This window comes from Cervus canadensis, chromosome 21 (assembly GCF_019320065.1).
Source record: "Cervus canadensis isolate Bull #8, Minnesota chromosome 21, ASM1932006v1, whole genome shotgun sequence".
Taxonomy (NCBI): Eukaryota; Metazoa; Chordata; class Mammalia; order Artiodactyla; family Cervidae; genus Cervus; species Cervus canadensis.
The window spans coordinates 8,444,599-8,649,660 of NC_057406.1; the positions used below are offsets into that span (position 1 = coordinate 8,444,599).

The 205,062-nt window shown below is 43.2% G+C and overlaps 2 protein-coding genes across 3 annotated transcripts; one reads left to right on the forward strand and one right to left on the reverse strand.

The window, feature by feature from the left end:
* Positions 1-11,245: 11,245 nt before the first annotated feature.
* Positions 11,246-79,074, reverse strand: GRAP2 (GRB2 related adaptor protein 2). 2 transcript variants are annotated; one of them, XM_043441169.1, is made up of 8 exons: positions 78,855-79,074; positions 32,264-32,355; positions 25,241-25,332; positions 22,013-22,132; positions 18,221-18,389; positions 15,979-16,167; positions 14,266-14,388; positions 11,246-13,626 (listed from the first exon to the last, which is right to left on the reverse strand). In XM_043441169.1, the coding sequence occupies exons 2-8, from the start codon at positions 32,339-32,341 to the stop codon at positions 13,447-13,449; spliced, it is 951 nt and encodes a 316-aa protein (XP_043297104.1). In that variant the 5' UTR covers positions 32,342-32,355; positions 78,855-79,074; the 3' UTR covers positions 11,246-13,446. The 2 variants fall into 2 exon arrangements, with proteins under 2 accessions (XP_043297104.1, XP_043297105.1); XM_043441170.1 differs by lacking the exon at positions 78,855-79,074 and adding an exon at positions 53,124-53,337.
* A 6,704-nt stretch (positions 79,075-85,778) lies between these two features.
* On the forward strand, positions 85,779-175,310 carry ENTHD1 (ENTH domain containing 1). Its single transcript, XM_043440998.1, has 7 exons — positions 85,779-85,850; positions 90,508-91,011; positions 108,409-108,651; positions 122,125-122,243; positions 136,522-136,645; positions 160,022-160,417; positions 174,138-175,310. The coding sequence occupies exons 2-7, from the start codon at positions 90,663-90,665 to the stop codon at positions 174,740-174,742; spliced, it is 1,836 nt and encodes a 611-aa protein (XP_043296933.1). The 5' UTR covers positions 85,779-85,850; positions 90,508-90,662; the 3' UTR covers positions 174,743-175,310.
* Positions 175,311-205,062: the final 29,752 nt, after the last annotated feature.

The following is a 205,062-nucleotide window of genomic DNA, read 5'->3' on the forward strand; positions in this document are numbered from 1 at the left end:
CAGGTGGGAATTGCAGGAGCATAGTTGTCAAAGAAGGAAATGAAGGGCAAGGTTCAGGGCAGAGTAGCCCAGATGTCCTGTCTCCACATCCCCACCCCCACCATCTCCAGAAGGCTGCGTGAACACCAAGCCTGGCATGGGCAGGGGGAAAGTTTTCCAGTAGAGAAAGTGCCAGATCAGGGTAGCAGAGAGTCTGGAAGCAGGAAGATGGCCCAGAGAAAGGGATGGTGGTTGCAGGACACCCCAGCCTGTCCTGGCCTTCTCCCTTCAAGAATCATTCCTGGGACTCCCTGGTGGTCCAGTGGTTAAGAATCTGCCTTCCAGTGAAGGGACCTCAGGTTTGATCCCGGTTGGAGAACTAAGATCCTGTATGCCTCAGAGAAACGAAGCCTGCGGTGCTGCAATGAAAGATCCCACGGGCTGCAACTAAGACCCAACACTGCCAAGTAAATAAAAGTATATGTGAAAAAAGAAAAGCCACTCCTTCATTTGGCCAGCACTCTCAGTACTTTGTCCCTGGTGGGCCACCATCACGGGGCAGCAAGCACCTGGAAGAGGGCAGGTGAGGCCCAGGGAGGGGTGCTCCCCCACAGTTAATTTACTACATCAGCAGGTTATCAGCTTGCTAGGTGCCAAGAGATTTACCCCGACAGGACTGAACACAGGACAGGCAAGTCTAAAGGCAGGAGGCCATCGCAGCAGCGCGTCTGGGAGTGGGGTGAGGTGAGGAAGCCTGTCTCTGCCAAGCTGGGGTGGGGGCGAGGGGCTGCCCACCGCTTGCAGGGCCCTCACCAAGCAGTTCCCTTTAACTTGTTTCCTTCTCATGACAACTCCGAGTTGCTCTGTCCAGTTCTCTAGAATAGCTCAGAGGGGTCAAGTAAGCTGCCCAGGCTCAGGACTCGTCAGGGGCAGTGTCTGGACTGGTCTGTCTGACTCAAAGCTTGTGCCTTCTCGACTTTTCCACATTGGTACAGAAGTCCTTAGAAGGAAGGCGGGACTGGGCTGCATGACTCAAGGATGGGGCTGTCTCTGCAGGGCTGAGATGGTCCAGAGGGCCCCGGAGAAGAGCCAGCAGTCAAAAAGCCACTCGCCCTGACCAACCCGGTGGTTCTCATTCTTTGTGTACAAGGTATAAAGTCCTCTTTCTGCCCCCAAATAGGGGACTCTGTAGCGTGGGGTGATCTGACTCCAGCATCCTGGGGCAATTCAGACACGATCCTTTCTGCTGTGTGTGTGGATGGAGGAGGGAAGGATCGAGGGTGGCGAAGACTTAGAACTGGACCAGGAAGGAGGGTCCGAGGAGGAAGGGAAAGACCGATCAGCTGCTGGGGGTGGAATCGGGGCACAGAAGCCACCTGTGACCATGGGCTTTGGGCGGCGGCGGCGGTGGCGGCAGCATGCAGCTGGCAGCACCAGGGCCTCCAGCACAAGGTCACAGGAATGCCAAAGGGTGAAGCAGCCTACCATATTTGGAGCTTCAGGTGGGCAGACCTGCAGGATGGTGGCAGCGTTGGGAAACTTCAGCCCCAGGAGTCTGGATTCTGGGAGGGGGTTTGGCATGAACAAGATGGAGTCAGTGGGTAGGGGCCTGTGAGAAGCTGGGTTCTGCAGAGGTCCTGACATCTGGGCCTGGGCGGGGAGCCTGTGGCAAGGACCAAGGAAGAGGGAGGGGCCAGGTCTCAGAACGAAGGCAGGACCCAGCAGCAGACCCCAGAGGCTTGCACAGAGCCCACACTGTAGGAGTCACGGTTGACCCCCCAGGACCCGGGGAGGGCTGGGCAGGTGACATGGCTTCAGCACGAACATAAGGGGACTTATTTAAGAAGTCTGATTTCAGAAAAGCACCCGGGGAGCCCCATGGACTTATGAATATTGATTCCAAAAGCTAAGTTTCTGCCAACAGAAGGAAGAACCTCTGTAACTTCTATGTGTCCTAATGGAGACACAGGCTTACTAGTTTCTGTTTTGTTTTAAAGGCAAATAACTCAATCCACTCCTTTTCTGCACTCATCTTGAGTCATCCTTACCTAAGAGTCATCTGATGATCAGTGTTTATTTAGTTTATGCTGCCTGCATGCGTCAGCTGTTTAGAGCCAGAAGAGATCCAGCCCCTCCTTCATTTTACTAAGGAAACTGTGGCTCAGAGGGGTGAAGAGACCTCCCCAAGGTACAGTGGCTCAGAGAGAGTGAGGCGGAGTCCAGTCTACCAACCCCCGGCCCATGCTCCCCATCCTTTGCATGTCCCAACTCATCTGGACTTGCCATGGTAACCAGGCTTCCTCAGCGTGAGAAGAAGCAGAGGCTGCGAAGCCGTTACCTAGCAACTCCCTATAACCAGGTCAGAGCAGGGGCGAGAGGCACCCTGCGCTGCTAACCCTGGGGGGTTCAGACCTGTCAGAACGGGGTCACCCATGTCAGACCGTGGCCACAGATGACCCTGGACAGAGCCACACTTGGAGGTCCCTGCCTGGGGGAGTCTCAGGACCAGAGAGTTGATGGGACTATGGTGCAGACCCGGGCCAGCTGGGGCCCCATCCTCACAGCTGACGCAGGGCCTTAGTATGTACAGTTCTGGTTTCTTTGAACAGCATGGAACCTGTCCCCACTGACATGCATGTGGGAATCCTTAGAGGAAGGCTGTTGGTAGGGTGTGTGTGTATACACATGTATGCGTATATCTGTGTGTATGTGTGTATATATGTGTATGTATATGTGTGTAAGTGTGTATATCTATGTGTGTATATGTATGTGTATCTGTATATATCTGTGTGTATACATGTGTATGTGTATATGTATGTGTATACCTGTGTGTATACATGTGTATGTGTATCTCTGTGTACATATGTATGTATCTGTGTGTGTGTGCATGTGTGTGTATCAGTGCAGGTATTTCATCCTGGAAAGGGAAGCTAGGAAGCTGTATTCTCTCATGTTGCCTTCTTGCTTCTTAATTTAAAAAAATAATTAAAAATGCATTTTATTAACATTTTACTAGACCATGATGAGTTTTTTTTCTTTTGGCCACACTGTGCAGCATGTGGGATCTTAGTTCCCTGATCAGGGATCAAACTTGTGCCCCCTGCAGTGGAGGCTCGAAGTCTTAACAACTGGACTCCAGGTCCTTAATTATTTCAAGAAATGTTTATGAAATGGCCTGGTCATAAGCAAGGTGGATCTTCTTCTAATAATCACTGTAGTTGGGTCTTGACAACAATTGCCCTCTGCCACTCTACCCCTACCTGATTCTTCTTGTGGGCAGAGCCCTGCCTGGGTTCCCAGGTTCTGTCTCCTTCCGGGTCCCCCCAGTTGGCATAAGCCAGTCACCATGGTCTTGTCTCTTGGAAGCAGTTGGTTTAAGAATGGCATGTGGGACTTTCCTGGTGGTCCCGTCGCTAAGACTCCGGGATCCCAGTGCAGGGGGTCTGGGTTTGATCCCTGGATGGCGAACTAGATCCCATGTGCCTCAGCTAAAGATCCTGTATGCTGCAGCGGAGATTCTTGATTCCTCACTCACATCTCAGACCCGGTACAGTCAAATAAATAAATAAATAGAGAAAAAAAAAGAATGTCATGTGATCTAGTCATTTCTAGTGGTATCTGAGGAGATGACTGCTGAGGGGCTTCCAGGGAAGGTTTTTTCTTCTTAACTAAAACTGGGGGAGAATACGTCTCTTCTTCATTGGATATTGTCGGTGATGCCTGTGATGCCTGGAACTGCAACGGCCACTGAGAAGAGACACCACCAATGCTCAGAGGATGGCATTGATGAGCCATTGAATTACACAAGCCAGGAACTTCGAGGCCTCTGGACATCTTATATAGGATATCACAACCCTTCTGATCAGGTCAAGGTTCTGTGTTCTTGACAGCAAACCCTCCTAACTCGTTCTCTTGCTTCCTGGCCTCAGGCTCACTCACTTTCCTCTAGTCTTACTGGGGCACTCAGTAGACACCCCGACAAGGCATACTATTAATGGTAAAGGACCCAAAGGAAACAAAAGTCTGTATTCCCGAATAAGTCAAAGACATGATGCCTCAGTCCTTTATCTGATGGCGTGGAACTTAAATCAGGCCCTCAGCCGCATGTCCTGCTTCTTGCAAGTCTGAATAAGCTTCTTCCTCAAGAGTCTGAAGGCATCTCTTATATTCCCAGCATCTAGCACACTTCATTCATTCATTTGTGCAGTGGTGTGCTGGAGCTGGCTCCTTACATGCTGGTGAGAGTCAATTGTGCACATCTCCACCCCACTTTGAGTTCAGTGATGTCATGTTGGTAGCTTGAAGTCAGCCAAGGTGTTTTTTTTTTATAAACTTGAATTTTGGAAGCAGTTTTAGGAGAAGTTTTTAGAGAAGAAGATAAAGATTTATTATTATTTTTCCTCCACATCCCCACATATGCCTAGCCTCCCCCATTATCAATATCCCCCACCAGAGTGGTCCATTTGTTCCAGCTGATGAACCTGCATTGACATATCACTATCACCCAAAGTCCATAGTTTCTGTCAGGGTTCACTCTTGGTGTGGGTTTTGACAAATGTTAAATGATGTAGAACCACCATTATAGGATCAGAGAGACGAATTTCACTGTGAAGCCCTACAAATCCCCTGTTCCACCTCTTCTCCCCTGCTTGCCCTTGGCAACCTTTGATCTTTTCATTGTCTCTATAGTTTTGTGCTTTCTGGAATATCATATCATTGGTATTGTAGCCATTTCAGGTTGGTTTATTTTACTTAGTAATATGCATTTTGGTTTCCTTCATGTCTTTTCATGGCTTGATAGCTCATGTCTGGGTGTCCTGCAGTTTATTTATCCATTAACATCCTGAAGGCTATCTTGGTTGCTTTCAAGCATTGGCAATTATGAGTAAAGCTGCTATAAACATTCATGTGCAGATTTCTGTGTGGATATAAGTGTTCAACTCTTTTGGGTAAATGCCAAGGAGCACGAGTGATTGATAGATCGTACGTTAAGACTATGTTTAGTTTTGCAAGACACTGCCAAATTTTCTTTCAAAGTGGCTGTACTATTTTGATTTCATTTCATTTGCATCAGCAGTGAGTGAGAGTTCCTGTTGCTCCACACCCTTGCCAGCATTTGGTGTTGTCAGTGCTTTAGATCTTGAGTTTTCTAAGAGGTGTGTAGTGGTATCTCATAGTTTTAATTTGCATTTCTTTAATGACGTATGAGGGGCTTCCCTGGTAGCTCAGCCAGTAAAGAATCAGCCTGCAATGCAGGAGACCCTGGTTTGATTCCTGGGTTGGGAAGACCCAGTGGAGAAGGGATAGGTTACCTACTCCAGTATTCTTGGGCTTCCCTGGTGGCTCAGATGGGAAAGAATCCACCTGCAGCGTGGGAGACCTGGGTTCGACTCCTGGATTGGGAAGATCACCTGGAGCAGGGCATGGCAATCCACTCCAGTATTCGTGCCTGGAAAATTCCCATGGACAGAGAAGACTGGTGGGCTACAGTCCATGGGGTCACATGGATAAGACTGAATGACTAAGCACAGCACAGCACATATGATACTGAGCATCTTTCATATACTTACCTACAATCTTATATCTTCAGTGAGGTGTCTGTTCAAGTCTTTTGCCCATTTTTGAATTGGGTTGTTCATTTCCTCATTGTTGGATTTTAAGAATTCTTTGTTTATTTTGGATCTCAGTCTTAGATAACATATCTGTCAGATAAGACTTTTGCAAATATTTTCTCCCCTTCTGTGGTTTGTCGTTTCATTCTCTGGTCACATAGCAGGAGTATTTACATCACTGAATTGACAAGCATGACAAATCAGGGCTTTTCCTCAAAGAGCCAGTTGTTAAACTTGTACCAGTGCACTAAAGCATCCATGTTGTTGAGTGAACTGTTTGCCCTCAAAAATGTTCAGGGCAGTGGGGGAGGCAGGTTGATGCAGTGAAGTTCTGAGTGTGGGGACAGAGACAGAGCAAAGATGCTACAGGGCATAAAGAAGGAGAATCCACATCAGCTGCGAGGTTGGGGTGTCTTCTCAGTGCAGAACATGAGCCCTGAATGAAGTACTTTAAAGGGAGTAGCAGTTGTCTGGATCCAAAAAGCCCAATAAGTAGGCACTTGGCTATCTAACTCAGCTGCACTGGACACACTGCATATATGACCAGAGGTCACCACATTGGACAGAGTGAATAGAGACTTTCCCATCATTATTGCAGTATTGGACAGCACTGGTCTAGATCAAAAGTGGGAGAAAGACAGTCCAAGCAGAAGGAACAGGCTGGGAAGACTCAGAGATCTGAGATGCCATGACTCATTCTGGGCAGAGATGGGGATTTTAGCTGAACAAACAAGCGCGAGTCAGGACATCACAAAATGTCTTTAGTGAGAAGCTAAGGAGTTTAAACTCCACCTTGAAAATCGTGGGGAGCCCCTGAAGGCTTTACCAGAAGCCCGATGTCATCTGCTTTGCATGTTAATCAGCTCTGGCTGTGTGGATTGAGGGGGCCAGCCAGGAGTCAGGGAGGCCAGTTCTGAGACCATGGCAGTGACCCGGGGGGGAAGCAAGGGAAGTTTGAAACAAGGCAATGACCGTGGCACAGAAGCAGAGAGAGGGCAAGGTCAAGAGATGGGAAGGACCCAATGGCTGATTGCATGTGGCCCCTGGGAGTGCTTTGTAAATATTTGTTGATTTCATGAATGAATTATAGCTAAGCCCAGATTGTACAACTTGAGTGCACATCTCCTGGGACACTATTGCACAAATGAAGAGGTACAGGAGCATTTTTTTAGCTGAAGGAGAAAGGTGTGATAGGAAGAGAGACAGAAAAGAGACGAGGACTTCCCTGGAGGTCCAGTGGCTAAGACTCCCCATTCCCGATGCAGGAGGCACAGTTTGATCCCTGGTCAGGGAACTAGGTTCAATCCCTGGGTCAGGAAGATCCCCTGGAGGAAGAAATGGCAACCCACTCCAGTATTCTTGCCTGGAAAATTTCATGGAAAGAGGAGCCTGGTGGGCTACAGTTCATGGAGTCGCAAAGAATTGGACATGACTGAGCATGCACATGTACACAGACTTCAGCTAAGAGTTCATCTGCCACAACTAAAGAATCCACATGGCCATGATGAAGATGGAAGTTCCTGCATGCTGCAAGTAAGACCTGGCACAGTCAAATAAATAGATTAAAAATAAATTTTAAAAAGAGTAACAGTTTATTTTAAAAGAAAGAAAAGAGATGAAGGAGAAGGTAGCATCACTGTCCCATCTGATGGAGAGACTCTGGTGAGGGACCCTGGACCCAAGCAGTGCCCCTCTGGGGCCCAGGGACAAGGGCTACTCAGAGTTGGGTGCAGCTCATTCTCCACCCCACTCCTTGCCACATGGATGACGGGGCAGATTTGTTTTCCTGAAGGATTGGGCCATTTCGCCAGCAGACAGATGCAATACACAGTGAATCTGCAGCATCAGGGGAGACATTGTCAGCAGAGGGTGTCCCGGGCAATTGAACATGGCCAGAGTAGGAGATACTAGCAGACTGGTGCTTAAACACATGAGAGATACTATCCTCTGTCTCTTGGGCTTCCAGAAGTAGCTGGAGATTTTGAGGGCAGATGGCCAAGAGCCAGGTGGCTCAGTGGTAAAGAATCTGCCTGCCAACGCAGGAGACACAGGTTCAATCCCTGGATCAGGAAGATCCCCTGGAGGAGGAAATGGTGACCCACTCCAGTATGAAAAATCCCATGGACAGAGAAGCCTGTCGGGTACAGTCCATGGGGTCTCAAAGAGACATGACTTAAAGAGACTGAGCACGCATATGTGGCCAAGAACTACTATAACTTGGGCATCAATGTTAATATCAAGATGCTGGGGCTACAGTGGTTTACAAAACAGAGACGATTCTGCCTGCAGGAAGCTTACTGTCTAATGGGTCATAGTAACCGTTCTGGTACCATCCTCTGTGTGTGTGCTACTCAGGAGAAGTACCAGGAACCATGAGATAGTCTAATGGGAAGAATGATGATAAGGATGATGATTTTTGGTTGTGCCACATGGCTTGCAGGATCTTAGTTCCCCAATCAGGAATTGAACCCACGCCCTTGGCAGTGAACTAACCACTAGATTGCCAGGGAAGTCCCGGGAAGGATTATTTTTGATTAGGGGTCAGGAAAGGACAATTTGCGAAAGTAACATTTAAAGCAAGAGCTGGAGAGGTGTAGGAGTTGAGCCAGGTGAAAAGCAGGGGATATGCATTCCAGGCAGAGAGAATAGCAGGTGTGAAAGATATGGAGACAGATCCTTGGCCATCTGGAGGCTGAGAGAAGGCCAGCGGGGCGGGGACAAGAAACGAAAGAGGGGAGATGAAACAGAGGAGGCTGGGGAGGGAGAAGGCGGGCCAGACCTCACAGATCTGCGTTAGGACTTTGGATATAAACCTAAGTGCACTGGGCTGGGAAGTGGTGCCATTAGGCTCATGTTTTACAAAGCTGGCTCTGGGATCTGTGTAGAGAATGGATTGGGGACAAGGGGGTGTGCAGGGGGAGAAGTGGAGGTGAATTCAGTTGCCTAAGGGAGAGATGATGGCATTTCCGAGGTGATAGAAGTATTTAAAGACTTGAGGGCAACACTTGTGGCTCAGTGGTAAAGAACTCGCTTGCCAATGCAGGAGACAGGTTCAATTCCTGGTCTGGGATGATCCCACATGCTGCAGAGCCCAGGTGCCACAACTAAGCCCATGTACCACAACTATTCAGCCTGTGCTCTGGAGCTGGGGAGCTGCAATTACTGAGCCTGCATGCTCTAGAGGCCCATTCCCTACAATGGGAGAGGCCAGGACAATGAGAAGCCCACATACAGCAACTAGAGAATTGCACCCCCTCACCACAACTAGAGAAAAGCCTGTACAGCAACGAAGACCCAGCACAGCCAACAATACATAACAAATAAAATAAAACAGGTTTTTCTCAGGCTCTTTCCTTGGTATTCCAGGCCAATTTTACACAAAGCAAACAGCAAATATTTGAACCACGCCAGTCCGTCCCACACGTGACCTGTTTTTGCTTGGAGTTACCGGAGATCTGTTGATGTCATGGGGCCATCCCTCTGCCTCCAAGCTGGACCACACCTGACAGGAGCTTAAGGCTTTCCTGAGAAAGCTTTCACAATTTCTATGATCTCTGCTTGTATTTACAGTAATTACTGTTAGGAAATCTCTATCTGTGTTTCATCGGAATGCCTCTTGCTCTGATGTTCCTTGATTCTTGATGGAGATGAAGATGCTAAAAGAAGAAGTCTGGGCTGCCAAGCGCAAATGGAGTTCTGACAGTTCTGAGTCATGTCTGTCTATTCCACAGCCAAAGTGACTTGTTAGCTACAAAGAAAAATGCCTGAGTATCCCTAGAAGAGGGATTTAATTAGATTTTGTAGCTGTTTAGCTCACTGCCAAGTTCTTTCCCTTTGCTACTCAAGTGTGGTCTACGGACCCAGCAACATCACCTCAGAGCTTAATGCAGGATTGAATCAGACTCCGCATTTTATACATTCCCCACTGGGCTTCCCAGGGGATGCTAGTGGTAAAGAAAGTGAAAGTGAAGTTGCTCAGTCGTGTCTGACTCTCTGCGACCCCATGGACTGTAGCCTACTAAGATCCTCCGTCCATGGGATTTTCCAGGCAAGAGTACTGGAGTGGGTTGCCATTTCCTTCTCCAGGGGATCCTCCCGACTCAGGAATCAAACCCAGGTTTCCCACATTGTAGGCAGACGCTTTACTGTCTGAGCCACCAGGGAAGTCTAGGTTGGAAGTCTAGTGGTAAATAACTCACCTGCCAATACAGGAGACAGACATAAGAGATGCAGGTTCAGTTCCTGGGTCAGGAGGATCCCCTGGAGGAGGGCATGGCAACCCACTCCAGTATTCTTCCTGGAGAATCTCATGGATAGAGAAGCCTGGTGGGCTACAATTCATGGGGTCTCAAAGAATTAGCGAAGTGACTGAAGTGACTTAGCAAGCACGCATTGGGCTTTTCCTGGTGGCTCGGTAGTAAAGAATCTGCCTGCCAATGCAGGAGACACGGGTTCCATCCCTGAGTCGGGAAGATTCCTTGGAGAAGGAAATGGCAACCTGCTCCAATATTCTTGCCTGGAGAGTCCCATGGACAGAGGAGCCTGGTGGGCCACAGTCCATGGGTCTCAAAAGACTTAGTGACTAAATGACAATAACCAGGCAATTCATAGGAATGCTGGTTTTGAGAAGCGCTGCCTCAGGTCACCCTAGGGCCATCTAAAAGTGGGTGGGCAGGGGCAGTCACAAGATACTCGAAATGCTGCGAGCCTCGGCAAGCGGTGAGGGAGACCGGACTGGTCCAACAGGAACTGGATTTTCTCTGGAAGTTCCTGGTAGCTCCCAAGTCACCCAGAGCGGTTCAGAGACAATGCTGTTTCCTGGTTGTGTGACTGGTGCAAGGCCCTGCGGGGGACCCACCCCTGGTGCTAAAATGCTGGAGGTGGAGAGAACTTGTCCCTGCGTAGGACTAGAGGGCTCCCCTCCCCTTACAAAGTGGAGAGAGCTTGGTCCTTGTCTTCTTAGTCTGGTCCTTGTTCTGTCTGTGGGTGGTTAGGCCGACTCTGGCCTCCTTCTGAATTAAGCTGTTCAACGAGCAGGAGAAAGGCTCTCTGAGCACCTCAGAGAGGTTGAAAGCTCTGGTGGATTATGGACACAGCTGGGATGGGGAGAGGAAAGAGAGGGTGGGATATGTGGGGAGAGTCACATGGAAACATGCATTACCATGTAAACTGGATTGTTATTGTTGTTTAGTCGCTCAATCATGTCTGACTCTTTGCGGCCCCATGGACTGCAGCACGTCTGGCTTCCCCGTCCTTCACCATCTCCTGGAGCTCGCTCAAATTCATGTCCATTGAGTCAGTGATGCCATCCAAAATGGATAGCCATTGGGAATTTGCTATATGACTCAGGGAACTCAAACCCAGGCTTGGTAACGGCCTGGAGGGGTGGGATGGGGTGGGAGATGGGAGGGATGTTCAAGTGGGAGGGGACATAGGTAAACCTATGGCTGATTCATGTTGATGTTTGGTAGAAACCAACACAATATTGTAAAGCAATTATCCTTCAATTAAGAAAAAAAAAAAAGCTTTGGTGGAACAGAAGGTCCAGATCCAGGGGTTCTGAAAGCTTTGCCCACACTGTGTAGTCGACCGCTCCAGGTCAGTGACCCCTGCCCTCCACCCAAGGGGTGTGTGACACAGACACCAGATCCAGCCCGGAAAAACAAAGGCATTGTGTTTTATTAACACGACCGCTCTCCTGAGGAGTGTTTCAAGGCACAAAACCCAGGCTAGAATCAAGTTGTTTTCCTCTGTCTTCCCTGGGACTGGTCTTCCCACAGCATCAGACAAAAGGGACCCAATCTGCAGGCTGCTTAAAGCATGAGGTTTGTAAATACTGTAAAATCAAACACTACGTTTGGCTTTTATTTACTGTAACTCGTTCACATCACTCAGCATGGGAACAGCTTTATCAGGGCTCCTTGGCCTTTGTTCTTTTGTCTTTGGTCCTGCCGTGTCTCCTCTGCCCGCTCCCTCCTGCCCACCAGCCTCGGTCCCTCCTGCCTGCGCCCCTTCTGCCCCCTGACCCATCACTCCAGTGTCTTCCTCGCCTGTTCCCACTTAACCTCCTGTCCCTTCTCCTCCCCTCCTGCCTTTCACGCTGCTCTGGGATCTTTTGAAATGTCTCCGCTCCCTGCTCCGTCATCGCACTTTCATTTCCAGAGGCTGGCTTCCTCACTCTCTCGACACCCCCTGCCTCTCAGGGCTATTTTTCTCTTCCCTCCCGAGGTCCACCACAGAGTTTTTTCATTTCCCCCTTTTCTCTAAAGGCGATAGGGGGATCAGAGAATGAGAGATTTCAGAGTCAACAGGACATAGCCTGCGTTAACATGGACAGTTGACTTTCTGAGTCAGTCTTCTTCAGCGCCTTGGGTGGTGGCTGCCTTGTCCCTCCTCAGAGCAGGACGGGAGAGAAGAGGACAGGGCCACAGGTCCGTCCCCCCTCACCTCCCACCCCATGTTCCCTCACCATCACTTCCACCCCAGCCCTTCCATTCCTGTCTCAGGACACCCCCCCACCCAACACACACACCCGCCCGCTAGGTGCCCGCGGGGCAGACAGGTTTGTTCCGGCTCCGCTGAGACCTTGGGCGTCCTCCTCCAGGGTCCCTCCCTGCTCCCCAGTCAGCCTGCTGTGTGCTTTACGCCCTCAGGGTGAGCCCTTCGAGACAGGAGTCTATTTTGAGGTGAAGGAGAGACAGCAGCAGTGGGGTTCCTTCCCAGGTGCAGCTCGTGGGTCCGGGAGGCGCCAGCATCGGTCCCACAGTCGGAGGAACAGGAAGCTCTCTCAAAGCCCCCTGCCACCCAGGGTCACGGCCAATCAGTCCACGGGGTGCTAAACAACATTCTTGAGGGATGGGGGTCTCTCTGTGCCACTGGGCAAAGCGTCGTCACAATACAGAAAACCAAGAGGGGAAACAGACAGAGCCCTGAAGAGACACTCTCGGAACCACGAAACAGTGGTTCTCAAGTCCGCCATCTTCAGCTGGGCCTTCTCCAAGTGCCTTACAGAGGGTAACACGCTGCTTTCTTGGTTGCAGGGGGAAATGGAGGTTACACCCAAGAAAGCCAGCGAGGGATTTGTGAGAAACCCCTCTGTTTCCCAACAGTGCTTGGCTCTCACGGTGTCTCCATTTCTCCACGTCAGCCACAGGCAAGAGGATTAGCTGAGGAATGTTTGCTTGAGGGAGCATCGGCTGGGGGAGGATGGGGGGGCCAGCCTCGCCCAGGCTCCGGGACCCCTGGCTGCTCCAGCCCTCCCCTTGAACCCCTCCTGCGCCCAGCTCAGAGCTGTGCCTTCACCTTCCATCCAGCAGTGCCCACCCTGGTGGGAGAGGAGGTCAGGGGCCCGCACACCCACCCTAGGGCAGGGGAGAAGCAGGACGTTCAGGTAAACTGGAACAAGCCCGGCCAAGTCCAGCCCCACCCTGCTGTTCTGCGTCCAGAGCCAGATGTGGACCTGCTTAGCTCCTCTCAGCGAGCATTTCTGAGATGAGGAGGGAGCCATGCTGACTTAAGGACAGGAAGCATTTCGATTTCTTTTCCCTGCCTCCCCGCTTCCCAAAGCCCCCTGCTGCCTTCTTTCCGCACACTGGCAGAGGGGAGTAGAAAAATAAGTATGAATATAAATCTCCACCTGAGTTCCTTTCACACCGACTAAGTAAGCAACTAACTTGCCAATAAATTACTATTTAAAAATGTGTGGACACATAGGCATATATATGCGTGTGCATATGAACATATACACACGCATATATATACACGCATGTGTGTGTAGTTCCAAGCTTTTCTTCCTTGCTCCGTCCCTTGCAGGCGAGCAGCTTCAGACAAAAGCCTCCGCCCCCTCCAGAGGGCCTCATCGGATCATGGGTGCCACGTAGTTGGCAGGGAAGAGGCCCAGCTTGTTGTGCAGGCGGCCGGTCCACCAGGAGGGGTTGGAGCTGTCCAGGACCTCAACCACCTCTCCGCAGCGGAAGCCCAACTCATCGTCCTCCAGGGCCTCGAAGTCGTATAGTGCCCGGGCCCACCGCACCCGCTGTTGGGAAAAACACAGAGAGAGGCCCTGCTGAGCCCGGGCTCGCCAAGCTGGGCTCCGAGTCACTGGCACACACACGGAAAAGAATCTGCTGGCCCTGTAGTCTTTTTAGACAAAGCTCTCCATGAGCAGCCTGCCCCGAAGGCTGATGAATGGCTCTCCAGAGAGGTCTCAAACCCTGCTGCCACTGAAAGCAGACCCGGGTGCCTAGCCCTGAGCAACCCCTGAGCCTATCCCTCAAGGCTCCGAGAGGATCCTTGAGAGCTGCTCTTCCCTACATCAATAGGTGGTCTTTTTTATTTTCTTCAAATGACAAACAGCACAGCGTGCCCAGACTAACAGTCCTCGGTGCCAGCACAACCTCATCAGCGATAAAGGCAACAGATCTCCCTCTGCTAGAATGGCAGCCAGGAAATATGAGAACCGGGCAGGGCCCGACAGCCAAACTGAGAACAGCAGGCTGGATGATGCCAGCTGGGATCAGCTCCGCCGGGAACTCTCGCCCCACCATCACTGGCTGGGTTCCCTCCACCTCTATGTGAACTCTGTGCAGTGTGAGGCCTTTTCTGGAGGACCAACTGTCTCTCTACTTGGCCCCTTGGCCTCCTCCACTGAGCCCAGAGAGGGACGTTCACATACCCCGGCCACTTGGAGTTGCACCGGATCAGTGTGTCTCCGGTGCATGAGAGCGGCATTCATTTCGGTGCCCATGCCCAGGCCACAGGGCCCATCGTTTATGTCCAGGCTGGCTCCACGGCGTTCCTAGAAACAGATGTGACAGAGAGCCATCACTACACCGCTGGAAGCATCCCTCATGGACTCCCCCAGTGCCTTGCTCTGGTGCCATGGACGCAGCCAGAGCTCCAAGAAAACTTACCGCAGAGGACGATAAACCCCAGATAAGGGAGAGGGGTTATAGGGTGACAAACAGACCTTAGGTTGTGAAGATGATGCCAAATTTCACTCATTCAACCAAGGAATATTTATCAGGCACCTACCATATGTCTAGTACTGTCTTAAGCATGGGGATGTGTATCTGGAAAGAGAAGGCCCCTGTCCTCAGAGAAAATCAGTTCAGAGGGGGAACTGTATGCATTTACGTGATGAGTGAGTGGAGACAAGTGTCTGAGCTGGCCTGGGTGATCAGGGAAGGCTTCTTACAGCAGGTGATGCTTGAACTCCGGTTTAAAGAGTAGAATTCACTAGGAAACGGCATTTCAGGCAGAAGGGACAGCAAATAAAAAGACTCAAAAGCATGAGAGAAAATGCAGTGAATCGTTCTGATAACTGAAGGAAGTACAACAATGCAGGGATGTATGTTTGCATGGGGAGGGGGCAGGGGATGAGGCTGGAGAGGCAGATCTGGGCAGCTCACAAAGGACTTTGTGTGCCCTGCTAAGGAATTTAGGGATGTTGTTATCTGGCTGTATTGTCCATCTCAGTGAGCCACCTAAAATCCCATCTGGAACAAGGTGGGGGATAAACAAATAAATAAGCAAGGCTCCATTTCTGACCTTAATCCGTTTTTCCTGTAGATCTTGACAGCCAGATGGGTCAAGGGGCACAAAAAGTTTTGGAATTGTGCTGATAGGAAAAATGAAGTCATTGTTCACGGAGTCCTCAGGGTGAGTGTGTGTGTGTGCGTATGTGTGCGTGTTTGAGTGTAGGTGTATATGTGTGTGTATGTGTGATTGTATGTGTGCATGGATGTGTGCATATGTGTATGCATGTGTATGTTTATATGTATACTTGTGTGTATATGCGCTTGCATGTGTATGTGTGTTCATATGTGCATATGGATGTGTGCATGGGTATATGTATGCTTATATGTATGTACATGTGTGTATGTGCATGTGTATATGTGTGTATGTGTGTTTGTTCATATGTATATATGTGTGTGCATGTGTGTATGGATGTATGTGCGTGTATGTGTATATGTATGTGTATAAATATGTGTATGAGTGTATGTGCATGTGTATATGTGTGTGAATGTGTGCATGTGTGTATATGTGTGTTTGTGTATGTGTATGTGTATATGTGTTTAAGCAGGGACTCATTTAATTCACAGAGACGTCTTTGCCAAATGCAGTTTCCATGTTTCTGCCCTCTGAGGACCCAGAATCTTTTCTCTGAGCTCAGTGAGACCAGACGGGACCAGGCTTGGACCGGGACATTCCTCCCCTGACAGACAGTCCTGGGGCCACAACTGGCCCCCAACATGTATTTGTTTCTGTTGTTTCCGGCACTGTGGGGTTTTTCACACACTGCGTGGCAGTGGGCACAAGGTTGCCGAAGCGTGGGGGGAGAGCAGGTCCTCCTCCACTCCCTGCCCACTTCATCCTTCCCAGGTACCTGATTAAAATGGTGCTGTGGCAGGTACCGCTGCTGTGGCGGCAGTGGGGCCGGGGGATACTGCGAAGGAGGGGGCAGGGGGTGATCCGACGTCTTCCTGTTCATCGCAGGCCGGATTTCTTCTCCCACAGCCCCGCTCAGGGGATGGCCTCCCTGGGACCGCCGGTCCAGGCTGTTGCCCCGCTGACCCTGGGAGAGTACAGAGATGACACAGATCCATCCTCCTCCTGCCTCTCCTGGCCTGACCCAGCCCTTCCAGCAGCTGTTCCCAGACTTGGCTTCTGACAGCTCCAAGAAACAGCTGATGGGGGTGGGAGCAGCTTAAAGAAAATCAATGGTTCAGATCATCACATTTTCACAGAGGCCTGTGCATTCTCAGATTCTCCCGGTTTGGGGAGTTCGGGTCTCTGGTTCATACACTTTCCACCTGGTACCCATCTCGTCCCTTCCTGGTGGGCTTGTTTTTCTCTGTGTAATCAAGCTTAAATATTCCATTTTACTGACACAATGCCACCCCTCCTTATCACATGTAGCCACACTGCTGGACATCCTATCCTCCAGATAAGCTCTGCTATTGACTTTGCATGATTTTGAACTGTCATTTATAGCCTGGTGATAGAGACCCAAACAGCAACGCTCTCGCAGCACCATGGAAACCAGGCCTGCTGCTGGGCATGTAGGGAAAAAACAAGACCTTTCTCCTGAATGCTACCACAACCTCATGACTCAGAGACACTTTCTTGTTATTTTTATTTAACAAACAATTACACAGAGCCCTGGGCTTAGCATATGCCAGGCACTGTTCTAAGCACTTGGCAAAATGAACTCATTAAATCCAGTTTAGTGCAGTTTTATGTTTCCTCTCTCATCTCTGTGTGCACATCTTAGTAAATGAGTATCTCTGTCCATTTCCTGGTTGAAAGAATTCACAAGGTCCGCATTAACCTTTGTTTTCCTTTCTGAACTTTTGTGTGCATTTGGGAACACCCTTTTCTCCTTTGATTGTAACTTCTCAGGCTTAAAATCAACCTATTACTTGAAAGGGATGGTTTTCTTTACTTCTCCAAAGCACACATTGCTTTGAAAAGTCTCAATGCCTTTTCAGATAACCTGTCAGTGGGATTTCAGCTCTTCCACTCAGTGCTGGTTCCCATAATATCCATCTCCTCTAACCATGATATTTCCTTTGAAACATATTTTATAGATTGTGTGTGTGTGAATTTACTTTTGGAATCAAATTAACATTTCCTTAGTGCCATCTGGGGACCAGACTCTGTGGTGAGTGCTATGATTATATCTCACTTATCCTCACCACAGTCCAATGAAGAAGGCATTATATTCTCTCCATTCTACAGATGAGAAAAACTGATGCTCAGAAAGTTTTCTTCATTTGACTGGGTAATCAGGATAGTTAGCAATGAAATCAGTTTTTAAAGCCAGGTCCGTTGGAGATGCATTTTTAAAAAGATTTTTTGGTGCAGGACCATTTTTAATGTCTTTGTTGAATTTATTGCAACATTGCTTCTGTTTTATGTTTTGATTTTTTGACCCCAATGCACATGAGATTTTAGCTCCCGGACCAGGGATAGAACCCACACCTCCTGCATTGGAAGGTGAATTCTTAACCACTGGATTGCCAGGAAAGTCCCTGGAAGTATTTTCTATTAAGACAATACTTCATGTTCCAAACTGTTCCAAGAGCAAGAATTCCACTTCCAGTTTTCTCCTCCAATGCCCCCTGCTTCTACCCTCCCCACCCCCAAATCCTGTCACAAAGCTCTACTTGCTACATTAGTCCTGGACTCGAGGTTCTAATATCCCCATGTGTAGCCCCACCGCTTCTCCCAAGTTACTTCATCCTTGGGTAGCTCCTGAGCTAAGCTGAAAACTGTGATGCGGTAACACCTGTGAATAATGAAACAACAGTGTCCATAATAAGAGCCCATGTATACTGAGTGTTTGGGTCGTGATTAGGAATGACGTAAGGGATGGACTACATCATTCTCTAACCTTCAGAACCATCCTGTGACGTAGCTGTCACTATTATCCCAATTTTATGGATGAACAAACTGAGAATTAGAGAACTTCTCAAAGTCACATACCTAGGAAGTGTTAAGCTACGATTTAAACTTTTCAGAATATGCAGGGACCTGCCCATCAAATGCATGGTTTTAGGGGTTCACGTAGGGACCCAAACTGCCCAGAATCTCTGGATTGGGGGTGATGGGGGCCAGCAGCATACCTGTTCCTCCCGGGTCCTATCCCTCAGAAAGATCTGCTTCTGTTTGGAGATGGAATTCTTCCTGTAGTAGTCCACCAGCTTGTTGAGGGATGGAAACTTCTCTGTCCACAGGAAGTAATTACCCTTGTTGTCTCTCATGACTTTGAAGTGTTGAACATCATCCTCATGCCTAAAGAGCAAGACAAATCCAAATTATGTATCATGTGGTGAGCATGTCTCTGCCTCCAGGGCCGACTGTATACAGGGATACTGGAGTTTTGTTTGGGCAGGAAGCGTAGGTATGGTTGGCTGGCCCATCCCTGGGCAGGTGGGCTGGCCTAGTCAAACTCTAGGGGAGATTTCCGGGAGAGGCCACTCAGGACTCAACTGAGATAGAGGGGATTTTTTTGGTTGTGTGTGTGGCCATGAGGCTTGCGGGATCTTTGTTCCTCTACTAGCGATTGAACCTGAGTCCACTGCAGTGAAAGCACCAAGTCCTAACCACTGGACCACCAGGGAACTCCTGAGAGGAGGTTTGCTTTTTTTTTTTTTGACATGAGCAGAAAGCAATCTTTCTTCTGATACTGGAATTGTCCTTTTACAAGAAAAAAATATTCCAAGGGCTTTAAAGAATACAAGGTTGAGGACTTTTTTTTACAATGTTTATTTGAAGCATGGCAATGCCTGAGACCTTACCAGGCTAAGAACTCTGCCAAGACTCAGAGGGGAGGAGTTTTTCAAGCCCTTGTTGTCTTTCTGTTAACAGAAATAGTCTGAACCAGCTCCTTTAAGTTCAAAAACTACCCTGAGAAATCTGTCACGCTTTGTTCTCTACATAGCCGGGATCTCTTGGTTGGTATTGTTTTGCATAAATAAGGTTACAAAGTATTTTGAGTTGTTGGGGAAAAAAATGTGCTGAGGCTCAGAGAGGTGGAGGGGCTTGGTTAAGGTCACTGTTAAGAGCAGAGTTGAGGCAAGGACCCTGGTTCTCTAATTCCAGTCTAATGAGCTGGTATCACACCAAGCACACATGCTTTTTTTTTTTTTTCCTCTCTCATGTTAACTTCTTTTAGATCAGCACTTTTGACACCAGCTGAACTCAGAAGTGATGGAGCATGTTTGTACCTGGGGTGGAGAATTTGGATTTTATTCACTGAAAGAGGAGACTGGACCTTTACTAACAGCCCCAGCCATTTTCCATCACCAAGTCATTCTTGTTTGAATGTCAAGTTTTTTAGGTCAAATGGACACACATTTATGTCTAAAAATAAACTAATGTTATTGATATCAATTGCATGACCCAGCAGAAAGGTAAAAAATTTAGACTGTTGGAGAGTAAAGATAACTCTTTCTAAGGGATGGATTTAGAGGTCTGTGTTCAGAGGGGACAGGTGTTTTGATCTTCCTCCTCATCTTATTTTCGGGGCTCTGCTCAGAGACAGCAAACCTATTCAGTGACCTCTGCTTAACTACCTTGGGGGTCATAGCTGACACTTGGCAATCAATCACTGCTTGCCCTTCGCCTTTTGGCTTCGGTCACTCATTTATGCTTTCTTCACTCCAGCACCACATGGATCGGCTCACAGTCATCACTCCCCACATCTGGCTGAGGAGGAGGGAATATTCTTGTGACACGATTATTCATCCACCATCTCTTAGTCAAAGAACTGGGAATGAGAAACGTTAACTCTTTCACTCCCATATACTGACAGTGTGCATGTCAGGACTGCGGTTGGTCGTCTGGCCAATGGAGAGAGAGGGGCTGGACCACTGTCTTGAGGTCTGAGAAGGGCAGAGAAAAGGGTGTAACTCAGGGCTCCAGAGTCTCAGTCTAGTGTTTCAGACCCTCAACTAATCCTAAGTGATAGATAATTACAATTAGCTCTTAATTATCTGTGCCAGGACAGAAAGCAGATGTATAAACAAATTAGTGATTTTGCTTTGGAATATATTAGACTACATTTCTGCAGAAGAGGTAAAACTGATTACAGTAATAATCACCATCACAAGAGCCTGCATAGCCTCAATGGCAGGGAAGATCATGGCAGACATCAAAGCTGATCGTTTTTTGTAGAATTCAATCTGATCAAGGAATGATAAACCCTACTTCCTCACTGAAAAAGCCAGCCTCAACATGCAAACCAAAGGCACCAAGAGATGCCTTTCAATCTAACAAGTTGCTTGGTGTTGCCTCTAATTGTGGCCCTGAAGAAACAGGTTTGAGTTGTAAGATTTATTAATAGAGAAAAAGTTCATGAATTAAGACCTAACAAGTTTCGAATTGGTGATACATTAATATTGACCTGAGCTAAAATTTACCATCATCCCAGCTATAAAAAAGAAAGCTTCAGTTAAGGGAAATTAAGAGTTTGATTTCAAGGGCAATGCTTAAGAGACCAAGCTATTCTTGAGTCTGCTGGGGACACAAATGGATACAAATACTTGACCCATTATTATTATTACTTTTTAATTTATTGATTTATTTCCCTGGTCGCACCAGGTCTTAGTTGCAGCACATGAGATCTTTAATTGTGGTATGTGGGCTCTAGTTCCCTGACCAGGGAATGAACCTGAGCCCTCTGCCTTGGTGGCATGGAGCCTTAGCCCCTAGACCACTAGGGAAGTCCCCTTAACCCATTCTTTTTAAGTCTTTCCTACTTATTCCTTAAAGTACTGCACTTTCTTTCTAAATAGTAATGTGGCCTCTGTTTATTACCCGAGACTGGACTTAGGAACTTAAAGCTGCATGCCTTTCAGATTACACTGCAGAATCCAGACAGCACCTCCGGTCAGGTAACTTGCCAGTGAGGTTTCACCGTACAGGTTGTCACACTGCTCCCTTGCTGCTATTGCCATCCTTGCACTTTCACATGTGGTCACCAAGTCTGATGTGTGACTTGCCATCCCCAGCATGCTGACCACACGCTGTGTGTTCAGACTTGGGGCTTCTGCGTGTGGGGCTATGTCATGTTAAACTGAGTCACTTCCTCCCGAGGGGTGGGGTGCCGCGCATTGGCGAGACTTTGCTGTCAGAGTGCCCCCACCGCAGGCCTCCTGGGCTCTGCTCTGTCCCTGTCAGTTTCACAGCATTACAGAGCGTGGAGGTAGCCTTTCTTTCTGTGCAGCCACCTACGACTACGGATGTGTCCTATGGCGGTGACTGGGGGTTTTGATCTTTCTCTGCCCTTCTTCAGACATGCATTGGTAGTAAAAGAAAATGCTAAGATTGCAACCCTGGACTTCCCTGGTGGTAGAGTGGATAAGAATCCGCCTGCTAACGCAGGGCACATGAGTTTGATCCCTTGTCTGGGAAGACTCCACATGCTGCAGAGCGACAAAGCCCGTGAGCCACAGCTACTGAGCTCATGCACCTACAGCTTGTGCTCCACAAGAGAAGCCCCTGCAATGCACTGCAAAGGAGAGTAGCCCCTGCTCACTGTAGCTAGAGAAAGCCAGCATGCAGCAACAAAGACCCAGCACGAACAAAAATAATTAATTTTAAAAAAAAGATTGCAACTCCAAGATGGATGTGGACCTCTGGAAATTCTCTGTTCCTTCTCCCTTCCCATTCCACAGACACTTACCCAGCACCTGTTGGGTTTACATGGTGCTATAAAACGCACAGAGGTGAGGTTGATAAAAATCCTGTCTTTCCAGAAGCACCTGGGCTGGAGGGGGAGGCAGGTGAATGTATTGATACATTATACCCAGGCCCCTTGCCACCCTGCTCCTGAGGGGTAGGTCATGTTTAAGAGGTCACCTTGTTGTTTTAGTGCTTTAGTAGGTCAGGGCGGAGTCAGGATTGGCCAGTACCTGACGGATATGGAGAAGTCCCCTGGGGAGCTCTGGCTGGCCCGGATGATGAAGCAACCGAGATCTTTGCCCATCAGCAAGCTCTCTGCCTGGTGTCGTGAGAGGCCTTCGTGAAACCACCTATCAGGTGAGACAAAAACAGAGGATCTTGGTGAGATGCTAGACTGATGGGGTTTGGGGGTAGGGAGGGAAGGAAGTCGGGGAGAGATGACCCAGAGGGAGAAGGGCTGAGGAGAGACCACAAGACGGGCCAGGCGCTTTTGAAACCAAACAAATGCTCTAGCAGTTTCCAGGCGAGGCAACTGAGTGTCCCCTTGAGGTACCTCCTGCCCTGTCCCCTCAGGAGAAGTCTCTCTCCTGCCTGTTTGGAAATCCTGAGTCATGGAAATGTGCCACTGCACAAAACGGGACAATGTGGGAGGGAGTCACTGCAGGAGCGGCCACCTGCTGGTGGCCGTGAGAGGGACGTCTCCAGAAAGGGACTGCAGGGGCAGATGGTGCGCCAGGAGGACCGGGACCCCTTTGGGCACTGGGACGGGCAGGGCCCTTGGGTGCTGGCCTCAGGCTGAGACCCCAGTGGCCGGGAAGACAGGTCACAACCGAGGGCCTCTGGGTGGCGTGGGGCGGGAGTGGTTGTGACTTGTGCCCGGCAGACGCGGTGGGGCACCCAGGGAGGTCCCCACGCACCCTTGGAAGTGAGCGAGGCTGGCGGCAGCCAGAGAGAGGTGTCTACACAGCCGGCTCCTGGGCCCTCCCTGAGAAACCAGGCTGGAAAATAACCTTTACTGTGGAAAAGAAGGCACGGAGGAGAAGCTGCTCTTTCAGGTCAGCAGTCAGGGCGGCAGCCTTTGGCAGTGTTGCTGCGGGCGGTACAGCGACTGTGAAAAAGGCTGAGCCCTTGCGCGCAGGCAAGACAAACAGCGGCTCCAGCCGCAGGGCAGGCCAGGAACCTCTCTCACCCTCGTGGAGCAGAACAAGTGTTCGCGGCTCCTCAGCGGCCAAGGTGGGCGGGCGGTGTCCCTTTGCTGCAACGTGGCTGCCTGACTGCTGCCCCCGGAAGGCGAGCCTGTGTGTGCCTTTAAGGTGAGCATCCGACTGGCCTCTGTGAGCAGTTCCTTTGTGCCCTTTGGAACTTAGGAGCTGAACAGACAGAGGTGGTGGGAGGATTATCCTTTTTCCAGACCTGGGACTGCAGCGGCAGGTTGGTCAGGCTCTGAGGGGCCAGAAGCAGAGGTTTTCTGACCCTCATCTGCCTGGAGTTCCTGCCAGAGTAGGTGCCATGCAAACCTACAGGACTGATGAGTGGCCACCACAGGCAATATAATGGGGAGGGGAAAAGAATGGGACCCCCCCCTTCCACAGCAGCCATCCTCAGAGGAAATCTCTTGAAAGAGGGAGCAACCAGAGAGGGGATTGTTTAGAAAATACACACTTGTCCTCTATCTGGGTTTTGTTAAGTGACTTCTTTCAAGACTTACAAAAATGTCCACAGGCTACTTGTGAAATGAGCGCCAGAGTTTCAAATAACACGTCGGTTCCAAAGCTATTCAGTCACTGAACAGCTTTTATTAAACATGTACTGTGTGCTGGGCCCTCTTCTGAGGATGTACTGAATGCAGTGGTGAGCAGAACAGACAAGAACCCTCATGGAACTCACATTCTAGTGGGGTAGGGGCAGAAATATCATAAACAATGAAGTAATCAGAATATGGAGTGTGTCAGCCGATGTAAGTGCTGTGGGGAATGTGAACAGAGAGCAGAGGTGGGGAGGGCGGAGTCCTTTAAAATGTGGTGGTGGGGAGGGCCTCACTGGGAGGGGGCATTCTAACCCTAAAGGAGATGGGGGAGGTGGGGAGGAAACAGCAAAGGAGACAGACAAGGAGAAGCTAGGGAGGAGGGAGGAGAACCGGGAGGAAGGATGTCCCAGAAGCCCAATGAAGAAAGTGTTTCCATGGAAGAGAAAGGTTCCTTACATCAAACGGTGCTAGATGATGGCCGACAATCGACCACTGGGACCCACAGTTCCCTGGGACCTTGATAAAAAGGTTTCCAAGGAGTCATGGGGCTTCCAGGGAGAATAGGAGGAGAGGAATTAGAGACAGCGAATAGAACGATTCTTTGAAGAAGTGGAGTCGTAGCGGGAAGGGGATTTGGGCTCGAGGGTTTTGTTGTCTGGTTTCATGTTTTGTTTTTTTTTTTTGGTAAGCCGGGAGAAATCGCAGGATCTTTGTTTGCCACCGGGTTTGAGCCAGCAGAGAGGGAGGAAAGCTGATGTGGGAGAGAGGGGAGGACTTCTGCTCGAAGCACAGACGGTTCTTTCCAAATAACTGCAGGAAAGGCAGTGTCTGAGCAGTTGCGGGATGTGGGTGGAGGCAGTGAGTCAGGACGGGTGGCGTAGATGGGCTTTTCTGGGGGCCTCTGCTGTCCTGGAAGCCAGGCGGTTGGCTGAGAGTGTGTGTGTGTGTGTGTGTGTGTGTGAGGCGGGGGGTGAGTGGAGGAGCTGCAGGTGTGCCGTGCTCACCTAGAAGGTGACAGGGCAGCCTCAAGGGCCCCCTGGCTGAGGTCAGTGGTCATTCTGCTGGTTCAGTGGTCAGTGCTGATTCCCTGTGAGTGGTACCGTTGCACCTCACCAGAGTCACCAACACCACTTTGGTTTTCTAACAAACCTTTGCTCTTCAGCTAGACCCTGACTCTCAGACAAGATTAGATTTCTATCTAACCCTTGTGGTCAATTCTTGAGACGCACGTGACCCAATCTCAACTTTTCGTTTCCTCTTTATGGAGGGAATTTCCCCGACCTCTCTCACTGAGAGTGAGCACGGTTTCGGGAAGCTCACGGTTTCGAGAGCTTCGTCATGTCATCCTGGAACTGGGATGGAAGGTGGGTTGGGAGATAGGGGAGAAGAGCCCTTGAAGCAGCAGCCGTGGAGGTGGGGTGGCTGACAGCGCCCCCACTGGAATTCTTGGAAACGCCATGGTTACAATCAGAGATGGCTTTGGTTTATAAATTTAAAATAAGTGATACTTGCACATGGTATCAAATTCAAAAGAGAATGCCGTGAAATGCAAATCTCCCTCCCACCCCTGGCCTTCAGCTGCGTGGTTCCCTCTCCAGAGGCGACCATTTTTGACAGCGTCTGGGCTGTGCATGGATAATTTTAGTGGCTACTGAAAAAGTAAGGGGAGTGTGTGTGGGCAGGCCTATCTCCGCAGGCTGGAAATACTTACTCAGGAAACTCGATGTCTATAAAATTTTTGGGCACGTATCCTTCTTGGCTCCCAAGCTCCGCCTTGAACCACTCCTCTTGGTTACTTAGGATCTACAGGGAGAAGGAAGGACGGAGTCACTGAGGAGAGGATGCCAAGAAGCAGGAGAAATGGGCTGCAGGGCAAAGAACTTATGCACCTCAATCCAAACTCCACCCAACCCAAAAGAACAAAGGCTTTTGAAGTTAAAGGAAAATAAGCAAAAGAAGGCTTCCCAGGTGGTGCAGTGGTAAAGAATCTGCCTGCCAATGCAGGAGACATAAGAGATAAGAGTTTGATCCCTGGGTCGGGAAGATTCCCTGGAGGAGGAAACGGCAAGCCACTCCAGTATTCTTGCCTGGAGAATCCCACAGACAGAGAAGCCTGGCAGGCTATAGTTCACAGGGTCACAAAGAGTCAAACATGACTGAACGACTAAGTGCGTGCACACACACACACGCCAAAGAAACCACAGAACCACTGGAGTGGGGAGCAGCAGGCTTATCTTTGGAGTTTGGCTTCTCCTGTCCCCACGCTATTTTTGTACACTTGGGCCATTCGCTCATGTGACTCCACACTGGTGGGGCCTCCCAGACTTGGTGCTCAGGGGTTTCTCTGAACCCCTCTTCTCCTGTTTTGAAGATTTGTGTCTCAGATCTTAGCACTTTAAGCTCCTTATCTAGGCAGGTGGTTTCTCATTCTCTGCCAGGTAACTGAGAACCTTTTACAATTTTAATTTGTTCTTACTTTTTTATGCTAGCTAGCGGATTAAAACTTAAACATCAAGTGGGGGCTAGCTTTGAAAACAGTAACTATTTGTGTTCATATTCCATGTTTGCAGAGTTTGGACATAACTCAAGATTCCCGGAATACCTTTTCTAAATTTGCTTTTAGACTGAGATCATAGGCAAAACCAGAAGTTTTCTCTCATTACTATAAGATCTTACCTTGACCATGACCCCAAATGTTATCATCTGCCTTGATTACTTATATGATTCTTCAGACTTGGCTCTATGTGGCTTCTGGTCATTTCAGAAAATCTCCTATCATCAAAAGACAAATACTTGACTTCCTCTCCACCCACCCCTACTGAGAATATTTCTAAAATATGTAGTGCAGACTCAAACAATAATTCAAAATGAAGATGGCAGAACAAAAAGATGGGAAGAACCTTGACGATGTCATGGAGCTACTGAATTAGCCGCTTAGGAGCCCTCTAATGCCTGGACTTTGTATGAGAAATTATAAATCTTTGTTATTGTTTAGGCCATTTTAAGTTTCTGTTTTTCATAGCTGAAAACGTCTTAACTGATGGAAGAGAAACGATAAAGAGGAAAGCAGAAGATGGATAGGAAAGCTTACTCGGAGCAGGGACTACCTGGGTTGCCCAGGTATTGAAAGGAGTTACCTAGGCAAAGTCTGATGGCAAAATAACTACTTCCAGGGCATGAGGAAGTGAGGTGCTTTCTTGGGACAGAACTCCTCAATCTGGCGGGAGTTTAGATTGTGACCCCAGGAGTAGAGAGAGGGGAAACCAGGGTTACAGGGCCTTGTAGCCCACGTTCAAAAGTCTGAATTTCTATCTTGAAAGGTATGGGGAGCCATCAAAGGATTTTCATCAGGGAAACAGCGCAGTGAGAGTCAGTGTTAAGAAAAGTGTGCGGTATCACAACGTGAAGATGGACTTGGGGGGTGAAGTCAGGGGAGAGAGTGTAGGAAAAGGAGCGTAGCCATCCAGGCATAGACGAAGGGGATCTGGGCTAGGTAGAAGTGAGGACAGATTTCAGAGGAATCAGGAAGCACAAATGGGTAGGATTTCGTGACTGTTCGAGGAGCTGAGGGAGAAGGGGATTCTGGGATGGCTCTGGATTTCTGGCTTGGGAGATTGAGTGGGTGGTGATGCTTTTACCAAAATAGAAAAGACAGGAGGAGGAACAGGTCTGAGGGAAAGCTCATGGACCTCAGACCGCCTGTGGGTGAATCAAGTTGCCCCCGGGACCCTCAGAGAAGGATAGCTCAGGGAGCATTGGAGATGTGTGTCTGGGCTCAGCAGTGAGGTGGGGGCTGGAGCTGGATTTCAGAGTCATCCAAAAAGTGGGTGGACTTGAAGCCTCTGGTTTCTGCCTCCCAGAGATGGGAAGAGAATTGAAGAGAGCAGTGTAATTGAGAAGTAGTGATGACCTAGTTCTGATATCACTCCTGAGTTTGGAAGGAGAAGCCCTTGGTCCTTGGATCCTTGGTCCCCTAGATGTTTGACCTCAGGTGAGGCAATTATCATCTGCAAAATGGGGGCAATAAAAACTGGCAGCCCGTTCACGGAGCTGATGCAGGAATCAAATGCGCCCTCGTCCCTGGACATCCTCCAGAGAGTACAGGCTGTGTTTTTAAATATAATTCTGTCAAATGTGATATTCTTATGAGGGAGAACTTCAGGTCTGACGGAGGGTTGATAAGTTCTTTAAAGTGTTCTATGTGTATGTTTTGAATGTGATCATTTGTTCTGAAGAAATAAAAGTGTGTCCCATATTTGAGTTCTAGAATTGCTGAGAAAAGGAAACTTCATAGTTTCTAATATCAAATGTGACTGTTGGTATCGCTAAGGACGTGCAGGTATGTGTGTGCTGAGCGGGGTGGCAGGGGTAGGGGAGCAGGAAATCTAGGTCAAGAGAAGAACTAGGAAACTTGGCACCAGGGCATCGTCATCACATAAGAAACACAAGGGCATTTTACTCTCTGCTCCCCCAGATTTCAAGGCTCTGGAATTCCTTTCTCCCATCACACATGGGAAGACGTGTGGCCTGGGCAGCAAATGTCAAATACCAAGGTGAGCAGGGATGAAGTAAAAGAGGCCATTTGGAAATGGGCTCATTGCGGTAGGAACTACATTTTGCACTTAGCTCTCTGACCCAAAACTGGCTGTAATTTTAGTAATCATGGCTCACACTCATTTACACCCTCTAGCCACCGAAAGATTATCCCCAAATGCCGTCCATTTTCCTCACCACCTGGTGCTCGGTCTGCCTGACATGGTGTTCCCAAAGAGGCGAATTTATAGGCTTTTTATGAGGTGTAAAAGGCAAGGGTTTAAAAAAAACTCACTTTCGGCAAAGAAGAGTCTTTGGGGGGTGGTGGTGGTGGTTTCCTCCCGCCGTTGTTGGCAGGGCTGGTACTTCCTGCCCCTCTCATCTCTCCATCTCCTCCGTTTCTCTATCTCTTGTCCCCATCGTGCAAACCTGCACAAGGAGTTCAGCCTAAACCCGTGAGGTTTTACCCTCAACTTCGCTGTAACTTAACTCTTACGGTGTTGCCTGCCGGAATCATTTTCTGGGTTACGTGGCCTGAGAATAAGTTAGACGTGGGAAGAGGACAAAATGTACGGTTGGAAGAATTTCAAAATTGGATGAAATTTTAGCTCTTAGAGGCATAGCAGAAATCAGAAGTGTTGAAGAAGTTAATTACGTAGGACTAACTCTGGGGGCTCTTTGGTCGCTGTTTTAGTGGGAGAAATGGGGTTGTGTTAGATGAATTGCAGAAGCACATAGAGATGGCCTGGGTCAAGAGACATTTTTTAATAACGACTGGCAGATTCGAGTGGGAAACGTAAGCTGGGTGCTATGTGCAGCTGCAGGTTGAGAGGTCATGATGTGCACATGAAACATTCAGCTCCTGAGTTTGGAATGTTTCTCTCACAGGAGAAATGGGATCCAGTCATTTGGCTAGAGTTCCATGTCTGCCATCTTGTTCACCATTCTGGGATCAGCATCTAGTGAGCAACTGCTGTTTGCACTCGGGTGCTGGGAATACAGAGATGAATAAGCTGGGGCCTACACCCTGGGGAGCTCACAGTCTGCAGGGGGCAGCTGGTGATGAGCAAATCAGACAGTTTTTGTATCTTCTAATGAAAAAGTCTGTTTAGTGTTTTAGAACTAAAGGCATAACATGAAAGAGCACTCAGGAGTGCGTTGCCGGGGTAGTCAAGAACTGGCCTTGAAAACAATTTATTAAAAAACCCCCAAGAAACAGAACACCAATTTCCAGGCTCCTGGGGCTTGCTACCCATATCTGGATGAGACAGTTGTATGTGGAGACCCACAGGCGGGCCCACTGACCACCACGATACAGACCTTCCATGAGACTTCCAACAAGACCCATCCCTTTTCCTCTTTACCACTATGGCTGCAATGGATAGAATTTGAAAGGAAGGAAGGGTTTGGCTTTCTGAGGGAATTTTAAATGAGTGTGCAGAAACACAGTTTAACAACTCAAGAAATATGTACTGAGCGCCCATCTGGGGCCATGGTTTGTGTTAGGTGCTGGGAAGACACAAAGATGAACCTGGCAAGACTCTGCTCTCAGACCAGCAGTGGGATGACCCTCTCATTCATTCATTCGTTGACACTTCCTCACCTTTCTGCAGGCCCAGCCCCCACCCCTGCAGAGCTCTGGGGAGTGAAGCAGTCACTATGTGACCGGACAATCAGGATGGCATGTGGGGAGAGCAGCAGAGGTGGTGCTCGGGTGCAGAGAGTGGAAGCTCGCCTGCTTGTAAATAGGGTGTGAGTGCCTTGAACAGAGTGTGTGAAATGCCATGGAGGAGCTGAAGAGGGGGTGATGAGTTTACTGGGATAGAGGTGGGTGGGGAGGATTCATGAGGGTTCCCTGGCAGAGGTGGTCACATGCATGAGGGCAGAAGAAGGACATTCAGACTACAGGGAGAGCCTGAAAAAGGACAGTGTATATATTACAGTGTGATTTGGGCCATTTCATACACAAAGATGAGTATGTGCATGTGTGTATGTGTGTGTGAGTGTGTGTATGCGTGTATACATGTTCTTGCACTCGAGCATGATGAGATTGGGTGGTAAGTTGAGCTCCGATGGCTTAGATTTCCATCCACTGGTCATGGGGAACCACTGAACACTTCTGAGGAAGGAAGTAATATGATCCAATTTATCTTCTAGAAAGAGCCCTCTGGGACTAGTTTTTAGAATGAAGGAGGAAGAGAGAGGAGACAATGAGTTTAGTCAAGGGATGTGGCAATAGTCTGAACAGTCAGAGGGAGAATGGGTGATATTGACAATATGGGGATCGTTTATGGGTCATCCAGTTTCCTTTTGACTGGTACCAGACTCCTCTCCGGTGAAGAAGTGGGTTGCTTGGGAGACAGGATAAAAGGAAAATACTGAGTGGAGTACAGTGTTTCGAGGTGAAATAGGTCTCCTTTCAGATGCAAGGAGGGACAGTCAGCAGTGTCAAGTCCTATAGGTGTTTGGCAGGGTCCTTACATTCTACACTCAGGAGGTCACTGGTGGACTTTAAGGGAGTGATGGGGGTAAGAGTCAGATTCCAGAGGGTCTAGTGGAGTGAATGGGAAGTGAGGAAATGGAGACAGCCAGCGCAGAGAATTCTTCCCAGTGTGGCCATGAAGGAGAGGAAAGAAATTAGGAGCTGAGGCAGAATTGAGGAAAGATTTTTGCTTTTTGTTTTTCCTTTTCTGGAGAATAGGGAAAACTTAAGCCGGATGGTTTGGTTTGAAATGGGAGGTGAGGGATAGGACTTGCCCCACACCCACCTCCCAGGGCCTCTTCTGGGTGAGAACACTGCAGAGTGGTTGATAACCACATGGTCACAGTACCTGACAGGGAAGGGAGGGACTTCTCACCTTGTCCCAGACCCCTCAGTGACCTTGGTAAGGTCCCAAAGAAGTGAAGGTCACTTTTTCCTGGGTCAGCAGCCCAAGCAGTATTTTGGCCTTGAGAAGCTCCAGCATTGAAGGCGTGCTCTTGGCAGCCGCATTGCCAGATCTCGCACAGTGAGGGCAGTTAGAAGGATAAAAGCTCAGAGTGAGGGATGCGTGCACGCTAAGTCGCTTTAGTCGTGTCCAACATTTTGCGACCCCATTGACTGTAGCCCGCCAGGCTCCTCTGTCCATGGGATTCTCCAGGCAAGAATACTGGAGTGGGTTGCCATGCCCTCCTCCAGGAAATCTTCCTGACCCAGGGATCGAACCTGCATCTCTTATGTCTCCTGTATTGGCAGGCGGGTTCTTTACCACTAGTACCACCTAGGAAGAGGGCAGGGAGGGGGTTGTTCAAATTCTACCTGACTTGTGCACCACAGACACTTTCTGATTCCCCTGATCACGTGTGACAAGGTTATTTCCATAGTAAGCTTTTATCTTAACGGAGAGACTATGGTGGCCATATGGACTGCAGAGGACTGGGGATCAGGCTATCCGAGGTGCTCAGAGGCCAGGGGGGCATGGGTGCCGCAGACTCCCCAGGGACTGCTTTAAGGGCTTGTGCTATTTGGCACTCTGAGATGCAGAGTCCATGTAAGTGTGGCTCATGGAATGTGGAAGAAGTCCAAGGCCTCTTCAGCTCAGCAAACTGCCACTACAAGTCAAGTGTGGGTGGAAGACAAGCTTTAAGAAGCCCCAGAGTGGCCAGGTGTGAGTGGCCTTCACTGACCTGAGTTTCCTCCAGCAGCCTTTTCAGGTGTCCCCACCCACACCTTCCTCCTGTAAGTTCCAGCCATGCTGAGCCTCGTAATGCTGACCAGACTCTGCCTGAGCTTGACCATCTCTGAGCTTTAGCCAAAAGCCTGACTCACCTTTACTGCTTTCCCTGACAACTGATGTTGCCACCCCTTCCTACAACACCATCTTTCAAGGTGGGATCACTTGTCCCCTACCTGTGCTCCTGAGCACTTAGATAAAAACATCTATGAGAAGCCCTGCACATGGATGTATCTCCCCCTCCAGACCACGAGCATCTCAGGACAGGGATGGTGGCTTATACCAATTGGATTTCCATCACCCCGCCTGGTGGTTAGTGCACGGGTGCTCAGAAGAAACCTTTTTGGTTGAGGTGAATTTCAGATTTTGAAAGAACTGTTTGTGTTTCTTGAGAAACAGTTTAAGCAGTTCAACTGTTAGATTAACTCAGCAATTAGACCAGAATAACCTAAACTCTCCCCGGCTCTCCTGGGCCCCTCGTCACCTACCTTCAGAACATCGCCAGCGTGAAAGCTCAGTTCATCTTCTCCCGAGGCCATGAAATCAAACTTGGCAATGGCTTCCATGTTGTAACGTGAAGCTGGAAGAGAAATAATGTGGTCATTGTGTTTTCTGCCAGGAGAAGGGCAGTCCTAGCGGTTGGCAGTTGAGGGTCCAATGTCTTCAGGCTGGAGACGGAGGTGCAGGCGCACAGGAAGGGTTTTTGTTTTCAGAAAGAGCTGCCTGAGCCCCTAGGATCCGCTTTCCAGCATCGTTCTCTGCATCCCCAGATGCCAGGAGCACGAAATGAAGGCCAGTGACCGCCTTCCCCCTCTCCTTTCATCCCCATTTGCTGTCCTGGCCTATGATCATTTCTGGGGCATCTCTGTTTCCGGTTGATAAGGACAGAAGGCTTGCTATCGTCGCTACCTTGGGGCCTGAGGGACTGGAAGGACTGTTCTGTAAACACTGTCCCTCGGCAGCTATATTTAACCAGGCGGTGTTAATTAGACAGATGCCATTTTCTCTTTTACATCTGAATCATTTAAGAGAATTAGACAGCGTTGGTCAGTGGGGAACTTAACCATCTTCTACATGGTTTGAGAGTAGAAAGCATTCTCGTTTTAGAACTGGGAGACTCAGATTCCAAATTTTATTATTATTACTCTGAAAGCCAACATGTTCTGGAAATTTTCATTTTCATGCCTCTGGATTGAGTGAAAATATTGGCCCCTTGTATAAAGATAAAGAAGTCAACTTACAAATGAAATATAGTTGGGTTTTTTAGGAGACAGTGGGGTGTAATAGAAAGAGAGCAAAGTCCTGGTTTTGTTGATGGACAGCTGTGTGATCTTGTGCAAGGAAATAAACCTCCTAGAGTCTCAGTTTCCTTGTTCATAAAAGGGTGATCATAATGTCAAATGAAGAAGGATGTAAGATGAAATTAAATAATAGACACCAGATGTTATCCAAGACAAAACTGAGGGAATAGCATTTATATTTTTGAATAATTTTGTAGAATGAATTTATCCTCAGCAAAGGCAGCCTAGCCAAAAGCTGAAATAATTTTCTTCTGATTTTCCCTGCCTCCTATAAAGTTTTCTCTTTGAAATTTGATGCTTATTCTCCATGACCCTCAAGTTCTTTGGTTCTCTGCTCACTGTCAGGACACCGTCTTGAACACTGCTGTTTGGCATTAATGTTTTGCAAAATGTGTCTTAAGTATGAAACTCTGTAGCTCAGAAATCTTCAAACCTAACTGACTTTCAATGACCAGTAAACTGGGACCACAGTTGTCCTCTCAGTGGGAATTTCTGCCCAGATGAGGAGATTTAGGTAAATAAGGAAGGTGGTTGCCCGTGGGAGGGGGTGACTCACATAGAGCAGGGGATTAAAGCTGACTGCTGCAGCAGTGGTAGCAAGGGGCGCCTCCTCTGATTCTCCACATTTGCTTGGTCTTCCAAAGGCCATTTGTAGGGATGAACATTACCAATCCCAAAGACATATTAAGCAAAAAATATTTCAGGAACCAAAGAAAAATGTCATAGCTCACTGCCTGAGCTTTATCACCAGCCAAAACTTATTTCCAGACTCAAAATCTATATACTTTTTATGCACTTTCTTCAAGATCTGTCCATCTAAGGCAAATTAAAATTTTTGTGACCTGGGATGACCCACTCAACAGGAAGGAGTACTCTGTCCTCCTGGGTGAAAGCTAAATGCTTTTGCTGATTGGATTCACCCCATTACTTTCACATGCAAAGCTTTCCCTAATTAAGGCCTTGCCTCTGGTTTGCAGGATGATGGGTTCCTGTGGGTCACCCTCATGGTATCAGCAGCAGACACTGGTCACATCAGGAGATCAAGTGTCAGGTGAATGGTCCTGAAAACCAAGATCCCATTTCTATGCAAATTTACCTTAATAAGCAGGATGGAGACAAGGAGAGGGCAAATGCTAGACATATTAGAAAATCACATACATTAGAGATGAAAAAAAGAATCTAAGCCATGCTCTAGAGATGACCTTGAGCTTAGAAAGATCTTTCCTACATTACATGTAACTCAGATCAGGCCTGGATGCTTGGTCCAGGCTGGCTCTAAGTCATTCAGTGAGAAGGCTGGAAGCAGAAGGAAAATTGCTTCTGAATGGTGGCACTTTTCTCTGCCTTCCCCCAGGAGGCAGGTGGTGTCGCAAAGCCAACAACAGAGGCACACTGCAGAGCTCCCCAGCTTGTAATATTAATCCTGGCTCAGAAAACTCAATTAAACAGGCCCACTCTTCATGAAATCACTTTGAAAAAATTTGCTTGCGTCCCATTTCCATTTGTGAAATGAAATCTGTTCAGATGCTGCTTGGTGGCAGAGAGATGCCCCTGCTGGAAGGGGTTGGGGGTTGCTCCGTTTTCATTCAAATAACAGGGCTTTGCAAGCTCTTCCCTTGAATTTACTGTTCCCTGCTTTCCTAATAGCAGAGAACGGTAAATGTGCCAGCCCCAGGGGTTGGTCTTCTGTTTGATCATAAAAATGCATGGAAATTGATATCCTATTCCTTGCTATCCATTAGTTTTAATTTTGAAAAGTTAAAAATTACCACCCGGGAAAAAGAAAACAGAGCTAACACAGTTTATTCAGTATTTATCCATTTTGTTTGATAGTCTGTACCTACCACTACTACATACTGCATCTGCAAGAGAAAAGTAATAAATGATGGAGATAAAACATGGTAGCAACAATTTCATGAGAGAAAAGGTGGGGGTGGGGCCGAGAAAGAAAGGGCAGCAGCCCCAAGAACGCAGAGGAGCCTTCTCACTGCTGTTTGCAGTAGAGTGCTCCTGACCTCAGGGGAACATGAAGACAGACACCTCTTCAGAGAGCCACACAGATGGGTTAAATGTGCTTTCCCTTCCAGTGATCAGTCTTAGAAACGGCTGCATTGCTACCTGCCATAGTGTGAATGAGAAGTGACAGCATTCAGGTGCCGCTGTCAGCCGCTTCCCCCATTCATCCCAGGCCCGGGGATGGTACCATTTGTCCAGGAATCCCGCCTCTGAATCATGCAGGGCTCCTGCCCCAGGTGCTGGCTCTGTTTCCTCACCAGCCCTCTGCATCTCTCTCCCTCTCCTGCTTTACAAATGGCATGGAATGCCCATTAGCAGCCCTGAGACATAGATCATCCCGCATGCCAACAGGATGCCCCCAGCATGCTTTTATCTGCCCTTGTATTTCCATTTAAGTTTCGTGTACCACCAAAATCCCTGAAAAACAGTCAGGCAATATACTAGGAATGCTTATCTACTTCTAAAATATGTCACCACAGAGGATGAAAACAGAAGTTGGGAGACAGTTCTTTAAAAGAGTCTGCATTTGAAAGCCAGAGTCAGGTGATGTGTTCAGAAGAAACACATAGTTTCCATCAAAATGGTACCAGGGAAGCAACTTCTTGAACAATTTCAGCTCCTCCTAATTTGGCTATGAATAGCCACAGTTTCCATTTTCTGTATCTCTGAAAAAGAGTGTTGGCATAACAGCACAGAGCTGTTGTAAGATTCAGGCTCAGGCCCCGGGGAAAGAAGGAATCCTGTGTGTGTGCTCAGTCGTGTCTGACTGTTTGTGACCCCATGGACTGTATCCTGCCAGGCTCCTCTGTCCATGGGGTTTCCTAGGCACACATGCTGGAAATCCTCCCCCTTTCAATCTGTCAGGCAAAGCCCCTCTTGGAGTCAGTGGGAAGGCAGCACTTCCCCACCTGCCCGCCTAAATTGACACGGTCAGTGACTTTTCAGATGTGGGAAACCTTATGTTGCCAGGAAAAAATGATGCTCGCTAAGCCTCACTGTACACAACAGATCTGTTCTTGAAGCGTTATTATGAAGAGAATATTTGTAAATGGAATCATATTAGCGTGCATTATGGAGGCTCATTCTACAGAGGAACCCCATGGTGAATCCCTTTATGAAATGAAAGGGAAAATTTTGTTATGCAAATAGCTACCTTTTAATTTCTCTGTTTTAAAGGCTGGGTTTTTCTTGCACTGAGTCTTAAAATAGAGCGCACCTGTGTATCTCTTCTCCCACCTCACATGGTGGGTTAAATAAATATTAGTTTCCCCTTTTCTTAACCCCCAAATGCTTTGTAAAAACCTATATGTATTGATATATAACATTTTACCTTGTAGTATAGACTCGTGTGTGTGTGTGTGTGTGCGCGCGCGTGTACACGTGCACATGCGCGTGCACACGCATGTGAGGGCTCAGTTGTGCCCAACTCTTTGCGACCCCATGGACTGTAGCCCACCAGGCTCATCTGTCCATTGGATTTCCCAGGCAAGAATACTGGAGTGGGTTGACATTTCCTCCTCTAGGGGATCTTCCCCACCCAGGGATCGAACTCTCATTTCCTGCATTGCAGGTGGATTCTTTACCTGTTGAGCCACTGGGGAAGCCCGAGTATAGACTAGTAGTCCTCCAGACCTTTTTTGCAAAGGACCAGAGAGGAGATTTTCAGCTTTGGGGACTGTACAGACTATGCCCCGACCAGGCGTATATCGTTTTTCAGGCAGGTAGCCCGAGAGAACAGTAAATCAGCAGGCGGAGCTGGGTTCCAATACAGATGGATGGCATCACTGACTCAGTGGACGTGAGTCTGAGCAAACTCCAGGAGGTGGTTAAGGGAAACGGTGTGCTGCAGTCCACGGGGTCGGAAAGAGTCAGACACGTCTTAGCGACTGAAAAACAACAAGTTTTATTTATGCTCACTGAAACTTGAATTTTGTATAATTTTTACATGCCAAAAGATATAATTTTCCCCCACTGTTCAAAAAAGTGAAAACCATCTCATTTGTGGAAAAAATACATGAATCAAATTTGACCTACTGGCCATAGTTTATAGACCCTGTATAGTCTTTAAAATTTTTCTTTTTGTTTTTTAGAGAGTTTGGGAATAGGCTATTTTTATTTTATTATTTATGTATTTTTGACCATGCCCTGAAGCATGTGTGATCTTAGTTGCTGGACCAGGGATCAAACCTGTGCCTCCTGCAGTGGAACAGAGGAGTTTTAACCACTGGATAGGGAAGTCCCATGCAGATGTTTTTAGCTATTCCTTGGTAGTCTGTAAACTTCCTGGGGTCTCAGGAGTAGATGAACCTGGATTTGAACCTCAGATGTGCCATTTACTTCCCAAGCATCCTGCTTCTTCATCCCTAACCTGATTCAGTTCAGTTCAGTCGCTCAGTCGTGTCTGACTCTTTGAGACCCCATGGAATGCAGCACGCCTGGCTTCCCTGTCTTTCACCAACTCCCAGAGCTTGCTCAGACTCATGTTCATCAAGTCAGTGATGCCATCCGACCATCTCATCCTCTGTCATCCCCTTTTCCTCCTGCCTTCCTAACCCGGTAGCAGCCACCCTTACTTCATGGGGGTCTTGTGTGTAAATGTGAATAAAGACTCTGGCACACAGTAGGCATCTAATGAACAGTAGCAGTTGTTGTTCTTTCTCCTTACATGCCTTGTGCTACCTCACCAGTGCTTACTGGCACCTAGCAAATGCTCGCTGAGCGACTGGCAACATGATGAACGACCTGCCATCAGAATTACAACTGTAATTGATTTCCTCAGAAGAGGGGCAGCCGACGGAAGGACCCATTTACAAGGATCGATTAATTTCCCATTCAAAGGTGCCCTGACTTCTTGGCAGACTCAGCCAGAGATAATGAAACATGCACCCACATTAAAGGTTTGATTTATTTAATCCAATAGAGGGCAATGGTGCACCCCAAACCATGGATTGCATCTCGTAACTTTTCTATGCATCTTGAGTCCTTCACAATCTTTCTCCAGACAGGTTGGCGACTGTCTTCTTTGTCTCTGGTGCATTTTCAGGCATATAAACTTTAACATTTCAAAGACTCTCAAACCCACAAAATGCAGATTGCTTCGATGGAAAAGAATCGGAAGACATCTGCTTCTACACATTTTCTGATGCTTCAGTTCTCCTTGAGCTCCCTGGGAAGCAGGTCCCCTTTCATCTCCAAGTGACCAGCCCCTCACTCCTGCCTGTGGGTCTAGGTTGATGTGTGTTGAAACCTCAACTGTGTGTTTTCTTTTATCTTAACCTTCCAGCTGTGCTTAGGGCCCTTCTGCTTTCATTTATCACCTCTTACTGGGCATTGGACAGAACAGGAAACTGAGAAAGGTCATAGAGGGCCCTTCTTGAAAATTCGTACTCATAGGGTGGACAGCTGGGCTCCTCTGGTGGCCCAGATGGTAAAAGAATCTGCCTGCAGTGCAGGAAACCCAGGTTCAATCTCTGGGTCGGGAAGATCCCCTGGAGAGGAGAATGGCTACCCACTCCTGTATTCTTGCCTGGAGAATTCCATGGACAGAGGAGCCTGGTGGGCTATAGTGCATGGGGTTGCAGAGTGGGATGACTGAATGACTAACACACACACACACACACACAGGGTGGACAACTACCTATCACTCACCTGTTAACCTTGGCTTAAATATTCTTCCAGAGACCTAAATCAATCTGATTCGGAAAAGAAAGTGGAAAAAGAAAAAAAAGAAAAAGGCTGAGCATGACCAAGAGATCAAGGCTGGTCTTTCCTCACTTTGGTTTCTCAAATGACAACATTTTGACTCTGTTCTAAACCAGCAGAATTCTTGCTCACAGGGTGCCTCTTAATCAGCCAGCTATGCTGGAAATAACCTTCTTGCTGAACGTCTTACAAGGCTTACAGATTCCTTTTCTGCGCCTACTCTTGAATTACTCCTAACTTGTCCTCTGGAACCCTTATAATGGAGTGCCTCCAATCCTATTTTCATAAGATCCCTTTTCTCCTTTTTTTGGAGATTTGGATCTGAAGTCATGTGTGGAGGGTGAAGTGGGAATTGAAATCATGGCTGCTACCATCGACGGCAGATAGCCGTGAACTTGGGAGCAGCCACCAGGGGCTTCTGCTTTAAACAATTTACAAAAAACAGCTCCTATGCTTCTATGGATCTCCCACGTCAGAGAGGCAGGACCATTCCTTTTTGGGTTTAGCATCTCAGAGGCCTTCTCAGGAGGATCTGGCCTGTTTCCATAGGTACTCTCTCCATGGGATATAAACATTTCTTCCATAGGTACTCTCTCCATGGGATATAAACATTTCTGATTTTTATTGCAACCAGAGTGAGCCAAGACAAGCAAAATGTACCCCACCAAACCATTTCTGGCTAGCTGGCTGAGATTTTAGTGCTCTCTAAAAGCCTCCATTTAAAATGATTTTGTCCACAGGGACATTCTTATTTTCTTCTCGTCCCCAGGTGACTCATTATTTTCTCCTCCTAAGCTCCAGGAAGGACTTCCCTGGTGGCTCAGTGGTAAAGAACCACCTGCCAATGCAGGAGACATGAGTTCAATCCCTGGGTCAGGAAGAGCCCTTGGAGAAGGAAAAGGCAGCCCACTCCAGTATTCTTGCCTGGGAAATCTCATGGACAGAGGAGCCTGGTGAGCTATAGTCTATGGGGTCACAAAAGAGCTGGACACAACTTAGCGACTAAACAACAGTGACAACATCAAGCCCCAGGAAAGGATAAATCCCCTGGCATGACCACCCTGGGTGAACACATGCAACTACACGGGGCCTTTGAAGCTTGTCCGAGGATGGTAATTCCTTGATGGCTGACCTTCTGATGCTAGTCCTGGAGCCACTAGGAAGTGGCTTATGAACGGAAGCCTCAGGGAATGCGCCATCTCCCTGCACAGGTGTGTCCCACACAGAACAATGCATCCTCTAAATGTTTCATTGAGGAAAGCAGCAACAGAGTGGTCCCTGTCAGGTAGCTAATGGGCAGCAGGCAGTGGGATAGGAAACGTGGAGGCGTGCTGCCTGGGATGGGCTCAAGCTCAGTCCATAACCATCCACTGTAAGGTTGGTGGTACCCAGCCCGAGCTTCTAACATCTTTCTCCATCAGGGCTTCCTGCAGACCCTCTGCCAGCCTCTTAGTTTCAGTCCAACCTGGGATCCCCAGACCCACCTGGACCCCTTGACTTTGCCCTGAGGTTTTTTTTTTTTTTCCCCTATTTTCCAAATGGAAATCATCTCCCCAGCTAGAAGGCACTTGGTTTCCAGGCTTGGAAGTTAAAGAAATATATTTCAAAGACTAACAGACAAACGTGACACAAACTAGAGAGTCCCTCTAAGCTCCTGATATCCTTATTTAATCAAATTGCTCTTCTGCTGGTCCCTGTCTGTCACTGTGGATTATGGAGATTTCGCTGGTCTCAAGGATGCTTTCCTCTTTTAAAATTAGCTCTTATTTTCCTCCTTAAGGTTTTTTGTTTTGTTTTGGGCAGAGGATGGCAAGGGGCGGGAGGTAGAAGAGGGAAGAGACAAGTTAGGAGACAGTCCCTGTGCAGATACCCCCCCTCCTCCCCTGCCGTGTAAATTGAGTGATGCCCAGGAGAAGTGTCACCAGTCATGTAAGGATGTGAGAGTTCAACTATAAAGAAGGCTGAGCACCGAAGAATTGATGCTTTTGAACTGTGGTGTTGGAGAAGACTCTTGAGAGTCCCTTGGACTGCAAGGAGCTCAAGCAGTCCATCCTAAAGGAGATCAACCCTGAATATTCATTGGAAGGACTGAGGCTGAAGCTTCAGCTTCACTACTTTGGTCACCTGATGCAAAGAGCCGACTTATTAGAAAAGACCCTGATGCTGAGAAAGAGTGAGGGCAGGAGGAGAAGAGGGCGGCAGAGGATGAGATGGTTGGATGGCATCATCGACTCAATGGACATGAGTTTGAGCAAATTCCAGGAGATAGTGAAGGACAGGGAAGCCTGGCGTGCTGCAGTCCATGGGGTTGCAAAGAGTCAGATACAACCGAGTGGCTGAACAACAACAACAGAAGAAGGGTCACTTGCTCTTCTTTCTTCTGAATATTTATTATCTTACTTTTCTTTCATCAACACCAGTGCGGCTTATAAAACACAACTTTCTTGTTAAACTCAAAGCATACCGTATAAGATCTCATTCATTTTCAAGCTTTTTGTAAGAAAAAGATCTCTTTCTTTAAACGTAGTGGGTGTGTTCTCTCAAACTCAAGCAAATTCTTTTTTCCTGTCTTGTCACTCTGCCAGGTGAGGCTGCCAGCCACAGTGACCTGGTTTCAACGCTCAAGTCTGTTGCTGAGTTGGTAGCAGGGGAAAACAAGCAGCTACAGTTTCCTCATCAGGGCTTGAGAGATTTCTTACCCCACAGCACAGTGTTTTGGAAAGATGATACAGAAGGTATGGCTCATCCTTGGGAATCGACAGTTTAATGCATCTTTCTCCAAAGCACTTTTGGCCTCTTAGCTATCTACCATTCTGTTTCGTAGAGAAAAAAATATTTTTTTAAACTTCAAAGATGTCAAAACTCGTAACACAAGCATATATTCCTTTGCAGCTTTTCAAGGCCCCCATCTCTGCCCCCATCTTCCTCTGGGCAAGTATTAGCTTCTCCCGGCTTACTGAGGACCCCGGGCTGCAGTGTCATCACAGTGCATTGTAATCAAGACAATCCAGTAAGTAACGAGAAAAGATAGCACTGACCAAAGGGAAGTGGGGAAATGGAAGGTTGAGAAACACAAAACAGATTTGGCTTCTGAACCTTATCCGTGGGCCCAGAGCTCGGTCACTGCGTTGCTATCTTGAAACAGGAAGTCCCAGCTCTTCCCTGTAGGAAGACATCAGGGAACATGCCTCACCAATGCCTAGGAACAAGAACCAGCTAAAACTAATTTCCATTCATCGATATGATCCATTATGTGCCAAGGGCTTCACAAAGGGCCACTGTTTGCAAAATGCATAATCATAATCATCATTATTATTCACATTTTCTAAATATTTTTTGTTGTACCATGGAGCATGTAAGACCTTAGTTCCCCAACCAGGGATCAAACCCGTGTCCCTGCATTGTAAGCACAGAGGCTTAACAGTTGGACCGCCAGGGAACTTAATGAATGAGAAAATGAGGTGAGAGATTAGGGTACATGTCTGCTGGTTCCTAAGACTGTGCCCTTTCTTCTCTGTCCTAGCAAAGTATGCAAGTCCTGCACCAGTTCAGGATAATTGCTAACTAGCTTAGGGCCCTCTGAACCTTCCTGGGTTGCTGTCTTTCAGCCAAGCAATTGACAGGAACAATTCCTCACATACCCTCAAATTTCAAGCCCATTGCTCTTTGGTCAAAGAGCAAAGACTCTAATAAACCTGGCTGACCTCACACCAAGCAATTGTGTTTTCAGGCAGTTCTAGACGTGGAAACAACCTCAGTTAATAAACTTATAAGGAGCTGTTCTCTTCTCTCCTTTCTGTTCTCCCCCTCTCTCTCCCTCCCTGTTTCTCTCTTGTGATGCCATGTTTTTCTAAAGGTTCCCACCATCACCTTTTCCTACAATGTGTTCTATTTCTTCTTCTTCTTTTTAATGTGGATCATTTGCAAAGTCTTTACTGAACTTGTCACAGTATTGCTTCTGTCTTGTGTTTTGGGGTTTAGGCCTAAGGCATGTGGGATCTTAGGGATGGAACCAGCACCCTCTGCACTGGAAGGCAAAGTCTTAACCACTGCAACACCAAGGGCAGTCCCTGTTCTGCTTTTTTTCAACTTCTTTTTCTGTCTTCCAAACACCAGTGAAACTTACCATGAATCTAGTTAGAAAAAGTATATCTAAAATGTCCGTGTTTAAAAATCTTCTATACTGTTCTTATTTAAATAGCCCCATGAAAACATCAATCCAAAATAACAGCAACAAAAATGAAACAGAAAGAGCCCACCCCACTGAGATGTTACCTCTAGCCTGACTCTGCTGCAAGACGAATCTATCACTTGCCACTTCCTCGTTTTATCCTGATTGTTTCCTAAAGCAATAACAATTGTCTGCAGAAACACCATGAATCCTGCTGGCGAAACCCAACCAGGAGTGAAGCCTTAAAAATACCCACACAGAATCAGAAATTACTTAAGGAGCCCTGTACGGAGGGCCGGGGGGAATGGTGGTATATTTGAGTGGAAGACAAGAAAGAGACAGACCGACAGACATTTTACAAATCCCCAGGCTTCATTTTTTCACTTCCTATTTTCTATTCACATCATGATTTCCTCTGGAATTTATCACCAGGATTTTATGGTGCCTTCATGTTCTCTTTCCCTTTTCCCCTTCTGTTCGCTTCGCATTTGTTTTTATTGATTTGGGCTCTGAAAGCTTGGCTCATTTATCACATATTTGAAAGCCTTCATCTTCTTACTCTGTTGTCACCAGCGCTGTAACACCATTCACAAACACCACAAATACTCTCGGCCTCCCCCTCCCTTCCCGCACCATCTGTGCTCGGGGCCACCTTAACTTCACCAAAGCACAAAGGGTAGAGTGGATGACTGCGTGACCACGGCTACTTCAATCTTCTTGTCACTTTTACTTATATTCCCCAGCCCCCATTTATTATTGGAATGCAGGTCATTGTTTTAGTTCACTGGTCTCAAAAGCTGGCAAAAGCGGACATGAACCCTTATGACAGCTTGCCTTCCTTCATTTCATGTCTATCCCTGAGAAATTGGAGGTAATTACATTTTTATTGATCAAGTCACCCCATAAAGGTACTAAAAAGCTGCCAACAGAAGGGAGGATATTGTGAATTGCTTCCATCAAATGAATAACTGGAATATTCTTACTTTTTGGATATGTAGGTCTTAATTTGAGTTTGTTTGAACAGAGGAACACCTGTATGGGCCTTGTTTAAAGTCATTCTCTTTCTTTTTTAATTTCCAGTTTTATTCAAGTAGGCCCTAAATCTCGGATTCTCAAAGCTGAAAGTGATTCAGAAAGTTGGTCTTTTCCTAATTTATTAAGATGACAGAGAATGGGCGTGGTGGGGGTGGGGCAGGTGGACTTGAAAGGAACAGACTAACAGCTTGGTGAACTGGTTACATGAAACCAAAATGTCTGATGATAATTTTCGGTCTGAATTTTTCCCTAAGAAGAAAAAAAATATAAGAAGATGATACTCACAAGCCCCAAATTCTTGTGTCTAAGCTTAAATATGGAGAAGACAATGGCAACCCACTCCAGTACTCTTGCCTGGAAAATCCCATGGGCAGAGGAGCCTGGTGGGCTGCAGTCCATGGGGTCTCCAAGAGACGGACACAACTGAGCAACTTCACTTTCACTTTTCACTTTCATGCATTGGAGAAGGAAATGGCAGCCCACTCCAGTGTTCTTGCCTGGAGAATCCCAGGGACAGCGGAGCCTGGTGGGTTGCCGTCTGTGGGGTCACACAGAGTTGGACACGACTGAAGTGACTTAGCAGCAGCAGCAGCAAGCTTAAATATCACCCTCTCCCACCATCCCAGGTCCTCCACCACACTAACTCCTTGCTCTCCTGGTCACATTGCAGTTTTCCAATATTCTTCTCAAAATGTGTTACCTAGAATTGGATTCAGGATTCAAGATGTGGTTTCAGCTGGGCTGAGTAGTATAGGACTATGTAATTGTTTGATCTATACAGAAGGTCCGTGTAGTCAAAGCTATGGTTTTTCCGGTAGTTATGTGATAGTTGGACCATAAGAAAGCTGAGTGCCAAAGAATTGATGCTTTCAAATTGTGGTGCTAGAGAATACTCTTGAGAGTCCCTTGGAAAGCCAGGAGAGCAAATGAGTCAATCTTAAAGGAAATCAACCCTGAATATTCACTGGAAGGACCGATGCTGAAGCTGAAGCTGAAGCTCCACTACTTTGGCCACCTGAGGCAAAGAGCTGACTCACTGGAAAAGACCCTGATGCTGGGAAAGTTTGAAGACAAAAGGAGAAGGGGGGCGGCAGAGGATGAGATGGTTAGATAGCATCACCGACTCAATGGACGTGAATTTGAGCAAGCTCTGGGAGATAGTGGAGGACAGAGGAGTCTGGAGTGCTGCAGTCCATGGGCTTGCAGAAAGTTGGACACGACTTAGCAACTGAACAGCAACAAGATTTTTATAGTGGTGTCACACTGTTGGCTGTGAGGGATACAGCAACTACAACAAAAGTCCAAGTGTTTCTTAACATGAAGGAGGGTCAAGCCAGGCTTGTCCACTTCTTCAGGGGATGTTTTTGGGAAAGAAAATGTGAGGTTCAACTTTAATCTCTCTGACTTTCCTCTTGTTTTTGCTCCCTGTTGGCAAGTCTTTAGTTCATTGCAACTTATCTAGGTGTGGATTTGTAGCCCTCCTCTTGGTTATCTCTTCCAACTCTCTTTTCATAAGCAAATTCGATGGCTTTTTGGTCTTTATTCCACAATAAACAGAACATGGGCTTTGGAGTCAAGCAGAGTTAGGTTTGAATCCTGGCTCCGTCATTTAATAATTGCGTGGTCATAAGCAAATTGGTTATCTCTGAACTCTGTTTCCTTCCTTAAAAACTCCCTCCAGGTTGACATTCACGTGTTCATCACTATTTTTTGTGTATCAACTGCAAACCTTCCAGCTTCAGTAGTTATCTCTCTACCTGTCTTTCTTATCTTGTTCTCTATGGTATCACGAAAAATGCGATCAGATGCCTTGCTGTGAAAGCAAACTGTGCCATGCCCGTGGCCCTTTCCAAGCCTCAGGAGAAGAAAATAAATCAGAACAGGTCAACTCTTCCTTGAGGGACGCTTGGGGAAATACAAAGTGGAAGAAATTCGGCTTCTCACTCACTTTCCCTCTTTTGTGTTTTCTGTTCCCCGTTCCTTGTCCTCTTTTCCAGTCTGTTGTTTCATTTTCTCGTGTCTTTTAGATCAGCTGCTGTCACATTAGCTGATGCACTCCCATCCTCCCTCCACCCTGCGCTGCCTGCTTGATGGAGTAAAAACCCCTGTGAGTTGAAGAGTTCTGACACACACACTTTCTGAGGGTCATTTTTCTATTCAGAATTCGTCAATGTCATGTTGTCACACTATCTCCCAGATCCACTCAAGTCTCTCTTGGGACTTCCCAGGTGGTCTAGTGGTTAAGATTTCACTTTCCAAGGCAGGAGATGTGGGTTCAGTCCTTGGTCGGAAAGCTAAGATCCTACATGACTTGTGGCCAAAAAACCAAAACGTTAAACAGAAGCAATATTACAGGCAAATTCAACAAAGACTTAAAAAATGGTCCACATTAAAAAAAAAACAAAACACCTTAAAATAATAAGACTCTCTTGTTTTCATTTCAGGCCTTCAGCAGTCTCTTTCCAACCTGTCTTTCTAAACTGACTTCAGAGCACCACCTACCCTTTGCAAATGTGCCTTAGTGAATGGCTCTTCACTGTTCTCTAAGCAGCCATCCACATCCTCCCTCTATACTGGTCCTCCTCCTGCCATCTAACTCAGGCTGCCATACATGTACAGCTGTGCAGGTTGTCTACTGTACAAGGGCCCCCAAATGGGCTTCAGTGGGGACTGAGGAAATTCACCTGGTGCCCTTCTAACCAAGCTCCCAGTCCCAGTGTGGGACTGCACGTGCCTAAAATCATAGGCACACTCCTCTAACTTAGATAAAGGCAGCTGGTTGAACTTCAGCTGCTCCTATAAGGCCTCAGTCAGGGGACCCCTGCTCATCCCCTGTGCTCTCACTCTCTCTTACTCTTCTTGGGGACTCAATGTCTCTGCCCCTTGCCAGCTGTTGTCGCCATGTCAAGTGAGATGGGCAAGTATGTGGGCTTTGCAGTCAGACTGCCAGAGTTCACATCCTGGCTCTACCACTGGCTATCTGGGTGACCTTGAGCAAGTTATTTAATCGCTCTGAGCCTCAGTTTCCTCATCTTTAAAACAGAAATGGGACTTTTCTGATGATCTAGTGGTTAAGAATCCACCTGCCAATGCAGGGGACATGGGTTTGATCCCTGGTCTGGAAAGATTCCACATGCTGCAGAGCAACTAAGTCCATGAGCCACAACCACTGAAGCCTGTGTGCCCTAGAGCCCATGCTCTGCAACAAGAGAAGCCGCTGCAATGAGAAGCCTGAGCATCACAACTAGAGAGCAGCCCCGCTCACTGCACCTGGAGAAAGCCCACAAGCAGCAATGAGAACCGAGTACAGCCAAAAATAAGTAGGTAAGTAAAATTTTTAAAGCCTGCCTCATAGTGTGCTGGGGAAAAACAAGTGACATATTCCCCTAACCCACTCAGCATGGGGCTGGGCACATAATCGTTGTTGGCTGTGTTGACTTCTCGCGTTTTCCTCAATTATTGAGACGTGTGGCTCAAGGGAAGAACGAATGAGGAAGTGTATGTCTCATGAAGTCGGGGTGAGAGATAAAATACAGAACAGCCAGTTCAATGTGAATTTCAGATAAACAACACATTGTTTCTAGCATAAGTGTATCCTAAATGTTTACCTTGTCCAGAGAACTCTCGAACGGGTGGACTGGCTCATGGTCAGGGATGATGGCCAAGGATCGTTTGATCTTTTCACCCTCTCATCTCGATTCTCCCTGCTGCTCCTTCTCCCCACACAAGGCCTCTCCCATGAGATCTTTTACACGAAAAGTGTGACAGAGGCTCTCCTGAGGGATGAGACCTGAGGTCTCCGAATGAAGCCTTTAGGTGTTCTTGTGAAGGTTGTGGTTTGTGTGTAGAAGTACGTATTTTCCCATTCATATGCCCTGTGAGCCACAAAATGTCATACTTCCCACTTTCTCTACCTTCCTGGTATTATTTGCTGCTTTTGATATTGTGTGTGTGTTCAAAGACACGATATTACTATTATGCATTCTGGAAAGCTAAGTGTTTTGGTAAGTGGGTTTTATATACTGGAATTTCTCTTTTTCATAAGTGACTTTTCTTATAAACCATGTTTGTGGTAAAGCTGGAATCCTCTAAACCTTCTTATGCATTCAGACTTTTCTCTTGTGATTATTCTGGCATTTCGCATCGTTATTCTCAAATACACTATCTGCTCTCTCCTATCTATAACGTGTCAAAAATTTCCATGCTTGGCATTTGCACTACAGTAAAAAAAATTCCTGGGCACCGGCCCCAGTAAATTATTAGTAGTCTCATCACGTAGTCATCAGGTTGACATTTACTTGTATCACCCATGTATCTAGTCCTGATGACAAATAATCCCTGAATGGGCTGCTGATACCTCATCCTTTCTTTATATTATTTTGCCTTCCTAGAGCCTTGTCTCTTCCTGGAATCATTGCAGAGGAAGTTACTAAACCACCAGCAGTACCAAATGTGGTTCTGTTCTTTTCACGATCTTCTTGTTTTTCATAGTCTTTCATTTCAAATCCTTCATGACCGACTCCCTGCCCAGATTCTTTCCTCTCTCATTCCTCTGTCTGCACGACCAAGAAGCATCCATTTCTCCTCTGGTTAGTCTTCAGATTTTTTGCTGTTTGACCTCACTACTCTCACTCTCCCTCTTCCTCTCGGGAGTATCTCCTATACTTTATCCATTCACTCAACAAGCATCAGTGAATGTTTGTCGAGTGAGTGGATAAAGTATAGGAGATTCTTCTATAGGAGATACCCCACGTTGTGCCTGGCACCATGCTTGATGTGGATCTGGCGTGGATCTGAGAGCATATCCTGCCCTCAGATGGCTCAGGGTCTTCTAGGACAGACAGACAGGTCAACCAAATAAGCGAGGGAAGTGTGACAATGGAGCCAAACCTCAAGTGGGTGAGGAGCTGCAGGAGTGGCTCCTAATGTCTGGCTCCTGGTATGGGCACAGGCATAGCAGGGACCAGGGGAAGCTTCCCTAAAGAGGTGCCAATTGAACTGAGCCTTGTGGACAAGTAGAGGGCATGTATATCACAGACAGAGAGAGGTGTGTGTCAGTAGGAGCTGGGGCAGCACCCAGCTGGTTCATGATGGCCATTGTGGATTGGCAGGAGGCGGAGTTGGTATTTCTGGTGGGGTCAGGTCATGGAGGGCCTTGCATAGCATAGGAAGGATGTTGGGCTTTATTCCAAGGGTGATGGAGACTCACTAAATGCTTTGATACTCTTTGCATTAGGAAATGTTTAATCTGGTGGCAGTATGCAGGGTTAGAGGGCATGGTGGACTAGAGATGAAGAAACTATTACAGGAGACTTGGCCTGAGATGATGAGAGTCTGAACTATGACAGTGAGAGGCGGGGCTCTTTCTTGGCATTCCTGTGCTTTTATCTCCACAGTAAGTGCTTCGCATGTATCCTCTCACATTTATCCTCTTCATTTGCAAGAACCTGAGGGGTCGCAAAGAGTCGAACACAACTGAGCGACTGAACTGAACTGAGGAATGAGAACTATCATTTAATCCATCTGATAGTTAAGGAAACTGAGGCTCAAAAAGATTAGATAATGCCCCAGGTTCACAGGCATCAAAAACTAGTGAAGCTAGAATTCAAATTCAGCCCACTTTGCTCACATGGTGAACCTCGTCTTAACTCAGGTGAGTCACTGGGACTTTTTGACCAATTAGGAGTGACTAAAAGGTAGAGAAGGGTCTAGAGCCGGACCATCCAATAGGAATAGAATACAGATCACAAATGCAAGCCACACGTGTAATTGAAAATATTCTAGTAGCACATTAAAAAAGAAAAGGAAAAACTTTAATTTATTCTATTTAATCTTATATATCCAGAATACTATCACTTCAACAAGAAATCAGTCTAAGATATAAAAATATTTTGTCTTCTTTCTCTGAGCGAAGTCTGGTGCATAATTTACACTGACAGCACATCTTGGTTTGGACCAGCTATACATGAGGTACTTAATAGCACATGTGTCCAGCGGCTGTTAATAGAACGGCTTTCTTCTTTCTTCTGTGGGCAATGTGGTAGATGGAGATGACATTTTTGGAGGTAAGAGAATACAGGAAGAAATGATCCTTTGGAAGGAGTTTGAAATTCAAAACATCTAGGTAGAAACATCTAGGTGGAGATTCCTAGTGTCTGCCTTCTCTTGTCTGTAGGTGTGGATCTCAGCAAAAAGGTCTGAGTGGACATAAAAATTTGGGAGCTAGTCTCATTAGATGGTTGTTAAAACCCTAGGTAAGAAGGAATCACATGGGGAGATTATGTAGATGGATTAGCCTTTGGAAACAGCGGGAAGGCATGGATGCCTTGTACATATGAAGGAGTCTTATCAGTAGCAGCAGGTGAGGTCTCTCCCTTTGAACAGGAAGGAAGGACAAGATGAGTACGGATGCAGAGGGTAAGTCTGTGCAGGTAAGGGGTGTGGGGATGATGGCAGGGGTCCTCCTAGCTCATTCTACTTTCTTCCCTTCTGTAGAGAAATGAACCCTGGCTTTTATGTCTGACTGCTCACAAAATCTGTATGTGAAAAGAAGAGGAAAAGGCAAACAAAATATAAATATTTGCCTAAATGGGGACCAAAACCAAGTTTAGCTTTCATTACTCCTAATTGCCACCCCATTTTCTTTCTCTCTCATTAAACTTTTTATTCTGAAATCATTATAGACCCACAGGAAGTTGCAGAGAGTACAGAGAGTTCCCCTATCACCCTTTATCCTGCTTCCCCTGATAAAGATATCACGAAACTATAGTATCAAAACCAGGAAACCGATATTGGTACAATACTAATAACTGGACCTCTAGCTTTCCTTTTACCACTTCCTAGCAAAAAGTAACCTGACTAAAAAGAAAAAAGTGATGTAAGATGTAATGTCCAACCTGGTCAAGAGCTTGGTGTGTGTTAAAGAGGTTTATCCCTGTAACTAAAGGACATACAAAGACACTGCAGTAAATGCCAATAAAATGCTTAGGCCAAAAATACCTTCTTACAGCCATTTGTAATTTGCTCCAGCATTATTTGGTTAAACCAGGCTCTTCTCTGTTTGTTTGGTGGTTTTTTCATTTTGGAGAACAGCAAGGAATGGACTGCTCTATTTTTTGGAGATAGATATAGATATATAGAGAGATATTCGGCAGCATCTCTAACAAGGAATGCATGGTTCAGAAGAGAGAAGCTATGTGCCCAAGGCTGTACTGTTTTATGATCTGGGTCTCTTTGACTACAGCACTTAAGCTCAGTTTACGACATTGTACTATCTCTTGGTATGTGGCTATTTCATGCCCTCATCAACACAGAGGAAAACCGATGGATTAGGAAGGAGTCAGCATTCAGATAAGTGACTCTATTCAATGTTCAAACAGGGAGGATTTCAGAGGAACCCACAGCACCCAACACAATACATTCCTTGATAAACGCTAAGGGGTTAATCGAACCAGCTCACAAAACAGACCCAAAGGAGACAGGCGCATTCCTCAAAAGCAGGATCAAAGAAAGAACCAAGAATCTCTTTGCTTCAAGGAAACAAAAACCAAAGAGAGAAAATTAAGCCGACTTGAAGAGAACAGTGGCTATCCATCGACCGAGGGTTGGTCAAGGCAAGTAACACATTTATTCAGAGAATGAGAGACTTCGGCTGTATTTTCACTGCAAGTGGTAATTTGTTAACGGGTAAATATGGAATGACTTTCTTTCTTCCTTGGTGATAAATGAGCTCACTTTCTCAAAAAAAAAAAAAACCCCAATATGTCTGGCAAGAGGTAGAAGACAGAAAAAAAAAGAAATATTTCATCCATTAAGATCCGAAAAGCAAAAGAAATACATATTTCTGATAGCTGGCTGGAAAGAGGTTAGCCTTGACAATTCCTGGGTGGCTGAAAAAGGAAAAATTTAGCAGGAACAGGCTGAATAAGGGTGGTCAGATGCCTTAAGGCTGAGTGATCGCTATAAAATGACATTTTTCCTACACAGGCTCCTTATTTATTCTGTGTATCTACACCTTCCCTTATATCACTGAGTATCATATGTGTGCTACCAGTAATAAAATAGTTTTTGTCAAATCCAAGAAGACAGGCTGAGAGCAATTTGTAGCTGTGCAGACAAACTACAGGGGGCTGGACACAGGGACAGGGTTTTGTCGTCTGTTGTAGCCACTGGGAAGGGTCCTCAGCCTTCAAGGGCCAAGACAGAGCGGCACACACGTGCTAAGAGCAGAGGAAATAACTGAAATCAACTTAGCTCTATAAACGTTGTTATCAAATAGTCAAGGGAGGGAAGGAGAAACAAGTCCCTCTTTTGATGGATCGGCTCTGCATCGACCCAAGTTCAAACTCAGCCAAGAGGTCAGTTTTGTCATTAATCTCCCACCAACTGTGCCACTCGACTGTTCGTATCGAATCCCAGCCATTGGTTTGGGGATGAAGAGATGCAGTCTGCATTTTGAAATCCACGCAAATGCTTAAATAGACCCTGCTTTACAGGCAGGCAACAAGAATAACCACCAGATACAACTTCAACTCACCTCACCTTCTAGCTGTTGAAACATGAGACGTTCCTCCCATATCTAGTCCACTGCAGGGGAACTGTTTTTTTCAGGGTCTTTCAAGACCGGCTCTGAGACATATCTTAGATATTACCGTCAAAGTCCTGCAAGTCGACAATGAAATAAAACCAATGCCCGGCCAACAGGCACACCCAGGCAGGCAGAGAGGGTAGGAGTCTCATCACTGCCACCTTCCCCCGGATCACTCTGAACTGCAGATAAGCTAAGCGGGGGCAGCGCGGCCACCGGGGCAGAATGTAAATGTGATCAACGGGGCATCTGGTTTCGCGTCTCTCTGCAGCATTCATGGAAGTGATCATGAAAAAAAAAAAAAAATGGGAAGAAGTGAGGAGGAAAAATAAGGAGAGACAGGGCCCCTTCTGGGGAAAACAATTCTAGTCCTGAATTCTCAACTGTGCATTCCGGTGATGGCTTCTACTGAGCGCTGGGTGACAGACACGCTGAGTTAGATCCAGGTTGGGGCCAGGCAAAAGGTGGCAGTTTCTGCCTCAATCTTTCTGCTCTCCCTTCCCCACTCCAATCATGATAAATATATTTATACTCACTTGATTATGTCAGCCAGACAATGCTCCCCTAATTGGCAGTGATCAGGGTTCCAGAATTGCTCAGGTGAACCCGCTGTCTCTATCAGGCAGATCGAGAAGGGGCGGTTAATGGCGTCCTCATTAACAGTTTCCAGTGGAATAAAAAGCAATCCCCCGACTTGTGCATGGTAGTGAATTTTCCTAACAGCTCCTAAAACCAGCCCTTGAGGAACTCAGGCGTACATGAACCTGCCCAGCATAGAATGCTTTTATAAATCTTCCCCACCCCCGGCTCAAGTGCACAGAAAAAAAACCCATAGCCACTTCCTTCTGCTCTTTTGTTCTTTTATGCTTTTTCTCTTTTCTTTTAGAGGGCTTATGGAGCTAACTGTCATTTTTGGTTCTTGGTTCTTTGCAAATTTTAGAGACATCTGGCATGCACTTTACTGCATTTGCCAGCTCTGGTGTTTGTAGATACGTACACGGTCTCTACTGCGTGTGCCTGTGAACATGCCACGTGTATAACTTACCAGTGCATAATTTGGAGCTTGAGTGTGTTGGTATATACTGACACGTAAGTGAGAATACCACAGTACTGGTCCTAAGTAACTGCTCAATAAATATTTGCTAAATGAATGCACTAAGGCAAATGCTATTCATTCATTCATCAGACACTTGAATGCCTCTTGGGTGCCAGGCACTGAGCTAAATGCTGGATGTTTGGTGATGCATACTAAGTCCCTGCCCTCAGGGAGCTCACAGTTGAGGGCAGGAGGCAGGCACATGAATAGGCAATTATAAGTCATCTAAGAGACACAGAGATAGAGTCTTGTGTAGGGTAGCACAGAGCTCCTGGGAGAGAGAACTTAGACCACCTACGGGAGGAACAGAGGCTGGGTGTTTGTGGGGGTGTCTCCTGAAGGTGGTAAGCGTTCTGGACAAAGAAGACAGCACAATCCGTGGCAAGACACAAGAAACAACAGGATGTGCACAGAGAACCAGAAGCCAGAGGATGCTGCTGGAAATCATGGAGGCAGGGGGTTGACCGGAATGAAGAGGGGGCTCAGGCAGGGACTGGATCTGGGAGGATGGATCCTGGGGGAAGTCAAGGAAAGTAGCTTCCACTGCCTCAGTTAGGGCCCTGATTTTTCTGGATTCTGCCAGAATGTGTATAAGCACACCTCAAAAAAGAATTTGGACCAGCTGCAGAAGCTTTGCTGGAATACATCAGGAGCTCTGGCCATGCCCCGAGCCTGACATTGACGAGCTGGGTGAACCTGACCAAGGGCTGGCCTCTGGATGGGTACACCAAGGGGGTGGACTCTGGGGGCACTAAGAACCCTCCCACCTTTTCTTCTCTAAGTTGCCTAGATTTTCTGAGGTTTGCAGATAGATCATGCCCGGCTCTGGTTCATGTACACACCGTGGGGCACGAAAGGAATGAGACCTCTTCCGAGCAGCATTCAGGATCACAGAATCACTCACCATCTTTCACTCTGTAGTCAGCTAGAGTGCAATTTCATAGAAATCACTAAGAAGTGCTGCCTGATGGAGATGCCCTACTGTCTTCAGCCTGGGTCACAGTCTCATTATTGCAATTCTGAAGACCCCCAGTTAAATTTATAGCACGGATCTCTGTTTGATTTAATTTCTGTGAAACACTGCTTAGCTCACATCCTTTCTGCTCGAAAATCCTCAAGGATTCCACTTTACTTCGAGAATCAAGCCCCCAAATCTTAGAGTGGCCTTCAAGACCACCCCTGATCTAGCCCCCTACCTTAGCTGCTACAACCGGCACCTCTGCCAGCTGGGACTCCTAGCAAAGGCATCCAGGAGTGTTCCTACCACTCTTCTCTACTCACTCTTCTCTATTAGCAGCCTCCCCACTAAAGGTCCAAGTCAAACTCAAGTCCATGTCCTCTGGGAACACTGTCTGATGACCCCTGTCCTTTTCTGAATCCTGTGGAGCACTCACTGACCATGTAGTTCGTTAGTAACTATTCATTTTGCCTTGCGGTTCTGGTCTTCTTGGCTTTAGCTAATTTGTAAGCTCCAGAGGATAGGAACCATGCCTCATTCCTCTTTGCAGGGTGTGGACCTGGCATAGTGTCCATCTCATGGAAAGTTTTTTGCTGGTGATGGGTTTTTCTACATTGCAGCCTCTATTGAGTAAAATCCATCGGAAGTGTGGTTACCATTACTGTTATCATAGTGATGTTGAAGTTTTTTCCATCTTTTTTAAAAAAATATTTATTTATTTAGTAAACTGTGCCAGGTCTTAGTTGTAGCATGTGGGATCTCATTCCCTGACCAGGGATTGAAACTGGGACCCCCTGCAATGGAAGCACCTAGTCCCAGCCACTGGACCACCAGGATAGTCCCTTTTTTTCCTTCCTCTTGGGAAAAAAGGAACCTTGGAGAGAGTGGTTTGGTGCAACTGTGCTGGAGTAATGAGAACGTGAAACATTTCTCCCACGTTTCATAAACAGTATTTTACATGCGTTATTTGGGAGCTTAAAGTTCATCCAGGAACGAGTTATTTCACAGATCAGAAGGAGCATATGTGTAATCCACCAGGGGCAATAAGCTCTCTGCTAAATTTAAAGGGGAAAACAATTGAACACTTCATCCTGAAAGTAGAAAGGTTTTGACATCACCTGACCAGAGAGGAACATGAGGGACCTATTTAATTTCTGGCCCCCAGGTTTTCTTGTACATGTTCCATTGAACAACACATGGGAATTTTCACAAAAGAGGAACTGGCATGAAATCAATAAGGAAAATCACCATTTCCTTACTGATCCAACAGCATTTAAGGAAGTTGAGCTCTGCCAATTTGTAGCTGGGCAGTTTTTTAACTGTGCAGAATTTGAAACTGGGCAGTTAAAGCCACCATCTAAGCTGGGAGCTGTGATTTTCCCAGAAGCAGAGCTTCAGGAAGAAAAATATCTTTTAAACGTCAGTTCCATTTTTGCAAAATTGGATCTGTTCATGAAAAATTGCTTTAAGTCCAGGTTTTTTTTCTTTTCTTTCCTCATTAGTAAAGGATATGATGATTTCTTTTTGCCCACACAGAAATGCATTCATTTACTCAACAAATAAATATTTATTGAGCACCTACCATGAGCCAAACACTGTTTTAGGTGCTGGGGATGTGGATGTGGACAGAAGAGGCAAAGTCCTTGACCTCTGGAACTTGTCCTCTAGTGGGGAGGAGAGTGGAGAGACTGATAACAACCAAGTCAATGAATAAGCAGATATCTTAGTAGTTATCAGGCACAGATAACTGAAACAATGCTAATATCTTATTGTACCTAGAAAATCAATTTCCAGAAAATTAAACATTAAGACTCCCACATCAATATTACCTTAGCTCATGTAAGTAACATATATTAAGGGGTCTTTTAAAAAGAATAACTAGTAGGGAATATATATATATATTGCTCTTTGCATGTGACATTGACAGTCCCTGCTGACCTTTAACAAGACTGGTGTCTTTGAGGAGCATTTCTAGAAGGATTTTTGCCAACTTGTGTTTGTTCCTTTTGGGCACAGTATGGCACTGTGGCCCTCATAGGGGTCCACACTGGAAACCTCTACTTCCTTCCTAGCGCCCTTCTCTCTTCTCCTCCTATTCTGCAAAACTGGCACCCCTCTCTACTGGGTCTTTATCTTTATTTATTTCTAATTGGGGTATGGGGATGACAGAGGATGAGATGGTTGGATGGCGTCACTGACTCAATGGACCTGAGTTTGAGCGAGCTCTGGGAGTTGGTGATGGACAGGGAAGACTGTCGTGCTGCAGTCCATGTGGTCACAAAGAGTCGGACATGACTGAGCGACTGAACTGAACTGAATAATTGCTTCATGATATTGTGTTAGTTTCTGCTGCACGACATGAATCAGCTATGCTCATATATATATTCCCTCCCTCTTGAGTTTCCATTTCACCCCCTCATTCCACCCTTCTAGGTCATCACAGAGCACGGAGTTGAGTTCCCTGTGCTATAAAGCAGCTTCCCACTGGCTAGCTATTTTATACATGGAGATGTATACATGCCAATTCTACTCTCTCGATTCATTCCGCCCTCTAATGTGTTTTTAAACCCTATCTTTTAAATATGTCTAATATTGACTCCCTTCTTTCCTTCACCTTCTCCTTAGTGAGGCTTTATAGTCTGTCTCCATGACCTCAGCATCCTGCTTTTCCTCTCTCACTCTAGACTCCAAGGCCTCTAGTCTCCCCTCTTCATTGTTTCCAGAATGATCTGTTTAAAACACACCCTTCCCCTGCTTCCCAGGCCTGCAGGACAGAGCTCAGGCTCGGGATGGTCACTGTGGGCCCAGCCCCAGCCCCAGCTGGACCTGGGCAGTTTTGCGTGTCTGCATCCTTCCTAGAGGCTGGCCCCAGGCACACCAGCACTACGGAAGTTAATGGTTGAATACACTCCTCTTTTTACCTCCTCAATCTTTGCCATTTTAAAATACAGCTCAAGCTGGGCCACAAAGGCGTGTGCACTATCTCTGGAGTTTGCCTCAAGCACAATGAGATCTATGCCGCCTCAGCCAGGGGCAAGGGTCAGGGGTGAGGTCCAGGACCCACTGCTGAGAAGCCCCACCTGGACACTGCGGATGACACTGCAGACACTGCGTGGAGATCACTCCCGGTCTACCACCAGGTCTTTATCCAGACCTAGAGAGCATGCTAAAAAGCAGAGACATCACTTTGCCAACAAAGGTCCCTATAGTCAAAGCTATGGTTTTTCCAGTAGTCATGTATGGATGTGAGGGTTAGACCATAAAGAAGGATGAGGGCTGAAGAATTGATATTTTGAACTGCGGTGCTGGAGAAGACTCTTGAGAGTCCCTTGGACAGCAAGGAGATCAAACCAGTCCATCCTAAAGGAATTCAATCCTGATTATTCATTGGAAGGACTGATGCTGAAGCTGAAGCTCCAATACTTTGGCCACTTGATGCAAAGAACTAAGTCTTTAGAAAAGACTCTGATGCTGGGAAAGATTGAAGGCAGGAGGAGATGGGGACGATAGAGGATGAGATGGTTGGATGGCATCACTGACTCGACAGACTTGAGTTTGAGCAAGCTCGGGGAGTTGGTGATGATGGTCAGGGAAGCCTGGCGTGCTGCAGTCCATGGGGTCGCAAAGAGCCGGACATGACTGAGCAACTGAACTGAACTGAGCAAGATGATTAGAGAATGGAATTCGTCAGTGGTGACATGGATAACTAAACCTGGCCATGAGCTTAGGATGAATGGGGTACCACTTCATGACAAACAAACCTGAAACCTCAAGAAGTTAGGCTGTCTCACTGAGACACCTACGTATGGGATGCTACAGTTTTTAATAAAAACTGAAAACACAGTGCATGGACAGGGAAGCCTGGTGTCCTGGGGTCCATGGGGTCACAAAGAGTCGGACATAACTGAGCAACTGGACTGAACTGACTGGACTGAACTGACTGAACTGATTGCTCAAAAGTCACCTTCTCTGTGTAGCCTTCCTAGACCTACCAAAGTGCTAATTGCTCAGTCTTGTCCGACTCTTTGCAACCCTATGGACTTGCCCGCCAGAGTCCTCTGTCCATGGGATTTTCCAGGCAAGAATACCGGAGTTGGTTGACATTTCCTACTTCAGGGGATCTTCCCAACCCAGGGGTCAAACCTGTGTCTCCTGCATTGCAGGCAAATTTTTTACCATCTGAGCCACAAGGGCAGTGCTGAGTTCTTCCTCCCTTCTGTTCCGAGGTTATCATGGCACCTTCTTACTTCAAGTACAGCATCAAATGAAAGATCTTGGCCATACTTTGTTTACTTCTGTGTCTTTTCTCCCAAACTGTAAGCTCCTCTAAGCAGGGTGTGTCCTATTTGTAATCTTAGAGAATAGCACAGTACCCGGCACATAGTAGCCCCTCAGCAAATATTAATATTTGATGAATGAATGAATAATTTATCATCTTGTCTGGCTTGGCTTCTGCTGAACTATGCATTTGAGAATTTTGTGACTATTGCAATATGACATAATAAAAGCAGCTGACAAATATGGTAAAGAACATAACTTTGATCATATTAACAATAGTTTTAAACATTTGAGCTAATGGACTGAAGCTGATAAGGGGTTCCAAAGCCAAATTATTCTAGACAATATTTCTGCATGTACTAAATTTGGAGATGGTTGAGAAGTTCAAATAAATGATTAATGCATGTAATACAGAACGATTAAGTAATCTGGATCATTTACTGCAGAAAAGAAGCTTGAAGACACTTAATAATGGTTTTTAATGAAAGGAAAGATTGTACTCCAAGGATGACTAAACACCTTCATTCTGCACGTATATAAAAAAGAAGAAATAAGAAATTAAGTGCGACAAAGATGAAAGTTATGGGAATTCCCTGGCAGTCCAGTGGTTTGGAATTCACACTTCCACTGCTAGAAGCCTGGGTTTGAACCCTGGTCGGGGAATTAAGATCCTGCAAGCTGCGTGGTATGGCCAAAAAATAAAAAAAGATTAAACTTAAAAATAAAAGAGAATTCAAGAGTTTCCTATTGGGATGTGTGAACAAAAAACTCCCATACCTTGAGAGCTTGGATTGTTCTCAGTGCTTCACCAGTTATAATTTCATCTAATCTTCGTAACAAACCCAGGTGGGTTAGTTTTAGTTATATTATTCCCATTTTACAGGTGAGAAAGTGGAGGCATGGGGTGGATAAGTAACTCCCCTGGGTTGCACAGCTGGAAGACATGTGTGTGTGCTTAGTTGCTCACTTGTGTCCAACTCTCTGCGACTCCATGGACTGCAGACCATAGACCAATTGTAGGCTCTTTTGTCCATGGGGATTCTCCAAGCAAAAATACCAGAATGGGTTGCCATGCCTTCCTCCAGGGGATCTTCCCGACCCAGGGATCGAACCCAAGTCTCTTTTGTCTCCTGCATTGGCAGATGGGTTCTTCACCACTAGTGTCACCTGGGAAGCCCACCTATTCTGCTGGTGTGCTGTGCTGTGCTTAGTCACTCGGTAGTGTCTGACTCTTTGCAACCCACCAGGCTCCTCTGTCCATGGGGATTCTCCAGGCAAGAATACTGGAGTGGGTTGCCATGCCCTCCTCCAGGGCATTTTCCCAATCCAGGTCTCCTGCGTTGCAAGCAGATTCCTTACCGTCTGAGCCAGCAGGGAAGTCCACCTACTCCACTAACTGCTGGTTTGAGGCTGAAATCCATCTGAGGATGGATGCCTAAAGCCAAGCTCACTAAGTTAATGGGACCACTTTAAATTTAAACAAAATCGTAATTGTCCACCCTTGCCAGGGCATTTAACTGTCCCGTGGGCTGGATTACACCAATGTGTGTATGTGTAAATTAGAATATCCATTTTTCTGTTCTTCAATCTGGTGAACTGGTCTACCAGACCTTGTCTTCCTGATGAGACAGTAAGTGGTTTTGTTCTGGGGAGTCGGCATACATGGTTTAAGCATCCACATGTGTGTACGCATTTATCAGACCTGACATAAGTCGAATCAAATTTGGATATCATGGTAATCATTATTTACTTTCAAATTTGGATATCAAAATAAATCAAATTTATTCTTGGGGCTGAAAAGCCAGCATCTTCCTCCTGCTACTTTTTCCTAAGGCAACCTTGTTCAGCGGGCCTGGGGGACAGAAGCGATGGGGTTACCGGCAGCACAGAGCAGGGGCCGCTGGTTGAGCAACCCCGCCGTCTGTGCAGGAGAGAGTCAGCACTCGTCTGACCTGCCGAGCCCTCCAGCCCTGAGCTACTCTGGGGCTGCAGGAGCCTGGAGGCTGGCTCAGGAGAAGCCAGCGCCCGCAGAAGCCTTGTGAAAAGGGTGTGAATGAGTCACTAGATTTTTCAGGTTGACTGAGATGACTTCTGTTGATTTTCTTCGAATTTAGATGTGTTATCAGTGTTCACACGTTGGGCATAACGGGAAGATGAGTGCACATTTTCTTGATAGAGCCTGACGGTCGGCAGCATTGTGATAAGATTTGGGGTAAGATGTGACTCTGCAAGAAAGCTCTGGTCAGTGCGTGTGGCATGTGTCCCCATGTGCCCTGGGACCTCAAGGGGACATGTCAGCGTGTTCTGAGCTGGGAGGAAACCCAGGGTGACAGGCATGAGTGTTTTGTGTCATTGTGCACAGGTCGGTCTGTGTTGCTATTTACCATTTTAGGGCATCAGAAGCCACTGCTAATTTGTCCCACTGTAATTTCATGGTCTGGGAAAAGCACTTGCTTTCTAACCTCAGGTTTCCACAATAACCAGAACAATGGTTGGTCAAATGTTTGAGTGATAGAAGCTCACTTTACCTCTTCTGGCCTTAGTTTCCTCATCTTTAAAATGGATATAACCATGGACCTATCTTGGGTAGGGTTAAATAGACTAACAAGTCAAGGGCTAAGAGCGGTTCCTGGTATTTAGTTTGCACTAAATTTGTATGTATATTAATGCATGCATTTTGTCCATACAGCTTTATATTTGACAGAGAGTCACTCCACTGCTTGCACAAAATAGATTCTTGGTAAATATTTGTTAGTGAAATACATATGCAGTAACCTGTTCTGACTGCTCAGTAACCTGTTATTCAGGGACAGATCGGCAAAATTGGATATTAAGATTTTTATCTCTCATAAAGAAATATATATATATATATGTATATATATAAAAGCAGAGCGTTCTGCAATCAAACATCTCTGCAGAGAAGCAGGGAGACAGGTAGTTTTGCATGAAGATCATAAAGGAAATGGTCTGAAGAACTGAGCTGAGGAATATCACTTGAAGAACAAGTAGCAGGGTCCATGACTCAACCCAATCAACAGAATTCCCTAATGTAGTAAAAACAAACAACCCTCCCCAAACCACTTTAAAACTACAAAATATATGTTACTTTTGAGTCTGAAAAATAAATGAATATGAGAAACAGGAGTCAAATCCCTGACCTATATTTACTTCCTACTGATTTTCTAATAATGACAGCTTCAACTTGAATCATTTCATTTAAAAAATAGAATGAGCACTATAATGTTTTAGAAGCTGATACAGTATGACAAGAGTCCCTTAATATTAGGCTGAATCACATGAAATTGCCGCTTCTTTTGATAAAAAAAAACCTGTCAGACATTGTCAGTTTTGAATGGTTCAGCCTAATATATTAATACTTAAGCTAATTGACACTAAATCAAAATTTGTATATTACTTTACCCTTTATTGCCTTTTAACTATGACTATAAAACTAAATTGGCTAATTTCCTCTTAGTCTCTTAAAATTTGTGCATAGTAGGTACTAAACAAATGCCTTGTTAATTGAGTAGTGCTTTCCATCTTCTGTCAAAAATTAGGCCAAAATTTTGCTATCCTACCTAATGCTGAGACTACCCTAAAATATAATTAACGAAGTGTTAGCTTCATTTTATGTTTCATGATTTAGATAAATCCTCTCTGTTCCTTGTTGGGGCAGCACTGGGAAGCTAATTAATACATTATTAATACGTTGCAGAGGCAAACAAGGCTTGGCTTGCACACACAGCCATGACAAGAATAAATTCAGGTCAGAAATATTGCTGCTAGTAGAGAAAAATGTTATTATAATAATGAGAAATTATTGTTTCTGTGACACATCACTGCACATTGACACATTATAGACTTATAAACGAAGCAGATGGTAGAATCAGGCAGGCTTGTCCCATCACTTAGGGTCTGACTTGGGCATCCAAAGTGCCCTGCGATGAACTAGAAATGATCACCTAGGGGATCCCAGGATTGAAGAGCCTCATTATTACTCATATAAGGTTTTATAACAGTTGGGATTGGTCCCAAACTTAGGAGCATTTACTGAAATAACTGAGCAGGCAGCGTGAATGGTTTTCAATTCAGAAAGCAAAGAGCTCCTTCTACAGTGGAAGAGACGGGAGAGCTCAAGAAGGAGTGTGAATTACCTGTGAGTTATTGCACCTCCCTGGGCCTCAGTTTCCCCATATTTGTTAATTACCTCCCAGAGGACAGTCATTCTCTATAACATTTGTCATTGCATGGGATTATATCTTAAAATGCTATGTATTTCTTTGTTGGGGGGAGGTGGTAGGGAAACAAGAGCTCTAAAATGTCTTATTTTGGTTTTGGTTGACCCAGTGCTGTGAGAGCAGCCACGTTGCATAAGCAGAGTTCTGAGAAAACAGAGTTGCTTTCATTTTTCAAACAGATGAACCACAATCCTCCCTGTTTGGATCCTTCTACAAATTAAATATATGGGTAAGAGAGAGCCCACGAAATCAGCAATTTTAACCTTTCCCTCAATGCTGTGGATTTTTCTTAGAGATTTTTTGGAGCATGGAGTATGCACAGTTCTGCTCTATTAGTGAGATTCCAACCCAGGGTGACGTGCTCCTACAATAATGTCTTCACGCTAATTACCTTGTAGAATGGTTAGAGCAAGAATAATTCCAAACATACTTGAGGTAATAACCAGTCACATATCCAGAAGGTCAACAGTTCAATCAAAGAGAGAAAAAAATTAGCATATCTTAAGAAATAATTCAAGTGGTTTTGTACAAGAACTCTCATTTAAGTCTACAAGAATACTTAAAATACTGATAAGCTAGGTAATTCTATATTTCCCTTTTTAACTCGTTGAAAGCCTCTGACTTCAAGGTGCAGTGTCAGAACAAGAAGCATCTGGCAGGTGAAGGGAGAAAGTATGTAGTTAGGGAAATTGGCTGGAGTTTTAAGTGAGGGGTCTGTGCCAGGACTGTAGCTCACAAAGTTGGGGGGGTGGGCGGCAGTGCACTGAGCTGATGAAAGAACAGAGGCAATGCTGAAGAGCTGGCATCAGATGAGGGCTCTGGGCCAATCTTCTATTATAGTAACAACACAGCTTTAAGATGCGATAACAATAAATCCCTCGAGTAACTGTACATCAAATCACTATAAACAAACTTACAATCTGCCCTCATCAATGCAGTTTCATAACAGGTTTGATCTTTTCCCCAAATTTCCATTTTTCTATGATTTCTAACGAACACAAAAGAGCAACAGCCGGAAACTGTATCCATTGCTGTCTGTTTGAAATGACTGGAGTTATCTTTTGTTTCAAAGGGCACAGTATTTTCATTTATTTTAAAAATATTAATTGAGCACCGAATATGTCCTGGCAATAGTTGCATGGTTAATCATTTTAGAGATGATTCCTAAAAAAGGTTTTCTGCTCTGCCAAAGGTAAAGTGTTAAAATAATAGAACAGCCCAAGGATTTAAATGTGCTAAATGTGGTACTTTTCATTCTCCAAGAGCCCCACACTTTGCACACCAAGTTCCTTTCAATTACGGGTGCAATGCAAGGTAGAATTGTGTAGAACACAGTCCACGGGCTATTGATCTGAATGGGTACCGTATTCAGTAGATAAAATACAGCTAAGCTGGGATGCGAAGGATGGCTTTTCTCATTTAAACTACAGGAAAACATTGAGGCTGAAAATCAAGTTAGAATGAAAATAAGTTATTCAATTCAGTAACTTTTAAATAGGATGGAGTCTTTTATATTCATTTAAAAATAAGAACTATTGCAAATGAAAAGTATGAAAAAGAGTAAGAAACCTCCATGTACCCCCCACTCACAGGGTTTTTTGTAAGTCTATTTAATAGACCCTGTTTCATTGCAGAGGGTCCTATAGTTAGTTGCTCAAGTGAGGACATTTTTGTATCTGAGACAAGCCTCCAGGGATAAAGCTTTTTTGTAGGACATTTTTGGCCCGTGGAATTCTCTGCTTTATCCCCTAGCCACTTTACTTTGAGCTGTTGGGGAGGGGTGGGCCTGACAAACGCTAGGACGGCCGTGTTCTTCAGCAAGTCACAGGGAGATGGACACCCACACACATAATTTAAGGCTGACGTAAGTGCTGGGGACAAAGAGATTAATTCTGTCTAGGGAAGAACTGGGGAGAGAGAGTGGATTTGGGTCTCACCTTTGAAGGTTGGCTGGGATTTCGAAAGGTGACTATGGGGGATGGGGATACTCAAGTAAGAGTGAAGGCCTAGTTCCAGAATGGTGAGCAGACACAGTCCTTGGGCCAGAGTGTGTGTCCTCAATGGGATGGGTGTGCTTTGACTGTAAAAAATGTTAAAGACTTCTAGCTTACTGATGGAGGGGGTCAATGCCCCAAATTCTCTAATTTTCTTTTCCAACTGGGTTACCAAGTCTTACTGAGCTTTTATATATCATCCAGCTGCTTTTGAAACCCTAAAGTCATATAATCCAGTAATAATTTACTTTGAGAGAGCATGTTACAGTTTACAAATGGCTTTTTTAATACACATTATTACATTTGATCTATATAATAGCCCTGTGACACCACAGGCTCATCTCCAGAAGCTATTTCCTTTTGAAAATAACTACTGGTTATAGAAGCTACTAGCTATAGAAATCAGACAGATTTTCACCGGCAGCTTTATTGTGCTAGAAGCACAAGCCAAGATAAAGTCAGCAATTTGGGAGAGATGAAAGGAGGGTCCTAACACAGACAGAGATTGAGAATCCCAGGAGAATGGTAAGATAGCAGTTTTGGAAATGGAGAGAGACACAGAAGAGGCAAGAGTGCAACAGAAAGTACAGGATGGAGTGAGAGGGTGGCGATCCAGTACTGGGCGGGCGGTGGTCCTTAGTGCCGCGGCGAACACACAGCCAGTCCATGGTCAACCAATACTTGTTCACCCTTGTTCATCATGTGTTGGCTTGTGTATATATTGAATGGTGCTGTGTGAAACACAATTCAAAAATCTAAAATGGTGGCTTTTAGAACATGGATATTTAATAATACATAAATACATGGATAAAAATATTGAACATGGATATAGAGTGACAAGTTTTTTATAACATTTTTCTCATTTTGCACATCTGCATGTTCTCTCATTCTACAGCATTCCCGTCTATCGTGGCTTTGATAAACTGTTTTTCAGTGCACACACTGAAATGGTGCACTTTTGCAACTACTTAATAGAAGCTAAAGCAACCAACGGACTGTGATTGCTGTAATCTAGCTGGAATAAATCTTACTGATGTAGGATGTATCAACATATCCATTTAGCTTGCTGCAAATCAGTTTACTTTTCTACTTAGAGACATGATGTGAAATGAAATTAATCCAGTTGCAACAAGGCAAGTGCATTCAGTTGAATAAATCCCTTTATGTGGAAAAGAACTTTGTTTTGCAGCTTATTTGAAAGAAAATCCACGCGGCAGTATAGTGCCTTCCCTGGAACTGAACAAATGCATTTATCCCAGCTTTATTTACAGTTAAATTCACATCAGACCTATTTTATACGATAGTGCACTCTATTGTCCTTAGGTGAAGGTCACAGTGAAAGCATTTGGAGGACAACTAAAATTTTACAACAGAACTTTGCCTAAGGACTGTTGTTCCAACTAGACTATGAACTCGGCAAAGACGGACACCTTCTTGGAGAGAAAAGAGACAGATAAAAACCAACAAAACCATGTATATCCTTTTCTATTCTGTCTCCTTTGCCTCCACTGTCAAAAGGGCAATCCGCACACACAGTGTATATTTAATAAATACATTTTGGTAGTGGCTATCACAAGCAGGCAACACTTGGAGAGGGTCCAGAGAATAACAAAGGGATTAAGAGGTTGGGTAGAGACTCTCAGGGTGACACGCTTATGAAATTGAGGTAAATTGAGCTAAAGAGCTTGGAGAAGGGAAGGCTGGTTTTGGCAGCTGCGAAGGTAAGTTGGTTTTGTTTACCATTACCGAATGTTAGAAAGCACAGCGTATGAAGGGTAGGATGAAAGAAAGCCGACTTACGTCCGGTAAGGTGATATAAGGTTAGGAATGCAGAAGCAGTTTTGACTTAGATGGTTTATAAGGCATCAACATAGGTCCTTAATAAATCTTTCTTAGGGGGACTCCCCTGGTGGTCCAGTGGTTAAGAATCCAGCTTGCAATGCAGGGACACGGGTTCGGTCCCTGGACAGGGACCTAAGATCCCACGTGCTGCAGAGCAACTAAGCCCACCTGCTGTAAGTATTGAGTTCATGTGCCGCAACTAGAGAGTCCGTGGGCCAAAACGAAAGATCTCACATGATGCCATGAAGATCCTGAGTGCCACAACTAAGACCCCTCGCAGCCAAATAAATAAATAAATATTTTTTTAAAAGCAATCTTTCTTTGAAAATGTTACAGTTGAAGAGTAGGCCACCTTTCTGAAATGAGTTAGGTGCTGTGCAGTAGGGAAATGACTCAGAGGATCTCTCAAGTTCTAGCCAGTTCTTAGGCTATGAATTTTCAGCAGCCAGTGTCAGGAGCCGACTTGCTTCTTGTCCACCTTACTCCATAGCTGGAAGCCCATGACCTCTTCCTGCAAGTCAGCCACACTGTACTCTCAACCCTAAGGCTCTTCTTGGTTGGGAGCGATTTAAAAAGCTCACTCTAGCTAAGAGCTCAGCTAACTGTCACCAGGTCATCCCCTGCTGCTAGGCTGGCTCTGAGGTGTCCAGTTCTAACAAGTGGGGTTCTGCCTTGCACCTAAGTCTGTCTTTTTACTGGATTTACTGGAAATCCACCTGAGTCTTCCTATGATAACACCGGAAATCCTTTCTTGCTTTCCAGGTCTAGTGTGACATTGGGATCACATCGAGTATCCAGTCTAGGACTGAAGCTTTGTTTCAGCCCACACCACCCCCCACCCCCAGCTCAGACTTGATGTCCAGTCTCTGAACCCCAACCCTGTTACCTAGGCAGTCTGTGCACAGAGCGTTGGTTACAAGCTCTCTGACATCTCTCCTCTCATCTGTGGCTGGATTCTCTATTCGCTGCCCGCCCAGGCTCCCAGCGTCATAACTCAGGCCACTACCAGTCCCCTTGCTCTTCTCCTATCAGGTGATGACACGCCACATGGCTTCATTTTCCTGCATATCCTGCTGCGAACCGTTGCACGTAGGAGTCCCTCTCTACAAACCACATACCTCCACAACGGGCCTTCCCAACCTTGTTGCTATTGACATGTATGTCTTTATGGTGAGGGGTAGTCTGTGCATTGCAGGATCCAAAACTAGCATTGCTGGCTTCTACTCACCAGATGCCAGAGGCAGCCCTTCTCCTCCACCCCCAAATTGTGACAAACAAAAATGTCTCCAAGCATTGCCAATTGTCTCTGATGGGGAGGGTGTTTCAAAATTGCCCTTCGTAAGGACTTCCTTGGTGGTCAGGTGGTTAAGACTCTGTGCTTCCACTGCAGGGAACAAGGGTTCAATCCCTGGTTGGGGAACTGAGATCCTGCATGCCATGTGGCATGGCAAAAACAAAAGAAGAAGAATGAAAATTACCCCCTTTTGAGAATTCTTGCTCTACAAGAACCCAGAAAGGCAAGAGCATTTTAAAGTCAATTATAGATACTTTGAGGAAGAGTCAGCTGTGTCTAGAATACTTAAATCTGGTAAACATTTAACAACTCTGCCCTAAGCTAGTTTAAAAGGGTTTCCCAGGTGGCTCAGTGGTAAAGAACCTGCCTGCCAATGCAGGAGAAAGGGGTTCAATCCCTGGGTCAGGAAGATCCCTTGGAGGAGAAAATGGCAACCTACTCTAGTATTCTTGCCTGGGAAATCCCATGGACAGAGGAGCCTGGTGGTCTAAAGTTCGCGGGGTCACAAAAGAATCAGGTATGACTTAGCAACTACCAACAACACAAAACTAGTAATAAACACCAAATAGAATTTTGTTAAGGCTTGTTTAACAATATAAGGGGTAAAGTGAGATGAAATCCTTTCACTCGAGGTCAGTAGTCCTGAAATCTTATTGTGCAGGAGAATCACAAAAGGACTTTTTTAAACGTTTATATCCTGATTTGGCAAGTTTCAGGCAGGATCTGATACTCAGTCCTAACAGGTTCCCAGGTGGTATCAATATCACAGGTTCTCAGACCTTCCATTGAGTAGCAAGGCCCTAGAACAAAATCACTCGTGAGAGGTAGGGGAGGGACTATTTGAATCGTAATAATTACAAGGTCATGAGAGCAAGATTAAAATTTGCATTAGAAGAACAGGCTAGAAAAATGTAACTGTTGCCTGTGCTTTTCTGTAGAGAATAAAACAGCTCTCAGAGATGTGTTTTGAAAGGTGACATTTCTATTTGCTTGAAATTATAAAAATTATACAAGCTACCTGCAAAAACTGGTGAGCTGCTGTATTAGTTTGGCAGGACTTTGAAAGGTTTCCAAAACCCTGATGCAAATAAACTTCAAGGTCTTCATAGTCCTTGTTTTAGGGAGGAAGAGTCTAGGGGTGAGGAGGCCTAGGGAAGGGGATGGAGAAAAGGAGGATTAGTTTAAATGGGGCCTTGCAAAGAAACAGATTCGTGGACCTGCCTCAAATGACAAATTATTCTGTGCTGAAATTATACTGACACCACATGAAGTTATTGCAACCTCGAATCAGATAACTCAGTTATGGCTATAAACCAGTGGCAAAAAATGAGTGCTATTTACTGTAATGTATAGCGATCTGGGTAATCAAATCTCCTGAAAGCTGCCGAAAGCCTGATATAAAAATTTCCTCTTCTTGTATATTACTGCCTCTGAGTAACTCTGACTTGGAGCTTTGCAGACATCTGACTCACTGCTGCGTATCCCCAGTAAGGAAAGGCCCGTTCACGTTTGTTCCTAGTTCACAGTTAGAAAGATTTAGGCTCACTAGTTTGTCTAAAGATGTAGATAATAAAGTCCTGACCCTTGTGAAATCTCTTCCAGGCCAGTGTTGAGACTAGCTCTGCCCTCATGCCAGCAGATAAGTATTCACCTTGGGGAAGGAGAACTAACATCCTAGCTCTGAAATATCAATATATTGATGGGTTGTTATCAGTTGGATCAAGTGTAATAGAATTTAATATCTCTACATTTAAAATTCTGTGCCTAGGGTTTTATTTATTTTCTTTTATGTTTTTAATCAATAATATAAGTACAGAATAAGGATGAACTGGCTTCATAGTAGAGCATGGGAACTCATGGGTATGAGTTGACCACAGTTTCAGTATGAGTCAGCATATTAACTGAGTGCCAAAAAGACTAATGCAATCTTGGGCCATATTAATAGAAGTATAGAGTATAGATCAAGGGAGGCTACTATTCCATGGTATTCTGCACTGGTCAGACCACTCCTGTAGAGTCCTGTCCCATTCCGAGCACCATGATTTAAGAGAGGCCTCACATCAGAGTCCATCAGAGGTAAACACTTAAAATGATGAGAACACATCAAACCACATCACAAGAGGAATAGCTGAAAGAACAAAGGGTATTTATGCTTGAAAAAGAAGACGTAAAAAAAAAAAAAAAAAAAAAGAAAAAGAAGACGTAAGGGGACATGATGAGAAGTAAAAGAAGAACAGGTTATCTGAGAAAAGAGTCTGAGGTAGAGTTTCCAGCAGAAGTTTGATTTCTTTCTGGATCCCCAAGGAAAAAAAATTCCCAAGAGCCTTCTCAACTCTTTGTCATTTGCAAGGTAAACAGGTCTTCATCAAAGAAGATTCTGTTCCTCCTACAATGTCCTTGAAGTGTGAAGAACTTTATGTCCCTTTGCCAAGCCATCTTCCTCTGCCTGCAGAACCACCTCTTCCAGGAAGCCCTCCCTCCAAAGCCCCACCTTGAGTCCTCTTCCTCAGGAGCTGGCACTGTGGAAGCATTTGCTTTCACTTGTCCTAGATTCCCTAATAGCTTGTTAGCTTTTTAGAGGAAAGGACCTTATATTCTTTTCATTTTGATTACCCTAAATGTTCTCAGTACATCTGGGTACTGAGAATTAGGGACTAAGAGGGTATCTGCTGACAGTAGCCAAAAGATGAATTAAAGTAACCAGACAAGGTGATTTTTTTTTATAGTGCCTACATGACAATTGTATTACATGTTGCATTACAATATGTTCTCTTGATGATAACAACACGTAACTGACCCTTCGCTTTATGAAATAATATGAGCTGACAAAGTTGGCTGTACAGCAAATCTTACTTTTCCTTACATCTTGCATTTTAAAATAAAAGTTGTGTGTCCAGGGGACTTCCCTGGTGGTCCAGTGGTTAAGACTCCATGCTTCCAATGCAGGGGGCCTGGGTTCAATCCCTGGTCACTGAACTAGATCCCACATATCACAACTAGAGATCCCATACTCCACAGTGGAGATCAAAAATCCAGGTGCAGCCAAAAAAAAAAAAAAGTTCTGTGTCCATGCCGCTATTTAAGAACCCCATCTTCCTTGTCAGGTCTTAGGAATTACTCTCCAGCTGGGAGACTCTTCAGTTTCACACATCTCCTTCTTTGTTTACTTGGATATTTACAGGGTACCAAGGGTTGCAAATAATCAGATACAACCAAGCACACAAGCACACTTGTATACAAGCGTCAAGTCACAACATCACACAGCTTCTGGTTTATAAACTGAATGAGTTGTCTATTTAACAACATTGGTCTCAGACACAGAAATTCCACAAATGAGTTGAAATGAGAAAGCACCCAGTTATGCATTTTAAAAAAGAGAGATTGCACATTTATATTATACCAAAGATAAGAACATCTTTGGGGGTAACAATGCACAGTTCTTCTCAAGCCTCCTGTGCAGTGGCTTAAAGAACGGTAGGGTTTCCCTCAAGGACAGAGGCATGGATGGGGCACTGAGTCATCCACGAAGCTGAGAACAGAACGCAGAACACAGGAGCCAAGTTCATGCTCTGTCACTCACGTCACTGGACAGTATTACCTCCCACAGTCCAATGACCTGACATGGTACAGAGCAAATTATACACTTCTCTGCAAGAAGTTGATAGAATTCCACTTGCCAGCCTGACATTCAGGTAGAAAATGCAGTGAGCAGAAAGACAGGGCCCCCGATTTTTTATCATTGGCTGTTAATCACAAATAGAGACTAACACCTTCCTGGTTGCTGGGGTAGCCAGCCTGTCTGTGCTAATAGCACTTGGCTCAGCTGCTTCAAAAGACTAAGAGCAGGGTGGTTCCTGTGATGTGTAGAAGAACTTTGATTCTGAGTTTCCACTGTTGGACAACTGATATTACAAAAGCCTGGTTTACTGACACACGAAGCATGAGAATTTTCTGCTTGTTTTGTCTTCCTGGAGAAGTCCAAAATTAAACTGGGGCTGTATCATGGGTTTTGCATATCCATACACTGTGGACACTTTTTAGAAATCTGAAACAAAGGCTAACACACAAATTTGTCCTAATTATACTGACTCAAAGATTCTTCAACCATCTCCAAAAAGAAAGGGTTTGGTCACATCCTTTCTCATTTCAGGGCACATGTGTTCAGTGCTGCTAGCTCTCTCTCGACTCCAATTTCCAAGCACATTTCAGAGACGTTGAAGGAAATAAACGTTAGTGATGAAAAATCAGGTGGAAGATTTGCGTCCTTCAAGAGAAATAACCTTTTTAGAAGGATAAGTTCTATCAGCCCCAAACAAGTCCATCAGCATTCTTTATCTCTATATCATAGTCTGAACTACCCAAGAGGGATCATAAAACACCGTGGTACGTCTGAAGCAGAGCCCGGGGTTGGAGCAAAATTGTTGTGAGACCGCCAGCCCTGCAGGAAAAGGAGGCAACCAGCGGCGCGACATACAAGCAGCCCACAGAAGCATGATCCATGCTGCTAGTTTCTAACAGGATTTGGACATTGAAAAGGAACCCATCTGAACCGGACGCCAGCTCCTATGACCTCCAGGGAAGGGTGAAAGGTCTTGCCATCTGTCACTGAAAAGGTCATTTCTCTCTGCTCTCAGACTGCAGGGGGATGAGGTGGTGTGCAACAGAGAACGGAAGGGGCTTCAGAGAACATGTGGTCTAACCTCTCACTCAACTGAGAAGGAAACTGAGGCCCAGAGAGGTTATAATGTCACGTTCGAGGTCACGCAGGTGGTTTCCAATAAAGCCAGAATTCAGATTTCCAGAAACCGGGTCAAGAGTTCCTTGATGCTGTGCCCAGGCCAGTGTGGTAGAAGGAACCCTGGCTACAATTTCACAGCCTTGGTACTATGTCTTGGTAGACGTTAGCAAAATTACCTTGAGCAAGTCACTTAAACTCGCGAGCTTTGCCCTTCCCACTCTGCAACTTGAGAGGCAAAATATGTGGTCTGCCTGCTTCAAAGATCATAGGCAGATCAAACGAGATAATGTGTGAAAATGCTTTTAAAAACTTTATAAGGCTCAGGTAAAAAAAAAAAAAAAAGGTAAAGTTAAAAAAAAAAGAACTCCATATAAAGCATGTTTTTCCTTCTGAAGATATATGGATGGACTCTGCTGGCAGTGGTGGAGGGGGAGGCAGGGAGTGTCCATGAACTACTGAATATTCTGTGTAAAGGTGTGTGTGAATGAATGCTAGGCATATTGTTTTTCACCCCTGGGAAGTGCTTCTATAGCTTTCATCAGCTTCCTAAATGTGTCTCTGAAACTCCCCTGTACCTTTAGCCTCACCACCACCAGTAAGAACTTCTGTGCTGTGGATATCAACATGTTTATGATCAATGTAAAAGGTTGATATAATGTATTAAAATATGACAATTTTCTTAGATTTAATGTGTAGTTGGGGTCTCCCTGCTAGCTTTACAATTCAATAATCCACATTTTTAGAATATAAATCTGTTCAGGCGAGGGGAGTTAATCTGACCTCACGCTTTGCTCCCTAAACTGCTAAAAATCTATCACTTATAAAACGAAGATGAAAATTCAAATGATAAATCAACCAGATTTTTTTTTCTACTAGTGTACTTCCTTAGTAGAATGTCCTAGTTATTAAAAAATATTTTTCTTTAAAATCATATTTAGCAAGAGAACTATCTACTTATTATTTACTGAGTTCCTACTGAGTTTCCAGCAGTTTGTTTCCAGTATTTTCCCATAAAGCACTAGACAATAGACACAAATCGTAAACCATTTGTAGGCGGCCACATTAAGCCTGTGGTTCTGGAAGGCTGAGAGGTGTGGAGAAAAACAAACGAAAAAGTATTATTCATGACCAATTGATCAATTAGCCTGCTTTTCATTAAAAAACATAAAAAGGCAGGACCAATTTAGCAATGCCTGTGTTGGAAATGCGTAAAAACATTATTAATGTTGGATTTTTTTTTTTCTCATTTATTTTTAGTTCTCTTTAGAAAATCACACTTGAGAGCTTTCTGTGGCAGCAATAGAAGGAGTGAATAAAACAGCACTGGAATCCTTTTTTAATGCTAATGAAGGGGTAGGGACCAATACTTGGCTTGTGAGGCCTTTTCCGTGTACAGTTAGGTATTTCCAAAGACACAGACTGACTTATGGAATGTCTGAGTGACCGAGATAACCAACCAGAGAAGTTACCTACTATCAAGACTCATCCATCATCCCATAAAGAAATCCAATGTGGTCTTTTATAACTGACAATGACTATACTCTTGTGTTTTAGTGGTAAAATTTTACACAGTACAGTAATGTGAAAAACGAGAGGCATTTTCTCCCTTTGACTGTATCAAAATATCATCTTCTGCCCCAAGACTCTGAGGTCTCATAACTCCCCTCTTGTATTATTCCTTTCAGATTTTTTCCTTCCTCTTCCTTTATATTGAATAGTTCTACATTTTCCAGTCTTAACATTATCTCTTACATGTAGACTTTCTTATACAGAGCCTGAAGCTATAGAATTGCAATAAGCATACTCATCTATGCTTACTAGAGTGCTGTTATCAGATGAACAAAACCTAAAATATATTTTGGTAGCAACAGTCTCAGGTTTGAATAACTCAGAAGAACTGAAAACTTGGGTGGTGATAGGATGCCAGGGTGGGGGTAGGCTGTAACTGCTTTTAGTTCAGTTCCATTTCTGTTCCTTCTCATTCCATGTGTCAGGAGCCTTTGGAGAGAATGCTCTGGAATCAGACCACCTGGGTTCAAATCAAGGCTCTACCACATACTAGTTAAGTGACCTTGTGCAAGTGACCTAAACTCTCTGCACCCCAGTTTCCTCACTTACAAAAGAAGGGTAATATTAGCCCTTGCTTCACTGTGCCCTTAGGAGAAGCAAAATGAGTTAACACCTGTACAGTGCTCTTGGCAAAGAGCAATAACAGACACTGTTTCAGAAACTTTATGTGTATAAATTGCTTAACTTTCAAAACGGTATAATGAGATAGCTACCATTATCACTCTCATTTTATAGCTAAAGAAACTAAGACATGGAAAGACTAAGTATCTTGTCCCAGTTGGCCTAGTTAGTAACTGAAGGACTGGCCCTCAAACCTAGACCACCTGACTCTACAGCAAGCACTCAGTAAATGTTACTTATTACTATCATCATCATCATGGTTGTTATTACCTGAACTTAAAAAAAACACTCAAATATCTGCTGTGGCTGCTGATAATAACGAATGTGTATGTCTAATCCTTCTTCAAAGTATACTGAAAATGTATATGACCCCCAAACAAACAGTTGATTTAGGAAAGGATCACCTAAAGCCATTGAGTGAGGTTTGTTGGGAAACAGAATATCATCACAAAGCCTAAGCATTATCTTGCCAGACTACTTGTTAATTGCAAAAAGGGATCCCTGAACTGAGATCACTACCTTGAGCCCCGATCAAACCGAGTGTCACAAATAGAGGGACAATGTGGAACTAAGTGTCTCCTGTTGAGATACAATATGGAGCACCTTGTAAAATGCATTTAATTGAAATGTAATCAATGCTTTATTTCTAATTTGGAGTTTATGGGAAATACTGAGGATAGAGGAACAAATTAAATGACACCGCTAGGCCAAAACAAATTAGAACATTTAACAAGACAACACCTAACCTTTTCAAAAACTCCAGTGTTGAATAAAAGACATAAAGCCTTCATGTAAAAAACATATTTCTCTTTAAAAAAAATTAGATCTTAGTTTTTTTTTAAGGTATGGAAGACATTTGGGGGACAAATGGTTAAGTTTAGATATGGTCTAGATATTAGGTATTAATGAATTACTGTTCATCTTCTTAGTTATAATGATGGCATTGCAGTTATATAGGAGAATATTCTTATTCTTTGACGTGTTCCGAATTATCTAGGGGTGAAGTATCATTTTGTCTGTAACTTACATGTAGTTAGAAAGAAATACAGAGGTGGAACAAATGTGTCAAAAAGTTAGCAACTGTTGAATCTAGGAGGTGAGTATAGAGGTATTCACTGTACAAATATTTCAACTTTTATGTTTAGACATTTTCTTCACTTTGTTCATAAGATGTAGGTCTTATATCTTCTTTGGAGGGCAATTTAAGACTTTAATCTTCACTTACTTAGTAATAGTTTCTTTTAATTCTCCAAAATGTTTGCTGTGAATGAATTTACTTTTTAAATCTGTCTTCTAAAAATTACTTACTGAATTCCTATTGGCTCATTGGTTCAAGCTTATTGGAACCTAATGTAATGTTAACATTGTTGCAGAGAACTCAGTGCCTGACACATAGTCAATGTACAATGTGTTAATAAACATTCATTTGTTAAATGAGGCTACATTTTCCTAAGAAACTGTAAAGAGGTTAAAAAAAAAAAAAAAAAAGGCGCACGCACAGGAGGTTGTGTTGTTCCTTTATAGATCAAGATATGCTGAGTAAGTACTTGAGATGGACAAATAGGAGGGCCTGTCAGTCTCATCCTTCAATTCAAATAACTTAGGCCATAAAAATTCTTCACCAAGTTTTGAATTTCATGGCTGCACGAAAATGAAGCCTCTGTTCCTCAGACTAATCAAGCATCAGCTATATTTTGTTTAAGAAATCCTGATGGAATCACATATAATGACACTTTTTTGAATGCGTGTGTGCTCAGTCACTTCAGTCATGTCCGACTCTCTGTGACCCCATGGACCATGGCCAGTCAGGCTCCGCTGTCCATGGGACTCTCCAGGCAAGAATACCGGAGTGGTTGTAGACTTTTCCTGAGTCAGGAAAAGAAGCAAGCTCTGTTTCAGGCATGAGCCCTGCAAGTCACCAACACCTACAGGTGTTATTCTCTGAGAATCAATAACCATGTGAGAAGTAGGCTCATTTTCAGCCCCTCCAGAAGGCAAAGACATAAAAGAGATGGCTTCAGGCAGTAAGTCAGATATATTTTGTAAAAGAGGTGGGAAGGAAATGATCAAGATTCAAAGAAACCATTAATACTGATATCACCTTGTGTTTTCACAGCACATTTTTCCTAAGCCATTTCATATCTATGTTAACTCATTTATTCTTACAATATCCCTAAGAAATAGATGTAGAACAATTGAAAGTTTTAAAAAAGAAGGTTTTCATTAGGGCCTAAGATATGAAAGATATTCAAAAGAATATTATATTAGCAATAGAGATACTTCTTCATTTTGAACAAATCGATCACCTCCTTCCCCTCTGCTTCAGTAAAGTCATTTTAAAAAAATAAAATCTATTATAATGGGAGAATCAGATTACGGTTTACTACATGGGAGACCCTCTAAGTTCAATCTAAAAAGATAGTTTTATTCAATGATATAGGACTGTCTCCCTTTACCAAAAAAACCACTCCAAGTTCTCCAAAAGGGTACAAATCAAAATTTTTAAAATTTGAAATTTAAATACACTTATATGGTTCTCAATTTTATTAGTGCTCATTTAAGAATGGATCCTTCTGTAAAGAGGATCATTTTAAAATTATTTTATAAAAGTGAAGTTTTATAAACAATACTGGGTTGTTAAAGCAGAGTACGCTTATACTCAGTCCTTTCTGAAACTAAAATAAGAGAAAAAGAAGAGAAGAGAAAAGAGGACCCACTGAAAAACTAATAAATCTATGATAAATGCAGTTGTAGATAACGAAACATTTTTCAACCTGAGGTTTCCCACCCTCAGATGACAGACATGAGCACATGTAATCTTTTCTATTGGAGTTTTAATCCTAAACATTTTCCCCTTCTCTTAATTCATCTGGGGATGTATACTTTCAGTAATGTACAGATGAAGTTACATGTACTTTACTAACAAGGCCTAATTCCAGATATGTAAACCTGATATTTTTAAATTGGATTAATCTTTGGTGGGTATATTCAATCCTCAGGTTCAAAGAGTAGGGTGTCAAAGAGTTGTGTTCAGATTTTATGCCTGAACTGAAGATGGTCTTAGGGACACAGTGTAAACTGTTAATAAAGGGATAAATATAGACAACACTCTCTCAAATCTCATTTCAAAGTAAAGTTTTCTTTTTTTGTAAAGGAACTCAATGTGGGGTTCTTTATAAAGGCAACATAAACACTAACAAGTAGAAATGAAGCCCCAAGAACAGATCCTGACCATGCAGTACTAGTGTTCATTCATTGCTACTCTGCCCTTCACCTCCCACACCCACGCCAATTCGAAACATATGCTGACACTGGTGAAGGGGAATTCCACCCCTGAAATCCCAGGTCCAGAGTCTTTCCCTGAGATGGCTCAGAGGCCAGTTAGTGGAGTCTTCTTGGATAACGTTGGTTGAAAGGAGCAAGTCTTCTAGTTCATTCACTGGAAGTTGAATCCTATCACTACAAACACTGTTACAGAAAAAGATTTAGAGACCTTAGCTGATGAACCGAAAATTAAAACCAATGTTTACAGAGCCCAGGGGATTCATTTTAATTAGACTGACTCCAAGAGAACATTCTGCAAATAATAAAAATCTGAGCCCTCTAGAGCGTGTAGACGGATGTTGCATAAAGACATACCTTTCAGAAGAGAAGAGGTTTAATCTATGGCTTTGCACCGAATGGTCAGAATCCTCTCTTGGAAGAAGGAAGCTAAATTCCAATGTCAAAATGACTGCATTTCAGAGTCCGGATCCACCTTGGGCTGTTGTCCACGTACCGCACTAAACCAGGGCACAGGCTAGCAGATCCATTGAGTGCCTCCTCCTCCTTCTCCTCCTCCTCCTCCCCGACTTCTTACTCCCTCCTCCAAACTACCCCCAGTCAGCCCAGCAGTCTGTATGCAAACCACACAGGAACTTGCAGATATGGGGCTTCAGAGAGTTGGGCGTGAGCCTTAGATTATGTGGTTTTGTTTTCTTGCTGCCGGAGTTGAACTAAAATGCAGGAGGTTCACTGAAACACTTTTGCTTCTTTATGCTTGGTTTCAGTTTTAACAAGTTTGCCCCGAACGATTATGTTCACATAAGAAAATTTTTAATCCCAGAGATGGTCCATTGGCAAGTTACTGCTGGTCTTAAGGAAAATGCACTTTCTCCGAGGAGGTACAGGCATCTGGAGGAATATTAGGACTTCTTAGGGGAACTTACTTGACAGCATCCTGGATCACTTACCTCATTCAAATCTCAGGGAAAAAAAAAAAAAAGCTTTTTTAGTGTACTCAGCCCATAATATTACCCTTAGCCCCTCATACTACCCCTAACAAAAGAAGGAAGAAAAACTCAAAGCCAAGATGAGTTCCAACCCCAGCTTTGCCATAACCAAGTGCGAGCTGGGGCTGGTTACTTAGATTTGGGGAATTTAATTTTCTCCTGAATAGGCTGGACTGAAATATTTCTGGGATTTGAAGACTTTTTTCATTGACCTGACATTTTTGTCACCTTCAGCTTCCTTAGTTCTCACCTTCAGATTTGTATCTCACGCTCCTCCTTAGGCTCCTTCCTCCCAGACCAAGTGTAACTTGCTAAGGCCTCTTCCTCTGTCTTTGCTTTTGCTAGAAAATGGATTGCCAATGTTGCATCTTTTGCACAAAATTAGAGATAGTGCGACTTGCTAAATGGCACTGTTCAGAGTCAGGGGACCAGACCCAAGATAAAGATGGGAATGTTGGCTGACGAGATGTTCCAGCATTCATCAGATAAGACAACTTGGGGATCTCGAATTTAAACTTATTCTGCATTGTAGAATGGTATCCTTTTCTATCTCTTTGCCCCTTTATACCTAAACCTTGCTCAAGATTTATGTTTTTTGGGGAGGGTGGAAATGTCGGTTATGATCACTCAACAATTTTATTGAAATTGAAAAGAAGAATCTGAGTACTTGGTCATAGTAGGAGCTAAGCAAATGTTTGGTCAGATGACTTAAAGGAAGTAATTTGTTCCTCTTAAGTCTGTAATAGAGAGCTTTCCTTTTATTCATGCAAGTCTGTCAAATGTTCTTGAATTCAAGTTGCCTCTGAATAGGGTCCCCACTACTTCCACATGCTACAAAGACAGAATTTTCAAGATAACAACGTGTGCCCAATTTTAAAACGATCACATCTCCACGTGGACCTCAGGGTTCTTCAGTCTCCAGGGTCTAAGGGCCTTCCTGGTGGGAACCATCGTTATGCCTGATGACCTCATCGTTGGTTTTCAAACACTGGAGTTCTCTGGCCACAGCTCTCGCCCCAAGCCAGTGGTTTTGAATTGGGAAGAAAGCAGACTAGCCCTGTACAGGAAGCCCCATGGTGTTCTCAGCACTCGCCCTAAATCGTAGCTCTTTTCCTCGGGACACCGCCCCCAGGGAGCAGAACACAACCACTTCTCCAAGAATGGGGCAGAGGGCAGAACAGGAAAATCTCACAGAAAAGTTCTTTCAGTAGTAAGGAATGATCGGCAGACATGGTACAGAGCATATAGGGCAGGAAGCAAGGCTCCTTTAGTGGTTAATTTCCTAGCAGCTCTGTAACTGAACTAGTGCAAAGGCAGAACCTAAGAATAAAAACTCTCATGTGCGACTGTCAGCAACTTGGTCCTCACCATCAAGGAGCACTCAGAATAGTATCAGCAAAATCGGGAGGATTGAGGAATATATGAAATCTGAACTTATCCAACATGGAGAAAATTTTGTTTAAAACCATACTTATTTAAAAATTTTCAACAGTTCCTTTTGAGAGGTTGTTGTTGGCATCAGAACTTCTTATGTAAAATTACGCTAAATTTAACTTCATGGTACAATGTGTACTCTTCATCCAATAGCGTGGGTTCAGACATTCTCTTTTTATTCATTCAATAGACAATGTTTGTACACCTACTCCTTGTTAGGTCTGTTGCAGGTGCTGGGATGTATCAGAGAACAAAACATAGTCCCTGATCTCCTGGATCTTACATTTTGGTAGAGGAAGAAATAATACATGTGTCAGATGGTGGTACTGCCAAAGAGGATTATAAAATGGGGCAAGAGTCATAGACTGTGTGGCTGAAGTGGGGTTGGGATTTAATTAGGAGATCAAAAGACTTCTGACCAATGTCCAAAACAAAGCGAGGGATCTGGCCTGGTGGCTTTTTGGGGAAATAGCTTTTTCAGGTATCTGGACTAGCAGGAGCAAAGCCTGAAGGTGGAGAAGGGTCGAGATGGAGGTCAGAGGGGGAGCAGGGACCAGAACACATAGGACCTCAATGGTCATGGCAAGGTCTTTGGATTTTATTCTTGAGATGGGAGTCAGTGGAAGATTTTGAACTGGGGAGTGATATGCTCTGTGAAAGTCACTTAGTTGTGTCTGACTCTTTGCAACCCCACAGACAATACAGTCCATGGAATTTTTCAGGCCAGAATACTGGAGTGTATAGCCGTTCCCTTCTCCAGGGGATCTTCCCAACCCCGGGATAGAACCCAGGTCTCCCACATTGCAGGTGGATTCTTTACAGCTGAGCCACCAGGGACTGTGTTTTAAGTTTTTCAAGGCTCACTCTGATCATTGTATTGAGATTAGATTGTAAGAAAGCAAGAGAAAAAGCAGGGCAAGCAGGTAAGAGGCTGCTTCCATGATCCTGGCAAGAGATGATGGTGACTTAGGACTGATGGTGGGAAGTGTTGAGCTCTTAACATACAGGGTAACCAAAAAGTCTGGAATCATAAACATGATTATTTTATTGTGTATTAGAACATGGCCATTTATTACCTATGGAGCACACATAACCCAGAATCAGTAGCCACTCTGTGTCACAGGTGTACTCATGGATATCATAGGCTGTATGAGAGACAGAGAGGCATCAGTGGTGATCCCAAGGTTCATGACCTGAGAAACTAGAAGCAAGGACGTGTCATTCACTGAGACAGGAGAGACTGTGGGTGAGAAGGTCTGGAAGACCAGATGAGGAGTTTGCTTTTAGATGTATTAAATTTGAGATGTCTGTGAGACATGCCATTGAGGGTATCAAGGGAGTTAGGCACCTGAGTCTGGAGGTTGACACAGGTTAGGGGTGATGACAAAATCTTGATAGTTGTTGACAGAGAGAAGGGTGTTGAAAACCATGAGACTGGATAAAACCGTGCCGGAAATGAATACAGACAGAGAACCGACCCCTCCAAAGTTGAGAGGTCAGAGAAATGAAAGGAAACCAGCCAAGGAGACGAGAAGGAGTAGTAATGTCTTGGAATTCAAGTGAAGAAAGTTTTGTTCACTTTTATAAAACTCTGAGTTCACAAAATAAGTTAAAACCCACACCAAGTTACTGGGGTAAAATGATGTCTGTGTTCTTGATGCTCCAGTATTGCAACTAAATTATGATGCCCCCAAATGGAGGAAAGCAGACATCTCTTTGCACATGTCACTTTCAGTTCAGTTCAGTCGTTCAGTCATGTCTTACTCTTTGCGACCCCATGAACTGCAGCACGCCAGGCCTCCCTGTCCATCACCAATTCCCAGAGTCCACCCAAACCCATGTCCATTGAGTTGGTGATGCCGTCCAACCATCTCATCCTCTGTCGTTCCCTTCTCCTCCTGCCCTCAATCTTTCCCAGCACCAGGGTCTTTTCCAGTGAGTCAGCTCTTCACATCAGGTGGCCAAAGTATTGGAGTTTCAGCTTCATCAACAGTCCTTCCAATGAACACTCAGGACTGATCACCTTTAGGATGAACTGGTTGGATCTCCTTGCAGTCCAAGGGACTCTCAAGAGTCTTCTCCAACACCACAGTTCAAAAGCATCAATTCTTTGGTGCTCAGCTTTCTTTATAGTCCAACTCTCACATCCATACATGACCACTGGGAAAACCATAGTCACGTTAGCAGAGTTAATTCCATAGGGGGTAGCATGTGAGCCTTTTGCCTGTCTGATCCACTCAGTGACTGCTACCAGCTTCTCCACCTGCAATGGGACTGCCGTCTTTGAGTTTGCGCCATTCTCTTTTTTCCATGTGCCTATTCAATCACCACCTATGTATGTACTGAATACTCTCAAGTTCATGAGCCCTGCCCAGAATCCTCTACCTTTGTCCCAATTTTTTCTACTCAGCTGTCTCTTGGGCATCTTCACCTGGTCACACCAGACACCTCACCTCACATTCAAAATATCCAAAATAGAATTCATCACATTTCCTGCCAAATCTGCTCCTCAGACTGGGTTCCTATCTTAGTGAAACTAGCAACCACCATTCACAGAGTCACCCCAAAAAGAAACTTGAGTGTCACTGTAGACTCCCAGATATATCTGGAGCCAAATCCAATAGCTTCTATGCTTTAATTTCATACACAAATGTCTGTGTGTCAAAGGAGAATGAGTGGAGTGGAGTATGTGCCACGCCCATGGCTTTGCTTTGGTTATGACTTTCATCACTTTATGTTTTAAGACTTTTTTTTATGTGAACCATTTTTAAAATCTTTATTGAATTTGTTACAATATTGCTTCCAATTTTATGTTTAAGTTTTAGGGACTTGAGCTCCCCAGCGAGGCACCAAGCCTGCACTCCCTGCATTAGAAGGTGAAGTTCTGACCACTGGACTGTCAGGGAAGGCACCTTCATCAGTTATTGCCAGAACTACTATAAAATTCTGTTCTTTTCCCAGTCCCTCTGTTCTGCTTCCAATCTAATTTTCTGCACACACTCAGAGATTCGTTCTGAAAGAAGAAAATGAATAGGTTTAAAATGAAAAAATTGAGATCTCTGACCTTCTCAAAATACAAAAGTTAAACTCATGACTGAGAAGGTCAATGGAGCTCAACATTAAGAACAAAAGATTGATTCTCAGCATAGGGGAAAGAGCATAGAAGTGTAGATTTGGGTTCAAGTTCCAGTTAAATCCTTGCTAGCTGAATATTTCTGGACCATTCATATAACTTATTTGTTCCTGCAAACTCAGCTCAGTTTTAACTCCTCCAGAAAGCCTTTCCTAACCATGTGGTTTAGACAAATTCCTTTTTGACTCTCAGAACAATCTATGTTTGCCTTTATCATTGTAATTTATCATAGTTACTGATTTATTCCTGTTTCCCTTATTAGACTGTAACTTTCTTGTATTCCCATGGCTCAGCATAGTGCCTGGCTCTAATGGAGAATGAATGCCATGTTCCTCAAACTTAGCATTCTTATCTATAAAGTGGGATAATATCACCTACATTTCAGACTTCCTTTAAAATTTACATAAGATATGCATATGAAAATCTTCATAAACTATAACTCAATGTAAAAAAAAAGCACTTTTGGCTTATTTCTCACTGCTTTATAAAGTCCAACACCTTATCATGGCCTTCAAGCTCCTGAACCACCCATTTCCAGGCCATCTTTTCAATATCCCTCTGCCTTCTGCTCTCATTACTCTATATTACAGCCAGCTAAATTGTTTATAATGCACCAATTTCTTTCATATTTCCTACCATTTTATATTATACTTACCTATCTACATGCCAGTATCAACAATGTAGGCTGTTATTATAGTAATTATAATTGAAGCAGTAGGGACTAAAAGCAAAGGTAACTTTCATTTACTAAGCATTTTCCTATTCTCTACATGTGTTTTCTTCCATTATATTCAGTATTCCACACAGCCACCAAGGTTCTGTAAAACATAGGTTTGATTACATTTCCAGTGCCTACTGGATAAAACCACTTGGTAGTAAAGACAAGGTGCTTCATGATCTGACTGTCCTCTGCCACTTCATCTCCCTCTGCTGTTTCACTAACAGTCTTTGTGACTGCCATGGTAACTACAGAGCTTGCAGCTTTATCAAGATTATAGGCTCTCTCAGCTTTCAAGCCTTTACACACGATGTGCCCTTTGCCTCTAATGGCTTCCTCTTCTTTGTCTATCCAGTGAACTCCTGTCATCCTTTAAGAATCAGTTCGTATATAAATTCGTCTCTGAAACCTGCCCTCAACTACTCCTCGGTAGAATCAGATGGTCTCTCCTCTCTCATTATGCTATACGTACCTTGTCACAATCTTCTGTGATGGTGCCTGTCACCTCCACTAGCCTGTCAACTTAATCGAACTCGATCCTATCTGAATCCTTGCTGCTTTAGGTGCTCAGTGAAAGTCAGTTGAATATTTCAGTGACTAGCCATCAGTGGTACCCAAGGCCCTCACTGGAAGCACTCAGTCATTTCCCATCACTTTTCATCTCTAGAGACTACTACTAGAAATTACATTCTTTGTCCTACAGGTCACTTTTCCAGTCAGTTAAAATTAGACTAATAACACGGATTGTAAAATTCATTCTTTCATTGAAGGATTAGGCAGTGCCACAGCCCAAGTGATCACGAAAGGAAGACATCTGCCTTCATGCCGCTGGATAGCCACAAGCAGGGACTATTTTAACCCGAGGCGTCTCCCTTCCTCTAAGTCCTGGGAGTAGTGGGCATCAGCCGTAGGAAAGGCCGGAAGTGAAGGGCCGGAAGTGAGGAAGCGGAAGTGGGGGAGGGCGTGAGCTCTCTGGCTTGGTTGGAGGAGGGGGATCAGCTTGCGGGGGCGGGAGCGGTCAGGCCTTGTGTTTGGGAGAGAAAAGGCCTAGATGCCAGGCGGCTGGACATTCCCCTCAGGTAGTAGCCTCTTATTTGGGGGTGGGGTGGAGATGGAGGGGGCCTGGAGGGGCTTGGAGGGGTGTTCTCCGACTGCCCATACCATGTGGGTCCCTACGCCTTGTCAGGGCAGGCGGGAAGGGGACAAGGCCCGCAGGTCTCCCTGAGGGAAGGTCACTGTTGTGTGACGGCGTTACATCACTCCCTCCTTCTAGAAGCTTCTCCAATACCCAGCCTCCCACTCCCACTACATTGCACGCTCTCTGAGGGCAGTCACTGGTCTGAGTTATCTGTGTGACCCAGTGCCCGCCACATGGCCTGCATGGAACACAGTGGTCGTTCTGAAACCATTGTTGAATGAATTAAGTGATGCTAAGGAATGACCGTGGATACCGAAAGCTGATTCTCCCTCTGCTCTTTACATTCACTTCTTTGCGGAGCATGTCATGTCTTTCCCACCGCCCCTTATGTGGTGATTTTTTCCCCTTATGCTGCACATGGGGAAACTGAGGCTCAGAGAAACTTTAACAGGAAATGGCAGACTAGGACCTCAAATCCATGCCTCTGGAGCCCTAATTAGAGTAATGAGGTGAGGTACTGAATGTTTAGGTGTGAGCACAGTTGTGAGCCTACAGCGAAGAGTAGCACTTAACACCACACTTCCCTGATGGTCCTCAGTGGTTAAGGATCCACCTGCAATGCTTGATGGGTCCCCACCTGCGCTCATCAATGCCTGATGATCCCCACCTGCAATCCCTGGATGGGTAACATCCCCTGGAGAAGGAAATGGCAACCCACTCCAGCATTATTGTCTGGGAAATCCCATGGACAGAAGTAGCCTGGTGGGCTACAGTCCTTGGGGGTCACAAAGAGTGGGACATGACTTAGTGACTAAACAACAGCAGCATGCCGTTTACACCAGAGGGTGGAAACTGTCTAGTGCTCCTGTTTCTCTCTTTCTTAGAAATGGAGCCTGTTACATGGTAAACTCTGGGAAATAATAGTTGAGTGATTTAGTGAACACACAGGCAGGACTCAAGTTAGTTTCTCTGCCTCTTGCAGTGTGTTTTCCATCAAAACAGTAACACCTGCTAATGCCCTGGTGATCTCTGTAATCCTTCTTCCAAAACAATCTTGGCCAGAGTTTATTTTCTCCTGAGTTGATCTCATGTCTACAGGCAGAATCCATATAAACATAAGAGCTGTTCTGTCTTCATAGCACTTCCCTAAATGTGTCTTTCCAAAGATGCCTCTTGGTACTCAGCCTCTTAGATGCTGTTGTCGTTATTGTCCTAAATCTTTGGATAAAGTCAGTGTAGCTCCTCAATCTCTTATTCTCAGTTCTGACATCCAAGAAGTTTTGAAAACTACTTTCCCCCCGCTAACTTATCTGGCTACAAGATTTGAACTGAAACAGCCATTTGTCTTTACTTATTACAAATATTTGCAAATTTTTATTGCAGTCATGTTGATGTGTTTAATTGTTCAGACCTCTTTACTTACCCCAGACCTTTCTGTGGATATCATGTAATATACGTGTAGGCATGGCATTACTTTTCAAAAGTTTTCCGCGCCCACCGCCCCCCCCCCCAATTAAGTTTGAAGTCCGTAACTTATCTGGCCTCAAAAGATTCAGATAAGAGATTGTGGACCTGTAGTTTAATGTCAGTTGGCAACTTAAATGGTCTCCTGTTCAGGTGAAGTTGGGGGAGAAAACAGCCTTTGTCAAAGAGTTGAGTAAGTGGGTAAATGGAGTAAGAAAATTAAGAGACATTTTATACTTCATTATTTGTTTATCTTGGAAGTGTTGAAGGGAGAAAGCTCTTTAACTAACTGATGTTTTTGAATGTATGCAGGATGTTTAATATTTATTATACCTTCCACAAAGCTATATAAAGATAAATACTCAAGAAATACTTATTGATTGATTTGAAAATGTTTGCTTAAAACTTTAAAGTTAAAACTAGATATTAACTCTAGTTTTAACTCTAGATTCATAAGCAAACATTAGAATTTTACTTGACAATTGCAAGGGTTGGATTATATTTTTAAATGTCATATTTATAACCCAAAGCTGTAGAATCAATTCATGTTTATCCCAAAGCAAAATCAATCTACCACTTGGTCATTCATGCAACATATTGAGTGCCTGCTGGGTACCTGTTTATGCAGTAGCATTTACTGATAGATAAGATGATCATGGTTGCTGCTCTCAAGAAGTTTCTAATCTGATGGTGGAGAAAGCCGAAGAGAAAATGACAAACACATAATTATGCATCCTGATAAGTGTCATGAAGGAAATAAACTGGGTCTGAAAAGAGCATGATGGGAGGAGCTAAGTAGTAAGTGTGGTGGGTGAAGGCCTCTCAGAGGAGAAAACCCAAATTTATAACATGAAATATCTTACTTCCCTCCATTTCTATATATTATAAGGACTTGGATAGCCAGACAGCCAAAATTCAGGTGTGAACATTTATCCTCTTGGGCACTACTTTTGTCTCATATTATATCACTATATTTACAATCTCAAACTTTTGAAGGACTGAGTAAACTGAGCGTTTGCATATAGTCAGGTGTCTGAAACACATAATAAACCAACCTAATTTACAATGAACACAAATGAATTTCTTGTTAGCTTGAGAAGATTTCAAAATTTTAAGTAGTAGAATGGTGTGTTATGTATTCTGTGTTCACGTCACAATGTACGGTACGTTAGTAAATAATACTAATTCACTTATCCAGACATTTTTCTTTAGTTTTTTGAATGTTTAAGAATATATTTAATTTTGATAAGTACAGCACATCCCATTGTGAACTACTCTATTGGATGGAAGGCTATTATGTAGATAATTTTCTGTGACAGAAACTTCATTTAAGAAAACATTTTTTAAATTTAAAAATACAGGTTAAGAATAGAGGAAAACCTAGATATTACGATTTTGCCCCTCCAAAATATACATAGGTAGCTATTTGAAAAAGAAAAAAGTTTTAACGACTGTGTTCAATTCTAGCAAGTTATGATTCTAACAAGGCTTTTTTTTTTTTTTAATAGACTTGTGAAGGAAACAGATCAATATTTGTTGCTCCAAGCCAATGTCACAGTACATCACTGCATTGAGTGAGCTTGGTAGAGGGCAAAAAAGGACAATAGAAAGAGAAAACCCTCATGATTGAAAATTTTAATAGCTTATTGAAACACATTATAAGTCGAGTTTTCACTGTATGAATGAGTCAGATAAAAATGTCTGTATTCAAAGTGCAAACAGGAGAGAAAATCAGAAAATTGTAAAAACACACAATTTCTCTTTTTCTGTCTAGGGTTGATGATGGTCTCTTTAGGAGAAATCTTAATTAAACAGATACATTTTCTATCTTGTTTATTTGAGAATGTGTTGCACTTTTACCAAAAACAAAAATGACTACTTATTCCCTTCTCTTATTTTTTAAAAAAGAAGTGATAGTTTATTTAGGCTGCTTCTGAAAATTATGTCTTCCTTAAATATATACAGAGAAATTAATCAAGCCTGAGGTTAAAATTGAGAAGGTCAAGGAAGAGAAACAAAACAAAAAATAGCAAGCACATTTGTTATGGATTTTTAGCAATTTTCTTTAGTATGTGTGTACTTTCTCTAGTAAAATCTGATTATAGATTGTTGAGCTTTCATTGGGTCTGGATGCTCATCAGGGAATGTTTTTCTAAAGTTGAGTAAAGAAAGTAGTTTAACCTTTTCCTTTGACTTGCCAGCCTTACCAGGACTAAAATATTGGTTTAGGGTGCTGTGGGTTACATGTGGAGTCCACTGACGACAATTTCTTAACAGTTGATGATCCTCCTTATTAACTAGAAAACAGATCATATTTAGATTTGATTCTAATGACTTGTAAGTTCTGAAAAGGATACAACCAGAGGTCAGTTGATGATTTTAAGACTCAGTTTTCACTTGATTACTCTCAGGACATAACATATTTATATGTGACAACAAATCTTGACATGTCACAGTGCAAGTTCCATTTTCTTGTCCACCATTAATTTGTCCACTGTCCTTGTAATGCTTTATAATAACTTTATTTCTGGCCAAAGAGGTTCAAGGATACTTTTTAAAAAAATTTTTTGAAGTAATTAGCCTCCAACTAATAAAAAAAAAAAAAATTTTTTTTTGACTGTGCTAGATCTCTGTTGCTGCACATGGGCTTTCTCTAGTTTTGGTGAGTGGGGGCTATTCTCTAGCTGTGGTGCCTGGGCTTCTCATTGCAGTGGCTTCTCTTGTTGTGGAGCACGGGCTCTAGAGCATGCAGTCTTCAGTAGTTGTGATACATGGGCTTACTTGCCTTGCAGAATGTGGAATCTTCCTGGACCACAAGATCAAACCCATGTCCCCTGGCATTGGCAGGCAGATTCTTAACCACTGGACCACCAGGGAAGTCCCAATGATACTTTGAATGGAAAGTTTTAGGTCTCGAAAGACCACTTACGTTTCTTTAAATAACGTAGGCTAATCCCTCATGAGATATTTTCCCGTATTGATCCTAGGAACATTTATATGGTCCCCTCAATTCTGGCTGATGTACATGAGGCACTGATTTGGAAGCTACAGCTAGATTTTTCAGACTGAATTGCTCTTCTGGAGACATTTTAAAAATATTTAACTTACTTATTTTTTTGTGTATTCCTTTGCAGAAAATTGATACCTTGTCAAGATGGTGATTAGTCATTTGTATTTGGGAGCAGCAGACTTGGGGACCAACTACCCCTCAAGGATTCTATAAACCAATGACATAAACACCTATTCTGTTGCTTTCATCCCCCATCTTACCTTCAAATTTGTCTTACCTATGGCATTCAGGAGGCAAGTGAAAAATTTTGTGAAAAATTACTCAGATGCTGAAATAAAAGTCAGGGAAGCAACTTCTAATGACCCTTGGGGTCCTTCCAGTTCTCTAATGTTAGATATCAGCGACCTGACTTTCAACACAGTTTCTCTCTCTGAAATTATGAACATGCTATGGCAGAGACTCAATGACCACGGGAAGAACTGGCGCCATGTGTATAAATCTCTTACCTTAATGGATTATCTCATCAAGAATGGATCAAAGAAAGTTATTCAGCATTGCAGAGAGGGGTACCGTAACCTTCAAACTCTGAAAGATTTTCAACACATAGACGAAGCTGGGAAAGATCAAGGTACCAGATGAAGAAGTTTATACAGTGTGCTAGTAAAGAGTAAGAGTGTGGGAGGAGGTCACTTTAAAGCAGAAGCTGGGGAAAAGTAGTTCTTAAATGTACTAGCTACCTTTCCTCTGGGACAGTTTGGGTTTCCAGTTTGATCCTTTGTGTTGACTCTTGAGTGCCTTTGAAAACAATATATATATATTTCAAAATGATGTGTAAAACTAACACAGTTAGGTGCCTGATAAAAGGACACCTTGTAGACAATGAACATAAAAGAGAGACCTTGTAGTATTCATCTTTCTCAGCCTGACTTATTTCACTTAGCATAATGCCCTCAAGGTCCATTCATGTTGTTGCACAAGGCAAGATTTCATTCTTTCGGACCTCGAGGGCATTATGCAAAGTGGAATAAGTCAGACAGAGAAAGACAAATATTGTATGATTTCTCTTACATGTGGAGTTAAAAAAAAGAAAAGTTTATAGATACAGAGAACAGATTAGCAGTTGTCAGAGGTGGAGGGAGGAAAGAAAATGTGTGAATTATTTTTGTTTTAGTCTAAATAAATTGATTTAAAAAATAAAGTGGAAAAAAAAAAACCCCAAAACAAGTATATCAAAAAGTTAAAAAGTGGAACTTGAGTTCCTGCTTAATTTGCATATGACAAAATAGCAATGAATAATTTTCCATGAGCAAGCTTCATGATTGAAGTCAAAGAACTATGTCCTTGGAGTAAATGTGTTATTTTAGGGAGCTAATCCAAACTATTACCTCTGGTACCATTTTATAAAGATACAGGATATCATATTAAGATCTCTGTGATGAGTTAAAAGCTCAGAGTCTGTTATCAAATAGGGTTTTCTTTCAACCTGGGGTTGAATCCTGACTCTGCTGCTGCCTAACTGTATATACTAAGGTAATTTATTAGATTACCTGAGGCCTCAGTTTAGCTCTCTGTGCATTGGGATAATAACAATGTCTGTCTCATAGGATGGTTGTGAAGAGTGTAAATATGTTTGCCTATTTCTCCCCGAAGGATGTCAGCTCCATGAGGGCAGGGACTTTGTCTGCCTTGCCCATTGCTGGTTCTCAGCAGAAGAGGTGCCATCAACATTTGTTGCGAGAGATAATAAATGGAAGAAAGAATATGCAATTGTCCCAATTTTGTTTAAAAAATTATATTTAGGTATATGAGATTTATTATATAAGAGTTTAACAAGTGGTCCTGGTAGGACTAGAGATGATTTTTTTTTTAAATTTTGCTGTTGTGTTGTTTTGTTTTGGCTGCCCTGCATGGCCTGCAGGGTCTTAGTTCCCATACTAGGGATCAAACCTGCACCTCCTGCAATGGAAGCTCAGAGTCTTAACCACTGGAGTGCCAAGGGAAGTCCCTAGAGATGATTTTTATTTTGTTTTATATAAACTTGCATATTTTAAAACAGTTTATAATTAGACCAAACAAAACTAACATGACCATGTGAAAAAGAACAAAGTGAATAAACTAGGAGGGATGACAACTTGATATAATAATGTCACTGTAATTTGAAATTATAATTAGACTGGAATTTAGTCATAAGTGTGATAAACTGTTTCCAAAGACTATAGACTCTTCAGAACCTATGATGGGAGTAGTTTTATGAATACAGAAATTTAGGTCATGAAGTAATATTGTCGGGGGTGGAAGAGAAGTAGGGAAAGGCTGCATAGGATATTGCACTGGGATGATTCGGTAGTGCCTGATATTGTTCTACAGTGGTAAAGAATCAGCACTTCCTCCCATCTAAAGTCAAATTATAATTTGTTAAAGTGAATAGTCTTATGAATCATGAGAAGAGGATAAAATTCAGTGCAGTCTCTGGTAAGTATACCTTTTAAAAATAGAGTCTTTTTTAGAGCAGTTTTAGGGTTATAGAAAAATGGTGCCAAAAGTAGAGTTCCCACACATCCTTCCCCACCCACACATGCTTTCTCCTGTTAACATCTTGCATTAGTGTTGTACATTTGTTACAGTTAAACCAGTATTGATACATTAATATTAACTAATAGTCCTTAGTTTACACAAAGTATTCACCCTTTGTGTTCTGCAGTTCTGTGGGTTTTGAAAAATGCATAATGTCATGTATCTACCATTCCAGTATTGTGCAGAATAGTTTCACTGCCTTGAAAGTGCCCCGTGTTCCACCTGTCCATCCTTTCTCGCCTGCCTTGAGCCCTTGGCAGTCCCTGATCTTTTTATTGTTTCTATAGTTTTGTTTTTTCCAGACTGTCATATAGTTGGAATCATTCTGTATGTAGCTTTTTCAGAATTGTTTTTTCTCTTAGCAATATGCTTTTAAGATTCTTCTATATCTTTTATAGCTTGAAAGATGATTTTTTTTTCCTTTAAAAAACAGCTTTATTGAGACATAATTCATACACCATAGAGTGCACCCATTTAGAGGGCACAATCCTATGACTTTTGGTGTATAATTAATTTTTAAAATTGAGATAAAATAAATGTAACATAAAATTTGCCATTTTAAGTGTATGCTTCAGTGGCATTCATTACGTTCACACTGTGGCACAACCATCACCACTGTCTGTTTCCAAACTTTCTCATCACCCCAAACAGGAAGTCTGTAACCATTCAGCAGCAACTCCCTTGCTAACCTCTAATCTACTTCTTGTCTCTATAATTTTGCCTATTTTGGGTACCTCGTAAAATGGAATCATGTAGTACTTGTGTTTTTGTGTGTCTGGCTTATGTTACTTACCATGTCCTCCAAGTTCAGCCATGTTAGAGGATGTATCAGAACTTCATTCTTTTTATACTGAATCACATTAATTTGTAGGTATTTAACCACATTTTGTTTATCTGTTCATCTGTTAATGGGTTCTTGGTTGTTTTCACCTTTTGGCTATTGTGAATAATGCTACAGTGAACTCTAGTGTACAAGTTATCAGAGTCCTGATTTCAGTACTGGGTCATGTGGTAAGTCAATATTTAGCTTTTTGAGGAACCACTAAACTGTTTTTCTTAGCAGCAGCACCATTTTACATTCCCACCAGCAGTGTATTAATAGGAGGATTGCTGTTAACATCCTTGGTAATCCTGTTATTGTTTTATCTTTTTTATTATAACCATTCTGCTGGATGTGAAGCAGTGTTACTATCTGACTGTGGTTTTAATTTACAGTTTCCTGAAGACTAATGATGTTGAGCATCTTCTCATGTCTTTGTTGGGCCATTTATATGTCTTCTTTAGAGAAATATCTATCCAAATTCTTTGCCCATTAAAAAAAATTTTTTTTTTTTTAGTTTTTAAAGAGTTCTTTATGTATTTTGGATATAAGACCTTTATCCAGATAGGTGATTTGCAGGTATCTTCTCCCATTCTATATAGGTTGTTTTTTTCCTTTCTTGATTAAATTTTGAAGAAGTCCATTTTTATCTGTTTTTCCTTTGGTTGCTTGTACTTTGTGTCATAAGTAAGAACTCATTGCCTAGTCTAAAGTCACAAAGATTTACACCTATGTTTTCTTATTAAGAGCTTTGTAGTTTTAGCTATTACATTTATCTTGGGTCCATTTTGAATTTATTTTTATATATGGTGGGATGTAGAGATCCAAACTTATTCTTTTATACCCAGTTGTCCCACTACTGTTTGCTGAAAAGAATATTCTTTCCTCATTGAATTATATTGACATGCTTACAGAAATCAATCAACCTTAGATATACGGGCTTATTTCTGTACTCTTAATTCTGTTCCATTGATCTGTGCATCTATTCTTATGCCTGTGCCACACTATTTTGATTATTGTAGCTTTGTAGTAAGTTTTGAAATAAAGGAATATGACCTTATTTCCAGCTCCAACTTTGTTCTTTTCTGGTATTGTTACGACTGTTCTGGGTTCCTTGCATTTCCATATCAAGTTTAGCATCAGCTTGTCAATTTCTTCAAAAAAGACATCTAGAATTTTGTTTGACATTATGTTCAGTCTGAAGATCAATTTCAGGAATATTGCCATATAAATAATGTTATTTCCTCAAATTCATAAACATAGGAAATCATTCCTTTTATTTAGGTCTTCTTTCATTTCTTTCAAACATGTTTTGTAGTATTCATTGTACAAGTTTTATTTCTTTTGTTAAAATTTATTTCTGCTTTTTTTTTGGTACTACTATAAATGAAATGATGGGTACTTCTGTGGAGGTCCAGTGGTTAAGACTCTACACTTCTACTGCAGTAAGTATGGGAACTAAGATCTTGCACAGACCACCCCCCCCCCAAAAAAACCCACAAAAAATTGTTTTCTTAATTTCATTTTCAGATTTTTCATTGCTAATGTGTAGAATTTCAGCTGGTCATCTGATTTTTGTATATTAATCTTGTATTTTATTACTCTGCTATAATATTTTCTGTAATAACTGTTAACTAGAATACTTTTGGGGTGTTTTCGCCTTTTTTTTTTTTTAATAGATTTCTTTGAATTTCCTACATACAAGATTATGTTATCTGCAAATAGAGATAATTTTACTTCTTCCTTTCTACTCTGGAAGCCTCTTATTTCTTTTTCTCTCTTAGTTGCTTTGTCTAAAACCTCCTGTACAATGATGAATAGAAATGGTGAGAACAGACATTCTTGTCTTGTTCCTGATCTTAAGAGCTTTCAGTCTTTCACCATTAAGTATGATGTTCCATCTGTCATGTGCTCAGTCGTGTCTGACTCTTTGCGACCCCGTGGACTGTAGCCCACCAGGCTCCTCTGTCCATGGGATTTTCCAGGCAGAATACTGGAGTGGGTTGTCATTTCCTCCTCCAGGGGGTCTTCCCAACCCAGGGATTGAAACTGAATCTCCTGCATTGCAGGCAGATTCTTTCCCATTGAGTCATTGGGGAGGCCCCGAGTATGATATTAGGGATGGGTTTTTCATAAGTACTCTTTATAAGGTTGCTGGAGTTCTCTCCTGTTCCTAGTCTGTTGAGCATCTTTCTCAGGATAGGGTGTTGACTTTTGTCAGGTGCCTTTTCTGCATCAGTTGATGTTATGTATTTTCCCCTGTTTCCCTTGCATTTTTAGCAGAAATCCCACTTGGTCCTGGTGTGTGTCATCTTTTTTTAAGTGCTTATTGTAGGTCAGGTTGAGGCTTGATGATAAAACTGGGGAATATCTTCTTGGGTTTTGAGCATGCTGTACTACTTAATCCAGAAATTACAAAGGCATCAGCTTCTATTAGGGTTAAATTTATTATTAAAATTAAATACTAATTAAAATTTTGCGAGCCCAAGAGTTAGGTTTATTTTTTTTCTTTAAGGAGATGATTCAAAATTACAGATATTAACTCTTTCTTTTTATTTTTAATTTTAAATTTATTTTTTAATTGAAGGATAACTGTTTTACAGAATTGTGTTAGTTTCTGCCACACAGAGACATGAATCAGCCATGGGTATATATATGTCGCCTCCCTCTTGAACCTCCCACCCATCTCTCTCCCCGTCCCACCCCTCTAGGGTGTTAGAGCCCCAGTTTGAGTTCCCTGAGTCATAGAGCAAATTCCCATTGGCTCTCTATTTTGAATATGGTAATATAAGTTTCCGTGTTTAGTTCGGTTCAGTACAGTTCAGTCGCTCAGTTGTGTCCGACTCTTTGCGACCCCATGGACTGCAGCACACCAGGCTTCCCTGTCCATCACTAGCTCCTGGAGCTTGCTCAAACTCATGTCCATCGAGTCGGTGATGCCATCCAACCAACTCATCCTCTGACATCCTCTTCTACTCCCGCCTGCAATCTTTCCCAGCATTCGGGTCTTTTCCAGTGAGTCAGTTCTTCACATCAGGTGGCCCAAGTATTGGAGCTTCAGCTTCAGCATCAGTCCTTCCAATGAATATTAAGAGTTGATTTCCTTTAGGACTGACTGGTTTGATCTCCTTGCAGTCCGAGGGACTCTCAAGAGTCTTCTCCAACACCACAGTTCAAAAGCATCAATTCTTCGGTGCTCAGCTTTCTTATTAGTCCAGCTCTCACATCCGTACATGACTACTGGAAAAGCCATAGCTGTTACTCTCTGCATACATCCCACCCTCCTCCTTCCTTCTTTCCTACCCCCGTGTCCATAAGTCTGTTTTCTATGTCTGTCTGCAGTGAAAGTGAAAGTCCCTCAGTCATGTCCGACTCTTTGTGACCCCATGGAATAGTCCATGGAATTCTCCAGGCCAGAATACTGGAGTGAGTAGCCATTCTCTTCTCCAGGGGATCGTCCCAACCCAGGGATCAAACCTAGGTCTTCCATATTGCAGGCGGATTCTTTACCAGCTGAGCCACCAGGGAAGCCCAAGAATACTGGAGTGGGTAGCCTATTCCTTTTCCAGCAGATCTTCCCGACCCAGGAATCAAACTGGGGTCTCCTGCATCGCAGGGGGATTCTTTACCAGTTGAGCTACCAGGGAAGTCCTGCTGCCCTGCAAATAATTTCATCAGTACCGTCTTTCTAGGTTCCATATATATGCGTTGTGTGTGTACTAAGTTGCTTCAGTTGTGTCCAACTCTTTGTGACCCTATAGAAAGGTTTCTCTGTCCATTGGCAAGAATACTGGAGTGGGTTGCCATTCCCTTCTCCAGGGGATCTTCCCGACCCAGGGGTCGAACTCAAGCCTCTTGTCTCCTACATTGGCAGGTGGGTTATTTACCACTAGCGCCACCTGGAGTATGTGATATTTGTTTTTCCCCAAGAGTTAGGTTTTAAAAAGGCATAATTTTTTGGATAATGATGAATGGGGTATAATCATTTTTGTACTTCACAAAACGGCTATGTTATTACTGTATTTACCACTATGATAATATCTTTTTAAATGGAAAGAGAGGGTCAGCCATTGCTTTGAAGAGCTTATGAGCTATTTTGAGAGGTAAAGTAGATAAGCATGCAATTATCAATATACAGGAAAATCTATTTATTCATTTATTCTTTTTATATGTACAAAGTATCATATGTATGGTTATGTTTGAATACACTGTCTTTCAGATTACCTAACGTTTGAGCTTAGGATTAAAGAAGTACAACTGTGCTGTGTTGGACTTTATAAAAACTCACTTTGTTAGCATCAAGACAGCAAAAAAAAAAAAAAAAGGCAAGTTAGAACTGAATTGTCAGCAGAAGCATACTACAGGTGACCCTTGAACAACTTGGGGGTTAGGGCGCTGACACTCTTCCCCTCCAATGAACAGTGGAAAATCTGCACATAACTTTACAGCCTATTTTCAGTTTCACGTTCTCAGGTTCACTCAGCAGTGGATTGTGTGGTATCATAGTACATATTTCTTGGGAAAAAAGTCCACATTTAAGTGAATACACGCAGTTCAAACCCATGTTGTTCAAGGGTCAACTGCATATTCATTTGTTGATTATGGAAGGCATATTAGTTATCGATAACATTGGTGCACACTACTAATTTAATAAAAATTAATGAAAAACTATTGCATTGGGGAAAATATTACTTATTTTATGTTTTATACACTTCCCTGTTTCTGTTTGTTCTCTAGTGAGTGTAACATATTAGAATAGTAGCTCTTGAGATAATTCATATATACATAAATAAATATATATATATATATATATATATTTAGGGGGTGGATACATGTGTAAAACTTTGTTATTGATGAGATGTGCTATTGAAATAGTTCAAAACGACTGGTTCTCATGATGATGTCAGGACTGTTAATGTGTTCCCAATCTACCTTTCTACTCATTTCTTTAGTTTTCAATCTAGTGAATTGTATCACCAAGCAATCCTGATATGTTATTTGCTTATACACCTCTACTTGTACTTAAGATGTTTCTTCTTCCCTGTAATATTCTTTCCTTGATATCTGCTCTTTGAACTCCTATTTGGTCTTCAGATCCTAGCTCCGAAGCCTCTTCCTTTGTACCCCCCAACTCTCTTCCTATCTTCACTGGGCAGAAATAATTGCTACAGCAGTTTCCGCATAATATCAGAGTGGTATTTTTTATAGTGTATCTTATCTACTATGTATATCTGTCCTTATCTAAATTCTGAGGGTATATACCATATGTTAAATGATCGGTAAATTTTCATTGAATGGAAGTCATAAAAATAGCCAGAGACTTGAAGAAAGGAATGTGATCCTTGAAAAACTGCTTGGTAAGAATGATTTTGTTCAATCAGAGAAGAAAAAAAGCAGAGTGAAGTCTGTAGGGAGTAATTAATCTAGGAAAAATTGTAGTGACCCAAGTAATCTACAGCTGGATCATACCCTAGATACAGGTTATCAAGAAGAGACCAGAGAAAAGATAAAAGTAGAAGATATTATAGAAAAAAGTCTTCTTTTTCTTCCATGGTCTTTATACTTGCTGTTTCCTTTGCCTGGAGTCCTCAGATACCTGCAGTGCTTTCTGTATCCTTCAGATCTCTGCTCAAAAAGTCATCTTATTAGTGCAGGCTTCTGTGCTGTGCTGAGTCACTCAGTCGTGTCTGACTCTTTGTGACCCCCATGGACTGTAGCCTCTGTCCATGGGGATTCTCCAGGCAAGAATACTGATGTAGGTTGCCATGCCCTCCTCCAGGGGATCTTCCTAACCCAGGGATCAAACCCAGGTCTCCTGTATTGTGGGCAGATTCTTTACCATCTGAGCCACCAGGGAAGCCCAAGAATACTGGGTGGGTAGCCTATTCTTTCTTCAGGGGATCTTCACAACCCAGGAATCAAACCAGGGTCTCCTGCATTGCAGGCGGATTCTTTACCAGCTGAGCTACTGGGGAAGCCCATGCAGGCTTCTAGATCTACCCTATTTACAAAAAAGCAGCCCTGCCCACTCTTTGCACTGATATGGTTTGCACCTTCTGTTTTCTTTTTCTTCATGATATTTCTTATCAGATGTTGGTATGTTTTATCTTATTATTTATGATTTATCTTCTCCGCTGGAAAGTAAGTTTCACAAGGGCAGGAACATTCTGTGTCTGTTTTGTCCAGGCTTCATCACCAACGTTACAACGGTGCCTATCACAAAGAACATGCTCAATAATTAATAATAGTGATACTACTGGGGAAAAAAGTTGAGAAGTCAGGAAAACTGGGAAATGAGAGAAACTTACTTGGAAATAGTACATTAACATTTTCAAATAATGTTCTCAATATGGTTTTCTTCAACCTCCAGACAGCTTTTCAGGTGAAGTAAATTTAAAGCAATGAGTCAAATTGTTTATCTCAAAACATTTAAAATAAATACATGACTTTTAAAATCTGTGCCTCAGGATTCGACGAACTCTTGGAAAGTGTTTTCTGCCTCTTGCTGGTTGTGGAAGCATTTTCCTTGCAAAAAGCTTTGAGATGCTTATAGAAGTGTCAGTCAGTTGGCGAGAGGTCAGGTAAATATGGTGGATGAGGCAAAACTTTGTAGCCCAATTCATTCAACTTTTGAAGCATTATTTGTGTGACCTGTGGTCGGGTGTTGTTGTGGAGAAGTGGACCCATTCTACTGACCACTGCTGGCTGCAGGCGTTGGCGTTTTCAGTGTATCTCATCGATTTATGAGCATACTTCCCAGATTTAATGATTTCACTGGGATTCAGAAAGCTGTAGTGGATCAGACTGGCAGCACACCACCTAACAGTGACCATGACCTTTTTTTGGTGCAAATTTGGCTTTGGAAAGTGCTTTAGAGCTTCTTCTCGTTTCAGTCACTGAGCTGGTCGTCGCCAATTGTTGGATAAAATCCACTTTTCATTGAATGCCACAATCTGATTGGGAAATGGTTAGCTATTGTTGCATAGAATAAGAGAATAAGATGCTTCAAAATGATTTTTTTTTTTTTCATTTTTGGTCAGCTTATGAGACACTCACTTATGGAGCTTTTTTCACCTTTCCAGTTTGCTTCAAATGCCAAATGACTGTAGAATGGTCAATGTTGAGTTCTTTGGCAGCTTCTCATGTAGTTGTAAGAGGATCAGCTTTGATGATTGCTCTCAGTTCATTGTTGTCAACTTCTGATGGCCAGCTACCACACTCCTTATCTTCAAGGCTCTCGTCTCCTTTGAAAACTTCTCAAATCACCACTGTACTGTATGTTCATTAGCAGTTCCTGGTTCAAATGCGTTGCTCATATTGCAAGTTGTCTCTTCTGCTTTATGACCCATTTTGAACTTGAATAAGAAAATTGCTCAAATTTGCTTTTTGTCTAACATTGTTTTCATAGTCTAAAATACATATAAAATACAGAGCAAGTAATAAGTCATTAGCAAAAAATCATAAAGCAAGAAATGCACATTAAAATAAAAAAAAAGATGATGCTGTGAAAGTGCTGCACTCAATATGCCAGCAAATTTGGAAAACTCAGCAGTGGCCACAGGACTGGAAAAGGTCAGTTTTCATTCCAATTCCAAAGAAAGGTAATGCCAAAGAATGCTCAAACTACTGCGCAATTGCACTCATCTCACACACTAGTAAAGTAATGCTCAAAATTCTCCAAGCCAGGCTTCAGCAATACGTGGACCGTGAACTTCCAGATGTTCAGGCTGGTTTTAGAAAAGGCAGAGGAACCAGAGATCAAATTGCCAACATCCGCTGGATCATCAAAAAAGCAAAAGAGTTCCAGAGAAACATCTACTTCTGCTTTATTGACTATGCCAAAGCCTTTGTGTGGATCACAATAAACTGGAAAATTCTGAAAGAGATGGGAATACCAGACCATCTGACCTGCCTCTTGAGAAACCTGTATACAGGTCAGGAAGCAACAGTTCAAACTGGACATGGAACAACAGACTGGTTCCAAATAGGAAAAGGAGTATGTCAAGGTTGTATGTTGTCACCCTGCTTATTTAACTTATATGCAGAGTACATCATGAGAAACGTTGGGCTGGAGAAAGCACAAGCTGGAATCAAGATTGCCGGGAGAAATATCAATAACCTCAGATATGCAGACGACACCACCCTTATGGCAGAAAGTGAAGAAGAACTAAAGAGCCTGTTGATGAAAGTGAAAGAGGAGAGTGAAAAAGTTGGCTTAAAGCTCAACATTCAGAAAACAGATCATGGCATCCCGTCCTATCACTTCAAGGGAAATAGATGGGGAAACAGTGGAAACAGTGGCTGACTTTATTTTTCTGGGTCCCAAAATCACTGCAGATGGTGATTGCAGCCGTGAAATTAAAAGACGCTTGCTCCTTGGAAGGAAAGTTATGACCAACCTAGACAGCATATTAAAAAGCAGAGACATTACTTTGCCAACAAAGGTCCGTCTAGTCAAGGCTCTGGTTTTTCCAGTAGTCGTGTATGGATGTGAGAATTGGAGTATAAAGAAAGCTGAGTGCCGAAGAATTGATGCTTTTGAACTGTGGTGTTGGAGAAGACCCTTGAGAGTACCTTGGACTGCAAGGAGATCCAACCAGTCCATCCTAAAGGAGATCAGTCCTGAGTGTTCATTGGAAGGACTGATGTTGAAGCTGAAACTCCAATACTTTGGCCACCTGATGCAGAGAGCTGACTCATTTGAAAAGACCATGATGCTGGGAAAGATTGAGGGCAGGAGGAGAAGGGGACGACAGAGGATGAGATGGTTGGATGGCATCACCGACACAATGGACATGGGTTTGGGTGGACTCTGGGAGTTGGTGATGGACAGGGAGGCCTGGCGTGCTGTGATTCATGGGGTCGCAAAGAGTCAGACACACTGAGCAATTGAACTGAACTGAACTGAAACATAACCACATTTATTTAAGACTATATTCCAATATCAAACAGCAAATTTCAACAGTGCAAAACTGCAATTACTTTTGCACATTGCTAGTTAGTGACAGAGCCAGGATTACAATCTAGGTGTTTCGATTTCAGAATCCATGTTCTTAACTACTGCAGTGTATTGGTGAATGAATGAATGATATTATCCCCATCCTCCTGATGCTCGTCACACTTCTACTCTGTCTTGTCAACATGTGTCTGTCTCCAGACTTGACCAAGCATTTAATTAGTTACACATAGCAGATAGGAAGGACCTAAGAACTGAACTAGCTCTGTTCACTAATCTGGAGCAGGAGCTGAGCAGTTTATCCTTTGTTGCATGTTTCAGAGTTATTTAGGTCAAGAAATGTATAAGAAATGGTATAAGTACTAGGTACTTATGCATGGTATGAGAAATGTCCCCCTTATACTCTTTACTTGTAGAGAGTATAGGATGTAAAGGCTTAAAAAGTCCTTCACTCGCAGGAAGCTCAAATCTCATGGTCTGTGACAACCTAGAGGGGTGGAATGGAGTGGGAGGTGGGAGGGAGATTCAAGGGGGAGGGGACATATGTACACCTATGGCTGATTCATGTTGATGTATGACAGAGACCAACACAATATTGTAAAGCAGTTATCCTCCAATTAAAACAAAAATCCTTCACTCAAGTATAACTAATTTGGGCAAGTAACTCGATACAGCTGGCATGACTGGCCAGTTTTCTTTTATCTTTGACTTAGGGCCCCATTACATGTAAGGCTCAAACTCATCAGAAGAGATGCCATGTTTCCATAGTTGATTCAAGAGTCCTGAATCTCCTTGACATCCTCAGGGAGAGTGTACCATTCTCTCCTTTATGTCCAGTGTCTGTATACCTCTGTCAGAGTACACTGATATCCGTGTCTGTATCCCTGACAAAACTTGAATTTCTTTTCTTTTTTTAAAAAAATATTTATTTCCTTATTTTTGGTGTGTTGGGTCTTCATTGTGGTTCTTGGGATCTTTGTTGCAGCACCTGGGCTTCAGTAGTTGTGGCGTGCAGGCTCAGTTGCCCCATGGCGCGTGGGATCATTGTTCCCTGACCAGGGATCAAACCCACCACGTACCCTGCATTGGAAGACAGATCCTTAACCACTGAGCCACCAGGGAAGTTCCCCAAACTTGATTTTCTTAAGGGTGGTAATAGTGTTCCTAGTACTTAGTACGATGCCTGGGTGTAGGATCACCCAATAGGTATTTGGTGAATGGATGATTAATACCTTTATATATTTATACTTTCAGCAAATTTATAGCATTTGACTTTCTTTTAGGAATATAAAAAATATAAAAGCGATAACTGACTCCTTTAATAACAATATTTTCCATTTCTTTACTATAAATTATTTTTAAAGTATATCTTTAATGCTTATAGTGCTTTATTGAGATATAATTTATATACTCTAAAACACACATATCTTAAGTGTACAGTTTGGCAAATGTTGATAAACATATCCAACACCCACTCAAAGAACATTTTCATCATCCCAGAAACTTCCTTTATTACTCTTTCCAGTCAGTCCTCCCTTTTTCCTAGAGGCAATGACTATTTGATTTCTTTCACCGTATAGACTGGGCTTCCCCGTGACTTAGTGGGTAAAGCCTGGGGGAAGCCTGGCATGCTGCAGTCCATGGGGTTGCAAAGAGTTGGACACGACTGGGCGACTGAACAACATTTGCCATGAAGTGAAGTGATGGTAGTTTTTTTAACATTGAGGTTCAAGCCAGATTTTTCACTCTCCTCTTTCACCTTCATCAAGAGTCTCTTCAGTTCCTCTTCAATTTCTGCCATTAGGGTGGTGTCATCTGCATATCTGAGGTTTCTGATATTTCTCCCAGCAATCTTGTTTCCAACTTGTGAAACATACAAATGTTTCTTACGTTTCTCTTAAGCGAACAAGGATAGTTTTGGCCTTCATGGATACTGTACTCTAATGGAGGAAAAAGACATTTATCACCCAGACAGTTACAAACCGTGGAAGCCTCTGAAAGACAAGTGTTGGTGCTGTGAGTGTGTGAAAGTGAAAGTGAGCAAAGTTGCTCAGTCATGTCCAACTCTGCGACCCCATGGACTGGAGCCTACCAGGCTCCTCCATCCATGGAATTTTCCAGGTAAGAGTACTGGAGTGGGTTGCCATTTCCTTCTCCAGTGAGTGTGTGAAGGTAGGGCCTAATGTGACGTGAGGCCCTGAGGTATGTGTAGGGTGAGGTGGAAAGGGGTTGTTATCTCTCAGTAGGAGGCTTTCCTGAAGAAGCGAAATCTGGGTTGTTCCCTCTGCCAGGAGCTCTCTGTGTGCAGGTCTGCGCAGCTGGCTTTTTCTTGCTGTTTAAGCCTCAGCTGATATGTAACTTCCTCAGTAAGACTTCCCTTGACTGCATCCTGAATTGGTGTTAGCACATCTCTCTCCTTCATTTCCTGTAAAACATTAATTTTTATCTGAAATTATCTTCATAAGGGACCTTGTCTGTCTTTTCCTCACCAGTGCCCCCACTACTTAGAATATTTCCTGAAACTTAAAGTGTACAGGAAACGGTTAAACGACTGCATAAGTTAACGTCCTTGAGAATTGCCTGTTGCATAGTTGATCTAGAGATTTGCATGTTCTCATCCTTTGAGTTTGGGAGGGTTGTTCATACTGGCTTTTTCCTCATTCATTTTTCTATCCTGTTGATCCTCCTTTCACTCCACTGTGTCTTTTTTTTTTTTTTAAATTTTTTCTTCTAGTTTTATTGAGATGTATTTGACGTATGGGACTTCTGAGGTGGCACTAGTGGTAAAGAACCCACCTGCCAGAAGCACTGTCTAAGATATACAGCATACTTACATACATCATTAAATGATTACCACCATAAGTTTAGTGAATGTCCATCAGTTCATATGGGTACAAAATTTAAGGATTTTTTAAAAACTTTTTCTTTTGTATTGGGGTAAAGCCAACTAACAAACAATGTTTTGGTAGTTTCAGATGAGCAGTAAAAGGACTCAGCCATACATATACATGTATCTATTCTCTCACGAACCTTCCTCTCATCCAGCTTGTCACATACCATTGAGCAGAGTTCCATGTGCTATACAGTAGATCCTTGTTGGTTATCCATTTTAAATGTAATATGTACATGTCCATCCCAAACTCCCTAACTCTCCCTTCTCCCATTCTCCCCCCTACCCCAGCCCAGCAACCATAATTTTCTTCTCTTAAGTCTGTAAGTCTCTGTTTCATAAGTTCGTTTGTATCATTTCTCTTTAGATCCCACATGTAAGGGATGCCAAATGATATTTCTCCTTCTCTGTCTGACTGACTTCACTCAGTATGACATTCTCTAGGTCCATCATTGTTGCTGCAAATGGCATTATTTCACTCATTTTAATCCAGCGTCTTTCTAATGGGGATTGCCAGTGGTAGCATCCTACTCTCTGGCCATGGTGACGGGTAGGTGACTTTCAAGCTGGGCCACTCAGTGTCATTCTCCTAGAATTTTCAAATTTGAATGAATGAAGAAGGAGACTTCTCAGGTGACACAGCCTGAGGAGTGAATGTGGAGCAGTCTGTGGCCTTTTCCACATCCAGATTGAAGAAGCGGACCTGTGAGAAGAGAAAAGGCATTACCCAGAGGGAAGCAGAGGTGGTTGGGTGAGGGTGCCGGCAGTTTTCTAGTGTTTGTTCGTTTATATCTGTAGCCCAGTTGCAACCCCTGATTTTCCCACAACCAGTTCAAATTGAGGTTCTGTCACTAAGAACCAAAAGATTCCCAATGAAATGGTATATAGCTTTGTTTTTGTTTTAACCTTCACCTCAACTAACAAGCTTTCCATCTTGGTAGGTCTTATGTAGTATCTGGCTGTTGATCTGTTGTGTAGTTTAATTCCCTATTTCAGATAATCTGTTTTCTCTCTCCTTCCTCTCTTCTCTTTGTCTCTTTCTCCTTCCCTGCTTCTCTCTCCCCCTCTTCAGTCCCCTTCACTATTCTCTCTTTTTTCAAACACAAAGCAGTTGCTGCCTAACTATTTTCAGTACTATTCTATTTTAGTTTGTTGTTGTTGTTTAGGTGCTAAATCATGTCCCGACTCTTTTGCGACCCCATGGACTGTAGCCCTCCAGGCTCCTCTGTCCATGGGATTTCCCAGGCAAGAATACTGGAATGGGTTGCCATTTCCTTCTCCAGGGGATCTTCCCAACCCAGGGATCGAACCCATGTCTCCTGCATTGGCACACAGATTCTTTACCACTGAGCCACCAGGGAAGCCCATTATATTTTAGTACTATGGACTTATCCTTTTCGATAATGTATTGGTAAGAAGTAAGTAGATGCCATCTTATTACTATTGTTATTATTTACCTCATCATTGAAGCAGGTTTATTGGGTTATTGAATCTTTTCACTTTCAACTCTGATCCTTTAAAACATCCAGGTTCCTACTCTCCAGTATCTTGGGGATGATGGGAGGTGGCCAGGGCAGTGGGCATCCCTGAATGGGAAGTTCACTTCGGGATGATTTCTTCCCAATTTTCTGTGAAGTGCTGTGGCCCCACTGTCCTGATGCTGCAGGCTGCTCCTCAGGAAGGAGCCCGGAGGCTGTGGGGAGAAGCCCCTCATCCTTGTGTTTGACATTCTGCTCAAGGTACTTGCTTCTCCCTTTGAATTATTGCAGCTGTCCTCAAAGCCACCCATCCATGTAGACTCTGAGTAGAATGTTCCATATCTGCCCCATAATTTCTAGTTTAAACCTTTTCCAATTAGGAAGGTTCTAAGAAATTATTTCAGGCCAAATAACTTTCTCAGGCAGCTAAGTTGTAAAGTGGCAACCAGAATTTTTCATCTGTCTGGCACCATTTACACTGCATCAAGAAGAAAATGGAGACTTTTTTGGTAATTTCCTCCTTTATTGATTCATTCACTCAGTAAATATTCATTAAGTATTTACTATGGGCTTCCCTGATAGCTCAATTGGTAACGAATCTGCCTGCAATGCAGGAGACCCCAGTTCGATTTCTGGGTCGGGAAGATCTGTGGGAGAAAGGGTTAGGCTGCCCACTGCAGTATTCTTTGGCTTCCCTTGTGGCTCAGCTGGTAAAGAATCCGCCTGCAATGTGGGAGACCTTGGTTCAATCCCTGGGTTGGGAAGATTCCCTGGCGAAGGGAAAGGCTACCCACTCCAGCATTCTGGCCTGGAGAATTCCATGGACCGTATAGTCCATGGGGTCGCAAAGAGTTGGACACAACTAAGGGACTTTCACTTTCACTTACTGTGTGCCATCACTTACTGTGTGCCAATCATTCTTCTAGACACTAAAGAGTCTCTGTCCTCATGGAGCTTATATTCTAGGTGAGAAACCAATAAACAAGTAAACAGACACCTATATAGTACAGTATTAGGTAGTGCTCAATGCCAATTTGAAAAATTAAATAAATAATGTGGTGCTTTCAAAAGAAAAATCCAATAGCATGTTTAAGATGAAAAATGTAATGCCAGTGTATGATGTGATTTCATCATATGCTTACTTCTTAAAGTGTAAGAATAGGAGTATAGTCATTGACAATTCTAATGAAATTTGGATTTCCCTCTACATTTGCTAAAGGTTTTTACACTTTGCTTATTTTTTCTTAGAATAAAAGTTTATGGTAGCCTTAATTAAAATTTTCTAAGCCAATTAATGTATTTTTCAGGTTATTATATCCGGGAAAAATCAAAACAAGTTATAACGTTGCTGATGGATGAACAGTTGCTACATAGAGAGAGGGAGGTAGCATGTCGGACTAGACGGCGTACCTCCTACTCTATGACATTTCCTAAAAGATTACCTGGTACCGGTAACTCACCAACAGCGTGTGCTTCTGCCCCCACACCAGAAATTCCTGTTTCAGAGAAGAAGAATAAGCTTCTTAAGGTTGCACGGCTACATAATAAAAGTACGTATAATGGGCGTTGGCCTAAACTGCAATAGATATCATTTAAGAACAACTAAAAAGTAGAAAACATTGGATTTTAGTACTGAAGTATTAATGCTATATTAGTAGTACTGTTACTACATTAGACATCATAGTGTAGACAACAGTGATGAAGGATACTGTTCAGTAGAAAATTTAATGACTTTCTGAATGCAGTTATCTGGGATTCAAATAAAATATTTTTGAGCTTTAAAGGTATTAAACTAGTACTACCCTATTTGGCATCCTGATTGAGTTTTAAGATGTTAATCATAACTGGAGATGAAGGAGAACTGTGTTCAGAGACTAGGGGTCTGGGTGTGCACACATTTGCATTCTTTGATCCTACAAATCAAGACATTGACATTAAAAAATGTGCCTCCAAATTCTGAGAATGCTCTAAAACTCTTCTAGGAAAGTTCCCTATGTTATATAACTATTTCCTTTACCTAAAACTTTAAATCTGGACCACTGAAAAGTAGTTCTTCTTAGAAAAGAAGGCACTTATTTATAATGTTTTAATAGAAATCAGAAAGAAAAGGCAGTTATCTTTTCTACTGAATTTGCTGAAACATAAAGGGAAATCCCATGGACAGATGAGCCTGGCGGGCTACAGTCCACGTGGTCAAAAAGACTCAGACACAACTTAGCGACTAAACAACAACAAAGGAATGCCATTTTGCTCTAACTTATCCAGTATAAATCCTGTTAATAAATTGTGTAAAGAATGGACAGTTTGAAGAAGCAAAAATATTAGTGAAATGTGACCTAGGTAACTGGCCCTTGAAAGCAGCTACACTTTGTGCCATAGTGAGGGGCATAGTAGGAGTAATATATACATATGTTACATATATATATATGCATGTTATATATGTTACATATATATGTTACATACATATAGGAGCACATAGTTGAAAGCATTTTCAAAGGCCTGCCTCCCAGCTTTATCATGTAAGTATATTAAGCAAGATATTGAAAGAGAGATATTCCAGGTGTTAGTTAAATATTGAAAATTTAAAATGTTAATATTAGTGCCAATACAAAACAATCCTGCTAAAAATCGTTAAAGTATAATACTATTCTGACAAGTCACAAATGTTCACTCCATTTGTACTGGTGTGGACTGGGCAGTTGAAAGATAGTAAAAGAGATGGGCATTGTAGTTATAATAGTATTAATAAATACCAACCAAATACTTCTAAAAAGTAGTGGAACCTTTTTCTTTGGGGACCTGGTCCTTTGAAATAAATCTTGAAAGAGCCAGAGACACATTCTGAAATTTTCTCATAGAAGCCTTAAATTCAAACTGATACCTAAAATGAAGTAACAGAGTGAAATAACCAATTATGACTCACCTAGAGTTTCTACATCCCTTTTGCTGCTTCTCTGTTACCATTTTTGTTCTTCCTTCTTCCATTTGCTTTCCTCTTACTTCCTTTCATTATAAATATATTTATTAAATTTATAATTTGAAATTTGGATATCTAGCAGAACTTTGGTGCGATAGCAGTGAATAAATAAAACAAAGCCCCTCTCATCATGTAGCAAGTATTCTAGTGGCAGAGGTAGATATTAAACACACATAAATAAAACAGATGTAAAATCCTGTGTCAGATAGTGTCAAGTCCTGTAAAGCAAAGGGAAGCAGTGACAGGGCAGAGAGGGACAGGAATGGCTTTATTTTAGGTCAGGTTGTGAGGGAGATGCTTCTGGAGGAGGCGGAGATTTAAACAGAGACTTGAATGAAGTGAGGGAACTGTCCAGGTATATCTGGGATCTTTGGGCGGAGGAAACAGTGGTGCAAATGCTCTGAGACGGGAGAAAGCTTGGCACCCTTCATCGTCAACTTAGGAGATGAATCCCTAAATTGCTGCAGAAGTAGCTCAGCTCTGAGCCATTTTCATGATTCATATAAGAAAATCTAGCTTATTGCCTTATAGTCACTGCTTTTTTTGAACCCAAACTGGTATGTCCCAGCTTTATGATAGCTTATTATTCAGCTAGACTGAGCTCTGAATACCTTTTGACTATTTAAAAAAATCAATCTACCTGCAAATGATGAAGTTTTGCTACAATTCATTTTTTTTCATACCACAAACATGTTCCTGCATACTTTGTGCCAGATACTATTGGCTAGCCCTGGTAAACAAATATAGGTGTATTTCTGCTCTTACGGAGGTTATATCCACTGATAGACTTTCTGTCCGTTTCAAAAAAAGATGTTCAAAAAGAGTTTTGGTGGATGACAGCATCACTGAAGTGCATTTGTAGTGAAGATTTAAAGTGAATAATGACTTTTTAGATATAAAAGCTGTACTAAGTTTGTTAAAAAATCTGTTACATGATTTTAAAATTTCATTTACCATCACTGTGTATCGTATACATACAAAGGGGATATATAGAAGTGTGTGTTTGTGTTCAAAAAGAGAGAAATTGGATTAAGTAAGCTTAGCAATACTAACCATATCCATGTAGGCATTTGAATCTGAAACTGTATTTTAAAAGAAGAAAGAAAACCGATAATGCGGCTGGGCCTGGGGAACATAAGAAAATTTATTAGGAGGCATTATTAATGGGACAGGAAAAACAGCAAATGATAACTTGTAGATGTGTGGATCAGTTAAAATTAGGGGCACCCATGAGTGACAGTATTAGGGCCACAAAACTGGTGGTGTAAACATAGTAAGAACTTCTCTCTTCTAAAAATAATCCAGAACTAGGTATTCTAGGTATTCTATGGCTCTTCATGATGTCAGGGCTCTTTCTGTCTTGTTGCTCCACCAAACTCACCATGTAACTTCCACTTTATGATCCAAGATGGCTGCTTGCCTCCAGCCATTACATCTGCCTTCTAGCCAGTAGGAAGGAGGAAGGGTTGAAAATATGAATGCTCCTTCTCTTTAAGGACATTTATGAAAATTGCCTGTAACATTTTGGCTTACGTACTCTTATTGTTTAGCACTTAGTTACATGGATGCTCCTAGCTTCAGGAAGGGCTGAGAAATGTAGTCTTTATATAACAGCCATGTGCCCAGATGAAAAGAAAATCTATTGTTAAGGAAGAAGGAGAGAATAAATACAGGGGACAACAAATAGTCCGTACCATAGTGGGAAAGAATACAAGAAATGAATTAATCATGGTAATACATGGTTGTCAGATTAAGTGGAATAGAAAATATAAATTTTATATGTAGAAAAATGTGGGCAGATAGTTGAGAGTACTCCACACAGTTTATATATACAGTTTATGAGCAGTATTTGGAAATTTCAGTTTGATACAACTAGCAACTAGGATCCATTGTAGGCCTTGGAGAATAGAAGGGATGTTCGGCTTAGTCACAGAACTTAGCTTTCTTATTACTGAAAACAGCTGTTGGTGGAAGATAATTCTTATTGCTTTGTGTAGAAATGAAGGAGCTACAAATTAGAGGGGAGTTTTCTAGGAGACAGTTGTTTCAATCTAGGACCCGCTCAGGGGTTATTGAAATGAGGAAAAGGTAATGTTTAAATATAGAATATAGAGAGGGAATGGATACATAGATGATATATTGGAGAAGAAAGACAGAAATCGAAAATGACTCTAACATTCGAGTCAGAGAAAATGAAGGCAAGTTATAGTTTCATAAGGGTAAATTTCCATCAGAAGGAATTTAAAGATGCTTCTGAATTATTTAGTTATAATGAAATGTAAAATTGAATGCATTGCTAGAAATCTGATACCCTGGCTTTAGGATCCTGAGCTGAAACAGCTGTGCCTCACTTCTTTGTGGTGAATTAGCAAGGGAAAAAAGATACTTTAGAGAAGGTGTTATACACACATAGCTGCTTCTACTCTTTTTTTTTTCCTATTCCTGGATGTTTTCCTCATGTTTTAATTTGGGTGGATAGCTTGGGTATTTTTTGTTTAGATGATTTTGTTGTTTGAAGGAAGAGATCAGCTGAAGGATAAGTGCTGCTTGATGGCAAGACAGAAAGCTATATAAAGCACAGTGATAACTCAGCTTTTCTGAGCTGCAAGCATCAGAGTTAGGGCCTTTTCTTAGAGGTAATAATTATGAAAACTATCACCAGAGACATTGCTTACAACTAGACCAGCAAAGCATTACCTCTGTGGATCATCCAGTCTTCTATGAAGAGCTCTTTAGTGGTACTAGTCTTTGCAATGGAACGTTACCTGTATCAGAGAAGGATTACTCTGGCCTGTGTTAAATGTAATAACATCTTACATCATGGAACTGTTTCCCTAAAAATTGCATATGATTCCTGTTGAACCAAAAGTTAGAATTCAAAACAGTTGTCATACTTTAATAAACAAAAATACCCATGTGGGACTTCCCTGCTGGCACAATGGATAGGAATCCGCCTGCCAATGCAAGGGACACAGGTTCGATCCCTGGTTTGGGAAGATTCCCCGTGTTGCAACTAAGCCTGTGCACCACAGCCATAGAGCCTGCGCTCTCGAGCCTGTGAACCACGAGTCCTGAGTACACCACAGTTACTGAAGCCTGTGTGCCCAGAGCCCATGCTCCAAAGCAAGAGAAATCACTGCAATGAGAACCCATGCACCACAACGAGGGAGTGGCCCCAACTCGCTGCAACTGGAGAAAGCCCATGCAAAGCAGTGGAGACCCACCATGAAAATAAACAAACACACATAAATTAAAAACAAACAGAAAAACCACCAGCATTTTCCCACAGTGAACTTTATATTTATGGAGAGTTGATGCAGAACCATACTTGGTGGTTTTGTCACATACAGTCTCAATGGCAGAGTGTGTGGTTCAAGTGTGGTTGGTACTAAGACATTTACACTGATGAACATTTAAGCAGTGATTTTTTTTAAATTTAAAAATAAATATACAAAAAAGAAACAAACAGCAGCTTATACCTCTACCACCCTAAACCAACCACTGTTAACATCTTAGAATAGTTGCTTCTAGTCTGATTATTTTTCTTCTTTTGTTTCAGAAAAATCACCTTATTCTTGTAAAAAAAAAATAGTCCCATTGTAAAGAATTAATCACTTCCAATCCAATCACTCAGAAATAGCCATAATTAATATCAGATGAATGTAAATTCTAGGCATCTTGCTATCCATCCACCCATGCAAATACATATGAAGATGAATAACTAGAGAGAAATTGTTTGTATAAAAATGGAATTGTGCTAGTGCCAAGTTTCACTGACAGTATTTCAGGTCTACTTCTGGTAACAACACTTATGAGGAGCTCCAAGAAACTCATTTATTGCACAATAATTAAAGACTAGAAATGATATACTGAGACATTTCTGGACTCACCAGAGGTATGGGAAGTCTCCAAGGATCTTCTAAAAATTTAAATTAATTAAATAATGAAATATATCTATATCTATATTTTTTTATTGAAAGTCTAAAAAATTGGTATCAGTTGTCTCCAAATTGCACAAATTTAGTGGAGGGTTTCTAAAGCCTGGTACTACTGACATTTTAAGCCAGATAACGCCTTGATGTGGGGACCGCCCTGTGCAATGTAGGTTGTTGAGCCTTATCTCTGGCCTATACCCACTAGATGCTATTATCTCACACCCCTTCCTTTTGTGAGAACCAGAAATGTCTGCTGCAGATGTGGTCAGATGTCTCTTGGGAACAAAAATTGCCCCAAGTTGAGAATCACTGATTGAGTACATTTAAAATCAAAGTCCCAAAAGGATTTTAAACATAGAATTTGATCGGCTAATTCCAAAACTCATCTGAAAGGAGCAGAAGGTCAGGCATGTCCAAAATGTCCCTGAAGAAGAATAAGGTGGAGAGCTTGCCCTTCCAGATCACAAGAACAAAGAGCTCTGATCATGGCAGTGTGGTAGTGACGCAGGGGTAGGTGCGTGGCCAGCGGAGCAAACGACAGAGCCCTGAAAACAAGCCTGCACAACTGCGCTGTCTTAGTGTCTGACGGAGGGGGTGTTTCACACGGGTGGGGAGGGGATGGACTGTTTCACAGTACCATAAATTAATTTACCCATGCTGGAAAAAGTGAAATTAGGTCTCTGTCTCATATTGTGCACAAGAGTGTGTGTGAGTGTGTGTGTGTGTGTGTTAGTCAGTCATGTCTGACTCTATGCAACCCCATGGACTGTAGCTCACCAGGCTCCTCTGTCCATGGGATTCTCCAGGCAAGAACACTGGAGTGGGTTGCCCATTCCCTTCTTCAGGGGATCTTCCCGAACCCAGGGCTCTCACATTTCGGGCAGATTCTTTACCATCTGAGCCACCAGGGAAGCCCACACAAGAATGTATCCTGGAGGAATTAAGGGCTTAAAAGTGAAAAAGCAAAAATTCAGAATGTTTAGAAGAAAATATACAATATGTTTTCCACATTGGAATAGGGAAGGATTTCTTAAGCAAAAAAAAAAGAGCAAACTATTAAATACTATTTTTTAAAGAGTTTGTAATTTTGACTACTGTGGTAGGCAGAATTCTGTGAATAGACCTCAATGACCCTTGCCTTTATTGAATCCCCTCTCTTTTGAATGTGAGGATAACCTGTGAATTATGATGAATTATCACTCCCGTGATTATGTTACATTATATGTCAAAAAAGGGAATATTCAGGTGGGCTTAATCTAATCACACGAACCCCTTATGAGCAGAATTTTCTCTAACTCAATGATCCTCCACCCTTTTGGCACCAGGGACCAGTTCTGTGGAAGACAGTTTTCCGTGGGGAGGGGATGGCTCAGGCAGCAATGAGAGTGATGGAGAGCAGCGGGGAGTGGCAGCTGAAGCTTCGCTAGCTTACTCACCTCCTGCTGTGCAGCCTGGTTCCTAACAGAGCAGGGGTTGGGGCACCCTGCTCTTGCTGGTGTTAGAAGAAGAAGTTGGACAGGTTCCAAGAGTGAGAAGAATTTGATGCACCCTTTCTGGCTTGAAGACATGCGCGCTCAGCCACTCAGTCGTGTCCGACTCTTTGTGACTTTGCTGGACTGTAGCCCGCCAGGCTTATCATCTGTCCATGATATTTCCCAGGCAAGAATACTGGAGTGGGTTGCCATTTCATACTCCAGTGGATCCTCACTATCCAGGGGTTGAACCTGCGTCTCCTGCATTGGCAGGTAGATGCTTTACCACTGCGCCACATGGGAAGTTTGAAGATGTAGTGATAAGCAATGTAGGTGGCTTCTAGAAACTGTCCCTCTGAAGCATTTGTCGTGAGTAAATATAGTAGTAAAGTGAAATCACAGAGGTGGTATCTGTAGTGGATGCTATGGTGTTTCCCAGATTCCCGCTTCAAAATCAAGGCACTTGTTCCCTCAGCTGCTGGGAGAGCTGGCGCCTGAGGGGTCTTGGCTAATTTCTCTTCAAACTCCCAACAACTGAGGAAAACCTCTCTGCCTAAAGTCCTGCCCCATCCCTGAGAGAACCTACTTTCAATGACTTGTGGATATGGGCAAGCCACCTTGCTTCAAGGCAGGACAACTATGAAGAGCTGTTCCAGCCCCAGAGCTCCCAGGAGGATTGGCCAAGACCTCTGTTGCAAATGCATTGCAGTTCAGTTTTTCCCTTGGCCCAGGCCTGTCTCCCTCCCTACTCTAAATGTGGTTTCTGAGAGTGCTTCCTAATGAATCCCTCTCATACAAATCTGAGTCTCAAAGTCTGTTTCCTGGGGAATACAACCTACATCAGTGACTTTGCCTCGCGATTTAGGATATAGGACCATGATATGTACATAAATGAAGAAAGAATTATAAAGCAAAATGTTAACAACTGGTGGCTCTGGATGAGAATTCTTTGTACTATTCTTGCATCTTTTCTATCAGTCTGTTCCATGATATTAAAATTGTTAAGGTTCCAGACTCATGATACTCTTAATCACCATGAGGCTTTGAAACCTTATCAGTTGTTTATTTTGTATGATTAATGCACTTGTTCATTTTTAAAAGTTAATTTTGGGGGCTTCCCTGGTGGTCCAGTGGTTAAGAATCTGCTTTGCAATGCAAAGGACACAGGTTCAATCCCTGGTCCAGGAAGATCCCACATGCCAAGGAGTAACTTAGCCTATGAGCCACAATTACTGAGCCTCCGCACTGCAACTACTGAAGCCTTCACACCTGCAGCCTGTGCTCTGCAACGAGAGAAGCCAGAGCGCTGCATCGAAGAGTAGCCCTCACTCACCACAGCTAGAGAAAGCCCGTGAGCAGCAACAAAAGCCCACCACCCCCAAAAATGCTAATAATAATTAAATACATATTTTTAAAGTTAATTTTGTTAGGTAAGTGACTTGGTTTACTTCAATTACACCTGAAAGGACACTATTAATATATAGCCAAAATGTCTGTTAGATGCTAAATAATACATAGAACGATTTGCGCACTCACGGAGCGTTTCAGCTCCAAAATGCACAGTGGTGATGTTAATGTCTGATAGTTTGAACGTCAGTTTGATATCTTATCTGAGAAGTATCACAAGCTTCACCAGTTCTGCTTTGTGGTATTATCTGAATGATACAGGCTCAATGAGATCTGTAACTTCTCTCTAGATCGTTTCTGCCGAGTATCTACAGCCTTGGTATCTAAGTGCTCATCTTTGAATGACTCAATAGCATCACTTCCTGCAGCATCTTCACTTTTTCCTTTGAGGTTTCTCATTCACATACTAGTCCTCCTTGGCTGTGACTTCACAGTCTCAATTGATAAATAGCTTGTGATATACAAGGTACTTCATTTCCACTGAGGAGCTAAATGTGTGTTTGTGTGTTTTCCCCCTCTACTTGATTGTGAAAACCCAGAAAGCAATGTTGTGTAATCACCTAATTTAATTAAACACACTTCACTGGCAATGTTGTGCTGATACTAAAAAAAAAAAAAATTTCTAAATGGATTTCTGTAGACTTACTATATTCTGCCTGCCTTCTTGCCCCATAAGATTATCTAATATACATGCAAGGAGTGTGTCAAGGCTGTATTTTGTCATGCTGCTTATTTAACTTATATGCAGAGCACATTATGTGAAATACTGGGCTGGAAGACACACAAGCTGAAATCAAAATTCAGAGAGAAAATATCAACAACCTCAGATATGCAAATGATATCACTCTAATGGCAGAAAGAGAGGAGGAACTAAAGAGCCTCTTGATGAAAGTGAAGGAGGAGAGTGAAAAAGCTGGCTTAAAACTCAATGTTCAAAAAACGAAGATCATAGCATATGATCTCATCACTTCATGGGAAATAGATGGGGGAAAAGTGGAAACAGTGACAGATTTTATTTTCTTGGGCTCCAAAATCACTGTGGAGGGTGACTGCAGCCACAAAATTAAAAGACGCTTGCTCCTTGGAAGAGAACTTAGGACAAACCTAGACAGCATATTAAAAAACAGAAACATCCCTTTGCCAACGAAGTCTGTACAATCAAAGCTATGGTTTTTAAAGTAGTCATGTACAGATGTGAGAGCTGGACCATAAAGAAGGCTGAGTGCCACCAAAGAATTGATGCTTTCGAATTGTGGTGATGGAGAAGACTTTTGAGGGTCCCTTGAACTGCTTGCTAGGAGATCAAAGGAAATCAACCCTGAATATTCACTGGAAGGCATGATGTTGAAGCTAAAACTCCAATACTTTGGCTACCTGATACGAAGAGCCAACTCATTGGAAAAGACCCTGATGCTGGGATAGATTGAGGGCAGGAGGAGAAGGGAGTGACATAGAATGAGATGGTTGGATGACATCACTGACTCAATGGACATGAGTTTGAGCAAACTCCAGGAGACAGTGAAGGACAGGAAAGCCTGGCGTGCTGCAGTCCGTGGGATTGCAAAGAGTTGGTCACGACTGAGCAACTGAACTACAGCAACTTCTGGGATGTCTAAAACTTAAATCCATATCATTTCAAGGATAAGTTGCTGTGATAATATAGTCCTTCATTAAATCGCTTGAAAGTACATAGATGATCTAAACCTCAAATTACTGCTGTTTGCCAGGATTAGTTATAGAATCTCCAAGTCCAAAATAAGCTCATTTTAATTATTAATTTTCGGCTAAAGTTATAAGAAAATGAAAAGTTAGAGCCATAAATGCAAAATTTGTGTTCTTCAGCATCTTTGGCTTATGCCATACTTGCTCCTTTTCTATGTAGTTCCTTCTGCTTGGAATCATTTCTCCTCTGTATTTATCAGAGTCCTAGTTGCCGTTCAAAGCCTTGTTCAAAGTTTCCTTCCAGTTTGAGGTTCTTTCTGATTACTCTGGGGCACACTGATTATTTTTTTCCTTCGAATATCTATTCATTGTTGTTCAGTCCCTAAGTCATGTCTGACTCTTTGTGATCTCATGAACTGCAGCACACCAGACTTCTCCGTCCTTCACTATCTATCCCTGAGTTTGCTCAAAGTAATGTCTGCTGAGTCAGTGATGCCATCCAGCCATCTCATCCTCTGTTGTTCTCTTCTCCTCTTGCCCTCAATCTTTCGCAGCATCAGGGTCTTTTCCAATGAAAGTTATTTAAGAAAGTTTGGCCTGTAATTGTTTTCCTCTAATTATTTCCTATAAGTCTGTATTTTAGACTTACCTCACTAGTCAGTCTATAAACATTTTGAAGGCAAAAATCAGGCTTTTTTTCTTGTATAACTCAAAGTGATTTTGAAAAATTATATACCTCCTTAAACATTTTTAATTGACGTGAAATTTTGTCTTAAGAATAGTAAATGCAAAGGATAGAATTCAAAATATTGACTTTAAAGACAAGAAAAGAAAACAATCAAAAGTGTTTCATGAGTTTTTTAAGAGCATCTAAAGGAATATAGATACTATTGTGATTGATATCTGTAATCCTTCATTTAAAAAATGCATGGTCTTCTTTAATTGTTAGAAATTTTGTATCATTCTCTTTTCTCCTTGAAGTCATATTTATATTTCACATCTCACAGAATTTTTCCTAACAGAAAGTATGCTTATGCTTGAAAATCTTCTCTATGTGAAATATGTATATAAATTGCAATTATTTTTCCTAATTGTCTGCGACCAGAGACTTTAAGTGGAAAAATATTCCCTTTAGATTGACTTATCATTGTAATTATTTTTAGTACACAATTGATCAAAACCACATAAATGTATTATACATTTTTATAAATACTTATTAAACATAAATAATAAAATTTTATTGAAAGGACATTTTTTTTATGAACTACATGGAACTGTTCATTTACCCACATGTGAATATTACTTACTGCTTGAAATAAACAAGGTTCAATGTAAATTCTATTTCTGTTTTACATTTTTATAGATGTAAATGCTGAGAAGATTTGTTCACATAAAATTGTCAGTGGGAATAGAAGGTGTTTTATTATAGCAGTGTCAATCAATTCTATGATTTCTTTCCAAGTAATATGCCCAGAATTATACAATGATTTATTATAAAAATGTTTTCCATCACTTGTCAACTGTTAACACGATTAGGTCTTTCTTCCTTGTCGAAAGCAAAGGATTAGAAACAGCCTACTTAGGAAAAGACTTGTTAAACAGTCACTGGGAGCAATTTATGTTCTCAATTTCTGGGAATAATACCAAAAAACATTTGCTAAAATGTATCAAATGGCTATTAATTATACTGGTTACACATTAAGTTAACCCAGTATACTCAGAATGTGTGGGAAAAATAAAAACACTAATTGCAGTGTACCTGTCAACACAAACGTTTTTAAGAAATGATTTTTTTGTGTGTCATATGCTTTAAGTGAATTTTCATCAAGTTGTCAGAACTGCAGGTTTGTTTCATTCAATTACTGGAAAATATTTATCATATTTACCTAGTTTACAAAGCTGGTCCCCATTGTCAAAGAACCAATCGAATCAGATTTAAACTTCCTTTCAGAAAAACATTTTACTTTATTTATTTAAATACACTTGGAAGCAGCCATCACTCTGGTTGTATTAACACTCTCAAAGCACAAAGGCTTGCCCAAGTGTGTTGCACTGGTGGAACTTCCTTTAGGGCTTCCCTCGTAGCTCAATTGGCAAAGATTCTGCCTGCAATGCAGGAGATCCAGGTTTGATCCCTGGGTCAGGAAGAAGGAAGTGGGAAGCCACCCCAGTATTCTTGCCTGGAGAATCCTACGGCCAGAGGAGCCTGGCGGGCTCCAGTCCATGGGGTCACACGAGTTGGACATGGCTTACTGACTAAACCACCACCACTACAAAGGCTTGCCCTAAGTGTGTTGCACTGGTGGGATAAGGTGCTTCTATCCCCTATGCTTTCTTTGCCCTTCTCTTCTGGGACTCTTCCCCAGGAATGATGCATTCTTTGACAGTACCAGGGGGATGGGAAGCACAAAGACACTGTCCTGCTTCTCCGTATTGTGATATATCTGAGTACCTCACATCCTGGTGTGGCCCAAAAGGCCTGTTACCTATGCCATGCTTTCTGAGAGAAAGAAATGTGTGTAAGACAGGACAAACTTTGAAGCTGTACTTTGGGTTGTTCATGCCTTGAATAAAAGAAGCTTCCCCACACCAATCTTTTTTACTGTTGTTTAGTGCCTCAGAGATTCTTATGCTTGTAGCTGAAGGGAAGATGCTCCATGATTAGATGGGTAAAGAAAATGTCTTTCTTTGTAAAGTGAGAGAAAATTGATTATGAAAGGAGGAGGAAAAGAACTAACCAGACACTTCTACATAGTTGCACTCTCAGGCAGGTCAGTTTTTGGTAAGAATATATACAGAACTTGTGGATCTGAAAGTTACATCCTTTAAAGCCGTCTATGCCCACCTACCCCTTGGGAAGTCTTTAAATACCCCCAGAAGTGTGTATACTACTTTAAAGATAGATTTCTTAGACTTTTTGTGGTGCCCAATAACATGCTGGAGTATAGTTGATTCAATACTTTCATTTACATAGTAATTAACATAGGAAGGAAAGTGATATTGACTACAAAAATCATTAAATTCAGCAAATATATATAAACAAAAATAGCTTATCTTCATTGGCATATTCTTTTTCTTTAAATTTTTCAAATCAAAAATTTGTTTAAAGTTTCTTTTTCTCAAATAATCTATATATTTCTGATTTCTTTTGCCTAGAACACATGAAATTCACACCACAGTAATAAAGTTCTTTTAATATTAATTCAAATAATTATAGATGTCACTCCTGCCTTGCTAGAATTTCATTTGAGTAATTTTCACATTTTCAAACTCTATTTTCTGTATTATACCTTATTTTAAAAAATATGATTCAAATAATAAAACTGTAAAATAGAATCATTGATGGGAAAAAGGGCTAGAATTGAAGTTGTAATTTTAAAATCTTTCCAAACTTGTCAGTTATGACAAAGGGATGTATTAAATGATTAATGCTCATTGGTTACCACTGGCACATGATGTTTTGTAGACAAAATGGATCGTCAGAAGTGATTAACTGAAAAATTATGAGCTAATGTGAAAACATGACTACTTTTTTGTCAAAGTAAAATCTTAGCTTTATGTTGTTGACAGAAAACACTTCCAAGGCAGGACAGAAACAAGAACAGTGTCAAGACATTGAGGTGCCCAGTGGAACTGTCTTGTCCCAGGAAACACTACCCATCAAGATTAATGCCTGGAAATCGACAGAGGTGAGTCATCACAGTAGTTTCCTATTGCTGCTCTAACAAATTCCCAGAAGCTTAGTGCCTTAAATCAACACAAAAGTAGCATTTGACAGTCCTGTAGGTTAGAAGTCTGACCCAGGGATCACTGGCCTAGAATCAAGGTGTCTACAGGGCTGCATTTCTTTCTGGAGCCCTGAGGGAAATTTTGTTTTCTTTCTTTTTCGAGCTTCAGGGAAGAGAAATTATCTTCTTTTAACTTTGCTTTTGAAACCTTCTGTTATTCAAAGTTTTATTAATAAAGTTTTCCTTTATATTTTGTGCCTTAAAAAATCTTAAGAAAAAATTTTTTTATCCTAATATGAGAAAAGTCTCTTATTTTTTTCTTCTAAATGTTCAAATATTTATGCCTTCTGTGAAAGTAAAAGTTGCTCAGTTGTGTCTGACTCTTTGTGACTCCCATGGACTATATAGTCCATGGAATTCTCTAGGCCAGAATACTGGAGTGGGTAGCCTTTCCCTTCTCCAGGGGATCTTCCCAACGCAGGGATTGAACCCAGATCTCCTGCCTTGCAGGCGGATTGTTTACCAGCTGAGCCACAAGGGAAGCACTTTATGCCCTCTAGAATTTTACTATACAGTGTTAAGATAGGGGTTATTTTATTTGCACCCCCTGTGGGTAAGCAAAGGCTTCCCAGGTGGCTCTCTGGTAAAGAACCCGCCTGCCAATGCAGGAGACACCGTTTGATCCCTGGGTCAGGAAGATCCTCTGGAGAAGGAAATGGCAACCCACTTCAGTATTCTTGCCTGGAAAATCCCATGGACAGAGGAAGTTGGCCGGCTACAGTCCATGGGGCTGCAAAGAGTCAGACATGACTAAGCGACAGAGCATGCACTCATGGATAAGCAATATTTAATTTAACAAACAGTCCATCTTCCTCTATTCATGTAAACATTTTTTATTGTGAAATAATTATAGACTTATAGGATGTTGCAGAAATAGTACAGAGGCCCAGGTACACTTCACTCAGCTTTCCAGCAACAGTTTTAAATTTTAGTGAAGTCCAGGTTATCAATTTTTTACTTTACAGATCATGCTTTTGCTGTTGTATCTTAGAACTCTTTGTCTATCCCAAGATCATGGAGGTTTTCTAAAAGCTTTCATGTTTTACATTTAGATCTCTGATCCGTTTTGATTTAATTTTTGTGTAAGGTGTGAAGTATAGTTGAGATTTAAAAAAAAAAAACTTTTTTCCTCTACTGATATCCAATTGTTTCAACACAATTGTTGAAAAGTCTGAAATTTTACTCTCAGTGTTTAAGTGTATATTTTCCTTCTCTCTCTTCTTTGTCACCCTGTGAGACTCTCCAGTGGATGGTCTCTCACCTCTATTTAATTCTGAGATAGTTATCTCTGGTTCAAATGTTTCCTACTGTATATTTTTATTTTTCTCTTTCTTGAGCTCTTCTTATCTGAATATTAGTAATTCTATTTCTACCTTCTTATCTCTTCAGTTTTCTTTATAGACGCTATTTAATGTTTTCTTTTTTCTTCATCTAGAATTTCTCAACTTGATCTTCCAGTTTGATATTTTTTCGCGGCAAATTCATTCTACTGTTTATCCAGACTGTGTTCTCTGTTCCCACGTTCTGTTTTTACATTTGATATTTAATGTTTCTATTTCATTCTTTTTATTGTGTTTGTTCCTGTTGCATATTGCTTATCCCTTTCCATATTTATTTTAGTTTGTATATTAACTTTAAGTTCTTGGTCCATCTTTTCTAATATCTATACTTTGACAAAACCTGTAATTCAGTTTTTTTTAAATAGTTTTGGTCCTCAGATGACTGTTTACCCCTCGAGATCATGGCTGCTTTCTCTAGGACTGCTAGAGGTCAGACCTTAGTCCGTGTCAGCTCTGTCAGCTTAAGTGAGAGGGGGAGAAATGGACTGCAGGGTGGAGAGCACATCCTTCCCCTCCCTCTCCCTGCAAGAATACCTCGTTCTGAGGATCAGTGCCTCGGATTAGGTCTTTATCCTTCGCACCTCAAGAAGCAGCTTTAGAGGGAGGCACTCCTTTAGTGGTAAACCACCTCCACCAGGGGATTGGAAGAAGAAAGGTGAAGAAGTGTCTTCTCAAGCTGTCTGCTCAGTCCCACTGATTGTTCTCACCTGCTCAGGGCTTCTGCACTCACTGGAGGCACTCCCTTCAGAGGACAGCCCCTTTCTTTCGCTCATGTCAGACATACTCCAGATCCAGTCTCCAGACCAAGGGATACTGTGGCTCAGTTGCTGGTGAAGTTTAGTCTGTGTCCTCTTGAAACCACTTGTATAATACTTTGAGAAGCCAGAGTCCAAGGCCATGACTGATGCCAGATTAATTATTTCAGGTTCCTTGGTAAGTAGGGGAACCCAATGCCCAGGCATCATTTCAAGCAGTCAGCCCATGTTCAGCACTCCTATCCTCAGTGATCATTTTAAATCTGTATTTACCCCTCTGGAACTGACCTTCTGGTTTTCTCTCTCTCTCTTTTTTTTTTTTTTTGCGCTCAAAGATTCACAGCTTCAACCTCCTCACTGTCATCTGTTTGTATTCATGCTCTCGTCTGTGAAGATGTTCATCTTGTCCTTTAGCATGATGGTGCCTTTAATTCTCACACTTGTCTCTTTTCTGTTTCATTGCTGTGTGTTTGGAGAACACATATCCCTGCAGTATGAGCAAGTAGAACCATTTTGACTGGAAATCTGTTCCACTCAAGACCCTATGAAATTATCTCCTTCATTCGTTTTTCTGTTTTAGGTGTTTCTCCTACTAGAAAGCAAGCTCCATTTCTAGAGCTTTGAAGACTTTTCTAGTCTCTTTATTGAATCTTCAGTTGCCCAGTTTGTGTTAATGAAAAGTGAAATGAATGAATGAGGAGACACTCAATGTTAGTGCCTTTCCCCTCTTTTCCTGTGATAGAGGCTTGTTTGGCCTCCTGCTCTGAGTTCTTCATTCAGGGTTTTGCCGGAGGTCTTATGAGGGGGCTTGGAACTATTTTCTAGTCTTCTGTTCCCAGCCTTTTCCCCCAGCCACTAGGTATTGGATTTACCTGATTTTCTAGTAGCTCAGAAAAGTGCATATGATTAAAATTTCACTGTATCTTAATTGCAAAATAGCCCACAGATTGAAAATCTGTAGGTTATTTTCAAAGTTTTGAGGTTATGTCAAAATGATTTTAAAATTTGAGATCAGTTTATTTGCTGCTGCTGGCTTTTAAGGGAGAGAATAGACTTGAATAATCTTATATGCTATGGAGTCTCACAAAGACATAAAATGTCACCTACTGGTTTTTTTTTTTTTTTTAATATCAGTCTTTAAATTCTCATCATTATTGTTTTTTCTTTAGAGGAATCCACTGTAATTGATTTACATCATTTCACATCTTATATCCATGAGCAGAAAATGGTGCCCATCTCTCAAAGTTTAAAGCTAGATTTTCCTTTTTCAAAGCATGACTATGTCAGAACACTCTTCCATCATCCCATTGACAAACATTGCTGTTATTACTGTCAAGAATACTTGATGCAATCCAACATGTCCTCTTCAGTAATCTTCTCTTGTTAGCAGAAGACAAAACCTACCAAGACGAATAGTAAATCTAATTGTTGTTGCCAAATGTACTGCATCTACATTAAAATTCTCATGTTCTTAATACAGAATGAGAAAGAAATGGTATTGTTGATTGCTTAGGCAGAATGAGGGGTACTTAAAAAATCTTTTAAAAACTTTTAATAGCAACTTCTTTAACTATTCTTTCTACAAATGCAAAAATGATCTAAAAGCAGTAAGTAAAATTCTGAACTGAATAGGACTTTCAAAACCGAATAGTACTTGCCTCTGATACATTCAAAACTAGGGAAAGCCTTTAAATTTATGACACTTAGACATGGATGAGTTCTGTCTCTGCATACTGTCCAGAATTTTTATTATTAAATTTGCTAATTAGTAAGGCTTTTTGTAGCTTTTCACCAGCTCCAAAAGACCTTTCTCTTTTCCTACTTGAGAAGATCCAGCAATGAGGTTATGATTTTTTTGGGTCTCAGTTGTTTCCATAGCAACAGTTAGGGATGCTATAAATTGGTTCACACAAAATTAAAGCTGACCAAAGCCTTCAGTGTAGTTCTGAGTTATTAAATCACTAGTGACAGAAGATAAATGTTTATTTCTTACTGCCTCTGTTTATTATTTATTAAGTGAAGAGTAAATAATTTTTATTCTTGGGTCTATTAACATATCATTTATGATACTTGCAAAAATTTGAACATATCAAAACTGTTAGAGAAATGAACATTATACTTCTTCTAATTATGTTAATTCATCCTCCTTTTACCTCTTTTTTGCATCTTTGCTTTGTGCTTAAAAGTCATTTGTTTCCATTTTTATATTTTTATTCTTTTTAAATTAGAAAATACTGAGAAAAGTTTAAACAATATAAAAGGGTAAGGATTTATGTATCTTATGTTGTATTCTTGTTGTGTAAATTAATCTTTATTTATTTAACCCATCCCTGTTGGTAATCATTTTGGGATTTTTTTAATGTTTTTGTCTATTAAAAGCAGTGTTGCAATAACAACCTTGTACATACATTTTTATGATGCTGTCCCAAAACTGGAATTACTGAAAGGTTATATTTATTTTTAGTTTTGAAAAGTACTGCCAAATTGTCCTCGCAAAAGTTGCACCACTTTATATCCACCAAAAGTGTATCCACTCATCTTTGTATATACTGAGTATTATCAAATTTCTACATCTTTGTCAATCTAAGAGGTAGAAAAATCTTGTTTAAATTTGTTTTATCTTAAGTGTAAGTTTGAACAACTTACCACGTGTTTATTGGGCTTTGTGTTTCTTTTTATTTTATTAATTAATTCATGTCTTTTGCCCATTTTTCCACTTGGTTTCTATCTTTTTCTTTATCAGTTACTAGAGCTATCTGTCTGTTAAATATTTAGCCCATTACCTGGTCCTTTATCTAATCATTCTTAGCTTTTCACTTGATTTTTAAAAATTTATTTATTTTTAATTGGAGGATAATTGCTTTACAATGTTGTGTTGGTTTCTGCCATACATCAACATGAACCAGCCATAGGTATACATGTGTCCCCTACCTCTTGAACCTCCCTCCCACCCCATTCTACACCCCTACATTGTCACAGAGTACCGGATTTGAGCTCCCTGCATCATACAGCAAATTCTCACTAGCTCTCTATTTTACATATGGTAAAATATGGACCATAAATAAAGCTGAGCACCGAAGAATTGATGCTTTTGAACTGTGCTGTTGGAGAAGACTCTTGAGAGTCCCTTGGACTGCAAGGAGATCCAACCAGTCCATCCTAAAGGAAATCAGTCCTGAATATTCATTGGAAGGACTGATGCTTAAGCTGAAAAACACCAGTACTCTGGCTACCTGATGCGAAGAGCTGACTCATTGGAAAAGACCCTGATGCTGGGAAAGATTGAGGGCAGGAGGAAAAGGGGACGACAGAGGGTGAGATGGTTGGATGGCATCACCGACTCAATGCACATGAATTTGAGTAAACTCTGGGAGTTGGTGATGGACAGGGAACCTGGTGTGCTGCAGTCCATGGGGTCACAAAGAGTCAGACACGACTGAGCGACTGAACTGAACTGAATGTATATGTTTCAGTGCTACTCTCCCAATTCATCCCGTCCTCTTCTCATCGTGTTTACAAGTTTGTTCACTATGTCTGCATTTCCACTGCTCCCCTGCATATAGGTTCATCAGTTCCATTTTTCTAGATTCCATATACATGTGTTAATATACAATATTTGTTTTTTTCTTTCTGTCTTATTTCACTTTGTATAATAAGGCTCTAGGTTCATCCACCTCATTAGAACTGACTCAAATGCATTCCTTCTTATGGCTGAGTAATATTCCAATGTATATATGTACAACTTCTTTATCCTTATCCATTTATCTGTCAGTGGAAATCTAGGCTGCTACCATGTTCTTGCTATTGTAAATAGTGCTGTGATGAACACTGGGATATAAGTGTCTTCTTCAGTTATTGTTTCCTCAGGGTATATGCCCAGTAGTGGAGCTGCCGGGCCATGTGGTTGTTTTCATCCTAGTTTTTTAAGGAATCTCCATACTGTTCTCCTTGGTGGTTTTATCAGTTTACGTTCCCACCAACAAAGCAAGAGGCTCCCTTTTCTCCACAACCGCTCCAACATTTATTGTTTGTAGATTTTTTGATAATGGCCCTTCTGACTGGTGTGAGCTGATACCTCATTGTAGTTTTGATTTGCTTTTATCTAATAATGAGTGATGTTGACCATCTTTTCATGTGTTTATTGGCCATCTGTACGTCTTCTTTGGGGAAATGTCTGTTTAGGTCTTTGCCCCATTTTTCACTGGGCTGTTTGTTTTCCTGATGTTGAGCTGTATGAGCTGCTTGTATTAATGTGTTCTGTAGATTAATCCTTTGTCATTCATTTGATTTTTTTACTTTATTTATGGCTTTTTTTTTTTGCCTTTGTAAAAGAAAAACACATTATCCACCGCCCCGCCCCCCCACCCTTGTTTTGCCTTTACTTTGCTACCACATTCCACTTCTAATATCAGAGACATGGGTTTTCTATACTTCAGGCAATTCTCTGACACCATCTGGATGTCCTACAATTTAATTTATTTCTGATGCTTTCTCATGGAGACAGCATCAGATCCCACAGGCTAAGGACTCAGTCCACAACACTTCCCTCTCCCCGCCTGTGCTTCAGAGACCAACTGCAGGTCCCAGGTTGTCACCTATACTTTTGGCTGACCGCTATAAATCCATGTCCCAGTGACCCTTTCCTGAGGTTCAATCATTTGCTAAAACAGCTTTTAGCAGAATTTGCTTACCTAGTCAGGGAAATGGTTACATATACTGGTTTATTATATAATAAAGAATATATAAAGAATACAAATGAACAGGCAGATGAAGAAATATGTAAGCTGAGACTGAAAAATGCACCCAAAACCATTTTGTGTGCAGGAGCTTCTGTAGCCTCGGAACTGGGTGTACCAATCTCCCAGCATGCAGTTGTGTTTACCAACCCAGAAGTTCTTTGTACTATGTACTTAGGATTTTTTAGTGGAAGCTTCATCATATAAGCATGATTGATCGTTAACTGAATCTCTAACCCACCTCCCTTCTTGGAAGGTTAGGGCTGAAAGTTTCAAGTTTCTAACCATGGCTTGAGCTTTCTCATGGCCAGTCCCCATCTTGAAGCCTTGAGGAACCCACCAAGAGTCACTTCATTAGAACAAAAGATACTCCTATCACCCAGGAAATTCCAAGGGTTTTGGGAGCTCTGTGCCAGGAACTATGGTTGTTGGTGGTGGTCGTTGTTGTTTAGTTGCTAAGTCATGTCTGACTGTGACCCCACAGACTATAGAGATATACAGGGAAATCTCTGTAGCTTTCTCTCAACTTTGCTATGAACCTAAAACTGATCTAAAAAATAGTCTCTTGAAGTAAAAAGCTGAGGTGACATTTTATAAAGTCTTAGACTAGAGAAAGTATTTCTAGAAATAACTTCATATCTAGATGCCATTAAATAGAGGAGAATTTGACTACATTAAAATTGGACTTCTGTAAGACTGTGACATTGTGATCATAGTAAGAAATACACATTTGGTCTTTGTCCATGGGTCCTGAATGTCCCAGGTGGTACAGTGGTAAAGAACCCGCCTGCCAGTGCAGATTTAGAGATGTGTTTGATCCTTGGCTCAGGAAGATCCTCTGGAGAAGGAAATAGCAACCCACTGCATTATTCTTGCCTGGGAAATCCTATGAACTGCACCATGCCAGGCTCCTCTGTCCTCCACTATCTCTCAGAGTTTGCTCAAATTCATGTTTGTCGAGTTGGTAATGCTACCTAACCATCTCATCCTCTTTCACCCCCTTCCTTTGCCTTCAATCTTTCGAGCATCAGAATCTTTTCCAATGTCAGCTCTTTGTATCAGGTGGCCAAAGTACTGGAGCTTCAGCTTCAGCATCAGTCCTTCCAATGAATATTCAGGACTGATTTCCTTTAGGATTGACTGTTTTGCTCTCTTTGCTGTCCAGGGGACTCTCAAGAATCTTCTGTAGCACAACAGTTCAAAGGCATCAATTCTTGTGTGCTAAGCCTTCTTTATGCTCCAACTCTCACATCCATACTTGACTACTGGAAAAACCATAGCCTTGACTATGCAGACCTTTGTTGGTTAAGTGATGTCTCTGCTTTTTTAATACTGTGTCTGGGTTTGTCATAACTTTCCTTCCAAGGAGCAAGTGTCTTTTAATTTCATGGCTGCAGTCACCCTCCACAGTGATCTTGGAGTCCAAGAAAATAAAATCTGTCACTGCTTCCACTTTTTCCCCTTCTGTTTGACAGGAGGTGATGGGACCAGATGCCATGATTTTTGTTCTTTAATGTTGAGTTTCAAACCAGCTTTTTCACAGTCCTCTTTCATCCTCATCAAGAGTGTCTTTAGTTCCTCTTCAGTTTCTGTCATTAGAGTGATATTATCTGTATATCTCAGGTTGTTGATATTTCTCCCAGCAATCTTAATTCCAGTTTATGATTCATCCAGCCTGGCATTTTGCATGATGTACCCTGAAGACTCTTGAGACTCCTTTGGACTGCAGGGAGATAAAACATTCAGTCCTAAAGGAAATCAACCCTCAATATTCGTTGGAAGGACTGATGCTGAAGCTGCAGCTCCAGTATTTTGGCCACTTGCTATGAACGTCTGACTCATTGGAAAAGACCCTGATGCTGGAAAAGACTGAAGACAGGAGGAGAAGGGAGTGACAGAAGATGAGATGGTTAGATGACATCACCAACTCCATGGACATGAATCTGAGCAAACTAGGGAAGAGAGTGAAGGACAGGAGAGCCTGGCGTGCTGCAGTCCATGGGGTCGCAAAGAGTTAGACATGACTTATCAACTGAACTCTACATTAGAAAATAAATAAGCAAGATGATGATATACAGCCTTGACAAACTCCTTTCCCAATTTTGAACTAGTCAGTTGTTCCATGTCCGGTTCTAACTGTTGCTTCTTGACCTGCATACAAGTTTCTGAGGAGACAAGTATGGTGGTGTGGTATTCCCATCTCAAAAATTTTCCACAGTTTGTTGTGATCCACATAGTCATAGGCTTTAGCATAATCAATGAAGTAGAAGTAGATAATGTTTTTGGAATTCCCTTGCTTTCTCTATGATCCAGTGAATGATGGCAATTTGATCACGGGTTCCTTTCCTCTTGGAAACCCACGTTGTACATTTGGAAGTTCTGCTGAAGCCTCGCTCAAAGGATTTCGAGCACAGCTGTGCGAGCATGAAAAATGAACATGATTGTGCGGTAGTTTGAACATTCTTTAGCATTGCCTTTCTTTGGGATTGGAGTGAAAACTGACCTTTTCTAGTCCTGTGGCCACTGCTGAGTTTTTCAAATTTGCTGACATTGATTGGAACACTTTAACAGCACTATCTTTTAGGATTTGAGATAGCTCAGCTGGAATTCCATCACTCCACTAGCTTTGATCGTAGTGATGCTTCCTAAGGCCCACTTGACTTCACACTCCCGGATGTCTGGCTCTAGGTGAGTGACTACACCATTGTGGTTATCCCAGTCGTTAATACCTTTCTTGTACAGTTCTTCTGTGTATTCTTGCCACATCTTCTTAATCTCTTTTGCTTCTGTTAGGTCCTTGCCATTTCTGTCCGGTATTGTGCCCGTTCTTGCATGACATGTTCCTTTGGTATCTCCAAATTTCTTAAAGAGATCACTAGTCTTTCCCATTCTGTTGTTTTCTTCTATTTCTTTGCATTGTTCATTGAAGAAGGCCTTCTAATCTCTCCTCGCTATTCTCTGGAACTCTGCATTCAGTTGGGTATATCTTTCCCTTTCTCTCTTGCCTTTTGCTTCTCTTCCTCAGCTATTTGTAAAGCCTTCTCAGACAACCACTTTGCCTTTACTGCTAAAAAAGGAACAAGTTATTGATGCATGCAACAACTTGGATGACTCTCTGGGAATTATGCCAGGTGAAAAAAGCCAATCTCCAAAGGTTACATCCTGTATGATTCCATTTATATAACATTCTTCAAATGTCAAAATTACAGAAATGAAGAACACACTAGTAGTTGTTGGGAGCAGGGCATGGTAATATAAAAAAGCATCAGGAAGGAGACTTATGGTGATGGAAATGTTGTGTATTTTGACCATAACAATGTCAGTATCCTGAATATGATTTTGTTCTATAATTTCGCACAATGTTACTTATAGAGGAAACTGTGTAAAGGACGCACAAGATCTCTCTGTGTTATTTCTTACAACTGAATGTGAATATACAATGATTTCAGAATATTGATGAATTATAAAAAGTGGCAGATCACCTGGAAAATGGTTTGACAGTTTATAAAGATGTTAAAAATCAATCTATTCTGTGACCGAGCCATTCTTTTCCTGTGTAGATATCCAGGAGTAATGAATACAGTTGTCCACAGAAAGATTTGTGCAAGAGTGTTCATAGAGCTTTATTCATAATAGCTGAAATGTGAAGACAACCAAAACGTCCATGTACAGGAGAGCAGATAAACCAATTATGGTATTTTCACACAGCAGAACACTTCTTACAAAAAAAGTACCAACACACCCAAAACACGGATGACTCTCACAAATACTATGTTAAGCAACGGGAATCAGATACAAAAGAGTACATAATGTATGGCTACATTTATATGAAATTCAGTTCAGTTCAGTTCAATCACTCAGTCGTGTCCAACTCTTTGCGACCCCATGAATCACAGCACGCCAGGCCTCCCTGTCCATCACCAACTCCCGGAGTCCACCCAAACCCTTGTCCATTGAGTCAGTGATGGCTTCCAACCATCTCATCCTTTGTCATCCCCTTCTCCTCCGGGCATCAATCTTTCCCAGCATCAGGGTCTTTTCCAGTGAGTCAGCTCTTTGCATCAGGTGGCCAAAGTATTGGAGTTTCAGCTTCAACATCAGTCATTTCAATGAACATCCAGGACTGATCTCCTTTAGGATGGACTGGTTGGATCTCCTTGCAGTCCAAGGGACTCTCAAGAGTCTTCTTCAACACCACAGTTCAAAAGCATCAGTTCTTCGGTGCTCAGCTTTCTTTATACTCCAACTCTCACATCCATACATGACCACTGACAAACCATAGCCTTGACTAGACGGACCTTTGTTGGCAAAGTAATGTCTCTGCTTTTTAATATGCTGTCTAGGTTGGTCATAACTTTCCTTCCAAGGAGTAAGCGTCTTTTAATTTCATGACTGCAATCACCATCTGCAGTTATTTTGGAGCCCAGAAAAATAAAGTCAGCCACTGTTTCCACTGTTTCCCCATCTATTTGCCACAAAGTGATGGGACTGGATGCAATGATCTTAGTTTTCTGAATGTTGAGCTTTAAGCCAACTTTCGAGAACAGGCAAACATTGATGGTGATAGAAGGTATAATACTCTTTACTGGTGGTGAGAGGATGGTATCAATTGAAAAGGAGCTTGAATGAAGGAAATGTGGTTATATAAGTATATGCATAATATTAAAAGTTATTGAGCTTTACACTTAAGGTTTTTCATTTTACTATTTGTTAATTATGCCTCAGTAAATACTGAAAAAAACATTTTCCACTATTCATGGGGGAAGAAAGACAAGTCATCTAATCCCACTGTGAAGACTTTGTTTGGATCCTTCTCCAGACAAGCTGTAGAAAAACCTATTTATGACAGCTATGTTAAATTGAAAATCTGAACAGTTTATAATTATTGATGACATTAAGAAGTTATTGTGAAGTTCATCAGTTCAGTTCAGTTGCTCAGCCATGTTCAACTCTTTGCAACCCCATGGACTGCAACACATCAGGCCTCCCTGTCCATCACCAACTCCCAGTTTACCCAAACCCATGTCCATTGAGTTGGTGATGCCATCCAACCATCTCATCCTCTGTCATCCCCTTCTCCTCCCGCCTTCAATCTTTCCCAGCATCTGGGTCTTTTCAAATGAGTCAGTTCTTCACATCAGGTGGTCAAAGTGTTGGAATTTAAGCTTCAGCATCAGTCCTTCCAATGAATATTCAGGACTGATTTCCTTTAGGATGGACTGGTTGGATCTCCTTGCAGTCCAAGGGACTCTCAAGAGTCTTCTCCAACAGCACAGTTCAAAAGCATCAATTCCTCTATGCTCAGCTTTCTTTACAGTCCAACTCTCACATCCATACATGACTACTGGAAAAACCATAGCTTTGACTAGACGGACCTTTGTTGGCAAAGTAATGTCTCTGCTTTTTAATATGCTGTCTAGGTTGGTCATAGCTTTTCTTCCGAGGAGCAAGCGTCTTTTAATTTCATGGCTGCAGTCACCATCTGCAGTGATTTTGGAGCCCCCCAAAAATAAAGTCTCTCACTATTTCTACTGTTTCCCCATCTATTTACCTTGAAGTGATGGGACCAGATGCCATGATCTTAGTTTTCTGAATGTTGAGCTTTAAGCCAACTTTTTCACCCTTCTCTTTCATCAAGAGGCTCTTTAGTTCTTCATTTTCTGCCACAAGGATGGTGTCATCTGCATATCTGAGGTTATTGATATTTCTCCCTGCAGTCTTGATTCTAGCTTGTGCTTCATTCAGCCCAGCATTTCTCATGATGTACTGCATATAAATTAAATTAGCAGGGTGATAATATACAGCCTTGACGTACTCCTGTCCCTGTTTGGAACCAGTCTGTTGTTCCGTGTCCAGTTCTAACTGTTGCTTCCTGATCTGCATACAGATTTCTCAAGAGGCAGGTCAGGTGGTCTGGTATTCCCATCTCATTCAGAATTTTCCACAGTTTGTTGTGATCCACACAGTCAAAAACTTTAGCATAGTCAATAAAGCATAAGTAGATGTTTCTCTGAAACTCTCTTGCTTTTTCAATGATCCAACGGATGTTGGCAATTTGATCTCTGGTTCCTCTGCTTTTTCTAAATCCAGCTTGAACACCTGGAAGTTCACGGTTCACATATTGAAGCCTGGCTTGGAGAATTTTGAGCATTACTTTACTAGCATGTGAGATGAGTGCAATTATGCAGTAGTTTGAGCATTCTTTGCCATTGCCTTTCTTAGAGATTGGAATGAAAACTGACCTGTTCCGGTCCTGTGGCCACTGCCGAGTTTTCCAAATTTGCTGGCATATTGAGTGCAGCACTTTCACAGCATCATCTTTTATAGGTGTAAACACAATTATTATTGTTAGAGTTCTATTACATACATATTTAAATAAGTGATATATCTAAGATTTGCTTCAAAATAAAATAGATGGGAAGTGTAAAGATACAAATGAAACAAGACTGGTTGCATTGATTGTTGTTTAACCTACACGACTGGATTATTGTCTGCTTTCTTTACTCCATGATTAAAAGTTTAAAATTTTAAGTATGGATAAAAGACATACACAGGCAGCTTTGTTACTACCAATAAAACAGAATTGGCCTCTGAGATAGTAAGTTCTAAGGATGCTCAAGAAGTGGTAGGGAAAGTTAATGCCTTCAAAGAAATCATTGCTTATCTGCACTAGGTATTTTTAGGAAAGAGTGATTTTTTTTTATACTTGGAAGGTATAGACTGTTTTTTTTTACTTATTTATTTATATTATTTGGAGTATAGTTGATTTAAAATATTTTGTTAATTTTGGATGTACAGCATAGCAATTCAGTATTTTTATAGATACACTCCATGAAAAGTTATTACAAGATAATGGCTATAATTCCATGTGCTATTACAATATATCCTTGTTGCTTGTCTGTTTTATATATGGTGGTTGGTATCTCTTAATCCCATACTCCTAATATGTCCCTCCCCCTTGCCTCTTCTCTTGGTAACCATTAGTTTTTTTTTATATATGTGAGTCTGTTTTGCATATACATTCTTTGCATTATTTTTATATTCCACATGTAAGTGATGTCGAACAATATTTGTCTTTCTCTGTCTGACGTTTCACTAAGCGTAATATTTGCTTGCTCCATCCACACTGCTGCAGGGAGAGGGGATCCTTAAGGGTAGAAAACCACTCAACACTCAGTGGACACCCGAGTGTAGATAACTTCTGTGTTAATTTTTTCAGTCCAAATGTATGATGATGTTAGCACATATAGACACATTGTGTCTCCATCAATTGTCCATTTGCTGTAGCAAACTGAAGCAGTGGGATTAATTTTTTTCTACTTTCATGTGCTCTTTTGCTTTCCCTAAGGACCTGATGTTATTTTGTGAGGATGATCCAAAGCCCGTTTTGCCAGCAATTCCTACTTCCATTATCTCATCAACAGCGTGGTTGTCAGAAGGGCAAACAGATGTCTATAATCTCTGGGATACAGGTAAAGAATAAAAATTGTACTCGGAAATGTGAATAAGAAACACTGGCCAGGTATTGTCTTTCATCAGATTTTATTTTGTGAAATATAGCAACAGTGGCTTTAACTTTGGTCCTATGGGAAAAGATTAACATGGATAAATTCAATTCACACAGGGTCCAAGAACCTTGTTTTACTATTTGTTTCAATGTTTTTGTCTATTTTGCTTTATTCGTTGTCATTGTTTCATTTCAAAAATTATTAATTACAAATGTTAAATCTTTTATATTGGTAAATTTTTTTTCTTTAAAGCAGAAAGTTCATTTTAGCTCCTTTTCTTGTTTGTATTAATCTTCTCTGATGAAGAGCTTATATTTTTCAGAAGGAAGCGTTAGATGAAAATGTGAGAAAGTATGAAGCATGGTGTCCCACAAATTGGTTAATCATCCCTTGAGTAACTAACACTAGAGAATAGCACAGTATACTGGCCTCCAATAAATTACACTATTAAATTCCAACCAGGCTCTACTGCTACTCAAGGTCTGATTGATCCACTGTCAAGCCACTCCAGCCTGTCTATTCTCCATGAACTCAGTTTCCAATACATTCTTCCCTTGATTTTCTCAGAAAAAAAAGGATAAAAGATCTGTGAAGATGAACAAAGCATTCTGAGTAGTTTTTATCCGCTCATATATCTTTGCTTTTATTTTCATCCAGGCATCCTTTTCCTTTCACAGAGTTGGCTCCTTATATTCTGAGTTTCATCTTCTCCCTCATCTTTGGACCATGCTCCTTAGTTTCCCATTATATAGATCCCAATATCCAAAATATTAAAACTGAGTTTATTAGTATAGTTTTACTGTAAAAGTTCGCTTGTATATAAGCCAGTTCTGAGACTGATGAGGATATTTTAATCAACCCAGAAACAAGAAACTGTGGGTTATGATGATATTTGTAGTATAAGGTTGGCGTTATTCACATAAATAATTGGTTATAAGTGGTAACAATTTTTTAGACAGCTTGCTTTTATTCTTAGAATACACTTTATGTAAATTGATCCAGATCCAGAAATTTGAAAGAAAACGTAAGGAAAATATTTTTGTGTTTTAATATCCCCTAACATTTCCATCCCCTAATATTTTCAATAGACTTTTTTAAGAGCAGGTTTAGGTTCACAGCAAAGTTAAGGGAAGGTACCAAGATTCCCCATATACCCCTCTTCCCCAAACAAAGCGAAACATTCTGTGCTATCAACACCCCACACCAGAGTGGCACATTTGTTGCAAACAGTGAACCTACATTAACACTTTTTTTTTTTTTAAATCATCCAAAGACCATACTTTTTGTTGGCATTCACTCTCGGTGGTGCACATTCTGTGGGTTTTGACAAATGTATACAACATGTATCCACCGTTATAGTATTGTATAGAGTGCATCTCTGCCCTAAAAATCCTCTATGCTTTGTCTGTTCTGTCCTCCCTTCTAACCCCTGAAAACCACTGACATTTTAAATATCTTCAGAGTTTTGCCTTTTCCAGAAAGTCATAAAGTTAGAATCATGTGGTATGTAACCTTTTCAGATGGCTTCTTTCACTTAGTAATGTGCATTTAAGGTTCCTCCATGTCTTTTCATGGCTTAATAGTGCATTTTTTTTATTAGTGCTGAGTAAGATATACGAGGGAATTTGCCCATTCACCTACTGAAGAACATCTTGGTCATGTCCAAGTTTTGGCAATTTTAACTAAAGCTACTGTAAATACTCCTGTGCAGGTTTTTGTGTGACGTGCTTCTCTCTGCCAGCATTTTAATACAAGGAAATTGAGTATAAATGAGCATCAGAAGCAACCCTTGAGAAGAAAAAAATCACAAAGCATGTTGCTTGAGAGATGATTCTACTCTTTTACTTGTTTAGGACTCATCTTAAGTGGAGGAGCTTTTCTGATTTTTTTAAGAGATTTTTTTTTTATGTGAACCATTTTTAAAATCTTTATTGAATTTCTGTTTTGAGTCTTTTCTCCAGTCTTCCCTTCACACTGATCTCAGAGATAGCTTGCAAATGCAGATCTTAGCATTTCATTTTTTTCCAGCTTAAAACCTTTCAACAGTTTTCTACTGCCAGTAAGTCTAATTTTTTTTTTTTTTACTGTCATGTAAGACTTAGTCTGGTTCCAGCCAACATTTATGGCCTCATCACCAATACTGCCAGTATTCACAATACTTTGTGACATTCTATTACTTTCTCCTTAGAATGTCTTTGTTCCAGTTACTTTAGCTGTGTAACACATTGGTCTAAAACTTTAGTGGCATAAAATAGCCATTTATTCTGCTCACGGATTCTCTGGGTTGGGAATTAGGACAGGGCACAGTGGGGGCATCTTGTCTCTGCTCCATGACGTACATCTGGGCCTCCGCTCGAGAACACAAAGGCTGGGGACAGGAATCCTCTGATGGCTCATCCACTTACGTGCCTGGTAGTTGATGCTTGCTGTGTCAGCTGGGAGCCTCAGTTTCTCTCCACATGAGTCTCCTTTTGTGGTCTCTCCCCATGGGCTAGTTTGGGCATCCTTGTAGCATGGTGGCTGGGTTCCAAGGTTCAACATCCTGTGAAGGAAACGACCAAGCAGAAGCTGAATAATTTCAAAAGCCACTCTAGAATACTTCCTCCCCATTCAGTTTATCAAGGCAGTCACAAAGTCTTGCCAAAGTTCAAGGGAGGGTACGAGGATGCCTGTCTCTCAACGGACAAGTGTCAATGTCATATTGACAAAAAAGCATGCGGGGTGGGAAGTGTATTAGCACAGTCATCTTTGGAATATACAGTCTGACACAATTCTCCATCAGATAATGAATGCTCAACAAAATCCTATTCAAACAGTAAGCCTGGCTCATTTGGCAGAACCCAACACGTTTCTGTAAAGCATTTATCCTTAAATTAAAAAATAAATAAAACAAAACAGCAAGGCCCAGCTCAAATGTCACTATTGCTATAAAATCTTTGTGCACACCACTTTGCCCATACCCCCAAAACAGAATTTATAGTTTTGTATCATAATTATTTATTTAATAAGTTTTACTTATTTTTACATTACATAAATAATAAGTGAATATATTCTGATTTTTAAAATTCAAACCATGTAGATAGAACTAAAATCTCCCTTCCATGTCTTGGCTATTGTAAACAGTGCTGCAGTGAACACTGGGGTGCATGTGTCCTTTCAGACCATGTTTTTCTCCAGGTATATCCCCAGGAGTGGGATTGCAGGGTCATATGGTAGCTCTGTGTTTAGTTTTTTAAGGAACCTCTGCACTGTTCTCCATAGTGGCTGTACCAATTTACATTCCCACCAACAGTGTAGGAGGGTTCCCTTCACTCCACACCCTCTCCAACATCCATTGTTTGTGGATTTTTTGTTTATTCTTTTATTTATTTTTGTTTGTGGGTTTTTTGATGATAGTCATTTTGACTGGTGTGAGGTGATACTCGTAGTTTTGATTTGCATTTCTCTAATAATTGGGAATACTGAACATCTTTTCTTGTGCCTCTCAGGCCATCTGTATTTCTTCTTTGGAGAAATGTCTATGTAGGTATTCTGCTTATTTTTTGATTGAGTTCTTTGTTTTGATGATGTTAAGCCTCATGAGCTGTAGATTTTGGATATCAATCACATCATTTGCAAATATTTTCTTCCAGTCTGTGGATTGTATTTTCATTTTGTTTATTGTTTCCTTCACTGTGCAAAAAATTGAGTTTAAGAAAGTCCCATTTTTTGTTTTATTTCCATTATTCTGGGAGTCAGAGCAAAAAAGATACTGCTGTGATTTATGTCAGAGAATGTTCTGCATGTTTTCCTCTAGGAGTTTTATTGTGTCCCATCTTTAATCCATTTTGAGTTTATTTTTGTGTGTGGTGTTAAAGAATGATCTAAATTTGTTTTTTTAGATACAGCTGTCCAGTTTTCCCAGTACCATTTTTGTTGAACAGACTGTCTTTCCAACACTATGTGGTCTTGCTTCTTTTGTCATAAGTTAATTGGCCATAAGTGCCTGGGTTTATTTCTGGGCTTTCTATCCTTTTCATTGATCTATATGCCTATTTTTGTGTCAGTCTATACTGTTTTGATGACTGTAGCTTTGTAATATACTCTGCAATCAGGCAGTAGGATTCCTGCAGCTCCCTTCGTCTTTCCTAAGATTGGTTATTCAGAGTCTTTTGTGTTTTCAAACAGACAAACAGAAAAATTTTGTTCTAGTTCTGTGAAAAGTGCCATCAGCAATTTGATAAGGATTGCATTGAATCTGTAGATTTCCTTGGGTAGTATGGTCATTTTAACTATTGATTCTTCCAATCCAAGAACACAATATATCTTTCCATTTGTTTGTGTCATCTTCAGTTTCTTTCATCAATGTCTTATAGTTTTTGGAGTACAGGTCTTTTGCCTCCTTAGGTAGATTTGTTCCTAGGTATTTTATTCTTTTTGATGCAATGGTAAACAGGTTTGTTTGCTTAATTTCTCTTTCTGATATTTCAGAAAGTGTACAGTTAGTGTATGTTGTTAGTATATAGAAATGAAATAGATTTCTGTATGTTAATTTTGTATCCTGCAATTTTATCAAATTCATTAATGAGCCCTGGTAATTTTCTGGTAGCAGAAGTTCTTAATTTTCATTCTTTATGATTTGTACTTTTTTGTATCTTGTGATCTAAAAAAATTCTTTCTTGTCTCAAACCATAAAGGTTAAGATTTTTATAATTTTGCTTTCCACAATTAAACTCTTAATGCAGCTGGAATTGGATTTTGTGTATGGTTGAAGCAGGAGTCCATTTTTACTTCTAAATGGATAACCAGCTGTCCCAGCATCAATTATTGAAAAGTCTGTCCTTTCCCTGATGAACTGAGGTACCGTCTATAGCCTAAAGCAAGTTTACACATATGCATGAATTTTTGTTTCTCAGCTGTCTGTTCTGTTCCACAAGTCATTTGGCTACCCCAGAACCAACAAATACTTTTAATTACTCTACCTTTGTAATAATTCTTGATGACTTTTCCTTTATCAGGAAGAGTTATTGTTTCTTTTCTTTTATTTATTTTTTGACCCTTTGCTTCTTTCCCACATACAAGCTTATCATGTTCCTTGAAAAAAGCCTCTTAAGAGTTTTTTATTGGCTTGCCAATCTTTAAATCAATTTGGAGAAGTGACCTCCTTACAATATTCTGTTTATTTAAGTCTTCTTCACTGAGTTGGCCTCTCTGATAGCTCAGTTGGTAAAGAATCCACCTGCAATGCTGGAGACCCCGGTTCAATTCCTGGGTCAGGAAGATCCCCTGGAGAAGGGATAGGCTACCCACTCCAGTATTCCTGGGCTTCCCTTGTGGCTTAGCTGGTAAAGAATCCGCCTGCAATGCAGGAGAACTGGGTTCGATCCCTGGGTTGGAAAGATCCCCTGGAGAAGGGAAAGGCTTACCCACTCATGGACTGTATAGTCCATGGGGTCACAAAGAATCAGACACGACTGAGCAACTTTCACTTTACTGTGTTATATTTTATAGTTTTTCCCCACACAAGTCTTATGTATTTTTTGTTAGATTTAGTCCTGTGTACTTTATGTATTTTTGTTGCTACTGTAAAAGATATAATTTTATAAATTGCATATTGTAACAGTTTGTTGATGATGCAAATGAGTAGAACTAATTTTTGTATATTGATTTTATAGCCAGGAAACTTGATCAACTGATTCTTACCAATTTTCCTGTAGATTCTTCTCAGTTTCTTATGTTGAAATTCATATCACTTGTGAATGATGGCAGGTTTATTTCACACTTGTAAACTGTACCTTGTATTTCATTTTCTTACCTCACCTTGCTAGGCAGAACCATTCAGGGAATGCTGAATAGAAACTGTGATTGTGGTCTTCCTAGATTCAGTCTGTATCTTAAAGAAAATGATTTCAACATTTTTCCATTAAGATGAGTTTACTGTATGCTTTTTGCAGATCTCTATTCCTAATTTGTCAACAGTTTTATCATGAATATGTGTTGAATTTTTATCCATTTTTAGTATCTATATTGATGGTTATAGGTTTTTCTCCCTTAAGCTGTTCATTTGGTAAAGTAGCTGATTTCCAAATGTTGAAACAACCTTGAATTTCTGGAATACACTCAATTTGGTGATGATATATTATCTTTTATATATCTTGCTGGGTTTGATTTGCTAATGTTTTATTTAGGAGTTTTGCATCTGTATCCATGAGTGAAATTAACCAGGACTCTTTTCTCATATTTTCTTTGTTATGTTTTGATACTGAGATGTTGCCAGACTCATAAAACGATTTGGAAAGTATTTGCTCTTTGTTTATACACTGGAATAATTTGTGTAGGGTTGTTTGTGAGATGATATGAAAGTAGATAAAGGATTCTGTACCTTCACTAACGGTGCTGGCAGAAGACTGCAGGCAGGGAAGGCAAATGGCTACCCAGAATACATGTCTCCTCATGAAGACAAAGCACTGCCCCCTTTATAATGGATAGGTCCAATACAGTCAACCTGACACCAGGTAATTGGCTGCTTTCCCTGGAAAGTGGTGCCATGCTAGGGATATAGCATTAACTTCTAGTCTTAACAGGTTGGGCGTTCAGCAGCTATGGTAGCCAGGTCACCTTGGTGACAGAAAGCTCATGTGTTGAACCCATGCATAGTCTCCACCCCTACCACACAGCCAAAGTCCATTGCACAGCCACGAGAGCGACTAAGGAAAGAGGACGGTTGACGTCCATTAAACAAGGCGTCTTGCCCATCTGATTTCTGAGCGCCTCTTCTGTAGTGAATGTCCCCAGGCAGGCACTTCTATGGGACAGGAATGTCTTCACACTGTGTGCACATACACCCTGAAGGTTAATCCACGTATTGGGCTCCCATCTTCCAATCTTTTTCTTTCCAGGTCCCTGATAGCCCCCATCGGCCATGAATTGCTTCTTGCCTTCCATGTGAAGTGTGCATCTGTTTGCAATTCTGTCTTCTGGAGGATGTTCCTACTCTTTCAGGGCACTTGTGAGTGAGGCTCTGATTTAGCAGTTAACTACTGCTGGCTACTGCTGGCATTCCTGAGATTCATCTGTAAACCAGTCCTATACTTTTCTCTCTTAACTGGCAGTTCTACATGGAGCTAGGGGTGGAAGTTGAGAGGGTAGTAATAAATAATGGGAGCAGATTTCGTGGAATCTGAGCCATCTGTTTGTATAGTTTCCATGGGCCTTCTGGCTCGGCCTGGACTCATCTATTCCATTTGATTTTACAGTAGAATGCTGCTGTGCATGCCCCAATTCTTTGTCCACTAGACTAGGTAACACCCATTACATGATGGCCACATAGTTGTGTGGTGTCCTGAGGTGTAGGCAAAAGAAGACATGGCTCTACTCCTGAGTCCTAGAGGTCAGCTTTGTGATTTTCCTACTGGGGCTCACGAGATGCTCTGCTTACCATCTTTCTCTGCATCAGGCACTTGCATTGGTTCAAGGTTATATGGTCCAGCTGTCTGAGAAGCTTATGCAGTGGTCTTGGCCTGTGGCAGAACCCTTTCTTGCTTTGATTCCCCACTGAAAAATCACAGTAAATGGTCAGAGCAGCATACCCAAATGTGGTATACATTGCCTCTGAAATTCCAAGACACCTGTTTTACTGTGATTTATTTCTTTGTGTTGGATAATTCAAGGGGCAGCAACTTGTCTCTCACTGCTTTTTTTTTTCCAGCTGCATCTGGGCTTGCAGCACGTGGGCTCTTAGGGGGATCTAGTTTCCTGAACAGAGGTGGAACCTGGGCCCCCTGCATGGGGAGCATGGAGTCTTAACCACTGGGCCACCAGGGAAGTCCCAACGACTTGTCTCTCATTAGAGGGGATATGTTAACATGCAGCAGACCACTGAATACTCTAAAAACTCCACAGATGTTGCTACCCTAGAGCATTCTGAGGATTTATCTCCCACCTCTGCATGCATGAAGCGCTAAGAGGACTTGTTTCTTCCTGCCTATTAAGTCCAGTTAGCATTGTATCATCAACGTAAAGGACCAGTGTGTTGTTCTGTGGGGTATCAAGGAAATCCAGGTCTGTCTGGTCTCTGTTGAAAGAGATTGAAGCGAGACAGTAAAGGTATACTCTGTCTCTGCCACATGAAGGCCGATTCTCATTATTAATAGAGGTTTTTAAAGAAACATTTCTAGGCCAGTAACTGGACATAAGATTCCAGGGACTGTGTTGATTTGCTCTGGGAAAGATACCACAGCTGGAATTACAGCTATGATTGGCATCACCACTTGATTATATTTGCAATAATCTCTAGTCATTCCCCACAAACCATCTGGCTTTTCACCATCCCTATAACTTTTAAGTCTTTGATGGTAGTGCTAATGTCTGCAGTTTCCCAAAAAATATTTTTTGGAGTGAGGGAGTATAATTAATTCTTGAGGTTTCTACATGGTCCATCTAACCATAATAGCCTGAACTCCATGGGTTGTGAAACTAAAGTGGGGATTCTGCCAGTTACTAAGTGTATCTATTCCCACTATACATTCTGAGACCATGGAAATAACTGGAGGTAGGTCTGTGGTTTTACTGGACCCATTGTGAGCTGGAGCCTAGGTGGAGACTTCATGTGTCACCTGATTTCCATAAATCCCTACTTAGTAGAGCGTAATGGCATTGTTGGATCTCCAGAGATTGGTGTCAGTTACAAGGCAGTATCTAACAAGACCAGGGAGCTCTTTGTGTTTCTCTTTCCAAGGACAGTCACTACTGTAAATGGCTTTGGGTCCTCTAGGGAAGGTTTAGGAGAAGATTTACCATATATACCTGCGGTGGGTGTCTCAGAATTCTTTCTCAAGGAGATCTGACCTTCCCCTCAATCAAGAGATTCTGGCTTTGTGAACTGGCTTCAGTTTAGGAATTGAGTAAAAGGCCATGACTTCTCCCATAATGACACTAATTAGGTTTTCCATCCATGTATGGTAGAGCAGCGTCTGCAATGTGGGAGACCTGGATTCAATCCCTGGATTGGGAAGATCTCCTGGAGAAGAGAAAGGCCTACTCCAGTATTCTGGCCTGGAGAATTCCATGGACTATATAGTCCTTGGAGTCAAAAGGGTCGAACATAACTGAACGACTTTCACTTTCACTTTTTTCACTTATAGAGCAGCACTTCGTAGGCTGCCCACCTATTTTCTGTTCATCTTGTGATTCATTAGCCATTACTGTATATCCCTGAAAGTAAAGACAAGCATACAAACAAAAAACCTGATATCGTTGCATCCCTGTGGCTTATTTTGGTTCTTGTACCTCCCTTGTTTCTAAGATTCAGTTCAGTTCAGTCACTCAGTCGTGTCCAACTCTTTGTGACCCCATGAACTGCAGCACGCCAGGCCTCCCTGTCCATCACCAACTCCCGGAGTTTACGCAAACTCATGTCCATTGAGTCAGTGATACCATCCAACCATCTCATCCTCTGTCATCCCCTTCTCCTCCGGCCCTCAATCTTTCCCAGCATTAGGGTGTTTTCAAATGAGTCAGCTCTCCGCATCAGGTGGCCAAAGTATTGGCGTTTCAGCTTCAACATCAGTCCCCCCAATTAATACCCAGGACTGATCTCCTTTAGGATGGGCTGGTTGGATCTCCTTGCAGTCCAAGGGACTCTCAAGAGTCTTCCCGACACCACAGTTCAAAAGCATCAATTCTTTGGCACTCAGCTTTCTTTATAGTCCAACTCTCACATCCATATATGACTACTAGAGAAACCATAGCCTTGACTAGACGGACCTTTGTTGGCAAAGTAATGTCTCTACTTTTTTAATATGCTGTCTAGGTTGGTCATAACTTTCCTTCCAAGGAGCAAGCGTCTTTTAATTTCACGGCTGCAATCACCATCCACGGTGATTTTGGAGCCCAGAAAAATAAAGTCAGCCACTGTTGCCACTGTTTTAAGCTGCTCCCACTCCAGGATGCCATTATCCCCACTGCGATCAGGAAACCCAATCCCGCTGCATCATCCCTGGGGTCATCTCTAGCCTGCAGATGACAAACACTACAAGCTCTGCAGTGATGCTGGTGCGCCGTCGCAAGTTTCTAGTGCGTTGGTGAAGAGAGTTTATTCCAGGGCAGTTAGAAGGCGTCCGAGCACACTGCATGTAATAGATCCCTTCCAACAGTCCCATCTCCTGGAGCCTTTAAGCTTCCTTTTACAGCCTGCCAAGGGAGTGCCTTTCTTCTGAAGGCCACTGCTGAGTCCACACACACAGTGTTCTCTCACTCCTCCTCTGGCTCTTGGTGTCACTCTTTTCAGGTCCTGCTGAAATGTTCCAGCCTAGGGAGGCTTTCCTCAACACAGTATTAGAAACTGACACTTCACCACCTCCACCGGCACACCCTCCCCTCTTTCCTGCTTTATTTTCCTGGTAACACTTAGCATTATCCGATGTGCTGTGTCACTTGTGTGTCTCTTTGATTTTGTAAGAGAGTCATTTGATTCGGGGGTTTCGCGGATCACCCCAGCGTGCTGACTCTGCACTACCTGAGCTCTGACTCTGAACGCCGCCCTTGGCCACTTCCGGTGTGTGTGCGGTGTTCAGGCCGTGGCTCACGGGCCACGTGTGTCGCGTTCGTGGCTTCCGTTTTGAGGGCGGCTGCTCCATGCTTTCACATTTCCCTGCAGGTGTCTTTCTATCGATCATCAGAGTCTTATTGCCAAGCATGTTTTTAATTAGAGAAATGATCACAGAAATTTGAGTGGTTATCAACATAGTAACTGTGTATTATATGGTTGGTGAAGAAATTCAGTTAAAACCTTTTTTGAAATTTAATTGTTCCCACCTTATTAACTTCAAAAATCTGGAAAACACGATTCCTGCATGAAAAACTGACATGAATGGAACTGTGAAAGGTTCTTACTAAAATGAATAAGGCAAAGCCACAATCATCTGCAGAAGTCAATTAAATAATTAAAAGACTAGAAAGATGGTAACTATATTTAAAGATGTCACCTTTTATTTGTCATGCAGTGGCCGACTCTTTTCATCATTGCAATGATTAAAAGAAACACTGACTTTTGAATTATTTATGCACGTTAGATCAAGAGCCATCCCACCTAAATCTTTTTCTACATTACTAACAAGTGCATGTATTATAAAAATATCATATAACTCTCTGAGATTTCAAATTAGGAGAAACAGTCTTAATGTAAACTAAGGTGACAAGTTCTTTATCAAATGACTGTGACACCTGAGGTGTATATGTCCCAATTTGACTTTATATTTGAGTGAAACAGATGGCTGTGTATCTATTTCCAAGTGAGTGAGTTATGCATCCTACAGCTATTTACTGAACACCTACTGTGTGTCGGGCCCTGTGCCAACTGCTGGATATGCGATGATGACAAGATCCCTGAATTTATGTAGCTTCCAGCCCAGGGTCTAATCAGGACTGATCAGGTCTGATCAGACAGATGAGGTAAGTGTCAGGATAGAGAGTGGCGAGGGAGGCACACGAGAGGGCACCTGACTTTGACTTCGGATGTTAGGGGAGACTTTCTAGAGGAAGTGATGCTCAGGAACCTGAAGAGTAGGTTATGACTAGACTGTCAGCCCTGGTGTCATGTGTGTGCTGGGTACACTTTTATGCACTTTAACTCATTTACTCTTCAAAGCCGTCTTACGGGATAAATGAAGAAAATCCACACAGAATTTTTGAATAACTTGCCCAAGGTCGCAGAGCTTGGAAATGACAAAGTCAGGATTTAGACCAAAATAGTCTGATCCCCGAGCCTATGCTGATGTGTTTCAAACCTTTTAACTGTGATCTGCAGTCTGAAATGCCTTTTGTGTAATGACCCAGTACACACAAACACACACCAGAAACAGTAGTGTTGCAATAGTTATCGGAGATGTACTCTGATCCGTTCTATTTTATTCTAGACAGTTCTTTAAAAAAAATATTAGATGTGACCTACAAAATCGATCTGATAACCTACTAACAGATCACAACCTGCAGTTTGAAAAACACTGTTTTGCCTATTACACAGAATCAGCCAGACCAAGTGAGGGAAGAAGAACAGAATATCTTAGGTTGAGTGTGAACAGTGTGTGAGAGGACAGGGGGTGGGGTAAGAAGAAGTTGGAAGGGGATTGGTGATCTTTAACCAGAGACCTCACACAGCTTCCCAGCCCTCCCACCAGCTGAATTCACAGTCGGCAGTCAGCAGTCTGTTACCTGAAAGAAGTCCTCACAGAACCCAGCTATCTTGGTATCCTGACCTCAGACTTCAGCCTCTAGAACTGTGAGAGAGAAATTTCTGTTGTTTCTAAGCTACCCAGTCTGTAGTACTGTGTTATCACAGTGCTAATGGACTAAGGCAAGCATGTGCTGGAGGAGTTTCAGTTGTGTCTGGATGATGATGGGGAGCCTTTGAAGTGATTTAAGCAAGGACATGAGATGACCAGATCTTCCTTGCTTTTAGGAAGATGACTGTGGATGTGGTGTAAAGAAAAGACTGGATGAGGACAAGTTAGGAAGAGCAGTCAGGGGTGAAAACAGAACTGGAGACTAAGAACATTTCTAAAATGCAGCTCTGATCTGGTCAGAATTCTGAAAAGCTCCCCTTAGGACAACGTCTAACACCTTAGCCTGGAGGATAAGCTCCTTCCTCATTGACCTCTGCTTTCCTCTGTAGCCTACCTTTTACCTTCTTCCTCCTCCATCACACGCAGTGGTCTAGCAATGGATGCCAAGCAACTTGCCAAAATGCCATGTTCTCTCACACTTTGCCGTGCCCCTTCCTCTGTTCTCCATTCCTACTCATTTGAATGTTTAGGGTTCAGCGAAATGTTGCTTCTTCCAGGAAGCCTTTCCTGACATGCTGGAGACAGGGTTATTATTGTTCCTCCTCTGGGCTTTCCGGTCCTGTCACTTCATGGCAAATAGATGGGGGAAATGGAAACAGTGGCAGATTTTATTTTCTTGGGATCCAAAATAACTGTGGACAGTGACTGCAGCCACAAAATTAAAAGACGTTTGCTCCTTGAAAGAAAAGCTATGACAAACCTAGACAGTGTATTAAAAATCATAGACATCACTTAGTCAACAAAGGTCTGTCTAGTCAAAGCTATGGTTCTTCCAGTGGAACTTTTTCACAACTTTCACATGTACAGACGTGAGAGTTGGGCCATAAAGAATGCTGAGTGCCGAAGAATTGATGCTTTAAAAATGTGCTGGAGAAGACTCTTGAGAATCCCTTGGACAGCAAGGAAATCCAACCAATCAATCCTAAAGGAAATCAACCCTGAATATTCATTGGAAGGCCTGATGCTGAAGCTGAAGTTCCAATACTTTAGCCACCTAATGCGAAGAGCCAACTTGTTGGGAAAGATCCCAATGCTGGGAAAGATTGAGGGCAAGAGAAGAAGGAGCTGACAGAAGATGAGATGGTTGGATGGCATCACCGACTCAATGGACATGAGTCTGAGCAAACTCCAGGAGATAGTGAAGGACAGGGAAGCCTGGCGTGCTGCAGTCCATGGGATTGCAAAGAGACATGACTTAGCAACTGCAACAATAACAACAAAATATAAACCAAGGGGCAATGCATTATGGGGAGAAGCAAAAGCAAAAGGACCAATGATGAGGCTCTGGAGACTGTCCAAATGACCATGGCTGAGGCAGGGCAGTGGCTATGGAGAAAAGTGGGCGAATTTGGCATACAGTTTAGAGTTCAGCCCTGAGGATCTCCCGATGGTCAGTTGTCAGCATGAGGAAAAGGATGGAAACAAAGATGATTCCTAGTTTCCTGTCTTTGTGAAGTGAATGAGGGGTGGTGCCATTTACTGAGAAGGGGAGGATGGGAGAGAACAGGTTTGGGGATATAGTAAGAGTTGCATTTTGAGTTCTATGTTTGTTCTGGAAATATTGACTATCAGTACACTAGAATAACTGAATTCTACCTTAGATGATTATTTTTCCTGTTTCTTTAATCAGTCTTTCCTTGAGACACCTAATTAAAGATTCTATGTGTGCTTTCTGGATAGTGGTTTTGTCTGCAGTACATTTCAGAGATCTGAGAATTTTATTACTATTTTAAAAAGCGTGGCACATCTTGAATGTAGGTCATCATCAAACATGCCCAATCCCTTAATAAGATTCAGAGAGAAATCTAGCAGTTAATCATTTTGCCCTTCTTGTTGATCACAGTCCAGCATATCCAACATGTTCAAGCTACAGCTTCATTTCCCTGAAGTTAACAGTTTTAACAAAATGGAAATAGTGGTGGTTGAATCTCTCTCTTCATGTTTCTATCAATACTGTCTGTATACAGGCCATGTCTTGGGAGGGAGCTAATGCCATATGCCATGAGTCTCCACACACACACCCGTCTTTGGAGGAGCAGTGAAGAGACTGCTACTCACTGACCCAGTGAGAGGGGCTCTGAGATATATTCCCTGGAGTTGGAGAACCAGTGCCTGACTCATACCTGGAATTCTAGCCAGGATCTGACTCTGGCCTGGAGAGGGAGACACTGACCAGTCACGTTGGCAGTAAAGCCACTGAGGCCTGGTGAGTTGGTTTTGGTCTGTGCCCCAGCGTTGGTCAGAGTGGGGGGCTGCCCAGAGGTGGGTTTGGCAGGATGGTTTGGCCATCGTGGCCATCTTGGGTCCCGTCCAGCAGGGCTGCCTGGGGGGCAGAGAGGTCTCAGCAGAGAGAGCAGCGACCACCAGCATTATGTGACCACAGCAGGGGCCAGTGAGGAAGAGACAGACCCTTGTCTCTTCCCTGTCCCTCACCCACCCTTATTTGAGCACCTCAGAGGAGCTAAGCTTGTAGGAGGGAGCGTTGTTCCTTTAGTCGACCTCCAGAAGACAGAGGGAAAGAAAAGTAAAAGAGCGGCCAGAGCAAAAGCCAGGTGGGACAGCCCCTGGTGTGCGGGGGAGCCTTGGAGGTGCTTGAGAATGACTGACTCGCCGTGCGGCAGGCAGCTGGAGACTGGAAGGAGAGTTGGAGCTCTGGATACTTGGACGAAGACTCTCACTCCTCGCAGCCGTACTGTCTTTCTTTGATCTCTGTGCTGTGCTTTTGAATCTTTGTACCTGTCTTCCAGTTCCCAATTTTCTCTTCAACTGGAGTTAATCTGCTGCTTAAATCAACCAGTTACATTTAAATTTTCAGTTATTTTATTTTTCATTTTTAGAGGAGGGCATGCAAACCACTCCAGTGTTCTTGCCTGGAGAACCCCATGGACAGAGGAGCCTGGTGGGCTATAGTCCGTGGGGTCACAAGGGGTCAGACACAACTGAGCGACTAAGCACAGCACAGCACAGAACTCTGTTTGGATCTTTGTCAGATCTACTTGGCTTTATTTATTTATTTACTTTTAGCCATGCCCTGTGACATGTGGAATGAGGGATCTTAGTTCCTCACCAAGGGATTGAACCTGTGCCCCCTGCATTGGAAGCGCAGAATCTTAACCACTGGACCAACAGGAAAGTCCTTTGCTTCTATTTTATAATTTCTTATTTCTTGCTCATGTTTTCAAGCTTTTATTTCTTTATAGAAGTTAAATAGACCTGTGGTCATTTTATCTTCTGTGTTTTATAATTCCAATGGATTAACAATGTCTGAAGGCTTTGCTGGTTTAATTCTGCTGACTTTTGTATTTTCAAGCACAATGTACAGTACATGATCCATCTTTAATATATTCATTGCAAAAATGAATGAATGAAAACATGTGAAATAAAAAGAGCAAAGCAAACAATAGATAAATTATAATATAGTGTTATAAATCATATTATTAAAATGTAAGCTGTGGAGGAAATAGGTGAAGGAGATTAAGAGGTACAAACCTCCAGTTACGAGATAAGTAAACTATGGGGGTAGAATACAGCATAAGGAATATGTCAATAATATTGTAATAGCTTTATATGGAGACAGATGGTTACGAGACTGGTCATGGTGATCATTTCATAATGTATGCCAAGATCAAAGCACTGTGTAGTACACTTGGAGCTCACATAATATTGTACATCAATTATATTTCAATTAAAATGCATATATATATGTATAAGCAGAGAGCTGTAAGACCAAGGACCATCCCCCTCTGCCACAGGAAGAGAAACAGTACCTAGCATCTTAGGTATTCTGCAAGGTATTTTCCAAAGGGACATATATAATATGTGAAGTGTTAATAGGCGAGAGGTTTTCATGTGTGCTTATTTTGAGTAACTCATGCTTCATGAGAAATAGCAGTTGCTTTTGAATTCACAATTTAAATTATATTTTGCAACAAATTATATTTGTTGCAGTATTTCAGACTTAGGCATGATTTTTACTCAGTGTTAAGGTAAAAAATAGTTTATCACTGGTCTGTACATCTAAGGGGAAAATGTTTGACAGCTGTAGTTCTTCATTGTCATCTTTCCACAACACACCAGCTCCCGTGTTCTCAAATACAAGAACCAGTGCTCACAGTCTTGCATTATGCTTTGTGGTCTGCGAATGCAGAAATTTCTGGAGGGAAGGGAGAGTTCCTGGTGTGTTCAGGTCCCCATCTGCATCCAGACAGGGCCATGGCAGCAAGTCCCTCATAATGCCACTTCTTTAGACTGTCTTGGAATAACAGTACCTGTTTACTACATTTGTTTACTTTGGGCCAGGTACCATTTCAAACATTGAGTATGTTTAAGTCATGTCAGAATTAGACCTATGATCCAGTTCTGCTTAATATTTTACTCTCCTGGAGTCACATGCAGGGTTTTATTGTAATTATAAGGATTGGTTGGATGGTCACAAACTCTTGCGCCTTTAGGCATGTGCCCATTGCAGTCAGCCTGGAGTATGCTCTGTAGCATGAGGAGACCTTGACCTGCCAGAGACCAGATCCACTTAAACTCTAGCCTAAAAGACAGAAAACGTCGCTGTAGGTAATGATCACCAGCTTCCTGAAGATATTTAGAGCTTCAGTTTTGATAATGATGATCCGTTAAGGGAAATTAGGATTTTTATTATTGGTCAAACCATAACTATGGTGTAAAATTTAATAATAAGCATCCAGTACCTATTTTATTGGGTTGGTCAAAAAGTTTATTCAGGCTTTTCCGTGATATGTTACAGGAAAACCCTAACATACTTTCTGACCAACCCAATATAATCCAATCATTATGATCCATTTTCTTTTTTGGTGGGGGAGGGTGAAATTAACAACTATTTATTGCTGTGATCATCCTATCTCTTCTGTTAGTGTTTTTATCAGTGACAATGCACACTGGCTTTTAAGACCTCTGTCCCCGAGTCGCCTTGCCAGAGGTGCTAATTTATTTGGTCTTGGTGTAACCTGACCCAGGGGAGTCTTAAAAGCTCCCCTGGTGGTACAATCAACTTACTAAAGTGTTGGGCAGGATTTATTCAAGTTGAACATGGTTCTGTGAGGTCACGACAAACACTGACACCTTCCCTCCTGAATCCTTGCTCCTGGGAAATGGACTCAGGTTCGTATGATCTCTGGTCATAATATCACTGCCAGCAGATCAACGCATAGCCTTGTTTTATGTGTGTTTCTGTCTCAAGACACTTTATTTTATACAGTTGCTTCATTAGCATTAAACTCACAGCTCATAGCACAATATTACAATCCATTTTCATGGCCTGAAAGTCTTCAGCTATCCTACTTGATGACTTTTAAAGAAAAGCACCTTTAAATGTGTCCATATCTCTATTTTTCTATGCAAAGCTAAGCCATTACCTCAAATATATATCAAAAGAAGTAGTAAATATACTTTGCATATTTCATAACTATAATTCCAAATATATTTCCTTAATATTTGGATATAATATATACTACAGTGAAGTATGATGATACATGATAAAAAATTCTCAGAATCTACAACTGTGTGTATATACATCCCTCCTACACACCCACACGTACATACACACACTTAACATAGATCATTTATAATGATTATTTGGGGCTTTATGTAAATATTTTAAGGTAAATATATTAAGATTTTCATGTCAAACATGTTATTTAACTTTCACGTTAAATATCCATTTTAAATTAATAGCTTATCTACTTTAAACGAATATATTAATGAGCAATTCAAATCACCCCTCTGTGTTAATAATGTATAACTGTGGCCTCTCAGCAAAATGGCCTTATTATCTTCAGGTCCTATTTTCTCTGATTAACATAATTACTAAAGTAGAAGCTCCTTTAGTTATACAGTTTTAAACTACACAAAGACGTGGTGTGGCATCCATCTTTGGTCATGCTTGCCAGCTCTCTGTTTTGTAGCTGTAATTAGATACTGTGTATCAGACCAACAGAATTGATCACAGCAATAGCGCTGTTGGAATATAACACCCATTATTAGATCCACAGTATAATAGAATATAAAATAATTTGCAATGATTATAGTACCTGAAACAAGGCAGTGGAATTATTGAAAATTGTAAAAGAGCTACCAGTATAGGAATGTTCCTGTCTGTAGGCAAAGTTTCTCAACTCAGAATTAAATCTGATGTTCTGTTTAAAAATGATTTCATCATTGTCTCTGAACCAGCGAAAACATTTTCCAGTACCTTCAGCAGCATAGCTATTTCTCTTTTATCCTTAGGCTCAAAGCATGGAGTTGTGTTGTTGGCTGTCTTTTTTTCTTCCCTTGCTTCAGGCATTTTGGTGATAGTCTGTATTTAAATTTGCTGTCTGATGTCCTACATAGGGAATAAGCTTCTTCCTAAAGATAACTATCAAGAATATCCAAACCAGTTTTAATATGACTGACATTTCAAGGTCCTATTTTGCATTAATCAAGTATTTTAGCAGGTGTAAAGCACTGTTACAATAAAAAAACTGAGTACAGTCTCATAATTTAATTCTAGACTTCCCATCCAGGAGTCTGCTGGATAGATACTTGAGAATAAAGCTTTTTGACATTCAGGTTTAAATGGAAAGAAAATGAGAAACCAGATAAAGCAAGCCAACCAAATTAATTCACTCTGTATTCCTCTCTGCCTTTTCAGTGGATCTCACAGAAATTCTCTCCCAGAGAAATTTGGGAATCCCTCATGAAACAATCCCTTTAGTGTTTTAGTGTTTACAGAATATCCACTTTTGTGCTTTGTGTTTGAGCATAAAAAGAGAAGCCTTTTGCTGTTCTCCATCAGACCCCCACAGGTTCTCCTCAGCTTCCAAAAATTTTCCATAGACGCTATTCTTTCTTCATATGAATTGAAGAAAAAAACCTACCCCACCCACGCCCCTTCCTGGGAGAAGACAAACAGGCACAGATACATAGGCCAACTGTGTACTTAACTCTGACCCCATCTGCAGGGTCCCACATTCCTAAAGGCAGCCCCAGGGACAAATGTCCTGATCCCAAAGCTCCAGTCACTTCAGTTATGTATCATTACAACAGCTGTTGGTCAAGAAGTACTTGGTGCAGCTGGTTCTCTTCATTCCTTCTCATAGTCCCCTAATAACAAGAGCATTGACTTAGAAATCAGGAATTTGGGGTTCTGGTCCTACTTCTGCCCTTGAATCATTTTGTGAGCCTGACAAGTCACTTGACCTCTAGAAATCTCAGGTTCTCCTGTGTATCATAAAAGGACTGAATTAGAATGTCCTTTAAGACGTCTCTTGTCCTCCACTCATGTTCCTTTTAACAACTGGATCATCCAGATAATGATTCCTTGAACAAACATCTATCAAGGAATTTGGGGTTCTGGTCCTACTTCTGCCCTTGAATCATTTTGTGAGCCTGACAATCACTTGACCTCTAGAAATCTCGGGTTCTCCTGTGTATCATAAAAGGACTGAATTAGAATGTCCTTTAAGACGTCTCTTGTCCTCCACTCATGTTCCTTTTAACAACTGGATCATCCAGATAATGATTCCTTGAACAAACATCTATCAAGTTAGGCACTCGGTCAGTCACAGATTGAACAAGTCGAACACGATATGTGCCGTGAGTGGGTGTGCAAACTCTAGGGGGTGCCAGAGCTGTCAACAAGCTCTGACGAGGTGTCAACAACAAGATTGGTATATTGCTGACATCAGAGCTTAGTGCCTGCCACATACTAATACTTAATAAATATTTGTCAAATGAATGAATAATATTTGAAATATGATGTGTGTGCACGCTTAGTCGTGTCCGACTCTTCCCAACCCCATGGGCTGTAAATATTTGAAATGATAAGTGAAAACAAGAATATTCACATTGTATCATGCAGAACAAAGGAAAGAGGGATTCATTTTAACTTGGAGGATATAGAAAGGATTTCACCAAGGAGGCAGTATTTGAATTGAGGTTAGAAGAGTGGAAAGGTTTTTGACAGAGAAGAGGGTAAAGATGAGGATATTCTAGACTGAAGGAAGAGCAGAGAGAGACATGAAAGTGTATGTCCACCTAACGGCCATCAGCCTGGAAGCTGGAATCAGGTGTGAAGAGGGAGGAGCATCTCAGGCAGAAGGAACAGCATGGGCGAAGACTTGGTACCGGAAAGAAACATGGTGAATGTGAAGAACTGGGAGAGGTTAAGCAGAATCATACGGTTTTAGGAAGAGTATGCTGCAGTCCGTGGAGTCGCAAAGGCTTGGACACGACTTGGCCACTGAACAGCAACAACAGTACAAAATGAGGCGAGAGAGGTAAATGGGGGCTGATTTATAAAGAGCCTCGTAAACCCTGTTAAGTAGTTTGAAGATGTACTGGAAAGAAGTGACACGAGCAGGTGTTCAGTTTGGAAAGTCCCCTCTGGCTGTACTGTGCAGAGTGAACTGAGGGAACGGGCGGGGAGACCTCTTAGAGGCGGTAGTAGCAACGGTGCTCCAAAATAGCGCGCATGACTGGGAAGCTGATGGCCATATTAATAGAGGTGAAACAAGCACCCAAGGGTGAGGAGGCTGCAGGGTAGTGAGACCGCCCTGTACAGAGAGATGGCTGTGTATTGGGGGCTAGAACTCAGCAGAAGTCAGAGCTGAGAATTAAAATGTGTGAATTACTTGCATACAGGTGGTGGATCTCGTCCTCCTTTAAGAGCAGTGATAGGTGACGTCGCCCTGGGATATGGCAGAGGCAGAAGAGAAAGGGGCCAAGGACAGACTGTCTACATTTTAAAGGAAACAGAGCCAGGGAAGAACGTTGAAAAGGTTGCTTAGTGAGACGAAGGAATGCCAGCAGAGTACACTTGAAGTATCCACAGAGGAATGAGTTTCAAGGAGTGTCTTAAGATTTCAGTTTCCTTCTTTCTTTAGATTTAGATGGAGTATTATTATGAATACTGTTATCAAAAAGTCACTGTCATTCTGAATTATCCTAGTTTAAGTGAAGTTGCTTAGTCGTGTCCGACTCTTTGTGACCCTATGGACTATAGCCTACCATGCTCCTCCATCCATGGGATTTTCCAGGCAAGACTACTGGAGTGGGTTGCCATTTCCTTCTCCAGAGGATCTTCCCGACCCAGGGATCAAACCCAGGTCTCCCGCATTGTAGGCAGACGCTTTACCGTCTGAGCTACCAATTTCAAGATGATTTCATTACTTATAGAAAGACTTTTCTCCTAAGAAAAATGAAAGTCAATGGAAAAATATTTGGCTAAAATTCACTTCTTAGCCATGCTTTTATGTAAATATGGTGATGCACACATGCACTGTGGGATACCATTGATCTCATATTACACTAAGAATATATTAATCTTTTTAACAGAATCTTTATCCACTAGATATAACATGATCATATGCAAACCTGGAATATTTTAGATGTTATTTTTGTCTACCAATTTTCTATTTCCTTTAATCACTATTAAGTAGTTAAACTGTATTCCATTTAAAAAACAAAGCCATTACCTTTTTTATCCTTGTGCTTCAGTTTGGCCTTCCACTCAACAAGCATTTATCAAACACACCCTATGGGAGTGGCACTGTTGGGTGCTGGGGTACAGAGGAAACTCCTAGTAAGGTCTCCTCAACGAACCTGTTTTCAAGTAGGCAGCCAGACTTGTATTAATAGTTAACGAGATGGCAACTCGTTACAACTGCTCACAGGACTCCTAACAAGATACCATAAGATAAACAATAATAGAATAGAGCGAGGAAAGATGAGATCAGGGCATGCTTTGTAGAGAAGGTGAGAGTTGAACAGAATTTTTAAATATGAAAATGTCTGGAAAAAAAAAAAAAAAGAAAATGTCTGGAGATGAGAGGGCTGGGGGGAAAAACGGAATTCCTAGTAGAGGTAATGATTTAGGTTTCTTGAACTGTCTGATTCTGTGGTGAACCAGCAGCACTTTTGCCCAGGTTAGCTTCCAACTGTGGATGAAATGGGAAAGATGGTTAGAGTCAAAGAAAAGTTGCTTTTCATTATAATAACTCACAGTCTGAAAGTGATAACGATGAGCATCTCACTGCTCACTATGAGGTACATTGTGATGAGCGTTGTGACGTGGAAACACATCATAGCAACTTGCACAATTCCCATCGCCTCCTTTCTTTGGGGGAGCTCAAATGAGACAGTCTTCCTTTTGCCCTCTCTCAGTTTTCTTTCTTTCCATTTACTATTTTAGATGAAACTATTCAAGCGCAAGTCCCTAGCACTGAAAGTGTTGATAACAATTTACATCTAGAAACTTGGACCAGGCTCATAATTCATATTCAATAGATAAATTTCAGTTCCTCTCCATTCTCTCAATCCCTTTGATTTATAGTAAATATTACTTTGTCTGTTATATTCCAGGTACTTTCCCCATTATACCTTAGGTACTTTGATGATATTAATGAATAAAAAGGACAAAGATCCCTGACCCGATGGAACGTACATTTTAGTAATTATCACAACGGTTCCGGAAAAATTGCTTCTTTTCTCCCACCGGGTTATTATTATAATTAGGTTGCTATCTAAGAGAGTGATTTTCTTTCATGGGCCTTGGATAGACACTGGGATGAGAAGACATTTTTTATTTTGGGGCAAAAAGACTTTTTTGTAGCTGGGGGTTCTGTGAGGATAGACCAGTATGAGGTGGCATGTTTTCTCTAGTTTATCTTGTAAGAGATGAAAGTTTGAAGGAACTAAAAACAGAGTGGTTTCAGAGATGGATAAGTGGGTGAAGGGAGAAATATTTAAAGACAAGTTATTTGAAGCTGCCTGGCCTTGACTTCAGTAAGGAGAGAGAGAGAGAGAAGACAGCCACAGAATGACTAGTCATCACTTAAACTTGGGAATACTTTAAATAGAATAGAAACAGTGAAAAAGTAGAATCGACTAAACAGCAGAGAATTCTGTTACAGCAAAAAAACATCCAATTATTAAAAATGCAATAAATTTGACGTAGAGTACTTTCCATCTTTTTTTTTTTTTTATAGCTCTTTCATTTGTTATTTTACAGATGCCGTGCCTGTTCCCTCAGAAAAAAGCCCATCTCTGCAGACAAATGTGAGTCTGGACAAGAACTCAGACAGTACCATTACAAAGACCATCACAGGAAACCCTTTGCAAATGCCTTTAGAAAAGCAGCCAGCTGCAAAAAGCTGTGACACATTGACAACTTTGTCAGCACATTGGCCAACTAGTCAGGAAGAGTTCATTGGCCCTCATTTAAGGACATCAAAATCAGATTCTACTTTCCGTAACCAGGCCTCTGTGGAGACACTGTATGTTTCTCCCTCATTCACAACATTTGACCCAGTGAAAGAGACTGTAATCAGTAAGGGTCATCAGAAAGCAACACAGTCCGGCCTGGTTCCGATGGAGGATGAAAACCTCAAGACCTTAGCCACATGGGGTGAGTCTACAAGAAACCCCTCTTTTGAAGTACTCTTCTTTTACTTTTTTCTGCTTTCTGTCTCCTGGTTTGTTGCCTTCTCTTATTCTCCACCCATTGGTATGAAGACAGGTATGTCTGAGTTGGGAAAGTGCCCCTTATATTAAAGGGCTAATAGCAGATCATCATCATGGTTACCTGTGCTTGAGTGAAGCCCACGTTCTGAGCAATTTTGATACAGAACAAATTAGAAAGAACTAGCATTAAATAAGAGAAGGCAATGGCACCCCACTCCAGTACTCTTGCCTGGAAAATCCCTTGGACAGAGGAGCCTGGTAGGCTGCGGTCCATGGAGTCATGAAGAGTTGGACACGACTGAGCAACTTCCCTTTCACTTTTCACTTTCATGCATTGGAAAAGGAAATGGCAACCCACTCCAGTGTTCTTGCCTGGAGAATCCCAGGAGCAGCGGAGCCTGGTGGGCTGCCCTCTATGGGGTCACACAGAGTCGGACACGACTGAGGTGACTTATCAGCAGCATTAAATAAGAGCTTCCTGTCAAACATTTAGGTTGTTTATTTAAAAGCTATGCGAGAGAAAGTGATTAGTGTGTATATTGGTGTGTATGCATACACATACATCCATATGGGTATGTATGTGTGTGTTTTCCCGTTTTTAAAAGAGCTGTGTATGGATTACAAAAAAAGGCGGGGGGGAGTAGAGAATCTCTTCCCTCTTCTGTCTTACAAAACATTGAGAGGGTTGCAGTCTTGTTTAGACTGGCTGATAAAGGATAAAGCCAGTTGAGATCCCAGGTCACTGACCATCAGTTGTTAAATCCTACATTTTATAATTTATACTTTCTTCTGTAGAGTTAATTAGTAAAAGAATTACCCACCTGCTGGTCCATACCCCTGGTGGCTCAGATAGTAAAGAACCTGACTGCAATGAAAGAGACCTGGGTTCAATCCCTGGGTTGGGAAAATTCCCTGGAGAACAGAATGGCTACCCATTCCAGTATTCTTACGTGGAGAATTCCATGGACAGAGGAGCCTGGCCGGCTACAGTCCACAGGGTCTCAAAGAGTCGGACATGACTGAGCGACTATTACTTTCACTTTTTTTTTCATTTCAAAGACTAAGTCGTTTATTGATTCTCATGTGTAAAAATGCTTACTAACTCATAATTTTTTAAATATGAACTTTTAAACTATAAATCTTTTAAACTGCCTCAAATTCAGGTCAGAAGTACAATATAAATACAAACAATGGAAGCCAAAATTGTGTGAGTTTAAAGAAACTTACCTTGATGCTGGTAAGGTCAGTGACTAGTAAGAGATTCTTCTTACTGCTCTTCCCAGAATTTTTTTTTTAATTAAGTACTTAAAAATAAAACTAATTCTTAGTTTTGTCACAAAATTAACTTTTCTGCTGAGATTACTGATGGAGAAACCAATTAGTACTGGTTATGATAGCCAGTGCATGTTATGATTAGCTCATGTGCATGCTGTCCCCTGGGAAGCTGTTACTTTGGTTCATTTCTTCCACAAATACCACAAAAAGAAAATTGAAAATACTTTTGTCACAGCTTGTATATCAAGTATATTTAATTATGAAAAATTACAAGGAGTTCCTCTAAAACCAGTTAGCAAGGAAGACTTTTACTCCTACTTGTAATGAAGCAGATAGCATTAGTCTAATCCTCCACCAACAATGTTGGTTAAAGCCAGAAAACTATTAGAAATCATTATAAAAACAACCAAGGTAGAAAACACTTGATGGTCAGGCTCCTAGGGGAAAGGATTGTGATACTGTGATGCAATAAGTAATGTATATTTGGTCTTCACCCCTGGTTCCTTGCACAGAGCTTCTGAAGCCCTTGTCATTTTCCTGAGTGATAGGAGAGAAAGAGGCATTTTCTGTTATTCATCATAAACACTTTCAACTCCATCCCTGACCTCTGGGGAGAGGAGAAGGAATGGCCAATGATCTGATCAATCAAAAGCCAATGGAGACTTCCCTGGTGGTCCAATGGATAAGACTCCATGCTCAGGGAACTATTAATAAGATCCCACATATCCCAGCTAAGCCCACATGTGCAGCTACTGAACCACATGCTCTGGAACCTACACCACAATTAGAGAAGCCCACATGCTCCAATGAAGACCCAGCGCAGCCAAAACAAATAATAAACGCTTTTTAAAAAGAGCAAGCAGGTGATGGTGACGGATAGTGTAAAAAAATCAGGGGCCAATAATTGGATCAACCATGCCTATGTAATGGAACCTCTGTAAAAACCCTAGACCATGGGGTTGAGAGGGCTCCCAGGTTGGCGAGCACATGAAGGTTCTGGGAGGACGACCGCCTGAAGAAGGTATGGCAGCTCTGCGTCCCTTCCCTGTACCTTGCCCCGTGCATTTCTTCTATTTGGTTGTTCCTTAATAATAATCCCATTATAGTAAGTAAAGCAAGGTCCTGAGTTTTGTGAGCCGTTCTAGCAAATTATCAAACCCAAAGAGGGGACCATGGGATTCTTTAATTTATAGCCAGTGGATCAGAAATAGAGGAGGCCTAGACCTGCAGTTGGCATCTGAGTGGTGTCTCCGTTTTCTCCCCCTTGCCTGTTTGCCTGTTAGCAGAGCAGGATGATAGAAGCCAAGAAAACACAAGAGGCCTGGGCTTTCCACTGTCTCACTGATCTTGGGAGGTCGGGTTGGAGTTTGGGGCTTCTAAGATGTCAGGGACTTAAGGGGCCAATATTTCAGAGGGGAGGGAATCACAGAGAAAAAGTCCACGAGTCTTGGTGTGATTTCTTACTTGCCTGCTGCTAAACTGCTCAGGTTTTGAATAAGGTGCTGAGAAACTAAGTGGGAAGAAACCAACAAGCTAACCAGAGATTCTGATAGTCCTGTGGTGCTGCGAAGACGGAGATTGGAGTTTAGGATATGCAGAATTGTAGGGGCTCTGGTAAATACGCCATCCTTTCAGCTGGGCCCTCTAAAGGGCTACACCCTATGCATCAGAGGTACCTTCTAGGAGTAAGGACAACCTGGAAATAGACCAGCCCTCCCAAATGCTGAAACCCAGCTTCAGCTAGAGCAAAGTATCTGAAGTTAATGAAATCCTTTCTTGAGTGGTGCTACAATTTTTCATGCATTAACATTTGGCATTCACCAAAAAATTACCAGGCATACTAGGAAATGAATAAATGACCAGAAATACAGAATAAAATAAACAATAGAAACAGACTCACAAATAATCTAGATTCTGAAGTTATAAGATACATACTTTAAAATAATTATGATTTTTATATATATATATATATATATATATATATATATCTCAACAGAAGAAATGATGGGGAAATTTCATCGCAATAGACTACTGCTATCTATAAAAAGGAATCCAGCAAATTCCTGAATTCCGAAGCAGAAAAATAATTAGCTGAAATTAAGACCTTGAGGATACTATTCAGTTCATAAAGATTGAGGTATCAAAAGAAATAGTTCAGTACTGGCAGAGAAGTTGAAAAGTTACAAGGGAAACCCTGAAAGGGAGGGAGACTCAGAAGGAGTCTCACATTCCATTTATAAACTCTGCCCAAATTCTTGACCAAAAAGACACACATTTCTACTTTTCCATAAAAGGCATTACTGTAGCCGAACCCAGCTGCCTGAGCATCACCTACCTGCAGCTTTGCCCCGTGCCCTCCACAGTCAAGACTGGCCCACATGGCAGGCCCACCCTGTGCCCTGCTGGGTGCCCGATGGCTTTGGCGTGGGGTCTGGACTGTCCTCCCGCTGAATGACGAGGATGGAGTAGTTATTCTACGTGAAGTAAATGGTCCCAAGTAGAGCTGTGTTAACTCCTGACCCTGCTACAGCCCCACTCTCAAAATCAGGTCCCCACTTCAACACAGTAAAAACCATGGTGAGACTCTTCCGCACCCCCGGTTCCATTCTCACGGTCTGGAATGGGCCATGCCCTGGATGCTGCTGTGGGGGAAGGCTCCCCCTGGCACCTGGGTGTTCCTGAAGGCCCCCGTGTTCCATGGAGCCTATCCCTGGTAAGTTGGTCCTTTTGGGCAGCATTTGATGACCTGGCCTTGAAAGATGCTCTTGTCCAGCTCCATGGTGGCCTGGGCCAAGCTCTCGGTGGCAAACTCCATGTAGGCATAGCCCTTGAGGGTGTCCAGAGAACTTGCAGCCCAGGATGGGGACTGGGTGGATCTCACAACAGTGGTTGAAACCATAATATATGTCTAGGGGAAGACCCCAGTGAATTGTGGGGGGTGGGGTGGGGGAAGATAGCACTAGAAATTATAAATATGTGGGTAAATAGAAAATACCATGTATTTTATTTTAAATTCTAGTGTTAAAAGTGTTGTTGTTGTTCAGTTGCTACGTTGTATCTGACTCTATGAGTCACCATGGACTGCAGCGTGCCAGATTTCCCTGTCGTTCACTGTCTCCTGGAATATGCTCAGATCACATCCGTTGAGTTGGTGATGCTATCTAACCATCTCATCCTCTGCTGCCCTCTTCTCCTTTTGCCTTGAGTCTTTCCCAGCATCAGAGTCTTTTCCAATGAGTCAGCTGAAGGAAAAGATTGAGGTGAGAGATAGAGACAAGAGCCGGTGAGCAAGGTAGGGGGAAAGATCCTGAGACGGAGGGTGATATGGGGAAGGCAGACCAGAATCCAGACCAGAAAGAGAGTCACCTCGTGCTAAGAACACATAAGGAAGGAAAAAAAAGGGTATACCGGATGTGAGGGAAGGGTCTTATTGTTCTTAATAATTAAATGTACTGAACATTCATGGGCCACACTCTGTATGTCATGGCTTCCATATCTTACTGTCTGGGGTCACCTGCCAAGCCTGAGGGTTTGGAGTGGTTTCATTTTTTCCATGAAGAAACTGGAACATTTAGAACAGCCACTGCAGAGAACTTATATGCAGAGTACATCATGAGAAACACTGGGCTGGAAGAAGCACAAGCTGGAATCAAGATTTCCGGGAGAAATATCAATAACCTCAGATATGCAGATGACACCACCCTTGTGGCAGAAAGTGAAGAAGAACTAAAGAGCCTCTTGATGAAAGTGAAAGAGGAGAGTGAATAAGTTGGCTTAAAGCTCAACATTCGGAACACTAAGATCATGGCATCTGGTCCCATCACTTCTTGGCAAATAGATGAAGAAACAGTGGAAACAGTGGCTGACTTTATTTTTTGGGGCTCCAAAATCACTGCAGATGGTGGTTGCAGCCGTGAAATTAAAAGACGCTTACTCCTTGGAAGGAAAGTTATGACCAACCTAGATAGTATATTAAAAAGAAGAGACATTACTTTGCCAACAAAGGTCCATCTAGTCAAGGCTATGGTTTTTCCAGTAGACATGTGTGGATGTGAGAGTTGGAGTATAAAGAAAGCTGAGCGCCGAAGAATTGATGCTTTTGAACTGTGGTGTTGGAGAAGACCCTTGAGAGTCTCTTGGACTGCAAGAAGATCCAACCAGCCCATCCTAAAGGAGATCAGTCCTGGGTGTTCATTGGAAGGACTGATGTTGAAGCCGAAACTCCAATATTTTGGCCACATGATGCAGAGAGCTGACTCATTTGAAAAGACCCTGATGTTGGGAAAGATTGAGAGCAGGAGGAGAAGGGGACGACAGAGGATGGGATGGTTAGATGGCATCACCAAATCAATGGACATGAGTTTGGGTAAACTCCGGGAGTTGGTGATGTACAGGGAAGCCTGATGTGTTCTGGTTCATGGGGTCACAAAGAATTGGACACGACTGAGTGACTGAACTGAACTGAACTGCAGAGAATGGAAGAAAGAGCTGCTGAGACTCTGAGAAGATGGAGGAGCAGTTATTTGTAGTGGTCCAGTTTTTCAGGTCTGGGCTTTTTTTTTTTTTTCTGTGCTGAGCATAGAAATGAAAAAGGCAGATATTTAAATTGAAATAGGCTTCCAACAGCGATTGACCAACTTTCAGCCTGGACCTAATCTGGCCCACTGCCTGTTTTTGTAAATAAAGTTGTATTGGAAAACAACCATACTACTTGGCTCGCATATTGTCTTTGGCTGCTTTTGTGCCACATCAGCAGAGCTGAGTAGTTCAAACAGAGACCATATGAACCACAAATCCTAAAAGATCTATCTTATCCTTTCTATCAAAGTTTTGCTGACTCCTGAATTAGGAATTAGTAGCAGGGAAACTTCTCTGATGGTCCAGTGGTTAAGACTTCACTGCCAGGGGCACAGGTTCGATTCCCTGGTTGGGGAACTAGGATCCTGCATGCCACCCTGCGAGGCCAAAGAAAGAAATTAGTAGCAAATAAGGCAGAAGACATTCAGCAAGAAGGTAGCCAGAAAATGGCTAAAGTGATGGATCCCGGGATTCTAGACTGGTTTAAGAAAGGAGCCAGAACCAAGAGGACACTGATAGAGAGAAAATAGAAAGATCATTGCATCTATGGTCTCATTGCATCAATGAGGCCAAAGTGTAGATGTATTAAAAGGAATGTAAAAGGAATCTATAGAGCTGGAAGTAACTGAGAAGAAAAAGTAATCTTGGAAAACAAGGTTTCAAAGTAGAGCAGTTGTGAGTGATGACATTCTAGGGAATACTCAGAGGAATGACTGAAGGTCATTGTGGTTGAGGAATTCAAGAAATGATGAGACTAAATGGATGCTAGTCTCCATGGATACTGGATGGTGGAGGATAACAGAGTACCTATTTTCTGGTTTTCATTTAAGTGTTTGTTTATAGGAAGGGTCCAGGTCCAATGTCATAAACTCTTTGGAGATAATGAGCTGGGCAAATTAAAAAAATACTTGCATATTTTAGCGGTTCTCAAATACCAAGGAGACTATCTAAGGCAGCCAGCTAATACACTGTAATATCTTTACTGAAGGAGAGGAATGAATTTGCTGCAGCGACCTCCTTTGACCTTTTGATGCTCAATACCTCTGTTCTGAGAACAGCCCATTCCGTCTGCTCCTCTGCTTATTTGTCTGAAGCTCAAACTGTTGTTTTAGGTCGTTAGTTTATCATGCGCACTAAAAAGGAAGAAGGAGCTAGTACATACTTAGAAGCCAGTTTGGTGGCAGGCAGCTTTCCTTACAGTCTCATGAGCCACAGTCAGGGTGAGTGTGTTAGACGCACTGGATTTTACTTTCTAATTTTGGGGAGGAAAAAATTATCTGTACTTTGTCTTGTTGAGATAGTGGTGACCATTCTCACTGACTTCCTCCTTTCTGTCTCATTTGGTTCCATTTTTTTTTACTCTGGATTTCAGCAGTAGTTGTTCTTTGTAGCTGTTTTTCAGTTCACCTTTGCTAGGAAAAGAAACTACAGTGACACACACACAAAAGACTAATTTACAGCGCCTTTTTCTTTTTGCCTATAAAAGCCTTTGGAGTTAGAACAATTAACAGTGTCCCTGAAGCAATGGGGGAAATGATAGAAAGTAGTTCTACAGACCGTCCCAGCTAACTCTGGTGAGCTAGTGGTCAGGGTGGTCCCGAAGCACCATGTGGAGTACAGCGTCAATGGGAGAGGGACGCTTATCACTCTCCAGGGAAGTCACAGCCGGGGTGCCCCCCGCCCCCTGGAGAGGGCCCCAGCAACCCTTCCAGCCGTGCAGCTCCTGCCAGCTCTTGTGCAGACAGAAAGACACACCGATTGGATTTTTTTAATTGAATGAACCACATTTATACTTCATAAGCAAGTGAGAAAACTCATCTTTAATCCAATAATCCAATTTTCCCAATAAAAATCCAGCGTAAGTGATTTATAACCACTTATAATAAGGGGCAGACTTACTACCATTTCTCTCTAGTCCCATGTTACTCCTAAATCTGGTTCTTTTATGTAGCTTATTTATAATAATGATACTAAAAATGAATTTTCAAATATGGCAGCTTTTAAAAATTGAGATCTAATTCCTGTTCCATAGGATGCGCCCTTGGAAAACGGACAATTTAGTGGTTTTTCAGTGTATTCCCAGAGTTGTACAGTCACACTACTAATGCCAGAGCATTCCCATTACCCTCAAAAGTTTTGTGCACACAAGCAGTCACTCTCTGCCTGCTTTATCGCAGCCCCTGGTAGCCACTGTCTGCTTTCTGTCTCTATGGATTTACCTTTTCTGGACATTTCATGTGGTGGAGTCATGCAACAGGTGGCCTTTTGTGGTTAATTTCTTTCACTGCGCACCATGTTTTCAAGGTTTATCCACAATGTAGCATAAATCAGTAAGTCGCTCCTTGTTGTGGCTGTGATATTCCGATGTATAGATAAACACATTTTCTTTATCTTAATCAGTTCACAGACGTTTGGGTTGTTTCCACTTTTTGGCAGTTATGAATAATTCTGTCACAAAGAATTTTGTAAGTATTTCATTTTTTAGTCATAGAACAAAATCAGGATAGTATAATTCCTGTGTGTAGGTAACTTGACAGCCATTCTATATTAGTGAGGAAAACTGAAAGAGATGAATTGGAGAATGAGAAAAAGAAAAAAAAATCCCTCTCTTGTACAATGAACTGTTTACCAAAGACCAGCTGCCAGCAGAAAAATTTACGTTTACTGCTAAAGATAACTTTTAAATATTTCCAGAAGTGTATTTGTTATCTTGGTTTTTTCAACCCAGTACTTCCAAATGCTTTTTAAGTTTAAAATTGTAGTATAATAATTAACAGTGTGTGCATGCTAAGTCGCCTCAATTGTGTCCGACTCTTTGTGACCCTAATTAACAGATCCAGTGTTATTTGTGAGTATAAAAAATTAGAGATAACACATCCGCATTTGGAAAAATTTTGTCAGTACTATCTTCAAGCGAGTCTGGCATTCATTAGCATGTCTGTATCACACAATGAGACTTTTAAATCCAGCCATTTGCTGCAGCTGATTTGCAGTACTTGCTGCATTTCGGCTCTGGGGGGTCGGCTGTATAGAGAAGACACTTGTTAACAACTTCCGCAGCGAGCCCAGGAGGGTCACTGAACGGCGAGGGACATGCGCCCTGAGGCGCCGTGTGCAGCGGCTGGGACAGCTGCAGTGTGTTTGGAAACAACAGTAAATTGGCGTGCAGCAATTAGAGATGGAGTGGGTTCTCAAGAGCGAAAGCATCAGGCAGCCTACGAGTCAGAGCTGCAGAACCATCAACAGTGAGAAGCTGTTTACTCAGCACTTGCGGCCACACAGCAGGAGAAGGGTGGGCACGCAGCAGAAAGCAGTGATTCTCTGACCTCCGCACTCAGCAGAAACACCTGCAGGTTTGTTCACACAGTCTTCTGAGCTCCAGCCCCCAGTGTCTGATTCAGCTGGTCTGGGGTGGGGCCCTGGAACCTCATTTTAACAGATTCCCAGGTGGTGCTGCTGGTGGTTCAGGAACCACACTTTGAGAACCACTGGCTTTAAACTGTGGGCCTCCCTGGAGGCTCGGCTGGTAAAGAATCTGCCTGCAGTGTGGGAGACCTAGGTTCGATCCCTGGGTTGGGAAGATCCCCTGGAGAAGGGAAAGGCTACCCACTCCAGTATTCTGGCCTGGAGAATTCCGGGGACTGTATAGTTCATGGGGTCCCAAGAGTCAGACACGACTGAGCAACTTTCAGTTTCAGCATAAAACTGAAGCCAGGTATTCATCATGTCACATGTGTGTGCCTACCTTAACTGTGTTATCTTTAAATATATTTGTTGTTCAGTTGCTAAGTCATGTCCAACTTTTTGCAACCCCATGGACTGCAGCACGCCAGGCCTCCCTGTCCCTCACCATCTCCTGGAGTTCACCCAACTTCATGTCCATCAAGTCAGTAATGCCATCCAACCATCTCATCCTCTGCTGCCCTCTTCTCCTCCTGCCCTCAATCATTCCCAGCATCAGGGTCTTTTCCAATAAGTTACCAGCAGGTGGCCAAAATACTAGAGCTTCAGCATCAGCCCTTCCAATGAGTATTCAGGGTTGATTTCCCTTAGGATTGACTGGTTTGATCTTAGTGCTGCGCAAGGGACTCTCAAGAGTTTTCTCCAAACCTCAATTCAAAAGCTTTAGCATTCAGCCGCCTTTATGATCTAACTCTCACATCCATACATGGCTACTGGAGAGACCATGGCTTTGACTGTGTGAACCTTTGTTGGCAAAATGATGTCTTTGCTTTTTCATACTCTAAGTTTGTCCTAGCCTTCCTTCCAAAAAGGAAGTGTCTTCTAATTTCATGGCTGCAGTCACCATTCACAGTGATTTTGGAGCCCAAGAAAAGAAAATCTGTGTCATCTCAATTCCAAAGAAGGGCAATGCTAAAGAATGTTCAAACTACCAAACACTTGTGCTCACTTCCCATGCTAGTAAGGTTATGCTCAAAATGCTTTCAATGAGTATTCAGGGTTGATTTCCCTTAGGATTGACTGGTTTGATCTCGGTGCTGCCCAAGGGACTCTCAAGAGTCTGAAGCTAGGCTTCAGCAGTACTTGAATCGAGAACTTCCAGATGTACAAGCTGGGTTTAGAATAGGCAGAGGAACCAGAGATCTTTAAATATATAAGATAACATTATACTAACATTTGACTGAAATATTATTTTCCTCCTGGCCTTCTTAAATCTTCCTTATGAAATCATTCTTTCTGACCAGAGTGGACTATTTCTAGAATAGTTTCTTAGTACTCTAACATATGTGGTTTGGGTCCTAGAATCTTAGAATCTCACCAAGGATATATAGTTCTGTCAGCTGATGCCTTGATCTTGCCTGAAATGTTCCTGCCAAATGGTCGCCCAGGCTCTGCATGAGCTCCGTGAGTGTTAAGAACCTCACCGCTTCCCAAAGCAGCGCATGTCATGTGTGGGAAACCACAACTATTTAAATGTTTTCTTTTTTCAACTGGACTGAAATCTCTTTTCCTGTTACTTTCTCCTGTTAACCGTAGTTCCAACTTGTGCACAATATGAGAAATGGAAGATAAATATTACTAAGATTTTCTGACTGTTTTCAAATAACTAAATATAGCCTCCTACCCTTTGTCTTCCTATCTGTTTTGGGGTAAAGATTTGCATATCCATCAACCCTTCTACATCCCTCACCATCCTGGTTGCCTGCCTTCTCAACTTTATATCTAGAATTTAACATAATTCTCTAATAGAGTAAAAATAATTCTAATATACTAGAATGGTGTGGATGTAGAGCTTAGTGGATTAGATTATATGCTTTAACATCAGAGATTTGAATTTGAGTCTCATCTCTACCCCTTTTTAGCCTTGTGATCTTGGGAAAGTTTCTTTGCTTCTTTGCGATGCCTTTGCCTCATATTTTAAATGGGATTATGAAGCCTATTCCACAGGTTGTTATTGGAGTGTGGTGCTAAATAAAGAGAATTCGAAAATAGCTATTTGAAAAGCAATTTAAATCCTTAGACTTTTCTTCCTTGTCAAACAGATGAACAGTTGCCCCGAATACTCAACCAACTCTCACAACCTCTGGCAGAAGTCTAGAGATGTGTTTTCGGGAGAAGGTACATGGAGGGTCTCTGAAGTGAGATGCTAGCCACTGGAGAACGAGTTACTCTAGCCTGAGAATAGACCCAGAAAGAGAAAGATCCAGGATATACTGATGGAAAATTGGAGGGTGGCAAAGAGACATGTCCAGTGACAGCTGAGCACAGCCCAGAGGGTTGCAGAGACTCAGGACACACATATACAGAGGCTTCCGTCTCTGGCAGGGTGGTCACCGCACACCCTCCTTTTACTCCAAGGATAGAACGTTGGATAAGCCTGACCTGGATTCTTAAGTGTGCTTGTCCTGTCTTGACCGTGTGTTAATGAAGTTCCTACTTTCTTTTTTGTGTCCTGCTGCTGCACCAGCTGAGAATACTCATTTCACCCCCTTAAAGTTTTGTGATTGGAATTATTTCCTGAGAACTGGAGCTAGGCACCAGGTGGCTTTGAAGCCAAAAATAGAAGCTGTCTGCCCTGGCCACATTTTTAGATAAGAGGTCCAATTTAGTTTAGAATGACATGAATATGTAAAATAAATAAAATAAGAAAGAAAGATAAGTCTTGTGTGCTAAGTGGTAAGCATTAATCTCCCTCTTCTATGACTTATAGTGAATAAGTTTTTGTTTTTTTAATTATTTTATTCTCAAATTATTCTCACTGTTATTTTATTTGATTTTAGTTTTTGGCCATGCTTCGTGGCATGTGGGATCTTAGTTCCCAGAGCAGGGGTCAAACCTGTGCCTGCTTGCACTGGAAGCACAGAGTCTTAATCACTGGACTGCCAGGGAATTGCCAATAAAAAAAATTTTTTTTAAAGTAGTAAGTCCAAAGTTAATTTCAAAGACTTCGGCACTGGAATTTGACAACTTTTACCTCCTTTTAAGGCATGCGTGCTCAGTCACATCAGTCGAGTCTGACTCTTTGCAACCCCATGGACTGTAGCCACCAGACTCCTCTGTCCATGGAATTTTCCAGGCAAGAATACTGGAGTGGGTTGCCATTTCCCAACCCAGGGATTGAACCCACGGCTCCTGTGTTGGCAGGCAGATTACCACTGAGCCATCTGGAAAACCCACCTAAGGCAAAAATGAATAAAAATAGACATTCCAAGGAGACAAGAAAATAATCTGTGTCCAATAAAGTTTGGAAAACACTTGAATAAATTACAGGTGGCCCTTAAATACATGGGTTCAAACTGCATGAGTCTACTTATACATGATTTTTCCCAGTAAATACATAGTACAGTACTATACAATCTGAGGTTGATTGAGTCTGCTGATTTGGAACTGCAGATATGGTGGACCAACTGTAAAGTTATGTGGGGGTCTTTGAATGTGGGGCGGGCAGCACCCCTAACCTCCATGTTGTTCAAGGGTCAACTGTACTGTTGATTTCTCAGAACCTTGAATATACTAATGGATATTGTTTATCTCCTAATGGGAGGCACAGTGTGCAATTGGCCAGTCTTATTTGACTTTGAAACCCAGTTCTCACAAAACATCTTTTTCCATCTTAAGGGACACAGTGTTCTCCATAATGGTTTGGGAAATAATGATTTAGAATAAAGTGTGAAAGAAGAGATTTACTATGATTTTTTCTTGAAGGGAAGTTAAAAATGTTATCAAATCTTTAATTTTATGGAAAACAGGCTTAGAATGCTTTTCATTTTATTTATAGTTTCTTGGTGGGAAAAATATATATGTACAAGTGCTAAAGTGTCCTGGATCTCAGATGGGTTGGACTCAGCCTTGACTATATTTGACTATTGAGAGAAAAAGATTAGTTTTATAACTCTGAGGTACTTGTAGTTGGTTGTTCATTTTGCCATAATATTTTCTGTAAAAAAAAGGAAAAAAAATGAAGGAATCTAAGTTACAGGTTTCTCAGACTTTCTGCTTTAAATGTCAACTTAAAATTCTGGCAGTGAGTAGAAGAGGGTGTAATATTCTACTTTTCTGCTCTCTGATAAGTGTAGTATAAAAATATATTAGGCGAAGTTTGAGAGTTAAGATGAATATTGATATTTCTATATAAGTTCCTTTTTTATGGTATTATTGATGTATCATAGATCTTTAGATTTTCTTTATTTCCTGCTTTGGTTTTATTTGGGCCTATTGTAACTCTTTAACATATAAAATTCTAAGTAGTTTATGCTGAGGCCAGATAGAATTTGACATTGTAAAATTATTTAAGCTGTTACTCTAATTTGTATGTTGCCTAATCTTTGTCTTTCATTTCTACATTTTAGTTTCAACTGCGTCTGAGGGAGCATTCTCCTATTCTACTTTATCTGTGTCATCCCCTGATTCAGCCTCTCCAGAGAAGTCTGTTCATCCCTTACCCCCAGTTTTGGCCGGACCTTCCTTTTGGACTTTGTCCTGTCAAGAATCTTCTTCTGCCTCTGTTAAAAATATAGATAAGACAGCCAGGATTCATCACTCTTTTGCTCCTAGGAGTCCATTGTCCTCCGATGAAAAAGAAAATGACAACCTCAACCTACTGGAAGTTCTTCCAGACAACTCTGATTCTGCCAAAAAGAAGACAAGTTCTATTTCTAGCAGTAATTGGGTAGCGTTTTCCACTCAAAATGTAGACCATTTCACCTCTATGTCCTGTTCCAGTTCTCAGGCAACCAAAGACCTGTCTAGGGAACATGAAGCAGACAATTCCACTAATGTTCTTCTAGGGGAGGTAAAAAATGCCATAGTCACATTACACGAAGACCTGAGCATGGTGATACGAGAACTTAATGTCATCAGTAGTCGTCTGGTAAGCATGAGTGGGTCCAGTCCACAAATAAGCAAGTCTCTGCAGTTCCCCCAGTATTCTGAGGCAGGCTCAGATCAAGTCTGATTATCTCAGTAGCTATTTTTGTTAGAAGGCGAAACATTTTATAGATTCTCATTACTGTGCAAAAATAGAATGATAGTTTGATTTTTCTTTGTCAGGTTTATTAAACAAGTATACTTCAAACTAATAAATTTGTTTGGGTGGTTTATTTTTTAAAGATAAAAGGAATCACCTTTGATAATATTTTCAGATTTAAATATCAGTTCATTTGAAACTGAAGAGAATTTCATTCCTCCATGCTCTGTACTTTACCTCAAAATAACGTTGAGCAGTAGTAAAAGTTGTGGTAATACTTCAAACAGCAGATGACTATTCCAGAGTTCCTGGATAAATTGGCAGTAAGAAGCCTCTCATTTTCCATTAGTATGGAGCTTCATTGTTAACAAGCCTTTGCCTTGTCTTAGGAGAATTGAGTCTGGGGTATATGTTTCACATCTTTTCACATCACCTTTCAGGTTCTGCAAAAAAAGGGCCAAAAATCTTTCCCTTCTTGTGGATGCCGCAGTTGGTTAGGAGTTAAGTTCAGATAAGTAGGACATGAAACAGGTGGGGTTTTGTTGTTTTTGTTGTTGTTAGGGTATATGCACAGTGAATTTAAATGTGTACTTTTTTCTTGTATTTTGGAAAATAAATTTGGTGTTTTTAGTCTTTTATGTATCTTTTAAATTCTTTAAGACAGCTTTTCAAATAGAACTGTCTCGATTATTTATGGGGGAAATGATCTGGTTTGGGGATTACAGACCAGTGATTCTCAATCCTGCTGCAGATTAGAGTCACCAGGGAAGCTTTTGTTTTGTTTCATATTTATTTGAAAGAACAATGTAAAGGGCTCCATGTACCCATTGTTCAGTTTCAACAATTACTAACCAAAGGCTAAAATGATCTCTGATAATTGAAGAAATATGAGACATTTAAAAAAGTATTCTAATGCTCTGGGTCCCAAATTAAAACTGATTTTCATCATGCAAACTGGGTTAAGAACTAGAGGGCACCCTTAGTACAGGAACATGGGATGAGGAAATAAGCCAATCAGAAGGCTGTTGAAGTTATCCAGATAAGAGCTGGATATGGCTCAAGCCAGGGTCAGGACAGTAAAGGTAAATGAGAAGTGATTCATTTAGGGATTTGCTGATGGGTTGGAAGAGAAGAGTCAAGGATGAACCCAAAGGTATTGGACTGAGCAACTAAAATTCAAGATGAAGTTGCCATCAACTAAGATGAGGAAGGTTGCAGACAGAAAAAAATTTAGGGACTTCCCTAGTGATCCAGTCGTTCAGACTCTGCCCTTCCACTACAGAGGGCATGGACGGGTTCACTCTCTGATCAGGGGACTAAGATCCCACATGCTGTGCGGTGTGGCCAAAAAATAAAGGTCTGTCTAGTCAAGGCTATAGTTTTTCCAGTAGTCATGTATGGATGTGAGAGTTGGACTATAAAGAAAGCTGAACGCCAACAAATTGATGCTTTGAACTGTGGTTTTGGAGAAGACTCTTGAGAGTCCTTTGGACTGCGAGGAGATCCAACCAGTCCATCCTAAGGGAAATCAGTCCTGAATATTCATTGGAAGGACTGATGTTGAAGCTGAAACTCCAATACTTTGGCCACCTGATGCGAAGAGCTGATTCATTTGAAAAGACCATGATGCTGGGAAAGATCGAAGGCGGGAGGAGAAGGGGACAACAGAGGATGAGATGGTTGGATGGCGTCACCGACTCAATGGACATGAGTTTGAGTAAACTCTGGGAGTTGGTGATGGACAGGGAGGCCTGGCATGCTGCAGTCTATGGGGTCGCAAAGAGTCGGACATGACTGAGCGACTGAACTGAACTGAACTAATTTTTTTTCATTTAATTTAAGTCATCCATTTTGTTAAATTTCACATGTCTATTAGATAACCAAGTAGAGATATCAAGTAAACAATTGGATATAAGAGTGAGTTTGAGAGAGATCTAAATTGAAATAGAGGCTAGTAAATGATTTTTATTTAAAGTTATGAGACTAGATGAAATTACCAAAGGAGTCAGTGTGATAGTGGAAAGAAGTTGAAGACCTGAGCCCTGGGGCATTCTAACATAAGATCAGGAAGAAGTTGGGAAACTAAGGAAGTTGAGAAAGAGGCACCACTGAGGTAGGAACAAAACAATATTATCTGTGGCATTTGGAATCCCAGAGAGTTTTTCTCTTCTTGGCCCTTTTCTATATATATTACAGAAGCATCTTGTCAAGTTCTTTCCAAAGCCCTATTCAATTTTGAATAAAGTTGCATTAACTCTATTAATCAATTTGGGGAAATTTTTACAAATTTAATCTTCCAATCCATGAACATGGTGTATCTCTAAAACCTCTAAAACCATATAGATGTTCTCTTCATGTTTTTCAATAAGCTCATTATTTCCTCCCCAAGAAGGCTTCTATTTCTTTTTTAAAGACTTAGTTCTTTGTTCTTGATATTTTTATGCTATTTAAGTGCTACTGTTTTACTAGTTTTATTTTTAATTTTAGAGAAGTTTATGGAAATGTTCAATATACAGTTGTACATTGCACATCAATATAGCCTTTACTCAGATTCACCAATTGTTAACATGCTGCTATGTTTGCCTTACCTCCCTCTCTTGCTAAACACATCTATGTCTATATACACATTATGTAGATAAACACACACAGATTTTGCTGAACTACTTGAAAATAAATTTCAGATATCATGACACTTCACAGCAGAATATTTCACTATACATATTGCATAAATTAGGGTAGTTATTTCCCAACCTACCTTCAAGTTAATGAATTTTCTCTTCAGCTATACATAATTTGTTGTTAAATCTTCATTTGGTTTTCAATTCAGCTACTGTATTTTCCATTTCTATAACTCTACTTGGTTCTTGTAAAATTGGCTATATTGTTTTTCATAGACCTCTGTTTCTTACAGATAGTTTCAAGTATATCTTTGGTAGTAGAAATGGTAAGTAAACTAGTATAAAATTCTTACTGGTAAGAATAATAAGTAAACTAAAGAGTATTCTTGCTAGCAAACTATTAAGAATGGTCTATTGCATGCATAAGGCTATAAATTTTCCTTTGCATAACTGCAGTCCACAAATTTTTAAAAATTGAGATATAATTTCAGTTCAGTTCAGCTCAGTCTCTCAGTCGTGTCCAACTCTTTGTGACCCCATGGACTGCAGCATGCCAGGCCTCCCTGTCCATCACCAACTCCCAGAGTTCACTCAAACTCATGTCCATTGAGTCGGTAATGCCATCAAACCATCTCATCCTGTGTCGTCCCTTTCTCCTCCCACCTTCAATCTTTCCCAGCATCAGGGTCTTTTCAAATGAGTCAGTTCTTCGCATCAGGTGACCAGAGTATTGGAGCTTCAGCATCAGTCCTTTCAATGAATATTCATAGTGGTTAGGTAAATCATGGCCATTGCTTGAAGTTTTCTAGAATAATCAGGTCAATCTCAGACTTAAATTCCTCATAAGAGATGATGCATTTCAAATTCATTCTATAGCCATTTGGTTCCACTTCACCATAAGGAGTATCTCTTGTTAAATGCCCCACCTTATGTGAAGTAATTTGTTCCCATCACCTTTCAAGGCCACCAAAATGAAAATTGGAATTTGTTGAACTCAACAGGTGCCCTTAGGGAAAAGTGGCTTCTGCAATCATTTGTCTATCAGGTTTTTATCTTTTTCAATGCCAGAAGACTCTATATCAGGCCCTGAGGATACAGTGCTGAGCAAAATCAGATATAACTTCTGTTTTCCAACAGCTTGAGTTCTAGAATTCTGGAGAACTTTGACAGATTAATCAAGTTGTTTTTTAAAATGTGAGAGGCTAGTAGTTCTGGGAAATAATATATATGATTTGATTGGTGAAAGAATTCTTTAAGGAAATAACTTTTGAGCTGAAATACAAGTTCCAGGATTATTGAAATAAATGCCACTAATGACATGTTGGGCAAATAAAACTTCTTTCTGAAATAAAGCAGAGCATAAAATAAGTATGAAATCATAAGACACCTTCTATTAACTTTCCTCATCATCTGGGAAAATCCACCAATGGATTCTTAAAGGATAGAAAGATGCAATATCTCTTTTTTGTAACAGCTATAAAATTTCTTAGTTGTACATTGCCAAGAGTGGAGAAGAAAAAGCTTCCAGAGATACAGCATTCTTCCCTCCCCACCCCCATCACCAAAAAGTGCTATATCAGACATCTTGAAATTTACTCAGAGAAACCCCACAAATAACTGAGGGAATGAAAACTATCCTCTTGAGAAACTACCTTACTTACTATGCGCTTATTACATGCACATAGTAACTTCAGATTTTAACTAGGTTTTACATAGCTCATATATTTTCATTCAACCATTTGTTAATTAGTATAATTAATAAGCACTTATTTCAGTTTCTATTTAGCCCAACTCCATTAAATGAATAGAACAAACTTGGCTTAAATTAGGAGTGGGTATGTTCTGATTGACTTTGTAATTATCTCAGATTAAAAATACTTCATTAGATGTTATTCTCTTAAGCATTTTACTTGGAACTTGAGGATCTTATTATAAGACAATTTTAAAAATATTTTACAGTTTACTTACTGTCAAATTACTCATTCTTTAAATATTTATTAAGCACCCTTTATAAGTAGGCAGTTTCCTAGACATTGGAGATACAGTGGTGAACAAAATGGATGCAGTCTTGTCTTCAGAGGCAAGAGTCACAGACAGATTTGGTGGAGTCACAGACAGATCGATGGGTAATTAGAGTGTAATGTGTTAAGTCCTGTGAATTTGGGAGGCAAAGGATGGTGTGGAGAGCCTGGTAAAGAACCACAACAAGCTTCAATCTGGGGTCAGGGAACACCTCTCAGAGGAAATGAAATCCAAACTGATTCCTGAAGGATAAGCAAAGTTTAGTTAAGCAAAGGGAGTTAGGGTAGAGAGAATTTCCTAAGCAGAGAGAACAGCATGTGCAAAAGCTGGGAGCCAGAACGAGAGTCTGAGAATAGGATTACGAACTGGTGGGTCAAAAATGTCAAAAAGTCTACAAACAATGAATGCTGGAGAGGATGGTGGAGAAAAGGGAACCCTCTTACATTGTTGGTGGGAATGCAAACTAGTATAGCCACTATGGAGAACAGTGTGGAGATTCCTTTAAAAAATGGGAATAGAACTGCCATATGACCCAGCAATCCCACTGCTGGGCATACACACCAAGGAAACCAGAATTGAAAGAGACACATGTACCCCAATGTTCATCGCAGCACTGTTTACAATAGCCAGGACATGGAAGCAACCTAGATGTCCATCGGCAGACGAATGGATAAGAAAGCTGTGGTACATATACACAATGGAATATTACTCAGCTATTAAAAAGAATGCACTTGAATCAGTTCTAATGAGGTGGATGAAACTGGAGCATATTATACAGAGTGAAGTAAGTCAGAAAGAAAAACACCAATACAGTATATTAATGCGTATATATGGAATTTAGAAAGATGGTAACAATGACCCTATATGCGAGATAGCAAAAGAGACTCAGATGTAAAGAACAGACTTTTGGACTCTGTGGGAGAAGGCGAGGGTGGGATGATTTGAGAGAATAGCGTTGAAACATGTATATTATCATATGTGAAACAGATCACCAGTCTAGGTTCAATGCATGAGACAGGGTGCTCCGGGCTGGTGCACTGGGATGACTCTAAGGAATGGGATGGGGAGGGTGGTGGGAGGAGGGTTCAGGATGGGGAACAACATGTACACCCATGGCTGATTCATGTCAATATATGGCAAAAAACCACTACAATATTGTAAAGTAATTAGCCTCCAATTAAATAAATTTAAATGCACTCATCTCACACACTAGTAAAGTAATGCTCAAATTTCTCCAAGCCAGACTTCAGCAATACGTGAACCGTTAACTTCCAGATGTTCAAGCTGGTTTTAGAAAAGGTAGAGGAACAGAGATCAAATTGCCAACATCTGCTGGATCATTGAAAAAGCAAGAGAGTTCCAGAAAAACATCTATTTCTGCTTTATTGACTATGCCAAAGCCTTTGACTGTGTGGATCACAATAAACTGGAAAATTCTGAAAGAGATAGGAATACCAGACCATCTGACCTACCTCTTGAGAAACCTATATGCAGGTCAGGAAGCAACAGTTAGAACTGGACATGGAACAACAGACTGGTTCAAAATAGGAGAAGGAATACGTCAAGGCTGTGTATTGTCACCCTGCTTATTTAACTTATATGGAGAGTACATCATGAGAAATCCTGGGCTGGAAGAAGTACAAGCTGGAATCAAGATTGCCAGGAGAAATATCAGTAACCTCAGATATGCAGATGACACCACCCTCATGGCAGAAAGTGAAGAGGAACTAAAAAGCCTCTTGATGAAAGTGAAAGAGGAGAGTGAAAAAGTTGGCTTAAAGCTCAATATTCAGAAAACTAAGATCATGGCATCTGGTCCCATCACTTCATGGCAAATAGATGGGAAGACAGTGGAAACAGTGTCAGACTTTATTTTTTGGGGCTCCAAAATCACTGCAGATGGTGATTGCAGCCATGAAATTAAAAGACACTTGCTCCTTAGAAGGAAAGTTATGACCAACCTAGACAGCATATTAAAAAGCAGAGACATTACTTTACCAACAAAGGTCCGTCTAGTCAAGGCTCTGGTTTTTCCAGTAGTCGTGTATGGATGTGAGAATTGGAGTATAAAGAAAGCTGAACGCCGAAGAACTGATGCTTTTGAACTGTGGTGTTGGAGAAGACTCTTGAGAATCCCTTGGACAGCAAGGAGATCCAACCAGTCCATCCCAAAGGAGATCAGTCCTGGGTGTTCATTGGAAGGACTGATGTTGAAGTTAAACTGCAATACTTTGGCTACCTGATGCGAAGAGCTGACTCATTGGAAAAGACCCTGATGCTGGGAAAGATTGAGGGCAGGAGGAGAAGGGGACGACAGAGGATGAGATGGCTGGATGGCATCACAGACTCAATGGACATGAGTTTGGGTAAACTCCGGGAGTTGGTGATGGACAGGGAGGCCTGGCATGCTGCGATTCATGGGGTCGCAAAGAGTCGGACACGACTAAGCGACTGAACTAAACTGAAACTGAAAAAATAAATAAATAAAGGTTAAATAGGAATTAAAAAAAATGTGAGCACTTTAGTTTCCTTTTATGCATCTACAGTAGGTGATGAGAGGTAGCATTTAGGGCTTCCCAGGTGGCTCGGCTTGTCAAGAACCCTCCTGCTAATGCAGGAGATGCAAAAGACGAAGGTTTGATTCCTGGGTGGGGAAGATACCCTGGAGAAGGAAATGGCAATTCACTCCAGTGTTCTTGCCTGGAAAACTCCATAGACAGAGGAGCCTGGTGGGCTACGGTCCATGGGGGTCACGAAGAGTTGGACATGACTGAGCACATGCACACACACATGGGTAACATTTATAGACTGAGTAACAGAAAAGGACCTAGAGACAAGGAAATGTATCATATTGAAAATAAAGCATCATAGAAATATGAGGGTTAAAGGGTTTCCAAAATCCACTCACGAAGTGATAAAAATAGGCTTTAATAGGGGGTTTTGGATGGGACTTCCCTGGCAATCCAGTGGTTAAGACTTTGCCTTCCAATTCAGGGAGTGTAAGTTCAATCCCTAGTCTAGGAGCTAAGATCCTACATGCCTTGAAGCCAAAAAACCAAAGCATAAAGCAGAGGCAATATTATAACAAATTTGATAAAGACTTTTTAAAAAATGGTCCACATCGAAGAAAAATCTTTAAGAGTGGGGGAGGGGGGCTTGGCGATCTTGGTGACTCATCTTCCCACCAAATGAATTTGCTGTGACAGTGGTTTGTTCCTGGTTGTTCAAGGAATCCCTTCTTTCCAGTGTCTTCATTTTATAGAGAAAGGAAATAGAGAACAACTTGGCAAACAGTTATGTACTCAGCATCCTGGGGATTGTTTTTCTAAGTTTCACTTTATTTTTAATAGAATGGATTCTGAGATGTGATTCTTAAAAGGGGGTGGGGTTTAGTTATGTAGAATTGAGAGACTGACTTCTTGCAGAACACCAAGTCGTTTGGGGAGGCCAACCATATTATTGTTAATGCCAGAATGTATTGCCACCTTTTATCAGCAGGCAGGCTCAGAAAAGAGTCATTTGGCTCAGAAGAAGCTAGGTTCTGAAGATGATTGTGTTTGGTAATTTCAAATTCTGTTTTCTCATGGATGGTGCAGAAAGTTCTTAAAGATACGGTAATTATTGCAGAATGATGGCTTCGGGCATTCAAAGCTATTCAAACAGTAAAATTCCATTATGAAAGATCACAATATGTGTGTTCGGTTATGCTGCAGTTGAGAACTTGTCCCTACAGTGTTGCTGCATCGTTCTTAACACTGAAGAACACCAAAGCAAAATGCAATAGTTCTAGGACTTGATGATGGATTAAAACTGGGAGATGCAAAATAAGAAATAAATCAGGATGAGATCCAGGAGTTCCAGGATGTGTGTGTGTGTGTATCGACGTCAACAATAAGAATAGTTGACATTCACTGACTGCTAACAATGTTCTAAGCACGTTTTTATTTTCTCAACAACCATACCAGGAAGGTATTGCCGCGTTTCATATGAGAAGACAGAGGCTGAGAAAAGCTGAGTTTGCTTGTTCAGGGTCACACAGGTAGTTGTAAGGGTCAAAGCCAGACCAGGAACCCTGGCCCATCTGGGTATAGAGGTTGTGCTTGTAATCACTGGCTTCACTGCCTCACAATTCAGGGTGAGGGTAACAAGGTGGGCGTCAGTGTCATTGACTGGGATGACAAATGAGGAAGATGGGCAGGGCTGGCCTGTCTGTCCTGGGTTTGGGGAGGAGCTGGAGCTCCTGCCTCCACAGCGGCTGTCCCCTTCCCACTCTGCCCTCCAGCTGGTCGCCCCCAACTTCTAGAGCCGCTTGGCTGAAGCATCCGCCTCAGACTTTTTGGATCTTTCTTTTGTTGGTATCCCTTTTCTGAAGAGCTATCTGCCTCCACACACACTCCCCAGCCTTTCCCTGCCCTCTTTCATGTCTAGACCCAAATTAGCAGAAACTGCAGAAAGCTAGAATATCCTAAGAGCTGGTTTGGAGGTGAAGAGACTGTCCCAATTTCTTTTTTCCACACAATTAAACCTGGGAAATGTCATGTGGCTACACACACAGGATTTTAATTGGGGACTGCTTTCACTGGTTCACCCCAGCAGCGGAGAATTTTCATTTCTACCTTTTTTTTTTTTTTTTGCTGAGCCACTTGGCATGTGGGATCTTAGTTCCCTGACCAGGAACTGAACCCACGCCCCCTGCAATGGAAACATGGAGTCTTAACCACTGACCACCAGGGAAGTCTGAGAATTTTCATTTTTTTAATGGATCTCTGCCTCTGGAGCATATAATGTGCAATTGAAAACCACAGAGAGCAACCCAGAAACAGCCAACAGAAACTAAAGAAAAAATCAGTCCTGACTTCAGTTTCATATACAATAATATGCTCATACTTCATTTTTTAATGGGGAACACTTTCACCATAGTGACCCTTGGTGGTTAGTTTCGTCTCTGGGCTAATGGTGTGATATTTGCTTTACGTCCACACTCGCTATGTAGGAGTCCTGGGGAGCTGCTTCTATTAACCCTCAAACAGTCTGTTCCACCTGTATTTCCTCCACCCGCCCCCACTCCCATAAAAACCAAAAACAGAGAAAGGACTGAGCCAGAAACAGTAACACGTTAGATTAAGCCGAAGGTGAGAATAAATACACAGCTTGAAAAGCACAAATTCCAAAGATAAAGAGAACTAGCAAGAAAGAGGCAAACAAACACGGACTCCAGGAATGCAGGGGCCCAGCGGGCACAGCGCCCCGTCCCTTTCACAGGGCAGATGGCCGTCGATACAGACCCGCTGTGGACACCGTCAGCTGGCAGCTGCAGAGCCTTTGGACAAGAGACCAGAAGGGACTTAATGGAAAAGCTGATTTGAGCCTGAAAGAGGCAGTCGTAGGGGAGGGAGGTCGGTCTGTGAGGGGAGGCGGGAAGGCAGGGCCCGGCCCCAGTAGGACCGAGGCAGCCCTGGCAGTCACACGTCCACCTGGGGGGACCATGAAAGAGGACACAGGAAGCCGAAAGCCAAAGCTTCCTACGTTCCTGAGACAAGGGCCCTTCCAGAAGATGCCACCACCTTTCAAGACCCACATACATGCCCCCAAATAAGCAGGGGCCTCTGGAGGCCCTGAAAGCCCATGGAGAGGACAGCTTTCCTGCCTTCTCCCCTAAAGTTGCAATGGGGATCGGGCTGGCTGCCTTCCAGAAGCTCGATCCTGTGCAAGCCTGGCCCTGGGGACCATGTTGTCTGTGCCTGGATAGGTCCCGGCCAGCTTAGTCACTTGTTGCTGAGAACCGCTGCTGAGTGTGGTCCTGCCACGGTGGCCTCTAGTCGTCTCTGCTCTACTGAAGGGGAGGTGCCTTCACCAGCTGTGGTTCCCTGTGGGGACAGTAATGGCGAGCAGCTTAGGAACGAAAGGTCCAGACGCTCCTCTACCTGCCATGTAGGTTGGGGGTGACCAACAAGCCTCATCCTGAAGCCTGTAGATTTCCTCTGTAAAAAAAAAAACACCCACTATATTTATTTATGTATTTTTGGCTGCACTGCGTCTTCGTTGCTACATGCAGGCTTTCTCTAATTGCAGTGAGCAGGGGCTGCTCTCTAGTTGTGAAGCTCGGGCATCTCACTGCGGTGGCTTCTCTTGTTGCGGAGTACGGGCTCTAGGCACACGGGCTTCAGAAGTTGTGGCTCCTGGGCTCTAGAGCACAGACTCCATAGTTGTGGTGCACCGGCTTAGTTACCCCAAGGTGAGATCTTCCTGGATCAGGGATCTAATCCATGTCCCCTGCATTGGCAGGAGGATTCTTAATCACTGTACTACCAGGGAAGTCCTAGATTTCCTTTTAAAGCGTCTTAGGAAGCTGCAGGAGGAAAAACAACACAAGAGATTGCTGTGCTTACCAGGTATTCATCTCAGAAGGCTTTCACGGCTCAGTCTATTCAAATCCCCTTGGCCTTGGGCTTCCTAACACTGGTGGGGCGCCTTACCGTTTACAAAGCCCTTGAGTATGTCTGTCTTTAGTCCCTGGGTCAATATGACCCCCTGGAGAAGAGAATGGCCACCCACTCTGGTATTCTTGCCTGGAGAATTCCATGCACGGAGGAACTCGGCAGGCTACAGTACATGGGGTCACGAAGAGTCGGACACGACTGAGTGACTAACACTTGAGTCTCATGACTCTTTGGAGAGCGAGATAGATGAGGGATTCGAGCCTCAGAGAGGCTGAGTCAGGGGCTCAAGGTCGCAGAGCGCTGAGCAGCGGGCAGGATGCCTCCCCCAGGTTCCGATGCTGGAGGCATCCTGTCCCACGCTGTGCCGCCTCCAGCCCCTCTCCCGGCACAGCCACGCATCAGCATTCTAATCAGCTGCCAAAAACTCAGTACGGAGCCTCTGCCCTTAAAATTGTCTTTTATATTCTTAATCTTGTAGATTAGCTTTGTTTAAGCCATTAGCATATTTCATCATCTCTAATATATGGAAATTAGTGTTTTCATTTGGCTCATTAATCGCCGCTTCTTCCCCTAAAAGCCAGAGTTACTGGAAACAAAATAACACAAAGACCAGAACACCTCACATTCTTGAGACGAGCTGGGCGGGTGGGAGCAGGGGGAGCTAGCGATGATTATCCACTCTGATTCTGCCTCCACGCCTAAATGACAATCTTTAAAGGGGTGAATTTCAATGACTAATCTGCTGAGGCTTGGCTCTGCTGTTTAGCATGAGAACATAGCAGTATTCGCCAGCTTTTCAGCCCATCACTATTACCGCATGGAAAAATACAGTAAATAGAGGTGATTGGATATTAACAAGCAGTTGATTATTAAAATTCTGAATTTTAAAGAATTTTAAAAATAATTGAGGGGGTGGGACAGGTTTGGGAATGAGCGTGTGTCCTTTTGTGATTTCTCTGTTCTGTGTCGGCAGCTGGCCTGTGCAGATCCCCCTGCCCCACAACCAACCCTCTAATCTACATGGAGCGCTCACCCGCCGCTTGGGAAACATGATGGGAAACGTGATAGCCATGTCTTCACCACAGCACCCTTGGGATGGGGCGAGGACTTCCAGTGGGTGTAATGGTGTAACCAGAGGCCTCCAATGGGGTTGAGCTGGTTTCACTGAGGAAGTGCCCTGTCCAAGCTGGGGGCCTGAACTCAGTGCTCCCACAAGAGAGGAGAAGCAGATCCATCACCGTCGTCCCTGTATTAGTATCTTAGGGCTGCTTTGGCTGCATGCTTGGTAGCTTAAAATAACAGTAATTTAGGGACTTCCCTAGTGATCTGGGGGCTTCTCAGGTGGCGCCATGGTAAAGAATCTGCCTGCAATGCAGGAGACCTAGGTTTAATCCCCGGGTTGGGAAGATCCCCTGGAGAAGGGCATGGCAACCCACTCCAGTATTCTTGCCTGGAGAATCCCATAGACAGAGGAGTCCATGGGATCACAAAGAATCAGACACAACTGAACACACACTGGTGAGCCTGCGGCTAAGACTCTGTGCTCCCAATGCCAGGGGCCATGTTTCATCCCTGGTCAGGGAAGTAGAACCCATGTGAACTAGGAGTTCACATGCTGCAACAAAGAGTCTGCTGCAACTAAGACCTGGTACAGTCAAATTATTAATTAACTGAATTATTTTTAAAGTAATTTATCATCTCACAATTCTGAAATCCAGGAGTCTGAGATCAAGGTGTGACCTGAAGGCTCACCGGCCTCAATTCAGTCCTGCTCCAAGAGAACGCAGTGTAACTAGAGCCCAGCCCTCCTTGAGTTCCCTTTCAGCCATTCGGAGGCTGCGCAGGGTCACGGAGGTAGCAACGTGAGAATCACAGTTTGGGGGATCAGACGGAAAGAATTTGAGTCCAGGCTCCGCCTGTTCTGAGCTCTGCAGCCCTGGGCCTGCTACTCAAGCTTCCTGAGCCTCTGTTCCTTCACATGTTCTGTTCAGTTCAGTCACTCAGTCATGTTCAACTCTTTGCATCCCCGTGGACTGCAGCACGCCAGGCCTCCCTGTCCATCACCAACTCCTGGAGCTTACTCAAACTCATGTCCATCGAGTCAGTGATGCCATCCAGCCATCTCATCCTCTGTTGTCCCTGTCTCATCCCACCTTCAATCTTTCCTAGCATCAGGGTCTTTTCTAATGAGTCAGCTCTTCATGAGCACCAGGTGGCCAAAGTATTGAAGTTTCAGCTTCAACATCAGTCCTTCCAATGAATGTTCAGGACTGATCTCCTTTAGGATGGACTGGTTGGATCTCCTTGCAGTCCAAGGGATTCTCAAGAGTCTTCTCCAACACCACAGTTCAAAAGCATCAATTCTGTGCTCAGCTTTCTTTATAGTCCAACTCTCATATACATACATGACTACTGGAAAAACCACAGCTTTGACTAGACGGACCTTTGTTGGCAAAGTAATGTCTCTACTTTTTAATATGCTGTCTAGGTTGGTCATAGCTTTTCTTCCAAGGAGCAAGTGTCTTTTAATTTCATGACTGCAGTCACCATCTGCAGTGATTTTGGAGCCCCAAAAAATAAAGTCTCTCACTGTTTCCATTGTTTCCGCATCTATTTGCCATGAAGTGATGGAACCAGATGCCGTGATCTTAGTTTTCTGAATGTTGAGTTTTAAGCCAACTTTTTCACTCTTCTCTTTCACTTTCATCAAGAGGCTCTTTAGTTCTTCGTTTTCTGCCATGAGGGTGGTGTCATCTGCATATCTGAGGTTATTGATATTTCTCCCGGAAATCTTGATTCCAGCTTGTGCTTCCTCCAGCCCGGTGTTTCTCATGATGTACTCTGCATATAAGTTAAATAAACAGGGTGACAATATACAGCCTTGACGCACTTCTTTTCCTATTTGGAACCAGTCTGTTGTTCCAAGTCCAGTTTTAACTGTTGCTTCTTGACCTACATACAAATTTCTCAGGAGGCAGGTCAGGTGGTCTGGTATTCCCATCTCTTTAAGAATTTTCCACAGTTTATTGTGATCCACACAGTCAAAGGCTTTGGCGTAGTCAATAAAGCGGAAGTAGATGTTTCACTGCATATCATGAGTTATTAGCACTCACCTCACCTGGCTATTGTGAGAATTAAATGAAAACATGTCTACAAGACGCCTTGTACATAGTAGATGCTCAATCAGTGTTAGCTCTCTTCTTCTATCTCCATGTTTCCCACATACCTTACACAATCCTTGGATTTGGGCGGTGACCTGACATTATTATATAAACAATTCTGCAACAAATATGTGCTTCTCAAGCTGAACTTCAATTTCATCACTTTCAGTTAGTTGGCAAGGAGAAGTATTTTTCAGTGTCTGGGTTTTCAGAACCCATTAAGGGTACCCAGCCAGCTGGTGGGCTGCCTTCTTTGAAACGAACACAGGTCCAACGCCGGGCCTGACAATGACTGAGCGTCACAGTGTCTGTCCAGGTCCCACGTCGTGTGGGCCTTTGTGTCTGCTGTACAGTAATCAATTGCCTTGTTCCCAGGAGCCTGCACACCCAGGAGCAGCATTCAGAAGAGAACAGCTGCCCTGGAACACACGTCTCTCTGTTCAGTGGCTCTGGCTGACCCTGGCTCCCCCGTCCCTGCCTCTGGCAGGTGAGGCTATAGCCTGCTGCAAATGACACTTGTGGGAGGGATGCCCCTTGCCGAGGTCACTGCCGTCTCAATTTCTGGAGGTTCAAAAATGGTGGCTTTATCAGCTTTCCAGAAGTACTCAAGCCAGAGGAGACTGATTTGTAACGACTCAAATTGAACAAGACCCTTATGAGCCAGATCGTTCTTTGGCACCAGACTTCAAGTGCTTATTCATTCATTTGTTTATTCATTCACTCATTCAACAAACATCTATGGAGGGCCAGGCACTTTACCGCATTAACTCAATTCTTAATCCCAAGAGTTCTTATTATCCTTCCTCTCACAGGTGGGAAACTGAGGTTTGGAAAGAGGAAGTCATTTCCCCAGATGCCTGCCCTTGTAGTGAGTTCAGGATAGAGACGGGAAAGAACACGGGGGTCCAGAGAGAAATGCAGTAGGGAGACGAGGCTGGAGAGGCAGATTGGGGCCTGATTATAAACCAGGGGTGATGGGGTGTCCATTCAGGAAACAATACACCAGCATTCCTGTGACTGTCAATGGAGAGACGAGAAATCGTGTGGGGTCAGAACGCTTGCCTGTGGATGCCTCTGTGGCCCAGCATCTTCCCATCTCTTCTTCAGGGTATCTCTAGCTAACCACACCCACACCCTTCTCCAGAAAGTGTTTCCTTATCAACATTCTTATAGCCAGTGTACTAATGAGGTCTTGTTCAGTTATGCTGTAGTCACAGACAACCCAGATTCTCCACTGCTTACGGCCACCACAGCATATTTCTCTTTCAAGTTAAACCCCTGGTCAGCCAAGGCTCTTATCCATGGCATCTTCTTTCTGGGATCCAGAATGAAGAAGTAGCCCCTCCCTGGGACATGCTTTCATGACAGGGGCAAAAGAAGAAGGGTGGAACCACACAAGGAAACAGGTTATTTACCTTTATGGTCTGTTGTTTTTGTTCATTGCTGTTTAGCCGCTAAGTCGTATCTGACTCTTTGCAACCCCATGAACCGTAGCATGCCAGGCTTCCCTGTCCCTCACTATCTCCTGAAGTTTGCTCAAATTAATGTCCATTGAGTCACTGATGCCATCCAACCATCTCATCCTTTGCTGCCCACTTCTCCTCCTGCCCTAAGTCTTTCCCAGCATCAGGGTCTTTTTCAATGAGTCAACTCTTCACATCAGGTGGCCAAAGTATTGGAGCTTCAGCTTCAGCATCACTCCTGTGAATATACAGGGTTGATTTCCTTTAGGATTGTCTGGTTTGATCTCCTTGCTGTCCAAGGGACTCTCAAGAGTCCTCTCCAGCACCACAGTTTAAGAGCATCAATTTTTCAGCATGACTATATGGACCTTTGTTGGCAAAAGGGCGTCTCTGCTTTTTAAATCCTGTGTCTAGGTTTGTCATAGCTTTTCTTCCAAGGAGCAAGTGTCTTTTAATTTCACGGCTGCAGTCACAGTCCACAGAGATTTTGGATCCAAGGAAAATAAAATTTGCCACTGTTTCCACTTTCTCCCCATCTATTTGCCATGAAGTGATGGGACCAGCTGAACAATTTATTTACTATGGTCTTATTTACACTATGGAAATAATATAAATTGTCTCTCAACAAGGCTCCTACAAAGATTAAATGAAATACAGTACAGTTGTATGGAAGCATGGTACACTGTCAATTTACTTACAGCTTTGTAGTGCCAAAACAGTGCCTGACACAAAGAGACGGCTCAAGAGTTCTATTTGGAGCTTTATTCATCAATGAATATTTACCGAGCTCCTTCTGTCTGTCAGGAGCGCTTCTAGGAGAGATCTTGGGATCTAGAGAAGAATGAGACAGGCAGGATTCCTGTTGTCATGGATCTGACAGCCCAGTTAGTGAGCACAGACAATAACAAACTAAGTCAGAATTCCAGAGAGTGGTAAGAGTTGTAAAGAAAATAAAGCAGAATGGATAAAAACAGGTCAGAAAGTGAATGACACTCACCGAGAAAGACCCCTCCCAAGAGGTAACATTGAGCTGAGACCCATTAATGAGGAGCCACACATGAAAAGAAATCAAGGAACCAGCATCCTGAACAGAAGGAGGAGAGTGTGGACAAAGGCCCCGAGGCAGAGATGAGCTTGACTGTTTCAGGAACACAAAGAAGCTCAATCAGGCCAGCGAATTCTGAGCGCAGGGGGCGCCCGCACGGAAGGCAGCCAGGAAGAGGCAGGGACCTCCGCCCCTCTCCTCCTGTCCTTCCAGGGTCGCCAGAACCTCGCATAGCGCCTGGAGCACAGCCAGACTCTAGGAAGCATCTCTTCAAGAAAGAGTAGTGAGCAGGGTGGATCGACAGCCCCACAGAGGCAGGGCTCCTCCCCTGGAGGGGCTGCAGACACTCTGTCCGTTCCTTCCTTTTGATTCTCCTCTTTGGTTCCTCACTCGCCCCTAGAAACTTCTGTCAGTACAGCATCACCCCATGACATGTTACAATTTCCAAAATTATAGCTTTCTCATGACCTAGAGATGGACTTCATTCTTATAAATAAGCTCTCCCCAAACCACAGTGTGGGATGGACGGGAACGAATCCCATCCGCTGTGACTGCTGTCAGCTCTGCCCCCAAACCATGGCAGCCGCCGACCTTGGCCTGGATTTCTGGGTGATTTTTGCTTGGGGGACCTGGCTCTCCTCCCCACAAACAGTGGAGTCACATAGTATGCACGTCTAACTCCACCTCCATACTTCAGCTACGCCCGCTTGCAGAAGAGGAGCCAGTAACAAGGAACACGGTGAGCTCGGGCCTCAGAATGAGCCGGGATAGGAAAGGAGACTCGGCGGTTCCCTGAATACTCCAGCGCTCTCACGGTGAGAGCATCTTTCCTTCCATGGTCCTGGAGATCTTAGTGCTAACAGATCTGGGAGATCTGAAGGTCCCGGGCTCCTATAAAGCTATCACACTCTGTGCCAGCATGGAGGACATGTGGGCCAAGCCGGCCAGCTGTAAGCCAGGACGTCACCCTCACGGGGAGGCCTTACCAGGGGTTCCAGCGGGGAGTGGGGTGGGGAGTCACCACACAAGCTATTCCATTGTCTGTGCTCACTTCAAAGCGAAGTCCGGAGCTGCTTGTGCAGGGATGGCTCTGGAGGAGGCCTGTGTGCTGGGTTGGGCATCAGAAGAGCAGGCTCTGGCCCTGACTGGCCCCTGAGCCGGGTGACCTGCTCCCTAGGTGCAAGATAGAGGCCTTGGGATGGGTGGTCTCAGCACATCCCCACCCTAACTCTGACATTGCGTGATCCTGAAGGGGGCACCACTGTGGGACTATATATGGAGCATTGACGGGAGTTCTTCTGGGGAGGGATGCTGAGCAGAAGCCACACCTGGGTCCAAGGAGTCACGGAGAGGACTCCCACTGGACCTTCCCAAGCCTGACCGGAGGCTTAACTTCCACCAGGAAGGGATCAGTCCATCGAGGAACCCCTTCCAGAGGGGCCATGCCCTGGGAACCAGGCTGACGGGGGCAATCAGCCGACCTCTTGGTCCAGGTCCAAGGAGACTTGGCCAGGGGCCTCTTTAGCATCAGACGCCCCAGAAACAACAAAAGGATGCGCTGAGGTGAGCAGTCGGGGAAAAGCAGAACCATGCCCAGACCTAATTAGAAAGTGTCTCACACGGCCCCTCCCATCAGAGGTCTCAAGGCTAGCAGGTATTGGGAGCAGGCAGGGGCATTGAGGAGGAGGCAGGCCCCAGAAACGGAAAAGGCTTCAAGTCAGCCCAGCACCCCAAGTCCAGGTTGCCTAGTGACGACACAAAGAAGGCTGCGAGGGGGCAGGGAGTGACCGAGTGGGTGGCCCAGGATGGGGAGCTGAGGAAGCTGGAGGTCCCGGCAGGAAGCTGAGCCCAGGCTGACCAAGAGCCCGGCAGACAGGGGCCTGGGGCGGAACCAGAGTTTCCTGAGGGCCCAGCACATGCAGGGCTGTGGACAAGCCCGTGCCAGGGACAGAGCTGTGACGTGGATGAAACACCGATGTGAGGGTGATTCTTGGGGTCGTGGACGCACGTGGGGCAGCCTCTGAATGGAGCCACGGGCCAAGAGCCCGATGCAAACAGCCAAAAGCAATCATCAGGAATTCTCCCTTTAACCTTCACGTCTCTAAGGCTGGTGCAGCTTGTGTCCTGAGTGAGACGTATGTGGATCGTTCTTGCCCTTCACACCCCACTCCTCTCCTGGGCTGTCCGTCTGCCAGGGGACCCAGCACCCCAGCTCTGTGAGCCCCGCGCAATCTCTCCCGAGCTCTGGAAAGGGGACTAAGGCCCTCCAGAGCTGGGTGAGCCAGGGCCCCACGTGGAACCGGGGGACACACGGGGCTGGGAAGGCTTGGGCCAGAGCTGCAGTGGGAGAGGGAGGAAGAAGAGGTGGGAATCAGTCATAGTCACACACCAAACTCTGCAAACCAGACATTACCTTCCCCATGTTGTGGTGAGGAAACTGGGCTCAGAGAACTTAAGGAACTGCCCAAGAACACACAGCCAAGTACAAGTCAGAGGCTGGATTTGAATGCAGATCTGCTTGATTCCAAAGAGGTGTTCTTACAACTGCAAGACACTGCACTTCCCCTCAGAGAAGTGCAAAGAGAAAGAACCCAGAGCTAAGGGGGTGTGTGTGTGTGTGTGTGTCCAGGGCAGGGGTGGGGTGGTAGGGGGAGAGTGGAGATAAGAAGATGTCATCAGCTGGAAAGGAGAAAGGAAAAGAAACAACTTTGGAGGAAGAGAATAAAGAAACAGTTGCCAGCATGAAACTCAAGGACAGACCTTTGGAAATTTTAGAAGTTGTCAGAGCTTTCTTGATGAGATTTTTCTATCCAACTGGTGGCATAACTTTGGGAGAGTGCCAGGGACAGAAAAATGGAGCCAATTAAATGATCCCCCCCCACCACCGACTGTTTTCCCAGAAACCTCTCCATCACCCCTGCAGGGCCCTGGGGCCCCGAGGAATGGCTTAAAAGGCACGGTGTTCAGTCACGTTGTAAAGATCCGTTACTTTCCATCAGTAGCTGTGCATCACAATGTTTGCAGTCAAGCTCTGGGGCCCAAGTCTATTAAAATTCTGATGGTTCTGTGGCTTTGGGATTGGCTAATGATAGAAACTTCCGCAGAGGATGAAAAGCTCTGATGGCAGTCAGTACGGCAGAAGTCAAATGCAGCGAGCACGGTCACAGTGCGGGGTCCGCTCAGAGCCTTCTGTCTTGACCGGAAGAGCGCCTCCCACCACTTTGGGTTCATGGTCAAGGCTGATTCTTGGATGCTGTGAAAGACAGGTGTGTGCTGTCTGCTCAGTCGTGTCCAACTCTTTGCAACCCCACAGACTGTAGCCCACCAGGCTCCTCTGTCCTTGGGATTTTCCAGGCAAAAATACTGGAGTGGGTTGCCATTTCCTCCTCTGAAAAGGTTTATTAATATCACTAATAACAACAATAATAATACATTAGAAGCTTACATTTGTATTTCACATGAGGAATTTGCATCTGCAGAGAATTTGATGTTTAACAGAGTACATCTCATACACTTCCTCTCTCCAGACTGACAATAACCTAGGAAGCAAGTTGGGCGGGGCGGCGGGGGTGCGGTGTGTGTGTGGGGGGAAACACGGTGCCGTCAGATATGCCTGGTCCTGCCCTCCCTGCTGCAGGGCAAGGCGGCACCTCCCACTGCCCTGGAGGTTAGGTGTGGCTGTGTCACTTCAAATGTGGCCGAAGCCTTTAAGTTCTGAGTCACCTGTTCCCTGCCAAGAGCAACGCCGCAGAGTCCCCAGCCAGCAAGCGTTGGGTTGGTACAGATGGATGTAACCTCGCAACACCTCACCAAACTGATGCTGAAAATTTAGTCTCTGTGCACTGGTGCTGAATTGAAGCTCAGAGTTTTGGGTGAGGTAGAAAAGGATAGTGTTATTGCTTTGCCAGGAAAAGGGGGACACAGCAGGCTCCTGCCTCTCAACATGGTGTGTGCCAGCCTGGGAGGATTGAGAGAGAAGCTTCCTAGCAGGAGGGTGGGGTCTGCGGACCAGGATGAGGGTGTGTGCGGGGCCTGCACTCTTTTCATGGTCTTCTCTGGAATGAAGAATGCTAGCACCTTCCATCTGTTGGGAGTTTTAGTTCTCCAAGGTATTAGTTTTAGAACTCCAAGATATTTTTGTGTGTATTCCTTGAGGCAGAACCAGGACAGTACCCCAAGGCTGCGGCACTGCTTCCTGGCTGTTCCTCCCTTGTCTCTGCATCCCCTCCCTTCCCTGATTAGTGGTTGTTCAAATCTGCCCTTAGGAACTCAGGGAAGATCACGAAGTCGGAAGGCTATTCCCTAACGAACAAGAAACGGGGTGTCAAAAAAGCTTCTGTGCCCAGGGTCCTGCTTGGTTTCAATGCTGACTGGAACAGAAATTAGCCCCATCTCCAAAATAAGCAAATGAAGACGCGCTTCCCTAAGGCCTCCTAGATACCAGCTGGTGATGGATCCTCCGTCTCCTGTTCCTTCTTGGCCATCAGGGAGGGCAGGATTGAATCCAGCCTGAGTCTTAGAATGGATGACCTTGGGCAAGTTTAGCCTCTGTGGGTGCTGCTCTGCTCATCTGGGAAATAGAAATGATGGAGGCAGGACGGTTGGGAGAACTTGATCAGACACCATCACGTGGAGCGCTTGGCTGTAATAGGTGCCCTCCCCACTCCCCCAGTGTGTATCTCGCAGGGCCTCATGCAGCTCAGGGAGTCTGAAGTTGACTCAGGGCTCCCCAGATGCCCTCCTCGAACGGCTGCCCCTTCCGTCCTCAGCTGAGCAGAGTTTTTATTCCCGTCTGGGCTCGGAATCCGGAAGCTGTCTCCTTTGTGTCCAACTAGAACAGTTTTCATTTCAAAACGTATCATTGTCCGGGAACAATGGCATGAGGCAGGGCTGAGCTGCTCCAGAGGATAGAAGCGGTGGAAGGCATCTGGGAACAGTGGCACCTCTGAGCAGCGCCAGGTGTCGGCAGGAAGTACCCTGTAATTAATTTTTAAATTTGCTATTATCATGCGTTTGGGCAGTAGGCTGGCGTTTCACTTGGTTTTGACCTTTCCAAATGTTACAAGCAGTATCAGTCTTTCTCCAATGTTGAAGGACACTGCCCCAGAGGCTATAAAAACCTCAGCTTCATGGGCTGGCCAGCTTCCTTTTTAAAGTTTTCTCTCCTTTCCCTTATTTTACTTGTCATCTATATAAAGCAAATCTCACACACACACACCCTTTGTTTTCTGGAAATGAGGTGTGTGCTTCCATCCCTTCATTTCCATTTCCCAAGGGGCTGTCACACTTTTTTTTGGTGACAGAATATACATAACATAAAATTTAGCATGTTAACTGTTTTTAACGGTTGAGTTCAGAGGCATTAAGTACGTTCATGTGGTTGTTTAGCCATCACCACCATCCATCTCCTGAACTTTTTCATCTTTCCAAACTGAAACTCTTTGTCCGTCAAACACTAATTCTCCATCCTCCCTGCCCCCAGGCCCCAACACCCACCCTTCTGCTTTCTGTCTCTATGAACTTGACTCCTCCAGGTACCACGTATGAGTGGAATCATAAAAAATTTGTCTTTTTATGACTGGCGTATTTCACTTAGCAGACTGTCTTCAAGGTTTGTTCATGTTATAGCACGTGTCAGAATTTCCTCCCTTTTAAAGGCTGAGTAATATTCCACTTATGGATAGAACACACATTTTTTAAATGGTGAAAGATCCTTGATGGTTAGTAGTGATACCCTGTATCTCAGTGTGGAAAATGTTGTCTCCACGCTTTATTTCATTTGATCCCCCAGCAGTGTTTGAGGTGGATGTGATTAATCCATCTCAGACGTGCTGAACCAAGTCTCAGAGAAGCTCAGGCACTACCCCAGGCAGTTGACGAGTGGCCGCCAGGGCCTTGGACCCACAGCTCCCTCCCACCTCCACCCACAACACCCTGGTCTCAAATGTTAGAAGCAGAAATTATTCTTTGTTTGGGCTGATGTTCGCTTTCCCGTTTTATTTCACTCCTCACATATACCCACGAACCAGATGTTCAAGCAGGGGTTCAGACAAGGTCGGGGCGGGAACAGAGTCCCATCTCAAAAAAACCTTTGAGAAAGAAGGAAAAGAAAAACCCCACCCCAATCCCAGTACCCCAGCTGTGACCCACTGAGTCTAATTTCTACTCTATTTATAGGAGAAGATCATGATGGTTGTGGGGGAGCACAGCAGAAGATCACCTCTTATTTGCATTTAAAAACCACGCAGGTGAGACCGGGTCAAGGCTGGAGCAGAACCACACAAGGCTGGGCCAGGGAAGCCGGCAGGGGTGACGGCAGCTGCTGTTGGCTGAGCCCCTGAGGCCGCAGGTCCTCTGCAGCGCCTTCCGTCCCTGGTCTGACAACAACCCATGGCAGGAGCATCTGCCCCCGGGGTGGAGACGGTCGGTCGCACAGGCAGGAAGCAACACGGGTAAGTGTAGCCCCGAAGTCCGAATTCTCCTGCCTCATCCTTGGCTCCGCCTCTGCCAGGCTGAAGAAAGGAAAGCGAGACCACTCTGCAAGTGCAGCTTCGGGGTGGGGGACCCATGAGAGTGCTCAGCCAGGGCTCCTTCCATGCCTGCCACCATGGCAGGACTTGGAGACCCTCCTCAGACAGGAGGCCAAAGGTCACACCCCACCCCACTTCTCCCACTCCTCTCCCTCCACCCCTCCACCTCCCCATCCCCCTCTACCCCCCACCCCTCCCTCTGCACCCTTTCTGGATCACCTTCAGGCCAGGAGGTATTGGCGGCGTTCCTCAGTGCCGAGATATTTCTTCACTCATTTTCAATAAAGCGTGGACATTTCCTGAGTTGCTGCTGCTAAATGCTGGGCTCAAGGCTAAGCCCCAAGGCCCCTAGAGGAAGATGACCTTGTCCGTGACCTTGAGGGCAGACAGCCTCCACCCCATCACCATACAATGAAGTGTTCTGGAGGCAGATGTGCGGTGCTGGGTCAGGGGCAAATTCTCCCAGAGAGGGGGGAGGCCTGGCACAGAAGAGATGTTATTGAGCCGGGTCTTCGGGGCTGAGCCCACCAGCTAGGAGACGGGGGTCCAGGCGCCACAAAGGGTACAGGCTGTGTAAAGTGAATGGAACGTCCACAGAGAAGAGCTGGGTGGTGAGTGACAGGAGATGTTCTGGGAAGCAGCGGGTGCACCGTCTGTAAGACCCTGAAGATAAGGAACCAGGAGGTTCCTTGATCTTGTAGGCAGTAGGGAGCCGGGAGATGTCTATTATGAGGTAGGGGTGGGGGGTGGGTAGTCAGGGGCCAGCTGGCACCTGATGGACAGGCACAGGGGAGCTGCAGGGAAGGAATGGGGACACTGCCCCCCTCCCCCAGGCAGACAGCGTGTGGGAACGGAAGATTGTCACATCACAGAGCCTTCTGAGGAGCAGATGTGTCCTCGGAGGCTTCAGGCCCTCAGAGCAGCATGTCTGTTAATAGCTGCTGCACATCAGGACTGATGAGCCTCCCGCACCCAGCTCACTGAGGGCTGGCTGGCTACGCCTGTAAGATGCCACCCGCGACTGCACAGTGGGGAATCGGAGGCTTCAGATGAAGCAGAAAGGCCTGACTGACTGGCCCAACCTTCCAAGGGAGCTTCAGGGTGTCATGAGGCCCATGGGGCCATTACCCTCCCCCAACCAGCCTGTAGAGGAGCCTGAAATGTCACTAGAGGCTCACTCCTCTGACATCAGGTCTTTTCTTCCTGGGCCCCAGCTTGGGAGGTGCCATTCAGCTTCAGTTCAGTTCAGTCGCTCAGTCATGTCCGATTCTTTGCCACCCCATGAACTGCAGCACGCCAGGCCTCCCTGTCAATCACCAACTCCCGGAGCTTGCTCAAACTCATGTCCATCGCGTCGGTGAGCCTCAGTTTCTTTAAGGAACTGACCACGTTCCTTAATAATAAGACCTACATCCTCCAAGGTGGGCAGCAAAGGGATACTTGCGGGTGGGCAGCTCGCCACAGTTCACTGATCCGCACTGCCAGCCGGGTGAGCACGCACCCCCTTTAATGCTCTGCTGAGAGGTGGGCACTGCCCTTGAACCCACAGACTGGACTTGGGGGACAGCAGAAAAGCAAATGTGACTCTGCAGGAACAATGAATGGACACACAGCAGCCCAGTCTCTGGGTTCAGAGGCCCTGTTCTGACCGAGGGATCGAACCCGCGTCTCTTACGTCTCCTGCATTGGCAGGCCAGTTTTTTACCACTAGCGACACCTGGGAAGCCCCGATGTGTGTGTGTGTGTGTGTGTGTGTTTGTGTGTGTTGCTTCAGTCATGTCCGACTCTTTGTGACCCCCTGGGCAGGGAAGCCCAGATAGATGAATACTAAATACTCCTGCTTAACAAAGCCCTAGGCTCCCAGCAGTTGGGGGGTGAAGGTGGCGTGGCCTGTTTGTGCAGGAAATGCCCTCCCTAAAACCGAGAAGAATAAATAAAACATTCTCATGCTGATCCTGCTCTGCAGTGACTTTTATTAGAAATCAAAACTCACCAAACTCCTCCAGCTTCTGCCCTGACCCTACTCCACAGCTAATGCCCAGCTAGGAGTACAGCTCCCATGCCCAGCCCTGCAGTGTCCATGGACCTGTAGGGAGACACATGAGTCACCGAATGGCCCTGGGTGGGGTTGGTGGGGTGTGGCCCTAGGAGACAACAGCCGGGCCTTCTCCCCAGCCCCCTCCCCTGCTTCCTTTGGAGCCCTTCTTTCTCAAGGGCCCCTAGGGGTCAAGTTTCTAATGCTCCGAGCCTCTGCCTAGTGAAAATACCTGTAGAGGTAATAGCAAATCTTTTCTGCAAAGCCTCCACCTGCCAGGTCACGTGCAGGCAAAGCACTGCCTTAGAACTCAGGCCCCAAGACAGAGCAGGACACAGACCCTGCCCAGCAGGCCTGGGGGCCTGGGGTCACGGTTACCATCCCTAACCAGAGCCGGCATAAAGGCTCAACCATACAAGTTCTGTGCTGCTCATCACAGAGGGCAGGGTGGGGGATACGGGTACCTGCAGCCCCTGAGGACCCTCTGGGGCAGGGGGGCAAACGCAAACTCTCAGTCCCAGCCTCCCAGACCTGGGCTGCCGGCTCGGGATCCTAAACCGCCAAGCCCAGACCCAGGGCCGGTCGAGGTGCCCGCTCACCCTGGTGTCCTCTGTGCACCCAGACCCTCGGCTCTCTGGAGGCTGGGACCAGACACGACAGTCCAATGACCCTCTTCTCCCTGCTGGTGTGTGGCCTGGACAGAAGGCTCCACCTGCTTGTCTGTGCCTTGGGGACACTGGGAGTGCTCGCAGCCTGTGACCTTCAGAGGAGCCAATGAGATGCTCAGAGGCAGGCCCAGCACCACGCCAGACACACAGCGGCAGTTGTCATCATCACGTATGTCTCGTCTGAGTGCAGTTATTTCTGCTGCTCTTTCCTAGCCTCTGCTCCCCAGGCCCAGCTGCAGCATCGTAGCCTGGACCCTGCCTGGCTGGTCACAAGCTGGCCCATCTCCCACCCTCCCTCAGCCCCCAGGCCCTGAGCCCAGTGTGGCTGTCAACTGCTGGTCACTCCCTCCTGAATGCCCTCAGGGGACCAGCACCCCCTTGCCCAGAACCAGCCTGGGCCCCAATCTAGACCAAGGTCATCCCGCCTCTAAGTTTGAGGGCGATATTTTTAAAGATTCATCACATTATTTGCAAGCAACCTGCTCCTTCCTGCCAGAAAGATGCTAAATAAGTTTGTTTTTTGTTATTTTCCATCTACAATAACTGCTTTTCAAACTGAGACAGAAACAAACATGGAAAAAAGCAAAAGGGTTTACAGCTAGTAAAACATCCTCGTCTGTTTCCTAGCCTCTTCTCACAAACATTTCTGATACTGCCCGCCCGCCCATCTCTGCTTCTTCTTACACCATCCCACGCGCTGTTCTTCATCTCACAATGTCGCTTGCAGCCCTTTAGTATCAGGGCAATGGCCCTCTCCTCCCTGCTGGTGTGTGGCCTGGACAAACAGCTCCACTTGCTCATCTGTGCCGTGGTTCTCGCTAACAGCTCCTGGAATTCCATGGTATGAATGCTCCGTGGTGTACAGTGTTTGAATCCCATTTTGAGGGTCATTTCAGTGGCTTCCACGGCTGCAGTAAATATCTTTGTGTATTTATGCCAGTGATTCCACGGAAGTGGAATTGCTTGGCTGAAAGTCAAGGCCTCTGTGGACGTTTCGTCCTGACTCTGCTCCCCAGGGGTCAGCCGGCAGCCTGCCAGGTGTCCTATGCTAATCCTACTCAGCTTGCCCACCTCCCCCTGCCCGCGAGCTCCAGTACAGGCCTGACAGCCAGGCCTGCTCATGTTTGAGAGTCAATCATTCACTCATTCATTCATTCATTCACTTCTCCAGCCAACAAGGCCAGGGTCAGTCAGCCTTCAGGAGCTGGTGGCCTTGGGTTAAAAACTTCTCATCTGAGACCTCATCTCCTGGGACCCCTCCCTGTTCTCTGCCTGCCCCTGCCCTTCTGGAGGGCAAAACCCTCTGCCTGCCGCGTGGAGAATGGAGCCTGCACATAGAGAGGGGCGGGGGGCCTCGAGAGGCCGGGAGAGGTGCCCCCTCCCTGCAGTAAGTCCTGGGAGATCCCCCTGGGTCCTGACAGCAAACTCACATTATTTAAACTGGCTCTGAAGAGGGTGATTAATCTAACACAACAAGCCTAGAGGTGCTTCCCTCCTCTGTGGGCCCCTGGGGCGGAGACCCGGCTTCTGGTTCTGCATCCTCAGCACCCAGCGAGGGCTGACAGCCACTTCCAAGGGCAACTGCCTTGACCCTGTGGGGCAGCACTTGCCCCTTTGAAGTCAGGACATCAGGCCAGGATAGTCTGTGTCTGGCCAAGAAATGACTGACGGGGTCAGGGTTTACACTCGGATCTTCACTGCGAGTCCATGTTCATCATCTGACGACAGGGACTTTGCACACCTACTCCGATCCAGCCTTCCCTCCACTCGAACCAAGTTTCCTCTGCGCTCCTGTCTGACCCCCTGACCTAGGTGCGTGCCTGGATCCTCCGTGTGGCAGGAGTAAGTAGCATTTCTGAGATGGAAGGAATGCAGATAACCAGGCAAATGCTCTGGTTCAAAAGCACCAGGTTGTAGAGCACGATCCTGCCCTGGGGTGGCCTTGAGGGCCCCTGGGTTCCTGAGAGCCCTGGGGCTGCGGGTGCCTCCACCGCTGTGCCCAAGTCCTTTGCAGGTCCCCAAAGAGGAGGAGGAGGTGACAAGACCAGCCTTACTCGGGAACACATGGGGTTTACTGTCCCTCTGAGACCGTGAATTGTTGGAGCAGGGGCACCATGTGGCCGGGGCTTATGTAAGTTAGAAAATGAGGAAGTTTCCTCCCCATGTGACAAGTCACAACCCTGCCCCCACCCCCGCCCCCATCACCATGACAAGCGCGGGGACACTTCCAGGGAAGACGGGTGTATTCGAGGCACATGTGACCTTTGTCCGCGGGGACCCCATCTGGTCCTTGTCATCGCCTCCTCGTGGGCTCTGAGAGTCTGGGGCCTCTTTGCTGAAGGACAAGAGAGTTTTCCAGATGGATCCACATCCTGGGCCACACGGGCCCTCCCCTGGCCTCCCTGATGACAGCATGTGATGAAAACAAAATGAAGGGACGCTGGGGTGGGTGACCGAGGGGACCAGGGCTCTGAGAACCAAGCAGGCCTCTCCCAGGAACAAGACGGTGCTGGCTGAGAGCAGCTGTAACCGAGTGAGACCTGGGAGAAAAGGATGCTGTCTGAGGGGTGGGCTCTAGACTTCCTTCCCCTCGAGCAGAGAGCCCAGCGCTGCTCCTGCCCTCCCTTGGGGCCAGCTGGTCTCCAAGGAGGGAGGTGGCCACGGAGGTCCCAGGAGCTAAGGGCTCAGGGCCCTGGGCCTCCTCCCTTAGGGTCCCAGATGTGCTGGCATCGGCCTCAGGCATTGTGGGCAGTGGTCTCACGCTGGTCTGGGGGCTCCATCCAGGTGACGTCAGTTTCTGTCTGCAGCAGGGACTCGGGGAGTGACAGGGTCAGGTAGCCTCGTAGGCAGAGCTAGCATTCCTGGGGAGATGGGACACTGGGGTCAGACAGATCCCAAATGGGTATGGTCATCACACAGCACAGTGAGAGAGGGTAGGGGTTTGCAGCTCCAGGAGGACTTCCTGGAAGAGGAAGTAACTCAGATGTTTATAAAACCAGTAGTCCAGCAAAGTGCAGGGACTTGGGGAGGGGAGCATCCAGGCTGAGGGACCAGCATAAGCAAAGATGGAGGAGGCCACGCAACATGAGCTGGGTGGGGTGCTGTAGCTAGCACGGAGTTTGTTTTGTTTTTTATTTATTTTTGGCTGTGCTGGGTCTTCATCGCTGTGCACAGGGTTTCTAGTTGCAGCGAGCAGGGCTACTTTCTAGTCACTCCGCAGTGCTTCTCATTGCAGTGGCTTCTCTTGTTGCAGGGCACGGACTCTAGGGCACTCTGGCTTCAGTAGTTGTGGCACATGGGCTTCGTTGCCCCGCAGCATGTGGAATCTTCCCGGACCAGGGATCGAACCCGTGTCCCCTGCATCGGCAGATGGATCCTTAACCGCTGGACGACCAGGGATGTCCGCTAGCGTGGAGCATTGATACAGGGGACGGAGAGAAGACTGGAAGAGTGGGCAGAGGGCAGGTGATATCAGGTCAAGAGAGCCTTGTGGAAAAGCGCTGGGATGCCATCAAAGCTGAGGGGTTGATGCAGTCAGATTCATTCATGCTTCATGTAGATCCTGTGGTCAGTGTGGCAGGCAAGTCAGGAGACCCCGTGGGGTCCTGGGTGGCAAGGTGATTCAGCACAGAGGTCTTAGCAACAGAAGAAGGACCCCAGAAACACTTAGGAGGTAAAGTTCTCAGGGCTTGAAGCTCAGTTTCCTTCAGCTCTAGGCCTGAGCAGTTTCTAGAACCAAGGTAAGCTTCAGCCCACAGGTGGCAGAAGAGTGGCAGTGAGGTGGTCCAGGGCGAGAGCAAGAGGGAGGCCACTACACTCAGAGCCCAAGGGTGGGAGAGGCCATTAAACCTGGTCTTTTATTTAAGAGCGTGTGAAACCTTCTCTAATGACGGTTACAGGCTGCCCTGGAGGCCCGGCCTCCAGAAGCAGGGTGCCGCGGTCAGCTGCAGGTAATAACAATTCAATTCACATATTGTAGTCTCAGGCCTAAGAGTCTGCTTTCATGTTCCAAAGACAGAAGATAAATGGCCCTTATCATTTTTATGTAGCGGGTGTCACCACCGGAGCCGCACGTAGAGTGCCCCGAGCTGCTTCTGTGCTTGTTCATTAGACACTTTAAGACCTTTCTCCAGGGAGAAGACGCCCCTTAGCTGAGAAATGACTCCTGGTTTAACATAGCCCAAGTCCACAGGACTCATGCACAGTCGCTCCCCCCCTCCAATTAGAACCGTTGGGTGAGCCTGAGCCCCGGAACTGGGGCTGGAGGGATGGCTTCCTGCCCCAGCCAAAAGGAAGCAACATCCTGCTAGGCAGGGCAGGGCAGCG

Coding starts and splice junctions, on each gene's coding strand:
- GRAP2 (XM_043441169.1), bottom strand. CDS start 32,341: ATGGAAGCCATTGCCAAGTTTGATTTCATGGCCTCGGGAGAAGATGAA. Junction 18,390..22,012: donor GACTTCTCCATATCCGTCAG/GTACTGGCCAAT, acceptor CTTGCTCTTTAG/GCATGAGGATGATGTTCAAC. Junction 13,627..14,265: donor TGCAACTCCAAGTGGCCGGG/GTATGTGAACGT, acceptor TTTTCCCAACAG/CGGGTGCGGTGGGCCCGGGC.
- ENTHD1 (XM_043440998.1), top strand. CDS start 90,663: ATGGCATTCAGGAGGCAAGTGAAAAATTTTGTGAAAAATTACTCAGAT. Junction 108,652..122,124: donor TGCACGGCTACATAATAAAA/GTACGTATAATG, acceptor TGTTGTTGACAG/AAAACACTTCCAAGGCAGGA. Junction 122,244..136,521: donor ATGCCTGGAAATCGACAGAG/GTGAGTCATCAC, acceptor GCTTTCCCTAAG/GACCTGATGTTATTTTGTGA.